Genomic DNA, 288,358 nt, shown 5'->3' with positions numbered 1-288,358 from the left:
AGTGTCTTATGCTTTGTTACTCTACTCCACCTAAGCCAAGAACTGTGAATTCTTTAATAATTCACTAGTTTTTGACACTTCTCTCTTTCTTCAATCCCCATTGGTGGCTCCATCAACATACTAAACCAATTGATTGGTTGGGGGCCTCTACCGTGAACAAAGAATCAAGCAAATTGTAAGGTAAGTATAGTGAATTTTGATCTTTTCTATAATTTCTCAATGTTTCTCTCTTCTCAACCCCTCTCAAGCTTGAGAAGCTTAATTGGTATGGTTTCTGAAATGCTATTGAAGTTAATTAATTAATGATAGTAAAGAATTACATAAATTTTTATTTATGTTTAATTCTAATGGTTTTTTCTCTCTCTCACTTAAGAAATGGTCATACTCATGACCCATTCTCAATCCAAATGAAGCTTTTCATAAAGCTTTTTCTTAATCCAAGATTAATCTATGCTTGAGAATAAATTAATAGTTTTTTTTATCTATGCTTTTAGTTTATGATAATTTTGATTTAATCCATTAAGGGTTAATAATCCAATTAGGGATCATTCTAATCATTCCCTTAAAGATAACCTATCTTTTAAAATAATTGAGATTTATTAGTTATAGTAGCGGAGCTATGGCAAAATTTTAAAAAAATTTACACATAAAATAATTTCATTTCAAAGCATGAAAAGAGGATTTCCTACCATATTCTAGAAATTATCATCCTAGATTAATTGAAAGAATTTCATAGTAATCATGGAAAAATTAAATTTTTATATTATGCATAAAAGATAAATATATTATTATAAAAGTGTTACTTTTAGCATAATTGAATTTTATGCATAGAGGTATGCATAAAAGATGAATATTTTATTATAAAAGAGTTACTTTTAGCATAATTGATTTTCATGCATAGAAGTATACATAGGAGATGAATATTTTATTATAAAAGAGTTACTTTTAGCATAATTGAAATTTATGCATAGAGATATGCATAGGAGATGAATATTTTATTATAAAAGAGTTACTTTTAGCATAATTGAAATTCATGCATAGAGGTATGCATAAGAGATGAATATTTTATTATAAAAGAGTTACTTTTAGCATAATTGAAATTATGCATAGAGGTATGCATAAGAGATGAATATTTTATTATAAAAGAGTTACTTTTAGCATAATTGATTTTCATGCATGGATGTATGCATAAGAGATGAATATTTTATTATAAAAGAGTTACTTTTAGCATAATTGAAATTCATGCATAGAGGTATGCATAAGAGATGAATATTTTATTATAAAAGAGTTACTTTTAGCATAATTGAATTTCATGCATAGAGGTATGCATAAGAGATGAGTTAGGATGTGATAAGATGAGTTAAGAAGTGATAGGATGTTTATGGGATGAGGTAAGAAGTGTATGTGATGGGATAAGATGTATATGGGTTGTGATAGGGTGAGAACATGGATGTAAATGTGGATGTGTATGTATGGATGTATGCATGTAGATGTGAGTGTGAATGTGGATGTATGGATGTAAATGAGGATGTCGATGTAGATGCATGGATGGTATGTGGATGTATGCATGTAGATGTGAATGTAAGCATATAGATGTGGATGTATGGATGTGAATGAGCATGTAGATGTGGATGTATGGATGAGGATGCATGAATGTGCATGTAGATGTGGATGTGAAAATAGATGCATGGATGTAGATGTGGATGTGGATATATGTATGGATGTGAATATATGATATGTGATGTGAAGGAATCTGAAGTGATGAGATGGAAAATGATGTGATGGGATGAGTACACATATAACTGGAATGCGGAATAAGCAATGTGGATTGATGAGGGATTATGTGGAAAAATGAGAGTTAATATAGAAACTGTATTTTGTGACTGTTTGTAAATGCTGTTTGTAAATGACTGTTTTATGTCAAGAATGCTGGGAAAGCATTTTGACCATCTTGTGATGATTAAGGTCGTGGAGACCTAACTGATAAAGTTGCAACTGCTGACAGAGAGTCAATGGAGGACGTCTTGTGTAGCAAGGTCGGCCGAGGTCTTGACCGGCCTCGGTGAAATGGTGAGCTTCCGGTACGGTGGATGAGGGGCCAAGGAAGCGGCCTATGAGTGAAGCGCTAGGTCACCTGCGAAGGATCCTAGAGGGTGCTGACCATACGGTGCTCGGGCTCTGCGTTGTAAGATCCCTGTTCCCACCGAGCAACGGATTCGGGGTACTAGCAGCGGAAGTAGCACTTCTCGCGCGGGACAGGGGTCCCACACTCGAGGCCTCGCCCACGGATATCCGGACAAGAGACTAATCCGTCGGTTTGTCCAAAACCGAAACCGAAAAAAACTTCCTTTACCCGGAAAGCAAGGCGATTCCACCAGGATAACTCTTTACTCTAACGTAGTCAAGATCATTACTGATCAAACTGATCTGACTGCACCTTTAACGGTACTTGGTCAAATCAAGGAAGAAGTTGCACTTGGATCATTGGGATCAACGCTTTTTTCCCCATCAAGAGGCACAGCCGTTGATTCCTACCCATAGAACAATTTCTATCCGGGATTTACTTCATCTATCGTAATAATAGAAATTAAATCTCGATTTACGGATCCATCAGTCCAGCCTGACCCCATCCGATCCCATGGGTTAGCCAACCGCCCAACCAGTGTAGTGATGGGATCCAATTTGGAATTTGGTTAGGTTTTGTCCCGGGTACCAAGGAAAAGAGTTCCAAGGCCCCCTAGCCGGAAGTTCATGCAAACATAAAACTAGCCACACCACTTACACACCCAATATGAAATTGCCTTTTTCTTAGCTTCAGTTAACTTTAAAACAATCCTTTAATGAAACCATAGTACCACTGATCACAATCTTCCAATTTATCTGGTTGATTCATAATTTCCCATCATTCCTTCATCAGAGTATCTATGGCATCATTGGCAACTAGAACGCTCACCACCTGTCCACACAGGGGCCTTTTCAATAGTTCCTAGCCCATAATACTCGGCAATATAATCACTTATAAAAATCAAGATGGACTCTCGTTGAAGATCAGCAAGATCAACCAACAGATCCATATAAAGAGCCATGGACTCATCCATTGAAGACCAGCAAGGTCAATCAACTAGATCCATGCCCGGTTTCACAAAACAACTCTTACTCCTTGTTCCAATATCTTCCACGACGCACGTGTGGGTATCTTCGGCGACCCAGAGCCCGAGCACCGTATGGTCAGCACCCTCTAGGATCCTTCGCAGGTGACCTAGCGCTTCACTCATAGGCCGCTTCCTTGGTCCCTCATCCACCGTACCGGAAGCTCACCATTTAAATCGAACCGAGGCTGGTCAAGACCTCGGTCGACCTTGCTACGCGAGACGTCCTCCATTGACTCTCCGTCAGCAGTTGCAACTTTAACAGTTAGGTCTTCATGACCTTAATCCATAAGACGGTCAAAATGCTTCCCCAGCATTCTTGACATAAAACAGTCATTTACAAACAGTCACAAAATACAGTTTCTAAATTGAACTCTCGTCTTTCCACATTATCCCTCCTTAGTCCACATTACTTATTCCACATTCCATTCAATGTGTACTCATTCTCATCCATTCTCTCATATCGACGACACATTAATTCACATACACATTCACATTCACATCCATACATCCACATTTACATGCATACATCCATTTTCACATCCTCATTTATACATCCACATCCCATATCCACATTCATACATACACATCCATATCCACATCCATACATCCACATCCACATCCACATTCACCTCCATACATCCACATCTACATGCATACCTCCATTTTCACATCCTCATTTATACATCCACATCCCATATCTACATTCATACATACACATCCATATCCACATCCATACATCCACATCCACATCCACATTCATATTCACATCCATATATCCACATCTACATGCATACATCCATTATCACGTCCTCATTCATACATCCACATCCACATACATACATACATCCACATTGACATTCACATTCATACATATACATCTACATGTATACATCCACATCACATTCATACAACCATATTACATCCATTCTCTTTCTAACACATCCCATATACATCTTAACACATCCTAACTCATCTTAACACATTCTATCACATCTCATACACATCTTATCACATCTTTTTACATCTCATACACCTCTTATCACATCCTATCACTTTCCATACGCGTCTTATCAAATCTTATCACATCTCATACACCTCTTATCACATCCTATCACTTTCCATACGCATCTTATCAATTCTTATCACATCTCATACACCTCTTATCACATCCTATCACTTTCCATACGCATCTTATCAATTCTTATCACATCTCATACACCTCTTATCACATCTTATCACATTTCATATCTTTTTTTTTTTTTTAGAAGAGAATTCTTATATTTGATATAAGATTTCTCTACACATTTATTTATACATAAATTCCATTTAAGAAGACTAACACTTTCGAAATTAAAATCAATCTTTTATACATCTTTTTATGCATAAATTCAGTTTGGTAGGAAATTACACTTTTAGAATAAAAGAATTTCTCTTATGCATCTAAGTTAAGCATAAAATCCATTTATGAGGAAAATCACACTTTTAGTATAAAAAGAATATCTTTTATGCATACCTATATGCATGAAATCCAATATGATAAAAGTAACACTCTTACAATAAAATAATCAACTTTTATGCATACCTCTATGCATGAAATTCAATTATGATAAAAGTCACACTTTTATAATAAAATAATCAACTTTTATGCATACTTTTATGCATGAAAATTAAAAATGATAAAAGTAACACTTTTGATATAAAAAATTTCTTTTATGCATACTTCTATGCATGAAAATTAAAAATGATAAAAGTAACACTTTTGATATTAAAAAATTTTCTTTTATGCATACTTCTATGCATGAAAATTAAAAATGATAAAAGTAACACTTTTGATATAAAATTTTTTCCTTTATGCATACTTCTATGCATGAAAATTAAAAATGATAAAAGTAACACTTTTGATATAAAAATTTTCCTTTATGCATACTTCTATGCATGAAAATTAAAAATGATAAAAATAACACTTTTGATATAAAAATTTATCCATTATGCATACTTCTATGCATGAAATAAAAATGGTAAAAATAACACTTTTGATATAAAATTTATCCATTATGCATACTTCTATGCATGAAATAAAAATGGTAAAAATAACACTTTTGATATAAAAATTTATCCATTATGCATACTTCTATGCATGAAATAAAAATGGTAAAAATAACACTTTTGATATAAAAATTTATCCATTATGCATACTTCTATGCATGAAATAAAAATGGTAAAAATAACACTTTTGATATAAAAATTTATCCATTATGCATACTTCTATGCATGAAATAAAAATGGTAAAAATAACACTTTTGATATAAAAATTTATCCATTATGCATACTTCTATGCATGAAATAAAAATGGTAAAAATAACACTTTTGATATAAAAATTTATCCATTATGCATACTTCTATGCATGAAATAAAAATGGTAAAAATAACACTTTTGATATAAAAACTTATCCTTTATGCATCATATTAAAATTCAATTTCTCTATGATTGTAATGAAATTCTTTCAATTAATCTAGGATGATAATTCCTAGAATATGGTAGGAAGTCCTCTTTTTATGCTTTGAATGAGATTATTTTATGCATAATTTTTATAAAAATTTTGCCATAGCTCCGCTGCTATGACTGATAAATCTCAATTTTTCTAAGGGATAATGCTTATCATTAAGGAAAAAATTAAAATAATCTCTAATTGGATTATTAATCCATAATGGATTGAATCATTAATATACATAAACTAAAAGCATAGAAAAAAGCCATTACTTTGGCCTCAAGCATAGCTTAATCTTGGGTTAAGGAAAAGCTTTATGAAAAGCTTGATTTGGATTGAGAACGGGTCATGAGTATGACCATTTCTTGAGTGAGAGAGAGAATTTACATAAAAATCATTAGAATTTAAACATAAATGAAAATTAACTTCAATAGCATTATGTAACTCTTCACTACTATTCAAACTTCAATAGCATTAAAAAAAAACCATACCAATTAAACTTCTCAAGCTTGAGAGGGGTTGAGAAGAGAGAAACATTGAGAAATTATAGAAAGATCAATATTCACTAATTACCTTACAACTTGCTTGATTCTTTGTTCACGGTAGAGGCCCCCAACCAATCAATTGGTTAAGTATGTTGATGGAGCCACTAATGGGGATTGAAGAAAGAGAGAAGCTCCAAAAACTAGTGAATTATTAAATGAATTCACAGTTCTTGGCTTAGGTGGAGTAGAGTAACGATGCATAAACACTATCTATTTTTCAACAAGGGGGAGGCTTCTATTTATAGGAAAAATTGAGCTCCTAACCAAACAAACTGATTCTAGAATTTTCTAAATCAGTTTGGTCAATATTTGACCATTTTTAGGTCAGTTAAGCTAACTTTTTGGAACTAGACTTGAATGAGGAGAGAGGAGAGATGAAATATCTCAATTTTTATGAGTTTAAAACTCATTCAAGCATGTGAAATATGCACCTCCTTTAAAGAACTCCTCTTCCTTACATATGTGTCATAATGGAATCATTTTAATATTGCTCATAGTTTTTTTTACTAATAATCCTTGTACATTTTCAACTCTTCATCTTATGTGAAATATGCACCTCCTTTAAAGAATTCCCCTTCCTTACATATGTCATATTTTTAATATTGCTCATAGTTTTTTACTAATAATCCTTGTACATTTTCAACTCTTCATCTTATGTGAGCATTTACTCATTTTTGGGTATCTTCTTTTACAAATTGGATTTATCTCCTCCCTACACATGGATTGATGCTATTGGCCCATAGGAACCTTAATTGGACCATAATCCAAAAATTTTTGAAAATCTAGATCCTTAGACTAAGGTCCTTTATACCCATTTCCAATTAATTCCAATTGCACATTGGAAAGTTCTTTTTGAATTTCTGTTTCAGGGGAACTTATTTTAATAAGATGAGATAATTTTTTATCCAAAAATATTAAAAATTTGAATATTATCTCTCTAGAATATTTTCTCTCTCTAGGTTAAAACAGTTAGAAACAAGTCTTTTATATTTCTGAAGAGGGATTGATTTCAGGGGAAGATGCTAGACATCAAAAGGGGTTAGGGGAGGAATCTTACATTCTACCCCACTTAAAAAATGCGAGATGTCCTCATCTCGCAAACTGGGATAATTTCGCAAGATGCACGAATTATGAGACTTAGAGAAAAATTTAAATCAGGATTAACCACTAAGAAAAAGTCTCAAAGAGAGCAAGATTCAAGATAAGAACAAGATTTAAACTTTATTCATTCTTGGAACTTATACAGTAAAGATAGAAGAACTCTTTACACTTCCATAAGCCCGTCCATCATATGATCACAAAAGCAACACTCACAAGCTGCACAAGTATAAGGTAACTCATCTATGGGAATAATTCTGTTGGTTATTGCCGCACCTATCTCAGTGGTATGAGGTGATCTAACAAAAGGACCTCTGAGAGGCAAGCCAAAAACGGGGTAAAGGCATATCTTCTCATGAGGAAGAAAACACGCCAGTAAGAAGACCCGCTCAGAAAACCCAGGATGCCTTGATCTCATGACGCAGTAGTATCGGGGACTCAAACCCAAAGCTTCAATAACCATGGCCAAGCGGACATTGTTACAAAAGTGCTGCTGACCCCAGGGTGTTACCCTAGTTATGTCTTGATAGGTCCGCCATTTTGTCTGCGCTACAGAAGTTCCCAAGTGAGGGAAAAGTTAGCGCTCATACTGCTCTATAAAATCTTTCTTCACAGACTCCCTTGCGTCTTGAAGGTGAGAAATCATCATGGATAAAACTAATTCTTGTTGCCAAGCCATGAAGGAGATTAAGAAAGAAAGAAGATCGATGGAAATAAGATTACTGTGAACGACAAGTAAAAGTTACGACTTATATAAAGGAAGGAGCTAGCGTAACTTAGAAACCAACAGTAACTTGCCACTGAAGTTTTACCGTCTTTCCATGATTTGGGTTTGGCACATTTTTCTATAGAAGGTATTCAGAACTTTGAGATGAGGAGATAAAAGAAGTTCGTAAGCTAAATTACCTATTTTCTTTGGTCCACAATATCTGGGAGATAACTTCTTATACTTCCCAAGAGATAAAGAACTTCTTTTGGGCCGTACTCGAGACCAAAACCTTGATATCCAAAACATCGATTCTCACTTCTGAACTCGTTGTTCTGAATCCTTAAAACAGGTGGGACTCTTGAGAAGTATTCAGGAAAAAGGTTCTTCCTTTTTTAAACAGAATCTTTCTTTTATTTTAGAGAGAGAATAATTATAAGATCAGAAAGGGAGATTCTTACTCCTGTATACCTCTAAGGCTGGGGGAGGAATCTTACATTCTACCCCACTTAAAAGGTGCAAGATGTCCTCATCTCGCAAGTAGAGGACAACTCTTTTGCTTAAGATCCAATTTATTCTGGGGTTCCTTATATTCCGGTCAACCCAACAGAATATGGGGATAAATATCCCTTATATAGAACTCATCATTAAATAACAATTCATTCAGATCATATCATTCATATCTTTAACACGATAATGGTCCATTAGACCGAAAAATTTCCTTCTGAACATTCCTCCACAGAATTTAAGTTAAGCAAGTTCTCAATTTGTCATCCCTTAACTTGATCTACCGTCTCAAGTATTAACAGTAGCAATTTGACAGCACAATCCACTAATCTCATAGTGATTTGCTGAATCATTTTCATCATTTATCATTACAGGGACTCGTCCCAATCATCCACATTGTGGTTTCGCTCAGCTTATTACATTTCAACCCATTTTCAAGGATCATCATTTTTTAATCAGAATCCAAATCAATTCATCAGTTCCCAAACAGAATTAAAAATCATATCAACCACATTCAAAATCATCATCTGGATAGCATTAACGCTTATAATTTCAAGTCTTAGATTTACTCGTATATACTGTCGGTAAAGAGCTGCAGTTATACCCTCGGTATATACGGATAGTCATGATACTCGAAACTATAAGGTAAATACCATCATGTCTAGGTCTCAAGCAAGTCAGGGTTCCATACAATTGCGGTACTTCCAATTGAAGACCCAATTACTAATTTACAAATTTCAATTTGAATTAACAATTTGTATGAATTATATCAAACAATTACAACCTTTTTGTGCGTCTTGATAAACTTTTGACGTAATTTTGCTCCTCAGTTGATCTTATTGGAGATCTATGACTTAAGTCTGATAAATAGATTTTTCTTCCAAAATTCAAAATCTCTTCGAGAGACGTATAAGACGACGGTACTGGGCCATAGTCATGCCCTGTTACATAAGTTCTCTAACTGCGAAGGGAGCTATTATTTTCTCCTTAGGGATAAATCGACTAAGGAGTCTATAAACTCGGCAAGCACGTCTGAAATTTTGAGGCGTTGAAAGATATAGAATGACACCACGCGTCATTTTCAGCTTTATCAAAATCATGGCCAATGAGAGGTTCTGCCTCAGCATTGCACGCCGGTTATAAGAGGCGTGGATATATAGCCCTGCAACCCACTTATGCTGTTGTCTCTCCACTGGGTTAGAAAAATATAATTCCTCGAAATGGCGTGCGAGTCTTGCTCGGCTTGTTCGTGTTGAAGCGGAAGAGATGAGATGCTCGAAGGCAAATGCAATCATATCTTGAGACTGGGTGAGGTCGGGAATATCAGATAAATGGGGAACTTCCATCTATAAAAACAATTTCTTTGATTAAAATTTCTTCATTAAAGAAGCTTACGGAATGAAAATACATTATGAAAATGCTGTTTCTGAATTCTTATTACCAATTTCAGATAAGAATTTAATTATCTTTATTAGCTTTCAAAACCTTGCTCTGATACCAACTGTAAGATCCCTGTTCCCACCGAGCAACGGATTCGGGGTACTAGCAGCGGAAGTAGCACTTCTCGCGCGGGACAGGGGTCCCACACTCGAGGCCTCGCCCACGGATATCCGGACAAGAGACTAATCCGTCGGTTTGTCCAAAACCGAAACCGAAAAAAACTTCCTTTACCCGGAAAGCACGGCGATTCCACCAGGATAACTCTTTACTCTAACGTAGTCAAGATCATTACTGATCAAACTGATCTGACTGCACCTTTAACGGTACTTGGTCAAATCAAGGAAGAAGTTGCACTTGGATCATTGGGATCAACGCTTTTTTCCCCATCAAGAGGCACAGCCGTTGATTCCTATCCATAGAACAATTTCTATCCGGGATTTACTTCATCTATCGTAATAATAGAAATTAAATCTCGATTTACGGATCCATCAGTCCAGCCTAACCCCATCCGATCCCATGGGTTAGCCAACCGCCCAACCAGTGTAGTGATGGGATCCAATTTGGAATTTGGTTAGGTTTTGTCCCGGGTACCAAGGAAAAGAGTTCCAAGGCCCCCTAGCCGGAAGTTCATGCAAACATAAAACTAGCCACACCACTTACACACCCAATATGAAATTGCCTTTTTCTTAGCTTCAGTTAACTTTAAAACAATCCTTTAATGAAACCATAGTACCACTGATCACAATCTTCCAATTTATCTGGTTGATTCATAATTTCCCATCATTCCTTCATCAGAGTATCTATGGCATCATTGGCAACTAGAACGCTCACCACCTGTCCACACAGGGGCCTTTTCAATAGTTCCTAGCCCATAATACTCGGCAATATAATCACTTATAAAAATCAAGATGGACTCTCGTTGAAGATCAGCAAGATCAACCAACAGATCCATATAAAGAGCCATGGACTCATCCATTGACGACCAGCAAGGTCAATCAACTAGATCCATGCCCGGTTTCACAAAACAACTCTTACTCCTTGTTCCAATATCTTCCACGACGCACGTGTGGGTATCTTCGGCGACCCAGAGCCCGAGCACCGTATGGTCAGCACCCTCTAGGATCCTTCGCAGGTGACCTAGCGCTTCACTCATAGGCCGCTTCCTTGGTCCCTCATCCACCGTACCGGAAGCTCACCATTTAAATCGAACCGAGGCTGGTCAAGACCTCGGTCGACCTTGCTACGCGAGACGTCCTCCATTGACTCTCCGTCAGCAGTTGCAACTTTAACAGTTAGGTCTTCATGACCTTAATCCATAAGACGGTCAAAATGCTTCCCCAGCATTCTTGACATAAAACAGTCATTTACAAACAGTCACAAAATACAGTTTCTAAATTGAACTCTCGTCTTTCCACATTATCCCTCCTTAGTCCACATTACTTATTCCACATTCCATTCAATGTGTACTCATTCTCATCCATTCTCTCATATCGACGACACATTAATTCACATACACATTCACATTCACATCCATACATCCACATTTACATGCATACATCCATTTTCACATCCTCATTTATACATCCACATCCCATATCCACATTCATACATACACATCCATATCCCATATCCATACATCCACATTCACCTCCATACATCCACATCTACATGCATACCTCCATTTTCACATCCTCATTTATACATCCACATCCCATATCTACATTCATACATACACATCCATATCCACATCCATACATCCACATCCACATCCCCATTCATATTCACATCCATATATCCACATCTACATGCATACATCCATTATCACGTCCTCATTCATACATCCACATCCACATACATACATACATCCACATTGACATTCACATTCATACATATACATCTACATGTATACATCCACATCACATTCATACAACCATATTACATCCATTCTCTTTCTAACACATCCCATATACATCTTAACACATCCTAACTCATCTTAACACATTCTATCACATCTCATACACATCTTATCACATCTTTTTACATCTCATACACCTCTTATCACATCCTATCACTTTCCATACGCGTCTTATCAAATCTTATCACATCTCATACACCTCTTATCACATCCTATCACTTTCCATACGCATCTTATCAATTCTTATCACATCTCATACACCTCTTATCACATCCTATCACTTTCCATACGCATCTTATCAATTCTTATCACATCTCATACACCTCTTATCACATCTTATCACATTTCATATCTTTTTTTTTTTTAGAAGAGAATTCTTATATTTGATATAAGATTTCTCTACACATTTATTTATACATAAATTCCATTTAAGAAGACTAACACTTTCGAAATTAAAATCAATCTTTTATACATCTTTTTATGCATAAATTCAGTTTGGTAGGAAATTACACTTTTAGAATAAAAGAATTTCTCTTATGCATCTAAGTTAAGCATAAAATCCATTTATGAGGAAAATCACACTTTTAGTATAAAAAGAATATCTTTTATGCATACCTATATGCATGAAATCCAATATGATAAAAGTAACACTCTTACAATAAAATAATCAACTTTTATGCATACCTCTATGCATGAAATTCAATTATGATAAAAGTCACACTTTTATAATAAAATAATCAACTTTTATGCATACTTTTATGCATGAAAATTAAAAATGATAAAAGTAACACTTTTGATATAAAAAATTTCTTTTATGCATACTTCTATGCATGAAAATTAAAAATGATAAAAGTAACACTTTTGATATTAAAAAATTTTCTTTTATGCATACTTCTATGCATGAAAATTAAAAATGATAAAAGTAACACTTTTGATATAAAAATTTTTCCTTTATGCATACTTCTATGCATGAAAATTAAAAATGATAAAAGTAACACTTTTGATATAAAAATTTTCCTTTATGCATACTTCTATGCATGAAAATTAAAAATGATAAAAATAACACTTTTGATATAAAAATTTATCCATTATGCATACTTCTATGCATGAAATAAAAATGGTAAAAATAACACTTTTGATATAAAATTTATCCATTATGCATACTTCTATGCATGAAATAAAAATGGTAAAAATAACACTTTTGATATAAAAATTTATCCATTATGCATACTTCTATGCATGAAATAAAAATGGTAAAAATAACACTTTTGATATAAAAATTTATCCATTATGCATACTTCTATGCATGAAATAAAAATAGTAAAAATAACACTTTTGATATAAAAATTTATCCATTATGCATACTTCTATGCATGAAATAAAAATGGTAAAAATAACACTTTTGATATAAAAATTTATCCATTATGCATACTTCTATGCATGAAATAAAAATGGTAAAAATAACACTTTTGATATAAAAACTTATCCTTTATGCATCATATTAAAATTCAATTTCTCTATGATTGTAATGAAATTCTTTCAATTAATCTAGGATGATAATTCCTAGAATATGGTAGGAAGTCCTCTTTTTATGCTTTGAATGAGATTATTTTATGCATAATTTTTATAAAAATTTTGCCATAGCTCCGCTGCTATGACTGATAAATCTCAATTTTTCTAAGGGATAATGCTTATCATTAAGGAAATAATTAAAATAATCTCTAATTGGATTATTAATCCATAATGGATTGAATCATTAATATACATAAACTAAAAGCATAGAAAAAAGCCATTAATTTGGCCTCAAGCATAGCTTAATCTTGGGTTAAGGAAAAGCTTTATGAAAAGCTTGATTTGGATTGAGAACGGGTCATGAGTATGACCATTTCTTGAGTGAGAGAGAGAATTTACATAAAAATCATTAGAATTTAAACATAAATGAAAATTAACTTCAATAGCATTATGTAACTCTTCACTACTATTCAAACTTCAATAGCATTAAAAAAAAACCATACCAATTAAACTTCTCAAGCTTGAGAGGGGTTGAGAAGAGAGAAACATTGAGAAATTATAGAAAGATCAATATTCACTAATTACCTTACAACTTGCTTGATTCTTTGTTCACGGTAGAGGCCCCCAACCAATCAATTGGTTAAGTATGTTGATGGAGCCACTAATGGGGATTGAAGAAAGAGAGAAGCTCCAAAAACTAGTGAATTATTAAATGAATTCACGGTTCTTGGCTTAGGTGGAGTAGAGTAACGATGCATAAACACTATCTATTTTTCAACAAGGGGGAGGCTTCTATTTATAGGAAAAATTGAGCTCCTAACCAAACAAACTGATTCTAGAATTTTCTAAATCAGTTTGGTCAATATTTGACCATTTTTAGGTCAGTTAAGCTAACTTTTTGGAACTAGACTTGAATGAGGAGAGAGGAGAGATGAAATATCTCAATTTTTATGAGTTTAAAACTCATTCAAGCATGTGAAATATGCACCTCCTTTAAAGAACTCCTCTTCCTTACATATGTGTCATAATGGAATCATTTTAATATTGCTCATAGTTTTTTTTACTAATAATCCTTGTACATTTTCAACTCTTCATCTTATGTGAAATATGCACCTCCTTTAAAGAATTCCCCTTCCTTACATATGTCATATTTTTAATATTGCTCATAGTTTTTTACTAATAATCCTTGTACATTTTCAACTCTTCATCTTATGTGAGCATTTACTCATTTTTGGGTATCTTCTTTTACAAATTGGATTTATCTCCTCCCTACACATGGATTGATGCTATTGGCCCATAGGAACCTTAATTGGACCATAATCCAAAAATTTTTGAAAATCTAGATCCTTAGACTAAGGTCCTTTATACCCATTTCCAATTAATTCCAATTGCACATTGGAAAGTTCTTTTTGAATTTCTGTTTCAGGGGAACTTATTTTAATAAGATGAGATAATTTTCTATCCAAAAATATTAAAAATTTGAATATTATCTCTCTAGAATATTTTCTCTCTCTAGGTTAAAACAGTTAGAAACAAGTCTTTTATATTTCTGAAGAGGGATTGATTACAGGGGAAGATGCTAGACATCAAAAGGGGTTAGGGGAGGAATCTTACATGCGTCGCCCAAGATACCCACGCGTGCGTCGAGGAAGATATTGGAACAAGGAGTAAGAGTTGTTTTCTGAAACCGGGCATGGATCTGGTTGACTGACTGTGCTGGTCCTCAAACGGATGAGTCCATGGCTCTTTATATGGATCTGTTGGTTGATCTTGCTGATCTTCCATCTTGATAAGTGATTATATTACCGAGTATTATGGACTAGGAGCTATTGAAACGGCCCCTGACAGGTGGTGAGCGTTCTAGTTGCCAATGATGCCATAGATACTCTGATGAAGAAATGATGGGAAATTGAATCAACCGGATAATTTGGAAGATGGTGATCAGTGATACTATGGTTTTACTAAAGGATTGTTTTAAAACTAGTTGAATCTATGAAAAAGGCAATTTCATATTGGGTGTGTGATGTTGAGATATCGAGCTCATCTAGTGAGGCGGTGGACACTGATGACCCGCCTGGGGGATAGGCCCCACACTTACACCACTGGCATGGTTGGTGAGATCTTGGGTGATATGCGGCCAGTGGGATGACAGGCTATGTGACAGCCACTCTAGAGACTGGCATAGTTATAGCGCCAGCTCATTTAGTCGGGTTCACACTATAGAGAACCCGTGTATGTATTGGTTGAGAACCTTTCATATTATGTGTACTCTTATCTTGTATATAGTGTGTTGAGTGTTGAGTAGAGAAGAAGAAGATTTTCAGCCTCTCACCTTGTGTGTTCTCTATTAGGGTTTTGTGAGTGTGTGTGTGTGCTTGCAAGAGCTCAAGCTCTCTTCCCCCCTGCATCTTTTCATGGTATCAGAGCCTGGTTCGTGCTAAGGGCTGAGCTGCAAGTAAGAGAACCACAGGAAGCGGTACGAGGGTAAGAGCTTCAACTACTCTTCCCTATTTGTGTTGGTGACTACACCCTTGTCGGGAGCTCTACGGGAGGCACCGGCAACGATCTCTGATTGAGGAGCTTTCTTCGCGGGAGTAAAGCTATATGGCAACTATACAGTCCTACGGACTGGTCCTACGGATTGATATTTTCGGGCTGAAAATGCGTTTCGGGCGCGTCTGGACCTCCGTTTTTCAGAAAGCAGGCGATTTCGAGCACTGTGGGTAAGTCATCGATTCTGTGCAGAACTCTGTTTTAAGAACTGCAGGAAGACAGATTGACTGTGCAGACACTGTGGGTGCTGCAAGAGGTGTACAGTTGCCATTGGGTGTATGTATACACATTGAAGTCACTGGTTGTGACATTTGAGAGTACTACAGTACCGCTGCAGAAAATACAGCATTTGTGCAGGAAAAACCAGAGTGCAGTTTCTGGTAAAATTGTGTGTTTGGCAAGATGTCAAATGATGGGATAACTTAGATTGTGGCTGAGAAGCTTGACAAGAATAACTTCCATGCTTGGAGGTTCAGGTTGACGAATTTCCTAATGGGAAAAGGCTATTGGGACTACATAGAAGGTGAACATGAAGAGGCACCGGAGATACCGGATATAAATCCGATTGCTGTCTGCAGATGTGAAAGAGTTTAAAGACTCGAACCAAGGAGCCAGGAAGGTTATGTATTGGCTATCCATTAGTATACAGGACACCATGATTGGGCACATTCAGGATGCCAAGTCCCCCAAGGAGGCGTGGGACACCTTGGTAAAGCTTTATGAAACAAACACCAAGGCACGTAAGATACAGTTGAAGAATGAACTTCATACTGTGGAGAAAAAGAGCATGTCTGTGAATGACTATGCATTGAAGATAAAGGGTATTGTGGAATCCCTTGCATCTATTGGTGTGTCAGTAGATGATGATGACAAGGTGGAAGTCTGTCTACGTGGTCTCGGGCCACAATACAAGGCATTCAAGACGTCTATTCAGACTCGGAAAAACATTCCCAACTTTACAGATTTGGTGTCTATGCTGATTATCGAAGAGAAGAGCTTGGGTGAAGACCAACAGTCTTCACAAAGCAAAAACAGTTCAGAGCAACAGGCCTTCTACACGAGTTCAGGAAGAGGACGAGGTAGAGGAGGCCGTGGACGCGGTCAAGGAGGTGGCCGAACAGGTAATCAGAATTATGGCCAGCAGAGCAGCAACAACAACAACAGTCCCAGAATCAACAACAACAACAACACGCAGGTGGAAGAGGCAAATTCAGAGGCAGGGGAGTCAAAGAGGCCGTGGAAATTGGCAAAGGCAATATAATGATGCACGTGAATGCTATTATTGTGGTAAGACTGGACATGTGCAGGCAGAATGTTATAAGAAGCAGGCTGACATGCAAAATGGGAAAGTGCAGCAAAACAACTATGCATCCTCAAGCAGAAATAATGAGGATAATGAAAGGTTGTTTGTTATGCAGCATGTCGTGAATGCCATGTCTGAAAATGTTGATGCAGCAGCACAAAAAGATAATGTATGGTATGTGGATTCAGGCGCTTCGAACCACATGACAAGTCATGGAGAGTGGTTTAAGGAGATGAAAAACCCGGAAAGACCAGGTTTTGTGGAAACAGGGGATGACACTGCTCATCCAATTGCCCACGTTGGAGATGTGCCATTGTCTATGCAGGATGGCAAAGTGAAGTACCTTGCAGATGTACTTCATGTACCAAACATAACGAAGAATCTGGTTTCAGTTGGCCAGATGATTGAGTAGGGTTTGCAGGTTCTGATGGGTGTTATGTTGAAGATTTCAAAGATAAGTGCAGGTTGGTTGCAAAAGGCAACAGAGTGGGCAGAATGTTTACGTTGAATGTAGACATGCCTGAAATAAGTGCTGCAATGTTTGCAAATGGTTCAGGAGTTGTTGCAGACACAGACATATGGCATAAAAGAATTGGACATGTAAATGTGCAGAGATTGAAGTCTATGCAGACAAAAGGAATTGTGACAGGGCTGCCAAAATTTAAAGTGGAAGGTATGCAGAAAATATGTGAAGCATGCCAATTTGGGAAGCAAACAAAGCATGTGTTTCCACGTAACAGATATGTGAGCAGAAATGCACTAGATGTTGTGCATTCAGATGTATGGGGTCCTACGAAGACCGTGTCTATGGGAGGCTGCAGGTATTATGTGACTTTCATTGATGACCACACAAGAAAAGTGTGGGTATATTTCATGAAGGAGAAGAGTGAGGTGTTCACTCACTTCCAAAATTTCAGAGTTTTGGTTGAAAAGCAAACAGGAAAATATGTAAAGTGCCTAAGGTCAGATGGAGGGGGAGAGTACTTCTCCAATGAGTTCTCTGAATTTTTGAAGAAGAATGGTATTCAGAGACAGTTTACATGTAGATACACTCCGCAGCAAAATGGAGTTGCTGAGCGGAAAAACAGGCACATTGCTGAGATTGCGCGAGCATTGATGGAAGAGAAGAATATGCCGCATTGCTATTGGGCTGAGGCTGTTTTTACAGCAGTATACATCATGAACAGGACTCCAACTGCAGCCATACATGATGTAACTCCAAAGGAGAGGTTTACTAGCAGAAAACCAGATTTGTCTCATCTGAAAGTCTTTGGATGCATTGCATATGTGCATGTGCCAGATGAGCTGAGAACTAAGCTCGATCCAAAAGCTGAAAAATGTGTGTTTATTGGATACTCCCTTGAGCAAAAGGGATACAGGTGTTATAACCCTGCTACACGTGAGTTGAGGGTAAGCAGGGATGTTGTCTTTGATGAGATGAGCAGCTGGTATGCTGCTGAAAAAGAAGCTATTGGGACTGATGTGAGTGTAAGTGTGGTTGCACAGAATGCAGGTCAGCAATCACAGTCTTTGAGTGGACCAGGAGAGTCCTCATCTAGTGGGTCTGTTGATAGACCATGGAGTGGCAGGTTGCGTCATAATACCAGTCCTGCAAATGTGATTAGTACATCACGTAAAGGAAAAGAGAAAGTGGTTGAGCCCCTTGGTATGCCTGACATTTCTGCAGGGCATTCTCATGTTGATGGAGAGTCTAGTGGCTCAGATATGAGCCTTGATGAGGAGCTTGGGATCCCAGCTATGAGAACACCTGAGAAGGCTATGGAAGCCATGAATGAAAAGCTACGAAGATCAGGGAGAGTGAAGAACCCTGTGCAGAGATTTACATATGATGGTTATGTGGCACATCACTATGCATATATGGCAAAGGTTGTGCAGGTTGTAGAGCCCACATGCATTGATGAGGCTATTGGAAATGTGTGTTGGGAGAAAGCTATGGATGAGGAGATGGATGCACTATATGGAAATGAAACTTGGGATTTAGTGCAATTGCCTGAAGGCAAGAAAGCCATTGGATGCAAGTGGGTGTACAAAGTTAAACATAACAGTGATGGGAGCATAAACAGGTACAAGGCTAGATTGGTAGCCAAAGGATATGCGCAGACATATGGGATTGATTATGAGGAAACTTTCAGCCCAGTTGCCAAGATGGCAACGGTGAGAGTTGTGATAGCAGTGGCTGCGTCAAAGCAATGGTCTTTACATCAGATGGATGTAAAGAATGCATTCTTGCATGGGGATTTGCAAGAAGAGGTGTATATGTTGCAGCCACCTGGATATGAGGATGTGGGTCACCCCGAGCATGTTTGCAGGTTGAAGAAAGCCTTGTATGGCTTAAAACAAGCACCAAGAGCATGGTCTGACAAGATTTCTGAATATCTTGTCACTATTGGCTTTCATGTAGCCAATGCAGATTTGTCACTGTATGTGAGACATGGTGATAGAGGGGTTGTGCTTGTTGTCATCTATGTAGATGACTTGAACATTACGGGGGACCATGATGCAGAGATCTTTGATGTAAAGATCTTGCTAAGACAGAAGTTCGAAATGAAGGATCTGGGGGAGCTCAGATATTTCTTGGGCATTGAGGTGATTAGGTCACCACATGGTATTGGATTACTGCAGAAACAGTATGGATTGGACATGTTGTCCAAGTATGGTATGACAGGCTGTAAGCCTATTTCTGTGCCATTGGATCAGAATAGCAAGTTGAGTGCAGATTCAGGAGAGATCTTGGAGGATCCTACTATGTATAGGCGCATAGTAGGAAGCTTGATCTACATGACGATCACCAGACCAGATTTGAGCTATGCTGTTGGGTTGGTAAGTCAGTTTATGCAGGTTCCACGGAAACCGCATTTGGATGTAGTGAGACGCATACTGAGGTATGTGAGGTCTACTTTGCATTGTGGACTATTCTATGAGACTGGGACAGAAATATGTGTACATGGGTACACAGATGCTGATTGGGCTGGTAGTATCTCAGATAGAAGATCTACCAGTGGATTCATGTTTTCTTTGGGGAGTGCTGCTGTGACTTGGAGCAGCAAGAAGCAGCCTACGGTTGCTCTATCCAGTACAGAGGCCGAGTACAGAGGAGCTACTATGGCAGCATGTGAGGTAGCTTGGCTGAGAAAGCTACTTGCAGATTTGGGTCTATCAGTGGATAGACAAGTTGTCATTTTCTGTGACAACATTAGTAGTATACAGTTGGCCAGGAACACAGTCTTTCATGCTCGTACGAAGCACATAGAGGTCCACTACCACTTCGTCAGAGAGAAGGTCTTAGCAGGAGACCTTGACCTTGTTTATGTCAGCACAGAGGATCAGGTAGCTGACATCTTCACCAAAGCATTGGGTACAGAGAAGCTCCGCAGATTCAGGGCTTCGCTTGGTGTACATGAGATGGAGTTGAGCTCGAGGGGGAGTGTTGAGATATCGAGCTCATCTAGTGAGGCGGTGAACACTGATGACCCGCCTGGGGGATAGGCCCCACACTTACACCACTGGCATGGTTGGTGAGATCTTGGGTGATATGCGGCCAGTGGGATGACAAGCTGTGTGACAGCCACTCTAGAGACTGGCATAGTTATAGCGCCAGCTCATTTAGTCGCGTTCACACTATAGAGAACCCGTGTATGTATTGGTTGAGAACCTTTCATATTATGTGTACTTGAGTGTTGAGTAGAGAAGAAGAAGATTTTCAGCCTCTCACCTTGTGTGTTCTCTATTAGGGTTTTGTGAGTGTGTGTGTGTGCTTGCAAGAGCTCAAGCTCTCTTCCCCCCTGCATCTTTTCATGTGAGTGGTGTGACTAGTTTTATTTTTGCATGAACATCCGGCTAGGGGGCCTGGGAACTCTTTTCCCTGGTACCCAGGAAAAAAATCAAATTCTAAATTGGATCTCATCACTACAGTGGTTGGGCGGTTGGCTAACCCATGGGATTGGATGGGGTTAGGCTGGACTGATGGATCCGTAAATCGAGACTCAAACTCTGTTACTACGATAGATAAAGCAAATCCCGGATAGTAATTGTTCTATGGATAGGAATCAACGGCTGTGCCTCTTGATGGGAAAAAAAGCGTTGATCCCAATGATCCAAGTGCAAGTTTCTTCCTTGATCTGACCAAATATCTTTATAGATGCAGTCGGATCTGTTTGATCAGTAAGGGTTTGACTACGTTAGAGTAAAAGTTTTTCTGGTGGAATCACTCGTGCTTTCCAGTAAAGAAAGTTTTTTCGGGTTAGGTTTTGGAACAACCGACGGATTAGTCTCTTATCCGGATATCCGTGGGTGAGGCCCCGAATGTGGGACCCCTGTCCCGCGCGAGAAGTGCTACTTCCGCTGCTAGTACCCCGAATTTGTTGCTCGGTGGGAACAGGGGGATCTCACACAGATGTCCACGCATCATCTTTTTGTGTGTGGATCACGCCAAATTCATAGTGCACCTTTGTTGATTGGCTAGAAATCCCTTCGATAAGCATTCCAATGGTGATGAAATCAACAAAAAACACAAGAATATATTCATATTGTGAGTTTAGTATGTTCAAAGCAAGTGCCAACTTGGAGAAAAATTTTGACGAGAGCTACTCCTTTGTACCATGATTGCCAGTTGAAATGGTACATGCTCTTCACTACAGAAGGCTATAATCTTTGTCATATAAAAACCCACCCCCCTAATTGTCCAAGGAATAGACTCTTGTTGAGATACAATACCCATAGATGCTCTATATAGGTGATTCAGTAAAATTACTACACTTTTTGGAAGTGAAGGATTTTTTTTTGAACGATTGAGAGCGTCCCTAACAAAGGACTGGCTATAGCTCCTCAATTGATTATACTCATACTCCCCTAGCTTATATGTCTCACACACCTGTTCCCAAGTCATCTTTTCCCTTGTCATATCAAAATAGAAGGCGGTTATTGCATCTTTGAGCACTCGATCTGTTTTTAGCTTCCAAGCCATCTCCTCCATATCCATTCTTTGATGGGTTTGCTTTCCCTTCTTAAGCAATATTCTCTTGTCAAGAAGTGCTGTTTGAATGTCCAAAACTTCACTCTTTTGAAGGCCTAAAATGCACCTAAACAACGTTGGGCCTAGCGTGACTGTTCCTGGTGCCTTACATCATCATCACATAGAAGCAAGTGTAAATCATTTTTGACAAAATTCTTATGTAGTGTGTGCTCCGTGGTCTCCACAATGGCCTACAAAGTTGCAAAGTAAGAAGTTAGCCCCCTTACTATAGATATCACAAAATATTAGGAGAAATCATGCATCTATGGGTTTTCAATCATTTGGAGCTTATGCTCAAACTTGAGTTTGAGCCTCACTTACCAGTGCTAAACTAGTATATAATGGTGATGCTCGATCTTAGGTTTCAGCGTCACCTCCGTATGCAAATCTAGCACTTGCAAGTGAGGCTTCAACTTAAGTTCGAGCCACAATTAGATATGCAAGTGCTACACCATCACAGAGAGGTGAGGCTTGAAGTTCAATTTCAAACCAAACTATTAAGTTAATGCAGTTTGAGAAGAAGCCTCACATGCATCTTTCTTATGCTACTGCTACACTTGAAACTATAGATATGTTGAGTAACGAGTGGTGATCAATGCAAGGATGCAACGTAAAGATGCATGCTGGAAAACAAGAGACTTGACATTCTTATTTAGGGCTCTTGTAAAGAGTTCCAAGTTGTAGATGAGTGTGGGAGTGGGCTTGAGAATAATCCCACATGGGAAGTTTTGGGAGTTTTAGGAGTTTTAGTATAAAAAGTGGCTCATTTGAGAGCTTATGGACACTTTGGGCTACACTCATGTTTGAGCTCTCTTGAGACTAGCTCTCCCTCTTGTTCATAGAGGTGCAAGCTCTTCTCTCTCCCCATCTACATTATTGTATGAGCAATGCTCTTCTAATTCCATGCAATGATATGAGGTTTTTCTCTCTTCTCATTTCTATTCTTTAGTGTGCATGCTAGGAAAGTAAGATCTTGAGAATGAAGTATGCTTTGAGCTTGTGTATGCATTAGCTTAGTTTTCTTCTTGTATTGGATGCATGAATGAGTGGGATGATGAGTGAATGAGTTATGGCAAGATTGAGCTTGTGTGTGTAAAGTCTATGTCAAGGTAGTGGTGTTCTTAGTATTCTCTCCCGAAAGGGATAAGCTTTTGTGCACCGGTATGGGTTGAATTCCTATGTCAAGGTAGTGGTGTTCTTAGTATTCTCTCCCGAAAGGGATAAGCTTCTTGTATTGGATGCATGAATGAGTGGGATGATGAGTGAATGAGTTATGGCAAGATTGGGCTTGTGTGTGTAAAGTCTATGTCAAGGTAGTGGTGTTCTTAGTATTCTCTCCCGAAAGGGATAAGCTTTTGTGCACCGGTATGGGTTGAATCCCTAGCTCCGAAAGGGATGCAAATCCCATTGGATTGAGCTACACACGGATCATACTACTCATGCTACAAGTGAGAGAGTTTTCCATCTCTCCATTGGCGCCGCTGCCGGGGAGAAGACTCAAAACCGGTTGAGAAGCTTACATTACTACCACTATTTCTTTTTGTTTTTAGGTTTAGGGTTAGCATGAGTGTGGAATCTCGGAGCTAGTGATTAGAAGAGAAAAAAATAGATTAGTACTTACTTGTGCGGTTGAGATCTACTCCCGCTAATGTTTTCTCATTCATGTATATGCTTTCCATGGTTGCTTTCATCGTTGTGTTCATGTTTTGTTCATAGATTAGAAACGAAATTTGAATAATACATTAAGCTCATTGCATTATGTGTGAGCTTATTTATTATGCATTAAACTTGTGCTTAATGCAATATTACGTAATGCATAATGCTCTACCCGCAGCTGAGAAGTGGGCGGTGGTGAAGGTGGCCGAAGCCGGCTACTACTGAGGAAGCGAAAAAGAAGGCTGTAGTAGCCAACGTAGGAAGCGGGGTGAGCAGGCGACTACAGTGTTGCCGGGGCGGGAGAAAAAGAAGGCGACTGGCTGCGGGCGGCTGCAACTGTGAAGGGTGGCGGCGGGCTGGCAGCTGTAGCTGAGGAGAGAGCTGGGCACGGGCGAAGAAGGCTGCAGAGAAGGAGTTGAGGATAAGGTGCCAGCTGTGAAGGGCCGAAGAAGGAGCGAAGGTGACTGCCAGCTGTGTGGAAGCGAGGAGAACGTGAGGTGGCCGGCGAGGAAATCGGAAGACGATAAGGGCCGAAAAAGGTAAGTGTTCTATTTTTTTTATTTTTTATTTTTTTATTTTTTAAATTTTTTTGTTTTTTTGTTGTGTTAGTCTTTAGTTTTTTTTTTAAAAAAAATCTGCAATTTTTGCATACTAGGTAATTTTTAGTTTTTTTGTATTTTTTTTAAAATAAAAAATACATAAAAATACATATAAATAAATAAAAAGAAAAAGAAAAAATAATAATAAAACAATAAAAAACAATTTTAAAAAAAAAGAAAAAAGAAAAATTCTATAAATTATGTTTTTTTTAGGAATCCACATTTTTGCATATTCTGTAATTTTTTATTTTTTTAAATTTTTGTAATTTTTTGCATAATTAGTGTAACTTGCATTTTTTTAAATTTTTGTAATTTTGTACATAATTAGTATTTTTGTGTAATTAGTAAAAAATAAAAAAATATATTTACACACATATTCATGTTAGTTGCATTTAGTGGTTAGGTAGGGTTTAAATATATATATACATAAATATATATATATATATATATATAAAAGAAAAAAGAAAAAAAACCTTAAAATTTGACCTTATGCACTTGCGGTCGGGACGTCATATAGACACTGCCATAGGACCTAGGACACCTTCTAGAGTACCTACGTAGGAAAGTGGGACCCAATTGGTAGGAAATTTGGCAGATATTGCTGAAACCTTTTCCGAATCCCAATCTGATACCCTTTCCAGAACAACTAGCTCATTGTCCATGGACAATCTAGGGCCGTCAAATAGTAATCCCTACAAATAGGACACCCACAAGATCTTTTAATCCATTTGAAGCCGACACCATGGGGTTACCACTCAATGTGAGACTTCAATATGTCTACACGAATGCTCAAGGAGCTGAGATCTTTAGGGATCCACAACAACGGTATCTTGTTAAGATCGCAGACTTTTTCTCAGAGCTTGATAGAGCACCTCTAGTCAATGACCAGGGTAACATGTAGATGGGTGGAGATGGTGTTCGCTACGAATTCACCTATCATCCAGAGAATGTAGACAAATTAGGGGAGCTCTCTAAAAGCGAGTTCTTAGACTTATCAAAGCTTTCCACAACAAGGGAGTCTAGAGAAGATTGGCTCATTGAGCCGGACATTCTTGGACCATCCAATGCCCAGTCCTCAAAGCCATCCATAGATGATTTACTTCTTGTAGATCTAAATTTGGAAAGGGATAGGAAAGGCAAGAGCAAAATGGATCTGGGGGCTGAGAACCAATGGGAGTTTGTACGACAAATCCCAGTGACAAAGGTCTTACAGGATGACCCACTTCAAGAGGTCTATAAGGACTCTTTAGAAGGATATTATGCCACAACTAGATTGCCAGAGCTAGATCTTCCTCTAGCACTTATGGTGGTAGTCCAGAAGCTTGCAGAATACAAGAACCGAATCGTTGATAAATGGGCCAATGAATACCGAACCTTAGATTGGAAGGCGATTCGGGAGCTCACGTGGAAAGGACAACCATTATTCATGGAAGTGTTCTCAACAAATACAGCTAAACGAGGAGAGATAGTCTTTCTTGGAGAAACTGCTGCTCCTCCCCTACGAGAGTTCATTAGAGAGGGACCCTCAACATCAAAGTGGACCACTTCAAGTAGCCCAACTCTAGCACCAAGATATTATCCTACACCAAAAGTGTGACCATAGATCACACCACAACAACGTTTCTCTCACTATGACAATCGGAGGGTAGGGGAGCCAACTCGGTCTCTCATAAATGCACCTCCTGAAATGCGGGTAACAAGATCTTTGGAGGGGGTTGGTGAGGCAGGTAATAGGGGACCCACACCAATTTGGGATGCATGTGGACCATCTTACCAAAGAGAGAAACAATTCCCACTGAGAGTGAGAGGCCGTAGGCCCTATGATGAGTATTCAAGACAAGTAAGGCCATCAACTCTTCAGAAACTGGTAAAGAAGTACGAAGGGTCGGGAGATCCATATGACCATGTAGCAGCATTTAGGCAAGCAGTTCGAGCTGAGCAAGTGACTGACAAGCATATGCAAATTGAAGGATTTGGGCTCACTCTTGAGGGAAAGGCCCTTGCTTGGTTTCAGGCACTAGAGGCTTCAGACAAATCTTCTTTACGAGTTTTGAAAGAGAGATTCATTGCTGCTTTTTCCTTGATGGGGATTCAACATGACACGGTAGCAAACATCTACTCTTTCAAGCAAGGCGAGACTGAGAGTGTTAGAGATTGTGTAAATAGGATGAAGCAATACATTAATCGTTGCCCAGAAGATGAGAAGCCCACCCAGAGTCGATTAATTTCTCTCTTCTTAAAAGGACTCAAAAATTCAACACTGCATACACATCTCTATGCAAAGAAGCATACAAATTTCAATGAGTGTTGCCATGATGCTATGGATTCTTCAAATTCCAAGATGGTAGTGGCCCTGAGGTGAAACCTAGAGATCAGTGGGGTGATGACCAAAGTTCAGGGTCTAGCGTGCTAGTAAATCCAGACCAGATAGCTAACCTAGTACTAAGGAGATTGGGACAAACCTATCGCCCACCCATGCAGCCACAACAACAGCAGCAGCAGCGAATGAGGAGTGTACTACCTACAGGTCCTCATCTTTGTGGAGCATGTGGCGGTAACCATAAAACCGAAGAGTGTAATACCTTTTCTCCTCTAGTCATAAACCAACCCACAAAGAAGTGGTGCCAGGCTTGTGCTTGGAACTTTACCCACACCACACAGGAATGTACTCGCATTGCAAGAATGAGACAAGAGCGTGAGCAGCAAAGGGGTGGAGTGACTCCATAAATGCATCAACAGTATACTAATTTTGAACATAAGCCACCGATGGCACAAGAGCAAGCACGACCTATTCTTGGAGCTCAACCTCCTGGTCCTGGGACTGCTCCTGTGAGGGTTGTTGACTACGACAATTCAAATATGTGTAGAGACTTGGTAAACCCAGGCTATGTGGAGCAGGAATATGCATCATATTCATCCAAGGAAAATAGTGCATGAGGAGCATCAACCTCAATGTAAGATTCCTCTCCCACCCCCTTTTTGATGTCTAGTATATTCCCCTGTAATCAATTCCTTTTCTGAAATATAAGAGATCTTGTTTGTGGCTGTTTTAACCTAGAGAGAGAAAATATTCTAGAGAGAGAATATTCAGATTTTGAATATTTTTGGATAGAAAAATATCTCTTATAATTCACATGAGTTCCCCTGAAACAAAAATTTAAAAAGAATTTTCCAATGTGCAATTGGAATTAATTGGAAATAGGTATAAAGAACCTTAGCAGCCTAAGGGTCTAGATTTTCAGAAATCTTTAGACTATGGTCCAATTAAGGTTCCTATGGGCCAATAGCATCAATCCATGTGTAGGAAGGAGATAAATCCAAATTGTAAAAAGAAAATACCCAAAAATGAGTAAATGCTCACATAAGGTGAAGAGTTGAAAATGTACAAGGTTTATTAGTAAAAAACTATGAGCAATATTAAAAAAATGAGATATTTTGGGTATCCAAAAAGGAGTAAATGCTCACATAAGATGAAGAGTTGAAAATGTACAAGGTTTATTAGTAAAAAAACACATATGTAAGGTAGGGGAGTTCTTTAAAGGAGGTGCATATTTCACATAAGATGAAGAGTTGAAAATGTACAAGGTTTATTAATTAAAAAAAACTATGACACATATGTAAGGAAGAGGAGTTCTTTAAATGAGGTGCATATTTCACATAAGATGAAGAGTTGAAAATGTACAAGGTTTATTAGTAAAAAACTATGAGCAATATTTAAAAAAATGAGATATTTTGGGTATCCAAAAAGGAGTAAATGCTCACATAAGATGAAGAGTTGAAAATGTACAAGGTTTATTAGTAAAAAAACACATATGTAAGGAAGGGGAGTTCTTTAAAGGAGGTGCATATTTCACATAAGATGAAGAGTTGAAAATGTACAAGGTTTATTAATAAAAAAACTATGACACATATGTAAGGAAGGAGAGTTCTTTAAAGGAGGTGCATATTTCACATGCTTGAATGAGTTTTAAACTCATAAAAATTGAGATATTTCATCTCTCCTCTCTCCTCATTCAAGTCTAGTTCCAAAAAGTTAGCTTAACTGACCTAAAAATGGTCAAAAAGTGACCTAACTGACTTGGAAAATTCTAGAATCAGTTTGTTTGGTTAGGAGCTCAAATTTTCCTATAAATAGAAGCCTCCCCTTGTTGCAAAATATATAGTATCTTATGCTTTGTTACTCTACTCCTTCTAAGCCAAAATATATAGTGTCTTATGCTTTGTTACTCTACTCTACCTAAGCCAAGAACTGTGAATTCTTTAATAATTCACTAGTTTTTGATACTTCTCTCTTTCTTCAATCCCCATTGGTGGCTCCATCAACATACTAAACCAATTGATTGGTTGGGGGCCTCTACCGTGAATAAAGAATCAAGCAAATTATAAGGTAAGTATATTGAATTTTGATCTTTTCTATAATTTCTCAATGATTCTCTCTTCTCAACCCCTCTCAAGCTTGAGAAGTTTAATTGGTATGGTTTTTTAAATGCTATTGAAGTTAATTGGTGAATAGTAGTGAAGAGTTACATAATTTAATAAATGCTATTGAAGTTAATTTCCATTTATGTTTAAATTCTAATGGTTTTTATGTAATTTCTCTCTCTCACTCAAGAAATGGTCATACTCATGACCCATTCTCAATCCAAATGAAGCTTTTCCTTAATCCAAGATTAAGCTATACTTGAGGCCAATTTATTGGCTTTCTTCTATGCTTTTAGTTTATGCATATTGATGATTCAATCCATTATGGATTGATGATCCAATTAGAGACCATTCTAATTATTTCCTTAATGATAAGCTTTATCCCTTAGAAAAAATTGAGATTTATCAGTCATAGTAGCGGAGCTATGGCAAAATTTTTATAGAAATTACGCATAAAATAATTTCATTCAAAGCATTAAAAAGAGGACTTCCTACCATATTCTAGAAACTATCAACCTAGATTAATTAAAAGAGTTTTATTATGCATGGAGATGTGGATGTAGGCATGTAGATGTGAATGTACGCATATAGATGTGGATGTATGGATGTGAATGTGCATGTAGATGTGGATGTATGGATGTGGATGCATGAATGTGCATGTAGATGTGGATGTGAAAATAGATGTATGGATGTAGATGTGGATGTATGGATGTGAATGTGGATGTGGATGTAGATATATGTATGGATGTGAATATATGATATGTGATGTGAAGGAATCTGAAGTGATGAGATGGAAAAGGTTGTGATGGGATGAGTACACATATAACTGGAATGTGGAATAAACAATGTGGATTGATGAGGGATAATGTGAAAAAATGAGAGTTAATATAGAAACTGTATTTTGTGACTGTTTGTAAATGCTGTTTGTAAATGACTGTTTTATGTCAAGATTGCTGGGGAAGCATTGTGGCCATCTTGTGATTAAGGTCGTGGAGACCTAAATGAAAAAGTTGCAACTGCTGATGGAGAGTCAATGAAGGACGTCTGGCGTAGCAAGGTCGGCCGAGGTCTTGACCAACCTCGGTGCGATTAAAATGGTGAGCTTCCGGTACGGTGGATGAGGGGCCAAGGAAGCGGCCTATGAGTGAAACGCTAGGTCACCTGCGAAGGATCCTAGAGGGTGCTGACCATACGGTGCTCGGGCTCTGGGTCGCCTAGGATACCCACGCGTGCGTCGAGGAAGATATTGGAACAGAGTTGGAGTTGTTTTCTGAAATCGAGCATGGATCTGGTTGATTGACCTTGCTGGTCTTCAATGGATGAGTCCATGGCACCTTATATGGATCCGTTGGTTGATCTTGCTGATCTTCAACGAGAGTCCATCTTGATAAGTGATTATATTGCCAAGTATTAAGGGCTAGGAACTAGGAAACGGCCCCTGAGTGGACAGGTGGTGAGCATCCTAGTTGCCAATGATGCCATAGATACTCTGATGAAGGAATGTTGGGAAAATTAAGAATCAACTGGATAAATTGGAAGATGGTGATCAGTGATACTATGGTTTTATTAAAGGATTGTTTTAAACTGGTTGAATCTGTGAAAAGGCAATTTCATATTGGGTGTGTGAGTGGTGTGACTAGTTTTATTTTGCATGAACAACCGGCTAGGGGGCCTTGGAACTCTTTTCCTTGGTACCCGGGATAAAACCTAACCAAATTCTTAATTGGATCCCATCACTACAGTGGTTGGGCGGTTGGCTAACCCATGGGACTGGATGGGGTTAGGCTGGACTGATGGATCCGTAAATCGAGACTCAAACTTTTGTTTTTACGATAGATAAAATAAATCCCGGACAGTAACTGTCCTATGGATAGGAATCAACGGCTGTGCCTCTTGAATGGGGAAAAAAGCGTTGATCCCAGTGATCCAAGTGCAAGTTCCTTCCTTAATCTGACCATGTATCTTATAGATGCAATTGGATCAACTCGATTAGAAATGATCTTGACTACGTTAGAGTAAAAAGTTATCCTGGTGGAATCGCCCGTGCTTTCCGGTAAAGGAAGTTTTTCCGGGTTCGGTTTTGGAACAACCGACGGATTAGTCTCTTATCCGGATATCCGTGGGTGAGGCCCCGAATGTGGGACCCCTGTCCCGCACGAGAAGCGCTACTTCCGCTGCTAGTATCCCGAATGTGTTGCTCGGTGGGAACAGGGATCTTACAGTTGGTATCAGAGCATTTGGTTAATAAAGATCAACTGAGAAGACAAATATGTCAAAAATTTATCAAGAAACACAAAAAGGTTATAATTGTGTGATATAATTCATACAATTTGATATTCAAACTGAAATTCATAATTTGGTAATTGGTTCTTCAGATGGAAGTACCGCAATTATATAGAATCCCTGACTTGCTTGAGGCCTAGACATGATAGTATTTACCTTATAATTCCAAGGGCCGTGACTACCCGTATATACCGAGAGTATACTGCAGCTCTTTACTGACAGTATATACGAGTAAATCTAAGACTTGAAATTATAAGCGTTAATGCTATCTAGATGATGATTTCGAATGTGATTGATATGATTTTTAATTCTGTTTGAGGATTGATGAATTGATTTGGATTCTGATTGAAAATGCTGATTGAAAAATGTTGATTTTGAAAAATTAGTTGAAATATAATGAAACCACAATGAGGGGGAATGGGACAAGTCCCTGTGATGATATTCATAACTAGAATGATGATAATGAATTCAGCAAATCACTATGAGATTAGTGGATTGTGCTATCAGATTGCTGCTATTAATACTTGACCGGTAGATCAAGTTAAGGATGTCAAATTGAGAACTTGCTTCACTGAAATTTCCATGGAGGAATGTTCCGAGGGAAACTTTTTGGTCTAATGGACCATTATCATGTTAAAGATATGAATGATATGATCTGAATGAATTGTTATTTAATGATGAGTTCTATATAAGGGATATTTATCCCAGTGTTCTGTTGGGTTGACCAGAATATAAGAAACCCCAGAATAAAATTGGATCTTAAGAAAAAGAGCTGTCCTCTACCTTGCGAGATGAGGACATCTTGCACTTTTTAAGTGGGGTAGAATGTAAGATTTCTCCCCAGCCTTCGAGGTATACAGGAGTAAGAATATCCCTTTCTGATCTTATAACTATTCTCTCTCTAATATATAAATTTTTGGACAGAATCATGAGACGAGGAAACCGTAGCCATCAGCAGCCAGACCCTATCCTTGAAGATAACGAACTTGACCCTGATGTTCGCAAGGCTCTTCATAGGACTCAGCCAGGACCCTTCAAAGGAGAAGGGGAGAACCTGGGTGAGACTGTGGAGAAATGGGTGGAAGCCATGGAAGAGTATTTTGACGTCACAGGTTATAATGAGCTGAGCAAAATGGCTCTTGGCCGGTTGAAAATAGTGGAAACAGCTAGGGTAGCATGGAGGAACCACTGTGACACCAACCGTCTGAATAGAAATACTCAATCTTGAAATGACCTAAAAACCTATTTGAGAAAGAGATTTTGTCCCCCTGGATTTTTGGAAACCAAAATGAACGAATTTTTAGAACTAAAGCAGGAGAACAAAACCATTGAAGAATATCACCAGGCCTTTGCTCTTCTACTCAAATACTCACCACCTCTAGATGAAGAACAGCTCATGGCCAGGTTCATTCGGGCAATGAACGAACCTTTGGACACACTGGTCAAAAATGCCAAACCAGTGTCCATGGCTGAAGCAGTAAAAATGGCAAAGGATTTTGCCAAAGCCTTTGTAGTAAAGGTCCCGCCAAAGCCTGCACCCTCTAACTTTAAAAGATTCCAAGCCCAGGAAGGTACTTCAAACTTTCCACCCCCAAAGAGGCAGCAAGGACCGATTCAGAATCAAGATGCAGGAAGATTCCAAGTGAAGGAAGATCCTTCCCCCAGAATACTTTCTCAGGAGGACCATCTATTTTAAGGATGCAGAACAATGAGACCAGAAGTGAGAACCGGTGTTTTGGATGCCAAGGTTTTGGTCATCAGTTAAAAGACTGCCCAACTCCTGCCATGTCAAGGGGACAGGGAAGTCTAGGACCCCGAATTCAGAGACTAATTCCTTCATACCAGTCTAATCAGGGTCCGTCTCGCCCAACCAGGATAACCCCAGAAGAACTCCAAATCAACCATTTGCCTCTACCCAGAGTAACCTCAGAACTCCTTTCCAGAATAGGGGCAACCAAAGAGAAAGAATTCCACCTCAGACTGCAGCAGCCAGAGCAGTCACAATTTCAGAAGAAGTAGAAGAGGAAAGAAGGGCAGATCCTTACTGCAATTGAAAAACCAAGGGCTTAACCGACAGTTCTCAAGTCATCCATAATCCAGCAGAATACCATGGAAAAATCGACCGTCCACTTCCAAGGCGTAACGTTGAATGTGATTGAAGAAGAAAAAGATGATGAAAGAGAGCATAATCCACCTGCGAGATGAGGACATCTCGCGTTTTTTAAGTGGGGTAGAATGTAAGATTCCTCTCCCACCCCCTTTTTGATGTCTAGTATATTCCCCTGTAATCAATTCCTTTTCTGAAATATAAGAGATCTTGTTTGTGGCTGTTTTAACCTAGAGAGAGAAAATATTCTAGAGAGAGAATATTCAGATTTTGAATATTTTTGGATAGAAAAATATCTCTTATAATTCACATGAGTTCCCCTGAAACAGAAATTTAAAAAGAATTTTCCAATGTGCAATTGGAATTAATTGGAAATAGGTATAAAGAACCTTAGCAGCCTAAGGGTCTAGATTTTCAGAAATCTTTAGACTATGGTCCAATTAAGGTTCCTATGGGCCAATAGCATCAATCCATGTGTAGGGAGGAGATAAATCCAAATTGTAAAAAGAAAATACCCAAAAATGAGTAAATGCTCACATAAGATGAAGAGTTGAAAATGTACAAGGTTTATTAGTAAAAAAACACATATGTAAGGAAGGGGAGTTCTTTAAAGGAGGTGCATATTTCACATAAGATGAAGAGTTGAAAATGTACAAGGTTTATTAATAAAAAAACTATGACACATATGTAAGGAAGGAGAGTTCTTTAAAGGAGGTGCATATTTCACATGCTTGAATGAGTTTTAAACTCATAAAAATTGAGATATTTCATCTCTCCTCTCTCCTCATTCAAGTCTAGTTCCAAAAAGTTAGCTTAACTGACCTAAAAATGGTCAAAAAGTGACCTAACTGACTTGGAAAATTCTAGAATCAGTTTGTTTGGTTAGGAGCTCAAATTTTCCTATAAATAGAAGCCTCCCCTTGTTGCAAAATATATAGTATCTTATGCTTTGTTACTCTACTCCTTCTAAGCCAAAATATATAGTGTCTTATGCTTTGTTACTCTACTCTACCTAAGCCAAGAACTGTGAATTCTTTAATAATTCACTAGTTTTTGATACTTCTCTCTTTCTTCAATCCCCATTGGTGGCTCCATCAACATACTAAACCAATTGATTGGTTGGGGGCCTCTACCGTGAATAAAGAATCAAGCAAATTATAAGGTAAGTATATTGAATTTTGATCTTTTCTATAATTTCTCAATGATTCTCTCTTCTCAACCCCTCTCAAGCTTGAGAAGTTTAATTGGTATGGTTTTTTAAATGCTATTGAAGTTAATTGGTGAATAGTAGTGAAGAGTTACATAATTTAATAAATGCTATTGAAGTTAATTTCCATTTATGTTTAAATTCTAATGGTTTTTATGTAATTTCTCTCTCTCACTCAAGAAATGGTCATACTCATGACCCATTCTCAATCCAAATGAAGCTTTTCCTTAATCCAAGATTAAGCTATACTTGAGGCCAATTTATTGGCTTTCTTCTATGCTTTTAGTTTATGCATATTGATGATTCAATCCATTATGGATTGATGATCCAATTAGAGACCATTCTAATTATTTCCTTAATGATAAGCTTTACCCCTTAGAAAAAATTGAGATTTATCAGTCATAGTAGCGGAGCTATGGCAAAATTTTTATAGAAATTACGCATAAAATAATTTCATTCAAAGCATTAAAAAGAGGACTTCCTACCATATTCTAGGAACTATCAACCTAGATTAATTAAAAGAGTTTTATTATGCATGGAGATGTGGATGTAGGCATGTAGATGTGAATGTACGCATATAGATGTGGATGTATGGATGTGAATGTGCATGTAGATGTGGATGTATGGATGTGGATGCATGAATGTGCATGTAGATGTGGATGTGAAAATAGATGTATGGATGTAGATGTGGATGTATGGATGAGAATGTGGATGTGGATGTAGATATATGTATGGATGTGAATATATGATATGTGATGTGAAGGAATCTGAAGTGATGAGATGGAAAAGGATGTGATGGGATGAGTACACATATAACTGGAATGTGGAATAAACAATGTGGATTGATGAGGGATAATGTGGAAAAATGAGAGTTAATATAGAAACTGTATTTTGTGACTGTTTGTAAATGCTGTTTGTAAATGACTGTTTTATGTCAAGAATGCTGGGAAAGCATTTTGACCATCTTGTGATGATTAAGGTCGTGGAGACCTAACTGATAAAGTTGCAACTCCTGACAGAGAGTCAATGGAGGACGTCTTGTGTAGCAAGGTCGGCCGAGGTCTTGACCGGCCTCGGTGAAATGGTGAGCTTCCGGTACGGTGGATGAGGGGCCAAGGAAGCGGCCTATGAGTGAAGCGCTAGGTCACCTGCGAAGGATCCTAGAGGGTGCTGACCATACGATGCTCGGGCTCTGGGTCGCCTAGGATACCCACGCGTGCATCGAGGAAGATATTGGAACAGAGTTGGAGTTGTTTTCTGAAATCGAGCATGGATCTGGTTGATTTGCTGGTCTTCAATGGATGAGTCCATGGCTCCTTATATGGATCCGTTGGTTGATCTTGCTGATCTTCAACGAGAGTCCATCTTGATAAGTGATTATATTGCCGAGTATTAAGGGCTAGGAACTAGGAAACGGCCCCGGACAGGTGGTGAGCGTCCTAGTTGCCAATGATGCCATAGATACTCTGATGAAGGAATGATGGGAAAATTAAGAATCAACTGGATAAATTGGAAGATGGTGATCAGTGATACTATGGTTTTATTAAAGGATTGTTTTAAACTGGTTGAATCTTTGAAAAGGCAATTTCATATTGGGTGTGTGAGTGGTGTGACTAGTTTTATTTTGCATGAACAATCGGCTAGGGGGCCTTGGAACTCTTTTCCTTGGTACCCGGGACAAAACCTAACCAAATTCTTAATTGGATTCCATCACTACAGTGGTTGGGCGGTTGGCTAACCCATGGGACTGGATGGGGTTAGGCTGGACTGATGGATCCGTAAATCGAGACTCAAACTTTTGTTTTTACGATAGATAAAATAAATCCCGGACAGTAACTGTCCTATGGATAGGAATCAACGGCTGTGCCTCTTGAATGGGGAAAAAAGCGTTGATCCCAGTGATCCAAGTGCAAGTTCCTTCCTTAATCTGACCATGTATCTTATAGATGCAATTGGATCAGCTCGATCAGAAATGATCTTGACTACGTTAGAGTAAAAAGTTATCCTGGTGGAATCGCCCGTGCTTTTCGGTAAAGGAAGTTTTTCCGGGTTCGGTTTTGGAACAACCGACGGATTAGTCTCTTATCCGGATATCCGTGGGTGAGGCCCCGAATGTGGGACCCCTGTCCCGCACGAGAAGTGCTACTTCCGCTGCTAGTATCCCGAATCTGTTGCTCGGTGGGAACAGGGATCTTACACTCAACGTGGGCCTAGTGCTAAACAAGATGAGGCTAGTACGACCGAGGATAGTCCTGGGGGTTCTGTTTTTGTGGATAAGGTGAACGAGACTCTAGATGCCATCATTGATGCTCATAGAAGTCGCATTGTAGCTTTATCTGAGCTACCCAAGAAGCTTCAAGAATACCCAAACCCTCGTGAGGAGAAGATCAATCTAGCTGTACATCAGCAACTCATTAGGGAAGCTCAATCAATACTTGAGGGCCCACCTCCACCTATCCCTCGGGGCCCAACCTCTCTTAAGCCAACATTAGAAACCATACCACAAGTGTCATCAAGTTGGGAAATGAAAAGTGAGCTCATCTCACAATCTCATAGAGCGAGAAGTCTGCACCAATTGCCACCCCATTGAAAGAAGGTATTCTGCCACCACCTAGCCTTGCCTTCCCATGCAATGATGAAGTTATTGATGCTAACGAGGACATGGCAAATGAGATGTGGGTAGCAGTTCATGAGAAAGTTAATGAGAATATGTCCTCTATTATTTCACCTCCATTCTCTGAGGTGGATTTTACCAGGGGCACAGAAAACAACTTTAGATGCCCAAGCATCCAGGAGGAAGTTCAAACAATTGTTTCTCCTAGAAGTAAGCATACAATGAAATCCTTACCATCATATTTGGGAGAATATGAGAACTGTTCTCAAACCTTGAGGATACCCTCCATGCATAGATGGATATAGGTATCGTGCAAGCTATTTTGTCAGCACCAGTGGCTTGTACCTTACCTTTGCTTGATTTGATAAAGCTTCGACCTGAGTTGTGGAATGATATTGCCACATGTTTGTCAGAGCAAGTATTGCTACAAAAGGGTCACCATCATTGTACTATACACCCTAAGACAAAGCATGTTATGCCAGTTCCTATCAACAAAGTAGAAAAATTTTGTGAGGACGATCAGGGAAATGCTACCCTCCCATTAGAAGTGCAAAAAGTAGCTTCAGCTGCAATACTTGATAGTGGTGCAGGAGTGGGCATTGTGACAAGGTCCATTTGGGAAAAGTGGAGCAAACCAGCTATTAGGAGTACCAGGATGCGCTTGCAGCTAGCAGATGGAAGATTAGAACATCCCCTTGGGCTGCTTGAGAACATATTGGTCACCACATGTGGGATTGAATATGAGCACACCTTTGCAGTAGTGGATTTTGGAAAACATCCAAACTATGAAGTGATATTGGGTAGACCATTCATGCGACAATTTCAAATGATTCAAGATTGGGGATACAATTATTTGTACCTCCGACATGATTCTGTCATCACAAGGGTCAACCTAAAGAATCACTCATATCGTGATGTAACAAGGTCTCCAATAGATGAGTTTGATTCTGCTTCATCTGAGGTCTCAAGAGTTACATTCTCAGATGGGCAAGAAGATTTGTGGATGTGTGGAGCCTCATGTAGGGATTTCAACACTAAGAGACTTAAGGGTAATCGAAGTGTATCAGATGAGGTATACATTCCACAACCCTTCCCTGAGCACTTAATTGATCCACTAGAATGGAGTCATGTCCTCGCAACATTATCGACATGTGCTTTACCTAAGCCAATTCAATTTTGTGACTCAGATGGATATGACATTATTCCTATACGAATGGTACAACCACGTGACCTTCTAGATGTTTTGTACTATGGGGATGCATCCACAACAGCACTACATGTAGAGGAAGTCTCAGTGGAGGATTTAACACTCGAATCTGCTAATGATGTTGAGATAAGGAAGATGGATGGGACTTTGATTTTGATAATGATGTGATAATCCCTGAGGAAGAGTTAGGAAAGGCACGCCTGCTCCTCTTGAGAGGAAGGGAGGTTCAAGTAGAGATCCCTCGAAGCCGACCTAAACATAAATGCTGTAAGAAGCATAAGAGAAAGCTCAAGAAACCTGGCCTAGGACCGTTTGTGATTAATGAGCTTACTCCAAGTGGTGCAGTGCGTTTAGAGACACTAGAAGGTGAGCAAATGCCTAACTTCATTAATGGAAGTCGTCTCAAGAAATACAATGAACCATTAACTGAAGCCATGCTTCAACAAATGCATGCTGCACACACACAGAAAGAAGCACATGACCTACTTAAACGTCAGGCTCAAGAAGAGGCTAAAGCTAGAGTTGCAAAAGCCAAGGAGCATTGCAAGGCTTCTATGTTGGCCTTACAGTTGGCTACTGACAATATGTCGATCCTTTCAATATTCAAGTGTGTCTTCATCTTCATGAGACTACCTACTTTGTCTCTGCCTTAATTGACTCTGCTGGTGCAAATTATAATGTTCTCTCGTTTGACACATGGATAGTCTTGGGACAACCAACACTTGTGCACATTCCTATTGACTTACGAAGCTTCTCAGGTGAAGATAACCCTATAGAGGGAAAATGTGTCATTATGATGTCCATTCAGGATCACCAGATGTCAGTTCCCTTTTATGTGGCAAGTAATTCCAAGGCAGTGGTAGAGGCTGTTCTCGGTCGATCATGGTTAAGTGCTACCAATTGTTCATTAGATTGGAAGAATAGACAATACAAATTGCAAATTGATTTTGATTGCATCTTGGGATCTACTACTCCACGAGCTTTATCATGTCAAAAGGGTGGTAGTTCTACCTTACACAACCCACTTTCAACATCTGATCTTCAAGCTCCAAGACAAATGATGTGGATAATCGATGAGTCCTCAAGTGAGGGCCATGGCTGGCATGTTCCAACTACTCTAGTCACTGCTCAAAGAAGGCCAGGCAAGAAGGAATTATCAATTTGGCTACCCAAAGATGCATACAAACTTGTACCATCTAGCCTAGTTGCTAAGCCTCCTAAAAAGCACATCTTTTCCAAGCCTAAACCTCAGATTGTTACTCATTGGGTCCCAAAGCATGTTCTTAAAGCACAAGGCTATTATGAGGGTGCAACAGCACTTTGGCTTCCCAAATGCCATGGTTTACTAGCGGTAAAAGAGTGTATCAATAAGATTCCAAAAGCCACCCTTGGTTTTCCATATCAGGGTGCAAAGGAAATCAACACAACCTCTTCAAGATAGGATAGGTGGTTGTGATAGCACCTACAAATCTACTTGTGTTGACCTTCCCAAAACATGTATTGAATCACCAGTTGTCTCAATTTCTCCTTGTTACACAATTCCACCATCAACTTGTGTACCTAAGACAAATCCAACTTTACATGAGTCTCCTTTGAGCATAGATTCTAGCACTTCAATGCCTAAATCCTCTTATCTTGCTCAAATTCCTCGACAATTGCTAACCTTCCCACCTCTTAAGAAGGACATACCCAAAACCAAAGGTAAGGCATTAACACTACAATTGAAGCTCGTTGGTAGATCAGTGTTTGAATAGTCTCACATTTACTAATGTGGTTCCTTATGCCTTTAGAGGATTGTGTTCTTTTTGAGATGATCTTATCTACAATGTTTTTGATTGGGATTGTAATGATGGATATGAGTGTATAAAGTTTGAAGTTTCTTAATTTCATTGTTCTACGACCAGATACCTCCTGATGGATACTTGGTGAGATACATGTCCACCATGCATTGACCCTAATAGTACTCAACCTGAACATCATGGGGGTTATAGTGCTCCTTCTTTTCAAACTCATTCTAGGTACTTTTATGCTCCCTTAGGTGAAAATTGCTGTGGGCATCACTTTGTCACTTTATTCTATCAACAGCATCACCCATTTCCACATTGTCAAGAGTGTGCACGACTCGTATTAGGAGAAGCTTCACACATTTGTTGGCTATGCCGCTCTTACTTTCGACGATATGGCACGGGCTTAATGAAACAAATTGTGGGAATTACACCCCAATGCCATAACCTTCTTAATGTGAGAGTACCAGACCGAGGACCAAATCAACGTAGATTACCTGAGGAGGTTCAAGCACAGCAATGGAGGGATACATGCATAAATGACTTGCAACCACCTATCTTGCAAGCCCTCCTTCCCCCAGCCTCAACATGTCAATTTTGGATCACTATGAGTACCTATATTGCGCAATTCCAAAATCGGAATTGTCTGCTTAACCTTCCCATAGAACCAATGCCATATTTTAGCGAGGAAGCACTCCTTCCTCTACCACCTTCTCTAGAGGCCGGCTTTTGTACAGGGTTGTCCTTGCATCCTGAAGTGATTGATACCATCTTCCCAACAGAAGTGGACACGGATCCACCACCAATACAAGGGTAAGCTTATCAACTCCACAATAAGATCAACAAGCCAGGGCACTTTTCTCCCACTGGGTTTTTCCCCTCGGCTATATTCGGTGATTGGCACCAATAACAAATTTTATTCCTTTCTTTTCTTTTCTTATTTGTTAATAAACATTTTGCAGAGATCTCAGCTAAACAAGAGCATACAAAAACGCCCCAATAGTCCACCTACCGTGCACACAAATTAGGAAGGGGGGAGACATGCAATGCCTACAAAGAGCAAAGAGAAGCAATCTGCACAACATCAACGAGCACTACAACAGGTGTATTCAAATCATAATCTTTTTGTGCTTTTAACTTTTGGATATATTGTTTGCATGTTCACATACAGTTGGCTGGTTTAAGTTTTAAATTAGTTGTTAAAATGTGGTGATGAGTGATTTCTAGATTCTTAGAGGACTTAGTAGAAGGTATTTCTATTTGAAGACGGTGTAGGATATATACCAACGGAGTATGCCAAGTTCTTATGCTCTCGAAGTATATTAGTTATCCCTAGTGGTAGCTACCTCTTAGGTATGGGCTAGGTGCTAGGATTAATAAAAAATTTACAAAATCATGCCCTAAAAAATATATACAAGTGAATCGAGACATGACGTGTCTACAGCCAGTGTTTACAGCCATGTGGAATGCTTGGTAGGACCTGGGGTTGTCTTAGCACCTTGGGGCCGATGCCTTGGTTTCCATGGGGTGAACACTGACGTCTAAAAGGTTAAGAAAGACCTTCAAGGACTCTATCACCTTGATAGATGCTGGTAGGACTCTGGGGTACATTATGGGCCCTCGAGACCGATGCCCTCATCTTCATGGGGTACTCCTTATGTCAAAAAGAAAGAAAAGGGTCTATCGCCCTTGAGATACTTAGCGGCCTTTAGACTCTCTTGGCGGAGGTCTCTTGGCCATTGCTTGGGTCTCATTGGGATGGAACCTTCCTCTTTATTCATCTTTAACACACACACACACACATTTTTTTTTTTAAGAAAAGAAAAAAAGGTCCAATCACCATTGCTCATATTTAGGAGTCGGGTTGCCACTTAGGAATAACTTAAACACTTGTAGGACATTGAGACTGCGGTCATAACCTGCGGTGTACAAGCACACTTGCCTTTGCATAGCACTATCTACCACTTAGTCTCACTTTGACTAGTCTTTACTCACCTCTTTTAACACTCTTTAAAACTCTAATTAGCCTTTCACTTGTATGCTCACGTGTGAGATTGTCATTGCTGGTTTTTTTTCAATAAAAGGCTTTACTTGTATCCATTGTTTTTTGTAGCTTTTGCTTCTACCGCGCTCGAGGACGTGCGCAAAATAGGAAGAGGGAGTGTTGAGTAACGAGTGGATCAATGCAAGGATGCAACGCAAAGATGCAGCAGGAAAACAAGAGACTTGACATTCTTATTTAGGGCTCTTGTAAAGAGTTCCAAGTTGTAGATGAGTGTGGGAGTGGGCTTGAGAATAATCCCACATGGAAAGTTTTGGGAGTTTTAGGAGTTTTAGTATAAAAAGTGGCTCATTTGAGAGCTTATGGACACTTTGGACTACACTCATGTTTGAGCTCTCTTGAGACTAGCTCTCCCTCTTTTTCATAGAGGTGCAAGCTCTTCTCTCTCCCCATCTACATTATTGTATAAGCAATGCTCTTCTAATTCCATGCAATGATATGAGGTTTTTCTCTCTTCTCATTTCTATTCTTTAGTGTGCATGCTAGGGAAGTAAGAGCTTGAGAATGAAGTATGATTTGAGCTTGTGTATGCATTAGCTTAGCTTGTGTATGCATTAGCTTAGCTTTGGATGCATGAATGAGTGGGATGATGAGTGAATGAGTTATGGCAAGATTGAGCTTGTGTCTGTAAAGTCTATGTCAAGGTAGTGGTGTTCTTAGTATTCTCTCCCAAAAGGGATAAGCTTTTGTGCATCGGTACGAGTTGAATCCCTAGCTCCGAAAGGGATGCAAATCCCATTAGATTGAGCTACACACGGATCATACTACTCATGCTACAAGTGAGAGAGTTTTCCGTCTCTCCAAGATCCGTAAAAAGATATTATGAAAAGTAAAGAAGAAGTAATGTATGTCTATGATTTACAAAGATATAGCAAAGAATCAAAAGAGTACCTTCCATCTTGGGTTGATTAACACCAGGCAAAGGTTTACTAGGACGACCGTTTGCATGCCATTGTGCTCGAGCTTGTAGAAGTTTATCGAGGAATGGCTCCTTTTGCATTGACTTTGCAACAGATAAATTTGCATCCTTGAAAATGTCACGAGAAATCTTGGGCAAGCAATTTACAATTATCTTTGATCTCCTGAACCTAGATTGCAGACGCACTTGAGGGGTCACTTTAGCCATATTTAGAGCCTGCAAGCTTTTTGCAGCACTAATGGAGTGTTGACCAGAGATAATCCAATATTCAACTTTATGAATATCTTCTTTTGCGAGTTTATCAAGGGGTTGTTTCGTAGCACGATTAGAGGGTGTTCGGGGTTCTTCAAACACAACACAACTAACTACTTCATGTTTGATTGATCAAGATGAATCGTACATTGCTTTCTTCTTCCTTCCTTGTTGTTGTAAAAGACGACTACAAAGCCCCTATAAATAGGCAACTTCAGACAGTTTAGACGGTTGTAACTAGAATGTCACAAGACACTAACAGATGATATCCGACTAACCAGATCATAACAAACTCCGACTAACCAACAATCCGACTGAGTAGAATTCCGACTGAGCAACAATCCGACTGAGCAAAGATACATATATCCGACTAAGCAACTATTAGGTAACTATTAGGTATTCTATCTGTAGTTCAACACATGGCACAGCCCGGTGGTTGATTTCAAGGAAATCAGACTTGAATTCACAATCCCTTGATCAGAAAATACTGGCCACATGACAAAATTTGATGCTTCTTCTTCAAATGTCAGGTACTACATCACTTTGCTGCTCAGCCTGCATCCCTTCAACAACTGGAACCTCCTTCAAAACTTCATTCTTCTCTGCTGATTTATCTTCCACTGAAGTCTCCACTGGCTGCTCACTCTGACTTGCTGTTTGCACACTCAAATTTATAATAGGTACTTCCACCTGAACTTCTGTCTGATATCCTATCTGAATTATCTGGCTGTCCAAGCTTTTGACAAATCACACATCTCTTGGCATAGTCATGGGCATCTTTCAAAACTGTAGGCCACCACAAACCAGCCTGCAATATTTTCTTTCCTGTAATATCCCCTGAGAAATGTCCTCCTGCTGTTCCTGAATGTGCTTCCTGAATTACTGCCTTCTGCTCATACTCAGGTACACATCTTCTTATCACCTGGTCAATTCCTTTTTTGTACAATGCTCCAGCAATCACTAAGAATGGTCTACTCTTCAAAGCAAACTTCCTTCTCTGATCTGGAGTAAATTTTACTGGCATAAATCCCTCAGTTAAAAATGTCAAAAACTGATCATACCAGGAATCCGACTCAGCAGCCTGAACTTCAAACAATGGGGCATCTGGTAGATCATCATCCACCCCACTTGGTGCTTCTCCAGTTTCCAACCTACTAAAGTAATCAGCAATAGCATGCTCTTTTCCTGGAGTATGGACAATCACAAAGTCAAATTCCTGTAACAAAAGCATCCACCTGGCTAATCTTCCTGTCAACAATGGCTTCTTAATCAGATACAGCAGGGCTTGGTGATCCACATGAAATATTACCCTGTTCCCCAACAAATAATGCCTGAACTTATTCAAGGAATATACCATACCCAAAGCTTCTCTTTCAGTCACAGCATAATTCCTTTCTGCAGATGATAATATCCGACTGGCATAAAATACTGGCCTGTACCATCCTTTCACCCTCTCCTGCATCAGAATTGCCCCTAATGCTACATCTGAGGCATCAACAAAAATATGGAAAGGTAGAGTCCAATCTGGTGACTGCAAAACTGGTGCAACAGCTACCATCTTCTTCAACAATTGAAATGCCTTCTCTTGAGGCTCAGCCCACACAAAAGCCACATCCTTCTTAGTTAAATGTGTCAATGGTGCACAAATATTGGCTAAATATCTGAGGTACCTGGCATGCCATTTGATCTGACCCACAAACCTCATTACTTCCTTCACGCTGGTAGGAGACTTTGCTGTTTGAATAGCCTCAACCTTCTTCACATCAATTGCCATGCCTTCCTGTGAGATCACATGGCCCAACAAAATCCCACTCTTCACAGCAATCACACTCTTGTAAGGGTTCAAGGCCAGTCTAAACTGCCTACACCTCTCCAAACACAACTTCAGATGCATCAGATGTAAGTCCTTCTTACCAAAAACAGAGAAATCATCAACAAATACTCTCATGAAGTCTTGTAAGTGTGGCTCAAAAACCTTATGTGCCACATAATTGAATGATGGTGGTCCATTTTTCAAACCAAAACTCATGACAGTAAAATCATATGCACCAAACTCCGTGATGAAAGCAGTTTTATGCTGATCCTCCTCAGCAACACTAATCTGATTGTAACCTGAAAAGCCATCCAGAAAGCTATACATTTCATGACCTGCTACTACAGCATCTAACACTGCATCACAAAATGGCATTGGAAAAGGATCTGTAATGGTTGCTGCATTGAGTTTCCTGTAATCAACACATACTCTCAGCTTCCCATTTTTCTTAGGCACCACAATTATTGGAGATAACCATGTCACCTGGCTCACAGGTTTAATGAACCCTACTGCCAACAACTTATCTATTTCTTCCTTCACCTGCAATGCAAAATTCGGATTCATCCTATACCTTTGCTGCACCACTAGAACTGCATCTGTTCTTAAATTAATCCGATGCTGATGTAATGCAGGATCTATACCCTTCACCTGAGAATACTCCCAAGCAAAGACATCTATATAGTCCTGTAACAACTGCAAAAGATCCTCCAAAAATTGTCCTTCCACCTGCACACTTACTTTCACCATCCTTGGTTCTGCATCTGTACCCAAATTCAGTTCCTTAAGATCATCTTCTTTAACCCGACTGGACGTGCCATACTTCTTGTCATAAATCCTTACAGCCATCTCTCCTGCCTCCTTTTGCTCTTGTTCCATCTGTTCCTTGGTAGCAATCTCTGTTTTCTGTTCCAGCAACTGTCTGAACACTGTCCCTTCAATCTCTTGACCTGGCAAGAACTCAGACTCTTCCTGATTCTGATCTTCCACAAGCTGCAATATTCTTTCTACATCAACATCAAATACTGGCACCACTGTTGGATTAGCCATTAAAAACTGTTCCTCCTCATCATCTTCTATTTCTTCAGCAAGATTAATTGTCTGTGCAAACAATGGCTTTTCTTTAAGAGACATATTTCTCTTACCCTGCATGGTTACAGTAATCTTCTTTTTCCCCTTGGTCAGAACCACCACATTCAATCCCCAATCCTGTTTAACTTTAGCCATTCTAAACCAAGGCCTACCCAGTAACATTTCATAAGGTGATAGTGATTCTGACATTCTGATCACCACAAAATTTACCAAGAATCCCATACCTGCAACTTCAATTTCCTGCTGCTTCAGAATTCCCAATGGTTGCACCCTGGTTTGATCTGCCATTTTCACCTGAAATGGTGCTGGGGCTAAACTTGCTGCACCCATTTCTTTGTATACAATTTCAGGGAGAACGTTAACCCCTGATCCTCCATCCAAAAGAACTTCATCAAACACCCTGCCCTGGTACTCAACCTTAATGACAGGAACCACAAAGTCAACATCTGCTGGATCAATGCTATTAACTGCTGGAACCAAATTCGGATTATCTCCTGACTGCTGATCCTGAAGTCTTTTAAGCAATCTCTCCTTAAATGCTGGAACCAAAGCTAACAACTGATCTAATGACAATTGCAAGGGAGAATTTATGAGTACCTCAAACCAATCTTTGTCCCTTTCATCCTTCATCTTCACATCGCTTTCTGACTGATGCAGAACTAACTCTTCTTCATCCTCCAACTCCGATTCTTCTTGCTTGTCCTGATTCTTCAAAATTCTTCTTTGTACCTGGTCCCTGATGCCTTTTTGTTCCTTCCAATCAATTGGTCCTTTCTGTTTAGACCTGGTAACAGCCAATACCTCAATATCCTCAATCTCCTCAGTATGCTCTTTGCTTTGCTGCTCCTGTATGTTTGGACCTTGCTTTACCTGTACCTGTTCATCTGCTAATTGAATCATGATTACATTTGCTTGAGCTACTGGTTGATTCTGTTGTTGCAGCTGCCCCTGCTGGTTATTCTGATTGAACCTAATCACTGGGACACCTCTTTCTTCTCTATGTTTCACCCATAAGGCACAATTTGGCCCGATCCAATGATCTGGTGCTGAACAATAAACACAAGGCATGACTCTTGCCTGTCTTCCTTCATTGTTTTCCTGGTCCCTCCATGGTGGTCTATCAGATCTTGCTCTCTGAAATCCTCCTCTGCCCCTAGTTGGAGCAGCCTGGTTTGCTGCAACCTCACCCCTGCCTCTTCCTGCATAAGGTGTAGTCTGACCCCTGTTCTTGGGATTATACCAACATAAAGCTGTCTTATGCCCATCCTTGTCACAAATTTCACAGAACTTCTTTTCTTTTGGTGCTGCAACAGAATAACCTATCTTTCTCAATTTACTTACCAAATCCTCCTCTTTGGATTGCTTTGCTTTGGTCTTGTGCTTTTTCTTTGTCTTCACCTCTTCTTCCTCACTGTCGGATCCTGCTTCTGAATCCTCCTCCTCAGAATCTGATGCTGACTCTGGCTGGTCATCTGAATCCGAATCATTCTTTCTGGTGTGTTTGCCCTTGCCGCTTCCAAGTCTTTTCTCTACTCTAGATGCTGCAATTACCAAATCATTAATTCCACCTGCAATATCAATGCTAGCCACTGCATTTTTCAGCCCACTTCTCAATCCTTTCAGAAAATAACCTGCCAGCATCTCATTGGTGGGTCTCTCATTTCCCTGTAACCTTTCAACCAGAATTCTGAATTTCTGAGCATAGTCCTCTACAAGCATCTTCTTCTGTCTGATGTCTCGGAGTTTTCTTAAAATGTCTGTTGGAGTCTTTTCCCTCCTGAATCTCTGTAAAAAGGCTGTTCTAAGATCATCATATGTTGGGAAGTGTGGTATCCCATATTGGCTAAACCAACTCATGGCCTTCCCTTCTAGAGTTGCTGCAAATTGCTGCAATTTAACTGCATCATTGTACAACACAGTATACCCATTTGCTACCCATTTTGTCTCAAACTGAGCTACATGACAATCAGCATCCTCCTTAGATCCTCCACTGAATTTAGCTGCTTTCACCCTAGGGTTGGGTAGTTGTTGAGCCATCGGATTTGGCTGAGGTGGTTTCCTAGGTCTTTGCCTGGTAGCCCCCATTAATGGGTTGAACTGAAGACTCCTTCTAACTCCTGCAGACCTTCCTGTCAGGATTAGGGCGCCTAGAAGTCCCCCCACTAGCCTCTTCTCTGGTGCAATTGAACTTTCCCCCCCTTGGCCTACAACAATTTCTTCAGGGATTTGGTGTTCCTGATCATCTTCACCCTCGTCAGCATAATGAAACGGGTCAGTGTTACCAATTCGGGCCTGAGCCCTGGTATAGTAAACCCTTCCTACTCTTCTGTCCCCCTCTGACATTCATTTCCCTTCTCGTAACAGAACGGGACCAGCGGGATCGCCAATGTGTTCGGGGTTCTTCAAACACAACACAACTAACTACTTCATGTTTGATTGATCAAGATGAATCGTACATTGCTTTCTTCTTCCTTCCTTGTTGTTGTAAAAGACGACTACAAAGCCCCTATAAATAGGCGACTTCAGACAGTTTAGACGGTTGTAACTAGAATGTCACAAGACACTAACAGATGATATCCGACTAACCAGATCATAACAAACTCCGACTAACCAACAATCCGACTGAGTAGAATTCCGACTGAGCAACAATCTGACTGAGCAAAGATACATATATCCGACTAAGCAACTATTAGGTAACTATTAGGTATTCTATCTGTAGTTCAACAGAGGGCATCAAAATTGCAAGTATCTCCTCTTGCTTTGGGTCCTCAATAAAGTCTTGGGTCAGTCTTGGGTCAAAATACGAACCCAATCCTTATTTAACCTTCTATACACATAGTTTGAAGGAGCAGGATAACATTTCATCACATCAATGCTGAAGACCTCATTTAGACCAAAGGGATAATATCCCTTCTTTATTTCTAAAATGAGATCATTGCTTTGCTGCCCTTGTTTGGAGTCTCAACCTCCATTAGCTCATCATCGGCGGATGCATCTATCTCCTTTGAACCACTTGTTGCTAGTTTTGTCCTTTTCCTCTTTGAAGAGATTTCTTGAACCTTTGTAGAGTGCTTTGCCTTTCTCTTCTTTGTAAGTGCTTGCACCTGAGAGCCTGCCATGTCTTCAGTTGTTATCGTGCTTACATCAATGACTTTTGTTTTGTCACCCTCCTTTTTATGTTTTGAAGAAGTTTCACCAGCATTTCTAGATGCTTCAAGTGCACTCTTCACTATGGCCCTGCCTTTTTTCTCCACAATTTTCCTAACTTGAGTGGTTGTTGTCTCCTTTTTAGGTATGGACTTTTTTCGTGAATCCAAAGCCTTCTTTGCATGCCTCATTGCTTTTACCAGGTCCTCCACATTATCCACCCCTGAGTCTTCTTGATTGGAAAAGTCAATGATCTTCAATCCTAGCTTTACAAATAGAATTGTCCTTTCCTAGTTTACTGCCAGTCATATCTGCTGGGTGAAAAGTGTCTAATGATAAGCAAAACTTATTTGCTTTTGTAGTTTCTCCTTTTGGCAATACATTGCATGTGAAGCATGGGTTTGCTCTTGCATCCACATCATCCTTAGCGCCTACCACAATCCCCATATCTCCATATGATGTATCACCTTGAGACAGAAACAAATGGAGGACTCCATATGATGTATCACCTTGAGATAGAAACAAATGGAGAACTCCTTTGAAGTTTGCACTAGCATCGTAGCTATCCACAAACCATTTTACTCCTTCTTTGTTACTCAATTCAAAGGTTTTATCCACCTTAATTCTAGGAGTGACACTTTTAGCTTGAGTTGTTGTTTTGAGAGCATCCAGAGTAAAGATTGGTGTACCATGTGGTTGCAAGGTAGCGGGAGCTCTGCTAGCTTCCATTCATGTGAAGCACAAAAAAAGTTTCAAAACCTTAGAAAAAAATGGATTTAAATGCTACATATCAAATCAAAACCTATCAAACTTAAGAAACTTAATGCATGCTACAATTATTGATGCTTCACTTAGTTTTCTTGAATAGCGGGGGCCTCACTTGCATTTACTTAATCCATACAGAAGCTCGACTTAAGCTAGAGCCTAGATCCAAGTTGTGCACTCATATGCTAGGGGTACGCTAGCATAGAGAGGCAAGGCTCAAACTCAAGTTTGAGCCTTAAGGCGAAGTTCCATGTATGGGAGGCTTGAACTTAAGCTAGAGTCTAGATCCAAGTTGTGCACTCATATGCTAGGGGTACACTAGTATATTGGAGCCTTAAGGCCAAGTTCCACATAGGGGAAACCCAAACTTAAGCTAGAGCCTAGATCCAAGTTGTGCACTCATATGATAGGGGTACACCAGCATATAGAGACAAGGCTCAAGCTCAAGTTTGAGCCTTAAGGCCAAGTTTTATGTAGGAGAGGCTCGAACTTAAGCTGGAGCCTAGATCCAAGTTGTGCACTCATATGCGAGGGATACGCTAGCATAGAAAGGCAAGGCTCGAACTCAAGTTGGAGCCTTAAGGCCAAGTTTCATGTAAAGTTAAGCATGGAGAATGAGCCTTAACACATAAGTTCCATGTAGGGGAGGTTCAATCTTAAGGTGGGGTCTATATCCAAGTTGTGCACTCAGATGCTAGGGGTGCACTAGCATGGAGAGCAAAGGCTCAAACTCAAGTTCGAGCCTTGAGGCCAGAGTACACTAACATGGAGAATAAAGGCTCAATCTGAAGTTCGAGCCTTAAGGTCGGTGTACACTAGCATCGAGAGCAAAGGCTCTAACTCAAGTTCGAGCCTTAAGGCTGGTGTACACTAGCATGGAGAACAAAGGCTCAATCTGAAGGTCGAGCCTTAACACCAGGGTGTACTAGCATGGAGAGCAAAGGCTCAAACTCAAGTTTGAGCCTTAAGGCCGAGGTACACTAGCATGGAGAACAAAGGCTCAATCTGAAGATCGAGCCGTAAGACCAGGGTGCACTAGCATGGAGAGAAAAGGCTCGATCTGAAGTTCGAGCCTTAAGGTCGGGGTACACTAGCATGGAGAACGAAGGCTCGATCTGAAGTTCCAGCCTTAAGGCCGGGGTACACTAGCATGGAGAACGAAGGCTCGATCTAAAGTTCGAGCCTTAAGGCCAAGGTGCACTAGCATGGAGAGCAAAGGCTCAAACTCAAGTTCGAGCCTTAAGGCCGCCGGGGTACACTAGCATGGAGAACAAAGGCTCAATCTGAAGTTCGAGCCTTAAGGCCGGGGTGCACTAGCATGGAGAGCAAAGGCTCAAACTCAAGTTCGAGCCTTAAGACACCGGGGTGCACTAGCATGGAGAGCAAAGGCTCAAACTCAAGTTCGAGCCTTAAGGCCGGGGTACACTAGCATGGAGAACGAAGGCTCAATCTGAAGTTTGAGCCTTAAGACCGGGGTACACTAGCATGGAGAGCAAAGGCTCAAACTCAAGTTTGAGCCTTAAGACCGGGGTACACTAGCATGGAGAGCAAAGGCTCAATCTGAAGTTCGAGCCTTAAGGCCGGGGTATGGAGGGCAAAGGAGCAAAGGCTCAAACTCAAGTTTGAGCCTTAAGGCGACCGAGGTGCACTAGCATGGAGAGCAAAGGCTCAAACTCAAGTTCAAGCCTTAAGGCCGGGGTACACTAACATGGAGAACAAAGACTCAATCTAGGTCGAGCGTTAACATATATAAGTTCTATGTAGGGGATGTTTGAACTTAAGGTGGAGTCTATATCCAATTTTTGCACTCAGATATGTGACACATATACCATGTTTATATAGGGAACCCTTGTCATTTAGATTATATAATGTGCACAAAGATCAATTTTACAGGGTCTCGACATATGTGAAGATACAAAAGAGAGTAGCAAGAAGTGCAAAACAATCTACGACAAGCAACGATTAACAAATGGCACACTTAGCATGCAATCAAGTAAGCATTTATATTGATTACTGTAATCAATTAAAGAAGGACTTACTTGTTGCGTAAAGTATTCAATTAGAAGAGGGAACACACGAAACGCAGATGGGCGCACGAAAGTCTCCAATGTCACACAGACGTGGACGTATGCTTGAACTCTCTGATGGCATGTGGGCGTGATGGTTTTGCAAGAAATAAAGGTCAGAACCAACGCAGATGTGTCGATTGCGGGAGGAAAAGAAATTGTTTGAAACGCAGGGCTGAGCGAGTACTTCAGAGACAGAAAATAGCGATGATTATTGCTGCATACAATGGCAATTACGATGACGAGCACTGTACGCTCACCACACAGAATCGCTTTGGGTGCAGAATTACGTGTACGATGGCAATTATGATGATGAGCACTGTACACTCACCACACAGAATCGCTTTGGGTGTAGAATCGCATTTAGGGTTCGCAAGTCATTTGGTTTGGTTCAAACGAGAGGTCCGACACTTTGCACTTTGTTTCTAATTAAGGTGAGACATTATTTTTTTACATGGATGGGACGTCGGACACTTTGCCGGTTGGGGGAAATTCAAATTTCAAAGTTGGGGGGGAAGGGGGGAAAATTCAAATTTCAAAGTTGGGGGGAAAATCAAATTTTTCAAACGCGGTCAGGGGGGAAATTTTAATTTCAAACGCGGTCGAGAGGAGCGGTGCGCGATCGGGAGGAAGACGAGGGTGGCCGCAGCAGCCAGGCAGACCGGAGGGAGCCGAGGTGGCACGGCACGGTCGGGAGAAGTGGCCGCAGCAGCTAGGAGGCAGCAGCTAGGAGGGAGCCGAGGTGGCACGACACGGTCGTGGTCGCAGCAGCTAGGAGGGAGCCGGGGCGGCGCGGTCGGGAGCGGCCGCAGTAGCCAGGAGGGAGCCGGGGCAGCACGGCCGTTAGCAGCCAAGAGGGAGAGCCAAGGCGGCGCAGTGGTGCACGGTCGGGAGGGAGACGGGGGCGGCTGCTACAGCAGCCAGGCAGACGGGGCACAAGGAGGCACAGCAGCCAGGAGGGAGCCGGCACGGCGCGCGGTCCGGAGACGGAGGCGGCCGCCGCAGCAGCAGCCAAGCAGACGGGGCGGCGCACGGTCAGCAGAGCAGAGCAGCCAGGCAGACGGGGTGGCACGCGGTCAGCAGCAGTAGCCAGGCAGACGGGGCATGGGCGCGAGAGCGTGAGGAGGCAGACGGGGCGGGCGGGAGCGCGAGGAGGCAAAAAGAAGGTTTCGGTTTCTTCTCCCAAGCCCAAGCCCAAGCCCAGGCCCAGGCCTAGGTCCCAGATCTTTTGATTATAGTTAGTTTCACTTTTGTTTATATACCCTTCTTCACCCACACCCCACTTGTTCTCTGGGATTATCCTAGCTTCCCTTTCTATTCCTACTTGCTTGTGTAATAGACAAGGCTCAAACTCAAGTTTGAGCCTTGAGCTTGAGCTTGAGCTTGAGATTTATTCTTTTCTTCCCTCTTTCCCCATACACCCAAATATACTTATAAACTATGCGATTAAAAATTCAACTAAAATCTATATAATACAATGGCTCAAACTTGAGTTTGAGCCTCACGAAGGAGAAGAGTCTCAAATTCAATGTCCATTTGCTCATTTCCATGTCACATTCTCTTCACTACTAGAATATTGTTTCTCTCTATTGATTTCTCTTTGCCTTTGCTGCTGTTGTAACCACTCACCTTTGCCTTTTGTAGCTATGAAACATTGATGGCTAATTGACACCATACCTTGACTCAATATCCCAATGAAACGGTGTGGCCAGATGCAGAGGGTGATGAAGCCTACCTCTTGGGAAACTAGCATATACCTGAGGTGAGGATTATCACTTCAATTGGGACCTCTTAATAGCAAGCTAGCATATGAAGGTGAGGCTCAAACTTCCGTTGGAGCCTCCAAGCAAACTAGCATCTGAACTTTACTTTCAGCTTCCTAGAAGCGAACTAGCATCCGCGGGTGAGGCTCAAACTTTTGTTGAAGGAGCCTACCCTTCTAGCTAACATATGCAAACTAATATATTATGCAAGTGAGGATGATAACTTTAACTGGAGCCTCCTAGCAAACTAACATATGATGGTGAGGCTCATGGAGCCTCCTACTAACAAGCTAGCATATGTAGGCAAGGCTCAAGCTTTAGATGGAGCCTAGCCTCCTAGTAAACTAACATATGATGGTGAGGCTCATGGAGCCTCCTACTAACAAGCTAGCATATGCAGGCAAGGCTCAAGCTTTAGATGGAGCCTAGCCTCCTAGAAAACTAGCATTGATAGGTGAGATTCAAACTTTGGTTGGAGCCTAAACTCATGTTGAGATTGAATTACATTTGTACTTTTGTGTACTACCGTAAAAACATCACTTCAATCTTTCTTATTGAGATCTTGATTTTCTCAGCAATTGCAGGGTCTAAAACAAGGTGCTTTAGTGTTTCTCATTGATGGTTCTGCAAGGAAGGCACGCGGGGTTATTCATTCTATTGATGCATCTCAAACATGTGGTTTTCAATTCATTGGTGAGACATGTGCAGAAATACATGTTCATGACACATTTCTCATTCCATTTGCCACAATGGATGCAAGAACAATGTCTCAAGCAGTTGGAAGCATCATCAATGTCTCAAGCAGTTGGAAGCATCATCAAATGGCCATTGGTCAACCTTGTTATGGACAAAGACATTACTAATACCAAAGAGGATAATTTTGCGGAACTTCTTGTTGATCAAGAAGATCACTTTATATATAGGGAGAGCTGGAAAGAGAAAAGTGTCATCCTCTGGGATGACAACAGATCTACAAAACTTGGCAATGGAGTAGTATTGCTGGTCCACCCATACGAGGCTATAAATTGTAGAGAACTAGGGGAGAGTAGCTTGGGTGTCATTATAGAAGGATCTTTGCATCCAAGTTCAACTTGTGTTTCAGGTCTGAATTTGGTTAGTTGGCCGATCAGGCAACTCACATTTGAGAATGGTGAACCATTAGTGAAGGACACAGAATCTTCTTCTATTGATGAGGGTATTCTAGATCACTTCATGCAAAAAAATATTGATAGCCTAAACAATTCAAGTGATGAAAAAGAGGATGATGATGTAGAGGGCAATGATGGCGATAGTTCTGATGTGACAAACACCATGATGCCATGATCACTGACTATGATATCATTGAAGGAAAAAATAAGAAAAGGAGCTATGTCCATAGGATAAGGGTAATGAAAAATTACAATAAAACCCATGGAGATAGCAAAAAATGTGATGTTGCAAACATTCACAACGTCGCAAACCATTGATTGTTTTGCGAGAAGCAATGTTGTCAATTTGGAGATAGATCCAAAATCATGCAAGCTAGGGTACACTTTTGGGGACAAAGCTATAGTACACGATACACATTTGTACTGGATTGCATGGGCATGGCCTATAGACAAGGTCAAGATGACGAGTGCTTTGAGATCACATTTGATGGGAAGAAGGTTTGTAGTAAAGCATGGTATGTAATGCATGGCATTGGTAAGTCAACGTTCTATAGGCTCAGAAAGAAGTTCTTGAATGGTGCATGTAATGTCAGTCATGGCAATAGTGGGATAATGCGGAAGGGCATGACACATGCTGAGATGGCAAAATCAATCATACAGGGCTTCATAGATAATAATGCCGATCAAATGCCACATAGGTCAAGGACAACTATGCATGGAGCCCGCGAGACCCAACGTGTTCTACCAGCAATGTACAAATAGGTGGACATGTTGCATGAAGTTAATGACACACTTGTCTCATTCGAATACCGACCACTGTCACAACCATCATTCTCAAGATTGTGGAACACAGAGTTCAAGACAGCTAGTTTATCAAAAACTGGTACCTTCTCAAAATGCGACATTTATACGACAATCAAGGTCAAGTTGGAATCAACAAAAAATCAAGAGGAGCGTGCCACATACATGGCACAAAGAAGGGCACACATGTTGTAGCAAATGAGTTCTAGAAATCTATACTATGCTTGGAGGAGCTCTTCCGAAATGAACCCAAACAAGTATTTGTATATTATACATGATAAGATGGACCAGAGCAGAGTGCCATACCACAAATTAAACCAGTTCCTAAATCTCTCAATGGGGTTGAGAGGCTTCCAGTATCCTTAACAGGAATGCTCACTCATGGACATGGACAAACAGCTTATGGGTCACTTTGCCTTGGGGTTATGGCCAAGTGATCCCAACTTCACAATTTCATCTCTCTCAGAAACTTAGAAAGAGGAGATCAACACATGTATGGTGACTTGAGCTCACAAAACTCAGATGCAGAACCACGAACAGATCTTTTTTATTGTGTTTTGTCTACTATGGCCCTGTATCAGCATATGGAAGTGCTGAAGGAGAGAAATGCATATTGCAAGCAGAGCATTGAGGATGCAGATGCAGAGACACATGTAGAAACAAATGTGGATACAGAGGGAAATTGTTCTTCACATATGCAGTCAGTCTTTCATACTAACACACATGTGCAGGATAGGGGCAATGGCAATGCCTCAAGTTTAATGCCATCAAATTCAAGGACATTTTTCCGGAGATTGCCAAGGACGTTGTTGCAACTTGACAATTGTGGTTCTAAAAATAAGAATTGTTATGTAGTTGCCTATCTATCCCTATTGGTTGCACGAGGAGTGTTTGACACAGTGCAGCTTGGTTTTCTTATGGTTGGTCATACTCATGAAGATATTGATGCATTGTTTAGTCGCTTCTCTGAGAAGTAGAGGAAACAAACCATTTTCACATTTCCACATTTGATGATCTTTAATGAGTGTGTTAGCATGCATCCAGCACCCTTTCTCCTACAAAAGGTGGCGTGACTTCAAAGGCTTTGTCAAGGGATGCTTACATGATGGAGCCGATAGCTTGATTGGACAATCAAAGCCATTGCAATTCAGGTTTTATATGAGTGATGGAATACCTTTGATGCAATACAAAGTACACCCCAAAAATGTTGATTGGTTACCAGAAAGTGATATAGAGTTATGGAAGAGAAATGATCAGGGAGGACCCAAGCTTCTTGAAGGTTTTCTAGAAGTATTGCCACTCTTTGAGTATGTTAAGGAAAATGAGAAGGTTGTGAAGGGCTTTAAAAAACATGTCAATTGGTGGAAAGAGCACTTGCAAGAGAAAGGAGACAAAAGTGATTATGCTAAGTGGATCAATCCAGTCCTTGCCTATTGGGAGAATCTTATGCTAAACATGCAAACCCCTAGTGCAAGGGAAGACATTGGATTTCATGACTTTTGGCCAAGGAGTATATGCGAAAAAGCTGAGCCTCTTAACCTTCAAGTGGAGGATAATGTAGATGAAGGGTTTGATGTAAATGAGGACCATTATTGTGGTCCAATGCGCAACAAACCTGCTGAAGAGTTCAACCCGACTCTTGATGTGTCTAAAGGAGATTTTGTGCTTGTACAACCTTGTGATGCAAATTACCCAATATGGTTGGGAGTGACAACAAGTGTTGTTGATCAAAATAACAACTCGATAAAGTACCTACAAGTTCAGATACAATATTAGGCACCAATTTCAAAGAAGAAGAATGCAAGTGATGTGGAGGCTTATAAGGATTACTGGAACAAGTATTGGCGAGAGAACAGAAATGATCCTCAGCATTGGGAAGACACTAGCTGCATCATTTGGGCATGGAAGCCCAAGGGTGAACAACTTCCAAAGAAAATCAAGATTCCAAAGGCTATAATACTCAAGGCCAAACAGAATCAATTGAATCAACATGAAAGTGAGGCACCATCACACGTCAGTGCAGTTGAGCAAGAATGATTTGTTAGCACATGGGCAACTAGCTTCGTAATCTTTTAGCAATGTTGTATGAAGCTACCAAACTCATAGTTCAATCATTATTCAGATTGTAAGGCTTTCTTAAGCTTTTAGATTTATGGTTCACCCATTGTTCAAGAATTTTGATTCAATACAGATGGTGATCTTTTTGATTCTATCACCTAGTCTTTCTTACAACTTAAAGTTACATTGAATATCCTTTCTTTGTTAAAGTTTTTGTGTTTGATGGTCAACTGGAGGCTATGTGATATAAACAAACTTAATTCTTGGTGTGCATGTGTGTGTGTTTGCAGGCAAATTTACATCCCACCAACATCATATGTACTTGTTACAAATGTACAATAGTACATAAATCATATTGCATTATTCAAATGCTTGTTGAGAACATCCAATAATAAATCTTGCATATCGCAGAGTAAATATTGTACTGGATCTAACAAAGAATTGTCCCAAAATTGTGCATTCCTAAATTTGAGTTTAATGTCGTTCTTGAATCATGTATTGACAATGCACAAAATGTTCTCCGTGTGGATGGTGCAATGCACAAAAAAAAAATCCAGAGAGTCCTATTGGGTGCTGGAATGCTGGAATAAGTTTCAGGCACCAAATACCACTCTCTGGATTTTTTATTTTTGCTCTTTGTTTGTGTGTATCTGCACATAAAGTCTGCCAAAGTCACGTTTATATGTGTGGAAAATCTATGAAACATGCATATATCAGCATAGCAAAACTGGTAAAATGCATGTATAAGCCCGTGTATCAATGCATTTGACGGGCATCATACACATGCTTTTACACGCATGTCTATGGCCGCGATTATACATGCACTGATACATGGTCCCGCTACTTTTTTTTCACAAGTCATTTTCCGTGGTGGTTAGCAGCGCGGGTATGAGCCCGATCCCTTATAGTGGATGTTAACAAAATCACCATAAAAAATAGGTACCCAATCCCAAGAATTGATGATATCTTAGATGAATTGAAGGGTGCCAAGTTCTTCACCAAGATTGACTTATGTTCTGGTTACCACCAAATGCTACCTTGAACAAAAGAGAGAAAGAAGAAGAGAAGGATGCATGCAAGAGTCAAATCCGGAGAGAGCACTTGGCCATCGCTATGAGGGTTAACTCCTCGATGTGAAGCCGCTAGGGGCTCACTCCACACTCCACACTCTCCTTGTGTAACCCAAGAAGAGATCCAATGCTAGGTAGAGAGCAAGAGGAAAGGAGCTATGGAGAGCTCAACCTCTACCTCATGCCACTAGTATAATGCAAAAAGGAGATGGTAGATAGCAAAGACAAGGTAGAGAAGGAGAGAAAGGAGAGCATCACCATTCCTACTCACATACACCAACAATCAAACATGCAAGCACGCAAGAATACAAGCAGGCATGCAACCACAAGCTTACAATGAGAGAGAGAGAGAGAGAGAGAAGGTGTGAGATCCCTTCCCTCTCTGTGCATCGAACTTTGGAGTGCTGGCAGTGGAAGTAGCAACCTTTCGCATAGGGAAGAGCTTCCCACTCAGGGCCTCGCCCACTAATGTCCGGGAGACCCCTGCCCCCTCTGCGATGCCCCCTTCGAGGGCACTGGCGGCGGAAGCGGCGTCAGCCTCTCGCATGGGGTAGGGGTCCTCACTCTAGGCCTCGCCCCCCACCACGGATATCCAGACAAGAGACTAGCTTGGCGGTTCCTCCGAAACCAAACCCAGAAAAACTTCCCTTGCCCGGAAGGCACGGGCGATTCCACGAGAAAAATCATCTAACGGGAGAATTGATCTAACAAGTCAAAGTCTTAACTATCCAAACTGATCGGATCGAGCCTGAAAGTCACATGGTCAGATCAAAGAAGAAACTTGCACTTGGTCCATAGAATCACTGCTTTTTTCCTCTTTTAGCCAGGCACAACCACCAATTCCCTCCCACCACAGAAGAAGGTTCTTCTAGGACTTAATCTAACTAACATAACTTAATCGTAACTATTTGTATCACAGGAATCCCCCAATCCAGCATAACCCCAACAACTGGCCCAACCCCAACCACTGTATTGGTGGGATTCCTTTATAAAAATTTGTTTATGTTTTGCCTGGGTACCGAGAAAAAGAGTTCCTAGGCCCCCTAGCCGCCGCGACGCTTCAAGCAAAATTTAAGGTAGGCATACCACTTACACACCCAATATTAAATTACCATTATAATAGATTTGGCTGTCCTTAGAACAATCTTTCATGAAAATCATAGTATTACTGATCATAATCCTCCAAAATATTGAGTCCATTATTTTACAAAATATATCATCCGAACTCTCCATTTAAGTCCAGCTGGTCAACCAACGAGATCAATATCAAAATTCACTTCAGAAAAGTCATTCTTTTCAATTCATCCGAATCTTCCTCGACGTACGCATGGGTGTCCTAGCAACCGCGAGCCCGTGCATCACCTGGTCAGAACCCTCTAGGATCCTACTTAGGTGTCCTAGCACTTCACTCACTGACCATTTCGTGTCGGTCCTTGCCCATCGTACCAGAAGCACACCATTTTAATCATACCGAGGCTGGTCAGGACCTCGACAGGCTTTGCTAGCGAGTGATGTCCCTCAACGACGACTCCCCGCTAGCTGTTGCAAACAACAAGTCTCTTCTTAGTTAAACACATACCAAATGCTTCCTCTAGCATTCTGGTGTAAAACAGTCCTTTAAAAGAAAATAGAGGTTCTATGCAAGTAGAATTCCCGGTTCAAGATTGGTTCCCGATTCCAGATTGGTTCCCGGTTCCAGATTGGTTCCACAAAACCCTTTTTCCTTAATCCATATTTTCTTAATGAGAGTCATTGATCTCTCATCAGAGTATTCTATCCATCATTTGACTAAATTTCCAACTAGATTCTTGGTGATTTCGGTTAAGGAAAAACTACGCTAATTTAACGGTAGTCTATTCTTTGTGTCAAGAATTGGAATTGGTCACGAGGTTTTTGCTTGATTCAAATTCGAGAGATGGGCAAGTAGTTTAGTGGCCGCCCCTCTCGCACTCGTGGTCTAACCAAAATTATTTGGTTTACTTCTAACTTTGATTCCACGGATTTTCTTTAGATAAACATCTACTAAACTTCTAACCGTAAGGAAAATTCCAACTTTATGAATTTTATTCCTTCCTAAACCATAATAGATTCAGAAATGGTTTTACATGAGAATATCAGATTTTTTATAAAAAATACTCTTCTTCCATTAATCTAATTTTGGGTAAATATCAATTTGGTGATTTATCCACATAAAATATCTAAGAGTATTCTTTCTACCAATTTAATTATCAACCCTAATTTTCTAGGTGGAGTTATGATGAAAATTCCTCTTTTGTCACCAAAATTTAATTTAAACTTTTCTCTACTTAAAATACCATAAAAATTCTTCTTTTAAATTAAATACAAAAATCCATTTTTTTGAATATGCTAAAAATCCCTCCTTTTATATTTAAATGATTGAATTCCGAATGTCTTGGGAATTTCTCTTTTATCATTTAAAAATTTCTTATGCATAAAAATAATTTTATCTAAAATTCATCTTTAAATTAAATAAAAATATCTATTATTTTAATATACCAAAAATTTCTCTTTTACCATTTAATTACTTGGATCTTAATTATCATGGAAATTCCTCTTTTTGCATAAAAATAAATTTACCAAAAATTTCTCTTTTCTTTTAATTAAATATTTATTCTTAAATACTAAAAATTTATTTCCCATGAATATGATGAAAATCATTCTTTTTGCATAGGACGTCCAATCCTAGAATATGGTAGGAAGTCCTCTTTTAGCATTATGCATAAAATAAAGATATGTATTATTTTCTAAAAATTTTACCATAGCTTCATTGCTTTTACTATTATTTTTTATTTTTCTTAAAAGAATAAAATATTGTAACACAAATATGATAGAAGATCTATTCTTAAGCTTAAATCTAAACTATGAATTGAAATCATAATTTTAACCATAATCATAAACTTAATTATGAATATTCCACTAGATTAAGCTATTTCTATTTTTCCTCTTTTTCCAAATTGATAGGGTTATCTCTTTCTCATTTAGAATCAATTAAAGTAGTTTTTACTTATAAATAATATAAACAAATTAAACATTATTTTGTTAATATAAAAGCATAAAAATACCATTTTCTTTTTCTCTAGATTAACAAGCCTAGAGTTTGGTTTTGAAATAAGAAATTATCAATGAGAAGCATTCTTTTGCTAAAGAATTAGTCAAAGAGATGACTTTTCTTTTTTGACAGAGAGATATACATAAGAAAGCATTCTAAATAAGCATAAAGATTAACTTTTTCTTGATTACACATTAAAATTCTTAGGGAAAGCTTGATTTGAATTTAAAACAACCAATTAGAAAACTTCTCAAGCTTGAGAGGGGTTGAGAAGAGAAGTCATTTGAGAAAATTTAACAAAAAACCATAAAATTCATTCTTACCTCAAGGATTAGCTTGCTTCTTTTTCTAGAAGTGAAGCCCCCAACCAATCAATTGGTTTAGCAAGTGGAGAAGAGAGCTCCAAGAGTTGTTGAAGAGAGAGAGAAGCTCCAAGCTCCCCAAAAGTAGAGGAATTTTAAGGGATAATAGAAAATATGAATATTTTAATGTAATACTGGCATGGTATAGCTCATAGATGAGAATACAAAAGAATGAGGGTCTATTTATAGGTGAGGAAGGCCACTAACCAAGTCCAACTGGGTTCTAGAATTTTTGAGCTTCAATTTAATCGAATTTGTATAAGATTTTGACCAGTTTAGCTCCCCTTTTGATCCAGTTTGATCCAGGAGAGAGGAGAGATAAAAATATCACAATGTTTTTGAATTAAAAATCCTTCCACATATGTGAAAGAGGCGCCTACCTCAAAGGTCCCCCTCTCCTTACCAAGGTGTCAAAAATTCATCATTTCTCCAAAATATTTCATAAATCCTTTATGCATCTTTCTATGCATAAAATCAATTTTAATAATTAATATCAGTGATATCCATGCATATTCATAAGTGAATATGTACATGGAGTAATTAGAATATTTCTTTTAGAATGCACAAAACGATGGGAATTACTCTTTTGGAATAACATAAAAACAAACTTTCTTTTCCACAAAATTTTGGAAAATTTTACCATAACCTCCTTTGTATGGCTAACCATTTCTAATTTTTCTCATTCTAATTTCAACTTAAATTAACCCAATCTAGATGTATATGACTCTAATCTACTCAATTTTTAAAATCAAGAGAGTAAATAATAAGAAAAGTTTAATTAATCATTTGACTAATTTTTCTAGGATTAAGAAAGGATGAATTGTATAAAGAAGAGAAGGGGGTGGCCTTTTCATCAAGGCATAGCATTAGAGTTTACTTCAATCACTATAAAACAAGAAAATCAAGAAAAACCATAGATTTAAATTTAAAAAGTAAGAAAATTTAGCTTACATGGAGTTGTAAGCTTTCGTTTGGCTTGAGGGATTGAGGGTTCTACTCTTGTTTGAAAGAAAGAGTGGCCACCAATTACTTTGGAGAGGATTAAGCTAAAAACAATTGAATTATCAAGAAATTCAATATGTAAATGGCTCAGGACAGGAGCAAAGGAACAGTGCATAAATACCATTAAGCTTTTACAAAGGGAGAGGCTACTATTTATAGGAAAAAGTGAGCCTCTAACCAAGCAAAATGATTGTAGAATTTTCCAAATCAGTTTGGTCAATTTTTGAGCATTTATAGGTCAGTTTAGCTTACTTTTTGGATCTAGTTGAAACAGGAGAGAGGAGAGAAATATCTCATTATTTTTTAGTTTAAAACTCCTCCACACATATGAAATAGGTGCCTCCTTCATGAGGGGAGATCCCCACACTGAGGTGTAAAAAATGCATCATTTCCTCTAAATATCTCTTAATTTTTAACTAATAAACCTTGTACTCAGTCAACTCTTCATCTTATGTGAGCATTTACTCATTTTTGGGGGTTTTTCTTTTATTCTTCAATTTATCTCCTCCCTACATTTGGATTAATCTTATTGGTCCATAGGAACCTTAATTGGAGCATAATTGAAAATTTTCTAAAAATCTAGACCCTTAGGCTAAGGTCCTTTACACCTATTTTTAATTAATACCAATTGCACATGGGAAAGTTGTTTTTGAATTTATGTTTCAGGGGAAATGAATTTAGACACTAGGAGGATTTTTATATCCAAAAATATCTCAATTTTGAACTACCTCCCTCTAGACATTTTCTCTCTCCAAGCCAAAACAAGGTAAAACAGGATCTTTCTTTAATTTCAGAGAGGAGAGGGGAATAATTATAAGATCAGAAGGGGAGGTACTTACACCTACACACCTCAAAAGCTGGAGGGAGGAATCTTACATCCTACCCCACTTAAAAAACGCGAGATGTCCTCATCTCGTAAACTAGAGGACAACTCTTTCCCTTAAAATCCAACTGATTATGGGGTTCCTTATAGTCTGGTCAACCAAATAGAATCCTAGGAAAAGATCCCTTATATAGAACTCATCATCAGATAACAATTCACTCAGATCATATCATTCAATTCCTTATCACAATAATGGTCCATGAGACCGAAATTTCCATCTGAAAAGTCCATGGAAATTTCAATTATACAGATTTTTAATTTGTCATCCCTTAACTTGATCCAGTGGGTCAAGTGTTAATAGTAGCAATTTGTCAGCACAATCCACTAATCTCATAGTGATTTGCTAAAAGTCATTATTGTCATTCCAGACATCATCACAAGACTCATCCCATTCATCCTCATTGTGGTTTTGCTTATCGCTTCTCAACCAAAATTCAAGAATCATCATTTTTCAATCAGAATCCAAATCAACTCATCAGTTCTCAACTAGAATTTTAAAATCATATCAACCACATTCGAATTCATCATCTAGATAGAATTTTTACTTATAATTTCAAGATCTTAGATTTACTCTTATATACAACCAGTAAAGAGCTGCAGTTATACCCTCGGTATATACGGGTAGTCACGGTCCTTGAAACTATAAGGTAAATACCATCATGTCTAGGCCTTAAGCAAGTCGGGGATTCCATATAGTTGTGGTACTTCCATCTGAAGACCTAATTACCAATTTATGAATTTCAGTCTGAATAACAATTTGTATGAATTTTATCACACAATTCCAACCTTTTACTATTACTTTATAAATTCAAGACGTTTTTGGCTTCACAGTTGATCCACTTTAGCCAATTTGCTCTGATACCAACTGAAAGATCCCTGTCCCCACCACCGCGCAACGATTTCAGGGGTGCTAGCAGCAGAAGTAGCACTTCTTGCGCACGGGGCAGGGTCTCTCACTTGGGGCCTCGCCCAACGGATATCCGAACAAGAGACTAATCCATCGGTTCTTCCAAAACCGAACCTGGATAAACTTCCCTCGCCCGGAAAGCACGGGTGATTCCTCTAGGATAATTTTACTCTAACGTAGTCAAAAGCCTTAACTAGTTGAACTGATCTGACCGAACCCGTAAGTCCCATAGTCAGATCAAGGAAAAGATTGCACTTGGATCATAGAGACCAATGCTTTTTTCCTCATTGAGAGGCACAACCGTTGATTCTTTTCCATAGAACAATTTTTATCGGGGATTTACTTCATCTATCATCGTACCATAACAGAATTGAGTCTCATTTTAGGGATCCATCAGTCTAGCCTAACCCCATCCAGTCCCGTGGGTTAGCCAACCGCCGAACCACTATAGTGATGGGATCCAATTAGGAATTTGGTTAGGTTTTGTTTGTGGTACCAGGGAAAAGAGTTCCCAGCCCCCCTAGCCGGATATTCATGCAAACTTAAAACTAGTCACACCACTTACACACCCAATATGAAATTACCTTTTTCACAGATTCAGTTGTCTTTAAAACAATCATTTATTGAAATCATAGTGTCACTGATCATAATCCTCAAAACCTCCAATTGAATCCTAATTTTCAATCATTCCTTCATCGGTGTACCTATGGCATCATTGGCAACCAGAACACTCACCACACCTGTCCACTCAGGGGCCTTTTCGGTTCCTAGCTCATAGGTAACCGGCAATATTTTCACTTATAAAAATCACAATGGAATCTCCGTTGAAGATCAGCAAGATCAACCAACAAATCCATATAAAAGAGCCATGGACTCGTTCGTTTGAGGACCAGCAAGGTCAATCAACTAGATCCATGCCCAAATTCACAAAACAACTCTTACTCCTTGTTCCAATATCTTTCCCAACGCACCTGTGGGTATCTTCGATGACCGAGCACCATATGGTCAAGAACTCTCTAGGATCCTTCTCAGGTCACCTAGCGCTTCACTCATAGGCCGCTTCCTTGGTCCCTCATCCACCATACCAGAAGCTCACCATTTTAATCGAACCGAGGCTGGTCAAGACCTCGACCGACCTTGCTACACGAGACATCCTCCATTGACTCTCCATCTCAGCCTGCTATTGCAACTTTATCAGATTAGGTCTCCATGACCTCATTCACAAGATGGTCAAGATGCTTCCCCAGCATTCTTGACATAAAATAGTCATTTAACACAATTTCTATAACAAACTCTCGTCTTTCCATATTATTCCACGTCAAATCTCATTTATTTCATATATATTCCCATTCTCATCACATTATTTTCCATCTCATCACATCTTTTCTCATTTATCCACATCAGATCTCATCCACTCGCATCTACGTGTATCCACATCTCATCACATCATATTCGTTCACATCACACATCACACATCACAGCATATTCGTTCACATCACATCTATCTCCATTTACATCACATCACATTCATTCATATCCATCACATTCATTCGTTCATATCCACCACATACATTCTCATAACCATCCCATCACATACATTCTATCCACATTATATCACATCACTTCTATCCACATATATTCATGTCACATCACATCTCTTTACATCACATCACATTCATTCATTCATATCCATCACATTCATTCATTCATATCCACCACATACATTCTCATAACCATCCCATCACATACATTCTATCCACATTATATCACATCACTTCTATCCACATATATTCATGTCACATCACATCTCTTTACATCACATCACATCACATTCTTTCACATACACATCTATATCCATTCTTTCACATACATCCACATCCATTCTTTCACATACTCATTTACATCCATTCTTCACATACACATTCCGACATCCATTTTCATCACATATACTCACATCCATTCTTTCACATACTCATTCACATCCATTCTTCATACACACATTCACATCTATTCTTTCACATACATCCACTCACATCCCATATCATTCATTTACATCCTTATTCACATGATATCACATCTCATCCATTCATTCACATCTATCTGATTCACATCACATCTATTCACCTAACATCTCATCACCTCTATTCACATCACATCATCCATTCATTCATTCACATCACATGTGATTCACATCACACCTCATCACATCTATTCTCCTCATATCACACCTCCTCACATCTCATCACCTCTATTTACATCACATCCATCCATCCATTCATTCACATCATCTCATCACATCTATTCACCTCACATCTCATCACCTCTATTCACATCTCATCACATCCTTCCATTCATTCACATCTATCTGATTCACATCACATCTCATCACCTCTATTCACATCACATCCATCCATCCATCCATTCATTCACATCTATCTGATTCACATCACATCTCATCACCTCTATTCACCTCACATCACATCACCTCTATTCACATCACATCTATCCATCCATTCATTCACACCTATCTGATTCTCATCACATCTCATTACATCTATTCACCTCACATCTCATCACCTCTATTCACTTCACATCCATTCACTTCACATTCATCCATCTATTTATTCACACATGTGATTCTCATCACATCTCATTACATCTATTCACCTCACATCTCATCACCTCTATTCACATCACATACATCCATCCATTCATTCACACCTATTTGATTCTCATCACATCTCATTACATCTATTCACCTCACATCTCATCACCTCTATTCACTTCACATCCATCCATCCATTCATTCACACATATGATTCTCATCACATCTATTCACCTCATATGATTCTCATCACATCTCATTACATCTATTCACCTCACATCTCATCACCTCTATTCACATCACATCCATCCATCCATTCATTCACACCTATCTGATTCTCATCACATCTCATTACATCTATTCACCTCGCATCTCATCACCTCTATTCACTTCACATCCATCCATCCATTCATTCACACCTATCTGATTCTCATCACATATCCACTTAGGACAAATGGCTCAGGGGACAAAAGGCTCAGGACAAGAGCAGAGTAATAGTGCATAAACACCATTAAGCTTTTACAAAGGGGGAGGCTTCTATTTATAGGAAAAAGTGAGGCTCTAACCAAGCAAACTGATTCTAGAATTTTCTCACTTTGGTCAATTTTTGACTATTTTTAGGTCAGTTTAGCTTACCTTTTGGATCTAGTTAAAACAGGAGAGATGAAAATATCTAATTATTTTTTAGTTTAAAACTCCTCCACACATGTGAAATAGGCACCTACTTCATGAGGGGAGATCCCCACACTAAGGTGTAAAAAATGCATCATTTCCTCTAAATATCTCTTAATTTTAAACTAACAAACCTTGTACTCAGTCAACTCTTCATCTTATGTGAGCATTTACTCATTTTTTGGAGTTTTTCTTTTATTCTTCAATTTATCTCCTCCCTACATTTGGATTAATCTTATTGGTCCATAGGAACCTTAATTGGAGCATAATTCAAAATTTTTTGAAAATCTAGACCCTTAGGCTAAGGTCCTTTATACCTATTTTTAATTAATTCCAATTGCACATTGGAAAGTTCTTTTTGAATTTTTGTTTCAGAGAAAATCATTTTAGACACTAGGAGGATTTTTATATCCAAAAATATCTTAATTTTGAATTACCTCTCTCTAAACATTTTCTCTCTCTAGGCCAAAACAGGGTAAAACAAGATCTTTCTTTTATTTTAGAGAGGGGAATAATTATAAGATCAAAAGGGGAAGTACTTACACCTGCACACCTCAAAAGCTGGAGGTAGGAATCTTACAAAGGGTCTTAACTATCCTTTGTATTCTGACCAAACCCGCGGTCACATGGCCGAATCAAAGGAGGAATTTGCACTTGGTTTATAGAGACCAACGCTTTTTTTCCCATCAAAAGAGGCACAACCTGTTGATTCTTTTCCATAGAACAAGAATTATCCTATGACTTACTTCAACTATCATAACTTGAACATAATTGAATTTTATTGTAGAAATCCATCGATCCAGCCTACTAATCCCATCATGGGTTAGCCAACCGCCCCCAACCACTATATTGAAAGGTTCTATTATAAAAATTTGGTTAAGGTTTGTCCTGGGTACCAGAGAAAATGTAAGATTCCTCCCCCAGCCTCTCAGGATGTCCAGTATCTTCCCCTATAATCATTTCCCTCTTCAGAAATATAAGAGATCTTGTTTCTACCTGTTTTGGCCTAGAGAGAGAAAATATTCTAGAGAGATAATATTCAGATTTTAAATATTTTTTGGATAAAAAAATACCTCATCTTATTAAAATAAGTTCCCCTGAAATAGAAGTTCAAAAACATTTTCAGAAGGTGCATTAGAAATTAAGTATAATCTGTTCAAGAGGCATTATCTTGGGGGTGAAGATTTTTTTAAAATTTTAAATTAAGGTTCCTATGGACCAATAAGATTCATCCAAATGTAGGGAGGAGATAAATGAAGCCCCCAAAAAATGAGTAAATACTCACATAAGATGAAGAGTTGACTAAGGACAAGGTTAATAGTTAAAAAAGAGAGATATTTAGGTGAAATGATGCATTTTTTACACCTCTGCATGGGGGAATTCCCCTCATGAAGAGGGCACCTATTTCACATGCTTGAATGAGTTTTAAACTCCCAAATAATGAGATATTTTTATCTCTCCTCTCTCTTGTTTCAACTAGATCCAAAAAGTGAGCAAAACTGACCTAAAAATGGTCAAAATTTGACCAAACTGATCTGGAAAATTCTCTTACTCTGCTCCTCCCAAGCCAAGAACTGTGAATTTATTAATAATTCACTAGTTTTTGACATTTTCCTCTTCCAACGATTGGTTGGCCACTCTTGTTACAAACAAGAGTTGAACCCTCAAACCATCAAGCCAAAGGAAAGCTCCAAGAAATTATGTAAGTAGAGATTCTTGTATTTTTCTTATTGATTTTATAATGTTTATGATTGTTTGAAGTGATAAATGGATGTTATGCCTTGATCGAAAGGCTTTTCCCCTCTCTCTTCTTAGAATCAACCCTTCTTTATCCTAGTTAAGTGAAGATTGTTGGAATTAAACTTTTTATAATGTTTTCTCTTTTATAAGTGAATTTTGATTAGTATAGATTACTTTAAATCAATTAGAGTTAATTTTTAAGACAAAATTAAGTAGGAAAATTTGAAAAATGGTCAGCCATACAAAGGAGGTTATGGCAATATTTTTGGAAATAAGAATTATCTTTTATTATACTAAAAGAGTAATTCCTATCAATTCTATACTCTAAAAGTGTCATTTTCATGCATAGAAGATGCATATTGATTATTATTTTTTTATGCATAAAGGAATAATTTTCTTTTATTATGAAAGTGTTACTTTCATCAAAATAGATTTTTATGCATAAAGGAATAATTTTCTTATGAAAGTGTTACTTTCATCAAAATGGATTTTCAGGCATAAAAGATTATTATTTTATTGTAAAAGTGTTACTTTTATCATATTTGAATTTCATGCATAGAGGTATGCATAAAAGATTATTATTTTATTGTAAAAGTGTTACTTTTATCATATTTGAATTTTATGCATAGAGGTATGCATAAAAGATTATTATTTTATTGTAAAAGTGTTACTTTTATCATATTTGAATTTCACATCATTTGTCTTGGAGCTTGAAGAGCAGATGTTGAAAGTGGGTTGTGTAAGGTAGAACTACCACCCTTTTGACATGATAAAACTCGTGGAGCAGCAGATCCCAAGATGCAATCAGAATCAATTTGCAATTTGTATTGTCTATTCTTCCAATCTAATGAACAATTGGTAGCACTTAACCATGATCGACCAAGAACAACCTCTACCACTGCCTTGGACTTACTAGCCACATAAAAGGGAACTGACATCTGGTGATTCTGAATGGATATCATAATGACACATTTTCTCTCTATAGGGTTATCTTCACCTGAGAAGCTTCGTAAGTCAATAGGAATGTGCAAAAGTGTTGGTTGTCCCAAGGCTACCCATGTGTCAAATGAGAGAACATTATAATCTGCACCAGAGTCAATTAAGGTAGAGACAAAGTAGGTAGTCTCATGAAGATGAAGACACGTGAATATTGAAAGGATAGACATATTGTTCATCAGTAGCCAACTGTAAGGTCAACACAGAAACCTTGTGACGCTTCTTGGCTTTTGCAACTCTAGCTTTAGCTTCTTCTTGAGCCTGACATTTAAGTAGGTCATGTGCTTCTTTCCGTGTGTGGGTAGCATGCATTTGTTGAAGCATGGCTTCAGTTAATGGTTCATTGTATTTCTTGAGACGACTTCCATTAAGGAAGTTAGGCATTTGCTCACCTTCTAGTGTCTCTAAACGCACTGCACCACTTGGAGTAAGCTCATTAATCACAAACGGTCCTAGGCCACATTTCTTGAGCTTTCTCTTATGCTTCTTAAGTGTGTACAAGAGCACAAGGTCCCCTTTTTTGAATCGGCCAGTTGTTACATTTCGATCATACCATTGCTTTTGTCTCCTCTTCTCGGCATACATACCCATTACTGCCAATAAGCGGGTCTCATCAAGCTTTTCCAATTCATCAATGTGTTGAGAGAGCTCATGGGACGAGTCTAGTCCAATTGTTTAGCAACTCATAGAGTAGGTACAAGAAATTCAATGGGAAGAATTGCATCTAGCCCAAAAGCAAGCTCAAATGGGGTTGTGCCCACCACAGATGTTTTATAGGTAGTTCTATATGCCCTAAGAACTGAGTGCAACTTTTGCTCCCAATCAGTCCTATGTCCCTCAACAATCTTTGTGAGTGCTATGTAGAGAATCTTGTTAGTACTCTCAGCTTGACCATTGGTATGGGGATGATAGGGTGCAGAACGCTTGTGAATTACCATAAATTCTTGAAGTAAAAACTCTATGACCTCATTCACAAAGTGCACACCTTGATCACTAACAATTTCAATAGGTAAGCCATAGCATGTAAACACGTACTCATACAAGAACTTGGCTGTGGTTCTGGCATCATTTTTTACTGTAGCCTTTGCTTCTACCCATTTGGTCAAATAGTCAATTGCGACTATAATATATTCGGCATGCCTGTGAGTGACGAGCTGGAGGTTTAATGGGACCGACAAAATCAATACCCCATTTGGCAAACGCACGTGTGCTTAACATAGGCCGCAATGACATATTGTCCTTTATGATGGGAGGTTTGGTCCTTTCACAATCGTCACAACGTTTCACATATTCTTCGGCATCCACTTGTAAGGTTGGCCACCAAAGCCCAGACCACCTAATCAACTTAGCTCTGGTATTGCCCGAAAAGTGTCCACCCCCAACACCTGCTGTGCATGAGTCAAGATTTTCAAGTAGTTAGCTTCACATACACACATGCACAAGTTGCCATCCTTGCCCCTCTTGTACAGTTGGCCCTCTATCAGCATATAGTTGGCCGCTTCAACTTTAATAGCATGCTTTTGATATTTAGGAATTGTTCGATCAGTATGACCATGCTGAACACAATATACTTGCTTCAACTTGGTGTAGTTGAAATTTGGAATAATGTGACATTATGAATTGGTTGTTGAATTTGACATGAAGCACAGTTACGAACAAATTTTTTTAGCATCCGCATGCATGGTAGGCCACCATTGCCCATCCTGAGTTATACGTCGCACACAAGTAGTAGCTGATGCATGGATTCCACCAATACCCTCGTGCCCATTCCAAGATCTCCTCATATTGGTCAGGGTTAGGTATAAGCCACAACACTCCATCATTACCCTAACGATATAATCTCCCTGAGATTAACTTGAATGGTCGCCATAGGTCCACATTAGGACCCGCTAGTTGTATCTACCCACTTGTCAAAATTTCTAAGATGGGTTCAGACCATTTAGGAGCTGTCTCTACAAGGAAAAGTGTTGAATCTATTATATCATCATCCACACCCACAGGAGCTTTGCCAGAGGTGATTCGAGACAAATGATCTGCCCTAAGATGAGTTGTTCCTTTTCGGACTGCCACTTCAAAATCAAACTCAAGAAGGATGACAAACCACCTCACAATCCTTCCAGTTGCACAAGGCTTATTCACCAAATATAGCAGTGCTTGATGGTCCACAAAAAATATAAATTTGCTGCCAAAAGGTAATGGCGAAACTTTTTCACTGCATATATCATGGACAAACCTTCTCTTTCTGTTGTGGTATAATTCTTCTCAGCATTGTTCAACTGTCGACTAGCATATGAGATTGGGAAATCCTTATTATGTTCTCCCGATTGACCCAAAATACATCCAATTGCAAAGTTTGAAGCATCAATATGGACATGAAAGATTTGGTTCCAATAATCTGGTGCCCGTAAGATGGGTGTAGACACTTATGCATGCTTCAACTTTTCAAAGGATTCCTCACACTCGTCAGTCCAATTAAACTTTACAAGAAGAGCATATAATGGTCTGGCTAGGACAGCGTACATGTAGATGAATCGACGATAATAGCCACAATGTCCCATGAATATTTGTACCCCTTTAGGATTGATAGGCCGAGGTAATGAGACAATGACATCAATTTTATCCATATCTGTTGAAATACCATTGCGAGAAACAATGTCTTACCATGAATTTGCACTTGTCAGGATTCAAGCATATACGATAAACTTGACCTTTTTGAAACACAAGTCTGAGGTGTTCTATATGATCATCATGCTCTTGTGAGTGAACACATAAAATCATCCATGAAGATCTCAAGAAATAGCCTAAGGTACTCCTTGAATACATGACTCATTAACCGCTGAAAGGTTGCAGGTGCATTTGTTAGACCAAATGGCATAACACGATAGGCAAAGATGCCATCTTTAGTTGCAAAGGCTATCTTGTGTTGATCCTTCGGATCAATTGACACTTGATTGTAACCGGAGAATCCATCCAAGAAACTATATGCCTTTTTCCTTGCAACACATTCCAAAACATGATCCGTGATTAGAAGTGTGTAATGATCACGTACAGTAGCTTCATTTACCTTCTTGAGGTTTACACATACTCGAAGTTTTCCATTTTTCTTGGGCACCACTATAATAGGGGAGACCCATTCAGTGTGTTCAATCTCATAGATAAATTTTGCCTCTAAGAGCTTGTCTATTTCTTCTTTTATCTTTCGTGCTAAATTCTCATTGTTGTAAGTATAAGGACATTGCTTGGAAGGCTTTGCATCCTCTCGCAATGGAATTGTATGCTGACATATGCTTGGATAAACTCCTTTGAGGTCTTTATACCTGGCTTAGCGGCGATATCAAATTTTTTTGCATCTTCTAGACCATCATATGAAACCCCTGGCATGCTTAGCTTTTGTCGCATGGGATGTTGAACAATCTTCCGATCTTGAAGAGTGTACTATGTGAAGTTGGGGGGAACATTGAGACCTTGTTCTTGTCCACTTGAGTCATCACTAATTGAAGACCATGCGGTTTTGAGCTCTCTTTTGCAATCTTGCATCAGAGTTTTTTATTCAACCGTTATCTTTGCACTTCCCGACACTCTCTTTTGAATCGGTTTGAGACTTGAGTTTTTGTTTTGGTCTCTTTGTTTTTTTACGATTTTTGCTAACAGTTTTTAGCTTTTCTCCTTGTTGGAATCCATCTGATCGTTTTACTTGGTCTTTGATACTATCTTGTGCTTGGACATAGTATAGATATCCATTCTTTCCTGAGAAGTGAGGTGGTGGTCTCGAGAGTGTTCATTCTTAAACTCCTTGTTTTCTTTTTGTATTCTCTCACATCATTCCCTCTCATCTTGTTTACGGATTCTCTTATGGCTCTTACAGCATTTACGTTTGGGTCGGCTTCGAGGGATCTCTATTTGAACCTCCCTTCCTCTCAAGAGTAGGCGTGCCTTTCCTAACTCTTCCTCGGGGATTATCACATTATCATCAAAATCAGAGTCCCATCCGTCTTCCTTATCAGCATCATTAGAGCCGATTCGAGTGTTAAATCCTCCACTGAGACTTCCTCTACATGCAGTGCTGTGGATGCAACCCCATAGTACAAATCATCTAGAAGGTCACGTGGTTGTACCATTCGTATAGGAATAATGTCATATTCATCTGAGTCACAAAGTTGAATTGGCTTAGGTAAAGCACATGTCGATAATGTTGCAAGGACATGACTCCATTCTAGGGGATCAATTAAGTGCTCAGGGAAGGGTTGTGGAATGTATGCCTCATCTGATACACTTCGATTACCCTTAAGTCTTTCAGTGTTCAAATCCTTACATGAGGCTCCACAGATCTTCTCGCCCATCTGACAATGTAACTATTGAGCCCTCAGATGAAGCAAAATCAAACTCATCTATTGGAGACCACGTTACATCACGATATGAGTGATTCTTTAGGTTGACCCTTGTGATGACAGAATCATGTCGGAGGTACAAATAATTGTATCCCCAATCCTGAATCATTTGAAATTTTCGCATGAATGGTCTACCCAATATCACTTCATAGTTTGGATGCTTTCCAAAATCCACTACTACAAATGTGTGCTCATATTCAATCCCACATGTGGTGACCAATATGTTCTCTAGCAGCCCAATGGGATGTTCTAAGCTTCCTTCTGCTAGCTGCAAGTGCATCCTTGTACTCCTAATAACTGGTTTGCCCCACTTTTCCCAAATGGACCTTGTCACAATGCCCACTCCTCCACCACCACTATCAAGTATTGCAGTTGAAGCTACTTTTCGCACTTCTAATGGGAGGGTAGCATTTCCCTGATCGTCCTCACAAAATTTTCCTACTTTGTTGATAGGAATTGGCATAACATGCTTTGTCTCAGGGTGTATAGAACATTGATGGTGACCCTTTTGTAGCAATACCTGCTCTGACAAACATGTGGCAATATCATTCCACAACTCTGGTCAAAGCTTTATCAAATCAAGCAAAGGTAAGGTACAAGCCACTGGCTGGTGCTGACAAAATAGCTTGCACGATACCCATATCCATCTCCTTTGTCAACCTTCTATGCATAGAGGGTATCCTTGAAGGGTTTGGGTATTCTTGAAGCTTCTTGGAAAGCTGCAATGCGACTTCTATGAGCATAGAGGGTTTGGGTATTCTTGAAGCTTCTTGGAAAGCTGCAATGCGACTTCTATGAGCATTAATGATGGCATCTAGAGTCTCGTTCACCTTATCCACAAAAACAGAACCCTCAGAACTATCCTCGGTTGTACTAGCCTCATGAGAGGAATAATGAGAAGTAATGAGAAATGATGAGGAATAATGAGAAATGATGGAATGATATGGAAAGATATGAACTTTGTTTGGAAACTGTATTTGCATATGAAACTTGTTTTTTAAAAATTGTTTTACGTCAAGAATGTTGGGGAAGCATTTTGACTATCTAGTTACGGAATGAGGTCGTGTGGGGACCGAATTGAAAATGTTGCAACAGCTGACGGAGAGTCAAAGAAGGACGTCTCACGTGGCAAGATTAGCCGAGGTCTTGACCAGTCTACAGTTGGGATCAAATGGTGAGCTTCTGGTACAGTGGATGAGGGGCCAAGGAAGCGGCCTATGAGTAAAGCACTAGGTCACCTGCGAAGGAGCCTAGAGGGTGCTGACAATATGGTGCTTAGCACCCAAGATACCCACACGTGCGTCGAGGAAGAAAATGAGTTGGAGTTGTTTTCTGAACACGGGCATAGATCTGGTTGATTGGCCTTGTTGGTCTTCAACAAATGAGTTCATGGCTCTTTTAAATGAATCTTGTTGGTTGATCTAGTTGATCTTCAATGGAGAATCCATATGGATTTTATGTGATTATACTCCCGGCTACTATGAGCTAGGAACTATTGAAAAGGCCCCTGTGTGAGTAGGTGGTGAGCATTGTGGTTGCCAATGATGCCATAGGTACACTGAGGAAGGAATGAATGGAATATGGATTTCATGGAAAAATTGTGATTATATTCCTAGGTACTATGGGCTAGGAATTATTGAAAAGGCCCCTGAGTGAAGTACTAGGTGAGCCTAGAGGGACTGACTAGGTGGTGAGCATTCTAGTTGTTGTCAATGATGCCATAGGTATGCCGAGGAAGGAATGAATGGAATTGGATTTCATGGTTGGAAATTGGAAAAGTTAGAACTTGGACCCTCGAAATGGAATACTGAGGATTATTATGGAAACATTGTGGTTTTATTGTTGTAATTCTGTTTGGAAATAGTTGAGTCTAAGAAAAGGCAATTTCATATTGGGTGTGTAAGTTGTGTGTCTATTTAATTTATACATGAGAGTCGACTAGGTGGCCTAGGAACTCTTTTCTGTGAGATCCCTGTCCCCACCGCACAACAGATTCGGGGTGCTAGCAGCGGAAGTAGCACATCTTGCGTGGGGCAGGGTCCCACATTCGGGGCGTCGCCCACCACCACGGATATCCGGACAGGTGACTAATTCCTCGATTCTTCCAAACCGAACTTGGAAAAACTTCTCTTGCCCGGAAAGCACGGGCAATTCCACCAGGATAGCTTTTCCCTAACGTAGTCAAAAGCCTTACTTAATTGAACTGATCTGACCAAACTCGTAAGTTCAATAGTCAAATTCAAGGGTCAGATTGCACTTGGATCATAGAGACCAACGCTTTTTTCCTCATCGAGAGGTACAGCCATTGATCCTTTTTCCATAGAACAATTTTTGTCTGGGATTTACTTCATCTATCGAACTAAACAGAAATTGAGTCTCGATTTACGGATCCATCAGTCAAGCCTAACCCCATCCAGTCCCATGGGTTAGCCAACCGCCAACCACTATCGATGGGATCCAATTAGGAATTTGGTTAGGTTTTGTCCCGGGTACCAAGGAAAAGAGTTCCCAGGCCCCCTAGCCGGAAGTTCATGCAACACACCACTTACGCACCCGATATGAAATTGCCTTTTTCTCAACATCAGCTAACTTTAAAACAATCCTTTAATAACCATTATGTCATTGATCACTATCCTCAAAATCTCTGGCTGAATCATTCATCGGTGTACTTATGGCATCATTGGCAACCAGAACGCTCACCACCTGTTCACTCAGGGGCCTTTTCGATAGTTCCTAGCTCATAGTAACCGGCAATATATTCACATAACAAAATGGAATCTCCGTGGAAGATCATCAAGATCAACCAACATATCCATATAAAAGAGCCATGGACTCATCCGTTGAGGACCAGCAAGGTCAATCAACCAGATCTATGCCCGGTTTCAGAAAATAACTCTTACTCCTTATTCCAATATCTTCCACAACGCACGTGTGGGTATCTTCGGCGATCCAGAGCCCGAGCACCATATGGTCAGCACCCTCTAGGATCCTTCGTAGGTCACCTAGCGCTTCACTCATAGGCCGCTTCCTTGATCCCTCATCCACCGTACACCGGAAGCTCACCATTTAAATCGAACCGAGGCTGGTCAAGACCTCGGCCGACCTTGCTACGCAAGACGTCCTCCAATTACTCTCCGTCCAAGCAGTTGCAACTTTATCAGTTAGGTCTCCACGACCTTAATCACAAGACAGTCAAATTGCTTCCCCAGCATTCATGACATAAAACAGTCATTTACAAACAAGTCACAAATACAGTTTCTATATTGAATTCTCGTCTTTCCACATTGTTCCACATCAATACATATTACTTATCCAAAATACAAATCACATGCGTATCCATTCTTAACCAGATACATCATTTTCCATCCCATCACATCGGATTCATTCACTTCACATACATCCATTCCTAGCTTTCTTAAATTACATTACGTCTCATCATATCCATTTCTCATTACATCTCATTCATTCATTCATTCACATACATATTCGCATTCATTATTCCACATACACATTCACATTCGTACATCCATCTCCACATCCATATTCATACATCCACATCCTCATCCACATCCATACATCCACATCCACATCTACATCATACATACACATCCATACATCCATTTCCACATCCACATTCATACATCCGGATTCACATCCACATCCATACGTCCATTTCCACATCCACATTCATACGTCCACATCTACATTCATACATCCACATTCACATACATATTCACATCCATACATCTATATCATACATTCACAACCGCGTTCACATTCATACATCCACATCCATACATCCATATCCACATTTACACATCCACATTCACATTCACATACATCCACATCCTTACATCCATATCCACATTTACACATCCACATGCACATTCACATACATCCACATTCTTACATCCATAGCCACATTCTCACATCCACATTCACATTCACATACATCTACATTCTTACATCCATTCTTTCACATACATACATCTCCATCTATTCCTCGTTCATTTTAATCTATCTGATTCGTTTCACATCCTCATATCTATTTATAGAATACAAGAGAATTCTTATTTTTGATATAAGATTTCTTTACACATCTATTTATGCATAAATTTCATTTTAAGAAAAATAACACTTTTGAAATAAAAATAAATCTTTTATGCATAAATTCATTTTAAATAAAAAATGACACTTTTGAATTAAAAATCAATCTTTTATACATCTTCCTATGCATAAAATCAAAATTGATGAGAATAACTCTTTTGAATTAAAAATACATTTCTTTATGCATCTTTCTATGCATAAAATCAAGATTGATGAGAATAACACTTTTAGATTAAAATAATTTCTTTATGCATGTTTCCATACATAAATCCAATTTAGTAGGAATTACACTTTTAGAATAAAAGAATTTTTCTTATGCATCCTATTTATGCATAAAATCACTTATGATGAAAATCGCACTTTTAATATATATAAAAAGTATCTTTTATGCATATGTTTATGCATACAATCATTTATGATGAAAATCACTCTTTTAATATAAAAATATCTTTTATGCATACGATTATGCATATAATCGTTTAGATGAAAATCAAATACGATAAAAGTAACACTTTTATAATAAAAAATAATAATCTTTTATGCATACTTCTATGCATGAAAATCAAATATGATAAAAGTAACACTTTTACAAAAATAATAATCTTTTATGTATACCTCTATGCATGAAATTCAAATATGATAAAAGTAACACTTTTACAATAAAATAATAATCTTTTATGCATACCTCTGCATGAAATTCAAATATGATAAAAGTAACACTTTTACAATAAAATAATAATCTTTTTATGCATACCTCTATGCATGAAATTCAAATATGATAAAAGTAACACTTTTACAATAAAATAATAATCTTTTATGCCTAAAAATTTATTTTGATGAAAGTAACACTTTCATAAGAAAATTATTCCTTTATGCATAAAAATCTATTTTGATGAAAGTAACACTTTCACAATAAAAGAAAATTACTCCTTTATGCATAAAAATAATAATAATCAATATGCATCTTCTATGCATGAAAATGACACTTTTAGAGTATAGAATTGATAGGAATTACTCTTTTAGCATAATAAAAGATAATTCTTATTTCCAAAAATTTTGCCATAACCTCCTTTGTATGGCTGACCATTTTTCAAATTTTCCTACTCAGTTTTGTCTTAAAAATTAACTCTAATTGATTTAAAGTAATCTATACTAATCAAAATTCACTTATAAAAGAGAAAACATTATTAAAAGTTTAATTCCAACAATCTTCACTTAACTAGGATAAAGAAGGGTTGATTCTAAGAAGAGAGAGGGGAAAAGCCTTTCGATGAAGGCATAACATCCATTTATCACTTCAAACAATCATAAACATTAGAAAAACATAAAATCAATAAGAAAAATACAAGAATCTCTACTTACATAATTTCTTGGAGCTTTCCTTTGGCTTGATTGTTTGAGGGTTCAACTCTTGTTTGTAACAAGAGTGGCCACTAATCTTTGGAAGAGGGAAATGTCAAAAACTAGTGAATTATTAATAAATTCACAGTTCTTGGCTTGGGAAGAGCAGAGTAACAGTGCATAAAACACTATTAAGTTCCAACAAAGGGGAGGGCTTCTATTTATAGGAAAAAGTGGGCCTCTAACCAAGCAAACTGATTCTAGAATTTTCTAGATCAGTTTGGTAAATTTTTGACCATTTTTAGGTCAGTTTTGCTCACTTTTTAGATCTAGTTGAAACAGGAGAGAGAAGAGATGAAAATATCTCATTATTTGGGAGTTTAAAACTCATTCAAGCATGTGAAATAGGGGCCCTCTTCATGAGGGGAATTCCCCCATGCAGAGGTGTCAAAAATGCAGCATTTCACCTAAATATCTCTCTTTTTTAACTATTAACCTTGTCCTTAGAGTCAACTCTTCATCTTATGTGACTATTTACTCATTTTTGGGGGATTTTTCTTTTATTTCTTCATTTATCTCCTCCCTACATTTGGATGAATCTTATTGGTCCATAGGAACCTTAATTTAAAATTTCAAAAAAATCTTCACCCCTAGGATAATGCCTCTTGAACAGATTATACTTAATTTCTAATGCACCTTTTGAAAATCTTTTTGAACTTCTGTTTCAGGGGAACTTATTTCAATAAGACGAGGTATTTTTCTATCCAAAAATATTTAAAATCTGAATATTATCTCTCTAGAATATTTTCTCTCTCTAGACCAAAACAGGTAGAAACAAGATCTCTTATATTTCTGAAGAGGGAGATGATTACAAGGGAAGATATTGGACATCCTGAGAGGCTGGGGGAGGAATCTTTCATTTTACCCCACTTAAAAAACACGAGATGTCCTCATCTCGCAGGTGGAGTATGATCTCTTTCATCTTCTTCTTCTTCAATCACTTCCAGCATTACTGCCTTGGAAGTGGACGACCGATTTGGGAACAACGCTCTTTGACTTCCCCTATTCTGAGTTGGAGGTCTTGCATTATTTTGGATTGAAACTGCAGGTTGGATAGAGGGTCTACCTTTGGGATTTCCCTGATTTTGGCGATAGAACCGTGATTACTCTGGACGGAAGGGGCTGGAGTCTAGAATCTTGATCCTTGATTTTCCTACCCTGAAAATCTTGATCCAAAAGGAGTTGGGAAATTGCGATGTCCAAATCCTTGACAGTTATAGCATTTCACTCTCTTGTTCAAGGGTGGAACTTTTGAAGTTGAATTCCAGGGGATTGAGTTTCGGGAAAAGGACATTTCTTCCATTTTGGAACTTCCCATATCCTGGGTTTGACCTTGATATCTCTTAGGCGGAGGAAGGTTGGAATCACTTTTTGGGAATAAAAACCTTTTGAAAGATGATGGTGCTTGCTTTGGCGGGACTTTGACATCATTGGCTTTGGCGAAATCCTTCACCATCCGAACTACTTCGGCCATGGAAATAGGTTTGGCATTCTTGACTAAAGTATCTAATGGCTTGTTTATTCCCCGAATGAACATGGCCATCAGCTGCTGTTCATCCAATTGAAGGGAATATTTAAGGAGAAGGGCAAAAGCCTAATGATACTCTTCAATTGTCCGGTTTTCTTGCTTTAGTTCCAAGAACTCATTCATCTTAATTTCAAGAAAGCCTGGGAGACAGAACCTCTTTCTGAGGTAAGCCTTGAGATCGGTCCAGGTTTGGGTATTTCGGTCGAGACGGTTTGTCTCGCAGTGGTTTCTCCATGCCACTCTAGCCGTCTCCACTATCTTCAGCCTTGCAAGAGCCATTTTGCTCTTCTCATTGTACCCAGTGACATATCGAAGTATTCTTCCATTGATTTGATCCACTTCTCCACAGTCTCGCCCAAGTTTTCCCCTTCACCCTTGAAAGGTCCAGGCTACGAAATATGAAGAGTTTTACGAACATCCAGGTCGAGCTCTTATTCATCGAGTTGGGGGTTAACATTTCTACCACGATGACCTCGGTCCATCTTCCTATCAATACGAAAATTCTTGTTAAGTCTCTTTATTTATGATTCAATCTGATTTTTGATTCAATTGATTCTAGGGTTCTTTAAATAGGTCGGCTCCCCATAGAATCAAGGGATAAAGATACTCATATAAAATACATTATCAAATAACAATTCATTCAGAATATCTTATTCATATCTTTAACACAATAATGGTCCATTAGACTGAATTTTTCCATTTGAACAGTCCTCCAACAGTCCTCCATGGGGATTTTAATTTTTCAGATTTTTAATTTATCATCCTTTAACTTGATCCACTGGACAAAAGTTAACAATAGCAATCTGCCAGCACAATCCACTAATCTCATAGTGATTGGCTGAAGTCATTAACGTCATTCCAGTTAAGAACATCATCACAGGGCTTCGTCCCATTCATCCTCATTGCGGTTTCGCTCAGCTTATTACATTTCAACCAAATGTCAGGGATCATCATTTTTCAATCAGAATCCAAATCAACTTATGAGTTCTCAACCAGAATTTAAAAATCATATCAACCACATTCGAATTCATCACATCTGGATAGCATTAATGCTTATAATTTCAAGTCTTAGATTTACTCGTATATACTGCCAGTAAAGAGCTGCAATTATATCCTCGGTATATACGGGTAGTCATGGTTCTTGGAACTATAAGGTAAATACCATCATGTCTAGGCCTCAAGAAAGGCAGGGATTCCATACAATTGCGGTACTTCCATCTGAAGACCCAATTACCGATTTACAAATTTCAATTTGAATATCAAATTGTATGAATTTTATCACACGGAAAAATGATTTTTTTGGTGAACTTCTACCTCCTTGGCCTGATGTATGCTATCAAAATATCTTGGGAAAAATACTATTGATATCATTGGATTTTTTTTTTGAGAGAATGATGCTTGCATATTTGGAAAAATCCTGAAAAATGTTCATTTTCAAGACATATGCTACTTTGTTGCTTATGTACTTCCAAATAAAAAGGCATTTTATATGTTTAGCATTTTTTACATAAGCATAGGGTTATGTTCTACATGCCCAATGAAGCATTTTGGTTTTTAAAGCCTACATTAGGAGTTTGATTTTTTTTTGCAACCCCCAAAAAAGGACACTCAAGTGTCCTGTTTTGGTACCAAACTAGTGTTAAAGAACCCCAGAATCAGTTGAATCAAAAATCAGATTGAATCATAAATAAAGAGACTTAACAAGAATTTTCGTATTGATAGGAACATGGACCGAGGTCGTCGTGGTAGAAATGTTAACCCCCAACTTGATGAAGAAGAGCTCGACCTAGATGTTCGTAAAACACTTCATAGTTCGCAGCCTGGACCTTTCAAGGGTAAAGGGAAAAACTTGGGCGCGAGACTGTGGAGAAGTGGATCGAATCAATGGAGGAATACTTCGATGTCACCGCGTACAATGAGAAGAGCAAAATGGCTCTTGCAAGGCTGAAGATAGTGGAGACGGCTAGAGTGGCATGGAGAAACCACTGCGAGACAAACCGTCTCGACCCAAATACCCAAACCTGGACCGATCTCAAGGCTTACCTCAGAAAGAGGTTCTGTCCCCCAGGCTTTCTTGAAATTAAGATGAATGAGTTCTTGGAACTAAGGCAGGAAAACCAGACAATTGAAGAGTACCATCAGGCTTTTGCCCTTCTTAAATATTCCCCTCAATTGGATGAAGAGCAGCTGATGGCCAGGTTCATTCAGGGAATGAACGAGCCATTAGATACTTTAGTCAAGAATGCCAAACCTATTTCCATGGCCGAAGCAGTTCGGATGGCGAAGGATTTCGCCAAAGCCTTTGATGTCAAAGTCCCGCCAAAGCAAGCACCATCACCTTTCAAAAGGTTTTTATTCCCTAAAAGTGATTCCAACCTTCCTCCGCCTAAGAGATATCAAGGTCAAACCCAGGATATGGGAAGCTCCAAAATGGAAGAAATGTCCTTTTTCCGAAACTCAATCCCCTGGAATTCAACTTCAGAAGCTCCACCCTTGAACAAGAAAGTGAAATGCTATAACTATCAAGGATTTGGACATCGCAGTATGGATTGCCCAACTCCTTTTGGATCAAGGTTTTCAGGGCAGGAAAATCAGGGATCAAGATTCCAGACTCCAGTCCCTTCCGTCCAGAGTAATCACGGTTCTATCCGCCAAAATCAGGGAAATCCCAGAGGTAGACCCTCTATCCAACTTGCAGTTTCAACCCAAAGTAATGCAAGACCTCCAACTCAGAATAGGGGAAGTCAAAGAGAGTTGTTCCCAAATCGGTCATCCACTTCCAAGAAGGCAGTAACGTGGAAGTGATTGAAGAAGAAGAAGAAGATGAAAGAGATCATACTCCACCTGCGAGATGAGGACATCTCGCATTTTTTAAGTGGGGTAGAATGTAAGATTCCTCCCCCAGCCTCTCAGGATGTCTAGTATCTTCCCCTGTAATCATTTCCCTCTTCAGAAATATAAGAGATCTTGTTTCTACCTGTTTTGGCCTAGAGAGATAAAATATTCTAGAGAGATAATATTCAGATTTTAAATATTTTTGGATAGGAAAATACCTCATCTTATTAAAATAAGTTCCCCTAAAACAGAAGTTCAAAAGAAGGTGCATTAGAAATTAAGTATAATCTGTTCAAGAGGCATTATCCTGAGAGTGAAGATTTTTTCGAAATTTTAAATTAAGGTTCCTATGGACCAATAAGATTCATCCAAATTTAGGGAGGAGATAAATGAAGAAATAAAAGGAAAATCTCCCAAAAATGAGTAAATACTCACATAAGATGAAGAGTTGACTAAGGACAAGGTTAATAGTTAAAAAAGAGAGATATTTAGGTGAAATGATGCATTTTTGACACCTCTGCATGGGGGAATTTCCCTCATGAAGAGGGCACTTATTTCACATGCTTGAATGAGTTTTAAACTCCCAAATAATGGGATATTTTCATCTCTCCTCTCTCCTGTTTCAACTAGATCCAAAAAGTGAGCAAAACTGACCTAAAAATGGTCAAAAATTGACCAAACTGATAGCAACTGTGAGATCCCTGTCCCCACCGCGCAACGGATTTGGGGTGGTAGCAGCGGAAGTAGCACATCTTACGTGGGGTAGGGTCCCACATTTGGGGTCTCGTCCACGGATATCCGGATAGGTGACTAATTCCTCGATTCTTCCAAACCGAACTTGGAAAAACTTCTCTTGCCCAGAAAGCACGGGCGATTCCACCAGGATAGCTTTCCCCTAACGTAGTCAAAAGCCTTACTTAACTGAACTGATCTGACCGAACTCGTAAGTTCCATAGTCAGATTCAAGGGACAGATTGCACTTGGATCATAGAGACCAACGCTTTTTTCCTCATCGAGAGGCACAGCCGTTGATCCTTTTTCCATAGAACAATTTTTGTTCGCGATTTACTTCATCTATCGAACTAAACAGAAATTGAGTCTCGATTTACGGATCCATCAGTCCAGCCTAACCCCATTCAGTCCCATGGGTTATCCAACCGCCCAACCACTGTACTGATGGGATCCAATTAGGAATTTGGTTAGGTTTTGTCCCGGGTACCAAGGAAAAGAGTTCCCAAGCCCCCTAGCCAGAAGTTCATGCAACATAAAACTAGTCACACAGCTTACGCACCCGATATGAAATTGCCTTTTTCTCAGCATCAGCTAACTTTAAAACAATCCTTTAATGACCATTATGTCATTGATCACTATCCTCAAAATCTCTGGTTGAATCATTCATCGGTGTACTTATGGCATCATTGGCAACCAGAACGCTCACCACCTGTTCACTCAGGGGCCTTTTCGATAGTTCCTAGCTCATAGTAACCGGCAATATATTCACATAACAAAATGGAATCTCCATGGAAGATCAGCAAGATCAACCAACATATCCATATAAAAGAGCCATGGACTCATCCGTTGAGGACCAGCAAGGTCAATCAACCAGATCTATGCCCGGTTTCAGAAAATAACTCTTACTCCTTATTCCAATATCTTCCACGACGCACGTGTGGGTATCTTCGGCGATCCAGAGCCCGAGCACCGTATGGTCAGTGCCCTCTAGGATCCTTCGCAGGTCACCTAGCGCTTCACTCATAGGCTGCTTCCTTGATCCCTCATCCACCGTACCGAAAGCTCACCATTTATATCGAGCCAAAGCTGGTCAAGACCTCGGCTGACCTTGCTACGCAAGACGTCCTCCAATGACTCTCCGTCTCAGCAGTTGCAACTTTGTCAGTTAGGTCTCCACGACCTTAATCACAAGACGGTCAAAATACTTTCCCAGCATTCATGACATAAAACAGTCATTTACAAACAGGTCACAAATATAGTTTCTATATTGAATTCTCGTCTTTCCACATTGTTTCACATCAATCCATATTACTTATCCAAAATCCAAATCATATGCGTATCCATTCTTAACCAGATACATCATTTTCCATCCCATCACATCAGATTCATTCACTTCACATACATCCATTCCTAACTTTCTTAAATTACATTACGTCTCATCATATCCATTTCTCATTACATCTCATTCATTCACATCTTATATCATTCATTCATTCGCATACATATTCGCATTCATTATTCCACATACACATTCACATTCGTACATCCATTATTCCACATACACATTCACATTCGTACATCCATCTCCACATCCATATTCATAAATCCACATCCTCATCCACATCCATTTATCCACATCCACATCTATATCATATATACACATCCATACGTCCATTTCCACATCCACATTCATACATCTGGATTCACATCCACATCCATACGTCCATTTGCACATCCACATTCATACATCCACATCTACATTCATACATCCACATTCACATACATATTCACATCCATACATCTATATCATACATTCACAACCGCGTTCACATTCATACATCCACATCCATACATCCATATCCACATTCACACATCCACATTCACATTCACATACATCCACATCCTTACATCCATATCCACATCCATATCCACATTTACACATCCACATTCACATTCACATACATCCACATTCTTACATCCATAGCCACATTCTCACATCCACATTCGCATTCACATACATCTACATTCTTACATCCATTCTTTCACATACATACATCTCCATCTATTCCTTGTTCATTTTCATCTATCTGGTTCGTTTCACATCCTCATATCTATTTATAGAATACAAGAGAATTCTTATTTTTGATATAAGATTTCTTTACACATCTATTTATGCATAAATTCCACTTTAAGGAGAATAACACTTTCGAAATAAAAATAAATCTTTTATGCATCTTCTTATGCATAAATTCATTTTAAATGAGAAATGACACTTTTGAATTAAAAATCAATCTTTTATGCATCTTCCTATGCATAAAATCAAAATTGATGAGAATAACTCTTTTAAATTAAAAATAGATTTCTTTATGCATCTTTCTATGCATAAAATCAAGATTGATGAGAATAACACTTTTAGATTCAAATAAATTCTTTATGCATCTTTCCATACATAAATTCAATTTAGTAGGAATTACACTTTTAGAATAAAAGAATTTTTCTTATGCATCCTATTTATGCATAAAATCACTATATAAAAGTGTTATTTTTATTGAATTTAATTTCTATGCATAGAAATATGCATGTTTGAGACCCTTCGAATTGATATGTGGATCAAGGTTACAGAGTTCAAGGAATTTTGTTATGAAATTCAGAATTACGATCATGGAGTTTTGGGGATACTGATTCAAGAAATACTCCTTGTAATCAAATGAAAAATCAAACTAAAAACTTGCATAGAAACCCTATTTTCTTAAAGGACTGTCTTACACACCAGAATGCTAGAGGGAGCATTGGTATGTGTTTTTCTAAGGGAAGTTGGGTTGTAACAGCTAGCGGGGAGTGTTCAAAGGACAGCTCATGCGGCAAAGCCTGTTGACCAGCCTTGGTACGGTAAAAAAGGGTGTGCTTCCCGATATGATGGACGAGGGCCGACAAAGCGGTCCCTGAGTGAAGTGCCAGGACACCTAAGGAGGATCTTGGAGGGTTCTAACCAGGCGATGCACAGGCTCGCGGTGCCTAGGACACCCATGCGTATGTCGTGGAAGATTTTATGATGGACAAATGATTATTGTAAGTTGTTACTCGATCTCGTTTTGCTGACCAGTTGGTCCTCAACGGAGAGTCCAGAGTGATACTGTTTTTTTTAGAAACAAGGGGCTGGATGGAAATTTTGAGTTATGACATCTGTAACCAATAACTGTATCAATGGATTGTTTTATAAGTTAAAGTTTTAAAGATTAGTGTGTGTGTATCTGTATTCGAAAGCAAAAGTTAAGAAAGGCATTCAATCATGGGTGAGTGAGTAATTGTCTGGTTCTACCGATTCGAGTGGTTGGGTGGTGGTTAACCCATGGGCCCAATGGCTAGAATCAGTGGAGTTTTAATAATGAAATCAAAATATTAGGAATATGCTTAGAACTCGAGTAGTTAAATAAAAAACCTGATGACTTTCTCAAATGATTAGATCAACGACTAAGCATTGATTTCTTCAAATTAAATCAGTGATAGTTTTCCTTCTATCTAGTTTAATCAGGTGAAGGATAGTTTAGTCTCTTGACCCCGTTAGAAAATTCGTTAAGAAAATCAAAAAGGTGGAATCGTCCCCATTTTTCGGGCAAGGGAAATTTTTCTGGTTTCGGTTTCGGAATGAGCACCAGTTTAGTCTCGTGTCTGGACATTCGAGGGCGAGGCCCCGAGTGGGAAACCCTGCCCCGCACAAGAGGAAGCTACTTTTGCTCCTAGCAACAAGAAATCCAGTGTGCGGAGGGGGAAGAGGGGTCTCACAGCTAGTATCAGAGCTCTGTTGTAAATTATGAAACAGTAGCATAAATTGCCTAAAATTGTAAAGTAAATCTGGGAAATAATGTTTTCACTTGCTAAAATTATGTTTGAAATGAATTCATAAATTGAAAACTCATAAATTGAACTGGATTTTTAGATGGATACCCCAAATCTGTCTAGCACTCTTGGACTCTCTCAAAGTCAGGATATGATCGCCTTTGTCTTCAAAAATCTCATCAACTTCGCTACTACTACAACCCGAGAAAGCAGAGTGAGACTTGCTCGTCACGTTGAGGATCTATACTTTCCTGATCCAGTAGAGCGATGTCAGCATATGTGGTTCTCCGGAGGGCAAATTATTAACGTCGATACCAATCAGCGTCAGAGACTCAGATAGAATATCTCGCTAGCCATAATCTTGATAAGGCTAGGAGTTATTCATTATGTCCAACTCTATAATCATTAACCTCAAAATTTTAGAATTTCTTGTTGTATTTTTAGACTTCTTAGCTGCTTTATTCCTAGGAGTAGAATTACAGAACCATTATCAAATGAATCATGTATATCATAGCATGTCTCCATCGTAGTATCGCCTTTTTATGCGTACGCAATTGAGGCAGTGACTTTTGGAGCCGAGAGTGAATCTTGTTTTTAAGAATTATGATGGATTATTTATTTGTTTAAGAAATAAATCTAAAAAATTAAATAAGTCATACATCTGATGACAAAGTTAAATTGACAAAATCTTGTTTTGTCAAAATCATGAGGCACGCCGCGCGTGGTAGGCGGTTAGGGATCCTCTTACTGGTGATGGAAGAGTTAGATCCCGACATTCCTAAAGCCCTACACCGATCCCAACCTAGTCCATTTAAGGGTGAAGGGGAACAGTTAGGAGAAGTAGTGGAAAAATGGATCGAGGAAATGGAAGAGTACTTTGATGTAACTGGTTATAATGAGAGGAGCAAGATGGCTCTCGCCAGATTGAAAATTGTGGAAACACCAGGGTCACATGGAGGAACCATTGCGAGACAAACTGTCTCGACCAAAATACCCAGACCTGGTCAGATCTTAAAGCATACCTTAGGAAGAGGTTCTTTCCTTCGGGTTTCCTGGAAACCAAAATAAATGAGTTCTTGGAACTGAAGCAGGATAGCCGGACAATTGAAGAATACCATCAGGCATTTGCCCTTCTCCTCAAATATTCTCAACTTTTGGATGAAGAGAAGCCAGATTCATTTGAGGGATGAATGAGCCATTGGACACTTTTGTGAAAAATGCCAAACCAGTCTCAATGGCAGAAGCTGTCAGAATGGCAAAAGACTTTGCCAAAGCATTTGTTGTTAAGCTCCTACCAAAGCCTACACCCTCAAACTATAAAAGGTTCCAAACCCCGAGAAGTGCTTCAAACTTTCCACCCCCAAAGAGGCAGCAAGGCCCTAATCAGAATAGAGATGCTCGGAGATTCAGAAGTGAAGGAAGACCCTTCCCTCAGAACACTTTCTCAAGAGCCCCAAGGACGCAGAGGGATGAGCTTAGAAGTGAGAACCGGTGTTTTGGGTGTCAGGGTTTCGGTCACCAGCTTAAAGACTACCCAAATCCTGCCATATTAAGAGGACAAGAAAGTCAAGGACCTAGAGTACAGAGACCAACCCCTTCGTATCAGTCAAATCAGGGTCCGTCTCGCCAAGATCGGGGCAATCCCAGGAGGACTCTAGCTCGCCATCTGCCTCTATTTCATAGTAATCACTGAACTCCCTCCCAAAATTGGGGTAACCAAAGAGAAATTTCTGCCCCAATCTGCCCAGCATAGCTCAAATCTGGCCTGGTGATTGTCATGTAGATCAAGCTTCCTACTATGCACCTATACATAGTAGGATCCTCCAAAATCTCTCTTGAATCTGCACTCAACTTGCCATTATGATCCAATGGCACTGAGATAGGCTTATAGCCTGTCATACCATACTTGGAAAAACATGTCCAAGCCATACTGTCTCTATAGTAATCCAATACCATGTGGTGACCTAATCACCTCAATGCCCAAGAAATATCTGAGCTCCCCCAGATCCTTCATCTTAAACTTCTATCTAAGCAAGATCTTTACATCAAAGATCTCTGCATCATGGTCCCCCGTAATGATCAGGTCATCTACATAGCCAGAGCAATTACGATAGTAGAAGTAGTGGAAGAGGAAAGAGGTCAGATTTATGCCGCAATTGAAAACCAAGGGCCAAATCATCAATTCTCTGTCATCCATACTCGAGCTGAGTATAAGGGTAAGTCATTCAAGCTTTTGATTGATTCAGGCAGTACTCATTCATTTATTTCCCCAGGATGCTTGCGTAAGCTAGTCTTAGAATAGAAATCAGGGAAACCTATGCAAGTTGAATTGGCCACCACCAATGGGAAGATTCTTTTCACTCACCATGAGACACATCGTATTGAGTTTAATCTAGATGGGAATGTAACTGACCAGTTCAGAGTCTTACCTTTGGGAGTTTTTGACGGAATCCTTGGAATGGATTGGCTCCATGTAAGATTCTCCCCCAGCCTTCGAGGTATACAGGAGTAAGAATCTCCCTTTCTGATCTTATAATTATTCTCTCTCTAAAATAAAAGAAAGATTTTGTTTAAAAAAAAAGGAAGAACCTTTTCCCTGAATACTTCTCAAGAGTCCCACCTGTTTTAAGGATTCAGAACAATGAGTTCAGAAGTGAGAATCGATGTTTTGGATATCAAGGTTTTGGTCTTCATTTGAGTACGGCCCAAAAGAAGTTCTTTATCTCTTAGGAAGTATAAGAAGTTATTCCCAGATATTGTGGACCAAAGAAGGTAGGTAACTTAGCCTACGAACCTCTTTTATCTTCTCATCTCAAGGTTCTTAATGCTTTCTATAGAAATATGTGCCAAACCCAAATCAGGGAAAGACGGTAAAACTTCAGTGGCAAGTTACCGTTGGCTATTAAGTTACGCTAGCTCCTTCCTTTATATAAGTCGTAACTTTTACTTGTCGCTCACAGTAATCTTACTTCCATCGATCTCCTTTCTTTCTTAATCTCCTTCATGGCTTGGCAACAAGAACTAGTTTTATCCATAATGATTCCTCACCTTCAAGACGCAAGTGAGTCTGTGAAGAAGGATTTTATAGAGCAGTATGAGCGCTCACTTTTCCCTCACTTGGGAACTTCTGTAGCGCAAACCAAATGGCGGACCTATCAAGAAATAACTAGGGTAACACCCTGGGGTCAGCAACATTTTCGTAATAATGTCCGCTTGGCCATGGCTATTGAAGCTTTGGGATTGGGTCCCCGATACTACTGCGTCATGAGATCAAGGCATCTTGGGTTTTCTGAGCGGGTCTTCTTACTGGCGTGTTTTCTTCCTCATGAGAAGATATGTCTTTATCCCGTTTTTGGCTTGCCTCTCAGAGGTCCTTTTGTTAGATCGCCTCATACCACTGAGATAGGTGCGGCAATAACCAGCAGAATCATTCCCATAGATGAGTTACCCTATACTTGTGCAGCTTGTGAGGACTGCTTTTGTGACCATATGATGGACGGACTTATGGAAGTGTAAAGAGTTCTTCTATCTTTACTGTATAAGTTCCGAGAATGAATAAAGTTTAAATCTTGTTCTTATCTTGAATCTTGCTCTCTTGAGACTTTTTTTAAATTGGTGGTTAATCTTAATTAAAAAAATTTCTCTCATTCTCATACTTGTGCATCTTGCGAAACTACCCCCAGTTTGCGAGATGAGGGCATCTCGCATTTTTCAAGTGGGAGAGAATATAAGATTCCTCCCCAGCCTCTCAAAATGTCCAGCATCTTCTCCTATAATCAATCCCTCTTCAGAAATATAAAAGACTTGTTTCTAACTGTTTTAACCTAGAGAGAGAAAATATTCTAGAGAGAGAATATTCAGATTTTAAATATTTTTGGATAGAAAATTATCTCATCTTATTAAAATAAGTTCCCCTGAAACAGAAATTCAAAAAGAACTTTCCAATGTGCAATTGGAATTAATTAGAAATGGGTATAAAGGACCTTAGCCTAAGGGTCTAGATTTTCAGAAATTTTTGGATTATGGTCCAATTAAGGTTCCTATGGGCCAATAGCATCAATCCATGTGTAGGGAGGAGATAAATCCTATTTGTAAAAGAAGATACCCAAAAATGAGTAAATGCTCACAAAAGATGAAGAGTTGAAAATGTACAAGGTTTATTAGTAAAAAATTATGAGCAATATTAAAAGTATGACATATGTAAGGAAGGGGAGTTCTTTAAAGGAGGTGCATATTTCACATAAGATGAAGAGTTGAAAATGTACAAGGTTTATTAGTAAAAAAATTATGAGCAATATTAAAAGTATGACATATGTAAGGAAGGGGAGTTCTTTAAAGGAGGTGCATATTTCACATAAGATGAAGAGTTGAAAATGTACAAGGTTTATTAGTAAAAAATTATGAGCAATATTAAAAGTATGACATATGTAAGGAAGGGGAGTTCTTTAAAGGAGGTGCATATTTCACATAAGATGAAGAGTTGAAAATGTACAAGGTTTATTAGTAAAAAACTATGAGCAATATTAAAAATATGACATATGTAAGGAAGGGGAGTTCTTTAAAGGAGGTGCATATTTCACATGCTTGAATGAGTTTTAAACTCATAAAAATTGAGATATTTCATCTCTCCTCTCTCCTCATTCAAGTCTAGTTCCAAAAAATTAGCTTAACTGACCTAAAAATGGTCAAAAATTGACCAAACTGATTTGGAAAATTCTAGAATCAGTTTGTTTGGTTAGGAGCTCAAATTTTCCTATAAATAGAAGCCTCCCCCTTGTTGAAAAATATATAGTGTTTATGCATCGTTACTCTACTCCACCTAAGCCAAGAACTGTGAATTCATTTAATAATTCACTAGTTTTTGGAGCTTCCCTCTTTCTTCAATCCCCATTAGTGGCTCCATCAACATACTTAACCAATTGATTGGTTGGGGGCCTCTACCGTGAACAAAGAATCAAGCAATTTGTAAGGTAATTAGTGAATATTGCTCTTTTCTATAATTTCTCAATGTTTCTCTCTTCTCAACCCCTCTCAAGCTTGAGAAGCTTAATTGGTATGGTTTTTTAAATGCTATTAAAGTTAATTGGTGAATAGTAGTGAAGAGTTACATAATTTAATAAATGTTATTGAAGTTAATTTTTATTTATGTTTAAACTCTAATGGTTTTTATGTAATTTCTCTCTCTCACTCAAGAAATGGTCATACTCATGACCCATTCTCAATCCACATGAAGCTTTTCATAAAGCTTTTCCTTAATCCAAGATTAAGCTATGCTTGAGGCCAAATTAATGGCTTTTTCATATGCTTTTAGTTTATGCATATTGATGATTCAATCCATTATAGATTAATGATCCAATTAGAGATCATTTTAATTATTTCCTTAATGATAAGCTTTATCCCTTAGAAAAAAATTGAGATTTATCAGTCATAGTAGCGGAGCTATGGCAAAATTTTTATAAAAAAATATGCATAAAATAATTTCATTCAAAGTATAAAAAGAGGACTTCCTACCATATTCTAGGAATTATCATCCTAGATTAATTGAAAGAATTTCATTATAATCATGGAGAAATTGAATTTTAATATCATGCATAAAGGATAATTTTTTTATATCAAAAGTGTTACTTTTATCATTTTTAATTTTCATGCATAGAAGTATGCATAAAGGAAAAAAAAATTTATATCAAAAGTGTTACTTTTATCATTTTTAATTTTCATGCATAGAAGTATGCATAAAGGATAATTTTTTTATATCAAAAGTCTTACTTTTATCATTTTTAATTTTCATGCATAGAAGTATGCATAAAAGAAAAATTTTTATATCAAAAGTGTTACTTTTATCATTTTTAATTTTCATGCATAGAAGTATGCATAAATGATAATTTTTTTATATTAAAAGTGTTACTTTTATCATTTTTAATTTTCATGCATAGAAGTATGCATAAAGGAAAATTTTTATATCAAAAGTGTTACTTTTATCATTTTTAATTTTCATGCATAGAAGTATGCATAAAGGATAATTTTTTTATATCAAAAGTGTTACTTTTATCATATTGGATTTCATGCATAGAGGTATGCATAAAAGTTGAATATTTTATTATAAAAGTGTTACTTTTAGCATAATTGAATTTCATGCATAGAGGTATGCATAAAAGATATGGGAAGTGATAAGATATGATAAGATGCATGTGGATGTGGATATGGATATGTATGTATGTGGATGTGGATGTATAAATGAGGATGTGAAAATGGAGATAAGCATGTAGATGTGGATGTATGGATGTGAATGTGGATGTGGATGTGGATGTATGAATGTGGATGTATGGATGTATGAATGTGGATGTATGGATGTGAATGAGGATGTAGATGTGGATGCATGGATGTAAATGTGGATGTGGATGTGGATGTATGAATGTGGATGTATGGATGTATGAATGTGGATGTATGGATGTGAATGAGGATGTAGATGTGGATGCATGGATGTAAATGTGGATGTGGATGTATGGATGTATGCATGTAGATGTGGATGCATGAATGTGGATGTATGGATGTGAATGAGGATGTAGATGTGAATGCATGGATGTAAATGTGGATGTGGATGTATGGATGTATGCATGTAGATGTGGATGCATGAATGTGGATGTATGGATGTGAATGAGCATATAGATGTGGATGTATGGATGTGAATGTGCATGTAGATATGGATGTATATATGTGAATGGGAATGTGGATGTGGATGTATGTATGCATGTGGATGTGGATATGGATGTGTATGTATAAATGTGGATATGGGATGTGGATGTATAAATAAGGATGTGAAAATGGAGATAAGCATGTAGATGTGGATGTATGGATGTGAATGTGGATGTGGATGTGGATGAATGAATGTGGATGTATGGATGTGAATGAGGATGTGGATGTGGATGCATGGATGTAAATGTGGATGTGTATGTATGGATGTATGCATGTAGATGTGGATACATGAATGTGGATGTATGGATGTGAATGAGGATATAGATGTGGATGTATGGATGTGAATGTGCATGTAGATATGGATGTATAGATGTGAATGGAAATGTGGATGTGGATGTATGTATGTATGTGGATGTGGATGTATGAATGAGGACGTGATAATGAATGTATGCATGTGGATGTGGATATAGATGTGTATGTATGAATGCGGATATGGATGTGGATATGGATGTGTATGTATGAATGTGGATATGGGATGTGGATGTATAAATGAGGATGTGAAAATGGAGATAAGCATGTAGATGTGGATGTATGGATGTGAATGTGGATGTGGATGTGGATGTATGGATGTGGATATGGATGTGAATATATGATATGTGATGTGAAGGAATCTGAAGTGAAGAGATAGAAAATGATGTGATTGGATGAGTACACATATAAATGAAATGTGGAATAAGTAATGTGGATTGTATGAGGGATAATGTGGAAAAATGAGAGTTAACATAGAAATTGTATTTGTAAACTGTTTGTAAATGTTGTCTGTAAATGGCTGTTTTATGTCAAGAATGCTGGGAAAGCATTTTGACCGTCTTGTGATTAAGGTCGTGGAGACCTAACTGATAAAGTTGCAACTGCTGACGGAGAGTCAATGGAGGACGTCTCACGTAGCAAGGTCGGCCGAGGTCTTGACCAGCCTCGGTTCGATTAAAATGGTGAGCTTCCGGTACGGTGGATGAGGGACCAAGGAAGCGGCCTATGAGTGAAGCGCTAGGTCACCTGCGAAGGATCCTAGAGGGTGCTGACCATACGGTGCTCGGGCTCTGGGTCGCCTAGGATACCCACGCGTGCGTCGAGGAAGATATTGGAACAAGGAGTAAGAGTTGTTTTGTGAAACCGGGCATGGATCTGGTTGATTGACCTTGCTGGTCTTCAATGGATGAGTCCATGGCTCTTTATATGGATCTGTTGGTTGATCTTGCTGATCTTCAACGAGAGTCCATCTTGATTTTTATAAGTGATTATATTGCCGAGTATTATGGGCTAGGAACTATTGAAAAGGCCCCTGTGTGGACAGGTGGTGAGCGTTCTAGTTGCCAATGATGCCATAGATACTCTGATGAAGGAATGATTGGGAAATTATGAATCAACCGGATAAATTGAAAGATTGTGATCAGTGGTACTATGGTTTCATTAAAGGATTGTTTTAAAGTTAGCTGATGCTAAGAAAAAGGCAATTTCATATTGGGTGTGTAAGTGGTGTGGCTAGTTTTATGTTTGCATGAACTTCCGGCTAGGGGGCCTTGGAACTCTTTTCCTTGGTACCCGGGACAAAACCTAACCAAATTCCAAATTGGATCCCATCACTACAGTGGTTGGGCGGTTGGCTAACCCATGGGATCGGATGGGGTTAGGCTGGACTGATGGATCCGTAAATCGAGACTCAAACTTTTGTTTTTACGATAGGTAAAATAAATCCCGGACAGTAACTGTTCTATGGATAGGAATCAACGGCTGTGCCTCTTGAATGGGGAAAAAAGCGTTGATCCCAATGATCCAAGTGCAAGTTTCTTCCTTAATCTGACCATGTATCTTATAGATGCAATTGGATCAGCTCGAACAGAAATGTTCTTGACTACGTTAGAGTAAAAAGTTATCCAGGTGGAATCGCCCGTGCTTTCCGGTAAAGGAAGTTTTTCCGGGTTCGGTTTTGGAACAACCGACGGATTAGTCTCTTATCCGGATATCCGTGGGTGAGGCCCCGAATGTGGGACCCCTGTCCCGCGCGAGAAGTGCTACTTCCGCTGCGAGTATCGTGAATCCGTTGCTCGGTGGGAACAGGGATCTTACAGTTGGTATCAGAGCATTTTGGTTAAATGAGGATCAACCGAGAAGCCAAATATATCAAAAAATTTTCAAGAATCAAAAAGGTTGTAATTGTGTGATATAATTCATACAATTTGATATTCAAACTGAAATTCGTAATTTGGTAATTGGGTCTTCAGATGGAAGTACCGCAATTATATAGAATTCGTGACTTGCTTGAGGCCTAGACATGATGGTATTTACCTTATAATTCCAAGGGCCGTGACTACCCGTATATACCGAGAGTATACTGCAGCTCTTTACTGACAGTATATACGAGTAAATCTAAGACTTGAAATTATAAGCGTTAATGCTATCCAGATGATGAATTCGAATGTGGTTGATATGATTTTTAATTTTGTTTGAGAATTGATGAATTGAATTGGATTCTGATTGAAAATTCTGATTGAAAAATAATGAATTCTGAAATTAGTTGAAATATAAAAATCCGAACAAAACCACAATGAGGATTAATGGGACGACTCCCAGTGATGATATTCATAACTGGAATGATGATAATGATTTCAGCAAATCACTATGAGATTAGTGGATTGTGCTGTCAGATTGCTACTGTTAACACTTGACCGGTAGATCAAGTTAAGGGATGACAAATTGAGATCTAGCTTAACTGAAATTCCCGTAGAGGAATGTTCAGAAGGAATTTTTTTCGGTCTAATGGACCATTATCGTGTTAAAGTTATGAATGATATGATTTAAATGAATTGTTATTTAATGATGAGTTCTATTTAAGGGATAATTATCCCAGTATTCTGTTGGGTTGACCAGAATATAAGGAACCTAGAATAAAATTGGATCTTAAGAAAAAGAGTTGTCCTCTACCTTGCGAGATGAGGACATCTCGCTCTTTTCAAGTGGGGTAGAATGTAAGATTCTCCCCCAGCCTTCGAGGTATACAGGAGTAAGAATCTCCCTTTCTGATCTTATAATTATTCTCTCTCTAAAATAAAAGAAAGATTTTGTTTAAAAAAAAAGGAAGAACCTTTTCCCTGAATACTTCTCAAGAGTCCCACCTGTTTTAAGGATTCAGAACAATGAGTTCAGAAGTGAGAATCGATGTTTTGGATATCAAGGTTTTGGTCTTCATTTGAGTACGGCCCAAAAGAAGTTCTTTATCTCTTAGGAAGTATAAGAAGTTATTCCCAGATATTGTGGACCAAAGAAGGTAGGTAACTTAGCCTACGAACCTCTTTTATCTTCTCATCTCAAGGTTCTTAATGCTTTCTATAGAAATATGTGCCAAACCCAAATCAGGGAAAGACGGTAAAACTTCAGTGGCAAGTTACCGTTGGCTTCTAAGTTACGCTAGCTCCTTCCTTTATATAAGTCGTAACTTTTACTTGTCGCTCACAGTAATCTTACTTCCATCGATCTCCTTTCTTTCTTAATCTCCTTCATGGCTTGGCAACAAGAACTAGTTTTATCCATAATGATTCCTCACCTTCAAGACGCAAGTGAGTCTGTGAAGAAGGATTTTATAGAGCAGTATGAGCGCTCACTTTTCCCTCACTTGGGAACTTCTGTAGCGCAAACCAAATGGCGGACCTATCAAGACATAACTAGGGTAACACCCTGGGGTCAGCAACATTTTCGTAATAATGTCCGCTTGGCCATGGCTATTGAAGCTTTGGGATTGGGTCCCCGATACTACTGCGTCATGAGATCAAGGCATCTTGGGTTTTCTGAGCGGGTCTTCTTACTGGCGTGTTTTCTTCCTCATGAGAAGATATGTCTTTATCCCGTTTTTGGCTTGCCTCTCAGAGGTCCTTTTGTTAGATCGCCTCATACCACTGAGATAGGTGCGGCAATAACCAGCAGAATCATTCCCATAGATGAGTTACCCTATACTTGTGCAGCTTGTGAGGACTGCTTTTGTGACCATATGATGGACGGACTTATGGAAGTGTAAAGAGTTCTTCTATCTTTACTGTATAAGTTCCGAGAATGAATAAAGTTTAAATCTTGTTCTTATCTTGAATCTTGCTCTCTTGAGACTTTTTTTAAATTGGTGGTTAATCTTAATTAAAAAAATTTCTCTCAGTCTCATACTTGTGCATCTTGCGAAACTACCCCCAGTTTGCGAGATGAGGGCATCTCGCATTTTTCAAGTGGGAGAGAATGTAAGATTCCTCCCCAGCCTCTCAAAATGTCCAGCATCTTCTCCTATAATCAATCCCTCTTCAGAAATATAAAAGACTTGTTTCTAACTGTTTTAACCTAGAGAGAGAAAATATTCTAGAGAGAGAATATTCAGATTTTAAATATTTTTGGATAGAAAATTATCTCATCTTATTAAAATAAGTTCCCCTGAAACAGAAATTCAAAAAGAACTTTCCAATGTGCAATTGGAATTAATTAGAAATGGGTATAAAGGACCTTAGCCTAAGGGTCTAGATTTTCAAAAATTTTTGGATTATGGTCCAATTAAGGTTCCTATGGGCCAATAGCATCAATCCATGTGTAGGGAGGAGATAAATCCTATTTGTAAAAGAAGATACCCAAAAATGAGTAAATGCTCACAAAAGATGAAGAGTTGAAAATGTACAAGGTTTATTAGTAAAAAATTATGAGCAATATTAAAAGTATGACATATGTAAGGAAGGGGAGTTCTTTAAAGGAGGTGCATATTTCACATAAGATGAAGAGTTGAAAATGTACAAGGTTTATTAGTAAAAAAATTATGAGCAATATTAAAAGTATGACATATGTAAGGAAGGGGAGTTCTTTAAAGGAGGTGCATATTTCACATAAGATGAAGAGTTGAAAATGTACAAGGTTTATTAGTAAAAAATTATGAGCAATATTAAAAGTATGACATATGTAAGGAAGGGGAGTTCTTTAAAGGAGGTGCATATTTCACATAAGATGAAGAGTTGAAAATGTACAAGGTTTATTAGTAAAAAACTATGAGCAATATTAAAAATATGACATATGTAAGGAAGGGGAGTTCTTTAAAGGAGGTGCATATTTCACATGCTTGAATGAGTTTTAAACTCATAAAAATTGAGATATTTCATCTCTCCTCTCTCCTCATTCAAGTCTAGTTCCAAAAAATTAGCTTAACTGACCTAAAAATGGTCAAAAATTGACCAAACTGATTTGGAAAATTCTAGAATCAGTTTGTTTGGTTAGGAGCTCAAATTTTCCTATAAATAGAAGCCTCCCCCTTGTTGAAAAATATATAGTGTTTATGCATCGTTACTCTACTCCACCTAAGCCAAGAACTGTGAATTCATTTAATAATTCACTAGTTTTTGGAGCTTCCCTCTTTCTTCAATCCCCATTAGTGGCTCCATCAACATACTTAACCAATTGATTGGTTGGGGGCCTCTACCGTGAACAAAGAATCAAGCAATTTGTAAGGTAATTAGTGAATATTGCTCTTTTCTATAATTTCTCAATGTTTCTCTCTTCTCAACCCCTCTCAAGCTTGAGAAGCTTAATTGGTATGGTTTTTTAAATGCTATTAAAGTTAATTGGTGAATAGTAGTGAAGAGTTACATAATTTAATAAATGTTATTGAAGTTAATTTTTATTTATGTTTAAACTCTAATGGTTTTTATGTAATTTCTCTCTCTCACTCAAGAAATGGTCATACTCATGACCCATTCTCAATCCACATGAAGCTTTTCATAAAGCTTTTCCTTAATCCAAGATTAAGCTATGCTTGAGGCCAAATTAATGGCTTTTTCATATGCTTTTAGTTTATGCATATTGATGATTCAATCCATTATAGATTAATGATCCAATTAGAGATCATTTTAATTATTTCCTTAATGATAAGCTTTATCCCTTAGAAAAAAATTGAGATTTATCAGTCATAGTAGCGGAGCTATGGCAAAATTTTTATAAAAAAATATGCATAAAATAATTTCATTCAAAGTATAAAAAGAGGACTTCCTACCATATTCTAGGAATTATCATCCTAGATTAATTGAAAGAATTTCATTATAATCATGGAGAAATTGAATTTTAATATCATGCATAAAGGATAATTTTTTTATATCAAAAGTGTTACTTTTATCATTTTTAATTTTCATGCATAGAAGTATGCATAAAGGAAAAAAAAATTATATCAAAAGTGTTACTTTTATCATTTTTAATTTTCATGCATAGAAGTATGCATAAAGGATAATTTTTTTATATCAAAAGTGTTACTTTTATCATTTTTAATTTTCATGCATAGAAGTATGCATAAAAGAAAAATTTTTATATCAAAAGTGTTACTTTTATCATTTTTAATTTTCATGCATAGAAGTATGCATAAATGATAATTTTTTTATATTAAAAGTGTTACTTTTATCATTTTTAATTTTCATGCATAGAAGTATGCATAAAGGAAAATTTTTATATCAAAAGTGTTACTTTTATCATTTTCAATTTTCATGCATAGAAGTATGCATAAAGGATAATTTTTTTATATCAAAAGTGTTACTTTTATCATATTGGATTTCATGCATAGAGGTATGCATAAAAGTTGAATATTTTATTATAAAAGTGTTACTTTTAGCATAATTGAATTTCATGCATAGAGGTATGCATAAAAGATATGGGAAGTGATAAGATATGATAAGATGCATGTGGATGTGGATATGGATATGTATGTATGTGGATGTGGATATATAAATGAGGATGTGAAAATGGAGATAAGCATGTAGATGTGGATGTATGGATGTGAATGTGGATGTGGATGTGGATGTATGAATGTGGATGTATGGATGTATGAATGTGGATGTATGGATGTGAATGAGGATGTAGATGTGGATGCATGGATGTAAATGTGGATGTGGATGTGGATGTATGAATGTGGATGTATGGATGTATGAATGTGGATGTATGGATGTGAATGAGGATGTAGATGTGGATGCATGGATGTAAATGTGGATGTGGATGTATGGATGTATGCATGTAGATGTGGATGCATGAATGTGGATGTATGGATGTGAATGAGGATGTAGATGTGAATGCATGGATGTAAATGTGGATGTGGATGTATGGATGTATGCATGTAGATGTGGATGCATGAATGTGGATGTATGGATGTGAATGAGCATATAGATGTGGATGTATGGATGTGAATGTGCATGTAGATATGGATGTATATATGTGAATGGGAATGTGGATGTGGATGTATGTATGCATGTGGATGTGGATATGGATGTGTATGTATAAATGTGGATATGGGATGTGGATGTATAAATAAGGATGTGAAAATGGAGATAAGCATGTAGATGTGGATGTATGGATGTGAATGTGGATGTGGATGTGGATGAATGAATGTGGATGTATGGATGTGAATGAGGATGTGGATGTGGATGCATGGATGTAAATGTGGATGTGTATGTATGGATGTATGCATGTAGATGTGGATACATGAATGTGGATGTATGGATGTGAATGAGGATATAGATGTGGATGTATGGATGTGAATGTGCACGTAGATATGGATGTATAGATGTGAATGGAAATGTGGATGTGGATGTATGTATGTATGTGGATGTGGATGTATGAATGAGGACGTGATAATGAATGTATGCATGTGGATGTGGATATAGATGTGTATGTATGAATGCGGATATGGATGTGTATGTATGAATGTGGATATGGGATGTGGATGTATAAATGAGGATGTGAAAATGGAGATAAGCATGTAGATGTGGATGTATGGATGTGAATGTGGATGTGGATGTGGATGTATGGATGTGGATATGGATGTGAATATATGATATGTGATGTGAAGGAATCTGAAGTGAAGAGATAGAAAATGATGTGATTGGATGAGTACACATATAAATGAAATGTGGAATAAGTAATGTGGATTGTATGAGGGATAATGTGGAAAAATGAGAGTTAACATAGAAATTGTATTTGTAAACTGTTTGTAAATGTTGTCTGTAAATGGCTGTTTTATGTCAAGAATGCTGGGAAAGCATTTTGACCGTCTTGTGATTAAGGTCGTGGAGACCTAACTGATAAAGTTGCAACTGCTGACGGAGAGTCAATGGAGGACGTCTCACGTAGCAAGGTCGGCCGAGGTCTTGACCAGCCTCGGTTCGATTAAAATGGTGAGCTTCCGGTACGGTGGATGAGGGACCAAGGAAGCGGCCTATGAGTGAAGCGCTAGGTCACCTGCGAAGGATCCTAGAGGGTGCTGACCATACGGTGCTCGGGCTCTGGGTCGCCTAGGATACCCACGCGTGCGTCGAGGAAGATATTGGAACAAGGAGTAAGAGTTGTTTTGTGAAACCGGGCATGGATCTGGTTGATTGACCTTGCTGGTCTTCAATGGATGAGTCCATGGCTCTTTATATGGATCTGTTGGTTGATCTTGCTGATCTTCAACGAGAGTCCATCTTGATTTTTATAAGTGATTATATTGCCGAGTATTATGGGCTAGGAACTATTGAAAAGGCCCCTGTGTGGACAGGTGGTGAGCGTTCTAGTTGCCAATGATGCCATAGATACTCTGATGAAGGAATGATTGGGAAATTATGAATCAACCGGATAAATTGAAAGATTGTGATCAGTGGTACTATGGTTTCATTAAAGGATTGTTTTAAAGTTAGCTGATGCTAAGAAAAAGGCAATTTCATATTGGGTGTGTAAGTGGTGTGGCTAGTTTTATGTTTGCATGAACTTCCGGCTAGGGGGCCTTGGAACTCTTTTCCTTGGTACCCGGGACAAAACCTAACCAAATTCCAAATTGGATCCCATCACTACAGTGGTTGGGCGGTTGGCTAACCCATGGGATCGGATGGGGTTAGGCTGGACTGATGGATCCGTAAATCGAGACTCAAACTTTTGTTTTTACGATAGGTAAAATAAATCCCGGACAGTAACTGTTCTATGGATAGGAATCAACGGCTGTGCCTCTTGAATGGGGAAAAAAGCGTTGATCCCAATGATCCAAGTGCAAGTTTCTTCCTTAATCTGACCATGTATCTTATAGATGCAATTGGATCAGCTCGAACAGAAATGTTCTTGACTACGTTAGAGTAAAAAGTTATCCAGGTGGAATCGCCCGTGCTTTCCGGTAAAGGAAGTTTTTCCGGGTTCGGTTTTGGAACAACCGACGGATTAGTCTCTTATCCGGATATCCGTGGGTGAGGCCCCGAATGTGGGACCCCTTGAAGAAGGATTTTATAGAGCAGTATGAGCGCTCACTTTTCCCTCACTTGGGAACTTCTGTAGCGCAAACCAAATGGCGGACCTATCAAGACATAACTAGGGTAACACCCTGGGGTCAGCAACATTTTCGTAATAATGTCCGCTTGGCCATGGCTATTGAAGCTTTGGGATTGGGTCCCCGATACTACTGCGTCATGAGATCAAGGCATCTTGGGTTTTCTGAGCGGGTCTTCTTACTGGCGTGTTTTCTTCCTCATGAGAAGATATGTCTTTATCCCGTTTTTGGCTTGCCTCTCAGAGGTCCTTTTGTTAGATCGCCTCATACCACTGAGATAGGTGCGGCAATAACCAGCAGAATCATTCCCATAGATGAGTTACCCTATACTTGTGCAGCTTGTGAGGACTGCTTTTGTGACCATATGATGGACGGACTTATGGAAGTGTAAAGAGTTCTTCTATCTTTACTGTATAAGTTCCGAGAATGAATAAAGTTTAAATCTTGTTCTTATCTTGAATCTTGCTCTCTTGAGACTTTTTTTAAATTGGTGGTTAATCTTAATTAAAAAAATTTCTCTCAGTCTCATACTTGTGCATCTTGCGAAACTACCCCCAGTTTGCGAGATGAGGGCATCTCGCATTTTTCAAGTGGGAGAGAATGTAAGATTCCTCCCCAGCCTCTCAAAATGTCCAGCATCTTCTCCTATAATCAATCCCTCTTCAGAAATATAAAAGACTTGTTTCTAACTGTTTTAACCTAGAGAGAGAAAATATTCTAGAGAGAGAATATTCAGATTTTAAATATTTTTGGATAGAAAATTATCTCATCTTATTAAAATAAGTTCCCCTGAAACAGAAATTCAAAAAGAACTTTCCAATGTGCAATTGGAATTAATTAGAAATGGGTATAAAGGACCTTAGCCTAAGGGTCTAGATTTTCAGAAATTTTTGGATTATGGTCCAATTAAGATTCCTATGGGCCAATAGCATCAATCCATGTGTAGGGAGGAGATAAATCCTATTTGTAAAAGAAGATACCCAAAAATGAGTAAATGCTCACAAAAGATGAAGAGTTGAAAATGTACAAGGTTTATTAGTAAAAAATTATGAGCAATATTAAAAGTATGACATATGTAAGGAAGGGGAGTTCTTTAAAGGAGGTGCATATTTCACATAAGATGAAGAGTTGAAAATGTACAAGGTTTATTAGTAAAAAAATTATGAGCAATATTAAAAGTATGACATATGTAAGGAAGGGGAGTTCTTTAAAGGAGGTGCATATTTCACATAAGATGAAGAGTTGAAAATGTACAAGGTTTATTAGTAAAAAATTATGAGCAATATTAAAAGTATGACATATGTAAGGAAGGGGAGTTCTTTAAAGGAGGTGCATATTTCACATAAGATGAAGAGTTGAAAATGTACAAGGTTTATTAGTAAAAAACTATGAGCAATATTAAAAATATGACATATGTAAGGAAGGGGAGTTCTTTAAAGGAGGTGCATATTTCACATGCTTGAATGAGTTTTAAACTCATAAAAATTGAGATATTTCATCTCTCCTCTCTCCTCATTCAAGTCTAGTTCCAAAAAATTAGCTTAACTGACCTAAAAATGGTCAAAAATTGACCAAACTGATTTGGAAAATTCTAGAATCAGTTTGTTTGGTTAGGAGCTCAAATTTTCCTATAAATAGAAGCCTCCCCCTTGTTGAAAAATATATAGTGTTTATGCATCGTTACTCTACTCCACCTAAGCCAAGAACTGTGAATTCATTTAATAATTCACTAGTTTTTGGAGCTTCCCTCTTTCTTCAATCCCCATTAGTGGCTCCATCAACATACTTAACCAATTGATTGGTTGGGGGCCTCTACCGTGAACAAAGAATCAAGCAATTTGTAAGGTAATTAGTGAATATTGCTCTTTTCTATAATTTCTCAATGTTTCTCTCTTCTCAACCCCTCTCAAGCTTGAGAAGCTTAATTGGTATGGTTTTTTAAATGCTATTAAAGTTAATTGGTGAATAGTAGTGAAGAGTTACATAATTTAATAAATGTTATTGAAGTTAATTTTTATTTATGTTTAAACTCTAATGGTTTTTATGTAATTTCTCTCTCTCACTCAAGAAATGGTCATACTCATGACCCATTCTCAATCCACATGAAGCTTTTCATAAAGCTTTTCCTTAATCCAAGATTAAGCTATGCTTGAGGCCAAATTAATGGCTTTTTCATATGCTTTTAGTTTATGCATATTGATGATTCAATCCATTATAGATTAATGATCCAATTAGAGATCATTTTAATTATTTCCTTAATGATAAGCTTTATCCCTTAGAAAAAAATTGAGATTTATCAGTCATAGTAGCGGAGCTATGGCAAAATTTTTATAAAAAAATATGCATAAAATAATTTCATTCAAAGTATAAAAAGAGGACTTCCTACCATATTCTAGGAATTATCATCCTAGATTAATTGAAAGAATTTCATTATAATCATGGAGAAATTGAATTTTAATATCATGCATAAAGGATAATTTTTTTATATCAAAAGTGTTACTTTTATCATTTTTAATTTTCATGCATAGAAGTATGCATAAAGGAAAAAAAAATTTATATCAAAAGTGTTACTTTTATCATTTTTAATTTTCATGCATAGAAGTATGCATAAAGGATAATTTTTTTATATCAAAAGTCTTACTTTTATCATTTTTAATTTTCATGCATAGAAGTATGCATAAAAGAAAAATTTTTATATCAAAAGTGTTACTTTTATCATTTTTAATTTTCATGCATAGAAGTATGCATAAATGATAATTTTTTTATATTAAAAGTGTTACTTTTATCATTTTTAATTTTCATGCATAGAAGTATGCATAAAGGAAAATTTTTATATCAAAAGTGTTACTTTTATCATTTTTAATTTTCATGCATAGAAGTATGCATAAAGGATAATTTTTTTATATCAAAAGTGTTACTTTTATCATATTGGATTTCATGCATAGAGGTATGCATAAAAGTTGAATATTTTATTATAAAAGTGTTACTTTTAGCATAATTGAATTTCATGCATAGAGGTATGCATAAAAGATATGGGAAGTGATAAGATATGATAAGATGCATGTGGATGTGGATATGGATATGTATGTATGTGGATGTGGATGTATAAATGAGGATGTGAAAATGGAGATAAGCATGTAGATGTGGATGTATGGATGTGAATGTGGATGTGGATGTGGATGTATGAATGTGGATGTATGGATGTATGAATGTGGATGTATGGATGTGAATGAGGATGTAGATGTGGATGCATGGATGTAAATGTGGATGTGGATGTGGATGTATGAATGTGGATGTATGGATGTATGAATGTGGATGTATGGATGTGAATGAGGATGTAGATGTGGATGCATGGATGTAAATGTGGATGTGGATGTATGGATGTATGCATGTAGATGTGGATGCATGAATGTGGATGTATGGATGTGAATGAGGATGTAGATGTGAATGCATGGATGTAAATGTGGATGTGGATGTATGGATGTATGCATGTAGATGTGGATGCATGAATGTGGATGTATGGATGTGAATGAGCATATAGATGTGGATGTATGGATGTGAATGTGCATGTAGATATGGATGTATATATGTGAATGGGAATGTGGATGTGGATGTATGTATGCATGTGGATGTGGATATGGATGTGTATGTATAAATGTGGATATGGGATGTGGATGTATAAATAAGGATGTGAAAATGGAGATAAGCATGTAGATGTGGATGTATGGATGTGAATGTGGATGTGGATGTGGATGAATGAATGTGGATGTATGGATGTGAATGAGGATGTGGATGTGGATGCATGGATGTAAATGTGGATGTGTATGTATGGATGTATGCATGTAGATGTGGATACATGAATGTGGATGTATGGATGTGAATGAGGATATAGATGTGGATGTATGGATGTGAATGTGCACGTAGATATGGATGTATAGATGTGAATGGAAATGTGGATGTGGATGTATGTATGTATGTGGATGTGGATGTATGAATGAGGACGTGATAATGAATGTATGCATGTGGATGTGGATATAGATGTGTATGTATGAATGCGGATATGGATGTGGATATGGATGTGTATGTATGAATGTGGATATGGGATGTGGATGTATAAATGAGGATGTGAAAATGGAGATAAGCATGTAGATGTGGATGTATGGATGTGAATGTGGATGTGGATGTGGATGTATGGATGTGGATATGGATGTGAATATATGATATGTGATGTGAAGGAATCTGAAGTGAAGAGATAGAAAATGATGTGATTGGATGAGTACACATATAAATGAAATGTGGAATAAGTAATGTGGATTGTATGAGGGATAATGTGGAAAAATGAGAGTTAACATAGAAATTGTATTTGTAAACTGTTTGTAAATGTTGTCTGTAAATGGCTGTTTTATGTCAAGAATGCTGGGAAAGCATTTTGACCGTCTTGTGATTAAGGTCGTGGAGACCTAACTGATAAAGTTGCAACTGCTGACGGAGAGTCAATGGAGGACGTCTCACGTAGCAAGGTCGGCCGAGGTCTTGACCAGCCTCGGTTCGATTAAAATGGTGAGCTTCCGGTACGGTGGATGAGGGACCAAGGAAGCGGCCTATGAGTGAAGCGCTAGGTCACCTGCGAAGGATCCTAGAGGGTGCTGACCATACGGTGCTCGGGCTCTGGGTCGCCTAGGATACCCACGCGTGCGTCGAGGAAGATATTGGAACAAGGAGTAAGAGTTGTTTTGTGAAACCGGGCATGGATCTGGTTGATTGACCTTGCTGGTCTTCAATGGATGAGTCCATGGCTCTTTATATGGATCTGTTGGTTGATCTTGCTGATCTTCAACGAGAGTCCATCTTGATTTTTATAAGTGATTATATTGCCGAGTATTATGGGCTAGGAACTATTGAAAAGGCCCCTGTGTGGACAGGTGGTGAGCGTTCTAGTTGCCAATGATGCCATAGATACTCTGATGAAGGAATGATTGGGAAATTATGAATCAACCGGATAAATTGAAAGATTGTGATCAGTGGTACTATGGTTTCATTAAAGGATTGTTTTAAAGTTAGCTGATGCTAAGAAAAAGGCAATTTCATATTGGGTGTGTAAGTGGTGTGGCTAGTTTTATGTTTGCATGAACTTCCGGCTAGGGGGCCTTGGAACTCTTTTCCTTGGTACCCGGGACAAAACCTAACCAAATTCCAAATTGGATCCCATCACTACAGTGGTTGGGCGGTTGGCTAACCCATGGGATCGGATGGGGTTAGGCTGGACTGATGGATCCGTAAATCGAGACTCAAACTTTTGTTTTTACGATAGGTAAAATAAATCCCGGACAGTAACTGTTCTATGGATAGGAATCAACGGCTGTGCCTCTTGAATGGGGAAAAAAGCGTTGATCCCAATGATCCAAGTGCAAGTTTCTTCCTTAATCTGACCATGTATCTTATAGATGCAATTGGATCAGCTCGAACAGAAATGTTCTTGACTACGTTAGAGTAAAAAGTTATCCAGGTGGAATCGCCCGTGCTTTCCGGTAAAGGAAGTTTTTCCGGGTTCGGTTTTGGAACAACCGACGGATTAGTCTCTTATCCGGATATCCGTGGGTGAGGCCCCGAATGTGGGACCCCTGTCCCGCGCGAGAAGTGCTACTTCCGCTGCGAGTATCGTGAATCCGTTGCTCGGTGGGAACAGGGATCTTACACTCCACAAAAATCAAACTGACATTCACTATCACAATGGAACCATTTCCTTTCGTGACCTTCACGGGAACAAAGTTCAAGGAACTGGAATTTTGGGATCCCCAGATCTGTAATTAGTAAATGCTTCTAGGTGACTGAAAGGACTTAGAAAGAAGCAGCTTATTTATGCTATCAAAATGAATCCAGTAGACACAAAGCTAAAAGCTAAAGAACCAAAATAGTTAAGTGAGTATGATGATTTATTCCCAACAGAGCTAAAAGAGATGCCTGCGATTCGGGAAGTAGATCATGTGATAGAATTGACCCCCGGACCAGTAGACCAGCGCACGTAGAAAATGTTAGTCCCTCAAGCCATTGAACTCAAGGAACAACTTAGGCAGCTATTAGAACAAGGGTTTGTAAGACCCAGTGTTTCACCTTGGGGAGTGCCAGTTCTCTTTCAGAAAAAGAAGGATGGAACGCTAAGACTCTATGTGGATTACAGAGGTCTCAATTAGCTGACAGTTAAGAATAAGTATCCTATCCCCAGAATTGATGAGCTTCTGGACAGGCTAAATGGAGCCTAGATCTTCATAAAGATAGATCTCAAATGAGGATATTACCAAATCAGGATTAATGATCAAGATATCCCGAAGACAGCCCATCAATACTTGCTATATGGGCACTATGAATTTACAGTCATGCCATTTGGATTGACAAATGCCCCAGCTACATTCAATTCTCAGAGAATACTTGGATGATTTTGTTCTTGTTTTCTTTGATGATATTCTGATTTACTCAAAGAATGCTGCTGACCATGAAGCTCACGTCCGTAAAGTTCTTGAGATTCTAAGGAAGCGCCAACTCTTTGCAAAAAAGAGCAAATGCACTTTCTCTGCTGACCATGTTGAATACTTGGGCTTCTTGGTATCCAAAGATGGAATTTCTCTAGATTTCGCAAAAGTCCAAGCAGTCATAGATTCACCTTAACCAAAGACAGTGAAAGAAGTGAGGGGATTCTTGGGATTAATTGGTTGTTTGGTATAGAATTTTTATACCTAAGTATGCTCTCATAGCTTCCCCCCTGACTAATCTTCTCAAGAAGAATACCCCGTTTCAATGGTTTGCCAGGTGTCAAAGCGCTTTTGATAAGCTGAAGACTGCCTTCGTAAAACCAATCCCGTTTTGAAGTTGCCAGATTTCTCTCTACCCTTTGAGGTAGTAACTGATGCAAGTGGTTTATCCCTGGGAGGTGCACTCATGCAGGAAGGTCATGCAGCGGCCTATGAATCCCAAAAACTCAGAACGCATGAGAGAAATTATGTTGTCCACATGACCTAGATCTACGTTCAGTAGTCTATGCCTTGAAGTTGTGGAGACATTACCTACTGGGTCAAAGACTCACTTTGATGAGATAGATCATCAGAGCTTAAAGTGGATCTTCACTCAGAAGGATCTCAACATGCGCCAAAGAAGGTGGACGCAGACCCTGCATGAATTTGATTTTGAAATCAAGTACCGCCCAGGTAAAGAAAATGTGGTAGCAGATGCCCTCAGCAGAAAAGCCTCCTTGCTTGCCAATCACAGTGGTGTCAAATCCATTGATTAATGAAGTAAGAGAGAAGATCATGCACAATAGATTCTTTTTCCCTATTGCTACCCTACTTATGCAGAAAAGCCTCCTTGCTTGCAATCACAGTGGTGTCAAATCCATTGATTAATGAAGCAAGAGAGAAGATCATGCAGGATAGATTCTTTGGCCCTTTTGCTACCCTACTTATGCAGGAAAGCAAAACTCCTCTAGGAGTTGAACCGAGTTCAAGGGTACAACATGGATGAAGGAACTATGTATTATATTGGTAGGCTATGCATTCCCAACAATGATGAGGGAACTATGGGCCAAATTTTGAATGAATCCCATGATAGCCTTATAGCAGGACATCCAGGTTTCATCAAGACGTACTTGTCTGTAAAGAAAAGCTTCTTTTGGCCTGGACAAAAAAGGATGTATACTTAATCATGTACGTCAATGACTGATATGTTAGAAAGTAAAAGCCAAGAGAGTAAAAATGCTTGGGAAGTTACATCCATTAGTGTAAGATTCCTCCCCCAACCCCCTTTTTGATGTCTAGTATCTTCCCCTGTAATCAATCCCTCTTCAGAAATATACAGACCTTGTATCTAACTGTTTTAGCTTAGAGAGAGAAAATTATTCTAGAGAGAGAATATTCAGATTATGAATATTTTTGGATAGAAAAATAACTCATCTTATTAAAATAAGTTCCCTTGAAATAGAAATTCAAAAAAGAATTTTCCAATGTGCAATTGGAATTAATTGGAAATAGGTATAAAGAACCTTAGTCTAAGGGTCTAGATTTTCAGAAATCTTTAGACTATGGTCCAATTAAGGTTCCTATGGGCCAATAGCATCAATACATGTGTAGGGAGGAGATAAATCCAATTTGTAAAAAGAAGATATCCAAAAATGAGTAAATGCTCACATAAGATGAAGAGTTGAAAATGTACAAGGTTTATTAGTAAAAAAACACATATGTAAGGAAGGGGAGTTCTTTAAAGGAGGTGCATATTTCACATAAGATGAAGAGTTGAAAATGTACAAGGTTTATTAGTAAAAAAAAACACATAAGTAAGGAAGGGGAGTTCTTTAAAGGAGGTGCATATTTCACATAAGATGAAGAGTTGAAAATGTACAAGGTTTATTATTAAAAAAAAACTATGACACATATGTAAGGAAGAGGAGTTCTTTAAAGGAGGTGCATATTTCACATAAGATGAAGAGTTGAAAATGTACAAGGTTTATTAGTAAAAAACTATGAGCAATATTAAAAATATGAGATATTTTGGGTATCCAAAAATGAGTAAATGCTCACATAAGATGAAGAGTTGAAAATGTACAAGGTTTATTAGTAAAAAAACACATATGTAAGGAAGGGGAGTTCTTTAAAGGAGGTGCATATTTCACATAAGATGAAGAGTTGAAAATGTACAAGGTTTATTAATAAAAAAACTATGACACATATGTAAGGAAGGAGAGTTCTTTAAAGGAGGTGCATATTTCACATGCTTAAATGAGTTTTAAACTAATAAAAATTGAGATATTTCATCTCTCCTCTCTCCTCATTCAAGTCTAGTTCCAAAAAGTTAGCTTAACTGACCTAAAAATGGTCAAAAAGTGACCAAACTGACTTGGAAAATTCTAGAATCGGTTTGTTTGGTTAGGAGCTCAAATTTTCCTATAAATAGAAGCCTCCCCTTGTTGAAAAAAATATAGTGTCTTGTGCTTTGTTACTCTAGTCCACCTAAGCCAAAATATATAGTGTCTTGTGCTTTGTTACTCTAGTCCACCTAAGCCAAAATATATAGTGTCTTATGCTTTGTTACTCTACTTCACCTAAGCCAAAATATATAGTGTCTTGTGCTTTGTTACTCTAGTCCACCTAAGCCAAAATATATAGTGTCTTGTGCTTTGTTACTCTAGTCCACCTAAGCCAAAATATATAGTGTCTTGTGCTTTGTTACTCTACTCCACCTAAGCCAAAATATATAGTGTCTTATGCTTTGTTACTCTACTCCACCTAAGCCAAAATATATAGTGTCTTATGCATTGTTACTCTACTCTACCTAAGCCAAGAACTGTGAATTCTTTAATAATTCACTAGTTTTTGATACTTCTCTCTTTCTTCAATCCCCATTGGTGGCTCCATCAACATACTAAACCAATTGATTGGTTGGGGGCCTCTACCGTGAATAAAGAATCAAGCAAATCATAAGGTAAGTATATTGAATTTTGATCTTTTCTATAATTTCTCAATGAATCTCTCTTCTCAACCCCTCTCAAGCTTGAGAAGCTTAATTGGTATGGTTTTTTAAATGTTATTGAAGTTAATTGGTGAATAGTAATGAAGAGTTACATAATTTAATAAATGCTATTGAAGTTAATTTCCATTTATGTTTAAATTCTAATGGTTTTTATGTAATTTCTCTCTCTCACTCAAGAAATGGTCATACTCATGACCCATTCTCAATCCAAATGAAGCTTTTCATAAAGCTTTTCCTTAATCCAAGATTAAGCTATGCTTGAGGCCAAATTAATGGTTTTTTTTCTATGCTTTTAGTTTATGCATATTGATGATTCAATCCATTATGGGTTGATGATCCAATTAGAGACCATTCTAATTATTTCCTTAATGATAAGCTTTATCCCTTAGAAAAAATTGAGATTTATCAGTCATAGTAGCGGAGCTATGGCAAAATTTTTATAGAAATTACGCATAAAATAATTTCATTCAAAGCATAAAAAGAGGACTTCCTACCATATTCTAGGAACTATCATCCTAGATTAATTAAAAGAATTTTATTATGCATGGAGATGTGGATGTTTGCATGTAGATGTAGATGTATGGATGTGAGTGTGAATGTGGAGGTGGATGTATGCATGGAGATGTGGATGTATGCATGTAGAAGTAGATGTATAGATGAGGATGTAAATAGAGATGTGGATGGATGCATATAGATGTAGATGTATAGATGTGGATGTGAATGGAGATGTAGATGTATGCATGTAGATGTAGATGTATAGATGTGGATGTGGATGTATGCATGTAGATGTAGATGTATAGATGTGGATGTGGATGTGGAGGTGGATGTATGCATGTAGATGTAGATGTGGATGTGGATGTGGAGGTGGATGTATGCATGTAGATGTAGATGTATAGATATGGATGTGAATGTGGAGGTGGATGCATACATATAGATGTAGATGTATGAGGAGAATGTGAATGTGGATGTGGATGTATGCATAGAGATGTGGATGTATGCATGTAGATGAGAATGTACGCATATAGATATGGATGTATGGATGTGAATGTGCATGTAGATGTGGATGTGAAAATAGATGTATGGATGTAGATGTGGATGTATGGATGTGAATGTGGATGTGGATGTGGATATATGTATGGATGTGAATATACGATATGTGATGTGAAGGAATATGAAGTGTTGAGATGGAAAATGATGTGATGGGATGAGCTGTTTGTAAATGACTATTTAATGTCAAGATTGCTGGGGGAGCATTGTGACCATCTTGTGATTAAGGTCGTGGAGACCTAACTGATAATGTTGCAATTGCTAACGGAGAGTCAATGAAGGACGTCTCGCGTAGCAAGGTCGGCCGAGGTCTTGACCAGCCTCGGTGCGATTAAAATGGTGAGCTTCCGGTACGGTGGATGAGGGGCCAAGGAAGCGGCCTATGCGTGAAGCGCTAGGTTACCTGCGAAGGATCCTAGAGGGTGCTGACCATACGGTGCTCGGGCTCTGGGTCGCCTAGGATACCCACGCGTGCGTCGAGGAGGATATTGGAACAGAGTTGGAGTTGTTTTCTGAAATCGGGCATGGATCTGGTTGATTGACCTTGCTGGTCTTCAATGGATGAGTCCATGGCCCTTTATATGGATCTGTTGGTTGATCTTGCTGATCTTCAACGAGAGTCCATCTTGATAAGTGATTATATTGCCGAGTATTATGGGCTAGGGATTAGGAAACGGCCCTTGAGTGGACAGGTGGTGAGCGTCCTAGTTGCCAATGATGCCATAGATACTCTGATGAAGGAATGATGGAAAAATTAAGAATCAACTGGATAAATTGAAAGATGGTGATCAGTGATACTATGGTTTTATTAAAGGATTGTTTTAAACTGGTTGAATCTGGGAAAAGGTAATTTCATATTGGGTGTGTGAGTGGTGTGACTAGTTTTATTTTGCATGAACATCCGGCTAGGGGGCCTTGGAACTCTTTTCCTTGGTACCCGGGACAAAACCTAAATTCTTAATTGGACCCCATCACTATAGTGGTTGGGCGGTTGGCTAACCCATGGGATTGGATGGGGTTAGGCTGGACTGATGGATCCGTAAATCGAGACTCAAACTTTTGTTTTTACGATAGAAAAAAATAAATCCCAGACAGTAACTGTTCTATGGATAGGAATCAACGGCTGTGCCTCTTGAATGGGGGAAAAAAGCGTTGATCCCAATGATCCAAGTGCAAGTTTCTCCCTTGAACTGACTAAGTATCTTATAGATGTAATTGGATCAGCTCGATCAGAAATGATCTTGACTACGTTAAAGTAAAAAGCTATCCTGGTGGAATCGCCCGTGCTTTCCGGTAAAGGAAGTTTTTTCGGGTTCGGTTTTGGAACAACCGACGGATTAGTCTCTTATCCGGATATCCGTGGTGGGCGAGGCCCCGAGTGTGGGACCCCTGTCCCGCGCGAGAAGCGCTACTTCCGCTGCCAGTACCCCGAATCTGTTACTCGATGGGAACAGGGATCTTACAATTAGACATCCCCCATATGAAGTGGGAATGTATCAGTATGGATTTTATTACTGGACTACCTTTAGTGCAATTAGGTTACAACTCCATCTTCGTGGTAGTTGACAGACTAACCAAAGTTTCCCATCTGATTCCAGTAAAAAAAACCTACACTACTGGAGTGGATGTGGCCAGAGTGTTCCTCAAGGAAATCTTCAGATTGCATGGCCTACCCAGGAGAATAGTAAGTGATTGAGATCCCAAATTCACGTCAAGATTCTGGACTGCATTCTTCAAAGCAGTAGGAACTTTCTTGGATCTCAGCACAGCTTACCACCCCAAGACTGATGGTCAAACTGAAAGGGTGAACCAAGTAATCGAAGACATACTTCGAGTGTGGCAGGGAACCCAGGAAGTGGCTAAGCTATCTGCACCTAGTCAAATTTGCCTACAATGCCTCTTATCACTGAAGTATCGGAATGAGCCCTTTCAAAGCTCTGTATGGACAAGACTGCCTAACACCATTAGCTTGGTTGGACCCATTGATTAGGGTCGAGATGTCTAGACAAATGCATAACGACATGGAGCAACAGATGCAGTCAATCCGCAAAGATATAAAAGTTACCCACGATAGACAGAAGCAATATGCAGATAAGAAGAGGTCAAACAGAAAATTCAAAGAAGTAGATATGGTCTTCATTCGAGTACGCCCCAAAAGAAGTTCTCTATCTCTTGTGGGAAGTACAAGAAGTTATCCCCCAGATAATATGGGCCATATCTCATTTACAAAGAAAGTAGGTGACTTAGCCTATGAACTGTTGAAATTACAGCAATGTGATGAGCTATGGTGGATCAAATGCTAGAATCAACATCATTAACAAAGTGATTAGATGATAATTAAGATGTGATTAGATGATAATTAAGATGTGATTAGTGAGTAATTAACAAATAGCTTAATGTAGGCATGGATAATCAAAAACCAACAAATTCTCATTAGGCCAATGCCTCAATTTATAGAGTTTACATCCAAGCATATAATCCCACCACTGATTTTTCCTCGATTCACTCCACCTCTTTTGCTTGATTCTCTCCACCTCTCCCAGACTATCTCCACACTTCCTAAATCTTCTCATGCTACCCTTTATTCTCTCCCAGTAGATTCTTCTCACCTTTTCACAGCTTCTCTCACATTTACACATTCTCTTTTATAGCCTCTAGCCGCACACACCCTATTCACTTGTATATTTCAACACCTCCCCTCAAGTGAATACTCTTAGCACATTTGGACCCTACACCAAAATTCCCTCTTACTTGATAGTCCGCGACCAGTGCCTAGCACACCTCCCCTCAAGTGAACTTAGCACATTTGGACCCTATACCAAAATTCCCTCTTACTTGATAGTCCGCGCGACCAGTGCCTAGCACACCTCCCCTCAAGTGAACTTAGCACACCTGGACCCTGTACCAAGTTTCTCTCTTACTTGATAGTCCGCGACCAGTGCCTCAAGTCCCTAAACTCATAGTCCTTAACACTCTCTCTCTCTCTATGTGTCCAAGGCTACTACAAGTGCCCGCGACCTTGACTAAAGTCCTCACACATACATCTACCATGTGGCCTACATCATCGGTGGCTCAGAGGTGGTTTTACTTTGTTGGGGCAGGTTACATTGGGTTGTGGGGTCTCTCTCTCTCTCTTTCTCTCTCTTAGAGATTTTCACATGGCTCCTCACTCTTTGGAGCCTCACAGTCTTCTTGTCGTGGCAGCTTCTCTTCACGTATCCATGTCTTCGTCTTCTTTCAGTCTTCTTGTTGTGGCAACTTCTCTTCTCATGGCCATGTCTTCCTTCAATGCTTCCTTTAGATTTTCTTCTTGGTGTGGATCCTCCTCTTGGAAAGAGATGTTCTTCTTCTTTCATGGCTGGGGCCATGAGCTTGTCTGTCAGTTCTTGCTTCATGTGAGCAACATGTTTAAATGCTTTGTTGACGGTTCTTTTGGGCTTTTGATGATTATCTTGTATCATTATGCAATGCAAATCCAAATCTATGGGGGAGGTCTTACCTCTTGCCTTATTCTGGACAAGGGCAGTGTCTGATCCCATTTTTACACTGATGTAATGTGCCCAATACATAATGCATATAGCATTCATTCTTATGCACATTCCCAAATGCAACTCTGGCTGTGAATAATCTTGAATTTGAGTGTGATTTGCAGGCATTAACCAAGGGTTAAATGTAAAATGATGATTACCATAAATTTATTAGTAGTATAATTTTACCAGAAATTACATTAAATCAAGGGTAACCAATTTGTACGAAATGGTTGGAGTATCAAACCATCTCCAAATTGCAATCTGAAGTTATAGGGATCTGTATCAAATACCTAATGGTTAATTTGAACCCTCAATTGCATCAAAATACAATGATTAGCATTGATTAAGCAAATAAATCCTCTATTTTGTGTGTAGAAAATAGAGTATGCGGGGAGCCCAGATTTGAGGCCTTAGAGTTCAAATGAGCTCAAATACTTTCAAGGACATCAATAGCAATTAGTCTAGTAGAGGATTAAGCCAAGAAACACAAGATTTGACCAAACATTGAATGCTTAATCTCTGTTTTACCAAAGTCACCTGCAGATTTGATGATGAAGAGCTTGGATCTCACTGTAGACTTGATCAAATCAAATTTTGACCTTACCAGCTTGTAGAGCATGCTTGAAATCCCCCGGGGCTAAGAGGAATTAGATCAATTTGATTTGAAGTAGACAAGATCTGTAATTGATCAAATTAAATTCTGACTTCACCAGCTTGTAGAGCATGCTTGAAAACCCCCGGGGCTAAGAGGAATTAGATCAATTTGATTTGGAGTAGACAAGATCTGTAATTTTCTCAAAAATCCTACATTGGAAAAAATGCAATTTGCTCCTGAATGCGCTGGCAGTTTGTGCTTCTGATTTGGCTGGCTGGAGCACAAATGAGTTGGCTATGTTGAGCTAGAAGGGTTTGGGCAATGGTTGAGCCTACAAGAAGAGGGAGCTCCTCTACTGGCTAGGGGTACAGAAAGCTTCTTTGAAAATAACTAAAATTTGTATAATTTTCTAATTATCTACTAATCCTAGTTAACTAGATAATGGGCTCATAAACTTGATGGATTCTAGGCTAGGCTCTGATACCATATTGAAATTACAGTAATGTGATGAGCTATGGTGGATCAAATGCTAGAATCAACATCATTAACAAAGTGATTAGATGATAATTAAGATGTGATTAGTGAGTAATTAACAAATAGCTTAATGTAGGCATTGATAATCAAAAACTAGCAACTTCTCATTAGGCCAATGCCTCAATTTATAGAGTTTACATCCAAGCATCTAATCCCATTGATTTCTCCTTGATTCACTCCACCTCTTAAGACGTGATTAGTGAGTAAGACGTGATTAGTGAGTAATTAACAAATAGCTTAATGTAGGCATTGATAATCAAAAACTAGCAACTTCTCATTAGGCCAATGCCTCAATTTATAGAGTTTACATCCAAGCATCTAATCCCATTGATTTCTCCTTGATTCACTCCACCTCTTTTGCTTGATTCTCTCCATCTCTCCCACAATATCTCCACACTTTCTAAATCTTCTCATGCTACCCTTTATTCTCTCCTAGTAGATTCTTCTCACCTTTTCACAGGTTCTCTCACATTTACACATTCTCTTTTACAACCTCTAGCCAAGGGCTTATTCCCGCACACACCCTATTCACTTGTATATTTCAACACCTCCCCTCAAGTGAATACTCCTAGCACACCTGGACCCTATACCAAAATTCCCTCTTACTTGATAGTGTGCGAGCGACCAGTGCCTAGCACACCTCCCCTCAAGTGAACTTAGCACACCTGGACCCTATACCAAGTTTCTCTCTTACTTGATAGTCGGCGACCAGTGCCTCAAGTCCCTAAACTCATAGTCCTTGACACTCTCTCTCTCTCTATGTGTCCAAGGCTACTACAAGTGCCCGCAACCTTGACTAAAGTGCTCACACATACATCTACTACGTGGCCTACATCATCGGTGGCTCGGAGGTGGTTTTACTTTGTTGGGGCAAGTTACATTGGGTTGTGGGGTCTCTCTCTCTCTCTCTCTCTCTCTGAGATTTTCACATGGCTCCTCACTCTTTGGAGCCTCACAGTCTTCCTGTCGTGCTTCTCTTCACGCGTCCATGTCTTCCTCTTTTTTCAGTCTTCTTGATGTGGTAGCTTCTCTTCTCATGTCCATGTCTTCCTTGAATGCTTCCTTTAGCTTTTCTTCTTGGTGTGGATACTTCTCTTGGAAAGAGATGTTCTTCTTCTTTCATGTCTGGGGCCATGAGCTTGTCCATCAGTTCTTGCTCCATGTGAGAAACATGTTTAAATGCTTTGTTAACAGTTCTTTTGGGCTTTTGATGTTTATCTTGTATCATTATGCAATGCAAACCCAAATCTATGCGGGAGGTCTTACCTCTTGCCTTATTCTGGACAAGGGTAGTGTCTGATCCCATTTTTACACTGATGTAATGTGCCCAATACATAATGCATATAGCATTCATTATTATGCACATTCCCAAATGCAACTCTAGCTGTGAATAATCTTGAACCATTAAATCAAGGGTAACCAATTTGTACGGAATGGTTGGAGTATCAAACTATCTCTGAATTGCAATCTGAAGTTATAGGGATCTATATCAGATACCTAATGGTTAATTTGAACCCTTAATTGCACCAAAATATAGTGATTAGCATTGATTAATCACTGATTAGCAAATTAATCCTTTGTTTTGTGTGCAAAAAATAGAGTATGCGGGGAGTCCAGATCTGAGGCCTTAGAGTTCAAATAAGCTCAAATCCTTTCAAGGCCATCAATAGCAATTAGTCTAGTAGAGGATTAAGCCAAGAAACATAAGATTTGACCAAACATTGAATGCTTAATCTCTGTTTTACCAAAGTCACTTGCAGATTTGATGAAGAGCTTGGATCTCACTGTAGACTTGATCAAATCAAATTCTGACTAGAGCATGCTTGAAAACCCCCGGGGCTAAGAGGAATTAGATCAATTTGATTTGGAGTAGACAAGATTTACAATTTTCTCAAAAAGACTGCGTTGGAAAAAATGCGATTTGCTCCTGAATGCGCTGACGGTTTGCGCTTCTGATTTGACTCGGTGGAGCACAAATGAGTTGGCTATGTTGGGCTAGAAGGGTTTGGGCAATGGTTGAGCCTACAAGGAGAGGGAGCTCCTCCACTGGCTGGGGGTACAGAAAGCTTCTTGAAAATAACTAAAAATTTGATTATTTTCTAATTATCTACTAATCCTAGGTAACTAGATAATGGGCTCATAAACTTGATGGATTCTAGGCTAGGCTCTGATACCATGTTGAAATTACAGCAATATGATGAGCTATGGTGGATCAAATGCTGGAATCAACATCATTAACAAAGTGATTAGATGATAATTAAGACGTGATTAGTGAGTAATTAACAAATAGCTTAATGTAGACATGGATAATAAAAAACCAACAAATTCTCATTAGGCCAATGCCTCAATTTGTAGAGTTTACATCCAAGCATCTAATCCCACTGATTTCTTCTTGATTCACTCCACCTCTTTTGCTTGATTCTCTCCACCTCTCCAAGAATATCTCCACACTTCCTAAATCTTCTCATGCTACTCTTTATTCTCTCCCAGTAGATTCTTCTCACCTTTTCACAGGTTCTCTCACATTTACACATTCTCTTTTGCTTGATTCTCTCCACCTCTCCAAGAATATCTCCACACTTCCTAAATCTTCTCATGCTACCCTTTATTCTCTCCCAGTAGATTCTTCTCACCTTTTCACAGGTTCTCTCACATTTACACATTCTCTTTTACAGCCTCTAGCCAAGGGCTTGTTCCCGCACACACCCTATTCACTTGTATATTCCAACATGAACTTCTTCTGCCTCCTCATCTCAAAGTACATAATGTATTTCATGTCAGCATTCTTAAGAAGTATGTACCGAGCCCGAATCATGTGCTTAATGATGAACTCTTAACTTCTTCAACCCAAGGGCAGATGAAACTCCAACCTGAAGAAATCCTTGATATTCGAGAAAAGATTCTCAGGAATAAAATTCTAAGAGAATTATTAGTCAAATGGAAGTTCTATCCTTTTGAAGACGCCACCTAGGAGAAAGAAGCCGAACTGATGCAGGATTACCCCCAGTTTGTGAGATGAGAAAATCTCACGTTTTTCAAGTAGTAGAGGATGTACGATTCCTCCCTAGCCCCTGAAGATGTCCAGTTTCTTCCCTAAGGCTTGTAATCAATCCCCTTTTCATAATAATAAAAGATCTTGTTTCTACCTGTTTGGGCTAGAGAGAGAGAGAAAAAAAATATTCTAGAGAGATAATTGAGTTTTTAGATATCTTTGGATGGAAAAATATCCCGTCTCATTAAAATAAATTCCCCTGAAACAGAAGTTTAAAAAGAAATTCATAAGGTGCATTAGAAATAAATTATATTGTGCACAAAAGACCTTAGTCTAAGGGTCCAGATTTTTTTAAAATTTTTGGATTAAGGTTCTAATGGAACAATAAGATTAATCCAAATGTAGGGAGGGAGATAAATTGAAGAATAAAATAAAAACCTCCCAAAAATGAGTAAATGCTCACATAAGATGAAGAGTGGACTAAGGACCAAAGAAAACATTTAAAAAGCTGAATTTTGACACCTCAGAGTGCGGATCTCCCCTCATGAAGGAGATGCCTTTTTTCTCATCATTACCCCAAATTTTAAATCAATTACTTGAGATATTTCATCTCTCCTCTCTCCTATTTCAAGTCTAGTTCCAAAAAGTAAGCGGAACTGACCCAAAAATGGTTAAAAATTGACCAAACTAATCTGGAAAATTCTAGAATCAAATTGCTTGGTTTGAGGCTCACTTTTTCCTATATAGCCTCCCCCTTTGTAAAAGCTTAATGTTATTTATGCACTGTTACTCTACTCCTACCTGAGCCATTTACATTAAATTTTTTTGATAATTTAATTATTTTTTGCCTAATCCTCTCCAAAGTAATTGGTGGCCACTCTTGCTTCAAACAAGAGTAGAACCCTCAATCCCTCAAGCCAAAGGAAAGCTTACAAGCTCCATGTAAGCTTATTTTGCTAACTTGTTTAATTTTTAAATCTATGGTTTTCTTGATTTTCTTGTTTTATAGTTGATTGAAGTAAATTCTAATGCTCTGCCTTGATGAAAAGGCCACCCCCTTCTCTTCTTTACATTCCAGCCCTTCTTAATCCTAGAAAGATTAGTTAAATGATTAATTAAACTTTTCTTATTGTTTACTCTCTTGATTTTTAAAAATTGAGTAGATTAGAGGCCTATACATCTAGATTGGGTTAATTTAAGTTAAAATTAGAATGATAAAAATGAGAAATTATACATCTAGATTGGGTTAATTTAAGTTGAAATTAGAATGATAAAAATGAGAAATGGTCAGCCATACAAAGGAGGTTATGGCAAAAATTTTGTAAAATTTTGTGGAAAAGAAAGTTTAATTCTATGTTATTCCAAAAGAGTAATTCCCACCGTTTGTGCATTCTAAAAGAAATATTCTAATTTACTCCATGTACATATTCACGTATGAATATGCATGGATATCACTGATATTAATTATTAAAATTAATTTCTATGCATAGAAAGATGCATAATGGAAATTGTTTTTATTAAAAAAGTGTTATTTTCATTAAATCTAATTTCTATGCATAGAAAGATGCATAATGGAATTTTTTCTACTATAAAAGTGTTATTTTCATTCAATTTAATTTCTATGCATAGAAAGATTCATAATGAAATTTTTTTTACTATAAAAGTGTTATTTTCATTGAATTTAATTTCTATGTATATAAAGATGCATAATGAAAAATATTTACTATAAAAGTGTTATTTTCATTGAATTTAATTTCTATGCATAGAAAGATGCATAATGGAATTTGTTTTTATTACAAAAGTGTTATTTTCATTGAATTTAATTTCTATGCATAGAAAAATGCATAATGGAATTTTTTTTACTATAAAAGTGTTATTTTCATTGAATTTAATTTCTATGCATAGAAAGATGCATAATGGAATTGTTTTTACTATAAAAGTGTTATTTTCATTGAATTTAATTTCTATGCATAGAAAGATGCATAATGGAATTGTTTTTACTATAAAAGTGTTATTTTCATTGAGTTTAATTTCTATGCATAGAAAGATGCATAATGGAATTGTTTTTACTATAAAAGTGTTATTTTCATTGAATTTAATTTCTATGCATAGAAAGATGCATAATGGAAATTTTTTTACTATAAAAGTGTTATTTTTATTGAATTTAATTTCTATGCATAGAGAGATGCATAATTGAATTTTTTTAATTATAAAAGTGTTATTTTCATTGAATTTGATTTCTATACATAGAAAGATGCATAATGAAAAAAAAATATATTATAAAAGTGTTATTTTCATTGAATTTAATTTCTATGCATAGAAAGATGCATAATGGAAATTGTTTTATTATAAAAGTGTTATTGTCATTCACTTTAATTTCTATGCATAGAAAGATGCATAATGGTTTTTTTTACTTATAAAAGTGTTATTTTCATTAAAATTGATTTTTATGCATAGAAAGATGCATAAAGGAGTTTGTTTTTAAAGTGTTATTCCTATTAAATTTAATTTTATGCATAAATAGATGCATAAAAAGATTTTCTTTTGTTTTTAAAGTGTTATTCCTATTAAATTTAATTTTATGCATAAATAGATGCATAAAAAGATTTTCTTTTATATAAAAGTGTTATTCCCATTGAAGTTGATTTTTATGCATAAATAGATGCATAAAGAATTTTTATATCAAAATTAGAATTCTCTTAAATTCTATGTTTAATTTCTATGAGTAATTGATAAATGAATAATAAAATACTCTAAGAGAGAAATTTCTATCGTTTTATGTTCACACGGATGGTAAAGAGAAAATTTAAGAAATCCATTGAGATCGAAATATTCAGATAAATGATTAACTTTTTTCTTATCGAAATTCCTAATTAATTTAGGAATCAGAATATCCAAAGAATGAAATTCAGTAATTTAGTAACTGAATTATCAAACCTTTTCGAGAAAGATAGTTCAGGAAAAATCTTATCAGACTCAAACCCTGAATGAGACTATGACCAAGACCAAACTCTTTCGTCAAAAACGTTAGCTTCGAGGAAAGAAAATGTGACCAGTTTTGAAAAATACACTCAAAACTCTCGCCAAACCTGAAACTAAGTTTGAGACCCTTCGAATTGATATGTGGATCAAGGTTAAAGAACTCGAGGAATTCTGTTATGAAGTTCAGAATTACGATCATAAAGTTTTGGGAGTACTGATTCAAGAAATACTCCTTGTAATCAAATGAAAAATCAAACTGAAAACATGCATAGAAACCCTGTTTTCTTAAAGGAATGTCTTACGGAGGGAGCATTTGGTATATGTTTTTCTAGGGAAGTTCGGTTGCAACAGCTGGCGCGGGGAGTGTTCAAAGGACAGCTCATGCGACAAAGCCTGCCTAGGTCTTGACCAGCCTTCATATGGTTAAAATGGTGCGCTTCTGGTACGATGGATGAGGGCCGACGAAGCGGTCCTTGAGTGAAGTGGAAGGACACCTAAGGAGGATCATGGAGGGTTCTGACCAAGCGATGCACGAGCTGGCGATGCCTAGGATACCCATGCGTATGTCCTGAAAGATTGTATGATGGACAAATGATTATTGTAAGTTGTTACTGGATCTCGTTTGATGACCAGTTGGTCTCAAACGGAACCAGAATGATACTTTGTTTTTTGAGAAACAAGGGACTGGATGGAAATTTTGAGTTATAATATCTGTAACCAATAACCGTTTGTCAATGGATTGTTTTATAAGTTAAAGCTTTAAAGAGGAGTGTGTGCGTATCTGTATTTGAAAGCAAAAGTTCAGAAAGGCATTTATTTTAGATGGGTGAGTAATTGTGTGGTTCTACTGATTCCAGTGGTTGGGTGGTGGCTAACCCATGGGCCGGATGGTGTAGGCTAGCATCAGTGGAGTTTTAATAAATGAAATCAAAATATTAGGAATACGCTTAGAACTCAAGTAGTTAAATAAAAAACCTGAAGACTTTCTCAAATGATTAGATCAACGGCTGTGCCAGATTTTGGTTAGGAAAAAAGTGTTGATTTCTTCAAATTAAGTCAGTGATAGTTTTCCTTCTATCAGGTTTAATCAGGTGTCGTGAAGGATAGTTTAGTCTCTTGACCCCGTTAGAAAATTCGTTCAGAAAATAAAAAAGGAGGAATCGCCCCCGTTTTTCGGACAAGGGAAATTTTCCTGGTTTTGGTTTCGAAATGACCACCAAGTTAGTCTTGTGTCTGGACATTCAAGGGCGAGGCCCCGAGTGGGAAACCCTGCCCCACGCAAGAGGAAGCTACTTCCGCTGCTAGCAACCGAAAATCCGCCGCCGGTGCACGGAGGGGGCAAAGGGGTCTCACAAAAGGAGGGGTTCCTAGTAGGACTCAAAGGTGGGGTCAACACCCCTCTGGTGAGCCTATACCGACTTGTAATCTGATTCATCCTTGACTCACCTGACTTTAGATCTTTCCACTTTTGTGTCCTCTGACACTTACAAACCCTCAAACACCTTAGATCCCACAATGATTCAACACTACAGTACCTTATTTAACATTAAGTGATCTCCAACTCACCCTGTTTGACATCCTTTAGCTCACAAAACTCTCTCTGACTTTGATAGACTTTTGGCTATCAGAGTTGACCCTAAATGGCTTCCTCTCAGCCTAAAAATCTTATTTCTACCCTTCTACACTTTCAATTGACCTATCGTGACACTCATTGACACTCATTGTGTGAGATCCCCCCTTCGCGGTTCCGACAGCGGAAGCGGCGTCGGCCTCCCGCATGGGGCACGGATCCACACTCGGGGCCTCACCCACAGATGTCCAGACGAGAGGCCAGCCCGGCCAGTTCCTTCGAAATCGATGGGCCCGAAAAAACTCCCCTCGCCCCCGGAAGGCACGGGTGATTCTGCCATGAGAAAAATCTTCTAACAGGGGAATTACCTAACGAGTCAAAGTCTTAACTAGTTAAATTGATCTGACCGAACCTGAAGTCACATGGTCAAATCAAGAAGAGACTTGCACTTGGTATATGGAATCACCGCTTTTTTTCTCCTTTAATAAGGCACAGCCGCTGATCCCCTCCCACAGAACAAGGTCTTCTCGGGACTTAATCTAACTATCGTAATAACTAATCGCATCTAGTTGTTTCCCAGGAATCCTCCAATCCAGCCATCTGGCCCATGGGTTATAGCCGACCACTGTATTGGTGGGATTCCTTTATAAAGATTTGGTTGTGTTTTGCCTGGGTACTGAGGAAAGAGTTCCCAGGCCCCCTAGCCGGCATTTCATGCAAAAATTAAGGTAGGCATTCAAAATACACACCTAATATGAAATTTCCATTTATAACAGATTTGGTTGACTTTAAAAAACAATCCTTCAATAGAAATCATAATTTTACTGATCATCATCTTCCAAAATTCCCAGTCCATTGTATTACAAAATGTGTCCTCTAGACTCTCCGTTGAAGACCAGCTGGTCAACCAACGAGATCCAGTATCAAAATTTGGTTCCCAAAAATCTTTCCTTTTAGTCCATCCGAATCTTCCTCGAGGTATGCATGGGTGTCCTAGCAACCGCGAGCCCGTGCATCGCTCGGTCAAAACCCTCTAGAATGCTCCTTAGGTGTCCTAGCACTTCACTCAGGGACTGCTTCGTCGGTCCTCGCCCATCGTACCGGAAGCACACCATTTTAACCTTACCGAGGCTGGTCAAGACCTCGGTAGGCTTTGCCGCGCGCGAGCGATGTCCCTTGACGACTCCCGACCACCTCATCCAACAAACCTCCTCTTAGTAAAACATATGCCAAATGCTTCCTCCATTCTAGCGTAAAACAGTCCTTTGAATGAAAAACATTGGTTCCAATGCAAGTAAAATTCGAGTTTGAGATTGGCTCCACAAAACCCCTTTTTCCATAATTCCCAGATTGATAATGAGGATCCTTGATCTCTCATCAAGGTAATCTACCCATCATTTTGTCTGATTGTCCAACTAGATTCTTGGTGAGTTTAGTCAAAGGAAAACTAGTTTAGTTCAACCGTAGTCTATTCTTTGTATTTAGGAGCTCGAATTGGTCACGAAGTTTTTGCTTGATTCACATCAAGAGATGGACAAGTAGGTTTTTTTGTTCGTCTGTTAAAACCCTAAGATCTCTCTAGATAATTGTTATGCATAAACATGCATATATCAGGCATAAACTCATCCACCCAACCACCCCCGAGCCCAAGGAATACACACATGAATTATAAATGAAATACATCATACCTCTACCTTGATGTCCCATACCATCAAGAGGTATAACTCCAATCCAATAGCATGTAGCTATAGTGTGAAATGGTAGGTGAGTAGATATGGACCTCTACGCAAGAGACCATAGCCTAAACCTCCAAGCCCCCAAGCCCTTCCTTGAGTGTGCCCTATGCCCCTATTATATAGGAGGGCCCTCAAGTGATTCTTGACTCTCCATTTCCCATGTGTGACCCTTGTTGGATGCCTGACCCTAACCTTAACCCTTAAGGTTAGTCCTAACCCATGCTCCACTAGAGCTTATTCCCATGCTCCCATGCTCACAAGCCTATGTGGGTTAGCCTCCTAGTATATACACACATAATGTGCATATAAAATACTTCCCCTCTCTCAAAACATTGCACTCTTGCAATGAAAAGAAGGAGAACTGTGCTGAACAGTCTCAACCGGCTCCCAAGTGAAAACCTCTATTTCCCTATCTTTCCACCTAATTTTAACCTCAGGGATTAGTCAACTAGAAAGTTTCCTTTTGCCTAAATTCAAGTACCTTATCAGGTTCATGTGGAACATAGGATAAATCCTCGACTTCAATGAGTTCTTGAGGAGTAACTGTGTTATCCTCACCTCTATTTCCCTATCTTTCCACCTAATTTTAACCTCAGGGATTAGTCAACTAGAAAGTTTCCTTTCCCTGAATTCAAGTACCTTATCAGGTTCATGTGGAACATAGGATAAATCTCGACTTCAACGAGTTCTTGAGGAGTAACTGTGTTATCCTCACCTCCGAGTTTTCCTTTCAATCTATTGATATGAAATACTCAATGAACTCTAACATGTGGAGGTAGTTTTAAGTTCAAACGCAACCGTGCCAATCCGATGTATAACTCGAAAATGGACCAGAATATCTAGGAGATAAATTCGAGCATTTTTCTATCGACAAAGTCTTAGAATATTTAGGAACATTAAAATAAACCAACGCTCCTGGTTCAAAAGACCGAGATGAGCTTTTACTATCAGTATAAAATCGTACTCTATCCTGAGCAGTCCTGATAGAATCCCGAACAAGCTTCGGTCAACATTTCCGGTCAACATTTCTTGCATATCTTGCGAGAAATCCCTCGATGCATCAAGCTCGGTCTCCTTAAGACCAAGATCAATAGGTGCCCTGGGTTGATACCCATACATAAGTATGCACGGACTAAAAACAATAGCCGTATATTTAAAACTGTATAGGCGAAATCCATCATTGGAAGATATTTTTTCTAATATGATGATTTTCTAGAGACATATGCACGAAGCATATACTCTACAATAATCTGACTCATACGCTCTGTTTTCCTATCAGACTATGGATGATGAGAGAAATTCACATTCAAAGTAACTTCCTTGTTGTAAACCATTTGGAATAAAGTAGGAAAACATGGCATTATAACAGCAGAAACCAGGGATTCATCGGCACCTCAACATACCCACATCTGCACATGGAATAATCGACGTCCCGAGTTATCCATATCAACATAGAGAGTCATCAACGTCTCAATGAGTCACATATGTTCATCCGTAAACCTATCAGGTTGATTGTCTAAATCACCTAAAGTACGAAACTAGAGAAAGAAATGCCAACAAAGGAAAAATCTAAATTTCCTTTGTGAGATCCCTCTACCCCCTCCGCACGCTGGATTCTGCGCGGGGTAGGGTTTCTCACTCGGGGCCTCGCCCCCACGAATATCCGGGCACAAGACTAGGCTGGTGGTCACTCCGAAAACTGAAACCGGGAAAATTTCCCATGCCCAAAAAGCGGGGACGATTCCACCTTTTTGAATTTTTCTGAACGAGTTTTCTAACGAGATCAAAATCTAAACTATCCTCCACTTGAATAAACCAGATAGAAGGAAACTATCACTGATATAATTTGATCATCTGAGCAATTCAACGCTTTTTTCCTAATCAAGATTAGGCATAGCCGTTGATCCACTCATTCGAGAAACTTATCAAGGCATTAACTATCTACTCGAAGCCTAGCGTAATCCTAAGATTTTTCAGTTTGATTATTAAAACTCCATGATTCCAGCCTAACCCCATCCGACCCATGGGTTAGCCACCACCCTACCACCCCACTGGAATCGGTGAAACCAAACAAGTACTCACCCACCCATAATTGAAATGCCTTTCTTAACTTTAGCTTTAGAAAACAGATACGCACACACTTCTCTTTAAAACTTTAATAAAAACAATCCATTGACAAACAATTTACTGGTTACACATATCATACTTCAAAATTTCTATTGAGTCTTTGTTTCTCACAAAACAGTATCACTCTGGACTCTCCGTTGAGACCAACAAGTCAACATTGGTCTATCATACAATAGCTTCCTCGACATACGTATGGGTGTCCTCGGCACCGCGAGCCCGTGCATCGCCTGGTCAGAACCCTCCAGGATCCTCCTTAGCTGTCCTGGCACTTCACTCAGGGACCGCTTCGTCGGCCCTCATCCATCGTACCGGAAGCGCACCATTTTAACCATACCGAGGCTGGTCAAGACCTCGGCAGGCTTTGTCGCGTGAGCTGTCCCTCGAACACTCCGCGCCAGCTGTTGCAACCGAACTTCCCTTAGATAAACATATATGCCAAATTCTCCCTCCAGTATTCTCGCACGTAAGACAACCTTTTAAGAAAACAGGGTTTCTATGCAAGTTTATAGTTTTGATTTTATTTGAAAACCAGCATCTAATTATTCATAAAATCTGATTCTGATGAAAGTCACACTTTTATCATCATAAAAAAATCATTTATGGTGAAAATCACTCTTTTAATTAAAAAAATATCTTTTATGCACCCATTTATGCATAAAAATCATTTATGATAAAAATCACACTTTTAATATAAAAAATATCTTTTATGCATTTGTTTATGCATAAAAATCATTTATGATGAAAATCACACTTTTAATATAAAAAAAATATCTTTTATGCATAAAAATCATTTATGATGAAAATCACACTTTTAATATAAAAAAATATCTTTTATGTACCCATTTATGCATAAAAACCATTTATGATGAAAATCACACTTTTAATATAAAAAAATATCTTTTATGCATATGTTTATGCATAAAAATTATTTATGATAAAAATCACACTTTTATAATTAAAAAATAATCTTTTATGCATACTTCTATGCATGAAAATCAAATATGATAAAAGTAACACTTTTATAATAAAAAAATAATCTTTTATACATACTTCTATGCATTAAAATCAAATATGAAAAAAGTAACACTTTTATAATAAAAAAATGATCTTTTATGCATGAAAATCAATAATGATAAAAGTAACACTTTTATAATTAAAAAAATCTTTTATGCATACTTTTATGCATGAAAATCAATTATGATAAAAGTAACACTTTTATAATAATAAAAAATAGTCTTTTATGCATTCTTTTATGCATGAAAATCAATTATGATAAAAGTAACACTTTTATAATAAAAATAATCTTTTATGCATACTTCTATGCATGAAAATCAAATATGATAAAAGTAACACTTTTATAATAAAAAAATAATCTTTTATGCATACTTTTATGCATAAAAATCAAATATGATAAAAGTAACACTTTTATAATAAAAAAATAATCTTTTATGCATAAAAATCAATAATAATGAAAGTAATACTTTTATAATAATACTAATTTTCTTTTATACAAATAATCAAAATGCATCTTCTATGCATGAAAATGGCACTTTAGAATATAGAAATCATAAGGATTACTCTTTTAGAATAATGAAAGATAATACTTATTTCTAATTTTTTTGAAAGATTTTGCCATAACCTCCTTTGTATGGCTGACCATTTTTTAATTTTAAGTCTCTAAAATTAATTAGAAATGCATCAAGAGTATTTAAATCATTCTAAAGTAACATTTTTCTACTTATTTCAGAGAAACATTATGAAAAACTTTATTTTATTCAGTAATCATTCACCTAGGATAAAGAATGGTTGGATTTACTAGAAAAGAGAGGGGAATGTCTTTTGCGAGGCATAACATCACTTGCAATTTTAGAGAAGACAAAAAGCATAAAAAACCATAAAATAAAGAGAAGAATCACCAACTTACTAATGAATTTTGAGAGCTTTCGTTTGGCTTTGATGGTTTGAGGGTTCAACTCTTGTTTGAGACAAGAGTGGCCACCAATCTTCTAGAAGAAGGAAGGTCAAAAACTAATGAATTATGAATACAATTCACTGTTTTTGGCACTTGGGAGACACAGGGTAACAGTGCAAAACACTATTAAGTTTCAACAAAGGGGAGGGCTTCTATTTATAGGAAAAAGTGAGCTTCTAACCAAGCCAACTCATTCTAGAATTTTTCAGATCAGTTTGGTCAATTTTTGACCATTTTTAGGTCAATTTTGCTCACTTTTTGGATCTAGTTGAAACAGGAGAGAGGAGAGATAAAAATATCCCATTATTTGGGAGTTTAAAACTCATTCAAGCATGTGAAATAGGCGCCTCCTTCATGAGGGGAATTCCCCCATGCAGAGGTGTCAAAAATGCATCATTACTTCTAAATATCTCTCTTTTGTAACTATTAACCTTGTCCTTAGTCAACTCTTCATCTTATGTGAGTATTTACTCATTTTTAGGGATTTTTCTTTTATTTCTTCATTTATCTCCTCCCTACATTTGGATGAATCTTATTGGTCCATAGGAACCTTAATTTAAAATTTCGAAAAAATCTTCACCCCTAGGATAATGCCTCTTGAAGAGATTATACTTAATTTCTAATGCACCTTCTGAAAATCTTTTTAAACTTCTATTTCAGAGGAACTTATTTTAATAAGATGAGCTATTTTTCTATCCAAAAATATTTAAAATCTGAATATTCTCTTTCTAGAATATTTTCTCTCTCTAGGCCAAAACTGGTAGAAACAAGATCTTTTATATTTCTGAAGAGGGATTTGATTACAGGGGAAGATGTTGGACATCTTGAGAGGCTGGGGAGGAATCTTACATTCTCTCCCACTTGAAAAATGCGAGATGTCCTCATCTCGCAAACTCGGGATAACAGATCGACTTCATTCTCCCAGGTGGCATCTTCAAAAGGATAGAACTTCCATTTTACCAATAATTCTCTGAGATTTCTATCTCTGAGAATCTTTTCTCAAACATCAAGAATTTCTTCAGGTTGGAGTTCCATCTGCCCTTGGGTTGAAGAGGTTAGGATTTCATCATCAAGCACATGATTTGGGCTTGGCACATATTTCTTTAGAAGGCTTACATGAAATACATTATGAACTTTGAGATGAGGAGGTAGAAGAAGCTCGTAGGCTAAGTCACCTACTTTCTTTGTGATCAGATATGGCCCGTAATATCTAGGGGATAACTTCTTGTACTTCCCAAGAGATAAAGAACTTCTTTTGGGCTGTACTCAAATGAAGACCATATCTACTTCTTTGAATTCTCTATCTGTCCTCTTCTTATCTGCTAATTGCTTCTGTCTATCCTGGGCAGCCTTTATATCCTTACGAATTACCTGCATCTACTGCTCCATGTCGTCAAGCATCTGTCTGGACATCTCAACCCTAATCAATGGGTCGGACCAAGTTAATGGAGTTAAGCAATCTTGTCCATACAGAGCTTTAAAAGGGCTCATCCCGATACTTCGGTGATAAGAAGCATTGTAGGCGAACTTGACTAGGTGCATATAGCTTAGCCATTTCTTGGGTTCCCTGCCACAGCATGACCGAGGTATATCTTTGAGTACTTGGTTTACCCTTTCAGTTTGACCATCGGTCTGAGGGTGATAAGCTGTGCTGAGATCCAAGAAAGTTTCCACTACTTTGAAAAATGCAGTCCAAAACCTTGAAGTAAACTTGGGATCTCGATCACTTACTATTCTCCTGGGTAGGCCATGCAATCTGAAGATTTCTTTGAGGAACACTCTGGCCACATCCACTGCAGTGTAGGTTTCTTTTACTGGGATCAGATGGGCAACTTTGGTTAGTCTGTCAACTACCACAAAAAATGGAGTTGTAACCTGATTGCACTGAAGGTAATCCAGTAATAAAATCCATACTGATACATTCCCACTTCATCTGGGGGATGTCCACCAATGGATGTAACTTCCCAGACATTTTTACTCTCTCGGCTTTAACTTTCTGGCATGTCAGACATTGACGTACATGATTCAGTACATGTCAGACATTGATGTACATGATTTAGTACATCCTTTTTCAGACCAGGCCAAAAGAAGCTTTTCTTTACAGACATGTAGGTTTTGATGAAACATGGATGTCCTGCTATAAGGCTATCATGGGCTTCATTCAAAATTTTTTCCATGGTTTCCTCATCATTGGGAATGCATAGCCTGCGATTATAATACATAATGCCATCATCCAGGCTGTACCCTTGAACTCTGTTCAATTCCTGTGGAGTTTTGCTCTCCTGCATAAGTAGGGTAGCAATAGGGCCAAAGAATCTATCCTGCATGATCTTCTCTCTTGCTTCAATAATCAAAGGATTTGATATTACAGTAATTGCAAGCAAGGAGGCTTTTCTGCTGAGGGCATCTGCTACCACATTTTCTTTACCTCGGCGGTACTTGATTTCAAAATCAAATTCCTGCAGGGTCTGCATCCACCTTCTTTGGCGCATGTTGAGGTCCTTCTGAGTAAAGATCCACTTTAAGCTCTGATGATCTGTCATCAAAGTGAATCTTTTTCCCAGTAGGTAATGTCTCCACAACTTTAAGGCATAGACTACTAAAAGTAATTCCAGGTCGTGGTGGACAGCATAATTCCTCTCATGCGTTCTGAGCTTTCGGGATTCATAGGCTACTGCATGACCTTCCTGCATGAGTGCACCTCCCAAGGAAAAACCACTTGCATCAGTTACTACCTCAAAGGGTAGAGAGAAATCTGGCAGCTTCAGAATGGGACTGGTTACCAAGGCGGTCTTCAGCTTATCAAAAGCACTCTGGCACCTGGCAGACCACTGAAATGGGATATTCTTTTTAAGAAGGTTAGTCAGGGGGGGAAGCTATGAGAGCATACTTTGGTAAAAAAATCCTATACCAACCAGTCAATCCCAAGAATCCTCTCACTTCTTTCACTATCTTTGGTTCCGGCCAATCTATGACTGCTTGGACTTTTGCGGAATCTGGAGAAATTCCATCTTTGGATACCAAAAAGCCCAAGTATTCAACGTGGTTAGCAGAGAAAGTGCATTTTCTCTTTTTGGCAAAGAGTTGATGCTTCCTTAGAATCTCAAGAACTTTTCTATCATCAGTCTCATGGGGTCAGCTGCATTCCTTGAGTAAATCAGAATGTCATCAAAGAAAACTAGAACAAAATCATCCAAGTATTCTCTGAGAATGTCGTGCATTAGGCGATTGAATATAGATGGGACATTAGTTAATCCAAATGGCATGACAATAAATTCATAATGCCCATAGCGAGTATTGATGGAGCCCTGTTTTTGGTATATCTTGATCATTGATCCTCATCTGGTAATACCCAGATTTGAGATCTATCTTTGTGAAGATTTGGGCTCCATTTAGCCTGTCCAGAAGCTCATCAATTCTTGGGATAGGATACTTATTCTTAACTGTCAGCTGATTTAGACCTCTATAGTCCACACAGAGTCTAAGCGTTCCATCTTTCTTTTTCTGAAAGAGAACTGGTGCACCCCAAGGTGAAACACTGGGTCTTACAAACCCTTGTTCTAACAGCTGTCTAAGCTGTTCCTTGAGTTCGATGGCTTCAGGAACTGGCATTTTGTACGTGCGCAGGGCTACTAGCTGGGCTCCGGGGGTCAATTCAATCACATGATCTACTTCTCGAATTGGAGGCATTTCACTTAGCTCTGCTGGGAATAGATCATCAAATTCACTTAACCATTCTGGTTCTTTAGCCTTAAGCTTTGAGTCTACTGGGTTCATTTTGACAACATAAATTTGCTGCTTCTTCCTAAGTCCTTTCAGCAACCTGGAAGCTTTTACTAACTGAAGGTCTGGGGATCCGAAAACTCCAGTTCCTTGAACTTTGTTCCCGTGAAGGTCATGGAAGGAAATGGTTCCATTGTGACAATGTATGTCAGCTTCATTTTTGTGGAGCCAATCCATTCCAAGGATCCCGTCAAAAACTCCCAGAGGTAAGACTTTAAATTGACAGTCGATTACATTACCATCTAGATTGAACTGGATAAGATCTGTCTCATGGGTGAGTGAAAAGAGTCTTCCCACTGGCCAATTCAACTTGCATAGGTTTCCCTGATTTCGGTTCTAAGACTAGCTTACGCAAGCATCCAAGGGAAATGAATGAATGAAAACTTCTTGAATCAATCAAAAGCTTATAAGGCTTACCTTGATACTCTGCTAGAGTATGGATGACGGCTGGTTAGGCCCTTGATTTTCAATTGCAGCATAGATCTGCCCTTTTTTCTCTTCTACTACATCTGAAATTGTGACTGCTCTGGCTGCTACAGTCTGAGGTGGAACTCTTTCTCTTTGGTTGCCCCAGTTCTGGGAAGGAGTTCTGAGATTACTCTGGAAGATGGCTGAGCTGGAGTTCTTCTGGGGTTTCCCTGGCTTGGGCAAGACGGACCCTGATTAGACTAGTATGAAGGGGTTGGTCTCTGAACTCGGGGTCCTTGACTTCCCTGTCCCCTTGACATGGCAGGAGTCGGGCAATCTTTTAACTGTTGACCAAAACCCTAGCATCCAAAACATCGGTTTTCAGTTCTGAGCTCATCCCTCTGACTTCTTGAAAGAGGTGGGGCTCCTGAGAAAGTATTCTGGGAGAAGGGTCTTCCTTCACTTTTGAATCTTCCTGCGTCCTGATTCTGATTCGGGCCTTGCTGCCTCTTTGGGGGTGGAAAGTTTGAAGCACTTCCCTGGGCTTGGAATCTTTTAAAGTTTAAGGGTGCAGGCTTTGGGGGCGGGACCTTTACTACAAAGGCTTTGGCAAAATCGTTTGCCATTCTTACTGCTTTAGCCATGGACACTGGCTTGGCATTTTTGACCAGGTTCGTTCATTCCCCGAATGAACCTGGACATGAGTCGTTCTTCATCTAGAGGTGGTGAATATTTGAGTAGAAGAGCAAAGGCCTGGTGATATTGCTCGATGGTTTTGCTCTCCTACTTTAGCTGTAGGAATTCGTTCATTTTGGTTTCCAAAAATCGAGGAGGACAAAATCTCTTTCTTAGATAGGTTTTTAGATCATTCCAGGACTGAGTATTTCTGTCCAGATGGTTGGTGTCACAGTGGTTCCTCCATGCTACCCTGGCTGTTTCCACTATTTTCAGCCGGGCAAGAGCCATTTTGCTCTGCTCATTGTAGCTTGTGACGTCAAAATACTCTTCCATGGCTTCCACCCATTTCTCCACAGCCTCGCCTAGGTTCTCCCCTTCTCCTTTGAAGGGTCCTGGCTAAGTCCTATGAAGAGCCTTGCGAACATCAGGGTCAAGCTCGTCATCTTCAGAGACAAGGTCTGGCTGACAGCCACGGTTTCCTCGTCTCATGATTCTGCCAAAAATTTATATATTATTAAATTTTTATTTTGATATTATCTACGAGATCCTAAGACTTAAGAGGTTCGAAAAACAATTTCTTAAACAAGACAATGATCTTATTGGAGATCTATGACATATGTCCGATAATAGATTTTTCTTTATCAGATCGTCCATAAACAATCACTTATATAACAGGAATTTTTTCTCCGGAAAACATTTCTTTATTTATATAAAAGCTACAATATGTACATAGAGCAGCTTGGCTCCAAAATTCAAAATCTCCTCGAGAGACGCATATGACGACGGTATTGGCCATAGCCATGCCCTGATACAAACATCCACTTACTGACAAGGGAGCTATTATCTTCCATTTAGGAATAAAGCAACTAAGGAGTCTGTAGACTTGGCATAAAAGTCTGAAATTCCGAGGCATCGAATGATGTAGAATGATGCCACACACCATTTTAGCTTTAACAGGATCATAGCCAATGAGAGGTTCTGCCCACAGCATTGCACGGCGGTCGCAAGAGGCGTGGACATATTGCCCTGCAAACCACTTATGCTGTAGTCTCTCCACTGGGTTAGGAAAATATAAATCCTCGAAATGGCGTGCGAGTCTTGCTGGTCAAGACCTCGGCAGGCTTTGCCGCGTGAGCTGTCCCTCGAACACTCCTCGCCAGCTGTTGCAACTGAACTTCCCTTAGATAAACATATATGCCAAATGCTCCCTCCAGCATTCTGGCGTAAGACAGTCTTTTAAGAAAACAGGATTTCTATGCAAGTTTATAGTTTTGATTTTGTTTGAAAACCATGAATAATCTTAAATCCGTATCTCAAAACTTCTAGATCCAGGTGTGAATTCCAAACAGAATTCCTCAAATTCTGTTAACTTGATCCTCAGATCAAAATCAAAAGTCTTAACTTAGTTTCAGATTCGGTGGGAGATTTGAGTACATTTTTCCTGAACTGGGCACATCGTCATTGGTTGAATTTGACGAAGGAATTAGGTCTTGGTCAATAGTCTGAATCTAAGTTTGGGTCTAGAAAGGTTCTTCTTAAACTATCTCTCTCAAAGGTACTATTTGAATTTCTCTTTTTCTAAATTTTATTCGACGAATATTTGCTTACAGGTTTCTAAAACATGAATTTCTTATGAGGAATAAGATAGTCATTTATCTCGATCTCTGACTTCGATAGTTTTAATGAATTATTTCATTACGGTAGCATTTCTTCTCACAGATTATCTACTTATTCATTTTTCTATTTTTTGTGAAAATTAAATAAAGGATTAAGGAGAACCCTTATTTAATTATAAAGATTCTATATGCATCTAATTATGCATAAAATCCGATTCTAATGAAAGTCACACTTTTATCATCATAAAAAAATCATTTATGGTGAAAATCACTCTTTTAATAAAAAAATATCTTTTATGCACCCATTTATGCATAAAAATCATTTATGATGAAAATCACACTTTTAATATAAAAAAATATCTTTTATGCATCAAATATGATAAAAGTAACACTTTTTTAAAAAATAATCTTTTATGCATACTTCTATGCATGAAAATCAAATATGATATAAGTAACACTTTTATAATTTAAAAAAAAATCTTTTATGCATACTTTTATGCATAAAAATCAATTATGATAAAAGTAACACTTTTATAATTAAAAAATAATCTTTTATGCATGAAAATTAATTATGATAAAAGTAACACTTTTATAATATAAAAAAATAGTCTTTTATGCATTCTTTTATGCATGAAAATCAATTATGATAAAAGTAACACTTTTATAATAAAAATAATCTTTTATGCATACTTCTATGCATGAAAATCAAATATGATAAAAGTAACACTTTTATAATAAAAAAATAAACTTTTATGCATACTTTTATGCATAAAAATCAAATATGAAAAAAGTAACACTTATAATAAAAATAATAATCTTTTATGCATAAAAATCAATAATAATGAAAGTAATACTTTTATAATAATACTAATTTTCTTTTATACAAATAATCAAAATGCATCTTCTATACATGAAAATGACACTTTAGAAAATAGAAATCATAAGGATTACTCTTTTAGAATAATGAAAGATAATACTTATTTCTAATTTTTTTGAAACATTTCGCCATAACCTCCTTTGTATGGCTGACCATTTTTCAATTTTAAGTCTCTAAAATTAATTAGAAATGCATCAAGAGTATTTAAATCATTCTAAAAGAACATTTTTCTACTTATTTCAGAGAAACATTATGAAAAACTTTATTTTATTCAGTAATCATTCACCTAGGATAAAGAATGGTTGGATTTACTAGAAAAGAGAGGGGAATGCCTTTTGCGAGGCATAACATCACTTGCAATTTTAGAGAAGACAAAAAGCATAAAAAACCATAAAATAAAGAGAAGAATCACCAACTTACTAATGAATTTTGAGAGCTTTCGTTTGGCTTTGATGGTTTGAGGGTTCAACTCTTGTTTGAGACAAGAGTGGCCACCAATCTTCTAGAAGAAGGAAGGTCAAAAACTAATGAATTATGAAAACAATTCACTGTTTTTGGCACTTGGGAGAGACAGGGTAACAGTGCAAAACACTATTAAGTTTTAACAAAGGAGAGGGCTTCTATTTATAGGAAAAAGTGAGCTTCTAACCAAGACAACTCATTCTAGAATTTTTCAGATCAGTTTGGTCAATTTTTGACCATTTTTAGGTCAGTTTTGCTCACTTTTTGGATCTAGTTGAAACAGGAGAGAGGAGAGATAAAAATATCCCATTATTTGGGAGTTTAAAACTCATTCAAGCATGTGAAATAGGCGCCTCCTTCATGAGGGGAATTCCCCCATGCAGAGGTGTCAAAAATGCATCATTACTTCTAAATATCTCTCTTTTTTAACTATTAACCTTGTCCTTAGTCAACTCTTCATCTTATGTAAGTATTTACTCATTTTTAGGGATTTTTCTTTTATTTCTTCATTTATCTCCTCCCTACATTTGGATGAATCTTATTGGTCCATAGGAACCTTAATTTAAAATTTCGAAAAAATCTTCACCCCCCAGGATAATGCCTCTTGAAGAGATTTTACTTAATTTCTAATGCACCTTCTGAAAATCTGAAAATCTTTTTGAACTTCTATTTCAGGGGAACTTATTTTAATAAGATGAGATATTTTTCTATCCAAAAATATTTAAAATCTGAATATTCTCTTTCTAGAAATTTTTCTCTCTCTAGGCCAAAACTGGTAGAAACAAGATCTTTTATATTTTTGAAGAGGGATTTGATTACAGGGGAAGATGTCGGACATCTTGAGAGGCTGGGGAGGAATCTTACATCCTTAATCCGAACACAACAAGATAAACTTGTTTGAAATCTAAAGAAAGAGATTTCAACAAGTGAAAATACCGACGAGATTACCCTCATCAAAACATGCAGGCTATAGATAAAAGAAGTTTATCTAGAGAATGCCCACACTATAACTTCTAGTGAATTTAGAAAATGAGATTGTCTTTGAATGTTGAGGTCAACATGCTAAGTGATGTAAGCAAAGCAACAATCTTGAGCCCAAATTATCCCATAAGATAATATATGTGAGGGATCACTTGCATCCCATACCACCATGATACCACCCATATATACCTTAACAATTTAAAAACTCCCTAGTATGCCATCTAGGAAAATATGAATAAAATCCTGTATAAAAAGGAATAAAATGGCCTTATCCCTGACTTTCACAAGATAAACTTGCTTGAACTCTAAAGAAAGAGATTTAAACAAGTGAAAATGCCGACGAGATTACCCTTATCAAAACATGCAGGCTATAGATAAAAGATGTTTATCTAGAGAATGCCCACACTATAACTTCTAGTGAATTTAGAAGATGAGATTGTCTTTGAATGTTGAGGTCAATATGCTAAGTGATGTAAGCAAAGCAACAATCTTGAGCCCAAATTATCCCATAAGATAATATATGTGAGGAATCACTAGCATCCCATACCACCATGATACCACCCATACATACCTTAACAATTTAAAAACTCCCTAGTATGCCATGTAGGAAAATATGAATAAAATCCTGTATAAAAAGGAATAAAATGGCCTTATCCCTGACTTTCACATACTAAAACCTGTCTCTATATTCATGAGACTACATCAAGGAATAACTCTTTCCGAATACATCATTAGAAAAGTATTTTGAATTATTGGCGCCTTTCTAATGATAACTACCCAAAACATAATAAAGTTAGGGCAGAAAAATAACTCACCTAGATACATAAGCAACTAGGTATCTGAGTTGGAATATGTACAACAGTACAAGGAACATAGTTCAAAATTACGTGCAAAAAACGAAGGCAAATTCTACCTTCAAAGCACATGATATTATCCAAAAGGTCAAAAGATCCTTATAAAACCATGGATAAAAGCATAGAAGCTCCTTGAATCCTTGCAAACCATAGTTGATCATGAAAATCAATGCATACCATCTAATGGACATTAATCATTCCAGAACAAGCATGAAAATTGGTGGCCAACTCATCAATCCGAAGTGTCATTCAAGCAAAACTCCAAAGTAAGCAAGTGAAACACATGTGTGTAACACTCAATAAAAAACCCCTAGACACAAGTGATCTAGGCAGAACCTGATGAGTCTAATAAAACTTGGAAAACATCCAATAAAATCCACCAAAACAAACCGATCAATTGAACCATGATAGAATTTGTCTTAGGCAAAATAAAAAGTGCAAAATAAATTATCATGGAAAAGTGTCAAAGGTGAAACACACTTTGAACGGAGATTCTAGCCATCATTGAAAAAATTAAGGAACATGTTCAAAAAGAATGGCTAAATAATGTCTAGAAATCATGAAAACATCATTTAGAATTAATCCAAACAAGAACAACTACTAATATGAGGTACGATCGTATGAATAATATGCAAATAATTCGCATCATCTAATGTCAGCACAAGAAAACGTACTTCAACATCAAGTAACCCTTAAAAATATTAAATTCTCAGGAAAAAAAATTATCATGATTTTTTTTCTAAATTTTCCTAATTTTATAAGGCCTCAAAATATGATAATTTTGAATTCCACCAAACCTATCTTATGGAATTCAAAACCTATATTTTTCCAAAAAAATTTCAACAAATAAATTTGCTAAAATACCATTGATATTTTAAAAATACCAATTTTTAGGATTTCTAAAAATAATTTCTAGAAAATTCCTAATTTCTCTTGAGAATCCCATCGTTCACGAAATTTCCAATTCCGCCTGACAATTCTCAAATCTAATGAAAAATTACAATTTTAATGGATTATTTGCACAAGAGACCATAGCCTAAGCCTCCAAGCCCCTAAGCCCTCCCTTGAGTGTGCCCCATGCCCCTATTATATATAGGAGAGCCCTCAAGTGACTCTTAACTCTCCATTTCCCATGTGTGACCCTTGGATGCTGTACCCTAACCTTAACCCTTAAGGTTAGTCCTAACCCATGCTCCACTAGAGCTTGTTCTCATGCTCCCATGCTCACGAGACTAATGTGGGTTAGCCTCCTAGTATATGCACAAATAATGTGCATATAACACCGTCCCTCTCGTAGTATAACCAATTTCATTTGGTTTAGTTCTAACAAGGATTCCCTTCAGATAAGCATCTATTTTTGGATAAATTTCAATTTAGTTATTTAACCAATTAAAATATCTAAAGATATTCTTTCTGCCACATAGTTTCTTGACCTTAATTCCTTGGATAGAATTATGGTGAAAATTCATCTTTTGATATTAATTCAAATCCTTCTTTTCCTAAATATCATAAAAATTCTTCTTTTGACTAAATACCAATATCTATTTTTTGAATACACTTGAAATCCCTCTTTTTCTCATTTAATGAGTGCAATCTAAATATCATGGGAATTCCTCTTTTATCATCATAAATTAAATCTATCCATGCATAAAATAATTTCTTTTAAAAATCAAATAAAAATCTCCATTAATTCCTTTACACTAGAAATTCCACTTTTCTCATTTAAATGATTGAATTCCAATATGGTGGGAATTAATCTATCATCATTTAAATCTATCTATGCATTAAAAAAAATTCTCTATATTTTCTCTTAAAAATTAAATAAAAATCTCCATTATTTCCTTTACACTAGAAACTCCACTTTTCTCATTTAAATGATTGAATTCCAAATGTGGTGGGAATTCCTCTTTCATCATTTAAATCTATCTATGCATAAAAATAAATTTTACTAAATTTTATCTTAAAAATAAATAAAAATCTCCATTAATTCCTTTACACTAGAAATTTCACTTTTCTCATTTAAATTATTGAATTCCAATATGGTGGGATTTTCTCTTTCATCATTTAAATCTATCTATGCATAAAAGTAAATTTAACTAAATTTTATCTTAAAGTTTAAATAAAAATATCCATTAATTTCTTTACACTAGAAATTCCACTTTTCTCATTTAAATAATTGAATTACAATATAGTGGGAATTTCTCTTTCATCATTTAAATTTATTTATACATAAAAATAAATTTAACTAAAATTCTTTTTTAATTTTTAAATAAAATATCCATTATTTTAGTATTCCAAATTTGTCTCTTTCATCATTGAAATACATATATTTCCATTGTCATGGGAATTTCTCTTTTATCATAAAAATAAATTACTAGAAATTTCTCTTTTTCCTAATTAACTATATATGCATAAACATTAAAATCAAATTTTCCATGGTTATGGGATGAGAATTATTCAATTAACCTAGGATAACTAATCCTAGAATATGGTAGGAAGTCCTCTTTTCATATTATGCATGAAAATGATTTATGTGTTAATTTTTCGCCATAGCTCCACAGCTATTACTGATAATTTTTAATAATTTTGAAAGCATAAAGTTTTAGTAATACAATATGATAGAATAACTATCATTTGGATCAGTATCCAATTATGAACTTGATTCCTAAGTTTTTCATAATTTAAGTAGCATAAAAGCATTAAAAAGCCACTTCTTTGGCCTCTAATTTGACAAGCATAGAAACTACTTTTAGATTTGAGAATTGCTTCATGAGAAGCATCATTTGAATATAGAATTGGTCATAGGAATGACCATTCTTTGGGGGAGAGAGATATGCTTAAAAAATATTTTAATTTAAGCATTTATGTGATTTATCACTAAAATTCATTAGAGAGCTTTATTTGTATTAAAGAGTCATTCAATTGAATACTTCTCAAGCTTGAGAGGGGTTGAGAAGTGAAAAACAAAACAAAAGATCATAAAGTCACCCTTTATCTCTTATTTTGCTTGATTCTTTAGTCTAAGGAGAGGCCCCCAACCAATAAATTGGTTTGGTATGTTGATGAAGACTCCAAAGAAGGTTGAAGAGAGAGATAATCTCCAATCTCTCCAACTTGTAGAGGATTTTTAGAGGATAATAGAAAATATACTTTTTTTAGAGTAATATTGGCATGGTGTAGTTCATAGATGAGAATACAAAAGAATGAGGGTCTATTTATAGGTGAGGGAGACCACTAATTGAGTCCAACTAAGTACTAGAATTTTCCAACTTTAGTTTGGCTGAATTTGGACAAGATTTGGACTAGTTTGGCTCCCTTTTTGATTTGGTTTGATCCAAGAGAGAGGAGAGATAAAAATATCTTATTATTTTTTAGTTTAAAACTCCTCCACACATGTGAAATAGGTGCCTCCTTGAAGGCTCCCCCTTTCCTTACCAAGGTGTCAAAAATGAATGATTACTCCAAAATATTTTATTTTTTTAGTAATATTTCATAATTTTTAACTAATAAATCTTGTAGTCAGTCAACTCTTCATCTTATGTGGGAATTTACTCATTTTTGGGTATTTTCTTTTATTCATTAGATTTATCTCATTCCAACACTTGGATTATTCTTATTGATCCATAGGAATCTTAATTGGACCATAATCCAAAAATTTTAGAAAATCTTGACCCTTAGGCTAAGGTCTTTTATATCATTTTTAACTAATTCCAATTGCACCCTGGAAAATGTATTTTGATTTTCTCTTTCAGGAAAACATATTTTTGATATTTTTAGATTTTATATATTTAAAAATATCTAATATTGAATTACCACTCTCTCGAAATTTTTATCTCACTAGGCAAAAACAAGAAAAAATAATATTTTCTTGTGTTCAGAAACAGGGAATGATTACAGGGTAATGAAGTAAAGGCTTATTCATTATTCAGGCTAAGGAGGAATCTTACATCCTCTCCCACTTGAAAAACGGGACATGTCATCTCGCAAAGTGGGGGTAATCTTTCGCCAACTCTTCTTCTTTCTCCCACGTGGCATCTTTAAGAGGGAGGAACTTCCACTTTACTAAGAATTCTCTAAGGACTCTGCTCCTGAGAATCTTCTCCCAAACGTCAAGGATTTCCTCAGGTTGGAGTATCATCTGGCCTTGAGTCGGAGGGATCAATTGTTCATCATCAAGTACGTGACTCAAGCTGGGTACATATTCTTAAGCAAACTAACATAGAATACATTATGTACCTTGAGATGGGGAGGTAGAAGAATTTTGTAGGCTAGATCGCTCACTTTCTTTATGACAGCATATGGCCCGACCAGGTCAATGGTGAAAGGCAATCTTGTCCATACAAAGCTTTGAAAGGACTCATCCCAATGCTTTGATGATAAGAAGCATTGTAAGCAAATTCGACCAGATGCAAATGGCTTAACCACTTCTTGGGTTCCCTGCTGACCGAAGGATATCTTCTATTACCTGGTTTACTCTTTCAGTCTGGCCATCTGTTTTGGGGTGATAGGCTATGCTGAGATCCGAGAAAGTTCCTACTCCTTCGAAGAATGTAGTCTAGAATTTCGATGTGAATTTGGGATCTCTGTCACTTACTATCCTCCTCGGTAAGCCTTGCAATTTGAAGATCTCTTTGAGGAAAACTCTGGCAACATCCACTGCAGTGTATGTTTCTTTCACTGAAATCAGATGGGCAACTTTGGTTAGCCTGTCAACTACCACAAAAATGGAGTTGTAACCTGATTGCACTGAAGGTAATCTAGTGACAAAGTCCATACTGATACATTCCCACTTCATCTGAGGAATATCTAGAGGTTGCAGTTTCCCTCGCATCTTGACTCTCTCTGCCTTGACTCTTTAGCACATTAAGCATTTTCGCACATGATCAAGTACATCCTTTTTGAGTCCTGGCCAGAAGAAACTTTTCTTCAGAGACATATAGGTTTTTATAAACCCTGAATGTTCAGCTAACAGGCTATCATGGGCTTCTCTCAGAATTCTTCCCTTTATTCCCTCATCATTGGCGATACATAGCCAATTATTATAACACATGAATCCTTCATCCAATTTGTACCCAAGAACTTGACTCATTTCTTGAGGAGTCTTGCTTTCCTGCATTAGAAGGGTAGCAATAAGGGCAAAGAATTTGTCCTGCATTAGAAGGGTAGCAATAAGGGCAAAGAATTTGTCCTGCATGATTTTATCCTTTACTTCATTGATCAATGGATTTGATACCATTGTTATTGCAAGCAAGAAGGCTTTTCTGCTGAGCGCATCTACAATTACATTTTCTTTCCCGGACGACCGATACTTTATTTCAAAATCAAATTCTTGCAAGGTCTGCATCCATCTCCTTTGACACATGTTGAGATCCCTTTGGGTGAAGATCCACTTCAGACTTTGATGATCTATCATCAAGGTGAACCTTTGTCCCAAAAGATAATGTCTCCACAACCTCAAGTAACTCCAAGTCATGGATGGCATAATTTCTCTCATGTGTTCTGAGTTTTTTGGCTTCATAGGTCACTACATGACATTCTACATGAGAGCACCGCCTAAGGCAAATCCACTGGAATCAGTAACCACCTCAAAGGGTTTGGTAAAATCTGGTAACTTAAGGACATGGCTGGTTACTAAGGCTGACTTTAGCTTGTCAAAGGCACTCTAACACATTACAGTCCATTGAAAAAGTGTACTCTTCTTGAGAAGGTTAGTTAAAGGGTATGGTATCTGAGCATACCTAGGTATAAAGATCCTATACCATCCGATTAACCTTAGGAATCCTCTGACTTCCTTTACTGTCTTGGGTTTCGGCCATTCTACAACTGCTTGGATCTTTGCGGGGTCAAGAGAAATCCCATCTTTTGACACTATGAATCCCAAGTATTCTACCTGGTAAACAGAGAAAGAACACTTGCTCTTATTTGCAAAGAGTTGGTGCTTCCTTAGGATTTCTAGGACCTTACGCACATGATCTTCATGATCTGCAGCATTCTTTGAGTATACCAAGATATCATCAAAGAAGACAAGAACAAAATCATCCACTGAAAATATCCTACATAAGACGATTGAATGCTGTCTTTGGGATGTCTTGCTTCTTGATTCTGATTTGGTAGTACCTGGATTTGAGATCTATCTTTGTGAACATTTGGGTCCCACTTAACGGATCCAGGAGTTCATCAATCCTAGGAATAGGATACTTATTTTTAATTGTTAATTGATTCAATCCTGTGTAGTCAATACAGAGTCTTAGCATTCCATCTTTCTTCTTTTGAAAGATAACGCGTGCACCCCAAGGTGAGAGACTGGGTCTGACGAATCCCTGCTCTAACAGTTGTCTTAACTACTCCTTAAGTCCTATGGCTTCAGGGATTGGCATTTTGTATGCACGTTGAGCCACCACTAGCTGAACTCCGAGGGTTAATTCAATCTCATGATCTACTTTACGAGACGGAGGCATCTCAGTTAGCTTTTCAAGAAACACATCTGCATACTCACTTAACTACTCTGGTTCTTTAGCCTTGCATTTTATGTCTACTGGATTCATTTTAATGACATACACAGCTTGCCTCTTTATGAGCCCTTTTAATAATTTAGAAGCCTTGACTAACTGCAGCATCGGGGGTCACAGCCGCACTGATCCCCTCCCATAGAACAAGGTTTTCTCGTCGGGACTTAATCAAACTATCATAACTAATCGCATCTAGTTGTTTCGTAGGAATCCTCCAATCCACCCTATCCGGACCACCCGACCACTATATTGGTGGGATTCCTTTATAAAGATTTGGTTGTGTTTTTCCCGGGTACCGAGGAAAAGAGTTCCTAGGCCCCCTAGCTCGCATTTCATGCAAAAATTAAGGTAGCCATTCCACATACACACCTAATATGAAATTACCATTTATAACAGATTCAGATTCGGCTGACTTTAAAACAATCCTTCAATAGAAGTTATAATTTTACTGATCATCATCTTCCAAAATTTTGAGTCCATTATATTACAAAATGTGTCCTCTAGACTCTCCGTTGAAGAACAGTTGTGGTCAACCAACGAGATCCAGTATCAAAATTTGGTTCTCAAAAATCTTTCCTTTTAGTCCATCCGAATCTTCCTCAACGTATGCATGGGTGTCCTAGCAACCGCGAGCCCGTGCATCGCCTGGTCAGAACCCTCTAGGATCCTCCTTAGGTGTCCTAGCACTTCACTCAGGGACCGCTTCGTCGGTCCTTGCCCATCGTACTAGAACCACACCATTTTAACCATACCGAGGTTGGTGGAGACCTCGACAGGCTTTGCCCCGCGAGCGACGTCCCTTGACGACTCCCCACCAGCTGATCCAACAAACCTCCTCTTAGTAAAACATATGCCAAATGCTTCCTCCAGCATTCTGGCATAAAATAGTCCTTTGAATGAAAAAAATTAGCTCCAATGCAAATAAAATTCCAGTTTGAGATTGGTTTCACAAAACCCCTTTTTCCCATAATTCCCAGATTCATAATGAGGATCCTTGATCCCTCATCAAAGTTATCTACCCAATCATTTTGTCTAATTGTCCAACTAGATTCTTGGTGAGTTCGGTCAAAGGAAAACTAGTTTAGTTCAACAGTAGTCTATTCTTTGTATTTAGGAACTGGAATTGGTCAGGAAGTTTTTGCTTGATTCAAATCGAGAGATGGACAAGTAGGTTTACTATCCGTCCCTCTTGTAGTCTAACCAATTGCATTCGGTTTAGTTCTAACAAGGATTCCCTTCAGATAAGCATCTATTTTTGGGTAAATACCAATTTAGTGATTTAATCAATTAAAATATCTAAAGATATTCTTTCTGCCACATAGTTTCTCGACCTTAATTCCTTGGGTAGAATTATGGTGGAAATTCATCTTTTGACATTAATTAAAATCCTTCATTTCTTGAAATTTATAAAAATTCTTCTTTTGACTAAATACCAATATCTATTTTTTGAATACACTTGAAATCCCTCTTTTCTTATTTAATGAGTGCAATCTAAATATCATGGGAATTCCTCTTTTATCATAAATTAAATCTATCCATGCATAAAATATTTTCTTTTAAAAATTACATAAAAATATCCATTAATTCCATTATACTAGAAATTCCACTTTTCTCATTTAAATGATTGAATCCCAAACATGGTGGGAATTAATCTTTCATCATTTAAATCTATCTATGCATAAAAATAAATTTAACTAAATTTTCTCTTAAAAATTAAATAAAAATCTCCATTAATTCCTTTACACTAGAAACTCAATTTTTCTCATTTAAATGATTGAATTCCAAATGTGCTGGAAATTTTCTTTCATCATTTAAATCTATCTATGCATAAAAAAAATTTTAATTAAACTTTCTCTTAAAAATTAAATAAAAATCTCCATTAATTCCTTTATACTAGAAATTCCACTTTTCTCATTTAAATGATTGAATTTCAATATGGTGGGAATTCCTCTTTCATAATTTAAATCTATCTATGAATAAAAATAAATTTAACTAGATTTTTTCTTAAAAATTAAATAAAAATCTCTATTAATTCCTTTACACTAGAAACTCCACTTTTCTCATTTAAATGATTGAGTTCCAATATAGTGAAAATTCCTCTTTTATCATTTCAATTTATTTATGCATAACAATGAGTTTAACTAAAATTCTTCTTTAATTTTTAAATAAAATATCCATTATTTTAGTATTCCAAATTTTTCTCTTTCTTCATTGGAATACATGGATTTCCATTGTCATGGGAATTTCTCTTTTATCATAAAAAAAAATTACTAGAAATTCCTCTTTTTCTTAATTAACTATTTATGCATAAATATTAAAATCAAATTTTCCATGGTCATGATGAGAATTATTCAATTAACCTAGGATAACTAATCCTAGAATATGGTAGAAAGTCCTCTTTTTATATTATGCATGAAAATGATTTATGTGTTAATTTTTTAGAAGCTCTGCTACTATTACTAATAATTTTGAAAGCATAAAGTTTTAGTAATATAATATGATAGAATAACTATCATTTGGATCCACATCCAATTATGGACTCTAATTTGACAAGCATAGAAATTACTTTTAGATTTGAGAATTGCTTCATGAGAAGCATCATTTGAATATATAATTGGTCATAGGAATGACCATTCTTTGGGGGAGAGAGAGATATATGCTTAAAAAACATTTTAATTTAGGCATAAAGGGAAACTTTATGTGATTTATTACTAAAATTCATTAGAGAGCTTTATTTGCATTAAAGAATCATTCAATTGAATACTTATCAAGCTTGAGAGGGGTTGAGAAGTGAAAAACATTTAGAGATTTAGAAAAAAGACCATAAAGTCACACTTTACCTCTTAGGCCCCCAACCAATAAATTGGTTTAGTATGTTGATGAAGACTCCAAAGAAGGTTGAAGAGAGAGAGAAGCTCCAATCTCTCCAATTTGTAGAGGATTTTTAGAGGATAATAGAAAATATGCTTATTTTAGAGTAATATTGGAATGGTGTAGTTCACAGATGAGCATACAAAAGAATGAGGGTCTATTTATAGGTTAGGGAGGCCACTAACTGAGTCCAACTAAGTTATAGAATTTTCCAACTTCACCTTGGTAGAATTTGGACAAGATTTGGACTATTTTGGCTCCCTTTTTGATTTGGTTTGATCCAGGAGAGAGGAGAGATAAAAATATCTTATTATTTTTGAGTTTAAAACTCCTCCACACATGTGAAATAGGTGCCTCTTTGAAGGCTCCCCTTTCCTTACCAAGGTGTCAAAAATGAATGATTACTCTAAAATATCTCATTTTTTAGTAATATTTCATAATTTTTAACTAATAAATCTTGTACTCAGTCAACTCTTCATCTTATGTGGGCATTTACTCATTTTTGGGTATTTTCTTTTATTCATTGTATTTATCTCATCCCAACTCTTGGATTAATCTTATTGGTCCATAAGAACCTTAATTGGACCATAATCCAGAATTTTCAAAAAATCTTGACCCTTAGGCTAAGGTCTTTAAATCATTTTTAATTAATTCCAATTACAACTTGGAATTTTTATTTATTTTTTGTTTCAAGGAAACATATTTTTGATATTTGTAGAATTTATATATCCAAAAATATCTTAATATTGAATTACCACGCTCTAGAAATTTTCATCTCACTAGGTAAAAACAAGGAAAAATAATATTTTCTTGTATTCAGAAACAATGAATGATTACTGTGAGATCCCCCTGTTCCCACCGAGCAACAAATTCAAGTACTAGCAGCGGAAGTAGTACTTCTCGCACGGGACAGGGGTCCCACATTCGGGGCCTCGTCCACGGATATCCGGACAAGAGACTAATCCGTCGGTTTTTCCAAAACCGAATCCGAAAAAACTTCCCTTACCCGGAAAGCACGGGCGATTCCACCAGGATAATTTTTTTACTCTAACGTAGTCAAGATCATTACTGATCACGCTGATCCAACTGCACCTAAAAAGATACTCGGTCGGATCAAGGAAGAAACTTGCACTTGGATCATTGGAATCAACGCTTTTTTCCCCATCAAGAGGCACAGCCGTTGATTCCTATCCATAGAACAATTACTATCCGGGACTTACTTCATCTATCGTAATAACAGAAATTGAGTCTCGGTTTACGGATCCATCAGTCCAGCCTAACCCCATCCGATCCCATGGGTTAGCCAACTGCCCAACCACTGTAGTGATGGGATCCAATTTGGAATTTGGTTAGGTTTTGTCCCGGGTACCAAGGAAAAGAGTTCCAAGGCCCCCTAGCCGGAAGTTCATGCAAACATAAAACTAGCCACACCACTTACACACCCAATATGAAAATTGCCTTTTTCTTAGCATCAGCTAACTTTAAAACAATCCTTTAATGAAACCATAGTACCACTGATCACAATCTTCCAATCTATCCAGTTGATTCATAATTTCCCATCATTCCTTCATCAGAGTATCTATGGCATCATTGGCAACTAGAACGCTCACCACCTGTCCACACAGAGGCCGTTTCCATAGTTCCTAGCCCATAATACTCGGCAATATAATCACTTATCAAGATGGACTCTCGTTGAAGATCAGCAAGATCAACCAACAGATCCATATAAAAGACCCATGGACTCATCCGCCGTTGAGGACCAGCAAGGTCAGTCAACCAGATCCATGCCCGGTTTCACAAAACAACTCTTACTCCTTGTTCCAATATCTTCCTCGACGCACGCGTGGGTATCCTAGGCGACCCAGAGCCCGAGCACCGTATGGTCAGCACCCTCTAGGATCCTTCGCAGGTGACCTAGCGCTTCACTCATAGGCCGCTTCCTTGGTCCCTCATCCACCGTACCGGAAGCTCACCATTTTAATCGAACCGAGGCTGGTCAAGACCTCGGTCGACCTTGCTACGCGAGACGTCCTCCATTGACTCTCCGTCAGCAGTTGCAACTTTATCAGTTAGGTCTCCACGACCTTAATCACAAGACGGTCAAAATGCTTCCCCAGCATTCTTGACATAAAACAGCCATTTACAAACAGCATTTACAAACAGTTTACAAATACAGTTTCTATATTAACTCTCATTTTTCCACATTATCCCTCATTAATCCACATTACTTATTCCACATTCCATGTATATGTGTACTCATCCAATCACCTCCTTTTCCATCTCTTCACTTCAGATTCCTTCACATCACATATCATATATTCACATCCATATCCACATCCATACATCCACATCCACATCCACATTCACATCCATACATCCACATCTACATGCTTATCTCCATTTTCACATCCTCATTTATACATCCACATCCCATATCCACATTCATACATACACATCCATATCCACATCCACATCCACATCCACATTCACATCCACATCTACATGCTTACCTCCATTTTCACATCCTCATTTATACATCCACATCCCATATCCACATTCATACATACACATCCATACATCCACATCTACATCCACATACATACATACATCCACATCCACATTCCACATTCACATCTATACATCCACATCTACATTCACATTCACATACATCCACATCCACATTCCCATACATCCACATCTATACATCCACATTCCACATTCACATCTACATTCACATTCACATACATGCATCCACATCTACATGCTTACCTCCATTTTCACATCCTCATTTATACATCCACATCCCATATCCACATTCATACATACACATCCATACATCCACATCTACATCCACATACATACATACATCCACATCCACATTCCACATTCACATCTATACATCCACATCTACATTCACATTCACATACATCCACATCCACATTCCCATACATCCACATCTATACATCCACATTCCACATTCACATCTACATTCACATTCACATACATGCATCCACATTCCCATACATCCACATCTATACATCCACATCTACATCCACATACATACATACATCCACATCCACATTCCACATTCACATCTATACATCCACATCTACATCCACATTCACATACATCCACATCCACATTTCCATTCACATCTATACATCCACATCCATTCACATCTATACATCCACATCTACATCCACATTTACATCTATGTATATACATCTTCATGCATATATCCATTTTCATGTTCATACATCCACACTCCCATCTTCATATCCACACATCCACATACATACATCCATTTTCACATTCCCATTTATATAACCCCATATACCTTCACATCTAATCTTTTACATCACATCCATTCTCGCCCTATCACAACCCATATACATCTTATCCTATCACATACACTTCTTACCTCATCCCCCCATACACATCTTAATTCATCTTATCACATCCTAACTTATTTCATAAGCATCTTATCACCTCTTATCACACCTCTTATCACATCCTATCACTTTCCATACGCATCTTATCAATTCTTATCACATCTCATACACCTCTTATCACATCTTATCACATTTCATATCTTTTTTTTTAAAAAAAGAGAATTCTTTTATTTGATATAAGATTTCTCTACACATTTATTTATACATAAATTCCATTTAAGGAGACTAACACTTTCGAAATTAAAATCAATCTTTTATGCATCTTCTTATGCATGATTTCAATTTGGTAGGGAATTATACTTTTAGAATAAAAGAATTTCTCTTATGCATCTAAGTTAAGCATAAAATCCAATTATGAGGAAAATCATACTTTTAGTATAAAAAGAATATCTTTTATGCATACCTATATGCATGAAATCCAATATGATAAAAGTAACACTTTTGATATAAAAATTTTTCCTTTATGCATACTTCTATGCATGAAAATTAAAAATGATAAAAGTAACACTTTTGATATAAAAATTTTCCTTTATGCATACTTCTATGCATGAAAATTAAAAATGATAAAAGTAACACTTTTGATATAAAAATTTTCCTTTATGCATACTTCTATGCATGAAAATTAAAAATGATAAAAGTAACACTTTTGATATAAAAATTTATCCATTATGCATACTTCTATGCATGAAAATAAAAATGGTAAAAATAACACTTTTGATATAAAAATTTATCCTTTATGCATAATATTAAAATTCAATTTCTCCATGATTATAATGAAATTCTTTCAACTAATCTAGGATGATGATTCCTAGAATATGGTAGGAAGTCCTCTTTTTATGCTTTGAATGAAAATTTTTTATGCATAATTTTTATAAAAATTTTGCCATAGCTCCGCTGCTATGATTGATAAATCTCAATTTTTCTAAGGGATAAAGCTTATCATTAAGGAAATAATTAAAATGATTCTCTAATTGGATCCTTAATCCATAATGGATTGAATCATCAATATACATAAACTAAAAGCGTAAGAAAAAGCCATTAATTTGGCCTCAAGCATAGCTTAATCTTGGGTTAAGGAAAAGCTTTATGAAAAGCTTGATTTGGATTGAGAATGGGTCATGAGTATGACCATTTCTTGAGTGAGAGAGAGAATTTACATAAGAATCATTAGAATTTAAACATAAATGAAAATTAACTTCAATAGCATTTATTAAATTATGTAACTCTTCACTACTATTCAAACTTCAATAGCATTTAAAAAAAAACCATACCAATGAAACTTCTCAAGCTTGAGAGGGGTTGAGAAGAGAGAAACATTGAGAAATTATAGAAAGATGAATATTCACTAATTACCTTACAACTTGCTTGATTCTTTGTTCACGGTAGAGGCCCCCAACCAATCAATTGGTTAAGTATGTTGATGGAGCCACTAATGGGGATTGAAGAAAGAGGGAAGCTCCAAAAACTAGTGAATTATTAAATGAATTCACAGTTCTTGGCTTAGGTGGAGTAGAGTAACGATGCATAAACACTATATATTTTTCAACAAGGGTGAGGCTTCTATTTATAGGAAAAATTGAGCTCCTAACCAAACAAACTGATTCTAGAATTTTCTAAATCAGTTTGGTCAATATTTGACCATTTTTAGGTCAGTTAAGCTAACTTTTTGGAACTAGACTTGAATGAGGAGAGAGGAGAGATGAAATATCTCAATTTTTATGAGTTTAAAACTCATTCAAGCATGTGAAATATGCACCTCCTTTAAAGAACTCCCCTTCCTTACATATGTCATATTTTTAATATTGCTCATAGTTTTTTACTAATAAACCTTGTACATTTTCAACTCTTCATCTTATGTGAAATATGCACCTCCTTTAAAGAACTCCCCTTCCTTACATATGTCATACTTTTAATATTGCTCATAATTTTTTACTAATAAACCTTGTACATTTTCAACTCTTCATCTTATGTGAGTATTTACTCATTTTTGGGCATCTTCTTTTTCAAATTGGATTTATCTCCTCCCTACACATGGATTGATGCTATTGGTCCATAGGAACCTTAATTGGACCATAATCCAAAAATTTCTGAAAATCTAGACCCTTAGGCTAAGGTTCTTTATAGCTATTTTCAATTAATTCCAATTGCACATTGGAAAATTCTTTTTGAATTTCTGTTTCAGGGGAACTCATCTGAATTAGAAGAGATATTTTTCTATCCAAAAATATTCAAAATCTGAATATTCTCTCTCTAGAATATTTTCTCTCTCTAGGTTAAAACAGATAGAAACAAGGTCTTTATATTTCTGAAGAGGGATTGATTACAGGGAAAGATACTAGACATCAAAAAGGGGGTGGGGGAGGAATCTTACATTCTACCCCACTTAAAAAAATGCGAGATGTCCTCATCTCGCAAACTGGGATAATTTCGCAAGATGCACGAATATGAGACTTAGAGAAAAATTTTAATCAAGATTAACCACCAAGATAAGTCTTAAAGAGAGCAAGATTCAAAATACGAACAAGATTTAAACTTTATTCATTCTCGGAACTTATACAGTAAAGATAGAGGAACTCTTTACACTTCCATAAGCCCGTCCATCATATGGTCACAAAAGCAGTCCTCACAAGCTGCACAAGTATAAGGTAACTCATCTATGGGAATGATTCTGTGGGTTATTGCTGCGCCTATCTCAGTGGTATGAGGTGTTCTAACAAAAGGACCTCTGAGAGGCAAGCCAAAAACGGGGTAAAGGCATATCTTCTCATGAGGAAGAAAACACGCCAGTAAGAAGACTCGCTCAGAAAACCCAAGATGCCTTGATCTCATGACGCAGTAGTATCGGGGACCCAATCCCAAAGCTTCAATAGCCATGGCCAAGCGGACATTATTACGAAAATGTTGCTGACCCCAGGGTGTTACCCTAGTTATGTCTTGATAGGTCCGCCATTTGGTTTGCGCTACAGAAGTTCCCAAGTGAGGGAAAAGTGAGCGCTCATACTGCTCTATAAAATCCTTCTTCACAGACTCACTTGCGTCTTGAAGGTGAGGAATCATTATGGATAAAACTAGTTCTTGTTGCCAAGCCATAAAGGAGATTAAGAAGAAAGGAGATCGATGGGAATAAGATTACTGTGAACAACAAGTAAGAGTTACGACTTATATAAAGGAAGGAGCTAGCGTAACTTAGAAGCCAACGGTAACTTGCCACTGAAGTTTTACCGTCTTTCCATGATTTGGGTTTGGCACATTTTTCTATAGAAGGCATTCAAACTTTGAGATGAGGAGATAAAAGAAGTTCGTAAGCTAAATCACCTACTTTCTTTGGTCCACAATATCTGGGAGATAACTTCTTCCCAAGAGATAAAGAACTTCTTTTGGGCCGTACTCGAATGAAGACCAAAACCTTGATATCCAAAACATCGATTCTCACTTCTGAACTCATTGTTCTGAATCTTAAAACAGGTGGGACTCTTGAGAAGTATTCAGGAAAAAGGGTCTTTCTTTTTTTCTTTTTTCTTTTTAAAACAGAAACTTTCTTTTATTTTAGAGAGAGAATAATTATAAGATTAGAAAGGGAGATTCTTACTCCTGTATACCTCTAAGGCTGGGGGAGAATCTTACATTCTACCCCACTTGAAAAGTGCGAGATGTCCTCATCTCGCAAGGTAGAGGACAACTCTTTTTCTTAAGATCCAATTTATTCTGGGGTTCCTTATATTCTGGTCAACCAAACAGAATACGGGGATAATTATCCCTTATATAGAACTCATCATTAAATAACAATTCATTCAGATCATATCATTCATATCTTTAACACGATAATGGTCCATTAGTCTGAAAATTTTCCTTCTGAACATTCCTCCACAGGAATTTTAGTTAAGCAAGTTCTCAATTTGTCATCCCTTAACTTAATCTACCGTCTCAAGTGTTAACAGTAGCAATCTAACAGCACAATCCACTAATCTCATAGTGATTTGCTGAAATCATTATCATCATTCCAGTTATGAATATCATCACTGGGACTCGTCCCATTCATCCTCATTGTGGTTTCGCTCAGCTTATTACATTTCAACTAAATTTCGAAAATCGTCATTTTTCAATCAGAATCCAATTCAATTCATCAATTCTCAAACAGAATTAAAAATCATATCAACCACATTCGAAATCATCATCTGGATAGCATTAACGCTTATAATTTCAAGTCTTAGATTTACTCGTATATACTATCGGTAAAGAGCTGCAGTTATACCCTCGGTATATACGGATAGTCATGATACTCGAAACTATAAGGTAAATACCATCATGTCTAGGTCTCAAGCAAGTCAGGGTTCCATACAATTGCGGTACTTCCAATTGAAGACCCAATTACTAATTTACGAATTTCAATTTGAATTAACAATTTGTATGAATTATATCAAACAATTACAACCTTTTTGTGCGTCTTGATAAACTTTTGACATAATTTGCTCCTCAATTGATCTTATTGGAGATCTATGACTTAAGTCTGATAAATAGATTTTTCTTTATCCGATCGTCCGTAAAAAAAACATTTGTATATTTATATACAAGTTGCAATAATTACATAGAGTGGTTCGGCTCCAAAATTCAAAATCTCTTCGAGAGACGTATAAGACGACGGTACTGGGCCATAGTCATGCCCTGTTACATAAGTTCTCTAACTGCGAAGGAAATTATTATTTTCTCCTTAGGGATAAATCGACTAAGGAGTCTATAAATTTGACATGAAAGTCTGAAATTTCGAGGTGTCGAATGATATAGAATGACACCACGCACCATTTTCAGCTTTAACAGGATCATAGTCAATGAGAGATTCTGCCACAGCATTGTACGGCAGTTGCAATGAGCGTGGACATATTGCCCTGCAACCCACTTATGTTGTATTCTCTCCACTGGGGTAGGAAAATATAAATCCTTGAAATGGCATGCAAGTCTTACTCGGCTTGTTTGAGTTGAAGCGGAAGAGATGAGATGCTCGAAGGCAAATGCAATCATATCTTGAGACTGGGTGAGGTCGGGAATACCAGATAAATGTGGAACTTCCATCTATAAAAACAATTTCTTTGATTAAAATTTCTTCATTAAAGAAGCTTACGGGATGAAAATACATTATGAAAATGCTGTTTCTGAATTCTTATTACCAATTTCAGATAAGAATTTAATTATCTTTATTAGCTTTCAAAAGCGGCTCTGATACCAACTGTGAGATCCCCCTGTTCCCACCGAGCAACGGATTCAAGTACTAGCAGCGGAAGTAGTACTTCTCGCACGGGACAGGGGTCCCACATTCGGGGCCTCGTCCACGGATATCCGGACAAGAGACTAATCCGTGAGTTTTTCCAAAACCGAATCCGAAAAAACTTCCCTTACCCGGAAAGCACGGGCGATTCCACCAGGATAATTTTTTTACTCTAACGTAGTCAAGATCATTACTGATCACGCTGATCCAACTGCACCTAAAAAGATACTCGGTCGGATCAAGGAAGAAACTTGCACTTGGATCATTGGGATCAACGCTTTTTTCCCCATCAAGAGGCACAGCCGTTGATTCCTATCCATAGAACAATTACTATCCGGGACTTACTTCATCTATCGTAATAACAGAAATTGAGTCTCGGTTTACCGATCCATCAGTCCAGCCTAACCCCATCCGATCCCATGGGTTAGCCAACCGCCCAACCACTGTAGTGATGGGATCCAATTTGGAATTTGGTTAGGTTTTGTCCTGGGTACCAAGGAAAAGAGTTCCAAGGCCCCCTAGCCGGAAGTTCATGCAAACATAAAACTAGCCACACCACTTACACACCCAATATGAAAATTGCCTTTTTCTTAGCATCAGCTAACTTTAAAACAATCCTTTAATGAAACCATAGTACCACTGATCACAATCTTCCAATCTATCCAGTTGATTCATAATTTCCCATCATTCCTTCATCAGAGTATCTATGGCATCATTGGCAACTAGAACGCTCACCACCTGTCCACACAGAGGCCGTTTCCATAGTTCCTAGCCCATAATACTCGGCAATATAATCACTTATCAAGATGGACTCTCGTTGAAGATCAGCAAGATCAACCAACAGATCCATATAAAAGACCCATGGACTCATCCGTTGAGGACCAGCAAGGTCAGTCAACCAGATCCATGCCCGGTTTCACAAAACAACTCTTACTCCTTGTTCCAATATCTTCCTCGACGCACGCGTGGGTATCCTAGGCGACCCAGAGCCCGAGCACCGTATGGTCAGCACCCTCTAGGATCCTTCGCAGGTGACCTAGCGCTTCACTCATAGGCCGCTTCCTTGGTCCCTCATCCACCGTACCGGAAGCTCACCATTTTAATCGAACCGAGGCTGGTCAAGACCTCGGTCGACCTTGCTACGCGAGACGTCCTCCATTGACTCTCCGTCAGCAGTTGCAACTTTATCAGTTAGGTCTCCACGACCTTAATCACAAGACGGTCAAAATGCTTCCCCAGCATTCTTGACATAAAACAGCCATTTACAAACAGCATTTACAAACAGTTTACAAATACAGTTTCTATATTAACTCTCATTTTTCCACATTATCCCTCATTAATCCACATTACTTATTCCACATTCCATGTATATGTGTACTCATCCAATCACCTCCTTTTCCATCTCTTCACTTCATATTCCTTCACATCACATATCATATATTCACATCCATATCCACATCCATACATCCACATCCACATCCACATTCACATCCATACATCCACATCTACATGCTTATCTCCATTTTCACATCCTCATTTATACATCCACATCCCATATCCACATTCATACATACACATCCATATCCACATCCACATCCACATCCACATTCACATCCACATCTACATGCTTACCTCCATTTTCACATCCTCATTTATACATCCACATCCCATATCCACATTCATACATACACATCCATACATCCACATCTACATCCACATACATACATACATCCACATCCACATTCCACATTCACATCTATACATCCACATCTACATTCACATTCACATACATCCACATCCACATTCCCATACATCCACATCTATACATCCACATTCCACATTCACATCTACATTCACATTCACATACATGCATCCACATCTACATGCTTACCTCCATTTTCACATCCTCATTTATACATCCACATCCCATATCCACATTCATACATACACATCCATACATCCACATCTACATCCACATACATACATACATCCACATCCACATTCCACATTCACATCTATACATCCACATCTACATTCACATTCACATACATCCACATCCACATCTATACATCCACATTCCACATTCACATCTACATTCACATTCACATACATGCATCCACATTCCCATACATCCACATCTATACATCCACATCTACATCCACATACATACATACATCCACATCCACATTCCACATTCACATCTATACATCCACATCTACATCCACATTCACATACATCCACATCCACATTTCCATTCACATCTATACATCCACATCCATTCACATCTATACATCCACATCTACATCCACATTTACATCTATGTATATACATCTTCATGCATATATCCATTTTCATGTTCATACATCCACACTCCCATCTTCATATCCACACATCCACATACATACATCCATTTTCACATTCCCATTTATATAACCCCATATACCTTCACATCTAATCTTTTACATCACATCCATTCTCGCCCTATCACAACCCATATACATCTTATCCTATCACATACACTTCTTACCTCATCCCCCCATACACATCTTAATTCATCTTATCACATCCTAACTTATTTCATAAGCATCTTATCACCTCTTATCACACCTCTTATCACATCCTATCACTTTCCATACGCATCTTATCAATTCTTATCACATCTCATACACCTCTTATCACATCTTATCACATTTCATATCTTTTTTTAAAAAAAAAAGAGAATTCTTTTATTTGATATAAGATTTCTCTACACATTTATTTATACATAAATTCCATTTAAGGAGACTAACACTTTCGAAATTAAAATCAATCTTTTATGCATCTTCTTATGCATGATTTCAATTTGGTAGGGAATTATACTTTTAGAATAAAAGAATTTCTCTTATGCATCTAAGTTAAGCATAAAATCCAATTATGAGGAAAATCATACTTTTAGTATAAAAAGAATATCTTTTATGCATACCTATATGCATGAAATCCAATATGATAAAAGTAACACTTTTGATATAAAATTTTTTCCTTTATGCATACTTCTATGCATGAAAATTAAAAATGATAAAAGTAACACTTTTGATATAAAAATTTTCCTTTATGCATACTTCTATGCATGAAAATTAAAAATGATAAAAGTAACACTTTTGATATAAAAATTTTCCTTTATGCATACTTCTATGCATGAAAATTAAAAATGATAAAAGTAACACTTTTGATATAAAAATTTATCCATTATGCATACTTCTATGCATGAAAATAAAAATGGTAAAAATAACACTTTTGATATAAAAATTTATCCTTTATGCATAATATTAAAATTCAATTTCTCCATGATTATAATGAGATTCTTTCAACTAATCTAGGATGATGATTCCTAGAATATGGTAGGAAGTCCTCTTTTTATGCTTTGAATGAAAATTTTTTATGCATAATTTTTATAAAAATTTTGCCATAGCTCCGCTGCTATGATTGATAAATCTCAATTTTTCTAAGGGATAAAGCTTATCATTAAGGAAATAATTAAAATGATTCTCTAATTGGATCCTTAATCCATAATGGATTGAATCATCAATATACATAAACTAAAAGCATAAGAAAAAGCCATTAATTTGGCCTCAAGCATAGCTTAATCTTGGGTTAAGGAAAAGCTTTATGAAAAGCTTGATTTGGATTGAGAATGGGTCATGAGTATGACCATTTCTTGAGTGAGAGAGAGAATTTACATAAGAATCATTAGAATTTAAACATAAATGAAAATTAACTTCAATAGCATTTATTAAATTATGTAACTCTTCACTACTATTCAAACTTCAATAGCATTTAAAAAAAAACCATACCAATGAAACTTCTCAAGCTTGAGAGGGGTTGAGAAGAGAGAAACATTGAGAAATTATAGAAAGATGAATATTCACTAATTACCTTACAACTTGCTTGATTCTTTGTTCACGGTAGAGGCCCCCAACCAATCAATTGGTTAAGTATGTTGATGGAGCCACTAATGGGGATTGAAGAAAGAGGGAAGCTCCAAAAACTAGTGAATTATTAAATGAATTCACAGTTCTTGGCTTAGGTGGAGTAGAGTAACGATGCATAAACACTATATATTTTTCAACAAGGGTGAGGCTTCTATTTATAGGAAAAATTGAGCTCCTAACCAAACAAACTGATTCTAGAATTTTCTAAATCAGTTTGGTCAATATTTGACCATTTTTAGGTCAGTTAAGCTAACTTTTTGGAACTAGACTTGAATGAGGAGAGAGGAGAGATGAAATATCTCAATTTTTATGAGTTTAAAACTCATTCAAGCATGTGAAATATGCACCTCCTTTAAAGAACTCCCCTTCCTTACATATGTCATATTTTTAATATTGCTCATAGTTTTTTACTAATAAACCTTGTACATTTTCAACTCTTCATCTTATGTGAAATATGCACCTCCTTTAAAGAACTCCCCTTCCTTACATATGTCATACTTTTAATATTGCTCATAATTTTTTACTAATAAACCTTGTACATTTTCAACTCTTCATCTTATGTGAGTATTTACTCATTTTTGGGCATCTTCTTTTTCAAATTGGATTTATCTCCTCCCTACACATGGATTGATGCTATTGGTCCATAGGAACCTTAATTGGACCATAATCCAAAAATTTCTGAAAATCTAGACCCTTAGGCTAAGGTTCTTTATAGCTATTTTCAATTAATTCCAATTGCACATTGGAAAATTCTTTTTGAATTTCTGTTTCAGGGGAACTCATCTGAATTAGAAGAGATATTTTTCTATCCAAAAATATTCAAAATCTGAATATTCTCTCTCTAGAATATTTTCTCTCTCTAGGTTAAAACAGATAGAAACAAGGTCTTTATATTTCTGAAGAGGGATTGATTACAGGGAAAGATACTAGACATCAAAAAGGGGGTGGGGGAGGAATCTTACAATTACAGGGTAATGAAGTAGGGTAATGAAGTAAAGGCTTATTCATTATTCAGGCTAAGGAGGAATCTTACACATTGACCACCATTGTTGAACTCTCCCTAGTCGTGGTCATTGACTAGGGACATCATAACCACCATAACCAAAACACCATATCTCCAACACGACATTAACATCGAGGTCTAATCACCTAGAGCACTATATGGTTTTTGCAATCGTTCAATTTTGGGGCTTGCTTAGTTATGTTCGGTTGGTGTCTTGTAACACTCATGAGCATTTAGCATGGCATTCAAGCTATCACCTAGAGCACTATATGGTTTTTGCAATCGTTCAATTTTGGGGCTTGCTTAGTTATGTTCGGTTGGTGTCTTGTAACACTCATGAGCATTTAGCATGGCATTCAAGCTTAAGGAGCATCTCCAGCATGTAGCACAACCTAACCAAGCATTTATAGTTAAATCATGTACCCAAGCATAGATCATAGTATTTACAGCATGTGCAGTAGTGTATGGGGCTTCTAGAGCACCTAAAGTAATACATAAGGCATTAAAAGCATTTAAGGAAAGCATCACTGTAGGTCGGGGCCTATGGAACCATCCAAAAACATAGAAAGAGGCTTTTGGGCATTTATGAGGTCGTGGAGGACCTAGACAAATAGGGCGACTCCATTATCCTGGCCAACCAATAGCATAAATCCATATATAAAGAAAACGCATCATTCATTCCAATTATCTCCTTCTTCTCATCATTTCCAACAAACCCAAGAGCAGCCCACTCTCTATTATTGTACATCACATTAGCATTTCATCATTAGTACACATCTTGTGACAAAGCACCCCTCTCTTTGCTACAACACCATTGTTTTTCTTCTATAGTTTACCTCGGAATAGTAGACCTCTTTGCTCACCATATCACATCATTGGGATGGAAACGCTCTCTGCTTATCTTCACCATTGAAACCACTGGGGATGGTAGCCCTCTCTGCTCCTCATCACCCCTTAGGTATTGTAGCCAACCTTGTCACCAGAGCTTGCACCACTCGGGACGGGAGCCCTCTCTTCTCTTCATCACACCATTCAGGTACCATAGAACCCTTGTCACTAGAGTTTGCATCATTAGTGTTTCTAGCCATCCGTCGTCGATAGCAGCCCACTCTCTGCTACTCTACAACACATCAACATTTTATCATCAGTACATGACAATAGCCCACTCTCTGCTACCTCACATCATCATTTTTCTTCTATAGTTTACCTCGGGATAATAGCCCTCTCTGCTCACCATCTCACATCATTGGGATAGTATCCCTCTTTGATTATCTTCACTAGTGAGACAACAATCGGGACAACAAACTTCTCTACTCCTCACTACCCCTCAAGTATTGCAGCACCCTTGTCACTAGAGGTTACACCATCTTTGCTCGTCATCACCATTCAGGTATCGTAGCACCCTTGTCACCAGAGTTTGCATCATTAGAGTTTCCAACCATCCAACAACATCCCACGCTCTACTAGTGTACAACACATCAGTGTTTTATCTTTAGTGCACATCTTGGACCAGCAACCCACTCTATGCTACAACACATCATCATTTTTCTTCTAAAGTTTACCTCAAGATAGCATCCCTCTCTACTCACCATCTCACATCATCAGGATGGAAGCCCTCTCTGCTTATCTCTTCACCATATCGACACCACTTGGGATGACAGCCCTCTCTACTCCTCACCACCCCTCAGGTATTGCAGCGCCCTTGTCAGCAAAGCTTGCATCATTCGGGACGGTCTGCTCTTCATCACCATTCAGATACCGCAATACCCTTATCACCAAAGCCCACTCTCTTCTGCTGTATAGCATATTAGCGCTTTATCATCAGTACACATCTTGGGACAATATAGCCAGACTCTATTATAGCACATTATCATTTTTATTCTATAATTTACCTTGGGATAGCAGCGTGAGTCTCTTCTCACCATCTCACATCATTGGGACGACATCCCCTCTTTGCTCCTCAACCACCCCTCAGGTATTGCACACCCTTGTCACCAGATCTTGCACCACTCGGGATGGCAACCCTCTCTGCTGTTCATCACCATTCAAGTACCGCAGCACCCTTGTCATGAGAGTTTGTCTCATGAGTGCTTCCAGCCATCCAACAATAGCCCACTCTCTGCTACTATAAAGCACATCAGCATTTCATTAGTACATGACAACAGCCCACTCTCACAGCCATCCAACAATAGCCCACTCTTTGCTACTGTAAAGCACATCAGCATTTCATTAGTACATGACAACAGCCCACTCTCACAGCACATCATCATTTTTCTTCTACAGTTTATACCTCAGGATAGCAACCCTCTCTACTCACAATCTCACATCAACGGAATGGAAATCCTCTCTACTTATCTTCACCATCAACACCACTTGGGACGGTAGCCCTCTCTACTGCTCACCACCACTCAGGTATTATAGCAACCTTATCACCAAAGCTTGCACCACTCAGGATGGCAGCCCTCTTTCCTCTTCATCACCATTTAGGTACCAAAGCACCCTTGTCACTAGAGTTTTCATCATCATCATTTCCAACCATCCAACAACATCCCACTCTTTGCTAGCACATCAACGTTTTATCATCAGTACACATCTTGGGACAATAGCCCACTCTTTGCTACATCACATCATCATTTTTCTTCTACATTCTACGTCAAGATAGCTGTAAGATTCCTCCCCAGCCCCTCAAGATAGCTGTAAGATTCCTCCCCAGCCCCTCAAGATGTCCAATTTCTTCCCCTGTAATAATCAATCCCATTTTCAGAATAATAAATATCCCTTATTTATTAAAATAAATTCCCCCAAAATAGAAGTTTAAAAAGAAATTCCTAAGGTGCATTAGAAATAAGTTATAATGTGCACAAAAGACCTTAGCCTAAGGGCCCCTGTTTTGAGAAAATTTTGGGTTAAGGTCCAAACAAAGGTTTGAAAGGCCAATAAGATTAATCCAAATGTAGGGAGGAGATAAATTGAAGAATAAAACAAAAACCCCCCAAAAATGAGTAAATGCTCACATAAGATGAAGAGTGGACTAAGGACCAAAGAAAAGAATTAAAAAAAATAAATTTTGACACCTTAGTGTGGGGATCTCCCCTCATGAAGTAGGTGCCTTTTTCTCATCATTACCCCCAATTTTATATCAATAAAATGAGAAATTTCCATCTCTCCTCTCTCCTGTTTCAAATCTAGATCCAAAAAGTAAGCTGAACTAACCCAAAAATGGTCAAAATTTGACCAAATCGATCCGGAAAATTCTAGAATCAGTTTGCTTGGTTAGAGGCTCACTTTTTCCTATGAATAGAAGCATCCCCCTTTGTAAAAGCTTAATGGTGTTTATGCACTATTACTTTACTCCTGTCGTGAGCCATCTACATTGCATTTTTTAATAATTCAATTGTTTTTTGCCTAATCCTCTCTCCAAAGTGAATTGGTGGCCACTATTGCTTCAAACAAGAGTAGAACCCTCAATCCCTCAAGCCAAAGGAGAGCTTAAAAGCTCCATGTAAGCTAATTTTCTTATTTTGTTTCTAAATTTTCATGTTTTCTTGATTTTTATGTTTTGCAAATGATTAAATTAAATTCAAATGCTATGCCTCTGATGAAAAGGCCACCCCCTTCTCTTCTTTACATTCCAACCTTTCTTAATCCTAGAAAGATTAAGTAAGTGATTAATTAAACTCTTCTTATTGTTTACTCTCTTGAATTTAGAAAATTGTGTAGATTAGAGTTCTATAATTCTAAATTGGGTTAATTAAGTTAAGTGAAGAAAGATAAAAATGAGAAATGGTCAACCATACAAAGGAGGTTATGGCAAGATTTTCTAGAATTTTGTGAAAAAGAAAGTTTGTTTTTATGTTATTCCAAAAGAGTAATTCCCACCATTTTTGCATCTAAAAGAAATATTCTAATTACTCCATGTACATATTCACCTATGAATATGCATGGATATCACTGATATTAATTATTAAATTTGATTTCGATGCATAGAAAGATACATAAAGGAAATTTTTTATTATAAAAGTGTTATTCTTAATAAATTTGATTTCTATGCATAGAAAGATGCATAAAGGATTTTCTTTAATTACAAAAGTGTTATTATTATTAAATTTAATTTCTATGCATAGAAAGATGCATAAAGGAAATTTTTTTATTATAAAAGTGTTATTCTTATTAAATTTGATTTCTATGCATAGAAGGATGCATAAAGGAAATTTTTATTATAAAAGCGTTATTCTTATAAAAATTGATTTTTATGCATAAAGAATTTTTTTTTAATTTTAAAAGTGTTATTTCTATTAAATTTAATTTTTATGCATAAAAGGATTTGTATATCAAAATTAGAATTCTCTTAATTTCTATGTTTAAATTCTATGAGTATTTGATAAATGAATAATTAAATACTCTAAGAGAGAGATTTCTATCATTTTATATTCACACGAATTATAAAAAGAAAATTCAGGAGATCTATCGAGATTAAAATATTCTGATAAATGATTAATTTATTCCTCATTTGAATTTGTAACTAATTTAGAAATTAGTTAAGTGAATATTCAAAGAAAGAAATTCAGTAAAATAGCAACTGAATTATCAAACCTTTTCGAGAAAGATAGGTCATGAAAAATTATATCAGACTCAAACCTTGAATTAGACTATGACCAAGACCAAACTCTGTCGTCTCAGTTTCGAGGAAAGAAGGTGTGACGAATTTAGAAAAATACACTCAAAACTCCTGCCAAATCTGAAAGTAAGTTTGAGACCCTTCGTATTGATCTGTGGATCAAGGTTATAGAGCTCGAGGAATTCTGGTATGAAATTCAAAATTCCGATCAAGAAGTTTTGGGGATACTAACTCAAGAAATACTCCTTGTATTTAAAAGAAAATCATACTAAAAATTTGCATAGAAACCCTGTTTTCTTAAAGGACTATCTTAGAACAGAATGCTGTGGAGGGAGAATTTGGTATATGTTTTTCTAAGGGAAGTTCGGTTGCAACAGTTGGCGGGGAGTGTTCAAAGGACGGCTCACGTGAGAAAGCCTACCCAAGTCTTAACCAACCTCCGTATGGTTGAAAAATTGTGCGCTTCTGGTACGATGGGCGAGGGCCAACAAAGCTGTCCCTAAGTGAGGTGCGAGGACACCTAAGGAGGATCCTAGAGGGTTCTGACCAGGAGATGCATGTAATCGCATTTACTTGTTGTGTAGACAGTAAGCAATTACAGGACTGGTTACCTTCAACAGCATACTTAACTTACAAATTGATAAAGATTAAGATAACAGCATGACAGATTTAAGACAAGTATGGAAAATTTGCACAGAACATCACAACAAATTTTATTGATTGATTCGTGCATACAACTACATCCATATATAGGAATAGTATCCTATGATCCGAGCACACATATCTTCCAATGACATCCCTTGAAATTCCTAATTGACTATTGCGCATTACAATTTACCCAATGCGGTTACAAGAATGCGGTTGTGGTGTGTGGTTAATGCCGTAACACTTGGCACGCACGGTGGACTTGCGCAAACCCAAAAATGGCCAAAAAAAAGGATGTCTTTGATAGAATTCAAGTGCCTTATATATCCAATCGCATCTGCATCCCTCTTTAAGCTTCATCATCCACCTCCAAATATTCAATCTATTCACCTGCAAAACTAGAAACAGTTGCATCCGCCGGAGCAACAACAGTTTGCTCTCCCATAGATTGTGGAATTCTGGCTCTATACAATTCATCAATTTTCCAAACCAGATCCGTGTATCTTTCTGTCACTACTGGCCGTGTATCTTTCTGTCACTACTGGCCGTGTTGCAGGCCACTGCGTGCAAGAAGGGATCCATTTACTGCACATAATCATGTCTGTCGGCCCTTCTTTCTTCAGGTGAAGGTTCCCTAAGAGTTACCCTTTCAACAAGAGGGGCTTGAAGCTGAGCAAAAAGGCACATGGCGCTCATAAAGCCGGCTAAGAAATGAATCAGCTTCAATCCAATAAGGTGGTTGAGGGGGTAGTGCTAGGGCAAAGGAATGACCCATCTGTTCCAACCAGAAACAAAGGCGCTGAATTTGTTCCTTTTGCCTATTCACTAAGGAAGAGGCTCTGCGTCTTTTAGCAATTTGCTCTGCAAAAGATCGGACTACATCATCACGTTCTCGGAAAAGCTTGTTAATATCCGCATATCTAATAAAGTAGTAGCTGGAAGAACAGGCTCTGCAAAAGCAGAACCCTCTTCCATAGGAGCCTTACCCTGATTATTCTGTGAAATGGGCATAGAGACAGTAGTGACATTTGAAAATTTTGATGCTACCATTGATGACTGTTGTTGTGAAACACTAGCCTTCCAAAGGGCAATTTGCTCTTCCCACCACTGATGAGCAACTTCAAAACTGAGTGTTAAGGCTAATGACTCTAAATCCTCCATATTAATCAAGACATCCCCTGGATGCTACTGCAAATAATTAGCTAATGCCTCATTAGTGCAGTGTCTCGCAAGTTCGTCACATTGAGAGCTATGCAAAATACTTCATGATTTTCTCTTGTTGCCTCCTCACTGCTCTCAGCTACCTGCAACCGTTGCTCAAGAGCAGAAATTCTATTTTGAAGTCTTGGAATCCTATTAACTTCACGCAACAAAATATCATTTTGAGACTGAAGCTACGCCACCTGTTCTTCAAGAGTAGTTATTCAAGTAGTTTGGGCATTAGCTTGAGGAACATTTCTGCAAAAATCTGCGGTGCGCTGGAGCAACCGCACAACACTATCCAGGTGTGGTGGTGGCTGAACCTCATACTGCGAGGTTTTCCAAGGAAAAGGGAGAACCGTGGTAACTACCGCATCAGTTAAGATTGCGGTCCCCACACCAGAAGCTAAAATTGCAGGTGCTGAAAACCACTCAATCCCCACCGCCGCAGGCATCAGTACTGGAAGAGTAGGACTCGGCGCAACTACCGGTGCCTTGCTTACCAGTGACCGATCCTGGATCTGTTGACGCCACGTATGCAGAGCCGAAACCCCCTGTGGTGACATTGCAACCATAGGGCGCACAGGAGTACCCACTGGCACAACCACAGTGACACTTACAGAAATAGTGCCATCAACTCTTTCAGCATCACTGGCCACTTCTGCATGAGAGTGCTTTTGGCCTCTAGAACTGCTACTTGCAACCTGCACTCCATCAGAAACAATAACAGTCACTGAAGCACTTGTAGAGAATGGTGGCGAAAAAAGGCAGGCAGCAGGCCGAAGAGAAACCATAAAATTGGCGGACAAAGGGAACAGAATCTGTAGTATCTGCCCCACCTTAGAGTGCACTACTTGCCCTTTCTGCATCTGCAAACACAACCTTTGAGCCTCAAATCTAATTCTATCTTTCAAAATGCGAGCCCACGAAACAGGTCTGAACTCAGAGGTTTTGATCAACTGTTTCACTTTCACTAACATTGTGTAAGTTTTTGCTTAGAGCCAAATAGCTTCTAAAAACCATTTGTAACATTCCTTCGCTGCCAAATCTATGCAGCCAGAGAGTTTATATTCCCCATTGATTTTGGGACAAAATTCTGACTCCATCTCTGCTGCAAGAATCGCCACCATTTTGCTAGCATCAATAGCTCCATCTACAAGCAAGTGTAGATTCTGCTGAATAAATTCCATGGTGAGCACCACCGTGGCATCTTGTATGTCCACCACATCTCTGACAGCTATCTCTGAGCTAATTTCCTTAACAAGGGCAATGTTCATGGGTGTACCTGCACATGCTCCCAATGAAAATGGGAATAAATGCATATGCACTTATCTATGAGCCAAGCATCAATAGCAGGCCGCTCCATGTGAACAATCGGTGTTACAGGCGCAAGAATATCAATGCATGACTATATGACACCTGGAAAAAGCCAAGAAAAATAAAATGAGGAAATCCGCCCTTGATTTGGAATGACTGAAACCATCATGAGAGAAAATGTATTCTTCTCAAAAATTGAAAAAGGGCATTGAAGAGGAACTGTCGTAAAATAATGACACATCCGAAACCCATTGATCGGAGAAGAAAGGACTTCTCCATGAAGATTTGCGAGGAAATAAGAGGTGGGACCGCAAGAAGCATATACCCAAAACGGCCCGGTCCACCGCACTTTCAGTTCTGTGGGTTTCTTGAACATGCACGAAGAAAACACCAGCACCAATTGCCCTCTTTGGAAAAGTTTCTTCTTCAAATGTCGATCCACTTGCCCCTTTCTGCGACTTTGAATTTCATGCGCCCAATAAAAGATTTTCATCCTCTCTTCATCTAATTCTTGGATGACATCGAGTCTGTATGCCAATGAATCCTCTGGCAGCAATTTGTCCGTAACCGCGAGGCAGAAACTGGGAACCACAAATTCGACAGGCTTTTGATAAGCTGAAGACTGCCTTGGTAACCAATCCCATTCTGAAGTTGCCAAATTTCTCTCTACCCTTTGAGGTAGTAACTAATGCTAGTGGTTTTGCCTTGGGAGGTGCGCTCATGCAGTGGCCTATGAATCTTGAAAACTCAGAATGCATGAGAGAAATTATGCTGTCCCATGACTTGGAGCTACTTTTAGTAGTCTATGCCCTAAAGTTGTGGAGACATTACCTACTGGGTCAAAGATTCACTTGATTGACAGATCATCAGAGCTTAAAGTGGATCTTTACTCCAGAAGGATCTCAACACGCGCCAAAGAAGGTGGATGCAAACCTTGCAGGAATTTGATTTTGAAATCAAGTATCGCGTCCAAGTAAAGAAAATGTGGTAGCAGATGCCCTCAGCAGAAAAGCCTCCTTGCTTGCACAATCACAGTGGTGTCAAATCCATTGATTAATGAAGCAAGAGAGAAGAGCATGCAGGATAGATTCTTTGGCCCTATTGGTACCCTACTTATGCAGGAAAGCAAAACTCCTCATGAGTTGAACCAAGTTCAAGGGTGTAGCGTGGATAAAGGAATTATGTATTATAATAGCAGGCTATGCATTCCCAATGATGAGGGAACTATGAACTTCTTCCGCCTCCTCATCTCAAAGTACATAATGTATTTCATGTCAGCCTACTTAAGAAGTATGTACTGAGCCCGAATCATGTGCTTAAATGTGGGCCATATTTGATTACAAAGAAAGTAGGTAACTTAGCCTATGAACTTCTTCTACCTCCTCATCTCAAAGTACATAATGTATTTCATGTCAGCCTACTTAAGAAGTATATACTGAGCCCGAATCATGTGCTTAAATGATGAACTCTTAACTTCTTCAACCCAAGGGCTGATGGAACTCCAACCTGAAGAAATCCTCGATGTTTGAGAGAAGGTTCTCTTCAGAAACAAAATTCTAAGAGAATTATTAGTCAAATGAAAGTTCTATCCTTTGGAAGACACCACCTGGGAGAAAGAAGCCGAACTGATGCGGGATTACCCCCAGTTTGCGAGATGAAGACATCTCACATTTTTCAAGTGGGAGAGGATGTAAGAGTCCTCCCCAACCCCTCAAGATGTCCAGTTTCTTCCCCTATAATCAATCCCCTTTTCAAAATAATAAAAGATCTTATTTTTACCTGTTTTGGCCTAGAGAGAGAAAAATTTCTAGAGAGAGGTAGTTTATTTTTAGATATCTTTGGATGAAAAAATATCCCTTCTTATTAAAATAAATTCCCCCGAAATAGAATTTTAAAAAGAAATTCCTAAGTGCATTAGAAATAAATTATAATGTGCACAAGAGACCTTAGCCTAAGGGCCCCTGTTTTGAGAAAATTTTGGATTAAGGTCCAACAAAGGTTTGACAGGCCAATGAGATTAATCCAAATGTAGGGAGGAGATAAATTTAAGAATAAAAGAAAAACCCCCCAAAAATGAGTAAATGCTCACATAAGATGAAGACTGGACTAAGGACCAAAGAAAAGAATTAAAAAAACTAAATTTTTACACCTCAGTGTGGGGATCTCCCCTCACGAAGTAGGCGCATTTTTCTCATCATTACCCCCAATTTTTAATCAATAAAACGAGATATTTTCATCTCTCCTATTTTCCAAAAAGTAAGCTCCAAAAAGTAAGCTGAACTGACCCAAAAATTGTCAAAAATTGACCAAACTGATCTGAAAATTTCTAGAAACAGTTTGTTTGGTTAGAGACTCGCTTTTTCCTATCAATAGAAGCCTCCCCCTTTGTAAAAGCTTAATGGTGTTTATGCACTATTACTCTACTCCTGTCCTGAGCCATCTACATTGCATTTTTTAATAATTCAATTATTTTTTGCCTAATCCTCTCCAAAGTGAATTGGTGGGCACTATTGCTTCAAACAAGAGTAGAACCCTCAATCCTTCAAGCCCAAGGGGAGCTTATGTAAGCTAAGTTTCTTACTTTGTTTACGAATTTTAATGAAAAATCTATGGTTTTCTTGATTTTTATGTTTTGCAAATTAAAAAATTAAATTCAAATGCTATGCCTTTGATGAAAAGGCCACCCCCTTCTCTTCTTTACATTCCAACCTTTCTTAATCCTAGAAAGATTAACTAAGTGATTAATCAAACTCTTCTTATTGTTTACTCTCTTGAATTTAGAAAATTGTGTGATTAGAGTTCTTTAATTCTAAATTGGGTTAATTAAGTTAAGTGAAGAAAGATAAAAAATGTGAAATGGTTAGCCATACAAAGGAGGTTATGGTAAAATTTTCCACAATTTTGTGAAAAAGAAAGTTTGTTTTTATATTATTCCAAAAGAGTAATTCCCACCATTTTTGCATCTAAAAGAAATATTCTAACTACTCCATGTACATATTCACCTATGAATATGCATGGATATCACTAAGATTAATTATTAAATTTGATTTCTATGCATAAAGGAAATTTTTTATTATAAAAGTGTTATTCTTATTAAATTTGATTTCTATGCATAGAAAGATGCATAAAGGAATTGTTTTTATTACAAAAGTGTTATTCTTATTAAATTTGATTTCTATGCATATATTATGCATAAAGGAAAAATTTTTTAATAATTAAATTTGATTTCTATGCATAGAAAGATGCATAAAGGAATTTTTTATTATAAAAGCGTTATTCTTATAAAAATTGATTTTTATGCATAAATAGATGCATAAAGAAATTCTTTTTATTTTAAAAGTGTTATTCCTATTAAATTTGATTTTATGCATAAATAGATGTATAAAAGGATTTTTATATCAAAATTAGAATTCTCTTAAATTCTATGTTTCAATTCTATGAGTATTTGATAAATGAATAATTAAATACTCTAAGAGAGAAATTTCTATCATTTTATATTCACACGGATTGTAAAAAGAAAATTCAAGAAATCTATCGAGATTGAGATTTCTATCACTTTATATTCACACGGATTGTAAAAAGAAAATTCAAGAAATCTATCGAGATCGAAATATTCAAATAAATGATTAATTTATTCCTCATTGTAATTCGTAACTAATTTAGAAATCAGTTAAGTGAATATTTAAAGAAAGAAATTCACTAAAATAGTAACTGAATTATCAAAACCTTTTCGAGAAAGATAGTTCAGGAGAACTCTTATCCGACTCGAACCTTGAATCACACTATGACCAAGACCAAACTCTTTTGTAAGTTTCGAGGAAAGAAGGTGTGACCAGTTTAGAAAAATACACTCAAAACTCTTTCCAAATCTGAAACTAAGTTTGAGACCCTTCGTATTGATATGTGGATCAAGGTTATAGAATTCAAGGAATTCTAGTATGAAATTCAGAATTTTGATCAAGAAGTTTTGGGGATACTGATTCAAGAAATACTCCTTGTATTCAAAAGAAAATCAAACTGAAAATTTGCAAAGAAGCCGTGTTTTCTTAAAGTACTCTCTTACACCAGAATGCTGGAAGGAGCATTTGGTATATGTTTTTTGAGGGAAGTTCGGTTGCAACAGCAGCACAGCTGGCGGGGAGTGTTCAAAGGACGGCTCACATGGCAAAGCCTAACCAGCCTCAGTATGGTTGAAAAATGGTGCACTAGTCCCTGAGTGAAGTTTCAAGACACCTAAGGATGATTCTAGAGGGTTCTGACTAGGAGATGCACGGACTCGCGGTGCCTATGACACCCATGCGTATCGTGGAAGATATGTATGATGGACGAAATGATTATTGTAATCTGGTACTGGATCTTGTTTGCTGTCCAGTTGGTCTCAACGGAGAGTCCAAAGTGATATTGTTTTTTGAGAAACAAGGGACTGGATAAAATTTTCAGAGTTATGACATTTGTAACCAATAATTGTTTGTCAATGGATTATTTTATATGTTAAAGTTTTAAAGAGAAGTGTGTGCGTATCTGTATTCGAAAGCAAAAGTTAAGAAAGGTATTCAATTATGGGTGGGTGAGTAATTGTTTGGTTCTACTGGTTCCAATGGTTGGGTTGTGGCTAAACCCATGGGCCGAATAGGCTCGAATCAGTGGAGTCTTAATAATTAAATTGAAATAATAGGAATACGTCTAGAATTTGAGTAGTTAAATAGAAACCTGAAGAATTTCTCAATTGAGTAGATCAATGGGTGCGCTTGACTTCGGTTAGAAAACAAGCATTGATTTTCTCAAATGATTAGATCAGCCGGTTGTGCCTGATTTCGGTTAGAAAAAAAACGTTAATTTCTTCAAACTAAGTCAATGATAGTTTTCCTTCTATCTGGTTTAATCAAGTGAAGGATAGTTTAGTCTCTTGACCCCGTTAGAAAATTTGTTAAGAAAATTAAAAAGGTGGAATCGTCCCCGTTTTTTGGGCAAGGGAAATTTTTTCGGTTTCGGTTTCGAAATGACCACCAGATTAGTCTCATTTCTGGACATTCAAGGGCGAGGCCCCGAGTGGGAAACCCTGCCCCACGCAAGAGGAAGCTACTTCCACTACTAGAGCAACCGGGAATCCGATGCGCGAAGGGGGAAGAGGGGTCTCACAATAGCAGCCTCGGGGGGGGGGGGGTGTCACTCATTCTCCTATTTCAACTAGATCCAAAAAGTAAGCTAAACTAACCTAAAAATGGTCAAAAAGTGACCATACTGATCTGGAAAATTCTAGAATCAGTTTGCATGGTTAGAGGCTCACTTTTTCCTATAAATAGAAGCCTCCCCCTTTGTAAAAGCTTAATGGTATTTATGCACTATTACTCTGCTTCTGTCCTGAGCCATTTAACATTGAATTTCTTGATAATTCATTTTTTTTGGCCTAGTTCTCTCCAAGTGAATTTGGTGTGGCCACTCTTGCTGCAAACAAGAGTAGAACCCTCAATCCCTCAAGCCAAAGGAAAGCTTACAAGCTCTATGTAAGATTAATTCTTACATATTGTGAATTTTTAAATTTATGGTTTTCTTAAATTTTATGCTTTGTAAATGGTGAATTAAAATCTGATGCTATGCCTTGATGGAAAGGCCACCCCCTTCTCTTCTTTACAATTCAGCCCTTCTCAATCCTAGAAAGTTTAATTAAAAGATTGATTAAACTCTTTTTATTGTTTACTCTCTTGATTTTTAGAAAATGGAGTAAATTAGAGATAGTAGAATTCAAATTAGATTAATTCAAGTCATAAATTGAATGATAAAATTGAGAATTGGTTAGCCATACAAAGGAGGTTATGGCAAAATTTTCTTAAATTTTGTGGAACTAAAGCTTATCATTAGGTTATTCTAAAAGAGTAATTCCCTCCGTTTGTGCATTCTAAAAGATTTATTTTTATATCAAAAGTTCTATTCTCATTAAAATTTAATTTATGCATAAGAATATGCATAAAAGATTTATTTTTATTTCAAAAGTGCCATTCTCATTAAAATTAAATTTATGCACAGACAGATGCATAAAAGATTTATTTTTATTTCAAAAGTATCATTCTCATTAAAATTGAATTTATGCATCGAAAGATGCATAAAAGATTTATTTTTATTTCAAAAGTGTCATTCTCATTAAAATTGAATTTATGCATAGAAAGATTTATTTTTATTTCAAAAGTGTCATTCTCATTAAAATTGAATTTATGCATAGAAAGATCCATAAAGGATTTAATTTTATTTCAAAAGTGTTATTTTCCTTAAAATTGAGTTATGCATAAATAGATGTGTAAAGAATCTTTATATCAAAAATTAGAATCCTCTTAAATTCTATGTTTAAATTCTATGAATAGAAGTGATGAGAATGTGAGGTGAATATATGTGATGAGATAAGATGTGAATCAAGATGTGAATCAGATAGATGATTGGATAGATGTGATAGTGATGAGAATATGAGGCGAATAGATGTGATGAGATAAGATGTGAATTAGAAAGATGAGAAGAATGGATGGATGGATGTGGTGTGAATAGAGGTGATGAGAATATGAGGCGAATAGATGTAATGAGATAAGATGTGAATTAGACAGATGAGAAGAATGGATGGATGGATGTGGTGTGAATAGAGGTGATGAGAATATGATGTGAATTGTAAGATTCCTCCCCAGCCTCTCAAAATGTCCAGCATCTTCCCCTGTAATCAATCCCTCTTCAGAAATATAAAAGACTTGTTTCTAACAATTTTAACCTAGAGAGAGAAAATATTCTAGAGAGAGAATATTCAAATTTTTAATATTTTTAGATAGAAAATTATCTCATCTTATTAAAATAAGTTCCCCTGAAACAAAAATTCAAAAAAAACTTTCCAATGTGCAATTGGAATTAATTGGAAATGGGTATAAAGGACCTTAGCCTAAGGGTCTAGATTTTTAGAAATTTTTGGATTATGGTCCAATTAAGGTTCCTATGGGCCAATAGCATCAATCCATGTGTAGGGAGGAGATAAATCCAATTTGTAAAAGAAGATACCCAAAAATGAGTAAATGCTCACATAAGATGAAGAGTTGAAAATGTACAAGGTTTATTAGTAAAAAACTATGAGCAATATTAAAATGATTCCATTATGACACATATGTAAGGAAGGGGAGTTCTTTAAAGGAGGTGCATATTTCACATAAGATGAAGAGTTGAAAATGTACAAGGTTTATTAGTAAAAAACTATGAGCAATATTAAAATGATTCCATTATGACACATATGTAAGGAAGGGGAGTTCTTTAAAGGAGGTGCATATTTCACATAAGATGAAGAGTTGAAAATGTACAAGGTTTATTAGTAAAAAACTATGAGCAATATTAAAATGGTTCCATTATGACACATATGTAAGGAAGGGGAGTTCTTAAAAGGAGGTGCATATTTCACATAACTTAAAGATGAAGAGTTGAAAATGTACAAGGTTTATTAGTAAATAAAAAATTATGAGCAATATTAAAAATATGAGATATTTTGGGTATAATGATTCCATTATGACACATATGTAAGGAAGGGGAGTTCTTTAAAGGAGGTGCATATTTCACATGCTTGAATGAGTTTTAAACTCATAAAAATTGAGATATTTCATCTCTCCTCTCTCCTCATTCAAGTCTAGTTCCAAAAAGTTAGCTTAACTGACCTAAAAATGGTCAAAAATTGATCAAACTGATTTGGAAAATTCTAGAATCAGTTTGTTTGGTTAGGAGCTCAATTTTTCCTATAAATAGAAGCCTCCCCCTTGTTGAAAAATACATAGTGTTTATGCATCGTTACTCTACTCCACCTAAGCCAAGAACTATGAATTCATTAATAATTCACTAGTTTTTGGAGCTTCCCTCTTTCTTCAATCCCCATTGGTGGCTCCATCAACATACTTAACCAATTGATTGGTTGGGGGCCTCTACCATGAACAAAACATCAAGTAATTTGTAAGGTAATTAGTGAATATTGATCTTTTCTATAATTTCTCAATGTTTCTCTCTTCTCAATACCTCTCAAGCTTGAGAAGCTTAATTGGTATGGTTTTTTAAATGCTATTGAAGTTAATTGGTGAATAGTAGTGAAGAGTTACATAATTTAATAAATGCTATTGAAGTTAATTTCCATTTATGTTTAGATTCTAATGGTTTTTATGTAATTTCTCTCTCTCACTCAAGAAATGGTCATACTCATGACCCATTCTCAATCCAAATCAAGCTTTTCATAAAGCTTTTCCTTAACCCAAGATTAAGCTATGCTTGAGGCCAAATTAATGGCTTCTTTCTATGCTTTTAGTTTATGTATATTGATGATTCAATCCATTATGGATTAATGATCCAATTAGAGATCATTTTAATTATTTCCTTAATGATAAGCTTTATCCCTTAGAGAAATTGAGATTTATCAGTCATAGCAGCGGAGCTATGGCAAAATTTTTATAAAAATTATGCATAAAATAATTTCATTCAAAGCATAAAAAGAGGACTTCCTACCATATTCTAGGAATTATCATCCTAGATTAATTGAAAGAATTTCATTATAATCATGGAGAAATTGAATTTCAATATCATGCATAATGGATAAATTTTTATATCAAAAGTGTTACTTTTACCATTTTTATTTTCATGCATAGAAGTATGCATAATGGATAAATTTTTATATCAAAAGTGTTATTTTTATTTTCATGCATAGAAGTATGCATAAAGGATAAATTTTTTTATATCAAAAGTGTTATTTTTATCATTTTTATTTTCATGCATAGAAGTATGCATAAAGGATAAATTTTTATATCAAAAGTGTTACTTTTATCATTTTTATTGCATGCATAGAAGTATACATAATGGATAAATTTTTATATCAAAAGTGTTACTTTTATCATTTTTATTGCATGCATAGAAGTATACATAATGGATAAATTTTTATATCAAAAGTGTTACTTTTATCATATTTGAATTTCATGCATAAAGGTATGCATAAAAGTTGATTATTTTATTATAAAAGTGTGTCTTTTATTATATTGAATTTCATGCATAGAGGTATACATAAAGGTTGATTATTTTATTATAAAAGTGTTACTTTTAGCATAATTGAATTTCATGCATAGAGGTATGCATGAGGGATGAATATTTTATTATAAAAGTGTTACTTTTAGCATAATTGAATTTCATGCATAGAGGTATGCATAAGAGATGAATATTTTATTATAAAAGTGTTACTTTTAGTATAATTGAATTTCATGCATAGAGGTATGCATAAGAGATGATTATTTTATTATAAAAGTGTTACTTTTAGCATAATTGAATTTCATGCATAGAGGTATGCATAAGAGATGATTATTTTATTATAAAAGTGTTACTTTTAGCATAATTGAATTTCATGCATAGAAGTATGCATAAAAGATATGGGAAGTGATAAGATATGATAAGATGCATATAAGATGAGTTAAGATGTGATAAGATGTGTATGGGATGAGATAAGAAGTGTATGAGATGAGATAAGATGTATATGGGTTGTGAAAGGGTGAGAATGGATGTGATATAAAAGATTAGATATGAAGGCATATGGGGTTATATGAATGGGAATGTGGAAATGGATGTAAGTATGTGGATGTGTGGATGTGGAGATGGGAGTGTGGATGTATGCATGTGAAAATGGATGTATGCATGAAGATGTATATGCATAGATGTGAATGTGGATGTAGATGTGGTTGTATAGAAGTGAATGTGGAATGTGGATATGGATGTATGTATGTATGTGGATGTAGATGTGGATGTATAGATGTGAATGGGAATATAGATGTGGATATAGATGTGAATGTGAATGTGAATGTAGATGTGGATGTATGTGAATGTGGATGTAGATGTGGATGTATAGATGTGAATGTGGAATGTGGATATGGATGTATGTATGTATGTGGATGTAGATGTGGATGTATAGATGTGAGTGGGAATGTGGATGTGAATGTATGTATGTATGTGGATGTAGATGTAGATGTAAATGTATAGATGTGAATGGGAATGTGGATGTGGATGTATGTATGTATGTGGATGTGGATGTATGAATGAGGACGTGATAGTGGATGTATGCATGTGGATGTGGATGTATGGATGTGGATATGGATGTGTATGTATGAATGTAGATATGGGATGTGGATGTATAAATGAGGATGTGAAAATGGAGGTAAGCATGTAGATGTGGATGTATGGGTGTGAATGTGGATGTGGATGTGGATGTATGGATGTGGATATGGATGTGAATATATGATATGTAATGTGAAGGAATCTGAAGTGAAGAGATGGAAAATGATGTGATTGGATGAGTACACATATAAATGGAATGTGCAATAAGTATTGTGGATTAATGAGGGATAATGTGGAAAAATGAGAGTTAATATAGAAATTGTATTTGTAAACTGTTTGTAAATGTTGTTTGTAAATGGCTGTTTTATGTCAAGAATGCTGGGGAAGCATTTTGACCGTCTTGTGATTAAGGTCGTGGAGACCTAACTGATAAAGTTGCAACTGCTGACGGAGAGTCAATGGAGGACGTCTCACGTAGCAAGGTCGGCCGAGGTCAGCCTCGGTTCGATTCAAATGGTGAGGTGGATGAGGGACCAAGGAAGTGTTGAAAGATCGGTAGAGGAGGAGGAGACACACACACAGGAGCAAACCCTAATGTATATTGCAAACCCTAACCATAGAGGGAAGCCATGTCCACTCTCACACAAAGCATAATACACTAATCCATAATCCACACAACACACAATGATTTGTCACCACACTCTACTAACCCTAGCTAATGTCCACACACTATGACCAGCTGGACACGCGGTCATTTATGTCTCACACATGTTCCTACCTAATCTGCCAGCACATAGCATAGCTGGCTCACACTGACATCGAGCTTGAATCTCAACAGCCCCTCTCAAGCTCATGATGTACTGCCGATGAAGATGTAGATGAGCTTGGGATATCAAGACTCTCAACACTCCCCCTCAAGCTCATCCCATGTACTCCCAACATAGTCCGGAAGTACTCAAACTTCTTCCTGCTAAGTGGCTTCGTGAAGATGTCTGCCACCTGCTCATCAGTCTTCACATAGTGAAGATCAACTGTACCATCCAGCACCTTCTCTCTGACAAAGTGATAATGGACCTCTATGTGTTTGGTCCTCGCATGAAACACTGGATTCTTTGCCAACTGTATACTGCTCATGTTGTCACAATGTATGACAACTTTGCCAAGAGGCTCACATAAATCTGCCAAGAGACTCTTTAACCATATAGCCTCACAAGTAGCAATAGCTGCTCCTCTGTACTCAGCCTCTGTACTGGATAAAGCAACTGTAGGTTGCTTTTTGCTACTCCAACTCACCACAGCACTGCCAAGTGTAAAAGCATATCCACTAGTAGACCTCCTGTCATATGCACTACCTGCCCAATCAGCATCTGTGTAGCCATGTATGTCCAAGCTTTTACCACTCTCATAGAATAAACCATAATGTGCTGTGGTTTTCACATATCTCATGATGCGTCTCACTGCATCCAAATGTGGTTTCCTGGGGCTCTGCATAAACTGGCTGACTAGCCCCACCGCATAACTCAAGTCCGGGCGTGTGATAGTCATGTATATGAGACTACCAACCATCTTCCTATACATAGAAGGATCATCCGATTCCTCGCCATAATCAGCCCGCAATTTCACATTTTGCTCCAATGGTGTACTCATAGGCTTACACCCTGTCATGCCATACTTTGCCAACATATGCCAACATATCCAATGCATATTGGCGCTGTACTAACCAAGTACCTGCATGATCTTTCACCACTTCAATGCCAAGGAAATATCTCAACTCACCAAGATCTTTCATGTCAAATTGCCCACTCAAAGCTTTCTTGACATGCATCACATCTGCACCATGATCACCTGTGATATTCAAGTCATCCACATAGATGACTAATAAAACAATCCCATGCTGTGTCTTCTTCACATAGAGTGAAGAATCTGTTGTAGAAGTCTGAAAACCAAGTGAGATAAGATATCTGCTCATCTTATCACTCCAAGCACGTGGTGCTTGCTTTAGACCATACAATGCCTTTTTCAACCTGCATACGTGAGTGGGATATCTAGGGTGTACATACCCTTCTGGCTGTGCCATGTATACTTCCTCTTGTAGATCTCCATTCAGAAATGCATTCTTAACATCCATCTGATGCATTTCCCAGCCATTAGCTGCAGCCATAGCAATGACTGCTCTCACTGTGCCCATCTTAGCCACTGGACTAAACGTCTCATCATAATCCAATCCTTGGGTCTGTGCATAACCCTTTGCTACCAATCTTGCCTTATGTCTTTCAATAGAACCATCAGATTTGCACTTCACTTTGTAAACCCATTTACATCCAATAACATTCTTGTCCTTGGTAGTGCAACCAAATCCCATGTATCATTATGGACCAATGCGTCCATCTCCACATCCATTGCTTTTTCCCATACACGCTCTCCAATAGCCTCTGTATAGCATGTAGGTTCCACATGCTTCACCATAGATGTCATGTATGCATAGTGCATAGCAAAATCTCTGTATGTCAATCTGTCAACAAGATATCTGACTCTCTGGGATCTCCGCAATGCATGCGGGTCACTCTGTACACCTGTAACTCTAGCATGTGGTGGCACATATCTGTCCTGTCTAGCACCAGGTGTGCGTAAAACAGGTATGCCAAGCTCCTCATCCAAACTTTCAGAACTGGATGACTCATATCCTGTGATTCCAATTCCTTCGACTTTCTTTTTGCCTTTGTCCATAGCACTACTCCCAGTGCTTACACTCTCATGCCTCAAACGTCCTGACCATGGACGTACACTGCTACTCTCAGCTTCTACTGCTGGCCCAGACATAGTAGTAGAACTAGAACTTGCTTGTGGTGGCAAGTTCACAGGCACATCTGCTTCAAGTGACTCAATAACACCCTCATCTTTTGCTTTATACCAACTAGCAAGCTCATCAAACACCACATCACGTGAGATGACCACTTGTCTAGTTTGTGGATTATAACACTTGTAAGCTTTTCGATCCTGTGCATATCCAACAAATATACATTTCTCTGCCTTAGGATCCAACTTCCTTCTTCTTTCATCAGGCACATGCACATAAGCTATGCATCCAAAAACTTTAAGATGTCCAATGTCTGGCCTGTAACCTGTAAGCCGCATCTCTGGCGTGCTTTTATGAATGGCTGCTGTAGGTGTTTTGTTCAATATATATACTGCAGTAGCACATGCTTCTGCCCAATAGTAATCTGGCATGCTCTTTTCATTAAGCATCGCCCTTGCCACTTCACATATAACTCTATTCTTTCTCTCAGCCACACCATTCTGTTGAGGTGTATACCTGCATGTCAACTGTCTTCTTATACCATGCTTCCTCAGGAAATGCTCAAAGGCCTTTGAGGTGTATTCACCACCTCCATCTGTCCTTAGACATTTAATCCAACAGCCATACTGCTTTTCTGCAAAAGCTTTGAAATCCATGAATTTTTCCAATACTTCACTCTTCTCTTTCAGAAAATATATCCATGTCATCCTGCTGAAGTCATCAATGAATGTAACATAGTATAGACTGCCTTTGATAGATGGGTTTTGTGCAGGACCCCATACATCACTGTGTACTATCTCAAGTGGCCTGTTACTCATATTTCCTTCTCTAGGAAACCTCAATCTTGCCTGCTTTCCAAACTAACAGGCTTCACAAACATGCATATGTCCATCATATTTGAACCTAGGCAATCCATTGACAATGCCTCTTGTTTGCATGTTCTTTAATCTCTGTATATTTACATGGCCAATCCTCTTGTGCCACATATCAATATCCTGTACCACATTCCTGCTCTTTGAGAACATGGCTTATTTTAGCTCAGGAATTCCAGCATCCAGCTTAAACAATCTTCCTTCTTTCTTGCCTTTAGCAATCACTCTACATCCATGTTTGAAGTCTTCAACGAAGCATCCATGCTCATTGAAGCGAACCTGTAATCCTTGTTCCACCATTTGACCAACTGAGGCCAAGCTTTTAGTGATCGAAGGCACATACAGCACATCTGACATAGACTTTGTCTGACCATTATGCATGACCAATGGTACACTTCCAACATGTGTAATGACATGCTGAGTATCATCACCTATTTCCACATAGCCCTTCACATCCATGGGCTTCATATGCTCAAACCATTCTCCATGGCATGTCATATGATTTGATGCTCCTGAGTCCATGTACCATGTATCATCATTCTCAGCATTCGTTGTCATAGAACCCACAACATGCTTCATGGCAAACAAATGATTTGCAGTTCCATCATTGCTGCTTGATGCATAGTTGCCACCATGTTGTGCATAGTTTCCACCATAATGACCACCACGTTGTGCTCTTCCCCCTCTCAAATCATTCTGTTTGCGAAAGCAATCTCTCGCCATATGACCATATTTTCCACAATAATGGCATTCCACATCTTGCATAGAATTTTGTTGGCCTTGCCAACGTCCTCGACCACGGGGGTTACCACGACCTCTTTGAGGTGCATATCCGCGACCACCTCGAGCACCATAAGAAGGCTGAAAATTCTGTTGTGGAGGTCTATCCTGCCATCCACGACCGTTACCACCACGTCCACGTGATGCGAATCTCCCCCTGCCTCTAAAACCTCTCTGCGAGTAAAATGCCTGATTTCTGCCATCATCATGGCTAGAAGATGCATCCAGAAATGAATCATTGAGCTTGATTTCCTCAACCAACAAGAGTGAAACCAACTCATCGAAGTCGGGTAGACCTGTACTCCTCACTGAGATAGATGTATCAAAAGATTTGTATTCCTTGCCAAGACCACGCAAGGTAATATCCACCAAATCAGCATCAGGCATGGGGGCATTTATTATGGCCAATGCATCTGCAAACTTCTTGATTTCTTGCACATAATCATGTATGCTCCTTTTATTCCTTTTCACATTGTGTATCTGCTGTCGCAATTGAGACTTGCGAGCACTCGTATCTGTATCAAACATCTTGACCAAAGTATCCCATGCATCTTTGGGATTCTCAGCATCCTGAATGTGTATGAGCATAGCATCAGATATACATATAGACAAATAATGCAGCACTTTGAATGCTCTCTCTGACCATTGCTTATGAGCAATAAGCTGCTGCTGTGTAGGTTGCGGAGGTAGCTCAGGCTCAGGCTCAGCACCTGTAATGAGATTCCAAAATCCTTTCCCTTTCAAGAAACTCTTTATCCTGTACTTCCATGCCTGGAAGTTCTTCCTATCCAGCTTTTCACCAACAATCTAAACTGGATTATCCGACATGTTGCCCAATGCGTACACCTTCCGCACACTTCAAATCTGTAAATGAGCCTTCCTCAGCTCAACCACACTCCAATGAATGTTCCAGATACTCCAAGATAGCCAACAAACTCCAAATTTGATGTAGAAAATCAACCTGTAATCATCCAAGATGAACTGACTCACGCAGTGCGGGATACCCTCAATCGACACGCCTTCCAAGGCTCCAAATCGCAATGTAATGGTGCAATCAAGTATAGGCAACTTGCATTGACACCTAATGAATCTCAATGTTGAGTATCAACTCCATTTGACATGTGTAATTATCAATTTTTGAAAACCCCTTTCTCTGTTTTTGAAAAAACCAGAAAAACCAGAAAAACCAGTAATGATTTGGCTCTAATTCCTTCAATATTTCACCAAATTGAGCAACCAGGCATTCATTGGCTTAGCAATAGTGTCCATCAACTCCATGTAAGAGGAATTTGTCCAATTGTAAAACACCAAAGATTAATTGCTCGATTAAAATGCTCTGTTTCTCTGCAACCAATGGACAGCCTGTTTTAATCAGCTCATTCCCAGCTCAATTAAGCATAATTGACCAAACAAATCACATAGCCCTCTTCTCCTAGATGTAAAGCATCCAATTGCTAAAGAGATTGTGGAATATATCAAGTACCCAATAAGAAATTGGCCTCCTCGCTCCAAAATGAACAGTTTTCTGCCCTGTTTTCTCTGTAGATTCAGCGCCGCCTGCTGTAGGGTCCTTTGGGAGTGATTAACTTGCTAATTGAAGAGCTAACCAAGTCCCCAACACACTTGGGTATGTGTGCAACCAGTCAATGGTTGAATTTTTGCCAAAAATATGCTCCAAATGCATCAAATCTTCACCTCCTTTTCTCTCTTTTGTGAGAGGTCAAAAACCAGAGTTTTCCACTCAATTAAATGCATGTAAATTGCTCCAAAATCACAGTAAGGCTTGCATAGAAGTTTCCAATACATCTCTCATTGTCAGATACATGTTTGCTTTGCCAGATTTACATGTATTTCCACCATACATCAATGCTTTCAAGCTTTAATGGAAAGCTTCAAAAACCAGAATTTTGCCTTGCTTTGATTTGCTCTAAAATGCTTTGCTTTTGCCTGTTTCACCTGCAATCCGCTCAAGGATGTTTAGAAGACCTTACCCGGTAGGCCTAGCTTTCAGATCTGATAAGATTCGGTGTGCTCCAAGCTTCACAGCTCCAATGGCAGCTTCACAGCTTCTTTTCACAGCTTCTTCTTCTCCCTCTTCACTCACTCACTCATAAACCCTAATAAACAGCACAAGGCTCTGATACCATGTTGAAAGATCGGTAGAGGAGGAGGAGACACACACACAGGAGCAAACCCTAATGTATATTGCAAGCCCTAACCATAGAGGGAAGCCATGTCCACTCTCACACAAAGCATAATACACTAATCCATAATCCACACAACACACAATGAGTTGTGTCCACACTCTACTAACCCTACCTAATGTCCACACACTATGACCAGCTGGACACGCGGTCATTTATGTCTCACACATGTTCCTACCTAATCTGCCAACACATAGCATAGCTGGCTCACACTGACATCGAGCTTGAATCTCAACAGGAAGCGGCCTATGAGTGAAGCGCTAGGTCACCTGCGAAGGATCCTAGAGGGTGCTGACCATACGGTGCTCGGGCTCTGGGTCGCCTAGGATACCCACACGTGCATCGAGGAAGATATTGGAACAAGGAGTAAGAGTTGTTTTCTGAAACCGGGCATGGATCTGGTTGACTGACTATGCTGGTCCTCCAACGGATGAGTCCATGGCTCTTTTATATGGATCTGTTGGTTGATCTTGCTGATCTTCAACGAGAGTCCATCTTGATAAGTGATTATATTGCCGAGTATTATGGGCTAGGAACTATTGAAAAGGCCCCTGTGCCATAGATACTCTGATGAAGGAATGATGGGAAATTGAATCAACCGGATAATTTGGAAGATTGTGATCAGTGATACTATGGTTTCATTAAAAGATTGTTTCAAAGTTAGCTGATGTTAAAAAAAAGGCAATTTCATATTGGGTGTGTAAGTGGTGTGACTAGTTTTATGTTTGCATGAACATCCGGCTAGGGGGCCTTGGAACTCTTTTCCTTGGTACCCGGGACAAAACCTAACCAAATTCCTAATTGGATCCCATCACTACAGTGGTTGGGCGGTTGGCTAACCCATGGGACTGGATGGGGTTAGGCTGGACTGATGGATCCGTAAATCGAGATTTAATTTCTATTATTACGATAGATGAAGTAAATCCCCGATAGAAATTGTTCTATGGATAGGAATCAACGGCTGTGCCTCTTGATGGGGAAAAAAGCGTTAATCCCAATGATCCAAGTACAAGTTTCTTCCTTGATTTGACCAAGTACCGTTAAAGGTGCAGTCAGATCAGTTGATCCGTAATGATCTTGACTACGTTAGAGTAAAGAGTTATCCTGGTGGAATCACCCATGCTTTCCGGGTAAAGGAAGTTTTTTCGGTTTCGGTTTTGGACAAACCGACGGATTAGTCTCTTGTCCGGATATCCGTGGGCGAGGCCCCGAGTGTGAGACCCCTACCCACGCATGATGTGCTACTTCCGCTGTGCTAGTACCCGAATCCGTTGCGCGGTGGAGACGGGATCTCACATGAAAAGATGTGATAAGATAAGATGTGAATGAGATAGATGATTGGATAGATCTGATGTGAATAGAAGTGATGAGAGTATGAGGCGAATAGATGTGATGAGATAAGATGTGAATCAAATAGATGATTGGATGGATGGGTGTGATGTGAATAGAGGTGATGAGATGTGAGGCGAATAGATGTGATGAGATAAGATGTGAATCAAATAGATGATTGGATAGATGTGATGTGAATAGAGGTGATGAGATGTGAGGTGAATAAGATGTGATGAGATAAGATGTGAATCAGATAGATGATTGGATAGATGTGATGTAAATCAAATAGATGATTGGATAGATGTGATGTGAATAGAAGTGATGAGAATATGAGGTGAATAGATGTGATGAGATAAGATGTGATCAGATAGGTGATGATTGGATGGATGGTTGTGATGTGAATTAGATAGATGTGAATGAATGAATGGATGGGTGTGATGTGAATAGAGGTGATGAGATGAGAGGTAAATAGATGTGATGAGATGTGATGTGAATTAGATCGATGTGAATGGATGGATGGATGTGATGTGAATAGAGGTGATGGATGGATCTGATGTGGATGTGAATTAGATAGATGTGGATGGATGGATGTGATGTGAATAGAGGTGATGAGATGTGAGGTGATGAGATGTGAGGTGAATAGATGTGAGATGTGATGTGAATCAGATAGATAGGAATGAATGAATGGATGGATGTGATGTGTAAGATTCCTCCCCCGTCCCTTTTTGATGTCTAGTATCTTCCCCTGTAATCAATTCCCTCTTCAGAAATATAAGAGATCTTGTCTCTGCTTGTTTTGGCATAGAGAGAGAAATTATTCTAGAGAGAGAAGATTCAGATTTTGAATATTTTTGGATAGAAAATTATCTCATCTTATTAAAATAAGTTCCCCTGAAACAGAAATTCAAAAAGAACTTTCCAATGTGCAATTAGAATTAATTGAAAATGGATATGAAGGACCTTAGCTTAAGGGTCTAGATTTTCAGAAATTTTTGGATTATGGTCCAATTAAGGTTCCTATGGGCCAATAGCATCAATCCATGTGTAGGGAGGAGATAAATCCAATTTGTAAAAGAAGATACCCAAAAATGAGTAAATGCTCACATAAGATGAAGAGTTGAAAATGTACAAGGTTTATTAGTAAAAAACTATGAGCAATATTAAAAATATGAGATATTTTGGGTATCCAAAAATGAGTAAATGCTCACATAAGATGAAGAGTTGAAAATGTACAAGGTTTATTAGTAAAAAACTATGAGCAATATTAAAAATATGAGATATTTTGGGTATAATGATTCCATTTTGACACATATGTAAGGAAGGGGAGTTCTTTAAAGGAGGTGCATATTTCACATAAGATGAAGAGTTGAAAATGTACAAGGTTTATTAGTAAAAAACTATGAGCAATATTAAAAATATGAGATATTTTGGGTATAATGATTCCATTATGACACAAGAGTTCCCAGGCCCCCTAGCCGGATATTCATGCAAACTGAAAACTAGTCACACCACTTACACACCCAATATGAAATTGCCTTTTTCACAGAAGCAACTATCTTTAAAAAAAACAATCTTTCAACAATGAAACCATTGTTTCACTGATCATAATCCTCAAAATATCCGGTTGAATCCTTATTTCCAATCATTCCTTCATCGGTGTACCTATGGCATCATTGGCAAACCAGAACGCTCACTACCTATCCACTCACGGGCCTTTTCGATAGTTCCTAGCTCATAGTAACTGGCAATATATTCACATATGAAAAATGGAATCTCCGTTGAAGATCAGCCAAGATCAATCAACGGATCCGGCATATAAAAGAGCCATGGACTCATCCGTCTTGAGGACCAGCAAGGTCAATCAACCAGATCCATGCCTGAATTCAAAAAACAACTCTTACTCCTTGTATCTTCCACGATGCACGTGTGGGTATCGTCGGCGAGAGAGCCCGTCGAGCACCATATGTTCAACACCCTCTAGGATCCTTCGCAGGTGACCTAGCGCTTCACTCATAGGCCGCTTCCTTGGTACCTCATCCACCATACCGGGAGCTCACAATTTTAATCCACCATACCGGGAGCTCACAATTTTAATCCAACCGAGGTTGGTCAAGACCTCAGCCGACCTTGCTACACAAGAACACTATATTCGTGAATTTAGGAATTTCCCAACTCCCATTTTTTGAATACTAAAAAGGTGGGACCTGGATAACATGCCTATAAGTTTTTCAAAACCATATCATGTGACCTATTGTTGGAAAGCGCTTGGAAAATGGAATCTAGTGAGCTATAGAGCGCTCAATTTGGAGTAACGATGTTCAAGTTATGATTAATCCAAAGATTTGACCACGTGTCCCAAACTTATGGGAAATTCCCATATTCCCCAATATGGTGTTCAAGACGTTCTCCAATGACTCTCCGTCAGCTGTTGCAACTTTATTAGATTAGGCCTCCACAACCTCATTCTTCACAAGATGGTCAAAATGCTTCTCCAGCATTCTTGACATAAAACATACATTTAAAAACAAATCAAAAATACAGTTTCTATAACAAACTCTCGTCTTTCCACATTACTCCACATTAATTAATTCCACAACCATTTCATAAGTATTCCTATTCTCATCCAATCACATCATTTTCATCCCATCACATCTTTCCTCAATTTATCCTCATTAGATCTCATCTACTCGCATCGACCCATAACCACATCTCATCACATCACATTCATTCACATCTCATCCATTCAAACCACATCACATTCATTCATTCACATCTCATCCATTCAAACCACATCACATTCACTCCCATCTCATCCATTCAGACCACATCAAATTCACTCACATCACATCTCATTCATTTTACCTCACATCTCATTCATTCACATCTATCCCGATTCACATCCCATCACATCACATTAATTCATATCCATCACATTCACTTTCAATCATATCCATCACATTCATTCTCCACCATTATATCACATCACTTCTATCCACATCATATCTCATTCATAGACATATCTCATTCATCCACATCCATCCAATCATTCACATGTAGGACTACTCGCATCTATCCCTACATTCATATCTATCACTTCACATCCACATATATTCATGTCACATCTCATCTCTCTACATCACATCACATTCTTTCACATACACATCTATATCCATTCTTTCACATACATCCACATCCATTCTTTCACATACTGATTCACATCCATTCTTCACATACAGATTCACATCCATTCTTCACATACACATCCTTATCCATTCTTTCACATACTCATTCACATCCATTCTTCATATACACAATTCACTCACATCTCATATCATTCATTTACATTCTGATTCACATGATATCACATCTCATCCATTCATTCACATTTATGTGATTCACATCACATCTCATCACATCTATTCACCTCACATCTCATCACCTCTATTCACATCACATCCATCCATCCATTCATTCCCATCTACCTAATTCACATCACATTTATTCACCTCACATTCTCATCATCTCTATTCACATCATGTGAGATCCCTATCCCCACCATGCAACGGATTCAGGGTACTAGCAGCGGAAGTAGCACATTGTGCGCGGGGCAGGGGTCTCACACTCGGGGCCTCGCCCCCCACGGATATCCGGACAAGAGACTAATCCGTCGGTTTATCCAAAACTCAAACCGAAAAAAACTTCCTTTACCCGGAAAGCACGGGCGATTCCACCAGGATAACTCTTTACTCTAACGTAGTCAAGATCATTACTGATCAAACTGATCCGACTGCACCTATAAAGGCTTTTTTCCCCATCAAGAGGCACAGCCGTCCATAGAACAATTACTATCCGGGATTTACTTTATCTATCGTAGTAACAGAAATTGAGCCTCGATTTACGGATCCATCAGTCCAGCCAAACCCCATCCGATCCCATGGGTTAGCCAACCGCCCAACCACTGTAGTGATGGGATCCAATTTGGAATTTGGTTAGGTTTTGTCCCGGGTACCAAGGAAAAGAGTTCCACGGCCCCCTAGGCGGAAGTTCATGCAAACATAAAACTAGCCACACCACTTACACACCCAATATGAAATTGTCTTTTTCTTAGCATCAGCTAACTTTAAAACAATCCTTTAATGAAACCATAGTACCACTGATAACAATCTTCCAAATTATCCGGTTGATTCTTAATTTCCCATCATTCCTTCATCAGAGTATCTATGGCATCATTGGCAACTAGAACGCTCACCACCTGTCCACTCAGGGGCCTTTTCAATAGTTCCTAGCCCATAATACTCAGCAATATAATCACTTATAAAAATCAAGAAGGACTCTCGTTGAAGATCAGCAAGATCAACCAACAGATCCATAAAAAGAGCCATGGACTCATCCATTGAAGACAAGCAAGGTCAATCAACCAGATCCATGCCCGGTTTCAGAAAACAACTCTTACTCCTTGTTCCAATATCTTCCTCGACGCACGTGTGGGTATCCTAGGTGACCCAGAGCCCGAGCACCGTATGGTCAGCACCCTCTAGGATCATTCGCAGGTGACCTAGCGCTTCACTCATAGGCCGCTTCCTTGGTCCCTCATCCACCGTACGGGAAGCTCACCATTTTAATCGAACCGAGGCTGGTTAAGACCTCGGCCGACCTTGCTACGCGAGACGTCCTCCATTGACTCCCCGTCAGTTGCAACTTTATCAGTTAGGTCTCCACGACCTTAATCACAAGATGGTCAAAATGCTTCCCCAGCATTCTTGACATAAAACAGCCATTTACAAACAGCATTTACAAATAGTTTACAAATACAATTTCTATATTAACTCTCATTTTTTCACATTATCCCTCATTAATCCACATTACTTATTCCACATTCCATTTATATGTGTACTCATCCAATCACATCATTTTCCATCTCTTCACTTCAGATTCCTTCACATTACATATCATATATTCACATCCATATCCACATCCATACATCCACATCCACATCCACATTCACATCCATACATCCACATCTACATGCTTACCTCCATTTTCATATCCTCATTTATACATCCACATCCCATATCCACATTCATACATACACATCCCATATCCACATTCATACATACACATCCATATCCACATCCATACATCCACATCCACATGCATACATCCACTATCACGTCCTCATTCATACATCCACATCCACATACATACATACATCCACATCCACATTCCCATTCACATCTATACATCCACATCCACATTCCCATTCACATCTATACATCTACATTTACATCCACATACATACATACATCCACATCTACATTCCACATTCACATCTATACATCCACATCTACATCCACATTCACATACATCCACATCCATATTCCCATTCACATCTATACATCCACATACATACATACATCCACATCCACATTCCACATTCACATCTATACATTCCACATCTACATCCACATTCACATACATCCAGATCCACATTCCCATTCACATCTATACATCATCTTCATGCATACATCCATTTTCACATTCATACATCCACACTCCCATCTCCACATCCACACATCCACATACATACATCCATTTTCACATTTCCATTCATATAACCCCATATGCCTTCACATCTAATCTTTTATATCACATCCATTCTCGCCCTATCACAACCCATATACATCTTATCCTATCACATACACTTCTTACCTCATCCCATACACATCTTATCACATCTTAATTCATCTTATCACCTCCTAACTTATTTCATAAGCATCTTTTCACCTCTTATCACATCCTATCACATCCTATCACCTCCTAACTTATTTCATAAGCATCTTATACACCTCTTATCACATCCTATCACATCTCATATCTATTTATAGAATACAAGAGAATTCTTATATTTGATATAAGATTTCTTTACACATTTATTTATGCATAAATTCCATTTAAGGAGATTAATACTTTTGAAGTAAAAATCAATCTTTTATGCATCTTCCTATGCATAAATTCATTTTAAATGAAAATGACACTTTTGAATTAAAATTCAATCTTTTATGCATCTTCCTATGCATCTTCCTATGCATAAATTCAATTTAGATGAGAATGACACTCTTGAATCAATCTTTTATGCATCTTCCTATGCATAAATTCAATTTGGTAGGAATTACAGTTTTAGAATAAAAGAATTTCTCTTATGTATCTAAGTCATGCATAAAATCCATTTATGATGAAAATCACACTTTTAGTATAAAAAGACTATCTTTTATGCATACTTCTATGCATGAAATCGAGATATGATAAAAGTAACACTTTTATAATAAAATAATCAACTCTTATGCATACTTCTATGCATGAAATTCAATTGTGATAAAAGTAACACTTTTATAATAAAATAATAAACTTTTATGCATACCTCTATGCATGAAATCCAAATATGATAAAAGTAACACTTTTATAATAAAATAATCAACTCTTATGCATACTTCTATGCATGAAATTCAATTGTGATAAAAGTAACACTTTTATAAAAAAATAATCAACTTTTATGCATACCTCTATGCATGAAATCCAAATATGATTAAAGTAACACTTTTATAATGAAATAATCAACTCTTATGCATACTTCTATGTATGAAATTCAATTGTGATTAAAGTAACACTTTTATAATAAAATAATCAACTTTTATGCATACCTCTATGCATGAAATCTAAATATGATAAAAGTAACACTTTTATAATAAAATAATCAACTCTTATGCATACTTCTATGCATGAAATTTAATTGTGATAAAAGTAACACTTTTATAATAAAATAATCAACTTTTATGCATACCTCTATGCATGAAATCTAAATATGAAAAAAGTAACACTTTTATAATAAAATAATCAACTCTTATGCATACTTCTATGCATGAAATTCAATTGTGATAAAAGTAACACTTTAATAATAAAATAATCAACTTTTATGCATATCTCTATGCATGAAATCCAAATATGATAAAAGTAACACTTTTACATTAAAATAATAATCTTGTATGCATACCTCTATGCATGAAAATCAATTATGCATAATATAAAAATTAATTTCTCTATGATTACAATGAATATCTTTCAATTAATCTAGGATGATAATTCCTAGAATATGGTAGGAAGTCCTCTTTTCATGCTTTGAATGAAATTATTTTATGCGTAATTTTTATAAAAATTTTGCCATAGCTCCGCTGCTATGACTGATAAATCTCAAATTTTCTAAGGGATAAAGCTTATCATTAAGGAAATAAATAGAATGATCCCTAATTGGATCATTATTCCGTAATGGATTGAATCATCAATATTCATGAAATACATAAACTAAAAGCATAGAAAAAAGCCATTAATTTGGCCTCAAGCATAGATTAATCTTGGATTAAGGAAAAGCTTTATGAAAAGCTTCATTTGGATTGAGAATGGGTCATGAGTATGACCATTTCTTGAGTGAGAGAGAGAAATTTCATAAAAACCATTTGAATTAAGCATAAATGGAAATTTATGTAATTCTTAACTATCATTAATCAATTAACTTCAATAGCATTCATCAAATTATGTAACTCTTCACTACCATTCATCAATTAACTTCAATAACATTCAAAAACCATTCCAATTAAGCTTCTCAAGCTTGAGAGGGGTTAAGAAAAGAGAAACATTGAGAAATTATGGAAAATGATTAAAATTCACTAATTACCTTACAAATTGCTTGATTCTTTGTTCACGGTAGAGGCCCCCAACCAATCAATTGGTTAAGTATGTTGATGGAGCCACTAATGGGGATTGAAGAAAGAGGGAAGCTCCAAAAACTAGTGAATTATTAATGAATTCACAGTTCTTGGCTTAGGTGGAGTAGAGTAACAATGCATAAACACTATATATTTTTCAACAAGGGGGAGGCTTCTATTTATAAGAAAAATTGAGCTCCTAACCAAACAAACTGATTCTAGAATTTTCCAAATCAGTTTGGTCAATTTTTGACCATTTTTAGGTCAGTTAAGCTAACTTTTTGGAACTAGACTTGAATGAGGAGAGAGGAGAGATGAAATATCTCAATTTTTATGAGTTTAAAACTCATTCAAGCATGTGAAATATGCACCTCCTTTAAAGAACTCCTTTCCTTACATATGTGTCAAAATGGAATCATTATACTCAAAATATCTCATATTTTTAATATTGCTCATAGTTTTTTACTAATAAACCTTGTACATTTTCAACTCTTCATCTTATGTGAAATATGCACCTCCTTTCAAGAACTCCCCTTCCTTACATATGTGTCAAAATGGAATCATTATACCCAAAATATCTCATATTTTTAATATTGCTCATAGTTTTTTACTAATAAACCTTGTACATTTTCAACTCTTCATCTTATGTGAGCATTTACTCATTTTTGGATACCCAAAATATCTCATATTTTTAATATTGCTCATAGTTTTTTACTAATAAACCTTGTACATTTTCAACTCTTCATCTTATGTGAGCATTTACTCATTTTTGGGTATCTTCTTTTACAAATTGGATTTATCTCCTCCCTACACATGGATTGATGCTATTGGCCCATAGGAACCTTAATTGGATCATAATCCAAAAATTTCTAAAAATCTAGACCCTTCGGCTAAGGTCTTTCATATCCATTTTCAATTAATTCTAATTGCACATTGGAAAGTTCTTTTTGAATTTCTGTTTCAGGGGAACTTATTTTAATAAGATGAGATAATTTTCTATCCAAAAATATTCAAAATTTGAATATTCTCTCTCTAGAATATTTTCTCTCTCTATGCCAAAATAAGCAGAGACAAGATCTCTTATATTTCTGAAGAGGGAATTGATTACAAGGGAAGATACTAGACATCAAAAAGGGGTCGGGGGAGGAATCTTACATTCTACCCCACTTAAAAAACGCGAGATGTCCTCATCTCGCAAACTTGGGATAATTTCACAAGATGCACGAATATGAGACTTAGAGAAAAATTTAATTAAGATTAACCACCAATTAAAAGTCTCAAAGAGAGTAAGGGTCAAGACAAGAATAAGATTTAAAATTTATTCATTCTTGGAACATATACAGTAAAGATAGAAGAACTCTTTACACTTCCATAAGCCCGTCCATCATATGGTCACAAAAGCAGCACTCACAAAGCTACACACGTATAAGGTAACTCATCTATGGGAATAATTCTGTTGGTTATTGTCGCACCTATTTCAGTAGTATGAGGTGATCTAACAAAAGGACCTCTGAGAGGCAAGCCAAAAACGGGGTAAAGGCATATCTTCTGAGATGAGGAAGAAAACACGCCAGTAAGAAGACCCGCTCAGAAAACCCAAGATGCCTTGATCTCATGACACAAGAGTATCGGGGACCCAAACCCAAAGCTTCAATAACCATGGCTAAGCGGACATTGTTACGAAAGTGCTGCTGACCCTAGGGTGTTACCCTAGTTATGTCTTGATAGGTCCGCCATTTGGTCTGAGCTACAGAAGTTCCCAAGTGAGGGAAAAGTGAGCGCTCATACAGTTCTATAAAATCTTTCTTCACAGACTCGCTTGCGTCTTGAAGGTGAGAAATCATCATGGATAAAACTAATTCCTGTTGCCAAGCCATGAAGGAGATTAAGAAAGAAAGGCGATCGATGGAAGTAAGATTACTGTGAGCGACAAGTAAAAGTTACGACTTATATAAAGGAAGGAGCTAACGTAACTTAGAAGCCAACGGTATCTTGTCATCACTGAAGTTTTACCGTCTTTCCATGATTTGGTTTTGGCACATATTCCTATAGAAGGCTTACATGAGATACATTATGAACTTTGAGATGAGGAGATAAAAGAAGCTCGTAGGCTAAGTCACCTACTTTCTTTGAATTCAGATAAGGCCCACAATATCTAGGGGATAATTTCTTATACTTCCTAAGAGATAAAGAACTTCTTTTGGGCCGTACTCGAATGAAGACCAAAACCTTGATATCCAAACACCGATTTTCACTTCTGAACTCATTGTTCATAATCTTTAAAACAGGTGGGACTTTTGAGAAGTATTCTGGGAAAAGAGTCTTCCTTTTTTAAACAGAATCTTTCTTTTATTTAGAGAGGGAATAATTATAAGATCAGAAAGGGAGGTTCTTACTCCTGCATACCTCGAAGGCTGGGGAGGAATCTTACATTCTACCCCACTTAAAAAGTGCGAGATGTCCTCATCTCGTAAAGTAGAGGACAACTCTTTTTCTTAAGATCCAATTTATTCTAGGTTCCTTATATTCTGGTCAACCCAACAAAATACGGGGATAAATATCCCTTATATAGAACTCATCATTAAATAACAATTCGTTTCAGATCATATCATTCATATCTTTAACATGATAATGGTCCCTTAGATCGAAAATTTTTCTTTCTGAACATTCCTCCACGAAAATTTCAGTCAAGTAAGTTCTCAATTTGTCATCCCTTAACTTGATATACCGAGTCAAGTGTTAACAGTAGCACTTTGACAGCACAATCCACTAATCTCATAGTGATTTACTGAAATCATTGTGAGATCCCTGTTCCCACCGCGCAACGGATTCGGGGTACTAGCAGCGGAAGTAGCACTTCTTGCGCGAGGCAGGGTCCCACACTCGGGGCCTCGTCCACGGATATCCGGACAAAAGACTAATCCGTCGGTTTTTCCAAAACCAGACCCGGAAAAACTTCCCTTATCCGGAAGCACGGGCGATTCCACCAGGATAATTTTTACTCTAATGTAGTCAAAACTCTTACTGATCAAACAGATCCGACTGCATCTATAAAGATACTTGGTCAGATCAAGGAAGAAACTTGCACTTGGATCATTGGGATCAACGCTTTTTTCCCCACCAAGGAGGCACAGCCGTTGATTCCTATCCATAGAACAATTACTATCCGGGATTTACTTTATCTATCGTAATAACAGAAATTGAGTCTCGATTTACGGATCCATCAGTCCAGCCTAACCCCATCCGATCCCATGGGTTAGCCAACCGCCCAACCACTGTAGTGATGGGATCCAATTTGGAATTTGGTTAGATTTTGTCCCGGGTACCAAGGAAAAGAGTTCCAAGGCCCCCTAGCCGGAATTTCATGCAAACATAAAACTAGCCACACCACTTACACACCCAATATGAAAATTGCCTTTTTCTTAGCATCAGCTAACTTTAAAACAATCCTTTAATGAAACCATAGTACCACTGATCACAATCTCCCAAATTATCCAGTTGATTCATAATTTCCCATCATTCCTTCATCAGAGTATCTATGGCATCATTGGCAACTAGAACGCTCACCACCTGTCCACACAGGGGCCGTTTCAATAGTTCCTAGCCCATAATACTCAACAATATAATCACTTATCAAGATGGACTCTCGTTGAAGATCAGCAAGATCAACCAACAGATCCATATAAAAGAGCCATGGACTCATCCGTTGAGGACCAGCAAGGTCAGTCAACCAGATCCATGCCCGGTTCCAGAAAACAACTCTTACTCCTTGTTCCAATATCTTCCTCGACGCACGCGTGGGTATCCTAGGCGACCCAGAGCCCGAGCACCGTATGGTCAGCACCCTCTAGGATCCTTCGCAGGTGACCTAGCGCTTCACTCATAGGCCGCTTCCTTGGTCCCTCATCCACCGTACCGGAAGCTCACCATTTTAATCGAACCGAGGCTGGTCAAGACCTCGGCCGACCTTGCTACGCGAGACGTCCTCCATTGACTCTCCGTCAGCAGTTGCAACTTTATCAGTTAGGTCTCCACGACCTTAATCACAAGACGGTCAAAATGCTTTCCCAGCATTCTTGACATAAAACAGCATTTACAAACAGTTTACAAATACAATTTCTATATTAACTCTCATTTTTCCACATTATCCCTCATGCAATCCACATTACTTATTCCACATTTCATTTATATGTGTACTCATCCAATCATATCATTTTCCATCTCTTCACTTCAGATTCCTTCACATCACATATCATATATTCACATCCATATCCACATCCATACATCCACATCCACATCCACATTCACATCCATACATCCACATCTACATGCTTATCTCCATTTTCACATCCTCATTTATACATCCACATCCCATATCCACATTCATACATACACATCCATATCCACATCCATATCCGCATTCATACATACACATCCATATCCACATCCACATGCATACATTCATTATCACGTCCTCATTCATACATCCACATCCACATACATACATACATACATCCACATCCACATCCACATTCTCATTCACATCTATACATCCATATCTACATGCACATTCACATCCATACATCCACATCTATATCCTCATTCACATCCATACATCCACATTCATGCATCCACATCTACATGCCTACATCCATACATACACATCCACATTTACATCCATGCATCCACATCCACATTCTCATTCACATCCATACATCCACATTCATACATCCACATCCACATCCACATTCACATCCATACATCCACATCTACATGCTTATCTCCATTTTCACATCCTCATTTATACATCCACATCCCATATCCACATTCATACATACACATCCATATCCACATCCACATGCATACATACATCCACATCCACATTTCCATTCACATATATACATCCATATCTACATGCACATTCACATCCATGCATCCACATCTATATCCTCATTCACATCCATACATCCACATTCATGCATCCACATCTACATGCTTATCTCCATTTTCACATCCTCATTTATACATCCACATCCCATATCCACATTCATACATACACATCCATATCCACATTCACATGCATACATACATCCACATCCACATTCCCATTCACATATATACATCTTTATCTACATGTACATTCACATCCATACATCCACATCTATATCCTCATTCACATCCATACATCCACATTCATGCATCCACATCTACATGCATACATCCATACATCCACATCCACATTTACATCCATGCATCCACATCTACATCCTCATTCACATCCATACATCCACATTCATACATCCATACATCCACATTCATACATCCACATCCACATCCACATTCACATCCATACATCCACATTCATACATCCACATCCACATCCATACATCCACATTCATACATCCACATTCACATCCATACATCCACATCCACATCCACATGCATCTTATCATATCTTATCACTTCCCATATCTTTTATGCATACCTCTATGCATGAAATTCAATTATGCTAAAAGTAACACTTTTATAATAAAATATTCAACTTTTATGCATACCTCTATGCATGAAATCCAATATGATAAAAGTAACACTTTTGATATAAAAAAATTATCCTTTATGCATACTTCTATGCATGAAAATTAAAAATGATAAAAGTAACACTTTTGATATAAAAATTTTCCTTTATGCATCCTTCTATGCATGAAAATTAAAAATGATAAAAATAACACTTTTAATATAAAAAAATTATCCTTTATGCATACTTCTATGCATGAAAATTAAAAATGATAAAAGTATCACTTTTGATATAAAATTTTTTTCCTTTATGCATACTTCTATGCATGAAAATTAAAAATGATAAAAGTAACACTTTTGATATAAAAAAATTATCCTTTATGCATGATATTAAAATTCAATTTCTCCATGATTATAATGAAATTCTTTCAATTAATCTAGGATGATAATTCCTAGAATATGGTAGGAAGTCCTCTTTTTATGCTTTGAATGAAAATTGTTTATGCATAATTTTTATAAAAAATTTGCCATAGCTCCGCTGCTATGACTGATAAATCTCAATTTTTCTAAGGGATAAAGCTTATCATTAAGGAAATAATTAAAATGATTCTCTAATTGGATCCTTAATCCATAATGGATTGAATCATCAATATACATAAACTAAAAGCATAAGAAAAAGCCATTAATTTGGCCTCAAGCATAGCTTTATCTTGGGTTAAGGAAAAGCTTTATGAAAAGCTTGATTTGGATTGAGAATGGGTCATGAGTATGACCATTTCTTGAGTGAGAGAGAGAATTTACATAAGAATCATTAGAATTTAAACATAAATGAAAATTAACTTCAATAGCATTATGTAACTCTTCACTACTATTCAAACTTCAATAGCATTAAAAAAAAACCATACCAATTAAACTTCTCAAGCTTGAGAGGGGTTGAGAAGAGAGAAACATTGAGAAATTATAGAAAGATCAATATTCACTAATTACCTTACAACTTGCTTGATTCTTTGTTCACGGTAGAGGCCCCCAACCAATCAATTGGTTAAGTATGTTGATGGAGCCACTAATGGGGATTGAAGAAAGAGGGAAGCTCCAAAAACTAGTGAATTATTAAATGAATTCACAGTTCTTGGCTTAGGTGGAGTAGAGTAACGATGCATAAACACTATCTATTTTTCAACAAGGGTGAGGCTTCTATTTATAGGAAAAATTGAGCTCCTAACCAAACAAACTGATTCTAGAATTTTCTAAATCAGTTTGGTCAATATTTGACCATTTTTAGGTCAGTTAAGCTAACTTTTTGGAACTAGACTTAAATGAGGAGAGAGGAGAGATGAAATATCTCAATTTTTATGAGTTTAAAACTCATTCAAGCATGTGAAATATGCACCTCCTTTAAAGAACTCCCCTTCCTTACATATGTCATACTTTTAATATTGCTCATAATTTTTTTACTAATAAACCTTGTACATTTTCAACTCTTCATCTTATGTGAAATATGCACCTCCTTTAAAGAACTCCCCTTCCTTACATATGTCATACTTTTAATATTGCTCATAATTTTTTTACTAATAAACCTTGTACATTTTCAACTCTTCATCTTATGTGAAATATGCACCTCCTTTAAAGAATTCCCCTTCCTTACATATGTCATATTTTTAATATTGCTCATAGTTTTTTACTAATAAACCTTGTACATTTTCAACTCTTCACCTCATGTGAGCATTTACTCATTTTTGGGTATTTTCTTTTTACAAGTTGGATTTATCTCCTCCCTACACATGGATTGATGCTATTGGTCCATAGGAACCTTAATTGGACCATAGTCTAAAGATTTCTGAAAATCTAGACCCTTAGGCTAAGGTTCTTTATAGCTATTTTCAATTAATTACAATTGCACATTGGAAAATTCTTTTTGAATTTCTGTTTCAGGGGAACTCATCTGAATTAGAAGAGATATTTTTCTATCCAAAAATATTCAAAATCTGAATATTCTCTCTCTAGAATATTTTTCTCTCTCTAGGCTAAAACAGATAGAAACAAGGTCTTTATATTTCTGAAGAGGGATTGATTACAGGGAAAGATACTAGACATCAAAAAGGGGGTGGGGGAGGAATCTTACATTCTACCCCACTTAAAAAAATGCGAGATGTCCTCATCTCGCAACTTGTGATAATTTCGCAAGATTCACGAATATGAGACTTAGAGAAAAATTTTAATCAAGATTAACCACCAAGAAACGTCTTAAAGAGAGCAAGATTCAAAATAAGAACAAGATTTAAACTTTATTCATTCTCGGAACTTATACAGTAAAGATAGAGGAACTCTTTACACTTCCATAAGCCCGTCCATCATATGGTCACAAAAGCAGTCCTCACAAGCTGCACAAGTATAAGGTAACTCATCTATGGGAATGATTCTGTGGGTTATTGCTGCGCCTATCTCAGTGGTATGAGGTGTTCTAACAAAAGGACCTCTGATAGGCAAGCCAAAAACGGGGTAAAGGCATATCTTCTCATGAGGAAGAAAACACGCCAGTAAGAAGACCCGCTCAGAAAACCCAGGATGCCTTGATCTCATGACGCAGTAGTATCGGGGACCCAAACCCAAAGCTTCAATAACCATGGCCAAGCGGACATTGTTACGAAAGTGCTGCTGACCCCAGGGTGTTACCCTAGTTATGTCTTGATAGGTCCGCCATTTTGTCTACGCTACAGAAGTTCCCAAGTGAGGGAAAAGTGAGCGCTCATACTGCTCTATAAAATCTTTCTTCACAGACTCCCTTGCGTCTTGAAGGTGAGAAATCATTAGGGATAAAACTAGTTCTTGTTGCCAAGCCATGAAGGAGATTAAGAAAGAAAGGAGATCGATGGAAGTAAGATTACTGTGAGCGACAAGTAAAAGTTACGACTTATATAAAGGAAGGAGCTAGGGTAACTTAGAAGCCAACGGTAACTTGCCACTGAAGTTTTACCGTCTTTCCATGATTTGGGTTTGACACATTTTTCTATAGAAGGCATTAAGAATTTTGAGATGAAGAGATAAAAGAAGCTTGTAGGCTAAGTCACCTACTTTCATTGAATTCAGATATAAGGCTCACAATATCTGGGGGATAACTTCATATACTCCCCAAGAGATAAAGAACTTCTTTTGGGCCGTACTCGAATGAAGACCAAAACCTTGATATCCAAAACATCGATTCTCACTTCTGAACTCATTGTTCTGAATCCTTAAAACAGGTGGGACTCTTGAGAAGTATTCTAGGAAAAGGGTCTTCCTTTGTTAAACAGAACTTTCTTTTATTTTAGAGAGGGAATAATTATAAGATCAGAAAGGGAGATTCTTACTCCTGTATACCTCGAAGGCTGGGGAGGAATCTTACATTCTACCCCACTTAAAAAGTGCGAGATGTCCTCATCTCGCAAGGTAGAGGACAACTCTTTTTCTTAACATCCAATTTTATTTTGGGGTTCCTTATATTCTGGTCAACCCAGCAGAACACTGGGATAAATATCCCTTATATAGAACTCATCATTAATATTCAGATCATATCATTCATATCTTTAACATGATAATGGTCCATTAGACCGAAAAATTTCCTTCTGAACATTCCTCCACGGGAATTTCAGTCAAGCAAGTTCTCAATTTGTCATCCCTTAACTTGATCTACTGATCAAGTGTTAACAGTAACAATTTGACAGCACAACCCACTAATCTCATAGTGATTTGCTGAATTCATTATCATCATTCCAGTTATGAATATCATCACTGGGACTCGTCCCATTCATCCTCATTGTGGTTTTGTTCAGATTTTTATATTTCAACTAATTTAAGAAATCATCATTTTTCAATCAGAATCCAATTCAATTCATCAATTCTCAAACAGAATTAAAAATCATATCAACCACATTCGAATTCATCATCTGGATAGCATTAACGCTTATAATTTCAAGTCTTAGATTTACTCGTATATACTGTCAGTAAAGAGCTGCAGTATACTCTCGGTATATACGGGTAGTCGTGGCTCTTGGAATTATAAGGTAAATACCATCATGTCTAGGCCTCAAGCAAGTCAGGGATTCTATATAATTGCGGTACTTCTATCTGAAGACCCAATTACCAAATTACGAATTTCAGTTTGAATATCAAATTGTATGAATTATATCACACAATTACAACCTTTTTGTGTTTCTACATAAATTTTTGACATATTTGTCTTCTCAGTTGATCTTTATTAACCAATTCGCTCTGATACCAACTGTGAGATCCCTGTTCCCACCGCGCAACGGATTCGGGGTACTAGCAGCGGAAGTAGCACTTCTTGCGCGAGGCAGGGTCCCACACTCGGGGCCTCGTCCACGGATATCCGGACAAAAGACTAATCCGTCGGTTTTTCCAAAACCAGACCCGGAAAAACTTCCCTTATCCGGAAGCACGGGCGATTCCACCAGGATAATTTTTACTCTAATGTAGTCAAAACTCTTACTGATCAAACAGATCCGACTGCATCTATAAAGATACTTGGTCAGATCAAGGAAGAAACTTGCACTTGGATCATTGGGATCAACGCTTTTTTCCCCACCAAGGAGGCACAGCCGTTGATTCCTATCCATAGAACAATTACTATCCGGGATTTACTTTATCTATCGTAATAACAGAAATTGAGTCTCGATTTACGGATCCATCAGTCCAGCCTAACCCCATCCGATCCCATGGGTTAGCCAACCGCCCAACCACTGTAGTGATGGGATCCAATTTGGAATTTGGTTAGATTTTGTCCCGGGTACCAAGGAAAAGAGTTCCAAGGCCCCCTAGCCGGAATTTCATGCAAACATAAAACTAGCCACACCACTTACACACCCAATATGAAAATTGCCTTTTTCTTAGCATCAGCTAACTTTAAAACAATCCTTTAATGAAACCATAGTACCACTGATCACAATCTCCCAAATTATCCAGTTGATTCATAATTTCCCATCATTCCTTCATCAGAGTATCTATGGCATCATTGGCAACTAGAACGCTCACCACCTGTCCACACAGGGGCCGTTTCAATAGTTCCTAGCCCATAATACTCAACAATATAATCACTTATCAAGATGGACTCTCGTTGAAGATCAGCAAGATCAACCAACAGATCCATATAAAAGAGCCATGGACTCATCCGTTGAGGACCAGCAAGGTCAGTCAGCCAGATCCATGCCCGGTTCCAGAAAACAACTCTTACTCCTTGTTCCAATATCTTCCTCGACGCACGCGTGGGTATCCTAGGCGACCCAGAGCCCGAGCACCGTATGGTCAGCACCCTCTAGGATCCTTCGCAGGTGACCTAGCGCTTCACTCATAGGCCGCTTCCTTGGTCCCTCATCCACCGTACCGGAAGCTCACCATTTTAATCGAACCGAGGCTGGTCAAGACCTCGGCCGACCTTGCTACGCGAGACGTCCTCCATTGACTCTCCGTCAGCAGTTGCAACTTTATCAGTTAGGTCTCCACGACCTTAATCACAAGACGGTCAAAATGCTTTCCCAGCATTCTTGACATAAAACAGCATTTACAAACAGTTTACAAATACAATTTCTATATTAACTCTCATTTTTCCACATTATCCCTCATGCAATCCACATTACTTATTCCACATTTCATTTATATGTGTACTCATCCAATCATATCATTTTCCATCTCTTCACTTCAGATTCCTTCACATCACATATCATATATTCACATCCATATCCACATCCATACATCCACATCCACATCCACATTCACATCCATACATCCACATCTACATGCTTATCTCCATTTTCACATCCTCATTTATACATCCACATCCCATATCCACATTCATACATACACATCCATATCCACATCCATATCCGCATTCATACATACACATCCATATCCACATCCACATGCATACATTCATTATCACGTCCTCATTCATACATCCACATCCACATACATACATACATACATCCACATCCACATCCACATTCTCATTCACATCTATACATCCATATCTACATGCACATTCACATCCATACATCCACATCTATATCCTCATTCACATCCATACATCCACATTCATGCATCCACATCTACATGCCTACATCCATACATACACATCCACATTTACATCCATGCATCCACATCCACATCCTCATTCACATCCATACATCCACATTCATACATCCACATCCACATCCACATTCACATCCATACATCCACATCTACATGCTTATCTCCATTTTCACATCCTCATTTATACATCCACATCCCATATCCACATTCATACATACACATCCATATCCACATCCACATGCATACATACATCCACATCCACATTTCCATTCACATATATACATCCATATCTACATGCACATTCACATCCATGCATCCACATCTATATCCTCATTCACATCCATACATCCACATTCATGCATCCACATCTACATGCTTATCTCCATTTTCACATCCTCATTTATACATCCACATCCCATATCCACATTCATACATACACATCCATATCCACATTCACATGCATACATACATCCACATCCACATTCCCATTCACATATATACATCTTTATCTACATGTACATTCACATCCATACATCCACATCTATATCCTCATTCACATCCATACATCCACATTCATGCATCCACATCTACATGCATACATCCATACATCCACATCCACATTTACATCCATGCATCCACATCTACATCCTCATTCACATCCATACATCCACATTCATACATCCATACATCCACATTCATACATCCACATCCACATCCACATTCACATCCATACATCCACATTCATACATCCACATCCACATCCATACATCCACATTCATACATCCACATTCACATCCATACATCCACATCCACATCCACATGCATCTTATCATATCTTATCACTTCCCATATCTTTTATGCATACCTCTATGCATGAAATTCAATTATGCTAAAAGTAACACTTTTATAATAAAATATTCAACTTTTATGCATACCTCTATGCATGAAATCCAATATGATAAAAGTAACACTTTTGATATAAAAAAATTATCCTTTATGCATACTTCTATGCATGAAAATTAAAAATGATAAAAGTAACACTTTTGATATAAAAATTTTCCTTTATGCATCCTTCTATGCATGAAAATTAAAAATGATAAAAATAACACTTTTAATATAAAAAAATTATCCTTTATGCATACTTCTATGCATGAAAATTAAAAATGATAAAAGTATCACTTTTGATATAAAATTTTTTTCCTTTATGCATACTTCTATGCATGAAAATTAAAAATGATAAAAGTAACACTTTTGATATAAAAAAATTATCCTTTATGCATGATATTAAAATTCAATTTCTCCATGATTATAATGAAATTCTTTCAATTAATCTAGGATGATAATTCCTAGAATATGGTAGGAAGTCCTCTTTTTATGCTTTGAATGAAAATTGTTTATGCATAATTTTTATAAAAAATTTGCCATAGCTCCGCTGCTATGACTGATAAATCTCAATTTTTCTAAGGGATAAAGCTTATCATTAAGGAAATAATTAAAATGATTCTCTAATTGGATCCTTAATCCATAATGGATTGAATCATCAATATACATAAACTAAAAGCATAAGAAAAAGCCATTAATTTGGCCTCAAGCATAGCTTTATCTTGGGTTAAGGAAAAGCTTTATGAAAAGCTTGATTTGGATTGAGAATGGGTCATGAGTATGACCATTTCTTGAGTGAGAGAGAGAATTTACATAAGAATCATTAGAATTTAAACATAAATGAAAATTAACTTCAATAGCATTATGTAACTCTTCACTACTATTCAAACTTCAATAGCATTAAAAAAAAACCATACCAATTAAACTTCTCAAGCTTGAGAGGGGTTGAGAAGAGAGAAACATTGAGAAATTATAGAAAGATCAATATTCACTAATTACCTTACAACTTGCTTGATTCTTTGTTCACGGTAGAGGCCCCCAACCAATCAATTGGTTAAGTATGTTGATGGAGCCACTAATGGGGATTGAAGAAAGAGGGAAGCTCCAAAAACTAGTGAATTATTAAATGAATTCACAGTTCTTGGCTTAGGTGGAGTAGAGTAACGATGCATAAACACTATCTATTTTTCAACAAGGGTGAGGCTTCTATTTATAGGAAAAATTGAGCTCCTAACCAAACAAACTGATTCTAGAATTTTCTAAATCAGTTTGGTCAATATTTGACCATTTTTAGGTCAGTTAAGCTAACTTTTTGGAACTAGACTTAAATGAGGAGAGAGGAGAGATGAAATATCTCAATTTTTATGAGTTTAAAACTCATTCAAGCATGTGAAATATGCACCTCCTTTAAAGAACTCCCCTTCCTTACATATGTCATACTTTTAATATTGCTCATAATTTTTTTACTAATAAACCTTGTACATTTTCAACTCTTCATCTTATGTGAAATATGCACCTCCTTTAAAGAACTCCCCTTCCTTACATATGTCATACTTTTAATATTGCTCATAATTTTTTTACTAATAAACCTTGTACATTTTCAACTCTTCATCTTATGTGAAATATGCACCTCCTTTAAAGAATTCCCCTTCCTTACATATGTCATATTTTTAATATTGCTCATAGTTTTTTACTAATAAACCTTGTACATTTTCAACTCTTCACCTCATGTGAGCATTTACTCATTTTTGGGTATTTTCTTTTTACAAGTTGGATTTATCTCCTCCCTACACATGGATTGATGCTATTGGTCCATAGGAACCTTAATTGGACCATAGTCTAAAGATTTCTGAAAATCTAGACCCTTAGGCTAAGGTTCTTTATAGCTATTTTCAATTAATTACAATTGCACATTGGAAAATTCTTTTTGAATTTCTGTTTCAGGGGAACTCATCTGAATTAGAAGAGATATTTTTCTATCCAAAAATATTCAAAATCTGAATATTCTCTCTCTAGAATATTTTTCTCTCTCTAGGCTAAAACAGATAGAAACAAGGTCTTTATATTTCTGAAGAGGGATTGATTACAGGGAAAGATACTAGACATCAAAAAGGGGGTGGGGGAGGAATCTTACAATCATTATCATCATTCCAATTATGAATATCATCACAGGGACTCGTCCCATTCATCCTCATTGAGGTTTTGCTCAGCTTATTACATTTCAACCAAATTTCAGGGATCATCATTTTTCAATCAGAATCCAAATCAATTCATCAATTCTCAAACAGAATTAAAAATCATATCAACCACATTCGAAATCATCCTCTGGATAGCATTAACACTTATAATTTCAAGTCTTAGATTTACTCGTATATACTGTCAGTAAAGAGCTGCAGTTATACTCTTGGTATATACGGGTAGTCACGGCCCTTGGAATTATAAGATAAATACCATCATGTCTAGGCCTCAAGCAAGTCAAGGATTCTATATAATTGCGGTACCTCCATCTGAAGACCCAATTACTAATTTATGAATTTTTAGTTTGAATATCAAATTGTATGAATTATATCACACAATTACAACCTTTTTGATTCTTGATAAATTTTTGATATATTTGGCTTCTCGATTGATCCTCATTAACCGAAAAGCTCTGATACCAACTGTGAGATCCCTATCCCCACCATGCAACGGATTCAGGGTACTAGCAGCGGAAGTAGCACATTGTGCGCGGGGCAGGGGTCTCACACTCGGGGCCTCGCCCACGGATATCCGAACAAGAGACTAATCCGTCGGTTTATCCAAAACTGAAACCGAAAAAAACTTCCTTTACCCGGAAAGCACGGGCGATTCCACCAGGATAACTCTTTACTCTAACGTAGTCAAGATCATTACTTATCAAACTGATCCGACTGCACCTATAAAGATACTCGATCGGATCAAGGAAGAGACTTGCAATTGGATCATTGGGATCAACGCTTTTTTCCCCATCAAGAGGCACAGCCGTTGATTCCTATCCATAGAACAATTACTATCCGGGATTTACTTTATCTATCGTAGTAACAGAAATTGAGCCTCGATTTACGGATCCATCAGTCCAGCCTAACCCCATCCGATCCCATGGGTTAGCCAACCGCCCAACCACTGTAGTGATGGGATCCAATTTGGAATTTGGTTAGGTTTTGTCCCGGGTACCAAGGAAAAGAGTTCCAAGGCCTCCTAGCCGGAAGTTCATGCAAACATAAAACTAGCCACACCACTTACACACCCAATATGAAATTGCCTTTTTCTTAGCATTAGCTAACTTTAAAACAATCCTTTAATGAAACCATAGTACCACTGATCACAATCTTCCAAATTATCCGGTTGATTCTTAATTTCCCATCATTCCTTCATTAGAGTATCTATGGCATCATTGGCAACTAGAACGCTCACCACCAGTCCACTCAGGGGCCTTTTCAATAGTTCCTAGCCCATAATACTCGGCAATATAATCACTTATAAAAATCAAGAAGGACTCTCGTTGAAGATCAGCAAGATCAACCAACAGATCCATAAAAAGAGCCATGGACTCATCCATTGAAGACCAGCAAGGTCAATCAACCAGATCCATGCCCGGTTTCAGAAAACAACTCTTACTCCTTGTTCCAATATCTTCCTCGACGCAGGTGTGGGTATCCTAGGTGACCCAGAGCCTGAGCACCATATAGTCAGCACCCTCTAGGATCCTTCGCAGGTGACCTAGCGCTTCACTCATAGGCCGCTTCCTTGGTCCCTCATCCACCGTACCGGAAGCTCACCATTTTAATCGAACCGAGGCTGGTCAAGACCTCGGCCGACCTTGCTACGCTAGACGTCCTCCATTGACTCCCCTACAAACAACATTTACAAATAGTTTACAAATACAATTTCTATATTAACTCTCATTTTTCCACATTATCTCTCATTTATCCACATTACTTATTCCACATTCCATTTATATGTGTACTCATCCAATCAAATCATTTTCCATCTCTCACTTCAGATTCCTTCACATTACATATCATATATTCACATCCATATCCACATCCATACATCCACATCCACATCCACATTCACATCCATACATCCACATCTACATGCTTACCTCCATTTTCACATCCTCATTTATACATCCACATCCCATATCCACATTCATACATACACATCCATATCCACATCCATACATCCACATCCACATGCATACATCCACTATCACGTCCTCATTCATACATTCACATCCACGTACATACATACATCCACATCCACATTCCCATTCACATCTACACATCCACATACATACATACATCCACATCCACATTCCCATTCACATCTATACATCTACATTTACATCCACATCTACATTCCACATTCACATCTATACATCCACATCTACATCCACATTCACATACATCCACATCCATATTCCCATTCACATCTATACATCCACATCTACATCCACATACATACATACATCCACATCCACATTCCACATTCACATCTATACATCCACATCTATATCCACATTCACATACATCCACATCCACATTCTCATTCACATCTATACATCATCTTCATGCATACATCCATTTTCACATTCATACATCCACACTCCCATGACCACATCCACACATCCACATACATACATCCATTTCCACATTCCCATTCATATAACCCCATATGCCTTCACATCTAATCTTTTACATCACATCCATTCTCGCCCTATCACAACCTATATACATCTTATCCTATCACATACACTTCTTACCTCATCCCATACACATCTTATTACATCTTAATTCATCTTATCACCTCCTAACTTATTTCATAAGCATCTTATCACCTCTTATCACATCTTATACACCTCTTATCACATCCTATCACATCGCATATCTATTTATAGAATACAAGAGAATTCTTATATTTGATATAAGATTTCTTTACACATTTATTTATGCATAAATTCCATTTAAGGAGATTAATACTTTCGAAGTAAAAATCAATCTTTTATGCATCTTCCTATGCATAAATTCATTTTAAGTGAAAATGACACTTTTGAATTAAAATTCAATCTTTTATGCATCTTCCTATGCATAAATTCAATTTAGATGAGAATGACACTCTTGAATCAATCTTTTATGCATCTTCCTATGCATAAATTCAATTTGGTAGGAATTACACTTTTAGAATAAAAGAATTTCTCTTATGCATCTAAGTTATGCATAAAATCCATTTATGATGAAAATCACACTTTTAGTATAAAAAGACTATCTTTTATGCATACTTCTATGCATGAAATCAAAATATGATAAAAGTAACACTTTTATAATAAAATAATCAACTCTTATGCATACTTCTATGCATGAAATTCAATTGTGATAAAAGTAACACTTTTATAATAAAATAATCAACTTTTATGCATACCTCTATGCATGCAATCCAAATATGATAAAAGTAACACTTTCATAATAAAATAATCAACTCTTATGCATACTTCTATGCATGAAATTCAATTGTGATAAAAGTAACACTTTTATAAAAAAATAATTAACTTTTATGCATACCTCTATGCATGAAATCCAAATATGATAAAAGTAACACTTTTATAATGAAATAATCAACTCTTATGCATACTTCTATGCATGAAATTCAATTGTGATAAAAGTAACACTTTTATAATAAAATAATCATTTTTTATGCATACCTCTATGCATGAAATCTAAATATGATAAAAGTAACACTATAATAAAATAATCAACTCTTATGCATACTTCTATGCATGAAATTTAATTGTGATAAAAGTAACACTTTTATAATAAAATAATCAACTTTTATGCATACCTCTATGCATGAAATCTAAATATGAAAAAAGTAACACTTTTATAATAAAATAATCAACTCTTATGCATACTTCTATGCATGAAATTCAATTGTGATAAAAGTAACACTTTTATAATAAAATAATCAACTTTTATGCATACCTCTATACATGAAATCCAAATATGATAAAAGTAACACTTTTACATTAAAATAATAATCTTTTATGCATACCTCTATGCATGAAAATCAATTATGCATAATATAAAAATCAATTTCTCTATGATTACAATGAATATCTTTCAATTAATCTAGGATGATAATTCCTAGAATATGGTAGGAAGTCCTCTTTTCATGCTTTGAATGAAATTATTTTATGCGTAATTTTTATAAAAATTTTGCCATAGCTCCGCTGCTATGACTGATAAATCTCAAATTTTCTAAGGGATATTAACTATCATTGATCAATTAACTTCAATAGTATTCATCAAATTATGTAACTCTTCACTACCATTCATCAATTAACTTCAATAACATTCAAAAACCATTCCAATTAAGCTTCTCAAGCTTGAGAGGGGTTAAGAAGAGAGAAACATTGAGAAATTATGAAAAATGATCAAAATTCACTAATTACCTTACAAATTGCTTGATTCTTTGTTCACGGTAGAGGCCCCCAACCAATCAATTGGTTAAGTATGTTGATGGAGCCACTAATGGGGATTGAAGAAAGAGGGAAGCTCCAAAAACTAGTGAATTATTAATGAATTCACAGTTCTTGGCTTAGGTGGAGTAGAGTAATGATGCATAAACACTATATATTTTTCAATAAGGGGGAGGCTTCTATTTATAGGAAAAATTGAGCTTCTAACCAAACAAACTGATTCTAGAATTTTCCAAATCAGTTTGGTCAATTTTTGACCATTTTTAGGTCAGTTAAGCTAACTTTTTGGAACTAGACTTGAATGAGGAGAGAGGAGAGATGAAATATCTCAATTTTTATGAGTTTAAAACTCATTCAAGCATGTGAAATATGCACCTCCTTTAAAGAACTCCCCTTCCTTACATAGGGTTTTGGAGTAGGTGGTGGCTTTTGTTTTAAGTATGACGTAGACCGCTGTGTGTATGATGTAGACCGCTGTGTGTGTATGATCGCGTGTATGGTTACATTGCAGCACAAATACACGCGTTTTTACATAGGATAAATGCATAGATACATGCATTTTTACACAGAGTAGATGGGCTGTTACATGCAATTTGAGATAGTGTAGACGTGGTTATACACGCGATACAGAGACTTTTTATACTTTGATTAAAAACTGATATGATTATGTATTTGCTCTTTTGTACACAGGATGTCATCAACCTCCTCAAGCAGTTCTGGTGAAGATGAGACAATGCGTCACCGTAATCGCGATGTGTGGTTGGGACAAAGGATCAAGTGTATGTGTAATCGATGTCAAGGATGCATTGTAGGAGCGCGTCGAATTACCTTGAATCACATCTCCATGTATGGAGAATGGAAGCAAACAGGTTTAGAGGTGAGTAGATGTAAATTGATAGAATCCAAATGACTCATGGTGTCCAAATGAATGGAGTTGTTAATATATATACTCTAATTGGAGCAGGATGCAGTACTTCCCTCCTCTCGACACTTCGAGACTTGAAAGTAGTGTTGATGTGGACAATGCATGACTTTCCAGGATACAGCGATTGTTCTCATAAGAATTCAAATAAGTCCCTACTCTAATACTATTGGTTATATTAATTACAACTATTGACTAACCCACGGGACTAGGCTTGACTGATGGATCCCTAAATTGAGACTCGATTCTATTATGGTACGATAGATCATGTAAATCCCGAACAAAAATTGTTCTATGGAAAAGAATCAACGGCGGCTGTGCCTCTCAATGAGGAAAAAAGCGTTGGTCTCTATGATCCAAGTGCAATCATTTTCCTGATCTGACTATGGGACTTACGGGTTTGATCAATCACTTCAGTTAATTAAGGCTTTTGACTACATTAGAGAAAAACTTATCCTGGAGGAATCGCTCGTGCTTTTCGAGCAAGGAAATTTTTTCGGGTTCAGTCTTGGAAGAGCGGATGGATTAGTCTCTTGTCCGGATATCCGTGGGCGAGGCCCCGAGTGTGGGACCCTGCCCCACAAAAGAAGTGCTACTTCCGCTGCTAGTACCTCTGAATTCGTTGCGCGGTGGGGAGAGGGATCATTACAGCTCGTATTAGAGCAAATTGGCTAATGAGGATCAACCGAGAAGCCAAAAATGTCAAAAATTTATGAAGAAGTAGAAAAAGATTGAAATTGCGTGATAAAATTCATACAAATTGTTTTTCAAACTAAAATTCATAAATTAGTTACAGCATAGCTCAAATCTGGTTTGGTGATCGTCATGCTTCCTACTATGCGCCTACACATAGTAGGATCCTCCAAGATCTCTCCTGAATCTGCACTCAACTTGCCATTCTGATCCAATGGCACGAAAATAGGTTTACAGCCTGTCATACCATACTTGGACAACATGTCCAAGCCATACTATCTCTGCAGTAATCCAATACCATGTGGTGACCTAATCACCTCAATGCCCAAGAAATATCTGAGCTCCCCCAGATCCTTTATCTCGAACTTCTATCTAAGCAAGATCTTTACATCAAAGATCTCTGCATCATGGTCCCCCGTAAATGATCAATTCATCTACATAGATGACAACAAGCACAACCCCTCTATCACCATGTCTCACATACAGCGAGAAATCTGCATTGGCTACATGAAAGCCAATAGTGACAAGATATTCAGAAATCTTATCAGACCATGCTCTTGGTGCTTGTTTTAAGCCATACAAGGCTTTCTTCAAACTGCAAACATGCTCGGGGTGACTCAGATCCTCATAACCAGGTGGCTGCAACATATACACCTCTTCTTGCAAATCCCCATGCAAGAATGCATTCTTTACATCCATCTGATGTAAAGACCATTGCTTTGATGCAGCCACTGCTATCACAACTCTCACTGTTGCCATCTTGGCAACTAGGCTGAAAGTTTCCTCATAATCAATCCCATATTTCTACGCATATCCTTTGGCTACCAACCTAGCCTTATACCTGTTTATGCTTCCATCACTGTTATGTTTTACTTTGTACACCCACTTGCATCCAATGGCTTTCTTGCCTTCATGCAATTGCACTAAATCCCAAGTCTCATTTCCATATAGTGCATCCATCTCCTCATCCATAGCTTTCTCCCAACACACATTTCCAACAGCCTCATCAATGCATGTGGGCTCTACAACTTGCACAACCTTTGCCATATATGCATAATGATGTGCCACATAACCATCATAATGATGTTGTTAGAAAAAGTGATCTATGTCATATCATAGACAAGGTCAAAGGGATGTGGATGAATGTGGTGAAGGCTAGGAGTTATCCCACATGCAAAGGGAAAGCCCATATGGTACTTGGACCTATATAAAGGGTCATTTCAATGTAATGTAACACAACAATTCATTCTCAAGTACACAATCTCTTGGTCAAGTAAGTACATCTTGTGTTGCTTTGTATTGCTTTTATCATTTGTTTATAATCATGTTTAGCATTATGTTTGAGCCTCCATAGGCTAGCCTAGTCCTAGATCCATGATTTCCAACATGGTATCAGAGCCTGGTTGGCTATGGTTTAGCTATGGTTTAGCTTAGTTTAGTTGTTTTGCCATTTCTCTTCAATATGGTGCCCGTAAAAGGAAGTGCCATTGAGAAGAAGGAATAACAAAATTATTGCATTAGTCTTTGCACCATTAGGGATCTGGTAGGTTCAGCTCTCCAATAGCTTAGATCCTTTCTCTCTTAGCATTGATTTAGGTTTTCATTAGAAAAAGATATAAGGTTTTTTTTAAGTCTTAGGAGTTTCTCCATCTTCCTTAGCATCCACAATTAGGGATCACAAGTAGTGCTTGAATCCTTTGCAAACATAGTCACTTGAGAAGCAGCCATTTGCAAAGCAAATCCTCAGTCCTTCGAAGAGCACTAACTCCACCATCTTCACACAAAGCAATAGCAAGGAGTGTTGTATACTTTTTAAGAAAGCAAGTAATAGGGAGCTGAGTGAGTCATCACACTGCAACATTTAGAAGTGAAGAGTAAGCAAAGCACAAGTGCAAACATTATCGTCAAAAGGAGATTGCACACAGCACCATGCAGCAACAGTCGCAAGCATTGATAGATCTCTGATAATAAGGAGCTCGGCAACAAAGCAAAGACTAGCCGGCAGTAAGAGAAAGCAATAAGCTGTAGAAGTAGCATCAGAGGCGAGTGATGAGCAGCAACGAATGCGCCAGTAGTTGCAGATACAGCCAGCCGGAAGAGGGACGCTGCATACAGAGACACCGCCTTGCAGAGGTGATCATGAGAAAGCACTGCTGCTATTCGTGAGGGAGCTGAGGACCTGCTGACGGCGGCGACTGGGTTGCACAGCTCCTAGTGAGGACAAACAGAGGGAGTGCTTGAAGAAGAAGCAGGCGATGCAGATGATCCAGAATCGGCAGCGTGGATAGATCCGAAATCAGCACAGCAGCCGCCGGTGAAATAAAAGCTGGCCGTTTTTGCATTTGAAATAAAAGATTCTCTTTTATTTTTTTTGAGACTAAGGTTTAAAGACCTTAAAGTAATATAAGAGGTTGTTCATATGGCATTTAAGGAAGGATGTTCTTTTACCTCTTTTTTGGAAAATTCTCTGCATTATGCCGATGCCTCAAGGATGGGAATGCACGCACAGTCTATGTGCAATGTCAAGACGAAGAAGATGTTATGCAGAATAAAGATGCAGACCAAGATGCAAAAATGGATGAAGACAAAGACAAAGATGTCAATGAAGATGAACAAGATGCTGTCTATGTTGATTCTTATGTCATGGCTCACATGTCATAATGACGAATGAATTATGCCCTCTCTTACCCAAATGTTTATGTATGGACACCTCTAACCAACGATGATGTAGGTTATGTGTTTTTATGATGCTCACAATATCTCTCAGTAGGCCATGTAGCCCTCAAGGGGGGATTGATGGGGAGTTGGGTCTCCATGACCAACAAATGATGACAGATGATGATGATGCCCATAAATATGATGATGATGCTATGATGATGATGGGGTATGGGAGAGGAATTTTTTTTATGTCATTTTCTTTTCGCAATGTAGAAGCTATGCTCTCTATGAGCGATGCTAATTTCTTTTATGTACTGTAGAGCTATACTCCTTATGAGTTAAGCTTTTCCTTTCATGTAATGTTAGAAGCAAGGAAGGGCATTATGATATGCCATGATCAAGGAAGGGTGTTAGAAAAAGTGATCTATGTCATATCATAGACAAGGTCAAAGGGATGTGGATGAATGTGGTGAAGGCTAGGAGTTATCCCACATGCAAAGGCAAAGCCCATATGGTACTTGGACCTATATAAAGGGTCATTTCAATGTAATGTAACACAACAATTCATTCTCAAGTACACAATCTCTTGGTCAAGTAAGTACATCTTGTGTTGCTTTGTATTGCTTTTATCATTTGTTTATAATCATGTTTAGCATTATGTTTGAGCCTCCATAGGCTAGCCTAGTCCTAGATCCATGATTTCCAACAGATGTGCCACATAACCATCATAGGTAAACCTTTGCACAGGGTTTTTCACTCTCCCAAATCTTTGCAGCTTTTCATTCATGGCTTCCATAGCCTTCTTGGTGTTCTCATAGAGCTGGGATCCCAAGCTCCTCATCAAGGCTCATTTCTGAGCCACTAGACTCTCCATCAACATGAGAATGCCCTGTAGAAATGTCAGGCATACCAAGGGGCTCAACCACTTTCTCTTTTCCTTTACGTGATGATGTACTAATCACATTTACAGGACTGGTATTATGAGACGAAGCCTGCCACTGTCTATCCAACAGACCCACTAGATGAGGACTCTCCTGGTCCACTCAAAGACTGTGATTGCTGACCTATATTCTGTGCAACCACACTTCCACTCACATCAGCCCCAGCAGCTTCTTTTTCAGCAGCATACCAGCTGCTCATCTCATCAAAGACAACATCCTTGCTTACCCTCAACTCACGTGTAGCAGGGTTATAACACCTCTATCCCTTTTGCTCAAGGGAGTATCCAATAAACACACATTTTTCAGCTTTTGGATCCAGCTTAGTTCTCAGCTCATCTGGCACATGCGCATATGCAATGCATCCAAAGACTTTCAGATGAGACAAATCAGGTTTTCTGCCAGTAAACCTCTCCTCTGGAGTTACATCATGTATGGCTGCAGCAGTTGGAGTCCTGTTCATGATGTATACTGCTGTAGAAACAGCCTCAGTCCAATAGCTATGCGGCATATTTTTCTCTTCCATCAATGCTCATGCAATCTCAGCAATGTGCCTGTTTTTCCGCTCAGCAACTCCATTTTGCTGCGGAGTGTATCTGCATGTAAACTGTCTCCGAATACCATTCTTCTTCAAAAATTCAGAGAACTCATTAGAGAAGTACTCTCCCCCTCCATCTGACCTTAGGCACTTTACATATTTCCCTGTTTGCTTTTCAACCAAAAACCTGAAATTCTGAAAGTGAGTGAACACCTCACTCTTCTCCTTCATGAAGTATACCCACACTTTCCTTGTGTGGTCAATGAATGTCATATAATACCTGCAGCCTCCCATAGACATGGTCTTCGTAGGACCCCATACATCTGAATGCAGTGCATTTCTGCTCGCATATCTGTTATGTGGAAATACATGCTTTGTTTGCTTTCCAAATTGGCATGCTTCACATATTCTCTGCATACCTTCCACTTCAAGCTTTGGCAGCCCTGTCACAATTCCTTTAGTCTGCATAGACTTCGATCTCTGCACATTCACATGTCCAATTCTTTTATGCCAAATGTATGTGTCTGCAACAATTTTTGAACCTTTTGCAAACATCACAGCACTCATTTCAGGCATGTCTACATTCAACATAAACATTCTGCCCACTCTGTTGCCTTTTGCAACCAACCTGCACTTGTCTTTAAAATCTTCAACATAACAACCATCAGGGTTAAACCGAACTTGCAAACCCTGCTCAATCATCTGGCCAACTGAAACCAGATTCTTTGTTATGTTTAGAACGTGAAGTACATCTGCAAGGTACTTCACTTTGCCATCCTGCATAGACAATGGCACATCTCCAACATGGGCAATTGGATGAGCAGTGTTATCCCCTGTTTCCACAAAACCTAGTCTTTCAAGGTTTTTCATCTCCTTGAACCACTCCCCATGACTTGTCATGTGGTTCGAAGCACCTGAATCCACATACCATACATCATCTTTTTGTGCTGCTTCAACATTTTCAGACATGGCATTCACGACATGCTGCATAACAAACAACCTTTCATTATCCTCATTGTTTCTGCTTGAGGATGCATAGTTGTTCTGTTGCACTTTTCTATTTTGCATGTAAGCCTTCTTCTTATAACATTCTGCCTGCACATGTCCAGGCTTACCACAATAAAAGCATTCACGTGCATCATTATATTGCCTTTGCCAATTTCCACGTCCTCTTTGACTCCCCGTGCCTCTAAATTTGCCTCTTCCACCTGTGTGTTGTTGATTTTGTTGTTGTGTATTCTGGGACTGTTGTTGTTGCTGCTCTACTGGCCATAGTTTTGATTACCTGTTCGGCCACCTCCTTGACTGCGTCCACGGCCTCCTCTACCTCGTCCTCTTCCTGAACTTGTGTAGAAGGCCTGTTGCTCTGAACTGTTTTTGTTTTGTGAAGACTGTTTGTGCGCTCTTGCCGCAGAGGTCGTACTGGGGACTTGTCGGACACCGTATGCGAGCCACGAATGGCCGAATGGCTGCAAGCACACAACCAGGGAAGGAAGCTCAAACAGAATGCAAAGGGTGTGTCACTCACCGCTCAACCGCTGCCTTGAAGGATTCCTGCGTCGCAGTGAAGAAGGAGCCGCCGTCGCGCTGCTCTACCGCCCCGCCGCCGTGCCGCTACACAGTGCTCGATCGCTCTCTCACTCTCTCTCTCTCTCTCACACACGCAGGAGAAGGAAACCAAAGAGATAAGGCAAGAGCACTCTTGTATTCACAACACATGAGAATGAGGATTTTAGGGTTACATTTGACTCTTATAGGTGACTTGGCCGTTCACAGTTGGGCGCCCATACATGGTCGGCCGATCCTAACCCTTATCCTACTGATATTCAAGGTGCACCTCTCATCGACGATCACCCAATCCCTTCATCCTTAACATATGGTGCCGACAAGCCCGGCCCATGACTCAGAATATTTAAATTAATGACGTAAAACATAGTACGTCTCAATGTCATAGGTTAACATGCCCCCCTTCCTGATGTAGATTCCGTCTCCTCGGAAGCTATGGTATGGTAAGCTCGAGAGGGTTGTTGTGGTAGACCATCTACAAAACAGGGAAGTGAAGTGAAGGTATGCTGGAATTCAAAAGATATAAAGAGTATAAATTCAAGCATGTTAGACCACAATGGATGTTGCTATGAGAACTTAGTTTAAGGGTCACATGAATGAGCTAGTGTAGCAAATTAACAGGAGTTTAAAATTATTGAAAGTAAATCAAGAGTTAGCAAGGTGTCAAAGGTTAATCAAAGAGGCACATCAGTGTGAAAAATTAAAGACTCGTTTAAGCAATCCAAACTAGAAAAAACTTGAAAACTCTAACCTACCTACCAGTCACCACACTACTAGAAAAAACTTGAAAACTCTAACCTACCTACCAGTCACCACACTACTACTGAGGATACGGTAAGAGGATGTTGTAGAGTCTTGGCTCTAGCCCTAAGGCTAAGCCTCTATCCGCATCATCCAAATAAATAAAGTCAACCTCAGTAGTGCCATGAGTTTCATCCGTCCATTCATCATTGTCAGATATTTCTGTTTCATTTTCCCATCCACATAAACTCATCAAGAATGTAACCATGCGAGGATAGTCATCTTGTGGAAAAGGAAGGCATTGGGCTATCGGGGATATTTCCTCTACGGAGTAGGGGTCAGTCATGGTCAATAGGCGAATTAGCCATTCTAATTCCTCAACATTTTCCTCTCTGGCTAGTACATCTATATGATCCCATTCAGTTTCAATTACAGGATAGCACATGTGAAATATCTGAGAAAGGTATAGATGATACCTCTCACCAAAGGTGGGAGTGGATGAAGTGTATGATGATCGTGCATCTGCCATATCTACAAACACAGATATAGCATCAGTAGGTTTATGACAGGTCAATCTAGTTCTTGATTGTATATGGATATTTATCCTCTTTTTGTGCTCTTGCTCTTTTTACTATTTTTTGTTTTTGTTTTCTTTGTTTCTTTTTTTAATGTATGAAGCTATATATATACATCCCCTTGAATTTGGAAATTACATGGTCAGGGGAGAAGGTTCTGGAGGAAGCATTATAATGTCGAGCATGAGTACATGCTTCCCCTTTCCTTGGGTAGATCATATTATTTGTAATGATGTTGCAGTCTCTTGGAACCAATTTGTCCAGCGGGTCATAGGTTGTGATGTGGGCAGATAGCTTTTTATGACCCTTGTGGCCACATCCAATTGTAGAGATGGTAGTGTACGCTCCCATTGACGAATGGAGGAAATGGTTTCCGACGATACTATTACAAGGGGAGACGTAGACTCATCGGTTTTTTGTTGGGTGTTGACAAGAGTAGGTGTAGAGCATGTAGAAACTTCTATATGAGTGTGTGCCTGGCATGAGGAGCTAGAAGCTTCATGTGGCTCCCCCCTTCCTGAGCTAGGTGGTAATGATCGATATCGTTTGGGAATCCAAACTAACTCTGGAAGAAGTGGTGCGGAGCACTCTGTTACCTTTCCCTTACCACGGTCTTGAATTGTCATTGGGGTGGCAACAATTGGTTTGCAAGGTTTTACAGGTGACGTAGAGGGATTTAGCTTATGTTTAGGGACCCAAATCTAGTCATTCCCCTCGTAGTACCCTTGGGCTACTAATAATTTTTTAGGGATCCATCGCGATGTTACATTGCCCTTTCTCGGGTGGGTAGCTGCTTTCCTTTTACGAGGCTTCTTGGTAGCTGAACGAGATTGAGCAGGGGAAGTAGCTATTAACGAAGCTTTTGGGACCCATTTGTATGTGTTTTTTGGCATAGTAAGCGGAGCTTTAGAGACCACCCTGCATGTTTCCACTCTTGGCGTTGAAGCGTTAGAGGGGTGGCAAACAATCAAAGATGGTTTTGCAACTGGACTTTGTGATTTTTCGTTATCCAACATTTTGTCCAGAGTTGATGGCTTAGGAGCGGGATTTTGAGCGGTCAGACCTAGTGTTGGTTCTTGCGTCGTGACTCGTCTGGTTGCCCAATCGATATTGCATTTGGTGGCCATCATCCATTTGCACCCTAAGTTTACAGTCCCTTCCATGGTACCAGCAGGCATAACCAAAAAGCTTTGAATTATGGTTCCCTTGTCATAGGCAACCGGAGTGTGCAGAATTCCTGAGACAGGGGTTTTCTTCTTGTTGATACCTTGAACTTGGATAGCACTCTTGGATAAAGGTGGTTTTCCAAGTTGACACCACACGCCATATGATAACAAATTGTGTTGAGCCCCTGTATCCAATAATGCATTATACAGCACCTCCCCGTAAGGACTCTGTAACTCAATTGGGTATCTTAGAGGTGGGTTAGATTCCAGTGAATCCTCCTCTGCCTCCTCGAAAAATACTTGTGTAATTCCCAAGTTGGCTTCTCGTTGGTGCCTAGCATGCTGTTGACGTTCTTTGGCTTCAACTCTCGCTTGTATTTTCTTAAGCTCAGCTTGTTCTTTAGCTGCCTTCTTTTGATGGATTGCATATAACTCCTCTTGGCTCAGGGGGTCATAGTATCTTTTGAATTTACTCCCATTAAGGAATCCAATGGTTTCAACTCCGTCGAGAGTCTCCACTCTAATGATACCTTGCGGGGTAATTTCACATACTCTATATGGTCCCTTACCAGCATATTTGAGCTTCTTCTTTTCATTACGCACTCCATACATCAGGACTTTATCCCCAACCTTGATGCCCTTGTCCTTGAGGTGGCGATCAAACCATTTTTTCCTTCTATCCTTCTCCACAAGGGCATTGTACACAGCCAATTCTCTTTCTTCGTTTAGCCGCTCAAGGATATACAGACGCTCTACTAAGGGATTACCATCCCAACCCTCTTGAGTAGCAACACGAAGACTAGGAATGATAAATTCCCACGGCATGACTCCTTCTTGGCCATATACCATTTTGAATGGTGTGCAATTAATAGCCACTTTGTACGCAGTACGATAGGCCCATAAAGCTGTTGTAAGCTTTAGATCCCAATCCGTGCGATGAGCTTCAACTGTCTTTGTCAAAAAAGAGATTAATGTCTTGTTTGTACTCTCGGCTTGGCCATTCGCTTGCGGATAATAAGGAGTAGATTTATGATGGGATATCATGAAATTTGTTGTGAGCTCCTTAATCACTTCATTTATAAAATGCGTACCATTGTCGCTCACAAGTTCAAAAGGACAACCGAATCGTGTGATTATATTTTCAAAGAGGAACTTGGCTGTTGTCCTTGCATCTACCTTACGTGTCGCTTTCGCTTCAGCCCATTTGGTCATATAGTCAGTGGCCACAATAATATAGCCAGATTGTGTGTTTCGGGCCGTTGGGCTAATTAGACCTACAAAGTCTAAACCCCACTTTTCAAATGGTTGGTTTACTTTGATTGGATGTAGGGACATCTGATCTTTCCGTTGGGGTTTCTTGTATCGTTGGCATTCATCGCAACCCTTCACAAAGAGTGATGCATCTTGGAACATAGTGGGCCACCAATACCCCGATTGTAAGATCTTTCGTGCAGTTAAGTCTCCTGAGAAGTGACCACCGGCTACGCCCATATGTGCCTCTTGCAAAATGTATAGATACTCATCCTCTCGGGCACAACGCCTAAGAACGTCATCCTTTCCTCTTTTATAAAGAGTCCCGGCTATCAGGCAATAGGGTTCGCATTCTTTGATCAGCTTTCGAGCTAGATCTTTACGAAGCTCCTTGGGTGGAAAGCCATTAACCAAAAAGTTAACAATCTTCTCACTCCATTCAGGCATTGTCTCCACCATGAACAGGGAAGTGTCAGGTAAGTCATCATCAACCCCCGTAAGAGCCTCACCATTAGGTATGCGAGACAAATGATCAGCCATAACATGTTTTTTGCCAGGTCTCACAACAACAGTGAAATCAAACTCAAGAAGAATCAATAGCCATCGTGTGATTCTTCCTGTGGAGCATGGTTTGTTTACCAGATACAACAATGCTTGATGATCCACATAGAAAACAAACTTGGTGGCAAGGAGGTAATAACAAAATTTCCTTACTACATATATCATTGCCAACCCTTCTCGCTCCGTAGTGGTGTAGTTCATCTCAGCATCGTTCAACTGGCGACTGGCAAAGCTAATGGGGTAGTCTAGCTTGTGTTCTCCAGGTTGAGTTAACACACACCCAATAGCAAAGTTTGATGCATCAATATGCACATGGAAGAGTAAATCCCAGTTAGGCATTCTCAAGATTGGAGCACTTGCCAAGGCCTTCTTTAATAGCTCATAGGCACGGTCACATTCTTCGGTCCAAATAAACTCGATGAGAAGCTTATACAATGGTCGAGCTATCTCGACGAAGAATAGAATAAACCTTCGATAATAACCAACGTGGCCCATAAAGCGTTGGACTCCCTTATAGTTGGTGGGTGGGGGTAATTCCAGAATGACCTTGATTTTACTCTCGTCAGTGGAAATCCCATTTTTGGACACTATATGCCCTAAGATAACTCCGTGTTTAACCCATAATTGGCATTTGAAAGGATTCAAGGATATGCAATATAATCTACACCTTTCAAATATTTTTCGTAAACACATCAAGTGCTCATCCCAAGAGGAATGAACACAAAGATCATCTAAGAAAGCTTCACAGAAGTCCCTTAGATATTCCTTAAAGGCCGTGTTTATCAATCGTTGGAATGTTGCAGGTGCATTGGTCAAGCCAAAAGCCATGACGCGAAAGGCAAACACTCCAAACTTCGTGATAAAGGCTGTTTTAGCTTGGTCCTCGACTGCAATTGTGATCTGATTGTAACCCGAGTACCCATCTAAAAAGCTATATGCCTCCTTGCCTGCCACTCTTTCAAGGACATGTTCAGAATATGGCAAGGGGTAATGATCCCTTTTGGTGGCTGCATTAACCTTTTTGAGATCAACGCACACTCTGAGTTTCCCATTCTTCTTTGGTACGATGACTATCAGAGAAACCCATTCTGAGTGCTCAATAGGGTATATGAATCCACATTTTACAAGCTTTTCAATTTCCTCTTGTACAATCTTTGCGTACTTAGGATTCATTGGGTAGGGACGTTGCTGGACTGGTTTAGCAGCGCTAATCATTAGAATCGTGTGTTGCACCACCGAGGGTGGAACACCCTTCACATCATGATATGTCCAAGCAAATATGTCCTTGAATTCTTTAAGAAGCTTTGTAAGTGCAACTTCTTCCGCCTTGGTGAGGTCTTGAGCAATAAAAACTGGTTTAGACTCCTCACCCGGATCTGCTAAGTCTATCTCCTTAACTACCGCAGGGCCATCATAGACACCGCTACTCCCATTGGTAGGCGTTCGTTGGGCTTTTGTGTAGACCACTTTACGTTCCCCTGTGGTGAATGATTTGAAATGCTCGGGTGCGGGGTGTAAGTCTACTGGTTCTTGTTGTGCTAGGCTTTTTTCTTTCAATTCCGCTTCCCTTTGTTGCTGAGCCAACTCTTGGTTTTGCCGCCTTCTTGCAGTATGACTTAGTTTCGGCTTCTCTTCGATTTCTAATTGGGCGACGTCATGAGGTTGCGGAATACACCACATGACACTTTGGAGGTATTGTCCCCAATTATCCGGCTAACTTCTGATGAGCATCAATGGCTCCTACATAACTGAGCCATTTTGCAGTGGATCTTTCCTTGTTTATTGCAGTGCGTACATTAGCTCGATAGCGTTGGCGCTTATGTCTCGTTTTCTTCTTACCAAGTTTTTGATTTTTGTTTCTATCAGATTCGGACTCACTTGGTCGATCTTCACTTTCGGATGAACTGCAGGAGGTCACTGTCCTAGGCCTTGAGCACCTTGCTTCCACATTTGGGTGAATATTTGATTCATCCCCCCCATCAAGCTCAGAGTAAGTTTCTTCTTGAGATTCATACTCAGAGTTGCATTGGTCAGAGTCTTCGCTACTTTCAGTGTCAGTGGAGTTTGCCACTTTCTCGCCATCAGGAGTCAAGTGCATAACACCTATCATGTTTATTGGCACTAACGGTGGCATATCTTGCCCCTTAGGTGTTACCCAACTTGTGCCTCTATTTCCCCATGTGTCTATGGTTGCTGCTAGGTGTACCCAATCCACGTTATCCGACTCAGTCATACCTGGTAGGACATCCATATAAGGAGAATCTTTCCCATCATCAGTCTCTATTTTGCATGTATAGCAATACCTTAATGGGGCAGAGTGAACAGTGGTATCCGATTGATTCAATGATAACCTTGCTTCCTAAAGGATGTGCACGACCATTCTCAAGATCAACTCAAATGACAGAGTCCTAGAATTGTAGGTAGACATGGTTTTTCGACCAATCATGCACCATTTGTGCTTCCCTCATGAAAGGACGTCCTAAGATCATTTGATATGACATAGGATGCTTGGAGAAATCCATTACAATGAAGGTATGTCTTACCTTATACCCCAGAACCTTGATCTTAAGGTCCCTTAACATTCCAATAGGTTTAGCAATAGTTCCGTTTGCCATCTTAACCACTATGTTTGTGACTTCGAGGTGAGGTCTCCCCATAGATTCCCAATAGTTTTTAGTCACAATGCTCACGCCAGCACCACCATCAAGGATTCCCTTTAGAGTTAATCCCTTGGTAGTAATGGGGAGGGTTGCATTAGATTCGTCCCCTTCAAAGTACTGTCCCAACTTGTTAACAGGTATTTCCACGACCGAGTTTTCATCTAGGTTGGGTTGTAGATCCCAATGTTCCTCCTCATCTTGAAGCGTGTCAGGTCTATCCATATTTGCAAATTGTGGTAGCCCCGCCTTTAGTTCTCCATTGAGAAATGCCCGAAGAGCTAAGAATAGCTCAGGATCTCCGTATAATTTGGATATGATCATGGTTCTGATTTCAGAGGACATGAAATCCATTAGCTTAGACACATTCAACGGTACTTTTCGAGACATCGCCCCTTGACTAGGGACTGGTGAAGATGGAATCACTTCCTCTTCAATGGGGTTAGGCATTCCCTCACTAAACATTGTTTCCAGCAAGAAGGGTGTTTGCCCACTTCCTGATGTCCTATCCTCACTTTCTTTGTGAGATCCCTGTTCCCACCGAGCAACGGATTCAGGATACTGGCAGCGGAAGTAACACATCATGCGCGGGTAGGGGTCTCACACTCTCGGGGCCTCACCCACGGATATCCGGACAAAAGACTAATCCGTCGGTTTTTCCAAAACCAGACCCGGAAAAACTTCCCTTATCCGGAAAGCACGGGCGATTCCACCAGGATAATTTTTACTCTAACGTAGTCAAAACCCTTACTGATCAAACAGATCCGACTGCATCTATAAAGATACTTGGTCAGATCAAGGAAGAAACTTGCACTTGGATCATTGGGATCAACGCTTTTTTCCCCACCAAGGAGGCACAGCCGTTGATTCCTATCCATAGAACAATTACTATCCGGGATTTACTTTATCTATCGTAATAACAGAAATTGAGTCTCGATTTACGGATCCATCAGTCCAGCCTAACCCCATCCGATCCCATGGGTTAGCCAACCGCCCAACCACTGTAGTGATGGGATCCAATTTGGAATTTGGTTAGGTTTTGTCTCGGGTACCAAGGAAAAGAGTTCCAAGGCCCCCTAGCCAGAATTTCATGCAAACATAAAACTAGCCACACCACTTACACACCCAATATGAAAATTGCCTTTTTCTTAGCATCAGCTAACTTTAAAACAATCCTTTAATGAAACCATAGTACCACTGATCACAATCTCCCAATTTATCCAGTTGATTCATAATTTCCCATCATTCCTTCATCAGAGTATCTATGGCATCATTGGCAACTAGAACGCTCACCACCTGTCCACACAGGGGCCGTTTCAATAGTTCCTAGCCCATAATACTCAACAATATAATCACTTATCAAGATGGACTCTCGTTGAAGATCACCAAGATCAACCAACAAATCCATATAAAAGAGCCATGGACTCATCCGTTGAGGACCAGCAAGGTCAGTCAACCAGATCCATGCCCGGTTCCAGAAAACAACTCTTACTCCTTGTTCCAATATCTTCCTCGACGCACGCGTGGGTATCCTAGGCGACCCAGAGCCCGAGCACCGTATGGTCAGCACCCTCTAGGATCCTTCGCAGGTGACCTAGCGCTTCACTCATAGGCCGCTTCCTTGGTCCCTCATCCACCGTATCGGAAGCTCACCATTTTAATCGCACCGAGGCTGGTCAAGACCTCGGCCGACCTTGCTACGCGAGACGTCCTCCATTGACTCTCCGTCACAGCAGTTGCAACTTTATCAGTTAGGTCTCCACGACCTTAATCACAAGACGGTCAAAATGCTTTCCCAGCATTCTTGACATAAAACAGCCATTTACAAACAGCATTTACAAACAGTTTACAATTACAATTTCTATATTACTCTAATTTTTCCACATTATCCCTCATATAATCCACATTACTTATTCCTCATTCCATTTATATGTGTACTCATCCAATCACATCATTTTCCATCTCTTCACTTCATATTCCTTCACATCACATATCATATATTCACATCCATACATCCACATCCACATCCACATTCACATCCATACATCCACATCTACATGCTTACCTCCATTTTCACATCCTCATTTATACATCCACATCCCATATCCACATTCATACATACACATCCATACATCCACATCCACATGCATACATCCACTATCACGTCCTCATTCATACATCCACATCCACATGCATACATCCACTATCACGTCCTCATTCATACATCCATATCCACATACATACATACATCCACATCCACATTCCCATTCACATCTATACATCCACATCTACATCTACATGCATACATCCACTATCACGTCCTCATTCATACATCCATATCCACATACATACATACATCCACATCCACATTCTCATTCACATCTATACATTCACATCTACATCCACATACATACATCCACATCCACATTCCACATTCACATCTATACATCCACATCTACATCCATATACATACATACATCCACATCCACATTCCACATTCACATCTATACATCCACATCTACATCCACATTCACATATATCCACATCCACATTCCCATTCACATCTATACATACACATCTACATCCACATACATACATACATCCACATCCACGTTCCACATTCACTTCTATACAACCACGTCTACATCCACATTCACATCTATGCATATACATCTTCATGCATACATCCATTTTCACATGCATACATCCACATACATACATCCATTTTCACATTCCCATTCATATAACCCCATATGCCTTCATATCTAATCTTTTATATCACATCCATTCTCACCCTATCCACAACCCATATACATCTTATCTCATCTCATACACTTCTTATCTCATCCCATACACATCTTATCACATCTTAACTCATCTTATATGCATCTTATCATATCTTATCACTTCCCATATCTTTTATGCATACTTCTATGCATGAAATTCAATTATGGTAAAAGTAACACTTTTATAATAAAATAATTATCCATTATGCATACTTCTATGCATGTAAATAAAAATGATAAAAGTAACACTTTTGATATAAAAATTTATTCTTCATGCATAATATAAAAATTCAATTTCTCCATGATTATAATGAAATTCTTTCAATTAGTCTAGGATGATAATTCCTAGAATATGGTAGGAAGTCCTCTTTTTATGCTTTGAATGAAATTATTTTATGCATATTTTTTTATAAAAATTTTGCCATAGCTCCGCTGCTATGACTGATAAATCTCAATTTTTTCTAAGGGATAAAGCTTATCATTAAGGAAATAATTAAAATGATCTCTAATTGGATCATTAATCTATAATGGATTGAATCATCAATATGCATAAACTAAAAGCATATGAAAAAGCTATTAATTTAGCCTCAAGCATAGCTTAATCTTGGATTAAGGAAAAGCTTTATGAAAAGCCTCATGTGGATTGAGAATGGGTCATGAGTATGACCATTTCTTGAGTGAGAGAGAGAAATTACATAAAAACCATTAGAGTTTAAACATAAATAAAAATTAACTTCAATAGCATTTATTAAATTATGTAACTCTTCACTACTATTCACCAATTAACTTTAATAGCATTTAAAAAAAACCATACCAATTAAGCTTCTCAAGCTTGAGAGGGGTTGAGAAGAGAGAAACATTGAGAAATTATAGAAAAGAGCAATATTCACTAATTACCTTACAAATTGCTTGATTCTTTGTTCACGGTAGAGGCCCCCAACCAATCAATTGGTTAAGTATGTTGATGGAGCCATTAATGGGGATTGAAGAAAGAGGGAAGCTCCAAAAACTAGTGAATTATTAAATGAATTCACAGTTCTTGGCTTAGGTGGAGTAGAGTAACGATGCATAAACACTATATATTTTTCAACAAGGGGGAGGCTTCTATTTATAGGAAAATTTGAGCTCCTAACCAAACAAACTGATTCTAGAATTTTCCAAATCAGTTTGGTCAATTTTTGACCATTTTTAGGTCAGTTAAGCTAATTTTTTGGAACTAGACTTGAATGAGGAGAGAGGAGAGATGAAATATCTCAATTTTTATGAGTTTAAAACTCATTCAAGCATGTGAAATATGCACCTCCTTTAAAGAACTCCCCTTCCTTACATATGTCATATTTTTAATATTGCTCATAATTTTTTACTAATAAACCTTGTACATTTTCAACTCTTCATCTTATGTGAAATATGCACCTCCTTTAAAGAACTCCCCTTCCTTACATATGTCATACTTTTAATATTGCTCATAATTTTTTTACTAATAAACCTTGTACATTTTCAACTCTTCATCTTATGTGAAATATGCACCTCCTTTAAAGAACTCCCCTTCCTTACATATGTCATACTTTTAATATTGCTCATAATTTTTTTACTAATAAACCTTGTACATTTTCAACTCTTCATCTTATGTGAAATATGCACCTCCTTTAAAGAACTCCCCTTCCTTACATATGTCATACTTTTAATATTGCTCATAATTTTTTACTAATAAACCTTGTACATTTTCAACTCTTCATCTTATGTGAAATATGCACCTCCTTTAAAGAACTCCCCTTCCTTACATATGTCATACTTTTAATATTGCTCATAATTTTTTACTAATAAACCTTGTACATTTTCAACTCTTCATCTTATGTGAGCATTTACTCATTTTTGGGTATCTTCTTTTACAAATAGGATTTATCTCCTCCCTACACATGGATTGATGCTATTGGCCCATAGGAACCTTAATTGGACCATAATCCAAAAATTTCTGAAAATCTAGACCCTTAGGCTAAGGTCCTTTATACCCATTTCTAATTAATTCCAATTGCACATTGGAAAGTTCTTTTTGAATTTCCGTTTCAGGGGAACTTATTTTAATAAGATGAGATAATTTTCTATCCAAAAATATTTAAAATCTGAATATTCTCTCTCTAGAATATTTTCTCTCTCTAGGTTAAAACAGTTAGAAACAAGTCTTTTATATTTCTGAAGAGGGATTGATTTTAGGAGAAGATGCTGGACATTTTGAGAGGCTGGGGAGGAATCTTACATTCTTCCCGAATGATACTAGGTATAGCTAACAGTTTATGGTTCCTGTGAGGCTGAACTTGCGTAGGAAACACTGTGTCTGAAATTTTGATTTTTCTCGGGTTTGGCTCCAGTTCTCTTTGTGTTTCTTCCACCAAACCCCTTAAGTGTTGCACTTGTTCAATCTCCTCAACTGGGTTTGGGTAAGTTCCAATCTTTTTCTTGAGGGTTTTTGGCCCACGTGGCTTGTCTTGGGGAGTCTCAGTCAGTTTGGGTGGTCGAGAGGGCATTAACTAACTTGGTTGTGGGGCCGAGAAAGTTTCCTTCTTTTTTCCCTTATTTATGTGCTCACTTGATTCTCCTTCATTGAGCTTCCGAGTGGGTTCCTCCCTTAAGGTAGTGGCTTTGGTCCCCATGGTTTCTATTGAATCGGAATCATCTCCTATCCCTATGTTAGTCTTTGAACTAGGCTTGGAGCTCGTGGTTTTCTATACACGGGGTCGTCTCCTATCCCTATGTTAGTCTTTGAACTAGGCTTGGAGCTCTTGGTATTAAGCGATCTCTTCCACCGTGTTTTCTTTTTCTTTGCCTGAGCGATTGATGCAGTATCCCTCTCTTCAAGAATATAGTTTTGATTTTGAAGCATTGACCGTGTAACTACATTCGCGGGTACAACGGGTGTGGTTCCTCGTGCTTGGTTGGTGACCTCAACCAAATTCAATGGCTTAATCTTGGGTGCATTAGGATTATGTGGACATTGAGCGATCAAATGATCTATGCCACAACGATTACATGTAAGTACCGGCATTCCCGATGTGCTCCCTTGATTTGGTTGCATTTGAGTAGCGATCTTCTGTAGCCTATTAGGGCACTCCGCTACACAATGCGGTCCACCACAATCGTAGCATTGAAGAGGTGGTCTCCTCGCCAAGGTATGAAGGTTTTGCCCGCTTGTGGCGAGAGCAGCCGCTTGATATACAGGCTTGACTTGCCCGAAATGATCCTCCATGTAGTACTGGGGAATCATTTCAAACATATCAATCCCGTATGGAGCAGTAGGGTCTATCTCCTCTTCATAATCCCCACATGCACTATGTGACTCACAACCCATCTGGTTTATTGGGGTTATCCTTTGGATGTGGAGGTTGTGGTCCTAGCACTGGCGGTGGTAAAAACGGCATAGACTGGACTACATTCGGATTCCTTGGAACTATGTGCTGTGACGGTTGCTCGACAGGTTGTGCAGGCATCAGCGTGGGTACTTGAGGTGTGTTTGACCAAGCTAGTGGTGCCTGATTTGCCAACATTCGCTTAAGTACTAGGCAATCTTTGGATTGATGGCCATACTTACCACATGCATTGCAATTTCCATTGAATTTGACTTTGAATGTGGGACATTCACTCGTGCTATGTGGTCCTAAGCACACCGAACACCATTGTTGCTCTCTCCTTGGGTACATATGGCTATTTTGAGGAGCTCGATTACCCCTAAAGTATTCTTGGAGAGCCTTAGTAAGGTCGGTCACAGACATTTTAGATATCTTGGGCTCCTTGGCAATAGGTTTCATCGTCATTGGCTCGTGCCCAGATACTTGCGAACTAACGAATTTTGTCTCCGAAGACACCTTTTTACCTGCAATCATCAAGTTGTCTTCTAATTGGATTGCATTGGCAGTGATACTGCTTCCCACGTTGTAAGACCTCTAATGACTAGGCCATTGTATATGTCCTCGTGGCGCAATCCTCGGATGAATCTATTGAGCAGTTGGTTATTATTGAAGCGCTCATTAGGAGTGCACCGAGAATTTAGATGCTTCAATCGACTTATAAAGTCTCTCACTGACTCCCCTTCCTCGCGTTCAGCTTTTTGGAGTTGAGATGCTACTCCCCAAAGCACACCCTCACGTATGTATTCTTTCAAGAACAATCTCTTGAGAGTGGGGTAGTGAGTGCGCTCTTCAACCCTTAAGGTTCGATACCAATCACCAGCCTTTTCACTCAAGGTTAAGCCTAAGGCTTTACACTTATGCAGCTCATTGTGCTCTTCCAAGGAATCACACACGTGTTCAAAGACTTCAATGTGCTTCCTAACATCCTCGTTACCACTGAAGTTTTGAGTGAGCTTAGCCACTTGTACTGCCTTGCTTCTAGGTTCTCTCTCAGGCATACCCCGCATGTTTTCCGCAATAGATCGTCCGATTGTCTGAGCAAACGCTGCGAGATCACCTAGGTGCGCAGGCATAGCTGGTGGAGGCACTTCTGGGATAGCCTGGCTGATAGGAGTTGGCGTTGCTCTGAGTATGTTGGCAAATGACGTAGGATATGATATGTGACTAGGCCTAGCTCCTATTGGATAAGGGTGGTGATAAGGCGGTCGTGGAGTTTACGCCATCGGCATACTAAGAGACGTAGGAGCTACATGAGCATGAGTAGAGATAGGTACATAGGGTCGATAGGCACTGGCACGCACTGTTGTAGGTACTGTTCCTACAACATAGGTTCACTCCCCTATTTTGCCTCTCAATTTGGATAATTCTATGAATAACCTCACATATCATTTGTTGTTGCTCCTCTAGATTAGTGGCGCTAGATGTAGATCGTAGGACTTCTAACCAACCTACATGGTATGTGTAACCCGTGTATAGGTCAGTTAGAGTCTCTGTGTGTAGATCATATTCCCAATTTTCATTGAGAAATATCCCATCCAGACTTGGTGTGCCAAACGGTTCTCTTAAAGTGGACGCAATGTCACTTCTTATGGATTGGCTTCTAGGGACCTCTACTTTAGGAAGAGCATCGGAAGTTGGTAGCTCAGTAGGGCCCTCATTAAACGAAGTGGGTAGAATATCCACATGGACACTCTTTGGGAGGGTAGGGTCTACATAAGATGTGAATGGTGAATCTACTACCCCTCCTTCTTCATTTACTTCGCTTGTCGCATGCTCAGAGCGTGTAGCTTTACTAAAGGTCTCTATTAGACGACTAAACATGCTAGATCCGAGTTGTGGGGCCCAACCTGGCATGTTTTGGCTTGTCTCCTCAGGGTTCTTGGTAAGGTGCCCTTCCATGGCTTCTGAGTCAGAGGACGAGTCACTATCCACTATTCGTGGATCTTGGGTTGCACTCCTTCCAGCCGAAGGCCAAGATGCTAACGTGGAGGGATGGTGTGAGCCTGCGTAAACTGAAACGCTTTCTAGTGGCTCAGGCTCTAGCACCCGACCAGAACCTCGAGACCAGAACGTAGATGCATGTGACGTGGGTACCCTACGTGCGTTGGTAACTACCCTTGAAACTCACACAAGTGGTTTCTTAGGTGTTTCGCACCCCGTTTTTACTTGTTTTTAGATTGTTTTTAACTCGTTTTTGACCCCCTTACTTACGGTCGAACTTGGACTAGGGCGTGTGATAGCTCGAAACGAGCGTATCATTCAAAGGGTCCTAGAGTGCTTTACAGCACCGTGTTTGCCTATCCGGAGCTCTCGTGGTCCTCAAAACAGTCCGTTTTCCTATGGGGGAAGGGGCGAAAGCCTATTTGCTTGTGGAGGAAAGGGTGAGGGCTTTATCCCACATGCTCACTTTACTCCTTGGGGAGTGGGCTACATATATAGGGCACAACTTCCCATAAGCTCTCACTTGAAAGAAAGCTATGAAGGCTCACTCTCCTATATATATATATCAAAAGACCGAGCCCGAGCCCGAGCGCGAGGCCGGGTCATGGGTCAATTGGGGTTTTTTCTTTTCAAAATTTTTTTCTCCAATTAAAAAATCTTTCCTCTCCACATGTTTGGTTTTTTTCTTTAAAAATAAAATTTAATTTTTTATTATTTTTTAGAATTTTTATTTTTATTTTTTTTTGAGAAAAGTTTTCTAGGGTTTCTTTCTAGGTTTTAGCCTTGGCCGCGGCGCGGTTCGCACACAGCACAGGTTGGGGATTCAGAAATCCCCCTCGCATGTAGAAAACCAGATAACAAAACACACGCCCACACGACGCGGAGCGAAAAAAATAACAAAAGAAACAGAAATGCAGAAGACAAATTGCAGAAACAGATTGCAAAACACGGAAACACCTCAACAACAAACACAGAGTCGCTTTCCTGCAGTGTAAATTAAACTTCACGCAACAGCCCGAGCTGTAAACTGGAGCTTGGTGCAGGGCAACTCCCCGGCAGCGGCGCCAAAAATGTGCGCTCTTGCCCCGCAGCATAGGTCGTAGCTGGGGACTTGTCGGACACTGTATGCGAGCCACGAATGGCTGCAAGCATACAACCAGGGAAGGAAGCTCAAACAGAATGCAAAGGGTGTGTCACTCACCGCTCAACCGCCGCCTTGAAGGATTCCCGCGTCGCAGTGAAGAAGGAGCTACCGTCGCCGCTCTACCGCCTCTCCGCCGCGCCGTGCCGCTACACAGTGCTCGATCGCTCTCTCACTCTCTCTCTCTCTCCCACACACGCAGGAGAAGGAAACCAAAGAGATAAGGCAAGAGCACTCTTGTATTCACAACACATGAGAATGAGGATTTTAGGGTTACATTTGACTCTTATAGGTGACTTGGCCGTTCACACTTGGGCGCCCATACATGGCCGGCCGATCCTAACCCTTATCCTACTGATATTCAAGGTGCGCCTCTCATCGCCAATCCCTTTATCCTTAACATATGGTGCCGACAAGCCCGGCCCATGATTCAGAATATTTAAATTAATGACGTAAAACATAGTACGTCTCAATGTCCGTCACATAAGTTAACACTGTTGGTCTTCACCCAAGCTCTTCTCTTCTATAATCAGCATAGACACCAAATCTTTAAAGTTGGGAATGTTTTCCCGAGTCTGAATAGACGTCTTGAACGCCTTGTATTGTGGCTCGAGACCACGTAGACAGACTTCCACCTTATCATCATCATCTACCTACTGACACACCAATAGATGCAAGGGATTCCAAAATACCCTTTATCTTCAATGCATAGTCATTCACAGACATGCTCTTTTTCTCCACACTATGAAGTTCATTCTTCAACTGTATCTTACGTGCCTTGGTATTTGTTTCATAGAGTTTTACCAAGGTGTCCCACGCCTCCTTAGGGAACTTGGCATCCTGAATGTGCCCAATCATGGTGTCTTGTATACTAATGGAGAGCCAATACATAACTTTCCTGGCTCCTTGGTTCCAGTCTTTAAACTCTTTCACATCTACAGCAGTCAGATTTATGTCCGGTATCTCCGGTGCCTCTTCATGCTCACCTTCTATGTAGTCCCAATAGCCCTTTCCCATCAGGAAATTCGTCAACCTGAACCTCTAAGCATGGAAGTTTTTCTTATCAAGCTTCTCTGCCACAATCTGGGTTATTCCATCATTTGACATCTGGCGAGACACACAAATTTACCAGAAATAGCACTCTGGTTTGTCCTGCACAAACTGCTATATTTCCTGTAGCGGTACTGTAGTACTCTCAAATGTCACCAACCAATGACTTCAATATGCATACATACACCCAATGGAAACTGTTGACCTCTTTGCATCACCCACAGTGTCTGCACAGCCAATCTATCTTCCTGCAGTTCTTAAAACAGAGTTCTCCAAAGAATCAATATTGAAGTCACCAACCAGTGACTTCAATATGCTTACATACACCCAATGGAAACTGTTGACCTCTTTGCATCACCCACAGTGTCTGCACAGCCAATCTATCTTCCTGCAGTTCTTAAAACAGAGTTCTGCAAAGAATCGATGACTTACCCGCAGTGCTCGCGAAATCGCCTGCTTTCTGAAAAATGGAGGTCCAGACGCGCCCGAAACGCATTTTCGGCCCAGAAAATTTTCTCCGATAGGGCAAAATTGTTGCCCTATAGCTTTACTCCCACGAAGAAATCTCCTCAATCAGAGATCGTTTACCGGTGCCTCCTGTAGGGCTCCCGACAAGGGTGTAGTCACCAACACAAATAGGGAAGAGTAGTTGAAGCTCTTACCCTCGTACCGCTTCCTGTGGTTCTCTTGCTTGCAGCTCAACCCTTGGCAACGAGCCAGGCTCTGATACCATGAAAAGATGCAGGGGGGAAGAGAGCTTGAGCTCTTGCAAGCACACACACATACTCACAAAACCCTAATAGAGAACACACAAGGTGAGAGGCTGAAAATCTTCTACTTCTTCACTCAACACTCAACACACCATATACAAGATAAGAGTACACACAATATGAAAGGTACTCAACCAAATACATACAAGGGTTCTCTATAGTGTGAACCCAACTAAATGAGCTGGCGCTATAACTATGCTAGTCTCTAGAATGGCTGTCACACAGCCTATCATCCCACTGGCCGCATATCACCCAAGATCTCACCAACCATGCTAGTGGTGTAAGTGTGGGGCCTATCCCCCAGGCGGGTCATCAGTGTCCACCGTCTCACTAGACGAGCTCGATATCTCAACAAGGTTCCTATGGACCAATAAGATTAATCCAAATGAAGGGAGGAGATAAATTAAAGAATAAAAGAAAATCCCCTAAAAATGAGTAAATACTCACATAAGATGAAGAGTTGACTAAGAACAAGGTTTATTAGTTAAAAAGAAGAGATATTTAGAGGAAATGATGCATTTTTTAAACCTAAGTTTGGGGAATTCACCTCATGAAGGAGGCAACTATTTCACATGTGTGGAGTTTTAAACTCACAAATAATGAGATATTTTCATCTCTCCTCTCTCCTCAACTAGATCTAAAAAGTAAGCTAAACTGACCTAAAAATGGTCAAAAAGTGACCAAACTGATCTGGAAAATTCTAGAATCAGTTTGCTTGGTTAGAGGCTCACTTTTTCCTATAAATAGAAGCTTCCTCCCTTTGTAAAAGCTTAATTGTGTTTATGCACTGTTACTCTGCTTCTGTCCCGAGCCATTTAACATTGAATTTCTTGATAGTTCAATTGTTTTTTGGCCTAATCCTCTCCAAGTGAATTTGGTGGCCACTCTTGCTGCAAACAAGCGTAGAACCCTCAATCCCTCAAGCCAAAGGAAAGCTTAGAAGCTCTATGTAAGCTTAATTCTTACTTATATAGTGAATTTTTAAATTCATGGTTTTCTCAAATTTTATGCTTTGTAAATGTTGAATTAAAATCTGATGCTATGCCTTGATGGAAAGGCCACCCCCTTCTCTTCTTTACAATTCAGCCCTTCTCAATCCTAGAGAAAGTTAAATTAAAAGATTGATTAAACTCTTTTCATTGTTTAATCTCTTGATTTTTAGAAAATGGATTAGATTAGAGACATTAGAATTCAAATTGGATTAATTCAAGTTATAAATTGAATGATAAAATTGAAAAATGGTCAGCCATACAAAGGAGGTTATGGCAAAATTTTCTTAAATTTTGTGAAACTAAAGTTTATCATTAGGTTATTCTAAAAGAGTAATTCCCTCCATTTGTGCATTCTAAAAGATTTATTTTTATATCAAAAGTTCTATTCTCATTAAAATTAAATTTATGCATAGAAAGATGCATAAAGGATTTATTTTTATTTCAAAAGTGTCATTCTCATTAAAATTGAATTTATTCATAGAAAGATGCACAAAAAGATTTATTTTTATTTCAAAAGAGTAATTCTCATTAAAATTGACTTTATGCATAGAAAGATGCATAAAAGATTTATTTTTATTTCAAAAGTGCCATTCTCATTAAAATTGAATTTATGCATATGCATAAATAAATGCGTAACAAATCTTTATATCAAAAATTAGAATCCTCTTAAATTCTATGTTTAAATTCTATGAATATAAGTGATGAGAACGTAAATAAATGCGTAACGAATCTTTATATCAAAAATTAGAATCCTCTTAAATTCTATGTTTAAATTCTGTGAATATAAGTGATGAGAATGTGAATATAAGTGATGAGAATGTGAGGTGAATAGATGTGATGAGATAAGATATGAATCAGATAGATGATTGGATAGATGTGATGTGAATAGAAGTGATGAGAATATGAGGCGAATAGATGTGATGAGATAAGATGTGAATTAGATAGATGAGAAGAATGAATGGATGGATGTGGTGTGAAGAATAGAGGTGATGAGAATATGAGACGAATAGATGTAATGAGATAAGATGTGAATTAGATAGATGAGAAGAATGAATGGATGGATGTGGTGTGAAGAATAGAGGTGATGAGAATATGAGGCGAATAGATGTAATGAGATAAGATGTGAATTAGATAGATGAGAAGAATGGATGGATGGATGGATGTGGTGTGAATAGAGGTGATGAAAATATGAGGTGAATAGATGTGAGATCTAATGTGAATAGAAGTGATAAGAATATGAGGCGAATAGATGTGATGAGGTAAGATGTGAATCAGATAGATGATTGGATGTATGGGTGTGATGTGAATAGAGGTGATGAGATGTGAGGCGAATAGATGTGATAAGATAAGATGTGAATTAGATATATGATTGGATAGATGTGATGTGAATAGAGGTGATGAGATGTGAGGCGAATAGATGTGATAAGATAAGATGAGATGTGATGTGAATAGAGGTAATGCGATGTGAGGTGAATATATGTGATGAGATAAAATGTGAATTAGATAGATAAGATGTGAATTAGATAGATGAGATGTGAGGTGAATATATGTGATGAGATAAGATGTGAATTAGATAGATGAGATTTGAGGTGAATATATGTGATGAGATAAGATGTGAATTAGATAGATGATTGGATAGATGTGATGAGATAAGATGTAATAGATGATTGGATAGATGTGAGGTGAATATATGTGATCAGATAAGATGTGAATTAGATAGATGATTGGATAGATGTGAGGTGAATATATGTGATGAGATAAGATGTGAATTAGATAGATGATTGGATAGATGTGATGTGAATAGAGGTGATGAGATGTGAGGTGAATATATGTGATGAGATAAGATGTGAATTAGATAGATGATTTGATAGATGTGATGTGAATAGAAGTGATGAGAATATGAGGTGAATTGTAAGATTCCTCCCCAGCCTCTCAAGATGTCCAGCGCCTTCCCCTGTAATCAATCCCCTCTTCAGAAATATAAAAGATCTTGTCTCTGCCTATTTTGACATAGAGAGAGAAAAATATTCTAGAGAGAGAATATTCAGATTTTTAATATTTTTAGATAGAAAAATTTCTCATATTATTAAAATGAATTCCCCTGAAACAGAAATTCCAAAAGAACTTTCCAATGTGCAATTGGAATTTATTGAAAATGGGTATAAAGGACCTTAGCCTAAGAGTTTAGATTTTCAGAAATTTTTGGATTATGGTCCAATTAAGGTTCCTATGGGCCAATAGCATCAATCCATGTGTAGGGAGGAGATAAATCCAATTTGTAAAAGAAGATACGCAAAAATGAGTAAATGCTCACATAAGATGAAGAGTTGACTATGTACAAGGTTTATTAGTAAGAAACTATGAGCAATATTAAAAATATGAGATATTTTGGGTATCCAAAAATGAGTAAATGCTCACATAAGATGAAGAGTTGAAAACGTACAAGATTTATTAGTAAAAAACTACGAGCAATATTAAAAATATGAGATATTTTGGGTATCCAAAAATGAGTAAATACTCACATAAGATGAAGAGTTGAAAATGTACAAGGTTTATTAGTAAAAAACTATGAGCAATATTAAAAATATGAGATATTTTGGATATAATGATTCCATTTTGACACATATGAAAGGAAGGGGAGTCCATTAAAGGACGTGCATATTTTACATGCTTGAATGAGTTTTAAACTCATAAAAATTGAGATATTTTGTAAGATTCCTCCCCCACCCCCTTTTTGATGTCTAGTATCTTCTTCTATAATCAATCCCTCTTCAGAAATATAAAAGACTTGTTTCTAACTGTTTTAACCTAGAGAGAGAAAATATTCTAGAGAGAGAATATTCAGATTTTTAATATCTTTGGATAGAAAATTATCTCATCTTATTAAAATAAGTTTCCCTGAAACAGAAATTCAAAAAGAACTTTCCAATGTGCAATTGGAATTAATTGGAAATGTGTATAAAGGACCTTAGTCTAAGGGTCTAGATTTTCAGAAATTTTTGGATTATGGTCCAATTAAGGTTCCTATGGACCAATAGCATCAATCCATGTGTAGGGAGGAGATAAATCCAATTTGAAAAAGAAGATACCCAAAAATGAGTAAATACTCACATAAGATGAAGAGTTGAAAATGTACAAGGTTTATTAGTAAAAAATTATGAGCAATATTAAAAGTATGACATATGTAAGGAAGAGGAGTTCTTTAAAGGAGGTGTATATTTCACATAAGATGAAGAGTTGAAAATGTACAAGGTTTATTAGTAAAAAATTATGAGCAATATTAAAAGTATGACATATGTAAGGAAGAGGAGTTCTTTAAAGGAGGTGCATATTTCACATAAGATGAAGAGTTGAAAAAGTACAAGGTTTATTAGTAAAAAATTATGAGCAATATTAAAAGTATGACATATGTAAGGAAGGGGAGTTCTTTAAAGGAGGTGCATATTTCACATAAGATGAAGAGTTGAAAATGTACAAGGTTTATTAGTAAAAAAACTATGAGCAATATTAAACTGATTCCATTATGACACATATGTAAGGAAGGGGAGTTCTTTAAAGGAGGTGCATATTTCACATGCTTGAATGAGTTTTAAACTCATAAAAATTGAGATATTTCATCTCTCCTCTCTCCTCATTCAAGTCTAGTTCCAAAAAGTTAGCTTAACTGACCTAAAAATGGTCAAATATTGACCAAACTGATTTAGAAAATTCTAGAATCAGTTTGTTTGGTTAGGAGCTCAATTTTTCCTATAAATAGAAGCCTCCCCCTTGTTGAAAAATATATAGTGTTTATGCATCGTTACTCTACTCCACCTAAGCCAAGAACTGTGAATTCATTTAATAATTCACTAGTTTTTGGAGCTTCCCTCTTTCTTCAATCCCTATTAGTGGCTCCATCAACATACTTAACCAATTGATTGGTTGGGGGCCTCTACCGTGAACAAAGAATCAAGCAAGTTGTAAGGTAATTAGTGAATATTGATCTTTCTATAAATTCTCAATGTTTCTCTCTTCTCAACCCCTCTCAAGCTTGAGAAGATTAATTGGTATGGTTTTTTTTTAATGCTATTGAAGTTTGAATAGTAGTGAAGAGTTACATAATGCTATTGAAGTTAATTTTCATTTATGTTTAAATTCTAATGATTTTTATGTAAATTCTCTCTCACTCAAGAAATGGTCATACTCATGAACCGTTCTCAATCCAAATCAAGCTTTTCATAAAGCTTTTCCTTAACCCAAGATTAAGCTATGCTTGAGGCCAAATTAATGGCTTTTTTCTATGCTTTTAGTTTATGTATATTAATGATTCAATCTATTATGGATTGATAATCCAATTAGAGATTATTTTAATTATTTCCTTAATGATAAGCTTTATCCCTTAGAAAAATTGAGATTTATCAGTCATAGCAGCGGAGCTATGGCAAAATTTTTATAAAAATTATGCATAAAAAATTTTCATTCAAAGCATAAAAAGAGGACTTCCTATCATATTCTAAGAATCATCATCCTAGATTAATTGAAAGAATTTCATTATAATCATGGAGAAATTGAATTTTAATATTATGCATAAAGGATAAATTTTTATATCAAAAGTGTTATTTTTACCATTTTTATTTTCATGCATAGAAGTATGCATAATGGATAAATTTTTATATCAAAAGTGTTACTTTTATCATTTTTACTTTCATGCATAGAAGTATGCATAAAGGATAAATTTTTATATCAAAAGTGTTATTTTTACCATTTTTATTTTCATGCATAGAAGTATGCATAATGGATAAATTTTTATATCAAAAGTGTTACTTTTATCATTTTTATTTCATACATAAAAGTATGCATAAAAGAAAATTTTTATATCAAAAGTGTTACTTTTATCATTTTTAATTTTCATGCATAGAAGTATGCATAAAGGAAAATTTTTATATCAAAAGTGTTACTTTTATCATTTTTAATTTTCATGCATAGAAGTATGCATAAAGGAAAAATTTTTATATCAAAAGTATTACTTTTATCATATTGGACTTCATGCACATAGGTATGCATAAAAGATATTCTTTTTATACTAAAAGTATGATTTTCCTCATAAATGGATTTTATGCTTAACTTAGATGCATAAGAGAAATTCTTTTATTCTAAAAGTATAATTCCCTACCAAATTGAAATCATGCATAAGAAGATGCATAAAAGATTGATTTTAATTTCGAAAGTGTTAGTCTCCTTGAATGGAATTTATGTATAAATAAATGTGTAGAGAAATCTTATATCAAATAAAAGAATTCTCTTTAAAAAAAAAAAAGATATGAAATGTGATAAGATGTGATAAGAGGTGTATGAGATGTGATAAGAATTGATAAGATGCGTATGGAAAGTGATAGGATGTGATAAGAGGTGTGATAAGAGGTGATAAGATACTTATGAAATAAGTTAGGATGTGATAAGATGAATTAAGATGTGTATGGGGGGATGAGGTAAGAAGTGTATGTGATAGGATAAGATGTATATGGGTTGTGATAGGGCGAGAATGGATGTGATGTAAAAGATTAGATGTGAAGGTATATGGGGTTATATAAATGGGAATGTGAAAATGGATGTATGTATGTGGATGTGTGGATATGGAGATGGGAGTGTGGATGTATGAACATGAAAATGGATATATGCATGAAGATGTATATGCATAGATGTAAATGTGGATGTAGATGTGGATGTATAGATGTGAATGGATGTGGATGTATAGATGTGAATGGAAATGTGGATGTGGATGTATGTGAATGTGGATGTAGATGTGGATGTATAGATGTGAATGTGGAATGTGGATGTGGATGTATGTATGTATGTGAATGTAGATGTGGATGCATGTATGTGAATGTGAATGTAGATGTGAATGTGGAATGTGGATGTATAGATGTGGATGTATGGGAATGTGGATGTGGATGTATGTGAATGTGAATGTAGATGTGGATGTATAGATGTGAATGTGGAATGTGGATGTGGATGTATGTATGTATGTGGATGTAGATGTGGATGTAGATGTGGATGTATGGATGTGTATGTATAAATGTGGATATGGGATGTGGATATATAAATGAGGATGTGAAAATGGAGGTAAGCATGTAGATGTGGATGCATGGATGTGAATGTGGATGTGGATGTGGATGTGGATATGGATGTGTATGTATGAATGTGGATATGGGATGTGGATGTATAAATGAGGATGTGAAAATGGAGATAAGCATGTAGATGTGGATGTATGGATGTGAATGTGGATGTGGATGTGGATGTATGGATGTGGATATGGATGTGAATATATGATATGTGATGTGAAGGAATCTGAAGTGAAGAGATGGAAAAGGAGGTGATTGGATGAGTACACATATACATGGAATGTGGAATAAGTAATGTGGATTAATGAGGGATAATGTGGAAAAATGAGAGTTAATATAGAAACTGTATTTGTAAACTGTTTGTAAATGCTGTTTGTAAATGGCTGTTTTATGTCAAGAATGCTGGGGAAGCATTTTGACCGTCTTGTGATTAAGGTCGTGGAGACCTAACTGATAAAGTTGCAACTGCTGACGGAGAGTCAATGGAGGACGTCTCGCGTAGCAAGGTCGACCGAGGTCTTGACCAGCCTCGGTTCGATTAAAATGGTGAGCTTCCGGTACGGTGGATGAGGGACCAAGGAAGCGGCCTATGAGTGAAGCGCTAGGTCACCTGCGAAGGATCCTAGTGGGTGCTGACCATACGGTGCTCGGCCTAGGATACCCACGCGTGCGTCGAGGAAGATATTGGAACAAGGAGTAAGAGTTGTTTTGTGAAACCGGGCATGGATCTGGTTGACTGACCTTGCTGGTCCTCAACGGATGAGTCCATGGCTCTTTTATATGGATCTGTTGGTTGATCTTGCTGATCTTCAACGAGAGTCCATCTTGATAAGTGATTATATTGCCGAGTATTATGGGCTAGGAACTATGGAAACGGCCTCTGTGTGGACAGGTGGTGAGCGTTCTAGTTGCCAATGATGCCATAGATACTCTGATGAAGGAATGATGGGAAATCATGAATCAACTGGATAAATTGGGAGATTGTGATCAGTGGTACTATGGTTTCATTAAAGGATTGTTTTAAAGTTACCTGATGCTAAGAAAAAGGCAATTTTCATATTGGGTGTGTAAGTGGTGTGGCTAGTTTTATGTTTGCATGAAATTCCGGCTAGGGGGCCTTGGAACTCTTTTCCTTGGTACCCGGGACAAAACCTAACCAAATTACAAATTGGATCCCATCACTACAGTGGTTGGGCGGTTGGCTAACCCATGGGATCGGATGGGGTTAGGCTGGACTGATGGATCCGTAAACCGAGATTCAACTTATGTTTTTACGATAGATAAAGTAAATCCCGGATAGAAATTGTTCTATGGATAGGAATCAACGGCTGTGCCTCTTGATGGGGAAAAAAGCGTTGATCCCAATGATCCAAGTGCAAGTTTCTTCCTTGATTTGACCAAGTACCGTTAAAGGTGCAGTCAGATCAGTTGATCCGTAATGATCTTGACTACGTTAGAGTAAAGAGTTATCCTGGTGGAATCGCCCATGCTTTCCGAGTAAAGGAAGTTTTTCCAGCTTCGGTTTTGGACAAACCGACGGATTAGTCTCTTGTCCGGATATCCGTGGGCGAGGCCCCGAGTGTGAGACCCCTACCCACGCATGATGTGCTACTTTCGCTGCTAGTACCCCGAATCCGTTGATCGGTGGGAAACAGGGATCTCACATATTTCATCTCTCCTCTCTCCTAATTCAAGTCTAGTTGCAAAAAGTTAGCTCAACTGACCTAAAAATGGTCAAAAATTGACCAAACTGAATTGAAAAATTCTAGAATCAGTTTGTTTGGTTAAGATCTCACTTTTTCCTATAAATAAAGGCCTTCCCCTTTGTTGAAACTCAACAATGTTTAATGCATTGTTACTCTACTCCACCTAAGCCAAGAACCGTGAATTCATTAATAATTCACTAGTTTTTGACAATTCCCTCTTTCTTCAATCCCCATTGGTGGTTCCATCAACATACTAAACCAATTGATTGGTTGGGGGCCTCTACCGTGAACAAAGAATCAAGCAATTTGTAAGGTAAATGGTGAATTTTGATCTTTTCTATAATTTCTCAATGTTTCTCTCTTCTCAACCCCTCTCAAGCTTGAGAAGCTTGATTGGAATGGTTTTTTGAATGCTATTAAAGTTAATTGATGAATGGTAGTGAAGAGTTACATAATTTGATGAATGCTATTGAAGTTAATTGATTAATCATAGTTAAGAATTACATAAATTTCCATTTGTAAGATTCCTCCCCCAACCCCTTTTTGATGTCTAGCATATTCCCCTGTAATCAATTTCTTTTCTGAAATATAAGAGATCTTGTTTGTGGCTGTTTTAACCTAGAGAGAGAAAATATTCTCGAGAGAGAATATTCAGATTTTGAATATTTTTGCATAGAAAAATATCTCACCTTATTAAAATGAATCCCCCTGAAACAGAAATTCAGAAAGAATTTTCCAATGTGCAATTGGAATTAATTGGGAATAGGTATAAAGAACCTTAGTCTAAGGGTCTAGTTTTTTAGAAATTTTTGGATTATGGTCGAATTAAGGTTCCTATGGGCCAATAGCATCAATCCATGTGTAGGAAGGAGATAAATCCAATTTATAAAAGAAGATATCCAAAAATGAGTAAATGCTCACATAAGATGAAGAGTTGAAAATGTACAAGGTTTATTAGTAAAAAACTATGAGCAATAAAATTTGACACATATGTAAGGAAGGGGAGTTTTTTAAAGAAGGTGCATATTTTACATAAGATGAAGAGTTGAAAATGTACAAGGTTTATTAGTAAAAAACTATGAGCAATAAAATTTTGACACATATGTAAGGAAGGGGAGTTCTTTAAAGAAGGTGCATATTTCACATAAGATGAAGAGTTGAAAATGTACAAGGTTTATTAGTAAAAAACTATGAGCAATAAAATTTTGACACATATGTAAGGAAGGGGAGTTCTTTAAAGAAGGTGCATATTTCACATAAGATGAAGAGTTGAAAATGTACAAGGTTTATTAGTAAAAAAACTATGAGCAATAAAATTTTGACACATATGTAAGGAAGGGGAGTTCTTTAAAGAAGGTGCATATTTCACATAAGATGAAGAGTTGAAAATGTACAAGGTTTATTAGAAAAAAAACTATGAGCAATAAAATTTTGACACATATATAAGGAAGGGGAATTCTTTAAAGGAGGTGCATATTTCACATAAGATGAAGAGTTGAAAATGTACAAGGTTTATTAGAAAAAAAACTATGAGCAATAAAATTTTGACACATATGTAAGGAAGGGGAATTCTTTAAAGAAGGTGCATATTTCACATGCTTGAATGAGTTTTAAACTCAAAAATAATGTGATATTTTTATCTCTCATCTCTCTTGAACCAAACCAAATCAAAATGGAACCAAATCGAATCAAAAAGTAACCAAACTAGGTCCAAATCTAGTCCAAATTCAACCAAACTGACTTAGAAAATTCTAGAATCAGTTTGTTTGGCTAAGAGCTCAATTTTTCCTATAAATATAATCCTTCCCTTGTTGAAAAAAATATAGTGTCTTATGCATTATTACTCTTCTCCACCTAAGCCAAGAACTGTGAATTCTTTAATAATTCACTAGTTTTTGACACTTCTCTCTTTCTTCAATTCCCATTGGTGACTCCATCAACATACTAAACCAATTGATTGGTTGGGGGCCTCTACCGTGAATAAAGAATCAAGCAAATTATAAGGTAAGTATAATGAATTTTGATCTTTTCTATAATTTCTCAATGTTTCTCTCTTCTCAACCTCTCTCAAGCTTGAGAAGCTTAATTGGTATGGTTTTTGAAATGCTATTGAAGTTAATTAATTAATGATAGTAAAGAATTACATAAATTTTCATTTATGTTTAATTCTAATGGTTTTTCTCTCTCTCTCTCACTTAAGAAATGGTCATACTCATGACCCATTCTCAATCCAAATGAAGCTTTTCATAAAGCTTTTTCTTAATCCAAGATTAATCTATGCTTGAGAATAAATTAATAATTTTTTTTAATCTATGCTTTTAGTTTTTGATTATTTTTATTTAATCCATTAAGGGTTAATGATCCAATTAGGGATCATTCTAATCATTCCCTTAAAGATAAGCCTTATCTTTAAAATAATTGAGATTTATCAGTTATAGTAGCGAAGCTATGGCAAAATTTTATAAAAATTTACACATAAAATAATTTCATTCAAAGCATGAAAAGAGGACTTCCTACCATATTCTAGGAATTATCATCCTAGATTAATTAAAAGAATTTTATTGTAATCATGGAGGTGTGGAGGTATGCATGTAGATGTAGATGTATAGATATGGATGTGAATGGAGATGTGGATGTATGCATGTAGATGTAGATGTATAGATGGGGATGTGAATGGAGATGGCATGTAGATGTATAGATGGGGATGTGAATGGAGATGTGGATGTATCCATGTAGATGTATAGATGTGGAGGTGAATGGAGATGTGGATGTATGCATGTAGATGTAGATGTATAGATGGGGATGTGAATGGAGATGTGGATGTATGGATGTAGATGTATAGATGTGGATGTGAATGGAGTTGTGGATGTATGCATGTAGATGTAGATGTATAGATGTGGATGTGAATGTGGAGGTGGATGTAAGCATGTAGATGTAGATGTATGGATGTGAATGTGAATGTGGATGTGGATGTATGCATGGAGTTGTGGATGTATGCATGTAGATATGAATGTATGCATGTAGATGTGGATGTATGGATGTGAATGTGGATGTATGGATGTGAATGTGGATGTGGATGTGGATATATGTATGGATGTGAATATATGATATGTGATGTGAAGGAATCTGAAGTGATGAGATGGAAAATGATGTGATGGGATGAGTACACATAAAAATGGAATGTGGAATAAGTAATGTGGGTTGATGAGGGATAATGTGAAAAAATGAGAGTTAATATAGAAACTGTATTTGTAAGTTGTTTGTAAATGCTGTTTGTAAATGATTGTTTTATGTCAAGAATGCTGGGAAAGCATTTTGGCCGTCTTGTGATTAAGGTCGTGATGATAAAGTTGCAACTGCTGACGGAGAGTCAATGAAGGACGTCTCGCGTAGCAAGGTCCCGGCCGAGGTCTTGACCAGCCTCGGTGAAATTAAAATGGTGAGATTCCGGTACGGTGGATGAGGGGCCAAGGAAGCGGCCTATGAGTGAAGCGCTAGGTCACCTGCGAAGGATCCTAGAGGGTGCTGACCATACGGTGCTCGGGCTCTGGGTCGCCTAGGATACCCACGCGTGCGTCGAGGAAGATATTGGAACAAGAGTAGGAGTTGTTTTCTGAAATCGGGCATGGATCTGGTTGATTGACCTTGCTGGTCTTCAATGGATGAGTCCATGGCTCTTTATATGGATCTGTTGATTGATCTTGCTGATCTTCAATGAGAGTCCATCTTGATAAGTGATTATATTGCCGAGTATTATGGGCTAGGAATTAGGAAACGGCCCCTGAGTGGACAGGTGGTGAGCGTCCTAGTTGCCAATGATGCCATAGATACTCTGATGAAGGAATGATGGAAAAATTAAGAGTTAACTGGATAAATTGGAAGATGGTGATCAGTGATACTATGGTTTTATTAAAGGATTATTTTAAACTGGTTGAATCTGTGAAAAGGCAATTTCATATTGGGTGTGTGAGTGGTGTGACTAGTTTTATTTTTGCATGAACATCTGGCTAGGGGGCCTTGGAACTCTTTTCCTTGGTACCCAGGACAAAACCTAACCAAATTCTTAATTGGATCCCATCACTACAGTGGTTGGGCGGTTGGCTAACCCATGGGATCGGATGGGCTGGACTAATGGATCCGTAAATCGAGACTCAAACTTTTGTTTTTTACGATAGATAAAATAAATCCCGGACAGTAACTGTTCTATGGATAGGAATCAACGGCTGTGCCTCTTGAATGGGGAAAAAAGCATTGATCCCAATGATCCAAGTGCAAGTTTCTTCCTTGATCTGACCAAGTATCTTATTGGATCACCTCGATCAGAAATGATCTTGACTACGTTAGAGTAAAAAATTATCCTGGTGGAATCGCCCGTGCTTTCCGGTAAAGGAAGTTTTTTTGGGTTCGGTTTTGGAACAACCGACGGATTAGTCTCTTATCCGGATATCCGTGGTGGGTGAGGCCCCGAAAGTGGGACCCCTGTCCTGTGCGAGAAGTGCTACTTCCGTTGCTAGTACCCGAATCCGTTGCTCGGTGGGAACAGGGGGATCTCACACCATTTATGCTTAATTCTAATGGTTTTTATGTAATTTCTCTCTCTCACTCAAGAAATGGTCATACTCATGACCCATTCTCAATCCAAATGAAGTTTTTCATAAAGCTTTTCCTTAATCCAAGATTAATCTATGCTTGAGGCCAAATAAATGGTTTTTTTCTATGCTTTTAGTTTATGAATATTAATTCAATCCATTATGGATTAATGATCCAATTAGGGATCATTCTATTTATTTCCTTAATGATAAGCTTTATCCCTTAGAAAATTTGAGATTTATCATTCATAGCACGGAGCTATGGTAAAATTTTTATAAAAATTATGCATAAAATAATTTCATTCAAAGCATGAAAAGAGGACTTCCTACCATATTCTAGGAATTATCATCTTAGATTAATTGAAAGATATTCATTGTAATCATAGAGAAATTGATTTTTATATTATACATAATTGATTTTCATACATAGAGGTATGCATAAAAGATTATTATTTTAACATAAAAGTGTTACTTTTATCATAATTGGATTTCATGCATAGAGGTATGCATAAAAGATTATTATTTTAATGTAAAAGTGTTACTTTTATCATAATTGGATTTCATGCATAGAGGTATGCATAAAAGATTATTATTTTAATGTAAAAGTGTTACTTTTATCATAATTGGATTTCATGCATAGAAGTATGCATAAAAGATTATTATTTTATTATAAAAGTGTTACTTTTATCATATTTGAATTTCATGCATAGAGGTATGCATAAAAGTTGATTATTTTATTATAAAAGTGTTACTTTTATCACAATTGAATTTCATGCATAGAAGTATGCATAAGAGTTGATTATTTTATTATAAAAGTGTTACTTTTATCATAATTGGATTTCATGCATAGAAGTATGCATAAAAGATATTCTTTTTATACTAAAAGTGTGATTTTCATCATAAATGGATTTTATGCATAACTTAGATGCATAAGAGAAATTCTTTTATTCTAAAAGTGTAATTCCTACCAAATTGAATTTATGCATAGGAAGATGCATAAAAGATTGATTCAAAAGTGTCATTCTCATCTAAATTGAATTTATGCATAGGAAGATGCATAAAAGATTGAATTTTAATTCAAAAGTGTCATTTTCATTTAAAATGAATTTATGCATAGGAAGATGCATAAAAGATTGATTTTTACTTCGAAAGTATTAATCTCCTTAAATGGAATTTATGCTTAAATAAATGTGTAAAGAAATCTTATATCAAATATAAAAATTCTCTTGTATTCTATAAATAGATATGAGATGTGATAGGATGTGATAAGAGGTGTATAAGATGTGATAAGAGATGATAAGAGGTGATAAGATGCTTATGAAATAAGTTAGCAGGTGATAAGATGAATTAAGATGTGTATGAGATGAGGTAAGAAGTGTATGTGATAGGATAAGATGTATATGGGTCGTGATAGGGCAAGAATGGATGTGATGTAAAAGATTAGATGTGAAGGCATATGGGGATATATGAATGGGAATGTGGAAATGGATGTATGTATGTGGATGTGTGAATGTGGAGATGGGAGTGTGGATGTATGAATGTGAAAATGGATGTATGCATGAAGATGTATATGCGTAGATGTGAATGTGGATGTAGATGTGGATGTATGTATGTGTGTGGATGTATAGATGTGAATGGGAATGCGGATGTGGATGTATGTATGTATGTGGATGTAGATGTGAATGTATAGATGTGAATGGGAATGTGGATGTGGATGTATGTATGTATGTAGATGTGGATATATGAATGATGACGTGATAATGGATGTATGCATGTAGATGTGGATATATGGATGTGAATGTGAATGTGGATGTGGATGTGGATGTGGATGTGGATGTATGGATGTAGATACGGATATGGATGTATGTATATATGTGGATGTAGATGTGGATGTATAGATGTGCATGGAAATGTGGATGTGGATGTATGAATGTGAATGTGGATGTGGATGTGGATGTGGATGTATGGATGTGGATATGGATGTGTATGTATGAATGTGGATGTATAAATGAGGATGTGAAAATGGATGTATGCATGTAGATGTGGATGTATGGATGTGAATGTGAATGTGTATGTGAATTAATGTGTCGTCGATATGAGGAAATTGATGAGAATGAGTACACATTGAATGTGAATTAATGTGTCGTCGATATGAGGAAATGGATGAGAATGAGTACACATTGAATGGAATGTGAAATAAGTAATGTGGACTAAGGAGGGATAATGTGGAAAGACGAGAGTTCGATTTAGAAACTGTATTTTGTGACTGTTTGTAAATGACTGTTTTATGTCAAGAATGCTGGGGAAGCATTTTGACCGTCTTGTGGATTAAGGTCATGAAGACCTAACTGTTAAAGTTGCAACTACTGACGGAGAGTCAATGGAGGCGTAGCAAGATCGACCGAGGTCTTGATCAGATTTAAATGGTGAGCTTCCGGTACGGTGGATGAGGGACCAAGGAAGCGGCCTATGAGTGAAGCGCTAGGTCACCTGCGAGGATCCTAGAGGGTGCTGACCATACGGTGCTCGGGCTCTGGGTCGCCTAGGATACCCACACGTGCGTCGAGGAAGATATTGGAACAAGGAGTAAGAGTTGTTTTCTGAAACCGGGCATGGATCTGGTTGATTGATCTTGCTGGTCTTCAATGGATGAGTCCATGGCTCTTTTTATGGATCTGTTGGTTGATCTTGCTGATCTTCAATGAGATTCCATCTTGATTTTTATAAGTGATTATATTGCCGAGTATTATGGGATAGGAACTATTGAAAATGCCCCTGGGTGGACAGGTGGTGAGCGTTCTAGTTGCCAATGATGCCATAGATACTCTGATGAAGGAATGATGGGAAATTATGAATCAACCGGATAAATTGGAAGATTGTGATCAGTGGTACTATGGTTTCATTAAAGGATTGTTTTAAAGCTAGCTGATGCTGCTAAGAAAAAGGCAATTTCATATTGGGTGTGTAAGTGGTGTGGCTAGTTTTATATTTGCATGAACTTCTGGCTAGGGGGCCTTGGAACTCTTTTCCTTGGTACCTAGGACAAAACCTAACCAAATTCCAAATTGGATCCCATCACTACAGTGGTTGGGCGGTTGGCTAACCCATGGGGGATCGGATGGGGTTAGGCTGGACTGATGGATCCGTAAATCGAGACTCAATTTCTCATTAGGACCTCAATGGAAGGCTTCTTGGGCCCTTTTATTTGGCAGTTTAAGGAGTCAAACCTTTTCTCTTAAGAAGAAACGTTTTCTAATTAGAAGCTTCAAAACGGCTACTTTATTCGAATTTGAATTTTGGGAGGAAAATGGAATTTAAAATCTAGCGGACAAACCATATCATGTAACATATCTATGGAAAGCTCTTGATGCGTAGATCACGGATCTATAATCTCCGCTCAAATCGGAGCTTGTATGTAGAAGTTATGGAGGTCTGAAAATTGTAAAATTACCTCCCTCCCTTTTTGGGGGAAAAAGTGCACCCTTTGACCACTCTTACACCTCTCTTACAAACCCAACATTTCAGTCCACATGGCAACCCCCCATTTGGCTATTCCTTAATCACCTTGATTAGGCTTGGGCAAATTAAAGGGCCCAAGAAGACCCCATTCACTTCCTAATGGTTACTACGATAGATAAAGTAAATCCCGGGTAGTAATTGTTCTATGGATAGGAATCAACGGCTGTGCCTCTTGATGGGGAAAAAAGCGTTGATCCTAATGATCCAAGTGCAAGTTTCTCCTTGATCTGACCGAGTATCTTTATAGCTGCAGTCGGATCAGTTTGATCACTAATGGTCTTGACTACGTTAGAGTAAAAGTTATCTTGGAGGAATCGCCCGTGCTTTCCGGATAAGGGAAGTTTTTTCGGGTTCGGTTCTGGAAAAACCGACGGATTAGTCTTTTGTCCGGATATCCGTGGATGAGGCCCCGAAGTGTGGGACCGTGCCTCACGCATGAACTGCTACTTCCGCTGCTAGTACCCCGAATCCATTGCATGGTGGGAACAGGGATCTCACATGAATAGATGTGATGAGATAAGATGTGAATCAGATAGATGATGATTGGATGGATGGATGTGATGTGAATTAGATAGATGTGAATGAATGGATGGATGGGTGTGATGTGAATAGAGGTGATGAGATGAGAGGTAATTAGATGTGATGTGAATTAGATAGATGTGAATGGATGGATGGATGTGGATGTGAATAGAGGTGATGAGATGTGAGGTGAATAGATGTGAGATGTGATGTGAATCAGATAGATGGGAATGAATGAATGGATGAATGTGATGCGAATAGAGATGATGAGAATGTGAGGTGAATAGATGTGATGAGATGCGATGTGAATAGATGTGATGAGATGCGATGTGAATCACAGATAGATAGGAATGAATGGATGGATGGATGTGATATGAATAGAGGTAATGAGATGTGAGGTGAATAGATGTGATGAGATGTGATGTGAATCAGATAAATGTGAATGAATGGATGAGATGTGATGTGAATCAGATAAATGTGAATGAATGGATGAGATGTGATGTCATGTGAATCAGAATATAAATGATATAAGATGTGAGTGAATGTGTATGTGAAGAATGGATGTGAATGAGTATGTGAAAGAATGGATAAGGATGCGTATGTGAAGAATGGATGTGAATGAGTATATGAAAGAATGGATAAGGATGTGTATGTGAAGAATGGATGTGAATGTGTATGAGAAGAATGGATGTGAATGAGTATGTGAAAGAATGGATGTGGATGTATGAAAGCATGGATATAGATGTGTATGTGAAAGAATGTGATGTGATGTAAAGAGATGAGCTGTGAAATGAATATATGTGGATGTGAAGTAATAGATATGAATGTAGGGATAGATGCGAGTAGTCATACATGTGAACGACTAGATGGATGTGGATGAATGAGATGAGATGTGTATGAATAAGATATGATGTGGATAGAAGTGATGTGATATAATGGTGATGAGAATGGATGTGATAGATATGAATGAAAGTGAATGTGATGGATATGAATGAATGTGATGTGATGGGATGTGAATCGGGATAGATGTGAATGAATGAGATGTGAATCAGTCGGGATAGATGTGAATGAATGAGATGTGAGGTAAAATGAATGAGATGTGAGGTAAAATCAATGTGATGTGATGTGAGTGAATGTGATGTAGTCTGAATGGATGAGATGTGAGTGAATGTGATGTAGTCTGAATGGATGTGATGTGAGTGAATGTGATGAGATGTGAGTGAATGTGATGTAGTCTGAATGGATGAGATGTGAGTGAATGTGATGTGGTCTGAATGGATGAGATGTGAATGAATGTGATGTGATGAGATGTGAATGAAATTGATGTGATGAGATGTGGTTATGGGTAGATGTGATGAGATGTGAGTAGATGTGGTTATGGGTAGATGTGATGAGATGTGAGTAGATGAGATCTGATGAGGATAAATTGAGGAAAGATGTGATGAGATTAAAATGATGTGATTGGATGAGAATAGGAATACTTATGAAATGGTTGTGAAATTAATTAATGTGGATTGATGTGGAGTAATGCTGAAAGACGAGAGTTCGGTATAGAAACTGTATTTTTGAACTGTTTTTAAATGACTATTTTATGTCAAGAATGCTGGAGAAGCATTTTGACCGTCTTGTGAGAATGAGGTCGTTGGAGACCTAATCTGATAAAGTTGCAATAGCTGATGGAGAGTCATTAGAGGACGTCTTGCGTAGCAAGGTCGGACCAGCCTTGGTTCGATTAAAATGGTGAGCTTCCATACGGTGGATGAGGGACCAAGGAAAAAGCGGCCTATGAGTGAAGCGCTAGGTCACCTGCGAAGGATCCTAGAGGGCACTAACCATACGGTGCTCAGGCTCTGGGTTACGGACAATACCCACAGGTGCGTCGTGGAAGATATTGGAACAAGGAGTAAGAGTTGTTTTCTGAATTCGGGCATGGATGTGGTTGATTGACCTTGCCGGTCCTCAAACGGATGAGTGCATGGCTCTTTTATATGGATCCGTTGGTTGATCTTGCTGATCTTCAACAGAGATTCCATTTTTGATATGTGAATATATTGTTGGTTACTATGAGCTAGGAACTATCAAAAAGGCCCCTGAGTGGATAGGTGGTGAGCGTTTTGGTTGCCAATGAAGCCATAGGTACGCCGATGAAGGAATGATTGGAAATAAGAATTCAACCAGAGATTTTGAGGATTATGATCAGTGACACAATGGTTTCATTAAAAGATTGTTTTTTTTTTAAGATAGTTGATTCTCTCAAAAAGGCAATTTCATATTGGGTGTGTAAGTGGTGTGACTAGTTTTAAGTTTGCATGAATATCCAGCTAGGGGGCCTGGGAACTCTTTTCCCTTGTACTTGGGACAAAACCTAACCAAATTTTTAATTGGATCCCATCATTACAGTGGTTGGGTGGTTGGCTAACCCACGGGACTGTAGGCTAGGCTGATGGATCCCTAAATTGAGACTAAATTCTGTTATGGTATGATAGATGAAGTAAATCTCGGACAAAAATTGTTCTATGGAAAAGAATCAACGGGTTGTGCCTCTCAATGAGGAAAAGAGCGTTGGTCTCAATGATCCAAGTGCAATCTTTTTCCTGATTTGGCTATTGGACTTACGGGTTTGGTCAAATCAGTTCAGCTAGTTAAGGCTTTTGACTACATTAGAGAGATTTTTCTTGGAGGAATCGCCTGTGCTTTCTGGGCAAGGGAAGTTTTTCTGGATTGAATTTCGGTTTTGGAAGAACCGATGGATTAGTCTCTTGTCCGGATATCCGTGGGCGAGGCCCCGAGTGTGGGACCCTGCCCCGCACAAGAAGTGCTACTTCCGCTACTAGCACCCTTGAATTCGTTGCTTGATGGGGACAGGGATCATTATAGATGTAGTCTGAATGGATGAGATGTGAATGAATGTGATGTGATGAGAAGTGGATATGGGTAGATGCGAGTGGAGGAGATCTTATGAGGATAAATTGAGGAAAGATGTGATGAGATGAAAATGATGTGATTGGATGAGAATAGAAATGGTTGTGGAATTAAATAATATGGTTTGATATGGAGCAATGTGGAAAGACGAGAGTTCGTTATAGAAACTGTATTTTTGAACTATTTTTAAATGACTGTTTTATGTCAAGAATGCTGGAGAAGCATTTTGACCGTCTTGTGAATGAGGTCATGGAGACCTAATCTGATAAAGTTGCAACAGCTGACGGAGAGTCAATGGAGAACATCTCGCGTAGCAAGGTCGGCTGAGGTCTTGACCAGCCTCGGTTTGATTAAAATGGTGAGCTTTCTCGTACATTGGATGAGGGACCAAGGAAGCAGCCTATGAGTGAAGCGCTAGGCCACCTGCGAAGGATTCTGTGAGATCCCTGTTCCCACCGCGCAACGGATTCGGGGTACTAGCAGCGGAAGTAGCACTTCTTGCGCGAGGCAAGGTCCCACACTCGGCGGGGCCTCATCCACGGATATCCGGACAAAAGACTAATCCGTCGGTTTTTTCCAAAACCAGACCCGGAAAAACTTCCCTTATCCGAAAAGCACGGGCGATTCCACCAGGATAATTTTTTACTCTAACGTAGTCAACACCCTTACTGATCAAACAGATCCGACTGCATCTATAAAGACAATTGGTTAGATCAAGGAAGAAACTTGCACTTGGATCATTGGGATCAACGCTTTTTTCCCCACCAAGGAGGCACATCCGTTGATTCCTATCCATAGAACAATTACTATCCGGGATTTACTTTATCTATCGTAATAACAGAAATTGAGTCTCGATTTACGGATCCATCAGTCCAGCCTAACCCCATCCGATCCCATGGGTTAGCCAACCGCCCAACCACTGTAGTGATGGGATCCAATTTGGAATTTGGTTAGGTTTTGTCCCGGGTACCAAGGAAAAGAGTTCCAAGGCCCCCTAGCCGGAATTTCATGCAAACATAAAACTAGCCACACCACTTACACACCCAATATGAAAATTGCCTTTTTCTTAGCATCAGCTAACTTTGAAACAATCCTTTAATGAAACCATAGTACCACTGATCACAATCTCCTAATTTATCCAGTTGATTCATAATTTCCCATCATTCCTTCATCAGAGTATCTATGGCATCATTGGCAACTAGAACGCTCACCACCTGTCCACACAGGGGCCGTTTCAATAGTTCCTAGCCCATAATACTCAACAATATAATCACTTATCAAGATGGACTCTCGTTGAAGATCAGCAAGATCAACCAACAGATCCATATAAAAGAGCCATGGACTCATCCGTTGAGGACCAGCAAGGTCAGTCAACCAGATCCATGCCCGGTTCCAGAAAACAACTCTTACTCCTTGTTTCAATATCTTCCTCGACGCACGCGTGGGTATCCTGGGCGACCCAGAGCCCGAGCACCATATGGTCAGCACCCTCTAGGATCCTTCGCAGGTGACCTAGCGCTTCACTCATAGGCCGCTTCCTTGGTCCCTCATCCACCGTACTGGAAGCTCACCATTTTAATCGAACCGAGGCTGGTCAAGACCTCGGCCGACCTTGCTATGCGAGACGTCCTCCATTGACTCTCCGTCAGCAGTTGCAACTTTATCAGTTAGGTCTCCACGACCTTAATCACAAGACGGTCAAAATGCTTTCCCAGCATTCTTGACATAAAACAGCCATTTACAAACAGCATTTACAAACAGTTTACAAATACAATTTCTATATTAACTCTCATTTTTCCACATTATCCCTCATACAATCCACATTACTTATTCCACATTTCATTTATATGTGTACTCATCCAATCATATCATTTTCCATCTCTTCACTTCAGATTCCTTCACATCACATATCATATATTCACATCCATATCTACATCCATACATCCACATCCACATCCACATTCACATCCATACATCCACATCTACATGCTTAACTCTATTTTCACATCCTCATTTATACATCCACATCCCATATCCACATTCATACATACACATCCATATCCACATCCATATCCGCATTCATACATACACATCCATATCCACATCCACATGCATACATTCATTATCACATCCTCATTCATACATCCACATCCACTTACATACATACATACATCCACATCCACATCCACATTCCCATTCACATCTATACATCTATATCTACATGCACATTTCATCCATACATCCACATCTATATCCTCATTCACATCCATACATCCACATTCATGCATCCACATCTACATGCTTATCTCCATTTTCACATCCTCATTTATACATCCACATCCCATATCCACATTCATACATACGCATCCATATCCACATCCACATGCATACATATATCCACATCCACATTCCCATTCACATATATACATCCATATCTACATGCACATTCACATCCATACATCCACATCTATATGCTCATTCACATCCATACATCCACATTCATGCATCCACATCTACATGCATACATCCATACATCCACATCCACATTTACATCCATGCATCCACATCTACATGCTTAACTCCATTTTCACATCCTCATTTATACATCCACATCCCATATCCACATTCATACATACGCATCCATATCCACATCCACATGCATACATATATCCACATCCACATTCCCATTCACATATATACATCCATATCTACATGCACATTCACATCCATACATCCACATCTATATGCTCATTCACATCTATACATCCACATTCATGCATCCACATCTACATGCATACATCCATACATACACATCCACATTTACATCCATGCATCCACATCTACATCCTCATTCACATCCATACATCCACATTCATGCATCCACATCTACATGCTTATCTCCATTTTCACATCCTCATTTATACATCCACATCCCATATCCACATTCATACATACGCATCCATATCCACATCCACATGCATACATGTATCCACATCCACATTCCCATTCACATATATACATCCATATCTACATGCACATTCACATCCATACATCCACATCTATATGCTCATTCACATCCATACATCCACATCTACATGCATACATCCATACATCCACATCCACATTTACATCCATGCATCCACATCTACATGCTTAACTCCATTTTCACATCCTCATTTATACATCCACATCCCATATCCACATTCATACATACGCATCCATATCCACATCCACATGCATACATATATCCACATCCACATTCCCAATCACATATATACATCCATATCTACTTGCACATTCACATCCATACATCCACATCTATATGCTCATTCACATCTATACATCCACATTCATGCATCCACATCTACATGCATACATCCATACATACACATCCACATTTACATCCATGCATCCACATCTACATCCTCATTCACATCCATACATCCACATTCATGCATCCACATCTACATGCTTATCTCCATTTTCACATCCTCATTTATACATCCACATCCCATATCCACATTCATACATACGCATCCATATCCACATCCACATGCATACATATATCCACATCCACATTCCCATTCACATATATACATCCATATCTACATGCACATTCACATCCATACATCCACATCTATATGCTCATTCACATCCATACATCCACATTCATGCATCCACATCTACATGCATACATCCATACATCCACATCCACATTTACATCCATGCATCCACATCTACATGCTTAACTCCATTTTCACATCCTCATTTATACATCCACATCCCATATCCACATTCATACATACGCATCCATATCCACATCCACATGCATACATATATCCACATCCACATTCCCAATCACATATATACATCCATATCTACATGCTCATGCACATTCACATCCACATCCACATTCCCAATCACATATATACATCCATATCTACATGCACATTCACATCCATACATCCACATCTATATGCTCATTCACATCCATACATCCACATTCATGCATTCACATCTACATGCATACATCCATACATACACATCCACATTTACATCCATGCATCCACATCTACATCCTCATTCACATCCATACATCCACATTCATACATCCATACATCCACATTCATACATCCACATCCACATCCACATTCACATCCATACATCCACATCTACAAGCTTATCTCCATTTTCACATCCTCATTTATACATCCACATCCCATATCCACATTCATACATACACATCCATATCCACATCCACATGCATCTTATCATATTTTATCACTTCCCATATCTTTTATGCATACCTCTATGCATGAAATTCAATTATGCTAAAAGTAACACTTTTATAATAAAATATTCAACTTTTATGCATACCTCTATGCATGAAATCCAATATGATAAAAGTAACACTTTTGATATAAAAAAATTATCCTTTATGCATACTTCTATGCATGAAAATTAAAAATGATAAAAGTAACACTTTTGATATTAAAAAAATTATCCTTTATGCATGATATTAAAATTCAATTTCTCCATGATTATAATGAAATTCTTTCAATTAATCTAGGATGATAATTCCTAGAATATGGTAGGAAGTCCTCTTTTTATGCTTTGAATGAAATTATTTTATGCATAATTTTTATAAAAATTTTGCCATAGCTCCGCTGCTATGACTGATAAATCTCAATTTTTTCTAAGGGATAAAGCTTATCATTAAGGAAATAATTAAAATGATCTCTAATTGGATCATTAATCTATAATGGATTGAATCATCAATATGCATAAACTAAAAGCATAGAAAAAAGCCATTAATTTGGCCTCAAGCATAGCTTAATCTTGGATTAAGGAAAAGCTTTATGAAAAGCTTCATTTGGATTGAGAATGGGTCATGAGTATGACCATTTCTTGAGTGAGAGAGAGAAATTACATAAAAACCATTAGAATTTAAACATAAATAAAAATTAACTTCAATAGCATTTATTAAATTATGTAACTCTTCACTACTATTCACCAATTAACTTTAATAGCATTTAAAAAACCATACCAATTAAGCTTCTCAAGCTTGAGAGGGGTTGAGAAGAGAGAAACATTGAGAAATTATAGAAAAGATCAATATTCACTAATTACCTTACAAATTGCTTGATTCTTTGTTCACGGTAGAGGCCCCCAACCAATCAATTGGTTAAGTATGTTGATGGAGCCACTAATGGGGATTGAAGAAAGAGGGAAGATCCAAAAACTAGTGAATTATTAAATGAATTCACAGTTCTTGGCTTAGGTGGAGTAGAGTAACGATGCATAAACACTATATATTTTTCAACAAGGGGGAGGCTTCTATTTATAGGAAAAATTGAGCTCCTAACCAAACAAACTGATTCTAGAATTTTCTAAATCAGTTTGGTCAATAATTGACCATTTTTAGGTCAGTTAAGCTAACTTTTTGGAACTAGACTTGAATGAGGAGAGAGGAGAGATGAAATATCTCAATTTTTATGAGTTTAAAACTCATTCAAGCATGTGAAATATGCACCTCCTTTAAAGAACTCCCCTTCCTTACATATGTGTCATAATGGAATCATTTTAATATTGCTCATAGTTTTTTTTACTAATAAACCTTGTACATTTTCAACTCTTCATCTTATGTGAAATATGCACCTCCTTTAAAGAACTCCCCTTCCTTACATATGTGTCATAATGGAATCATTTTAATATTGCTCATAGTTTTTTTACTAATAAACCTTGTACATTTTTAACTCTTCATCTTATGTGAGCATTTACTCATTTTTGGATACCCAAAATATCTCATATTTTTAATATTGCTCATAGTTTTTTACTAATAAACCTTGTACATTTTCAACTCTTCATCTTATATGAGCATTTAAGGGACTCCCCTTCCTTACATATGTGTCATAATAAAATCATTATACCCAAAATATCTCATATTTTTAATATTGCACATAGTTTTTTTACTAATAAACCTTGTACATTTTCAACTCTTCACCTCATGTGAGCATTTACTCATTTTTGGGTATTTTCTTTTTACAAGTTGGATTTATCTCCTCCCTACACATGGATTGATGCTATTGGTCCATAGGAACCTTAATTGGACCATAGTCTAAAGATTTATGAAAATCTAGACCCTTAGGCTAAGGTTCTTTATACCTATTTTCAATTAATTCCAATTGCACATTGGAAAATTCTTTTTGAATTTCTGTTTCAGGGGAACTCATCTGAATTAGAAGAGATATTTTTCTATCCAAAAATATTCAAAATCTGAATATTCTCTCTCTAGAATATTTTTCTCTCTCTAGGCTAAAACATATAGAAACAAGGTCTTTATATTTCTGAAGAGGGATTGATTACAGGGAAAGATACTAGACATCAAAAAGGGGGTGGGGGAGGAATCTTACATTCTACCCCACTTAAAAAATGGGAGATGTCCTCATCTCGCAAACTGGGATAATTTGGCAAGATGCACGAATATGAGACTTAGAGAAAAATTTTAATCAAGATTAACCACCAAGAAACGTCTTAAAGAGAGCAAGATTCAAAATAAGAACAAGATTTAAACTTTATTTATTCTCGAAACTTATACAGTAAAGATAGAATAACTCTTTACACTTCCATAAGCCCGTCCATCATATGATCACAAAAGCAGTCCTCACAAGCTGCACAAGTATAAGGTAACTCATCTATGGGAATAATTCTGTTGGTTATTGCTGCACCTATCTCAGTGGTATGAGGTGATCTAACAAAAGGACCTCTGAGAGGCAAGCCAAAAACGGGATAAAGGCATATCTTCTCATGAGGAAGAAAACATGCCAGTAAGAAGACCCGCTCAGAAAACCCAAGATGCCTTGATCTCATGACACAGTAATATCGGGGACCCAAACCCAAAGCTTCAATAACCATGGCCAAGCGGACATTGTTACGAAAGTGCTGCTGACCCCAGGGTGTTACCCTAGTTATGTTTTGATAGGTCCGCCATTTGGTTTGCGCTACAGAAGTTCCCAAGTGAGGGAAAAGTGAGCGCTCATACTGCTCTATAAAATCCTTCTTCACAGATTCACTTGCGTCTTGAAGGTGAGGAATCATTATGGATAAAACTAGTTCTTGTTGCCAAGCCATGAAGGAGATTAAGAAAGAAAGGAGATCGATGGAAGTAAGATTACTGTGAGCGACAAGTAAAAGTTACGACTTATATAAAGGAAGGAGCTAGCGTAACTTAGAAGCCAACGGTAACTTGCCACTGAAGTTTTACCGTCTTTCCATGATTTGGGTTTGACACATTTTTCTATAGAAGGCATTAAGAATTTTGAGATGAAGAGATAAAAGAAGCTTGTAGGCTAAGTAACCTACTTTCATTGAATTCAGATATAACGCTCACAATATCTGGGGGATAACTTCATATACTCCCCAAGAGATAAAGAACTTCTTTTGGGCCGTACTCGAATGAAGACCAAAACCTTGATATCCAAAACATCGATTCTCACTTCTGAACTCATTGTTCTGAATCCTTAAAACATGTGGGACTCTTGAGAAGTATTCTAGAAAAAGGGTCTTCCTTTGTTAAACAGAACTTTCTTTTATTTTAGAGAGGGAATAATTATAAGATCAGAAAGGGAGATTCTTACTCCTGTATACCTCGAAGGCTGGGGAGGAATCTTACATTCTACCCCACTTAAAAAGTGCGAGATGTCCTCATCTCGCAATGTAGAGGACAACTCTTTTTCTTAACATCCAATTTTATTTTGGGGTTCCTTATATTCTGGTCAACCCAACAGAACACTGGGATAAATATCCTTTATATAGAACTCATCATTAATATTCAGATCATATCATTCATATCTTTAACATGATAATGGTCCATTAGACCGAAAAATTTCTTTCTGAACATTCCTCCATGGGAATTTCAGTCAAGCAAGTTCTCAATTTGTCATCCCTTAACTTGATCTACTGATCAAGTGTTAATAGTAACAATTTGACAGCACAACCCACTAATCTCATAGTGATTTGCTGAATTCATTATCATCATTCCAGTTATGAATATCATCACTAGGACTCGTCCCATTCATCCTCATTGTGGTTTTGTTCAGATTTTTATATTTCAACTAATTTTAGAAATCATCATTTTTCAATCAGAATTTTCAATCAGAATCCAATTCAATTCATCAATTCTCAAACAGAATTAAAAATCATATCAACCACATTTGAATTCATCATCTGGATAGCATTAACGCTTATAATTTCAAGTCTTAGATTTACTCGTATATACTGTCAGTAAAGAGCTGCAGTATACTCTCGGTATATACGGGTAGTCGTGGCTCTTGGAATTATAAGGTAAATACCATCATGTCTAGGCCTCAAGCAAGTCAGGGATTCTATATAATTGCGGTACTTCTATCTGAAGACCCAATTACCAAATTACGAATTTCAGTTTTGTATGAATTATATCACACAATTACAACCTTTTTGTGTTTCTACATAAATTTTTGACATATTTGTCTTCTCAGTTGATCTTTATTAACCAATTCGCTCTGATACCAACTGTGAGATCCCTGTTCCCACCGCGCAACGGATTCGGGGTACTAGCAGCGGAAGTAGCACTTCTTGCGCGAGGCAGGGTCCCACACTCGGCGGGGCCTCATCCACGGATATCCGGACAAAAGACTAATCCGTCGGTTTTTTCCAAAACCAGACCCGAAAAAACTTTCCTTATCCGAAAAGCACGGGCGATTCCACCAGGATAATTTTTTACTCTAACGTAGTCAAAACCCTTACTGATCAAACAGATCCGACTGCATCTATAAAGACAATTGGTCAGATCAAGGAAGAAACTTGCACTTGGATCATTGGGATCAACGCTTTTTTCCCCACCAAGGAGGCACAGCCGTTGATTCCTATCCATAGAACAATTACTATCCGGGATTTACTTTATCTATCGTAATAACAGAAATTGAGTCTCGATTTACGGATCCATCAGTCCAGCCTAACCCCATCCGATCCCATGGGTTAGCCAACCGCCCAACCACTGTAGTGATGGGATCCAATTTGGAATTTGGTTAGGTTTTGTCCCGGGTACCAAGGAAAAGAGTTCCAAGGCCCCCTAGCCGGAATTTCATGCAAACATAAAACTAGCCACACCACTTACACACCCAATATGAAAATTGCCTTTTTCTTAGCATCAGCTAACTTTGAAACAATCCTTTAATGAAACCATAGTACCACTGATCACAATCTCCCAATTTATCCAGTTGATTCATAATTTCCCATCATTCCTTCATCAGAGTATCTATGGCATCATTGGCAACTAGAACGCTCACCACCTGTCCACACAGGGGCCGTTTCAATAGTTCCTAGCCCATAATACTCAACAATATAATCACTTATCAAGATGGACTCTCGTTGAAGATCAGCAAGATCAACCAACAGATCCATATAAAAGAGCCATGGACTCATCCGTTGAGGACCAGCAAGGTCAGTCAACCAGATCCATGCCCGGTTCCAGAAAACAACTCTTACTCCTTGTTTCAATATCTTCCTCGACGCACGCGTGGGTATCCTGGGCGACCCAGAGCCCGAGCACCATATGGTCAGCACCCTCTAGGATCCTTCGCAGGTGACCTAGCGCTTCACTCATAGGCCGCTTCCTTGGTCCCTCATCCACCGTACTGGAAGCTCACCATTTTAATCGAACCGAGGCTGGTCAAGACCTCGGCCGACCTTGCTATGCGAGACGTCCTCCATTGACTCTCCGTCAGCAGTTGCAACTTTATCAGTTAGGTCTCCACGACCTTAATCACAAGACGGTCAAAATGCTTTCCCAGCATTCTTGACATAAAACAGCCATTTACAAACAGCATTTACAAACAGTTTACAAATACAATTTCTATATTAACTCTCATTTTTCCACATTATCCCTCATACAATCCACATTACTTATTCCACATTTTATTTATATGTGTACTCATCCAATCATATCATTTTCCATCTCTTCACTTCAGATTCCTTCACATCACATATCATATATTCACATCCATATCTACATCCATACATCCACATCCACATCCACATTCACATCCATACATCCACATCTACATGCTTAACTCTATTTTCACATCCTCATTTATACATCCACATCCCATATCCACATTCATACATACACATCCATATCCACATCCATATCCGCATTCATACATACACATCCATATCCACATCCACATGCATACATTCATTATCACATCCTCATTCATACATCCACATCCACTTACATACATACATACATCCACATCCACATCCACATTCCCATTCACATCTATACATCTATATCTACATGCACATTTCATCCATACATCCACATCTATATCCTCATTCACATCCATACATCCACATTCATGCATCCACATCTACATGCTTATCTCCATTTTCACATCCTCATTTATACATCCACATCCCATATCCACATTCATACATACGCATCCATATCCACATCCACATGCATACATATATCCACATCCACATTCCCATTCACATATATACATCCATATCTACATGCACATTCACATCCATACATCCACATCTATATGCTCATTCACATCCATACATCCACATTCATGCATCCACATCTACATGCATACATCCATACATCCACATCCACATTTACATCCATGCATCCACATCTACATGCTTAACTCCATTTTCACATCCTCATTTATACATCCACATCCCATATCCACATTCATACATACGCATCCATATCCACATCCACATGCATACATATATCCACATCCACATTCCCATTCACATATATACATCCATATCTACATGCACATTCACATCCATACATCCACATCTATATGCTCATTCACATCTATACATCCACATTCATGCATGCACATCTACATGCATACATCCATACATACACATCCACATTTACATCCATGCATCCACATCTACATCCTCATTCACATCCATACATCCACATTCATGCATCCACATCTACATGCTTATCTCCATTTTCACATCCTCATTTATACATCCACATCCCATATCCACATTCATACATACGCATCCATATCCACATCCACATGCATACATATATCCACATCCACATTCCCATTCACATATATACATCCATATCTACATGCACATTCACATCCATACATCCACATCTATATGCTCATTCACATCCATACATCCACATTCATGCATCCACATCTACATGCATACATCCATACATCCACATCCACATTTACATCCATGCATCCACATCTACATGCTTAACTCCATTTTCACATCCTCATTTATACATCCACATCCCATATCCACATTCATACATACGCATCCATATCCACATCCACATGCATACATATATCCACATCCACATTCCCAATCACATATATACATCCAAATCTACATGCACATTCACATCCATACATCCACATCTATATGCTCATTCACATCTATACATCCACATTCATGCATCCACATCTACATGCATACATCCATACATACACATCCACATTTACATCCATGCATCCACATCTACATCCTCATTCACATCCATACATCCACATTCATGCATCCACATCTACATGCTTATCTCCTTTTTCACATCCTCATTTATACATCCACATCCCATATCCACATTCATACATACGCATCCATATCCACATCCACATGCATACATATATCCACATCCACATTCCCATTCACATATATACATCCATATCTACATGCACATTCACATCCATACATCCACATCTATATGCTCATTCACATCCATACATCCACATTCATGCATCCACATCTACATGCATACATCCATACATCCACATCCACATTTACATCCATGCATCCACATCTACATGCTTAACTCCATTTTCACATCCTCATTTATACATCCACATCCCATATCCACATTCATACATACGCATCCATATCCACATCCACATGCATACATATATCCACATCCACATTCCCAATCACATATATACATCCATATCTACATGCTCATGCACATTCACATCCACATCCACATTCCCAATCACATATATACATCCATATCTACATGCACATTCACATCCATACATCCACATCTATATGCTCATTCACATCCATACATCCACATTCATGCATTCACATCTACATGCATACATCCATACATACACATCCACATTTACATCCATGCATCCACATCTACATCCTCATTCACATCCATACATCCACATTCATACATCCATACATCCACATTCATACATCCACATCCACATCCACATTCACATCCATACATCCACATCTACAAGCTTATCTCCATTTTCACATCCTCATTTATACATCCACATCCCATATCCACATTCATACATACACATCGATATCCACATCCACATGCATCTTATCATATTTTATCACTTCCCATATCTTTTATGCATACCTCTATGCATGAAATTCAATTATGCTAAAAGTAACACTTTTATAATAAAATATTCAACTTTTATGCATACCTCTATGCATGAAATCCAATATGATAAAAGTAACACTTTTGATATAAAAAAATTATCCTTTATGCATACTTCTATGCATGAAAATTAAAAATGATAAAAGTAACACTTTTGATATAAAAAAAATTATCCTTTATGCATGATATTAAAATTCAATTTCTCCATGATTATAATGAAATTCTTTCAATTAATCTAGGATGATAATTCCTAGAATATGGTAGGAAGTCCTCTTTTTATGCTTTGAATGAAATTATTTTATGCATAATTTTCATAAAAATTTTGCCATAGCTCCGCTGCTATGACTGATAAATCTCAATTTTTTCTAAGGGATAAAGCTTATCATTAAGGAAATAATTAAAATGATCTCTAATTGGATCATTAATCTATAATGGATTGAATCATCAATATGCATAAACTAAAAGCATAGAAAAAAGCCATTAATTTGGCCTCAAGCATAGCTTAATCTTGGATTAAGAAAAAGCTTTATGAAAAGCTTCATTTGGATTGAGAATGGGTCATGAGTATGACCATTTCTTGAGTGAGAGAGAGAAATTACATAAAAACCATTAGAATTTAAACATAAATAAAAATTAACTTCAATAGCATTTATTAAATTATGTAACTCTTCACTACTATTCACCAATTAACTTTAATAGCATTTAAAAAACCATACCAATTAAGCTTCTCAAGCTTGAGAGGGGTTGAGAAGAGAGAAACATTGAGAAATTATAGAAAAGATCAATATTCACTAATTACCTTACAAATTGCTTGATTCTTTGTTCACGGTAGAGGCCCCCAACCAATCAATTGGTTAAGTATGTTGATGGAGCCACTAATGGGGATTGAAGAAAGAGGGAAGATCCAAAAACTAGTGAATTATTAAATGAATTCACAGTTCTTGGCTTAGGTGGAGTAGAGTAACGATGCATAAACACTATATATTTTTCAACAAGGGGGAGGCTTCTATTTATAGGAAAAATTGAGCTCCTAACCAAACAAACTGATTCTAGAATTTTCTAAATCAGTTTGGTCAATAATTGACCATTTTTAGGTCAGTTAAGCTAACTTTTTGGAACTAGACTTGAATGAGGAGAGAGGAGAGATGAAATATCTCAATTTTTATGAGTTTAAAACTCATTCAAGCATGTGAAATATGCACCTCCTTTAAAGAACTCCCCTTCCTTACATATGTGTCATAATGGAATCATTTTAATATTACTCATAGTTTTTTTTACTAATAAACCTTGTACATTTTCAACTCTTCATCTTATGTGAAATATGCACCTCCTTTAAAGAACTCCCCTTCCTTACATATGTGTCATAATGGAATCATTTTAATATTGCTCATAGTTTTTTTACTAATAAACCTTGTACATTTTCAACTCTTCATCTTATGTGAGCATTTACTCATTTTTGGATACCCAAAATATCTCATATTTTTAATATTGCTCATAGTTTTTTACTAATAAACCTTGTACATTTTCAACTCTTCATCTTATGTGAGCATTTAAGGGACTCCCCTTCCTTACATATGTGTCATAATAAAATCATTATACCCAAAATATCTCATATTTTTAATATTGCACATAGTTTTTTTACTAATAAACCTTGTACATTTTCAACTCTTCACCTTATGTGAGCATTTACTCATTTTTGGGTATTTTCTTTTTACAAGTTGGATTTATCTCCTCCCTACACATGGATTGATGCTATTGGTCCATAGGTGTTGAAATGTAGAGAGAAAGAGACGAGACAAGAGACACATCATGTACGCTCCCAAAGACTGATTCATATTGAGGACAAGATACATATATATAGGTGAGACCAAGTTAGGTAGAGTGAGCCATATATAGAGCTCCAACACCCCCACTCAAACAAGGGTCTCTAGCTATGGATGAAAAAAACCCTTGGGGAGTACAAGGGAAAAACCCAAGCCCCTATACAAATGTGAAAATATGAACCAGAAGTAATGATGTGAAAGTGCATTGTGCATCTATGTACAAATATACAAAATGACCAAGAGGTCATAGTGAGCATTTGTGGAATGTGCAAAGTGCATGGTGTCTAGAAGATTACAACGATATATGTACAAAGCTACCATAAGAGTAAAGAGCCTAATCTAGAAAGAGTGAGCCCGAGGCAACTCCAAGCTCTGAGCGCAAGAGAATGAAGCGTGACTCATTGAGACCTTTGGTAAGAATATCTGCAATCATCTGGTCACTTGGACAATGTTCAATCATGATAGTGCCTTTGCGTACTTCGTATCGAACATAATGGTAATGCACAGCAATATGTTTTGACTTGTTATGTTGGACATAGTCTTTTGCAAGACTAATAGCACTCTGATTATCACACCGCAAGGGTGTACTAGAAAGAGGAGAATGGCCGATATCTGTCAACACTTGTCGGAGCCAAATGAGTTCACGAGCTGCAAGTGATGCCGCAACATATTCAGATTCGGTTGTAGAAACTGCAACACAACGTTGTTTCTTGCTGGTCCAAGAAATAAGACAACCATTAATGAAGAAACAATTGCCACTAGTAGATCGCATAGATAAATGTGAGCTGGCCCAATCTGCATCTGTGTAACCCAAAAGAGAAAGAGATGGAATGGAGTCGGATGTGAATTGTCGTTGATAAACCAAACCATAATCTATAGTGCCTTTCAAGTATTTCAACACGCGCTTTGCTGAAGACCAATGCTTAAGAGAAGGACATGCAAGGTGTTGCCCGAGATAGTTAGCAATAAACAAAATGTCAGGATGAGTGTTCAAACCAACAACTTGAAGACATCCAACCAAATTAGCATATGGTTGATTTGTAACAAGCTGGCCACCACCATCAGAAGTGTTTTTCATGGAACTCGCAAGACAAGGAGTAGTTGCTGAATGTGCAGATTCCAAACCAAACTTCTTAATAGTATCTTCAATAAACTTTGACTGTCGAAGTAATAAAATACCTTTACTGCGATCCTTTTGAATCTGAATGCCAAGACACGAGTGAAGCTCTCCAAGATCCACCATATCAAATGACAAAGATAACAACTGCTTACTTTGGTGTAGAAATCCCAAATCATTGGAAACAAGGATTGTATCATCCACATAAAGGGCAAGGATTACAAAACTACCATTTTGGTGTTTGGTAAATAAGTTGGGATCAGAAGAGCAAGAGAGAAAACCATGGGAGGTAAGAAAAAGATCAAACTTGATGTACCAGGCCCGTGAAGCTTGTTTAAGACCATATAAAGCCCTATGAAGACGAGCAACAAGATCTTCCTTCCCTGCAATAACAAATCCTTCTGGCTGCTCCATGTAAATTTCTTCATTCAAATCTCCATTCAAGAAAGCTGTGCGCACGTCCATCTGATGAATTTCTAAGTCAAATTGAACAGCAAATGCCAATAAAACCCGAATACTAGTAATGCGAACAACTGGTGAAAAGGTTTCGTGATAATCAACGCCAGCAACTTGAGAATAACCTTTGGCAACTAAACGTGCCTTGAATTTGTCAAAGGATCCATCTGCTTTAAATTTTGTCTTATATACCCACTTACACTTATGGCAGTACGGCCAGGAGGTAGCTCAGTGAGTATCCATGTACCTTTAGAGATAAGAGAATCATACTCTGCTTCCATAGCCTCTTGCCATTGATCCTTTTGTGGAGAACATATAGCATCACTGTACGTGGCTGGATCTTCAGAAGTAGAGAAAAAATTAGCCTCAAAATCTTCATCATAAACATGACAAGAACCATGCTCAAAATCAATAGGCAGATCAATAAAAATGTCAACATCATCAATGACAGCATTCGGAATCAATGGTTGTGAAGAGGAAAGTTGCTCTTTAGATGGTTGTGAAGAGGAAATTTGCTCTATAGAAGAAGATTCATCATCACACAAGAATGGAAAAGCTTGAAGCAAAGATTTAGTATCATCAGAATCATCCATGGACCATGCACCGCCCATAAGCTGTTCATTGAAAATAGCATCACGATTCACAAGCACTTTCTTGGAGGACGGGTCATAGAATTTGTAGCCTTTGGAAGTGTCAGAATACCCAATAAAAATAACTTTAAGGCCAGGAGCATCAAGCTTTGCTCGTGTTTCTTTAGGAACATGAATGTAAGCAATACATCCAAAGGTTCGAAAATGAGATACAGAAGGAATTTCACCTGTCCATGCTGTGATGGGTATCTTACCAGAAGGAGCAGTAGTAGGAAGATGATTCTGAACAAAGACTACTGTCAAGAGAGCTTCACTCCAGAAGACACGAGATAACCCAGAATGAATCAGCATACATCGTATAGCATTGATAATAGTGCGATTCTTACGTTCAGCAACACCGTTCTGTTGAGGTGAATATGGAATTGTATGTTCATGATGAATACCATGGCCCGTACAATAACTCTCAAACTCACGAGACACATATTCTCCACCATTATCGCTGCGAAGTTTCTTGAGGCGACGTCCAGTTTGAAGTTCGGCAGCCTTGTGAAATTGCTTAAAAACAGATAACGCCTCAGATTTTTGTTGAAGCAAGAAAACAACTGTATACCGTGAGTAATCATCAATAAACGTAATGAAATAACGATGTTGTGTTCTCGATGGAGGCAAAGGTCCACAAATGTCGGTATGAACAAGATCCAACAAATCATGAGAATGAACTGAATTCGAGAGAGGAAAGGGTTTACGATTGTGTTTGCCAAGAGCACAAAACTCACAGATTCCCATATGAGGATGAGCTTTAAGATCCATTCCGCGTACAAGACCTTGACAATGAAGATTAAGAAGCTTTGAGAAATCAGCATGAACAAAGCGATGATGCCATATCTTGCAATCATGATCCCCTGGAGCAGTGACAACATTTGCTACAGCATCATTAAGAGAGAGCTCAAACAAATTGCCATTACGAGAAGCAGTTGCAATAATCTGTCCATCTTTCTCAATGCGGCATTTGGTGTGGTCGAATCCAACAAACAAACCAAGATCAACAAGTCTTGCAACTGAAAGAAGATTACGTTGAAGTTCTGGGACATGTAAAACCCCTCGTAAAACTCGAGTTGAAGAAGATAAGGTGCCAAGATATAAATCTCCAATGCCCTTGACTTGGCAAGTTGTATCATCAGCAAGATAAACAACACGCTTAACAGGTAAAGAACGATAGTTATGTAGCCACTTAGATTCATATGTCATATTTCCTGTAGCACCAGAATCAATAATGAAAAGTGAACCATCACGTACATGAAGTATTCTGTCTGGGGGAACTGAACATAAAACACAACTTGTTTCAGGCATAACATTATCATGATGCTCGGCTGCATATGCTCGATTTCGATCTACATCAAATCGACGCTTAAAGCACATGGAAGAGGGATGATCAGATTTTCCACAATAATCACAAGAAGAAGAATCTCTAGATAAACGTGGTTGTTTTGTGGTAATGTTGTGTTCTTCATCATATTGACGTGCCCAACAGTCATCTTCAGTATGACCATTCCTATTGCAGTAAGAACAATGCTTGTTAGGAAATTTGAGACGAGAGAAACTACCACCACGACGACCACCTCTACGGTTGCCTCGTTGAAAAGAACGCCTTCGCACATTAAAGGCCCGTTCCAACTGTTGTGACTCAGGCTCCTCTTGTTGTGAAAACATAACTGCATCATGACCAACACTACGTCGTTGTTGACGTTGAGAATACTCAATCAAAGATATGCAAGTTTGGTCAAAATCAAGACCGTCCTTGTTAGAAAGAATGGTAACAATGTTGTCATAAGACGGATCCTTTATTGTATCAAGAAGAATTATAATAAGTTGCTTTCGTGGAACAGGATCACCCGCAGCAAGTTGATTAATAATAGATTTGAAAGAATCAATATGTCCCGTCATAGCAGTACCAACTTCATATTGTAACTTTGAAAGCAAACCTCTCAAATAAAGTGTTTCTGTAACAGACTTTTTCTGAAAATTTGCTATAAGATACTCCCATACGTCATGGGAAGTAGGAAAGTCATACACATCAAGCATGAGAGAATCACTAAGAGCAGAAAGAATATACCGACGAGCTGCTTTATCACGCTTCTGCCAATCCATATAAGCAAGACGCCATGCATCAAAAACAGGGCCTTCCGTGATAAGAACGTTGTCAGAATTCGGAATAATAGGCTGAGACGGACATAGAGAATTGCCAATAACAACATCTGAGAGCTCATCGCCTTCAAGAATTAACAGCATCTTTGCTTTCCAACCGGGAAACCCTTGGCCTTGAAAAGAAGGAATAGAACGTTGGCCAGAAGGAAAACCATTGACGAGAACAGTCATAGCCATATCTATCTGTGAGAAGACGTATAAGATAAAATCACAAAATCTGCACACCATAGACAAGGACGACTGCAAGAGATAAGAGACGTCAATAAGAAAAGAGTCCTCAAAATAGCGAGAGCTCTATATATGGCTCACTCTACCTAACTTGGTCTCACCTATATATATGTATCTTGTCCTCAATATGAATCAGTCTTTGGGAGCGTACATGATGTGTCTCTTGTCTCGTCTCTTTCTCTCTACATTTCAACATGGTATCAGAGCTCCAACAATAGGAACCTTAATTGGACCAAAGTCTAAAGATTTCTGAAAATCTAGACCCTTAGGCTAAGGTTCTTTATACCTATTTTCAATTAATTCCAATTGCACATTGGAAAATTCTTTTTGAATTTCTGTTTCAGGGGAACTCATCTGAATTAGAAGAGATATTTTTCTATCCAAAAATATTCAAAATCTAAATATTCTCTCTCTAGAATATTTTTCTCTCTCTAGGCTAAAACATATAGAAACAAGGTCTTTATATTTTTGAAGAGGGATTGATGACAGGGAAAGATACTAGACATCAAAAAGGGGGTGGGGGAGGAATCTTACAGATTCTAGAGGGTACTGACCATACGGTGCTCGGGCTCTGGGTCACCGATGATACCCATGCGTGCGTCGAGGAAGATATTGGAACAAGGAGTAAGAGTTGTTTTCTGAATTCGGGCATGGATGTGGTTGATTGACCTTGCTGGTCCTCAACGGATGAGTCCATGGCTCTTTTATATGGATCCGTTGGTTGATCTTGTCGATCTGCAATGAAGATTCCATTTTGATATGTGAATATATTGCCAGTTACTATGAGCTAGGAACTATCGAAAAGGCCCCTGAGTGGACAGGTGGTGAGTGTTCTGGTTACCAATGATGCCATAGGTACACCGATGAATGAATGATCAGAAATAAGGATTCAACCGGAGATTTTGAGGATTATGATAAATGATACAATGGTTTTATTAATTGATTGTTTTTAAAGAAAGCTGATTCTGTGAAAAAGGCAATTTCATATTGGGTGTGTAAGTGGTGTGACTAGTTAAGCTTGCATGAATATCTGGCTAGGGGGCCTGGCAACTCTTTTCCCGATAGATAAAGTAAATCCGGAACAAAAATTGTTCTATGGAAAAGAATCAACGGTTGTGCCTCTCAATGAGGAAAAAAGAATTGGTCTCTATTGTAAGATTCCTCCTCAGCTTGAATATCAAATAAGCCTCTACTTTAATCCCTTGTAATCATTCTATGATTCTAAATACAAGAAAATATCATTTTTTCTTGTTTTACCTAGTGAGATAAAAAAATTATAGAGAGTGGTAAATCAAAATTGGGATATTTTTGGATAAATAAATTATTCAAATATCAAAAAAATATTTCCTTGAAACACAAAATCAAAATAGATTTTCCAAGGTGCATTTGGAATTAATTAAAATTGATTAAGAAGACCTAAGCCTAAGGGTCCACATTTTCGAAATTCTTTTTATTATGGTCCAATTAAGGTTCCTATAGACCAATAAGATTAATCCAAGTGTTGGGATAAGATAAATCCAAAGAATAAAAGAAAATACCCAAAAATGAGTAAATGCCCACATAAGATGAAGTGTTGACCAAGTACTAGGTTTATTAGTTAAAAATTATGGTGTATTAATAAAAAATAAGATATTTTGGAGTAATCATTTATTTTTGACACGTGTAATGAAAAGGGAGACCTTTAAGGAGGCACCTATTTCACATGCTTAGATGAGTTTAAAACTCAAAAATAATAGGATATTTTTATCTCTCCTCTCTCTAAATCAAACCAAATAAAAAAGGGAGCCAAACTAGTCCAAAACTTGTCCAAATTCAGCCAAATTGAAGCTGGAAAATTCTAGAACTCAGTTGGACTCCCTCTCCTATAACTCATTTGGACTCAGTTAGTGGCCTCCCTCTCTTATAAATAAACCCTCATTCCTTTGTATTATTATATGTGAGCTAAACTATGCTGGTATTACTCTAAACTACGCTTAATTTCTATTATCCTCTAAAAACCTCAACAAAATTGAAGAGATTGGAGCTTCTCTCTCTCTTCAATCTTCCTTGGTGACTCCTACGACATACCAAACCAATTGATTGGTTGGGAGCCTCTACAGTGACTAAAGAATCAAGCATTTTAGGAGGTAAAGACTGGATTATGGTCTTTTTTCTATAATTTCTAAATGTTTCTTTCTTCTCAACCCCTCTCAAGCTTGAGAAGCTTTAATTTGAATGGCTTTTGAATATTATTGAAATGCTTTAATGTATTGTATTAAAGAAACACATAAATTTTTATTTATGCTTAATTTTAATAGTTTTTAAGCATTTCTCTCTCTCTCTCCCCAAAGAAAGGTAATTCCTATGACCTATTCTCAATCCAAATGAAGCTTCTCATGAAGCATTTCTCTAATCCAAAAGTAATTTTTATGCTTGTTTAATTGGAGGCCAAAATATTGGCTTTTTAATGCTTTAAAGATATTTATTTCATAGAGAAATTATGAATCAATCCATAATTGGATAATGATCCAATTAGTGGTCATTCTAATTATATTAATAATATTAAACTTCATTCTCTCAATTAAATTGAGAATTATCAGTAATAGCAGCGGAGCTATGGCAAAATTTTTATAAAATAAACACATAAAACATTTTCATTCATAATATGAAAAGAGGACTTCCTACCATATTCTAGGAATTATCATCCTAGATTAATTGAATGATTCTCATTGTTTGTAATGAAGAAATTTATTTTTATGATTATGCATAATTAGTAAATTAGGAAAAAGTGGAATTTTTGGTAATTTATTTTTATGTTAAAAGAGTAATCCCCAAGACATTGGAAATCCATGTATTCCAATGATTTTGAGAATAAAATTGGAATGCTAAAATAATGTATAATTTATGAAAGATTTTAGTTAAATTTATCTTTTTATATAGATAAACTTTTATGGTGAAAGAGGAAATCCCACCATATTGAAATTCAAATATTTAAACAAGGGAAGTATAATTCCTAGTGCAAAGGAATTAATGAAGGAATTTATTTAATTTTAGAAGAAAATATAGTTAAATTTATCTTTTTGTATAGATAAATTTTTAAGTGATGAGGAATTCCCACCATATTGGAATCCAATTAATTAAATGAAGAAAGTGTAATTCCTACTGCAAAGTAATTAATGGAGATTTTTATTTAAATTTTAAGAGAAAAGTTTAATTAAATTTATCTTTTTTCATAGATAAGTTTAAACGATAAAAGAGGAATTCCTACTATATTGGAATTCAAATGTTTAGATGAGAAATGTGGAATTTTTAGCTTAAAGGAATTAATGGTTATTTTTATGTAATTTTTAAGAAGAATTTTAATAGATTTAATTTAGGGAAAAGAGGAATTCCCATGATAATTGGATTGCACTCATCGAAATGAGAAAAAGAAGGATTTCAAGTTTATTAAAAAAATAGGTATTGATATTTTAGTTAAAAGATGAGTTTCCATGATAATTGAGAAAAAATGGATTTGAATTAAATTCTAATGTCAAAAGATGAATTTCCATCATAATTCTACCTAATGAATCAAGGTTGAGAATTTATGTGGGAAAAAGAAATTCTTGGGATAATTGAATTGGTAAAATCACTAAATGGATATTTACCCAAAAACTAGATGTTTAGTTGAAAGTAATCTTGGTAGAACTAAACTGAATGAATTTAGTTAGACTA

The sequence above is a fragment of the Cibotium barometz genome, chromosome 44 (assembly GCF_041138505.1).
Source record: "Cibotium barometz isolate CiBa-2024 chromosome 44, ASM4113850v1, whole genome shotgun sequence".
NCBI classification, from domain to species: domain Eukaryota; kingdom Viridiplantae; phylum Streptophyta; class Polypodiopsida; order Cyatheales; family Cibotiaceae; genus Cibotium; species Cibotium barometz.
This window is presented reverse-complemented; position numbering follows the sequence as displayed.